We start from the raw sequence: 288,358 nt of genomic DNA, 5'->3' as shown, positions 1-288,358 counted from the left end.
CACATGCAGAGAGCAGAGAGAGACAGTGGGGGGAAGAGAGAGCAGAGGAGAAGGAGGAGTCTGTGTCCAGTTTTTCAAGGACTCCTGTGAACAAGGGCAGGTGGGCTTACGAGCTATGCCACGCATGTGCTGATTGGGTGAAAACGCCACCCTGCCGGCGAGCACACACATAATCACCAGCACGCACTGATGACATAAGATGTAAGACCCCTTGCCTGGCTCCTGAACTGTGTATGTGCGGTCATGCAGCTGGAGTGGCGGCAGAATCCTAACAAAACAACACTATTATTTTAAAATTAGTTCCCATAAAGGGTATGAGCTTCTTGTTCTTGCAGATATGAGGAGATTTACTGTCACTACCACTAAATCCACTCCATGTGGCCATCCACAGAGCTGCTCAGCATGTGTGGTTACGATCTAAACTGAGGAGCACCTGAAGACCTCAGGCGGAGCCCAGGCAGCCTCGGGGGCTTATGGGTAGGACACCACCAAGGATAACCTGAGGAATATAAGATGTCTATCAGGTTACATGGGAGGAGTCTGGAGAAATAGCTGGGGGGACTTGAGGCAGGAGGCTGCCAGGGTCCTACATTTATGAAATGGGGTGATGAACTATCAAAACCCAAAGGTGGTTGAAGCCAGTGTTTCATTGATCAGAACTTCTGTCTGTGAGTCCATGTGACAAGCATTACCCTCAAAACGGCCCAAGTTTAAAATTAAAAAACAAACAAACAAAAAACCAACTACTGGATGATTAGTTTTTAAAAAATAAATAAAAATGTACTAGATTCTGGGAAGGATGAGAGGAGAGGGATGAGAGAAGGTTGCTGGTGGGTTGGGATGCAGTTGGATATGAGAAAGAATAACTCCTCATGTTCTATACAGGGCAGGATAAGTATGACGGACAATAGCCAATTACACGTTTCAAAATAGCTGGGAGACAAGATTTCAAATGTCCCTGAAACAAAGAAATGGTAAATACCTGAAGTGGCAGGTACCCGGTGGTTCTAATATGATCATCATGCACTATATTCATGTGTTGAAACGCGACATTCTGTCCCACAGATGCATACCATCAGCATGACAGTTAAAAGCAGAAATAGGGACCGGAGAGTTGGCTCCGTGGGTGAGGATGCCCACGGCCAAACCTGAGTTTGATCTCCAGAACCCACCTCGTGTAAATAACCAACTCCCACAAGTCGTCCCGCGACCTCCACACATGCACTGTGGCATATGTGTGCACAGACATATACAATTCACTGTTTTTAGTTTTAATAAACAGTTTTTAAATACAATGAATACATACAGAAAATTAAATTTAAAACTCATTGGCCAGATTGTGTCCCATGCAATCGAATTTCTCCTTGGTAATCTAGATCAACCACCCCTCCTAACACTGTTATTCCCTTCTCAGCCTGTTGGCTTAAGGGCATCAGAAGCCCAAAGTAACTGGGGGGGGGGGGGCACGGGGGAGATGTCTGAGCTTCCAGTCCAGTGGAAAGTTTATGTCTCCTGGCAGGAGCCTCCACCCTCTGTCCATAGTTAGAATGCACAACTTTTCAAGTACATAGGGATCCCCTGAATCTCCTCCTCACAAACTCACACTCTGACCAACATCTCCCTAGTGTGCCCCCCCACCCCGTTTTCATTTTGACTTCCGCTTCCCGGAGAGCAAGCACACCTGGTGGTTCTTAGTAAGCCAGGAGGCAATTCAGAGAAATGCAGCAGAGGGACAAGCCACCCTGCATGTGGGCACACGTGGGCACACCCTCGGTGCACACCAGATGTGTCTGCGGCTGAAGAGAAACAGGGTAGGGACTCACGCACATCCTGACCCAAATCTCCATGGGCACTGACATGCTAAGTCCTGGGTGGGCGGGATAGAACGCTTTTCTGGAAACGGAGTGACAGGTGGTACTTTTCCCTCTGAGCAACTACAACAAAATGAGGTTCATTTCGCTTGAATTGATCAGGAGGAGATTCGCACAGTGGATGGAATTCCTGGGAAGACGTCCCAAGGCAGTGCTTTCCAGTAGAGGGCTGTGGGTGTGGCTCCGTGAGGCTCACTTAGGGCAGCAGGCCCTGGGTTCAGTCCCTAGCACCATAAACAACAAAGTGAAATAAATTACTCAATGAATTTTTAAACCAATTTTCCTAAATTTTTTAATTCAGTCACTATCCCTTAAATTTTTTTTAAATGAAGGTATGTTAGGGCTGTGAATGTATTTCTGGCTGCCTGGCCCATTTGTGCCGCTGTACCAAAATACCACTGATTGTGTCGTTAGTAACACATAGAGTTTTATTTTTCATTGTTTTGGAGGCTGAGCAGTCCAACAGCAAGGTGTGCACATTCCTGTGTCTGGTGAAGGTTACCTCACTCAGGATGATGTTTTCTAGTTCCATCCATTTGCCTGCAAATATCTTGATGTCATTGTTTTTCACAGCTGAATAATACTCCATTGTGTATATGTACCACATTTTCTTTATCCATTCTTCAGTTGAGGGGCATCTAGATTGTTTCTTGTTGTTCGAATCTTAGATGGTCTTTTAATAAAAACCCAGAGCCAGATATCATGGTGAAAGCTGAAAGATCAGAGAAGCAGAACAGCCAGCCACTAGTTCTTACCTCTACAAAATCCTCAGCCTAAAGAGAGTGAGTTCCTGTTTCCTCATGCCTTATATACCTTTCTTTGCCCTGCCATATTACTTCCTGGGATTAAAGGCGTGTGTGCTTCCCAAGCAAAGGCATGAGATTTCAAGTGCTGGGATTAAGGGTGTGTGCCACCACTGCCTGACGTCTATGTCTAATCTAGTGGCTGGCTCTGTCCTCTGATCCTCCGGCAAGTTTATTAGGGTACACAATATATCGTCACATGTAGCTTCTCTCTGGAGGAGGAACAGCAGAGGTCAGAGGGAAAAAAGGTGAGTTCTTCCTCCGAAGGCCTTTTATAAGAGCTGCAGTCACGCTTGCTGGCCCTCATGACCTAACTACCCAAAGGCCTAGCCTATAATACTCTTACACCAGGATTACATTGAATATGACTTTTGGAGAGAGCGCAGATATTTAAACTGTAACAGTGACAAATTGATAGTCTTATCATACTCATTTTTAATCAAAACCATGTTTTTGTGTTTATGCAGGTCTCTGTAACTCTCAAATTTAGATTTGCATTTTTTTAAATTTGCCACACACATGATGAGAGTAAAATTAAAAAATAGTTTCAAACATCTTTTTCCAGCTTAAGATATAAGTAGTGGCTTGAACAAATTGTGACACTCAATATTTCTAAGAGTCCCATGAAGTAAACGACCCTACACATTTCTGGAGATGATGTAAGTGGGGGATCATTTTAGACCTATCATTTTCTCTTAAAAGACTACATCCTGAGATCATTTAATTTTAGAAAAAGCCTGAAGCACCAAGATGCTTCTTTATTTCAGGACTCTTCATTCTGAGAAATTCAACTCAAGGGACTCAAGCCAAAAAGGAGAAATTCCGTGTTCACAGGGAGTGGAAAGTCACTTCGAGCGGGCCTCGGGTGGATGCTGCAGAAGCACGACACCCACTCTCTCCTCACTTCCCTCCCTCCCAGCCTCTCTCTCGGGCTTCTGGCCTCCCCCACTTGTTCATGTATCTGCACACTTGTGCAAACACCTGCACACTTGTGCACACACAATACTCATTCTTTCCAGTGTGTCGGCCTCTGTCCCTGAGCTCCAGGAGAAACCAAAAGAGTACAAGGTAATTGCTAGGTACTAACTATGGAAAAGAGTTAAAAATGAGGCATGTGAGAGGCCTTTTAAAACATGAGAATTTCCACGGTCCATGTGATCCACCTGTACTTGTATGGTATACCTGTACGGTATGCTGAGTGACTGACCTCCGAGTTAAGCAACCACTGTCTTGGGGTGTTCAACTGTACCCCTTTGCAAAAGGATTATCCCGGCTGGGCTTGCTGACTGTTTACACCCCTACATGGTGGGGTGCAGAGGGTCATGAGACCCTCACCTGAATATCCAGTCTCTCCCTGCCATCTGTTGATTACAGCTCTGCCTCAATTGTAGTGGCCTCTGGGAGGGGCTAGTGTACAGGCTCAGGAGGAAGAGGGTGGAGGCTCCATGCGTGTGGCCAGTCAGGGCAGGAGTGTCCACACCCCGTAAGTAACCTCTCACCTAGGCTCTGTGAGGAAACCCAATTCACCGCTGGCTTTCCACAGTTAACTTTGGAAATGGAATGCTTCAGCTTGTTGGTGGGACCCAGGGAGGAAGGGTAGATGTTGCTTAGTCTCCTTGTGGGAAGGGATTTCAGCAGCAGGGGGATTTGGGGAAGTAATTAGGTCATGAGGATGGAGACTTCACAAATGAGATTGGTACCCTCTCCCACTTTCCCTGAAAGGAGCCTATGATGAACTCGGAAGCCAACCATCACTGCACACAGAGGCTGCCATCACTGTTATCTTAGATCTATGCCCATCAGAACAGCCAAAAGCCAATCCTGCTCCTTAGACGGCCATGGCCTCCTCTAACAGCACCCAAAATGACTAAGATGGAAATTAAGTAGATAACTGATTAAGAGCTTAATTTACTTTCAGTTCTAGAATCAGGCAAGACGTCATTGCATAAGCTAGAAAAAGGGATCCTCTGTGCTGAGTGGAGGTAGATGTTGTTTACAGACAGTAAAAGCTCAAGAAAGCCAAAGTGAAATGCAGGCTAATGATTCCTTCACCTTTCAAACATGCTTTTGTTGCCCATTAGGGCAGCGAGACAGAACAGCAGGACAATGTTGAGTTAACCTCAGGCAACCTTTCCTGTGTAAAGTTTAAAGTAAAGGGAACATCTTTCTTGTACCCTGTAGATGAATTTCTAAACAGTCTTATTAAATAAGAAACACAGAGCCAAATACAGAGGTGCAAGCTGTAGAGATCAAAGCAATAGCCACCAACTAATCTTAGCTTAACACCTCGCCATAGCTTCCCAAGAGAGAGCTTCTTCCTGTCTAACCTGCACCTTTATTGCCTTCCTGTTCTGCCTTCTCATTGGCTCTAAGCCCAGCCACATGACTTCCTCATCACTGTCTGTCTATACAGACCTCCAGGTCTCTATGGTTGGTAGTGGGATTAAAGGTGTGTGTCACCATGCTTGGCTGTGTCCTTGACCACACAGAGACTCTGCCTGCCATGTGATCAGATTAAGGGCGTGTGCTACCACCACCTGACTTCTGTTTATGGCTGACTATGACCTCTGATCTCCAGGCAAACTTCATTTATTAACATACAAATGAAATATCACATTTCAGCACAAATAAAACATCACCACAATACCCACTAAAACTGAACTTAGAGAGCATTGGCTGCCATCCCTCTGATCCTGGTTTCTGGAAGGTCTGACAAAGTTTGGCTTCAGTTTGGTGACATGGCGCTCTAGCGTGGCTAGGTCCATTTCTACCTGTAGCCCAATCTGTTAGGGGTCGGTCAAGAGCTACATCCAAAACAATGGCCTCCCAGAACTTTTATTTGACGGAGAGAGAAAACCAAATGGCATACAAGCAATTCAGTTTCATTCTAGGGCAAACATCAGAAAGGTACTTGGAAATTCCTACAGCAGTGACCGAGGTGTGAAGCTGGGCTCCACGCTTCCACCACTGACTGTGGCATGGAAAGCGAAAGCTTCCCTGTGATTACTGACTGAGGCAGAGTTTCTTCATTACGTTAATGTTTTCTTAGCCCGCAGGTTTTTAAATTTCTGCTTATACAAGCACCCTTATGGATCTCTACTTAAGAATTTGGAACATGGGGGTTGGGGATTTAGCTCAGTGGTAGAGCGCTGGCCTAGCAAGCGCAAGGCCCTGGGTTCGGTCCTCAGCTCCGGGGGAGGAAAAAAAAAAAGAACATGGAGCTGTAGAGATGGCTCAACATCAACAGTAAAAGACCAAAGTTCCATTCCCACACCCCTGTCAGGTAGCTCAGAACAACACATAGTTCTAGTTCTGGGGGGCCTTATACCGGCTTCCAGCCTTTGGGGGCACTGCAATCACATATACAGGCTTGGACACAAATACACATATTTTTAAAATTCTTTTTAATTTTAAGGAATTTTGAGGAGATGGAGAGATGGCTCAGGAGTTAAGAGCACTGGCTGCTCTTCCAGATGACCTGGGTTCAATTCCCAGAACCCACATGGCAGCTCACAATTGTCTATAACTCTAGTCCCAGACCTTACACCCTCACACAGACACGCATGCAGGCAAAACACCAATGCCCAGAAAATAAAATTTTAAAAAGAAAGGAAAAAAACCCTTCAATTATTAAAAAAGAAAATAATTTTGGAAATTGTTATTTAAGCATATTGACTCACCCCTATAATACCGGCACTTGGGAGCTGAGGCAGGAGAACCACCACAAGCTGAAGGCCGCAAACGCTCCAGAGTAAGGCCCTGTCTTAAAAATGCCAAATGAAAAGAGTGGTACACGATGAGGGAGCTGGGCCCTCCCCGTTACCAGCTGTGGCCCTCGGGAAACTGGGCCCTGCACCTTGCCCAGGCAGCACAGCAGAGCTGACCCTGATGATCCAAGCCTGGGAGAGCCTACCCCGAGGGCCCCGGAAAGCTCATTGCTTCAAGAGGCAAACTAGCCAGGGCAATGCTAGAGAGCTCCCCTGGTGGTGAAGACAGGGGAGAGCTGGCTGGCTGATGAACCCTGCAACTACCCAGGCCCAGAACCAGGGTTTGAGTTGGCCCATCCCAACATCCACCCCACCTATGATCTGTGGGAGCACGTGAAGGAGCCGGTCCTGCAGACCCAAAGCTGCAGGATCTCCAGGACACAGGGTAACAACAAGACGTCCAAGAGGAGTCCCAGTGAGGGCCCAGCATCAAGAGTGTAGCAGAAACCAGAGGCCTCGAACCAGATCAATGACTCTTTGTAATGAACACTTGCAAGTAAAGATACATGGACTAAAAGATATACTGTGTGACTCACTGGGTCACACTACAGCTTCCAGAGCGAGATTTTTCCTTTTTTTTTTTTTTCTCTTAAATGTCGTTTTACTTTGGTGGGGAGGGAGCAAGGGTAGAATGTAGATACGAAGGGGCAAAGAATAGGATCAAGATGCATTATGTGAAAGACGCAAAGAATAAATAAAAAGAAAGTTTTAAAAAAATTGTGCACACTGTAATGATCTAAACTGTTGTATTCATAGTACCGAGCATTTTGATCTGACAGTTTTGATACATAGTATACCTGTATAAAGAAAAGCTTTCAAATTATATATATATTTTTTTATTATTATTATTATTATTTTTTCCCGAGACAAGGTTTCTCTGTGTAGCTTTGCGCCTTTCCTGGGACTCACTTGGTAGCCCAGGCTGGCCTCGAACTCACAGAGAGCCGCCTGGCTCTGCCTCCCGAGTGCTGGTTCAAATAAAACTAAACAAGTAAGTGATAGCTGTATCGTCAGACTGCTCGGACGGACGGCGGGAACAGTGCAGGTGTGATGTCATGCCCCAGCTCTGAGTTATGATTTCAGCAGACTATCACTGCCCGTAATCCAACCAACAGAAGACTTGACTTGGCATCAGCTCACTCCTAACCTTTCTCTTATGCCTCACCCACAGCCAGCGCTGTACCTCTGCAGACCACACCTGACCAACATCAAGCCTATTCCAGCTGCAGATGTCACAGAAACGTACCCATGCTGCACCACAGGACAAAGGCCGCTGTGTGAGTCCCAAGAGATAACATCCCCTCAGCCCCCTGTGACGGACGGTTCACCTTCTGCCTTGTGATGTGACTGAAAACTGCCAGGTACTCTTAGGGAAGCCAGCCCACAACAGAGTTCCCTTCCAAAGCATGGTACACGTCACACTGGGTTTCAACAAGGTGATTGTGGGCAGATCTTTTGTATTATTTACACATCTATTGTAATATGTATTATGAAGGACTATACCTGGTACTTCAATTAGTTTTCACGGACATCACTGATAGAGACAATTTATGCAGGTGATGTTGTCCTCGTCATTCTGCAGCGCTGGCTTGGAAATAACATGTGTGATGACATTCAGGAAGTTCTTGGACTTCACAGCTTCCATCTAGGCCCAAAATGTAGATTGCCCTGGCTGCCCCCTCAAAAAAATGCTAGGCAGTGATGGTGCATGCCTTTAATCCCAGCATTTGGGAGGCAGAGGCAGGAGGATCTCTGTGAGTTTGAGGCCAGCCTGGTCTACAGAGCAAGTTCCAGGACAGCCAGGGATACACTGAGAACCCCGTCTCAAAAAACAAAAACAAAACTGTGGATTGCTCAGAAGCCATGACTGTGAGCCCCCAGCCTGTTGTTCATGGGGTCCAAGTCTTTTCACAAGCTCCATTTCCCCCAGAAAAAAATAATGGGGCAATTGGGGGCATTATCAGGGGGCAAAGGGTACAAAATAAAAGCTCCAAAAAAACCTCATCTGCCTCAGGCCAATAAAGACTGGAAAATACGTATCTCCACACGGCATTCTGAAGTGTAAAAACGCAAGCTCAAACCCAACTGTCTTAAAGTCTACCCAAGGGGCATGAGCCTCCATCTCCACAGGTATACTGCTTCAGGGGTCCAACAACACAGGTCTAAGCCGCTAAGAAGAAAGGCTGTGAAGTATGGCCTGTCACGGCAGTTGAAAGCAGGAGAATTTGACGAACTCGTCAGAACATTCGAAAGATATTTCAGAGCAACAAAGAGGCACTGGGACTGATTCAAGTAACATGCGGCACTATCATGTGTCAGTTTATTAGACTTTTTTTCTGTCTTGACGAAAATAATGTATCTGGCAGTCAATAATGTCTTAGCCTGGATTCCAAGTGGCATGGCCAGGTCTGTCTGTCCTGGTGTGCTTAGCAGGAATTGAGCCACAGGGAAGGATGGGAGCCTCCAGGGAAGGCCAGGCAACACTGAGGAGCCGGACCTGATGCCTGCAGCCCTAGTAGAAATGCGACCATCTTCTTTGAGGAAATCTTTAACTGAGAGATGGGATTTGTTGAGCTGCTCTGCCTCTGTGCAGAGATACTCAGAGGTGACTTACAAAGACTGCCTACATCTGTCATGTGCTATCCAAGCACAAGGCCTCCTCTGGGGGCCAGGTATAGCCTCTCTAGTTGGTGCAGGGGCATTCCAGGCACTCAGAAGAAGCTAACAGAGGATCACTGGGGTGGGGAGAGGCCAAGGGCAGCATTAGGTCCCAATGAGTGAGGAAACACCCCAATTTTGAGAAAGTCATCATGGTCCCATGGGGATTAGTCAAGCGACTGTCAGCTCTGTGTTCCATATGACAAGGGCAGGGTGACAGTGTGGGAACAGCTTCGCAGTCTGGCGTGAGTGGGCCTGTATCTCTCCAGGATGACCTTAGGTGACTCATTTAAGGTCTCAGATCCTCAATGCTTTCATTTCTATCATGGGAGCAAAACTCACTCTGCAAGTTTCTTCTTGTTCTGTGAGATAAGATGGGTTCCTACTCACGTATGGGACCCGGCACACATTCTCAGGGGCTCTCACGAACAAAGCAGTCGGGCAGTTTGCACAGCCATCAGGGCATGACTCACCGGGTTAAGATTCGGGCTTTAGGGTGTGACTGCTGGTGGCCACTAAAAGATAACCACAAGGAGAACATCTGGTTTCAGTTGAGGGTCTTCTCCTTGTGTCCTTTGAATCAGCTCAGGATTTTCCCCCTCCAAAACAATCCAAAGCTCTGTACTAAGTTTACAGTTTCTAAATGAGTTGAAAATGTCCTTTATTTCAAACAAAACAAAACACCATTGGCCACAGCACGGTTTGAAACAGCTATCTACCTGAGCCCTTCCATCAAAAGCACATTCCAGGCAGTCATCTCAGTGAAGTACGTGAGATATGTGACCTTTCTGGCCCTCATTACTTAACTCGCAGCAAAACCTTGACGGAAAATATCCCCACGGTTTACAGCTAGTGGCAGGCTGAGCACTATGTCTTTAAAAGATACCTCCAAGCTAGGCTATGGTGGCGCACGCCTTTAATCCCAGCACTCAGGAAGCAAAGGCAGGTGGATCTCTGAGTTCAAGGCCAGCCTGGTCTACAGAGAGAGTTCCAGGATAGTCAAGGCTACTCAGAGAAACCCTGTTTCAGATGCTCAAGCCAGGCCCAGTGTCTCCTTCTTCCTACTGCCTGAGGATCCAAATGTAGAGGTCTCAGCTACCACATCCGCCTGCATCCCGCCATGCTCCTCACCATGAGGATAATGGACTAAACCTCTGAAACCATAAGGCAGCCCCAATTAAATACTTTCCTTATATAAGACTTGCCATGGTCCTTCACATGTCTCTTCACAGCAATAGAACACTGACTAAGACACTAAGATACCCACATGGTTAAAAAATATACAGATACTTAATTAGCTATGATTTTGAACATAATTCACAGTATACGTGTATCAAAACTTGTATCACAGAAGGCTGGACACCTTTAATCGCAGTACTTGGGAGGCAGAGGTGGACGGACACATCTCTGTGAGTTTGAGGCCAGCCTCCCCTACATAGCAAGTCCCGGGCCAACCAGGGATTCACAGTGAGATCCTGTCTAAAAAGAAACGGTTTGGACTCTGCTGCTTGTGTGTTTCTTCAAATGTTGCTCCTTGGGCTTCTTGTTTTATTGACCTATGAGAACACAGTGTTCGTCACACGAAGCATCCTTGCTCTCTTTGCTCTCCCCAGACAATATTTACAAACCACATTTATCAAATGTTTGCTTCAACCACACTCAAGGTTACGTGGGTTTTCTCTTTCAACCTAGCCATGAATTCCATCGGTGACATGAAGTGACAGAGATGGGCGTAGAACCCATCATCCCTTGGGCATTTCACCACACAGCTGTCAGTCCCGGGAGATGCTAGTAGTCTTACCTGTGGTCTTACACCTTGCTTGTCTGTCCTTTCAGTGTCTCTTTGTGAACTGGATGGGCTTTTTTCCACACAGGAAATTCACTGAGACTATCTCCACACACCTTACAGCCCCCGTTCCAGAACACACCATCGTCAGAAAACCTCAAAACTTCCAACTGCAGCACCCAAGATTCACGTTGTTGCTATGAAGATTCGAGAGGTCGCCGAGCCCATGGAACCATCGTGGGTGGTGCTAATGCTAAGTGTTTCTACACCATTACTTCCTCTGTGGTTGGCCCTTAAGGCAGCAGTTCTCAACCTGTGGGTCGTGACCCCTCTGAGGGCGCAGATCAGATACTTACATTACAATTCATAGCAGTAGCAAAATTACAGTTATGAAGAAGTAATAAAAATAATTTCATGGTTGGGGGGTCAGCACAACATGAGGAACCGTATTGAAGGGTCACAGCGATCAGAAGGTTGAGAACCACTGCTTTAAAGTATTAAGCTAACCCTGGCATTTATAATGATCCCCACCCACTTCTACCACACCAATTCCCGATCCTGTCCCCAGACATTAATCTATGTATAAAGAAACCATGGCCAAGCGTGATGGCACATGTCTTTGACAACAGCCCTTGGGAGCCAGGCAAGTGGATCTCTGTGAGTTCGAGGCCAGTCTGCTCTACATAGAGAGTTCCAGGCCAGCCAGGGCTTCGTAGTGAGATCTGTCTCAATAATAATAATTTAATAATAATAAAAAACTTTTAAAACAACAACAAATCATGTTCATGACACCCGCCCAGAGCTGAGATCTGAGGACTGTTTAGAAGGCATTGTCCTGCTTCCTTTTATAAAAGTGAGTTTGGGACAGCTCTGCGGAGATGGGAAGTGATGCATTAGTTATGAAAAGGCATGGCATATTGATAGGGTGAAAATAAGAAATAGTCTCTACACGTACAATCCAAGAGAGAATCTCACCCACTTTTCAAAGATGTAACACTGTCTGATTTAATCGAACATTTTATTATTTTAGCTTTGCAAATTAAATGCCAGTGTACTCTTGAGAAAAAGAAATAGAGAAATTACCCAATATGCCCTGGTGAATTCATTAGTATTCTGCACATGTGGTTATAGGACCCATTTCTTAACTCTTCTCCTCAGCAGGGCAGAGTGTGGTGGTGCACACTAATCCCAGCACTCAGCAGGCAGAGGCAGGTGGATCTTTGTGAGTCTGAGGCCAGCCTGAGCTACATAGTGAAACCCCATTTCAAAAAGCCTCCCAAAACAAACAATCCAATTGTAATTGGATAATAGGGCTGCATACCTGTAATCCAAGCATTTGGGAGGCAGAGCCACGAGCTGTCTGGCTGGGAGTACGGAAGTTGGTCTGGGCTATACATTCGCTGAGGGTACACATAAGCTAGCCTGGGCTACAGAGAAAGGCTCTTTCTCAAACTACAAAACCTCTTACGCTCTCATCCAACTAATGTTTTTAATAGTGGCTGGATACACACGGGTTTGGGCGCTCAGAACACAGAGGTAATCAGCGGGTTCCCACACTGTTGTAGAGATGCATAATAAGCACCATATGGTGTTAGTTCACAAGAAAGGCCTGGTAGGAAAACAGCGTAGGCTGGGGGTAGACAGTGGGGGGGGGGCAGGGCAGTCCTTAGGACACAGTAGACAGGAAGACGGCCTCAGAGGGCGGCATGTGAGCAGAAATGGGAATAAAGGTAAGTGCGTTCCACACAGACATCTGGGCATGGGATATCGCCAGCCAGGAAGATGCCCAGAGCAAAGGCCTGAGAGGGAATCATGGGTGGCTTGAGAGCAAAGAAGGCCACCTCAGAGCGAGCAGGAGGAGGAAGAATACACCATGAGGGAAGGCAGAACCCAGGTCACCAGGGGCCAGGAAAGGCATCTTAAAAATCTTAGATTTTGCCCAGAATGGCTGGAAGCCCTGGAGGGCTGAGGTCGGGGAGGGACATGAGGTAACCTGCTGTTCTTCTGGGGGATCACTTCGGCTGTCATACAGGGAACAGAGTCAGCATATTGATGTGATTTCTTCTTCTTTGTGCCTTTCCGGCATCTCTTTTACAACTCTGGTAAGGACCTTTTTAGAGATTTTTAAATATTTCAGCACCAGTGGCCAGGATGAGGCGAGTCAAGCGTCCCATCAGAGATGCACGCGCTTTCGAACCGTTGCTTCCAAAGTTATTGTAAAGTTCACCCATCCGTGAAATGCGGAATGCTGAGGTTGAAAATTACTTCCAGCTGTTCGCGAAGATGCACGCACGGGGGGAAGCTAAGGGTGGTTCGCGCAACTCAGAACCCTCGAGGCAAACAGCTGCGGTGAGTCTCAACAATGCTTCTTTTAAGAACGCAGAGGCCGACGCCGTTCCAAAGACTGGACGGAAACTCTGAGGGCTGTGGGACGGATGTGAGGAAATAGTGCAAGCTCTGCACTTTAAATGTGAGCTGTACGCCGTTAGCAGAAGAGAGCACCGGGTGAGGGTATTCAGTGTGGACTCCAGTGAAGGATACACACGCCGGTGACTCAAGATCCATCACTCTTCACCCCGTTCCTCCTGCATATGCGATCAGAGTTTAATCCAGGTGCATCAAAACTGATCTAAACTGCTGGGGATAGAGCTCTTGCCTCTGCTGTTCCAAGAGTGCTTGCTTAGCATGCACTGAGTCCTCGGTTCAGTTCCCAGCACCACTTATGCCAGGCACGGTGATGCATGGAAGGAGCTGCCTTGGCCTATGGCAGGGCAGGATGGAGCCAGGCGGGAAAATCCAAGAGGAACAGTAAGAGGAGAAAGGAGAGTAAAGGGAGACGCCAAACGGCCGTTCAAGGAGCAGCATGTGATGGGATGCAGCCACGGAACACGTGGCGATACATAGATTAATAGTAACGGGTTCAGTTAAGTTATACGAGCTAGCCAGCAAGAAGCAAGAAGCCACGGGCCACACAGTTTGTGATTAATATTAAGCCTCTGAGTGATTGTTTTATAAACAGCTGCGTGACTGTGGGGCTGGGTGGGACTGGAGAAACTTCTGGTCACACAGTCTTTCTACGTAGATCCTGCCTGGCCTGGAACTCACTCTTTAGACCAGGCTGGCTTCAAAGTCAGAGACCCACCTGGCTCTGCCTCCCAAGTGCTGGGATTAAAGGCGTGCACCACCAACCCCAGATTCCTTTTCTTTTTTAAAAAAACAGGCTAGTGTGATGGCTCTGCAGTTGGGAGCACTGGCTGCTCCTCCAGAGGATCTAGGTTCAATTCCCAGCACCCACGTGGTGGCTCACTACCAAACTGCAACTCGGTCCCAGAGGATCCAGCACCCTCTTCTGCTCCGCCCCCCCTCCCCCCAGCCCCAGGCACACATGTGGTGCTCAAGCATACATGCAGGCAAAACACCCGTACACGTTAAATAAAAGGAGTTGTAAAATAAAAAGACAGAATCTTGCTGTGTTTTCCAGGCTAGCTTTGAACTCACTACATAACCTAAGCTGGCCTCAAACTCATGACAATCCTCCCATCACAACTTCCCAGGCGCTGTGGTTACAAGTCTGTGCCACCACAACTGACCAGAGACACTCTTGAATTAGACCTTTCAACTCATCCAAGTGTCAAAATTCTGGGGAAACAAATCATTATTGCTTATAGTCTAAACTGAATAAAATACAGCTATCAGTGCCTAAAAGCAATGGGGAAATCTCATTCATACTAGCTAAAGGACCACCAAGGAGCATCTTTCCCGATCTCCCAGACTTCCATTCAACTGGTTATTACCTAATAGGTTACGGTTTCTTTAAATTTGAGTTAGGGTCTTGCTAATAGCCCAGGCTGACTTTGAACTTGAAATCTTCTCCCTAACCCTCCATATATCCTATCCCCAAGATCCTAGGATCACAGGCATGAACCGCACTTGGCTGTAGCTGAAGGGTCCTTTTAAAAAATCTTCAAATGTCTATTGCGAGCCCGTCTGTTGAGTTACAGTACATGTTATGATCTTACAATCCCAGCAAATGGTAATTTAATTCAAGAATAGCCTGGGCTAGACAGCAAAATTCTGAAGTGGAAGAAGGGAAAATGTCTATCTGAAAGGAAACTACATCTGGGGGAACTTTTTAATATATTTTATTAATTATTGGAGCATTTCACACATTCATACAGTGCATTGTAATTATATTCAACCCCCATCTCCTAACTCCTTCAGCTCTACCCTCGGCCCCTCAGAATGTTGTCTTCTTCTTTAATAACCCACAAAGCCCAGTGTGTGCTGCCCGTGTACTCACGGGTGTGTGCGCATCACTGTACTCACAGGTGTGTGGACATCACTGGAGTCACAGGTGTGTGGACATCACTGGAGTTGTGTACTCACAGGTGTGTACGCATCCACTGTTGCATGGTTGACCCACCAAGGTCCACGCCCCTGAAGGAACCTGACTCCACCTCCCCCGCAGCCATCAGCTGTCAAAAGCTCCTCGGCTCCCTGGAATCCTCACGCCACCCATGCTGTGACACTGACAAGCTTGTCACTGTGCAGGCTTGTGTGAGCAGCCACCCCTGGTGAGAGTTCAGGAGCACGACTGTCCTGTGGTATCCAGGAGTCACTTTTCACCCTGGCCTTCCAGAGAGTGCTTGCTGAGCGGGGAGTGAGCGGTTCTTGGTGTAGAGATGGGTCCATCCAGGAAGGAACTTCTGTTCCCATCACTGCTTGGTGAGTTTGAGTTTTAATACATTGAGAACAAGTGGTCACATTGTAGCCCTCTTGCAATTCCTAGTGTGATGTGGGTGTGCAAGGAAAGAGACCGTGGCCGCAGGGGTGGGGGTGGGGGTGGAGAGCAGTGTAACTCAGTAGGGGAGTACATACTAAGCATGCTTGGGGTTCTGGGTTTATCTGAGGAGGACCCTAGAACCAAGAATGTCCATTTTGAGCAGCTCAGATGGAGAATACGCAGAAGTCTGAACATAAAACACGTTCCCCGCTCTTCTCTACTGTTCTTTGTGCCAAGAAAACAAAATCTCGAGAATTGCAGAGGAGGTAGTTTTGTTGTGAGCCGGACTTCTACCTGGTCTGTATGGTGGACAGTGACCTGCCTGTGGTCTCCCTACCCATTCCCTTCCCCTCCCCTCTCCCTCCCCTCCCCTCTCCCTCCCCTCCCCTCTCCTCTCTTCCCCTCCCCCTCTGTTTTGTACCATATGTAAGCCATTCACTTTCTAATTGTGAATCACTGTGTTTTCAAGGCTCATGTTACTGTGTTTCAACTTCCAGCCTCTTTCCACCCCCACTCTTAAATGAGCAATAAGACAAAGAAGGAGGCCAGTTGGAATTTATTTTCCTCTCTCCAAAGCAGATGTCAAATCCAAACTTTTAAAATGAAGAAATAGTAGAAGCATTAACTTTTTACTTCAGAACAACTGTCCTATTCTCCCCTGGTTAAGTCCCAGGCCTCTGGAGGAACCCTCTTGGTCTCCTGTCCCAGGGTACAGACATGGTTGCCTGTTGCCACAGACAGACGGACAGACGGACAGACGGACAGACACAGACACATGCATGTGCATCTCTCTCTCAATCAAGGCATAGGTCTCTCTCTCTTTCTCTCTCTCTCTCTCTCTCTCTCTCTCTCTCTCCCTCTCTCCCTCTCCCCCCCTCCCCCCCTCCCTCCCTCCCTCCCTCTCTCCCTCTCTCCTTTTGGAGGGCACACCTGTGAGGGATTTTTTTTTTTTTTTTTTTTTTTTTTTTTGCTTAATTTGAAGTGTGTAGATCCTCTTTAATCTGGAACTTAAGGTGGGAAGACACACTTTTAATCTGGGCCACACTTTATGCTGGAAGTTTTGCTCTTTGCCTGTTTGCCCTCACCTTGCTAGCAAGTCCATCCCTTCACTGGCATTAGAGGCTACTTCTTTGGGATTCCGGCATCTACTGAAGACCGGCTGAGACATCCAGCCTAGTGGACTGAGCAACTACTGGACTCTTGGACTTTTCATTCACGGCCAGTCATTGTTGGACTAGCTGAACCACAACCTATAAATCATCCTAATAAATCTCCTTTCTATGTGGAGAGAGAGATGCATTCTATAAATCCTGTTACTCCAGAGAACCCTGGCTAATACAGTGCCCGAGGCCAAGTCATGCAAGGCTCATTTAAGTTTTATAGGTCGTTTTCACTACAGCATCCTGAGCCTCTTTATTGTCCGATTTTGTCAGATTTCAACAAATGAAGTGAGATTTTGCCGTGAAGAGAACAGAAATGATTGCTCAAGAGAAACCCAAGCAGCCGAGGAGCACAAGCCTAGGTCATATCCCTCCTAATCATCTCCTAAAACATCACTGGCGTCTTTTCTTCCTCCTTGTGGGGAAATGTGAAGCGTCAAGGCCTGAGTGGGAGCCACATGGTTTTCATTTCCTGGCCTCCCCCTGTGCACACAGGAAGGCACTCAGGACACCAGCGTTTACACATTTTTCTTGGGAGCAAATGAGGCAAAGAAAGTCAATATTCTGCATGCACAGCGGCCCAAAGAATAAACAGCATCTGCCCCCAGATTTGCACTGACGAGTCACAGTTAGGGACACTTTGACACCCTCTCACCTCGGCTCTCCTTCTAAACTGGCAGGTTTCCTTATCTTCGTGTTATAGATGAAGCAGCAGCTGCTGGGAGAGGAGAGTCGGTCTTCTCACAGACGAGCCCCTGATATGTTATCCAGCCCAGGGGTCAGCCCTCAGCATGTGTACATAAAAGTGACACTAAATGGGACATAAATATAGGTATAGATATAGATGCCTGTAAAAATAATTGTAGAAGCAGTCAGAATTTGAGAGGGAGTCGGGAGAATCGTGGGAAGAGTTGGAGGGGGAAGAAGCGTGGAAATGATGTAAAGAGAGAACTTGTGGGTGAAATTAGCAAAAAAGCAAAAAACGTAAGTTTAAAAGCTCCCATTCACGATAGCTTCAAAATAAAAGGCTGAGGGCTAACCCTAACAACGAGGTGGGAAGAAGTTCTGTGCTGGAAACTTCAAAACACCGAGGAAAGAAATTGAAGAGGACAGAAGAAGCCGAGCATGGCTCTCAGGCTTATGGATAGGCAGAATTCAAATTGTGAAAATGGCCGTGTCACCAAAAGAGATGGACAGATTCAAGGCAATCCTCATCAAAATCCTAATAACCTTCTTCACAAAAAGATAGAAAAAAAGCAAGCCTAAACTTCACACAGAAGCACAAATTATTCCAAACAGCTAAAACAACCCTCAACAGAAAGAGCGAAGCCTGAGGTGCCATAATACCTGATCTTAAATTAAACTCCAGAACCACAGGAACAAGACCAGCATGGTGCTGGTACAAAACCAGGATGGAATAAAACAGAAAAGCCAGAAAGAAGCCAGCACAGCCACAGCTACCTGACTCTTAACAAAGATGCCAAAAACACACGTTGGAGGAAAGACAGACAGACAGACAGCCTCTTTAATAACGGTGCTGGAAAAAAATGGATGCTCGCGTGTAAAAGAATGAAACTGGATTGCTCTATCTCACCCCACACAAAAGTCAATTCAGAGTGAATCAAGAACTTTATTATGAGATCAGAAACTCTGAATCTACTAAATGAACACATTTCAAGATATAAACAAGGACTTTCCAATAGGACAGGAAATAATCCCAAGAATTGCATGAAATTTAAGTTTCTGACAGGGAAGGGTGGGAGTGATGTAATTATAAAATTTTTCTTTTCACAGCTGAGGACCAAACCCAGGGCCTTGCACTTGCTAGGCAAGTGCTCTACCACTGAGCTAAATCCCCAACCCCATAAATTTTTAATTAAAAAATAGTAATGGGTTTTTCCCTAGGGTCCATCTAGTCTCAGATTCTAAACCACTTTAGCAGTATCAGGTATAGGTTCCATCTCACGGAGTGACTGAACTCCAATTAAAAAGTAGTTGGTTACTTTGGTAACATTGTGCCACTACTATGCCTGTGTATCCTGCAGGAAGGTCACTGCTGTAGGTGGCTTTGTAGGTGGGTGACTGGGGTAGTTTGAATAGGAATGGCCCCCATAGGTTCATAGATTTGAATGCGTGGTCACCAGGGAGTGGCACTATTAGGAGATGTGACCTTATTGAAGTAGGTGTGGTCTTGTTGGAGGATATTTATCACTAGGCGTGGGCTTTGGCATTTCAAATGCTCATGCCAGGCATGAGTCTCTCTCTCTCTCTCTCTCTCTCTCTCTCTCTCTCTCTCTCTCTCTCTCTCTCTCCCTCCCTCCTTCCCTCCCTCTCTCTCCCTCCCTCTCTCTCTCTCTCCCTCCCTTTCTCTCCCTCCCTCTCTCTCTCTTTCTCCCCCCTCTCTCCCTGCTGTCTGTGGATCCAGATGTAGAACTCTCAGCTCCTCTCCAGCACCATGTCTGCCTGTATGCCACCATGCTTCCCGCCATGATGATAATGGACTAAATCTCTGAAACTGTAAGCCAGCCCCCAATTAAATGTTTTCCTTTGTAAGAGTTTCCCTGGTCATGGCGTCTCTTCACAGCAATAGAAACCCTGACTAAGACAAGGTGGCAGGGTTTGTAGCTGGTGACTGCTTTTCTCCTCCAGTACTATGCAAAGTACTTCCAGAACCATGAACACCAGTCAGTAGAGGTAAAACTTCTAGTTGGGTACTAGCTCAATTTCTTCATGTCCAGTGATACTTAAGTGGTGTCTTCAGCAAGAGGACCTTACCATCAGGTTGTAGAGGTAACCAATGGCCTTGACAGTAGCCAATGATGTTTGGGGATTTCTACGGAACCCTTTTAGCCAACAACTCAGCAAGATATAACTCATTCCTGGTACTGGAAGTTTTAGTTGAAAATTTATGGTAACTAGTTGGAGCATTATGTCCCCCATTACTTGGTGACCTCCGTTTATATTCCTTTCATATATGTATATATTTTAGGGAGCCTCTACAGTGGTAGGTTTCCATATGGCTTTTCAAAAGACCTTAGTGTTAGTTGTCTCAACCTTCTTTACCCTGCCCTGCCACCCCTCCCCCTTTTAGTCCTCATATTTTACTTCCCCTTTATAACCCAATGTTCTATTTCCCCTTCTTTAGAAGACCATCTCCTCCCCCTGGTCCCTTACTAGCTGCCTAACATCTGTGGTTATTCTGATCAAAATACACATTTCTAACGCTTGGAAGCTAACATCCACAATACAATATGTGTCTTTTTGAGTCTGGGTCACACAACATCACTCAGGATGATTGTTTACAACTACATCCATTCACTTGTAAACTTCTTAGCTTCATTTTTCTTAACAAATAAATAATATTTCACAGCATAAGTGTACCACATTTTCATTATCCACTCATCAGTCAAAAGACACCTAGGCTGTTTCCAATTTCTGGCTCTTCTGAATAGAGCAGCAATGAACATGGATGAGCAAGTCTTTCTGTAGTAGGATGTAGAGTCCTTTGGGGATATGCCCAAGAATGGTACAGCTGGATCTTACCGTAGATTGATTTTTTTTTTTCAGCTTTTTGAGGAACATCCATGGTGTGGGATGTCTTTCTGTATGCTGTGAATACATGTTGTTTCCATTGGTTAATAAATAACCTGCTTTGGCCTATGGCAAGGCAGCTTAGAGGCAGGTGTGAAATCTAAGCATAGATACAGGAAAGAGAAAGGTAGGAAGAGGAGACGCCAGCCTGCCGCCCAAGGAACAACATGCCAACAGATCAGTAACACCACAGCCACATGGCAATACATAGATTAATAGAAATGTGTTAATTTAAGATGAAAGATTTAGCTAGCAAGAAGCCCGAGCCATAGGCCATACAGTTTATAACTAATATAAGCCTCTGTGTGTTTACTTGGGACTGAGTGGCTGTGGGACTGGGCAGGACACAGGAAAACTTCTGACTACACATCCATACTGCTTTCCGTAGTAACTGTATCAGTTTGCACTCCCACAAACAATGAGTAAGTGTCCTCTTTCCCAGCATCCTCACTGTTATCATTTGTTTTATTGATTTTGGCCATTCTTACGGAAGTAAGATAAAATTTCAATGTAGTTTTAATTTGCATTTCCTTAGTGGCTAAGGACGTTGAAATTTTTTTTTAAGTGTTTCCCAGGCTTTTGTGTTTCAACTGTTCAGAACTCTGTTTAGTTCTAGACCCCCATTTTTAAATTTTATTTGTTTCCTTAATGTTCAGATTTTTTGGTTCTTCATATATTCTATATAACAACCCTCTATTAAATGTATAATTGGCCCAGGCAGTGGTGGCACACGCCTTTAATCCCAGCACTCGGGAGGCAGAGCTAGGTGAGTTCAAGGCTAGCCTGGTCTACAGAGTGAGATCCAGGACAAGTACTAAAACTACAGAGAGAAACCCTGTCTCGAAAAACAAAAACAAAACCAAACAAATGTATAATGGGTAAAGACTTTTCCCCACTCCGTAGGATGCCAATTTTCTTAGGTGATAGTGCCCTTTGCTGTACAGAAGTTTCATGCAGTCCATGTGTTAATTGTTGCTCTTAAAAAATTCTGCACAGCAATTGATAAAGAGACAGCCTACAGAATGAAAAGGAAATCTGCCAACTATATATCTGACAGATTAGTCTGGCAGGGCAGTGGTGGCGCACACCTTTAATCACAACACTTGGGAGGCAGAGGCAGGGAGATCTCAGTGAATTCAAGGCCACCCTGGTCTACACAGTGAGTTCCAGGACAGTCAGGGCTACACAGAGAAACCCTGCCTTGAACCACCTCCCTCCAAAAAGGAGATTAATATCTAGTACCTATAAGAAATTTTATAAATTAAGCACAAAAATATAAATAGATGAACAAATATATTGAAGAAATTTTTCTCAAGAAGAAATAAAAAATGGACCAAAACACATATAAAAACTGTTCAATATCCTTAGCCATCAGGAAAATGCAAATTAAAATTACTTTGAGATTCTATCTCACCCCAGTCAGAATTACAAGATGGCTCAGTGATTAAGATCACTTAACAGTATTTGGGAGAGCAGGCCTTGCACCTCACCCGGGCAGCACAATAGAGCCAAACCTGTTGGCTGAGGTGTGGGTGAGCCAGCCCCGAAGTTGTGAGCATGGGAGAGCTGTCCCCATTACTCATCTGTCATGTGGTGGCATGGGCAGGGGAGAGATACTCTCCCCCCATGCCCACCAACGCCTGATGGAGGAACTGGCCCTGAGGTCATTAGAGTGGGAAAGCTGTCCCTGCCCCTCATCAGCTGCAGCACTCAGGAGAGTGGCCCTATGCCTTGCCTGGACAACACAGGTTGTCCCTGATGGTGTAGGTGTGTAGGTGTGGGAGAACCTGAGAATGTGAAAGCCAGAGAACTGGCCCCGCCCCTTGCTCATTGCTATAAAGGGTGAGCTAGCCAGGTCAATGCAGGAGAGCTCCCCCTGGTGGTGAAGACAGGGGAGAACTGGAGAGCTGGCCAACCCTGCAACTACCCGGGCCCAGAACCTGGCTTATGTGTTGGCCCACCCCAACATCCACCCCATCTGTGATCTGCGGGAGCATTGGGATTGGTCCTGCAGACCCAAAGCTGCAGGATCTCCACGACACAGGGCAGCAACAGGATGTCCAAGGAGAATCCCAGTGAGGGCCCAGTGTCAAGGTGCAGCAGAGACCAGGGGCCTTGGAGTGAGTGGACCAATGATTCTTTGTGATAAACGCCTGCATGTAAAAATGCACAGATAAAGGGGTTCACTGCGTAACTCGCTGTGTCACACTGCAGCTTCCACAATGAGAATTTCCCTTTCTCCCTTTTTTTTTTCTTTTTTCTCTTAAATTTTATTTTGTTTTATTCTGGGGAATGGGGAGATGGGTGGGATCAGGAGGCATGATGTGGAAGACACAAAGAATAAATAAAAAGAAAGTTAAAAAAGAGAGAGAGAGAGCACTTGCTGCTCTTACAGAGTATCTGAGTTCGATTCCTAGCACCACATAGTAGCTAATGACTGTCTGTAACTCCAGGTCCAGAGCATCTGACGCCCTCTTCTGGCCACAGATGTCACTGCATGCATGTGTTGCACATACATAATGCAGGCAAAACACCCATATACATAAAAGAAAAAGAAGCAAATGTTTAAAAAGAAGGAAAGAAAGAAAAACTAAACAACAGATGCTGATGAGGATTCAGGGGAAAATAAATCCTTACACACTGCTGGTGGGAAGGTAAACTACTTTAGCCTCTATGGAAATCAGTGCTGAAGGTCCTCAGAAACTCTAAAAATAGACCTACAAAATGACCCAGCTTTACCACTCCTGGGAATATGCCCAAAGGAATCTAAGTCAACATGCCACAGATAACCTTTCATATCCACATTTCTTGGTGTACTATTTCCAAAATCCAAGATATGAAATTGGCCTAGATGCCCATCAATAGATGAAGGGATAAAGAAAATTATTACATGTATACTGTATAATTTTATTCAGCCATAAAAAATGAAATTATTATCTTTTTAGGGAAATGGATGGAACTGGAGGTAAGTTAAGCAAAATAAGTCAAAACCAAAAGGACAGATAATGCATGTTTTCTCTCACATAAACAATCTGTATTTTTAAAATATGTACATATAATGTGGTGTGTGTGTGTGTGTGTGTGTGTGTGTGTGTATGTATGTGTGCAAGCAGAAAGCAGACAATTTGAGGGCAGAAGGGGATTGGTGAGGCATAGGATAGGAGAGAAATAAAGGGCAGTGTGTGGGGAGTGGTATATAAGCAAAGTACAATGATGCATGTATGAGAATGTTATAAGGAAACCCATTATTTTATTTAACTAAAAACTAACTTCAAAATTGGGGGTGGGGGAATCAATGTAGGGACTGAAGAGGTGGCTCAGCTGTTAAAAGTACTTGTGCCGGGCAGTGGTGGCTCACACCTTTAATCCCAGCACTTGGGAGGCAGAGGCAAGCGGATCACTGTGAGTTTGAGGCCAGCCTGGGGCTACAGAGTGAGATCCAGGACAGCCAGGGCAACACAGAGAAACCCTGTCTCGAAAAGCAAACAAACAAAGTACGTGTTGCTCTTGCAGAGGACCCAGGTTCAGGCTCCCATGTAGTGGCTCACAGTTGTCTGTTAATTCCATTTCTGGGGGATCTAATGCCCTCTTGTCCTCTGTGGGCACTGCACACATGTGTATACACACACGCTGTCAAAATACTCATACATGTAAAATAAAAATAAATGCCTTTTTTTTAAAATCAATGTCCAGCAGAAAAGGGGCTGTGTCTTGGAAGAAGCAGATGAAGTAGTGCTAAAAACATAGGCTCTTGGAAGTGAACAGCTCACGTGTGAATCTGGGCTTCCTCACCTAGACGCAGTATGATGCTGTGTGGTCCTTGGGGGCTTCATCCACATCAGTACTAGGCACAGGATATTACCAGCTACCGTTCGACAGAGTCTGAAGGTTTATAAATTATGTATGGTCAGATGCTGGCAAAAAAAATAAGCACTCAATTTTTAAATAACTTTGTAATAAAATGGAGATGATTGTTTATGTTATATGTAAATGTCTTTTGTTCTTTTAAAACATACATTAAAAATATTACATATTAATTATTCAATTAGGAAAAATATACCATTCTTGGCAACCTTTTCTGGGGCTGTTTTCATCTCAAATTACTCACTATCATGCTCCTAAGGCTTGCCATTCAGAAGGGCCAAGCCTTTCTTTTCCTGGGTGTTGCTGCCCCCTGTCGGAAATTAAGCGTACTACAGAAATCAGAATGCTTTGAACAAAGCTTTTCCACAATACAGCCGCCTCAATCTGGGGGTGAGCCCTGTAAAGAATTATTTGCTTGAAAATATGTCTACTTACTTCCGTGCTTCGAATTTCCTATACAACTTTTGGCAGCAGGAACCTGTCTGAAATAATTCAGGGGACAGCTTTCACACCAAGTCCCTGGGCATGTCCCCTTCAAGTAAGCTGGTGCCGGGGACGGGAGGATGAGTAGGGGGTCCAGTCCACGCTCCCATGGCATACACAGACCAGCAGAGGAGACACTTGAGTGAAGAGAAGCCTGAACGTGGAGTGATGAGCAGTGTGGATCCCGGCGCGCCAGCATCTTAGAGCACCAGACCACATACCGTCAAAGGAGCCTGTCGTGTAAGAACCGGCAGAACTGGCCAGTCAGGTCAAGAGGAAGCCACGGTCCTTTCTGAAAAGCACCAACTGAATGTGCCAAGGCAGGGCAGCCAGTTCAGGCCACAGCCAGAGAGGAACTGAGCTGGGTATAATGACGCACACCTGGAATCCCAGAACTAGGGGGCTCTGGCAGTTGGGGCTGCTGGGTGAACCTTGTCTCAAAACAAAATACAGAGGATATATTTCTGTTGGTGGAGAGCATGCCTGGCATGTGCGACGCCGCTGTTTCAGCTCCTGGTACCACAAAAAGTTTTTTTTTTTGGAGCTGAGGACCGAACCCAGGGCCTTGTGCTTGCTAGGCAAGCGCTCTACCACTGAGCTAAATCCCCAACCCTCCACAAAAAGTTTTTTTGTTTGTTTTTTATTCTACAATACCAAGGGCCCAAAAGTCAGTGTTAGCAGTTAAGGGATTATAGAACAATACTAAATGTACCTACTGATGGAAGTACTGGTTTGGGGTCAAACCAGGGCCAGCTGATTAGGTGCCACTTCTTCTCAACCTCACGTATCAGAGGTTGGCTTTAAACTACCTATGTTGGGGCTGGAGAGATGGGTTGGTGGTTAAGAGCACTCACTGGCTGCTCTTGCAGAGGACCTGGGTTTGAGTCCCAGCACCCACACTGTGGATCACAACCATCTGTAATGTCAGTTCCAGAGGATCTGATCCTTCTGACCAGATACCAAGCACACACATACATACAGGGAAAACATACGCATAAAATAATTATTTTCCTATGTGTGGATGTGTGCGCCTAGGTGTCTGTGTCCTCAGAGTCCAGAGGGGAACACACTGGATGGCTTCCAGCTACCTAAGTGCTCAGAACTGAACTCAGATCCTGCCTAAGAGCACCAGCCTTCCTAGTTGCCGAGGCACCGTGCCAGTCTCCTAATTTGACTTTTGTTGGTGAGGAGGGAACCTCTTCACAGCCAAGGCTGACCATGGACTCCATGCTCCTGCTCTGCTTCGTGAGTGCTAGGGTTACAAATGGGCACTACCACATATGAGGCATAAATGACACTCTTTATGACCCCATTCCTGCCTGAATCAGGAATGGTTCCTTCGTTAGCAAGAGGCAATATAAGTGGTTTTGTCTTCTTGTTTTGAGTGCCAGCCCAAGCTTTCTCACTTCCCTTCCGTCATCACGAAGGCTATGCACTCTTCCTTTCAAATACACAGTGCAGACCTTGCTGTTCCTAAAAGGCTAAGCTCAAATCTGCTGTCCTTCGCAGACTCTTCCCTTAACCACGTGAAGAAAAACTGTCCTTTTGACCTCACCGAGAACTGGGCTTACAGCTGCATTCTGACACTCTCCCCTGGGACTGCTACTTCAGGGTTTTCTCTTTTTCAGGTGCTCAGCCTGGGCTGGAAAATATCCTGCAGTCCCCGAAATGACAGAGAAATCCTAAATGTCCCCTGATGAGCTTATCTGAGTTATTCCCAAAGTGATCTCTCCTCAAGCCATGAAGTCTCCTTCGTGACAATGAAACAATGCTATCAGCATTACAACAGGATGCTGAGATACATATAAACATAATCTCAGTTCCTCTTGACCTAAGACCACCACTGACTGAAGAAAAAAACTACTATTATGCCTGTTTATGAATTGGAAAACTTGCCCAAGGTCACAGAGCCAGTAATTGGCACATCTAGAGGACTAATGCCAGAACCAACCAGTCACCTGTGCTGTAGTGACGCCCTGTTCTCTTCCCTCACAGCAAAGGCAGAGAGGGCTCCACCAGGCTGCCTGGCTCCTCCAGGCTGGCTAACACCACATCTGTCAACATTTGTGGTTCAGTGTTCCCCAACAACCAATGTCAAGTAGGAAGTAGCAGGAAAAGTATCATGAATACAGAGTGTCTTAGGGTTTATGTCCCAGCACTCGGGAGGCAGAGCCAGGCGGATTTCTCTGAGTTCGAGGCCAGCCTGGGCTACTAAGTGAGTTCCAGGAAAAGGTGCAAAGCTATACAGAGAAACCCTGTCTCGAGAAAAAAAAGAGAGAGAGACAGCATGACCATGGCAACTCATAAATAAAGGAAATAAATAAATAAAGGAAAACATTTAATTGGGGCTTGCTTACAGTTCAGAGATTCAGTCCATTATCATCGTGGTGGGGCATGGCGGTGTACAGGCAGACATGATGCTGGAGAGGAGCTGGGAGTCCTACATCTTGCAGGCAACAGAAAGTGGTCTGAGTGTCACACTGGGCCTGATCAAAGGAGACCTCAAAGCCCACCCCCATAGTGACACACATACTCCAACAAGGCCACACTTCCTCCAACAAAGCCACGCCTCCTAACAGTACCACTCCCTATGAGCTTATGAAGACCAATTACATTCAAACTACCATGGACACCGACAAGGACTTTCACTCCAGTGGCCTGGCCAACTCTATTGGAAGAAATAGTTTTACTTAAAAAACAAATTTTTTTTTTTTTTGACAGGATATCTTTCCATTGCCCTGGCTGTCCTGGAACTCATCTGTGTACAACAGGCTGGCCTTGAAATCACAGAGATCTGCCTGCCTCTGGCAATGAACCTTCTTGGAGGTACTCTGATTACCTCTGGCTGTTTGCACAAACAGGTATTTCCATTCCTGTGGTGGTTTGAATGTACGTGGTTCCCATAAACCCATAGGGAGTGGCACTATTAGGAGGTGTGGCCTTGTTGGAGGAGGTGTGGTCTTGTTGGAGGAAGGGTGGTCTTGTTGGAGGAAGGGTGGTCTTGTTGGAGGAGGTGTGGTCTTGTTGGAGGAAGGGTGGTCTTGTTGGAGGAAGGGTGGTCTTGTTGGAGGAGGTGTGGCCTTGTTGGAGGAGGTGTGGTCTTGTTGGAGGAGGTGTGTCACTGTGGGGGCGGGCTTGAAGTCTCTCTTTCTCAAGCTTCCCTCAACGTGACAGTCAGCCGACTTCCAGCTCCAGCACCATGTCTGCCTGCAGACTACCATGCTCCCCGTCGTGATCATAATGGACCAAACCTGTGAGACTGTAAGACCACCACCCTCAATTAACTGTTTTCTGTGTAAGAGTTGTTGTGGTTTCTCTACACGGCAATAAAAACCCTAGGATAATTCCTTTCATCACCGGTCACTGCCAGCCTGGGACTGGAGAGGGATCAACAACTTAGGAAATGCTTGAGTCACAAGGGAATCTCATTCTCAGTAGGGATAGGTAAAACCCACGATCCCTCAGATCCCACGATACGGAGGCCGATCTGCAGACCACACAATGATGGCACTAGCCCAGAGCAGTTCTCCCTGTAAGATCCTGTTAGTGCTTAAGAATCTCCTTCCAAATACACACATTCTGCAAATGAACTATGGGGCACCTAGGATGAAGAGCAGCACACTTCAAGGCCACAGCAGCCAGTGCTAACCCAGGGTTTGCTCTTTGTTGTCTGTTCTGCCCAAATGACCTATCCCGCTTGTTTCTGAGGTACTGAAGTAGTTTTGTATCTAGACATGAATACGGCATGGACAAACTATGTGCTCACATCCTACCGTATTTCCTTCCCAGTGGAATCAGGACTGGGTTTTCCTCTTCCTACCCAGAACTGGCCTTTCCATCCGAAGGTCCTATGCTCACTAGCAGTCCTACCCAACTGTGCACACTGTGAGCACATGAAGACTGCCTTGGAAAAACATGTGTGTCGGCAAAAAAGTGGCATGAATGTTAAGGGAGTAGCCAATCACTGTCTGATTAGATTTAAAGCCGGATTCACAAGACAGAACTAGGGCCTGGTATCATTAATTTGGATCAAAAGTCCACTATCAGCCAGGCGGCGGTGGTGCACGCCTTTAATCCCAGCACTCGGGAGGCAGAGCCAGGTGGATCTCTGTGAGTTCGAGGCCAGCCTGGGCTACAGAGTGAGTTCCAGGACAGACACCAAAACTACACAGAGAAACCCTGTCTTAAAGACAAAAAAAAAAAGGTCCATTATCTAGCTAATCTAATCTTAGGCACTAGGAGAACCTACTCTATTATTCTGCTAAATAAACAGTAATAAACTGGCCAGCTAAGTCAGTGTTTCTCAACCTGTGAGTCACAACCCCTCTGGGGGTCAAACAACTTACTTTCACAGGAGTTGTGTATCAGATATCATGCATATCAGATATTTACACTACAATTCACAACAGTAGCACAATTACAGTTATTAAGTAGCAACAAAAATAACTTAATGGCTGAGTTTCACCACAACATGAGAAACTATATTAAAGGGCAGTAGCATTAAGAAGGTTGAAACACACTGCTCTAAGCTCTTATCTTTATACTGATAAATTAATGTATCTCTCAACCTTCACCAGGGAAGCTCTTTTTGCAATAGATAATTATAGAGACCCACAGCTGGTCAGGTCAAACAAGAGACAACGGAGTACTCGGTTCCAAGTGGGACATCTGTCATCACAGCCCTGGACTAGTTCCTTTTCTGTCGCTGTGACCAAGGAGTCAGTCACGGCAGGGAGCCATGGCAAAAATGGTGCCAGGGGCAGGAAACTCCCAAGCAAGAAGCCACAAGAGCATACTAGAAAACGGCACAGGCCCTTAAACCTCAGAGCCCACTTTCAGTGACACAGGTCCCCAACAGGCCACTCCTAAGTTTCCCCAGATTACCACCAACTGGGGACCAAATATTCAAATGCCCAAAATGAGGACAGACATTTGTAATTCAAACCACCACACATCCCCTTCCCTGAAGGCCCAGTGATCATTTTGGAAGAGTGGACTGTAAAGTTGTTACTCTGTTGGTCAAGGAGGTCCCAGAGGCCACCACAGCTTCCTATGCCAATGTCTGTATTGTTAATGCAATGCGGGAAGAAATAAAAAGTCTTCCTCTTGAATGGATTTGACTAAAAGTGTGCCCAAATTTGAACTCTCTGCTTCTTTCCTTTCGTCTTCTGTTTGTGGTTACTTTCCTCGGTCTGTTGGGTCTAACTCTGTGCCTTTCCCTGTGTGGTCTGTCCTTGTTGCTGTCGCTAACAAAGGTCTTTCCTCAGTATTTCTTGAACAGCACAGAAGGCACCGCATGGGTAAGGAATGAGGGACACTTTACAGAAATCTTTAATAAGAGTTTTACAAGGGAAGAAGTAACTTTACTGACCCCATCCATCTGACCCAGAAACACTCTGTACTGCAAACATACATTATCAAGCTGTATCCACAGGATGCTTGCAATATTTATGGCAGGCACTGTTGTATAAGGTTGCTTCCAACTTTTTTTTTTTTTTTTTTTTGGTTTTTCGAGACAGGGTTTCTCTGTGTAGCTTTGCGCCTTTCCTGGAACTCACTTGGTAGTCCAGGCTGGCCTCGAACTCACAGAGATCCGCCTGGCTCTGCCTCCCGAGTGCTGGGATTAAAGGCGTGCGCCACCACCGCCCGGCGCTTCCAACTTTTTGGCTGCATTCAGCAACATACACATACATTATTCTGGGTCAGAAGCATTAAGAGTACATAAACTTAAGATTAAAAAGCTATGTATTAACTTGGGTTGTAAAAGCTGATTACATGAGATATCCACGGCATTGGAAGATCAATTACATTGTTCTCTTAAAGGCAACTTAAGCAGCTCGAGTACACAGTAAATGCAGTCTAAGATCTCAAGGGTTCTAGCCGGGCGGTGGTGGCGCACGCTTTTAATCCCAGCACTCGGGAGGCAGAGGCAGGCGGATCTCTGTGAGTTCGAGGCCAGCCTGGGCTACCAAGTGAGTCCCAGGAAAGGCGCAAAGCTACACAGAGAAACCCTGTCTCGAAAAACCAAAAAAAAAAAAAAAAAGATCTCAAGAGTTCTAACTTTGCTATGACGTCTGCCAAACGTATCTATGTTATCACCAGCAGCAGTCCAAATGGAGCAACAAGCCTCCTTAGGTGCTGATGGCACTGAACTCTTGCATCAGACTCCAAGTGTACCATACAGATGCTCTGAGGACAGACAACTGAACAAATTCTCACAGCTGACTTTCCACAGAACTTACATGGCCATTTACCCAAATAGGTGTCTTAGGTATTTGCTAAGTATTACCTCTAGTTACTTGCCAGACATTTTTGCTTAAAACAAAATGCTTTCTACATATCCTATACTTTAGCAGGCGTGAGTCCTACTTAAAGTCTGAGGCCAGATAGGCACGGTGGCATGATCCTGTGGTCCCAGCCCCAGGAAGGTAGAGGAAGGACCACCAGGAATTTAAAGTCAGCCTTTCAAAATCCCCCAAGTCTGAAGCTAGCTGTGTTTCTCAACCGTGGAAGATTTTACTTCCACAAAGGATGAAAGTTGATGCCCAGAAGCATTTTTGGTGGTCACATACAAGATGGGATGTCCCTGGCACCTAAGCCAGAAGTTGGGGGTACATTTATAGGCCATCCACACATAGGATTTATGTGGCCTAAAATGTTAGTGCAGAAAGAGTAATTCTGGGACTGCTGTATTCTATCTTCATATCCCTTCAATTAACCTTACAAAATGTAAATTCCACTGGAAACCCGAGCCAGACTACTTATCTGATAGAGCTGCAATTATTTTTCAACTTACTTTCGTTTTTGTTTTGTTGGCTTTCTGGCAGTCTTATATACCCCCAGATAGGGAAACTTGCAACCCCTCCTGCCTCTGCCTCAAGTGTTGGGAAGAGGCCTGTGTCACCGTGCCCACCTCAGTTCCTAATTTCATGAAGAAAACCATGTCCTAGCATTTAACTTCAGTTGTTTGGCCAGCAACCCAAGGAGCTCTATCTAATTAAAATAGTAAACCACAACAGAGCATACATAGTACAACTGAGAACTGGTATACTAAGACTTTAAATATAATAAATTTTATTTATCTGGTGGTATGTGATGCTCATAGGGCACCATACAACAAATTTTAAAAATACAATATAAAAAAAAAAAAATCAAACAGCCAAAGAAATCAATTCCATCAGAGGGCAATGGCCCATGGGGGAAAGCCCAGAGAAAAACCCACCCTCTTTCCCCGTAAGAACATTAATTCTTCCTGCCTAAATTTTGCCTTAAGAAACATCAAAACCAAGTGCTAAAGGTCTCTGAGAAGAGCTAAAACTTCACATAACATCTTTCACAAGGGTTTATCACAAAATGCTTTTCTTATTAACAAGAGCATTAAACAATCCAAAAATCAGAGGTCTATTTGGTCAAAATCTTGAGGTCAGAGCCTTTAGCATTTTCCCCCCCCTTATCCATCCTTAAATGACCTCCATCAGGAAAATGTCACTCAAGGGGTAAGCAGTCTCCTCTCATCTGCATTTCTAATGCAAAGCTTATTTTCCATAAATAGCAAGGAGATAAACAAACTTAAGCTATGTTAAATATTTTAACTGATAATACATTAAATTTTCCCAAGAATGGTTTAAAATCAAATTTTAACTTTGAGAACTGTATTCAATTCTCAAGATTAAAAATCACCAAGGGTTATTTGAAATCAACTATACAAAACAGCAATATTTAAAAGTGCATAGGGGATGGCTAGAAAAATCCTAAGAACAAAAAAGTGGTTTGGAAATTGACGGTTGATTTTACTAGACAATGATATACATTGTCAACAAGTCAGACCACATACAAGGAACAAGGAACCGTGTCCTGCCTGGGAACATTCAATGCTCAGTATCAATTTTATAAAAGCAAAGCAGAAGGTGTTTCTCCTCTAAGATCCCGCCAGAGACTCCTTTGTTAAGAGGAGCACAAACTACCTAGTGCGCCGTGAAGTTTGAGAGTAGCAGAGTCACAGGCTAGTCACACTGACGACGGCAGAATTTCTTTCCCTTTAGAATCCACACAAGTACAAACAGGGAGACAAAACACTGATGGGGAGAAAAGGCTTAAAAATAAGAAATTTGGAGCATAAAATAATGAAAGAAAACCGATTCATTCACTGCCCCAAAACATTAAAGGAGAGCCTTAATGCTTGGTTCTAGAACTGGAGGGGCATTTTGGCTTATGCTGCACATTTAGACTCATGTATTATCTGATTGCTACAAACTAAGCAAATTCAAGCATTTTTGCTTCTACCATTGCACAGCACCCTGGTACGTAAGGACTCGGCGCATGCCCCCTTTTCCATTATACTGGTTTCAAAAGGCAAAAGCTAGGTCATATGCACCTTTGCAGCCCCTGCATCTAAGGACAGTGGCTAGCATGCGGCAAGTATTAATAGCTGCTTACTGAATAAACGGATTAGTGGCCTACCACAAAAGTTCAAAGACTGTTGTTACTATACTAGCATTTCTTAGCATCACTCCCAACGGGAAGAACACACTTTTGAAGTATAGACAGCTTTTCCACTTCCTAAACACAGGCCCATTAAGAGTTGGACATGACTTAAAATAAACCCTTTCTGCTCATTCATAAAGCATTTTGAGAAATCAAGAGGTGAAAGGTGCTATGTAAGTACAAAATAATATTCACGACAGTTCAAAGCACTACTTTTCTATGGTGATGGAATGGTTGCGCTACACTGAGGGGAGCAGCCCAAAGGTACTCTTCTCGTCATCAATAAACATTGGACTTGACAAGGAGACCATCACTTTATAATGTGTTCTGCTATGTTCCATAATAAACCAGGTGACAGAAACTGAAATTAGGCCACTATTCTACACAAACCAATACTTTACCAAAATTCTGCATTTTACAAGTTATATTCAAAAACACACACAAATTAGCATTTTGTACACGAATGTTTATTTCTCAATTAAACATTCCCTTTAAACACAAGGAATGAATTCTAAATCTTCATAAAGATGAATAAAAAATGACACCCCTCCAGTATAGTGTGTGTAATCACTGTGTCCTTGGTCACTACTGGCGTTTACTGTTTAACGTCAAAAACAAAAGTTATTTAAAAATCATGCTACTGGATTTCTACCCCCTCCTATGACCAGCTCTACACTGATCTGCAACGTTTACAAGTTTATATCATCAGATCGAAGCAAGTTTAAGGTGTGAAACAGCTGTGTATTAGACACACAATAAAATTACAAGATATAGTCAAGTTCATATCGAATATAGGTGTTCTTATCGTCATTGTAGATTCTTGGGTAATGTGCTATGAGAGCATCCTGGGAGCCAATGTAGATGGAGTTGTAAATTTTCCAATACACATCTCTGACTTTCCGAGCTGGGTGAAAGAGACCCTAGAATAATTAAAAGGTAGAGTTACTTCTACTTTCAGGAATACAACTTTAATACAACTACACACTGTGAGAACATGATTAGGAATATTTCGTTATAGCTGGCGTGATGGAACACACCTTTAATCCTAGCACTCAGGAGGTAGAAGCAGGTAGTTGATCTATCTAGGAGTCCAAGGCTAGCCTGGTCCATAGTGAGTCCCAGGCCAACCAGAGCTACAGAGTGAGGCCCTGTCTCAAAAAAAAATAAACAAGTACTTCCTTTGAAGAGGGAAGAAAAAAAATCTGGAAACTGCACAAAATTGTAATGGGTAAACACAAAATTAATTCCTACCTCAATATAGAACTGTCTCCCACATGGTAATTAGTAAAGGATATTAGCCCACTTGAGCATGGCTCTAACAGGCCTTGCCCTTCCCCATTCCATTCCTAAAACTGGTCCCCAAAGTTTCTTCACTTATCTGGCCACTTCCTCCTCCTGAAGCAGACCTCCAAGGTCCAGCTATAAAAGTGTTCAAGTCCAGCAATCAAAAGCCCCGCTTTGGTTCACCTAACTAACATGCCCAATCAAACTAGACCACCTCAACCTAGCCATTCTAACACAGACCTCCCCTTTTCCTCTTCTTAAAAATCACACCCGCTGGGCTGGAGAGATGGCTCAGTGGTTAAGAGCACTGGCTGCTCTCCCAGAGGATCCTAGTTTAATCCCCAGCACCCACATGTCAGTTCACAACTGTCTGTAACTCCAGTTCCAGGGCTTCTGACAATCTCACACAGACATATGTGCAGGCAAAACACCAATGCACATAAAATAAAATTTAAAAGTAACAAAAAATTACACCTGCTGCCGGGTGGTGATGCACACCTTTAATCCCAGCACTCGGGAGGCAGAGGCAAAGTGGATCCCTGAGTTCTAGGCCAGCCTGGCCTTCAGAGTGAGTTCCAGGAGAGCCAGGGCTACACAGAGAAATCTTGTCTTGAAAAACCAAAGGGGGGAGTGGATACACCTGCAAGGTCATTTGCTCCTCTTTTTTCGTCTGAGTCAGAAAACAGCCACTTGAACTGCTTACTAGAGGCTCTCTGTGGAAACAGGTATTTGAGTGCAGTCTGTGCCTAATCAGGGCTGGGAGGGAACCCCTACTCGGCAGGGTCTCCTTCAATTAGGTTGTGACTGACTTCATAATAAACTAAATGATTTTTGAGTGAGCTTGTATAAAACCAACCAACCAACCAAAACCCCACATGTAGCCTACCTGTAAGCAGTACTGCAACATTCTGCATGGTCCAATGGCCACCCTCAGGCCCTCCAGAGCTCCCATAACTGCCTGGATTACATGCGGAGATGTCTCAAACACATTAGGCCATACATAGTTCAGTAAGTGATTCAGAGAGTCTTCACAGCCAAACCCATACACACCAAGAGACATGTGTTGTACCACTGCACTAGCTGTCTGTCTGTGCACGAGGTCCCTGTAACGGGGGAAAGTCTTTAAGTTAGTCTTAATTGTATGAGAAATATTCATTCGCATATTAGGAACTAAATTACATTTGACTAACAGTCAATATCTCATTTAAACTCTGTAACCTTAAACATGATAGTAAGTCAATACCAGCATACAAATCAAAATTAAAGTTACTCTCAAATTTTTCATTCAAAAATTAAACGTAGGAGAAAAACCAATCAGGTTTTCAAATCCGCACAAATAAGAACTTTCATCTCTTATAGTACCTGAATTTGTGTTCATGACAAATCAATGTGCTATTCATTCTGTACCTATTCTGAGTACATGAAATAAAATAGTGCTCATGCATTTTGCCAAGCTATTAACAACCATCACCCTTTGAATATTAACTATATATTAAATATTAACTATAACACTGTTGCTTTTATGATCTGACTTATTTACCACAATAAAGCAGAAGTTCTCAATAAGTTTTCCAACTGAGTATTCTTTTAGTCATTTTCAATTGAGTTACCCCTACCTCAACTTACAAAGAATACATCTTTTTAATTTTTATTAATTCCTTGAGAATTATATACAATGTATCTTGAGCATATCCATCCCCAAAGCACATTTTTGAAATAAATATAGAAGCAACAAATATTGTGACCTCTACAACTAAAACATGAAAACCTTAGCCAGGCAGTGGTGCTGCACACCTTTAGTCATAGCACTCAGGAGGCAGAGGCAGGTGGATCTCTGAATTCACAGCCAGCCTTATCTACAAAGTGAGTTCCAAGACAACCAGGGCAACTGTCTTGAAAAACAAACAAGAAAAAAAAAAAGAAGAAAAACTTTCTAAGAGTTGAGATCACAAAAAAAGAATGTAAAAGCATAAGAAATTATTGATACATGAAAATTACAAAATGTACATCTGACAAAAGTCTGGAATGTTCTAAAATGAATTTGATATATTAACTGAGAATATAAAATTCAAATTTATTTGCAGTGCAATATTCAAGTGTTTTTCTTATGAACAACCCCCAAACCATAAAGTTCTGCCAAACTTTTCAATTCTACTATCAGTTTTATTTGTAATCAATATATGAAGAGACAAGTCAAGTTTACTTTTCACAAAATTCCTCCAGCCGGGCGGTGGTGGCGCATGCCTTTAATCCCAGCACTCGGGAGGCAGAGGCAGGCGGATCTCTGTGAGTTCGAGACCAGCCTGGGCTACCAAGTGAGTTCCAGGAAAAGGCGCAAAGCTACACAGAGAAACCCTGTCTCGAAAAACAAACAAACAAAAAAAAAAAAAACACAAAATTCCTCCAAATCAGAACACAACTTTTAACCTCAAATCACACATTTCAATGGTTGTAATGTTCAGGCATGCCTCGTGAAGAAGCAATGTGAGAGAGAAGCAAGGTCATTTACTGCTTTTTTTGTTTGGTCCTAGAAAAGTGGGCTTCTACAAATTGAAATGACTAACGTGTCTTCATAATTACATCTATACTTTCTGGTACCACACTAGTTAGTTTAAGTTGACTTTTATGAAGGTTACTGAGTGACTTTTGCTATACTGAGGACTGAACCCAGGACCTCATGCATGAAAGGAACACTACAACTCTACCCAATTTTCACAACTTTGTTTTGAGACAGGGCAGTCTTAATATATTGTGCAGGTTGGCATGGAATTTTCAATCCTCCTGCATCAGCCTCTGTAGTAGAGGTTGGAGGCGCAACGTGGCCAGTTTAGTGAGTAATTTAAGCTGTACATAAAAGTAACCAGCTGAAAACTTAGGCGGCCACTGAAACTACTTGAACCTCCCTATGCTTTCTTTAGAAATCTTGTCGGGTACAATTAATTCTGTACCTCAACCTAGACAGTAAAATGGCAGGACTCTTACCAAGTAATTCACAAGCAGCACTGAACTAACAGCTGCCATCTGAACACTGGGGGCCTGCAAGGGAAAGACTATGCTCTGGCTCAGGTGGTGGAGTACTGGCTTACAAAGCAGGTGTGACGCCCCATACAAGCAAGCCTGGTGGTACATGTCTATAGTTCCAACACTCTGGAGGTAGAGGAAGTGAGGAACTAAGTTTAAGGTCATGTTCAGCTACCCTGGGTGACCTGAGACACTGTCTCAAAAACAAAACTACAGGTTTCGCTGCCATACAGATTAACTCGTGTTCATCTTTTATTCCCCCTAATTGTTTTTTAAAAGTGCCTCAAAATGTATTTAGCTTAACACATATGAAATGAGACTAACTCACTACAACAAATATTAAAGAAATTATACTTATTATGGGAAATAATCCATCACAGTAATGTTTCTTCCCTAACAATACAACAAATAGGTCATTTAAAAGTTATCTTAGTAAAGTCTAACATGAAGCATAGTTAATTATCTTTCTACATTTAGTTTTAGTCACTTACCTATCCATTAACGCATCCTCAAGTAAAGGCGTTACAGCATAGATGTAGTCTTTTCCCATTTCACCAATATACTCAAACAAGAAGGAGAGTGATTTTAACACTCCATTTTGAACATTGAGTTCAGGAACTCTGTATTCATTCATTAAAGCAGGGAGTACTGTGAAGGGTGAGCACGTCTCCGCAACAATGGCAATGGCTACAGTAGTACACACTCTGTTCTGCCTTTCCTGAACTTTGAGGTTGTTTAAAAGCGTAGCCAGTACATCGTGAGGGCTGAAAAGAAACAAGAAATTATACATCAGCAAGGTATCATACTATTATTAAACTTGTTCTCAGAGAAAAAAAAAACTGCAATGGAATGGAATGGAGTATCACTGGACATTAGTAATGTTCTGATAAAATGTAGTACTTTTCTCACCACTAGAAGTGTGGCTTTTGACCTAAGAGCTTCATACAGGGAAGGAGAAAATGATATAATTATAACCTCAAAAAATAAAATAAAAATATTAAAAAGAAAGTTTAAAAAGGCTCCAAATTGTCAGATTTTTCTTTTTCTTTCTTTGCTTTGGTTTTTCAAGACAAGGTTTCTCTGTGTAGTCCTGGCTGTCCTGGAACTAGCTCTGTATACCAGACTGGCCTAGAACTCACAGACATCCACCTGCCTGTCTAGATTTTTCTTAATGTTAATTCAAGTAGACTCATTTTCAAATATAATTTTTACTCTTTAAACTTTTGAAATATAAGCTAGGCGGTGGTGGTACAAGCCTTTAATCCCAGCACTCGGGAGGCAGAGCCAGGAGGATCTCTGTGAGTTCGAGGCCAGCCTGGGCTACCAAGTGAGTTCCAGGAAAGATGCAAAGCTACCGAGGAAACTGGGGGGGGGGGGGCTTTTGAAATATAAAGAAATTTAAATGGTGGACTCCAAAGCCAAGCAGAATATCCAAAACAAAAATATCCAAAACCCTGGATTCCCATGCTCAAACGTATAAAATTTAACCCCTCTCTCATGTTTATCATAAAGTGAACATTAAGATATGAATTATATATAAATACTGCATGTTGGCCCACACCTTTAGTCTTACCACTTGGAAGACAGGGACAGACTAATCTTTAAGTTAAAAAGGCCAGCCAGAACTACACAGTGAGATTCTCCAAAATAAAAAGGTAAAATCAAATAAAAAGAGGAGCCGGATGGGTAGATCAGATCAGGTTAAGAGCACTGGCTGCTGGACCTGGGTATGATTCTCAGCACCCACATGGTAGCTCACAACCTTCTCTAACTCCAAGTTCCAATGAATCTAATACTATCTTGTGGTACCTGAGGGTACCAGGTATACAAGTGGCATACAGACCTATGTGCAGGCAAAGCACTTATATACATAAAATTTTTAAATGACAACAAAAAATTAAAGTGAGTTTAATATACAAAGAAAAAAACCTTGATGTCGAGAATTTCATACATGCCTAACTTGAGTTTGGTCAAACCCCCTTGTCTTTCTAAGGTCTCTCTCGTCTCTCCCTTCCCCCACTGGCCCTCCCAACCTTATGTGCTCCTTTTATAAATCCACTGAGTCAGGGCTGGAGAGATGGCTCAATGGTTAAGAACACTGGCTGCTCTTCCAGAGGACCCAGGTTTGATTCCAAGCCCTCACATGGTGGCTCACAACCATCCATACCTTACGTTCTTGGGGATCCAACACCCTCTTAAGACCTCCACAGGCATCAGGCACGTATATGTGTAAATACATGCATATACATATAGGCATAAAATAAATAAATCTAAAGAAACCGTTTAAACCCACTAAGTCCCCATCATGTAATGCTCTGTTTATGGGTAGAGACATTGTGCTGAAGCATGTATAGCCTCACAGGGGCCCCATCTCTTATCACCCACTCTCCCCGGAAGTCATCAATTGCCAATAGCTCTTCAGACAGGGGAGAGACTTCAGGAACCCCTCTCCGATCCATGCCAGTGTTTTGACTGGCTTGATCTTGTGCAGGTCATGTGCAGTTACAACTCATCCAAGTTCTTGTCTGCAACTACGCTGTCATGTCCAACAAGTGTTCTTTTGCTGCAGATGTCTACTACCTCTGGCATTTACAATCTTTATATCCCACTCTTCCAAAACAATCACAACATCTTGAGGATTAGGGGTGTGATATAACTGTCATTGTGTTAAATGATAAACTGCCCCCTAAGTTTTTATCTTTATACCCATAAATCAGTGCATTTCTCAACCCTTATCAGAAAAGCTTTTAACTTTTCAAAGTATATTTGTTTATTTTTGTATGTATGAGTAACCTACATGTGTGTCTGCAGATCCCCCGACACTGGAGTTACATTCGTGGATTGTAAGGCATGTGGGTGCTGGGAATCAAAGCTGGCTCTTCTCTAACAGTAGCCAGTGCTTTTAACTGCTGAGCCATCTTTCCAGCCCCAGAGAAGCTTTTTTTTATTGTTAAGAGCAACTAAAACAGAGGCCCATAATCGGACACCATGGAGACTAAGACTGTGGAGTACTCATCCCTCAATATTTTAAGCAATATCCTAGCTGGACATGGGGCACAGGCTCTTAATATGCCTTTAATCTCAGAACTGGGGAGGCAGACCTCTGAGTTTGAGGCCGGCCTGGTCTACAAAGAGTTCCAGGACAACCAGGACTACATAAAGACCCTGTCTCAAAAAAGAAGAAAAAAAATTAAACAATATCCTAAAAAAGACCAACAAAAAAGTGAACGTACCCTGAAAATGGACCTATTTCCCTCTCTAAGAATATCTACACTGCAGTAGGGAAACTTTAGAGCATTCTATCTACTTTAGTTCAATTGAGAGTTCAAAGAAATAGTTTAAATAGAGAAGAGCAGGTCAGTGGTTAATGAAATACTTTTTCTTCAAATGATTGACTATTCAATGCCTCAAAAGATGTCTACATGAGAGCATTTTCCAACACAATGGTTTGTTATAACCTATCAGAAAAGTGAAAATACTCACCCAATGGCCTTTGCAATATAACCAAAAGTGTTGACAGTAGCTCTTCGAATAGCTTTCTTGTGAGCTTTTAAGAGTTCTAAAAGCTCAAAGCAAATCCTCATCCACTCTCTTGCAGACACATATTCAGCTCCCCTAGTTAAAAAAAAAAAATAAATTAAAATTAAATGAGTTACCATTGTTGTGATATCAAGGTGCTTTGATTTTTTTGTTTTTGTTGTGCTGGGAGGAAGCCCAGGGCCTCACACATGGCAAATAAGGATTTACCCCTTACTCAAATGAAAGTTTAAAAAAAAGTAAATGTGCATATTCAGTTCTGAAACCACCACTAACTCTCCTTAAATATTAAATGAAAACTAAAAAAGTGGTGGTGCATACCTCTAATCTCAGCACTCTGGAGGCAGATCTAAGTTCAAGGCCAACCTGGTCTATATAGTTAGTTCTAGGCCAGCCAGAGATACAATCAGACCTTGCCTCAAAAGAAAATTAAACAAAAAGAAAGAAAAACTGGCTCAGTTTTAAAACTACACTGCTAAGCCGGGCAGTGGCGGTGCACGCCTTTAATCCCAGCACTCAGGAGGCAGAGACAGGTGGATCTCTGTGAGTTCGAGGCCAGCCTGGTCTATAGGACAAGTTCCAGGACAGCCAGAGCCACACAGAGAAATCCTGTCTCGAAAAAACAACAAAACTACACTGCTGATTCTTATTAATAGCCAAAGTGAAATTTGACTGAAAATATTAATCTAGGATAACCTGACCATATTGCACTTAGGTAAGCAATTTTAAGTAAAACTTGCTCACTGAATACAAATCTGCTAAATCTAAAAAGAAATACTGCCTATAAGAATGTTTAAGCAGTCTACTAAAGTATGAGACTGTTACTACTTCTTAAAAATGTTGGAGTAATCTGCTTACCTGTCAGCAATGCGTCCAACAAGGTCGATACAATTCTCTTGTACTTTTTCATGCCTGTTCTTTAAGATGGGCGTGAGTCTAGGCAAGAGATCTTTAATTGGTGGTGTCATCTTATGCATACCTATTTGACAGAAAAAAAAGGAACTATTACAACATGAACTGCAACCTCTGTTCATTTTTCCTTCTACTGTGCAATGCAATGCATAAATATAAACTTACAAGCTACGTATGGATAAAAGCCCCAGATTCATTAAATTAGATTTAGAATTTTTTAAACATTAGCTTCTAATTACATGTAGAAATGAAAGAAATCAGTGATTTAAAGAATGAGGGTTACACTGGGCGGTACTGGCTCACGCCTTTAATCCCAGCACTCGGGAGGCAGAGGCAGGCGAATCTTTGTGAGTTTGAGTCCAGCCTGGTCTACAAAGTGAGATCCAGGACAGGCTCCAAAGCTAAAAAGAGAAACCCTGTCTCAAAAAAAGCAAAAAGAATGAGGGTTACTCAATAACAGAAAGTTTTTATTTAGTTTTAAAATACTATTTGCACACTGACATTTAAATATGGAAACAGCCTATGTTCTGACCAAAGACAACAGAACAAGCAAAAGCAGACATGTAAATCAAATCAGAAACCCCTTAACTGCAAAACCAAACAGATCTCCAGTCTTGCTGAAGTGCAGGGCGTGCCTGGATGATATTTAAACCTATGAAGTGGGGGAGGGAAAGGCAGCCAGCAGGGGCTCTTGCTCTAACTGGAACTGCTTGCTCTGACTCTGTCGCTTTTCTCATGTTTCCCAGAAAACACGGTTTACAACTCTGACAAACCAGAGACCTCCACGTGGTTAAATGACTGTTGGCAGGTCAGTATCTTTAAAGTGTACAAGACTGGGCTCAACTGTGAATTATATGTAAAGGCAACCATTCAGAGATCTATACTGCATAAACACTCCTTACTAAAACAGGGAAAACAATGGTTATCATCGCCAGGTATTAGGAACTCTTGGCCTTTTCCCACCCCTTCAGTCCCACAGAAGTTACTTCCGACACTATGCTTAAATACGAGATATGCCCCCCCCACCCCCAAAACAGGGTTTCCCCAGCTATCCTGGTACCATAAAGCAGGCTGACCTAAACTCCAGAGATCTGCCTACCTCCCAAGTGCTGGGATTAAAGTTGTGTGCCATTACTGCCCAGCTACACTGAAATTTTAAAGACAGGAATGCCTTTGTTTGCTTTATCATTACTTCCTGAAAAAGACTAAAAAGTTCCCCCTCCATACCCAAGATTGATAGGTCTATCTTCTTCACTTAGGGCTAAAAGACAGGCTAGGTTGCTGCTTTACCTTGTCTTTGAACTCACTGCAAACAAAAAATCCTAACAACTGTCAAAACACTTCCATATACAAGACTGACTAAACAAAGACCATTTCTAAAGCTCAATTACAACTTCAGGGTCGCTCCACCCCCGTACAGAAGACGCTGGATCATTTTCTAGCGGATGTACTAGTTCTATCAGGTCCTCTCTCCCAGCAACTCACACACTTTGTGCTGTAACCATTTCCATACTTCGTAAGTCCTAAATTTCCCCTTTAACATTTTTAAGTAAAATATAAATATAAAATAGGAAAAGAAGACCTTTGTGACATTCTCTGACAACCCTGAAGTGCTCAAAAAAAGAAAAAAGAAAAAAAAAAATCAACAAACTCCTAAATACCACTCTATATTTTGCTTTCAAAATACAAAGAAAATTACAAGCCAAATTCTCACATAATCAGGCCATCACATACCTATTACATTTACAATGGCCTTCAGTGCTCCAAGAATGCTGCCCAATACTTCAGGGTATTCTTCACCCAAATATTCATATAGCACCACACCCAAGTGCCCCATCAGTTTTTCCTGTAACAAAAGAAACATTTAAAATGTTACTTTCTCCATTAAGCTACCGGATTGAAAAAAATATATACATATAAACCTGGTAGACTAGATAGGTTACCTCTTGACAAGTCTTCATAACAACAGCAGTTCTGGAAATCAAGTCAGCTGCTTGTTGCCTAACTTTTGCTGATTTGTTATTTAAACGCCACAAAACAGTACCACAGATCTGAGGCAAGTACGGTTTGACTCGTTTGCCAAGAGCATTAACTACTGTGCCAAAGCCATTCAACATTACTGAATCCTAAAAGAGAAAAAAGCTAAGTTACACTTTTTTAAAAACAAACACACAAAATCACTGAAAATACAGAATTTAGTTTTAACTGAAAAGTTGATTGTTAAATAACATTCCATCTACTCCAACCACCCAACATCCTGTTAGTTTTTAAATCAAATCCAAAAACCTAAGGTAAAAGAACATTTGTTGAAACTGAGGAAAACTAGTACTTAAAATGTCAAACCTAAATTACTTTTAAGGGATACCTGCTTTAAAAGGACGGTTTTCTACATATATGAAAGTCACCAGCAACATGGCACAATAATTAGCTGTGATGGGCCTGGCTGACAGTTGCCCCCAAGCCTGCCCCCAGGAAACACATGGTGGAAAGAGAGAAATGATCCCTGAAAGCTGCCTCTAATTTTCTCCCACACACATGCACACAAAATAAAATTTAAACCAGAAATAAATGATTAGTAGCCATTACCTCTGTAGTCTGTTCTTGGAAAGCATAAAGAATGCCATCAATCAGTTGTTCTTCCAGTTTATGATCAATGTCTGCTGCACCTAGGTTGCCCATAATTTTCTCAATTGTCTCCATCACCATTTTCCTGTATTGCTCAGCTTCATCTTTCAGATCATCCACAATCCTAGATATAATTTCTGCTGCTCCCACTTTGTTTGCCAACTCCACAGTGGTGTCGACTAACTAAAAAGACAAAAACAAAACCCTTTTAAATGAATTACTTTTCTAAGGAAATAAAACTTCCTACTAAACTTTCAAAGTGAGAGCAGCTCCTGCCTATAATGCTAGCACTCAAAAAGCTGAGGCAGATCTTCCAAGTTAGATGCCATTCTGGCTATATACACAAGGTCCAGGCCGGCCCAAGAAACATGAGATCCTATCTTCAAAACAAAAACAATTCTAAGTAAAATTATACTTAAGTTCCAGCAAGCTAGAGAAAGCCTCAATTTACAAAAACATCGCCTCACATTTAAGCACTGGTGAGCTGGGAGGCCAAGGCAGAAGGACCAAGAATTTGAGACCAGCCTAGACTACAAAGTGATTTTGTCACAAAAAGAAAAAAAGAAAAAAAAACCAGGGCTGTAGGGAGGGTTCAACAGGTAAAAGGCACTTGTCAACACACTTGACAACCTGAGTTTGAGTCTCATGATCCAATCCACCTCCAAGAGGGAACTCCAGCCAGCTGCTCTCCTACCTCCATAACATGCATGCACTGGGAGCACATGCACACACCAAATCTAAGTGTAATTTAAACACAAGCACTTGTGTACACACAAGGGGGTAGGGGGTGGAGACAGGACTGGGCTGGAGAAATGTCTCAGCAGTTAAGAAAGAGTACTGGTTTATTCTTCCAGGGAACCCAAGTTCAGTTTCCCAACACCCACAATGTGGTTCACAAATATCTGTAACTTCAATACCAGGAGATATCTGGCTCACAATTGTTTGTAACTCCAATACCAGGAGATCAATGATCTGGTCTCCGTAGCCATGAGACACACCAAATGGTACAGATATACACACAGGTAAAACACCCATACATACACTTGAAAAATAAACATTTAAAAATTTTAAATGCACTAGTTTCATGGGGATTTTACATTAAATGCATGCTTTCCAAAAACATGACAAGAAAGAGGCCAGGTGTGGTAGAGCACACCTTTAATCCCAGCACTTGGAAGGCAAAGGCAGGTGGACCTGTGAATTTGAGGTCTACATTGCAATTTCCTGGCTACACAGTGAAACCCTATCTCAAAAAAGAAAGTAAAGAAAAGGGCTTAAAAAGTTCATCTTCGGTCACAGTAAAGTATATATAAATTTTAAGATAGCCAAAGCTAATTATTTTATGTAATGTGCATTCTAAGTAGACAATTCGTCAAAAAGCTTTTTGAGACTCAAATTTTAACAATAAATAAAAGGTCACCTGTCGGTAATTTCTTCTATCCAGAGCCATTCTGTGTTGCCAGAAGTGTTTAAAGAAAGGCGGAAGAATCTCTGTTTTAATGTAGTTTGCTTCTACACCATCTGTTCCGCAACACTGTTTCACCACCTAAAAGGTTAAAAAAACAATAAATCAAACACATGACACTGACACAACACAACATAGTTTTGTTTTGTTTTTAATGTTATAAAGACCTCTTTGACCTTCCAAAACATGCATACTACTTTCACAAATATATTCCTACAAACTGGAACAACTAATTACCTTCAATACAATTTTCTTCATTTCTTCATCTGGAGACTGGAATTCTCGAATAAGGATTAACATCACTTCTCTGGTATAGTAGTTGGCATATTCTGCATCCATAAGAGGAATAAGATACCCAATAGCCTTTAAGAAAGCGGCCAAACCCTATTTAAAAATAAAATATATAAACAGACACACATCAGGAAATTAAGTTGAGGTTGCCTTACTGAATAGCAACAACCCAGGATCTAAGAGCGGACTTACCTTTCCTCTGTGTTGGCGGATACCCTTCCATAGAGGCTTGAGCACGGAGTCAAACGATTCGATACCGTAAGGAGTCGCTGCTTCAGCCAAAGCAGCAATAGCCAAAGCACTGATGGTCCGAACTTTCTGCTGTTCATCCACAAGACCTACACAAGCCAACACAGGCATGAGTCGGCCCCAAGACCTCACTTTCACAATCCAGCCCAATCACCATCAATGTCTCTAACCATGTCCCCAAACTGCAAGACATGTTCCAGTCATACAATTTCTGCAAAAGCAGTTTGTTAACAGAAACTATCACAAACCCCACTTCAAAATAGAACACATTTGTGTGGGAAAGCCCTTTCAGTTATTCCCCACCCCCCAATCAGTAATCAAAAATTCAGGACAGCTGATGTATAAGTTACATCACCACTTACCGTGTTCAATGATTTCAACTAAACTTCTGAGATGTGGCAAGATAGCACAGCCCATAAGAATAGCTATCTGTTGTACAATCTTAATACCAGTGTGCCTGGCTTGCCAAGACTTCTTGCTTTTGCACACAGCTTTTAAGAAGGGCAATAGAGAAGGAATGCCCAGGGCAGAGGCTACAACAGCAAAAGCTCTAGCTGTTGTGTTTCGGACATACTCATCCATGTTATCTATATCAGGTCTCATGGTGGAAATCATAGTAGCCAGACCAGCAGCCTAAAGACAAAAGAAACAACAGCAGCTTTGGTTAATACCATCAAGCCTCAAACCCTTCAAAAGGCAGACTTCCTTTTCTAGGAACTGAATGTGAATACCTTTGCCAAGTTAGAAATAATCTCTCGGCCTTCCACTCTGGCATAGTAATCTTCATCAATCAGCAGTGGCTCAATGACCACAAGAATCTGAAAAAAAAAAAAAAAAAACATAAGAGGAATTACATTTCCACATGAACCTACAGTTATGAAAAAACTTTGTTAATCGAGGAGTGGGGATAAAGAATTTTAATTCCATACCATTAAGCCCTAGATATAGATAAAAATTAAAAGTAAACTAACATTAAAAAATATATGAGCACTGTCATATAAAGATGATTCTTTATTCTAATACAAAATAAAATATCTATTCTCGGGGCTGGAGAGATGGCTCAGAGGTTAAGAGCACTGGCTGTTCTTCCAGAGGTCCTGAGTTCAATTCCCAGCAACCACATGGTGCCTCACAACCATCTATAATGAGATCTGGTGCCCTTCTTCTGGCCTGCAGGCTGAACACTCACTGTATATATAATAAATAAATCTTTAAAAAAAAAAATCTATTCTCATTCTAATCTGTCAATAAAAGCAACTGGAAAAAATGAGTTAATAACTCAAGAGTAAAAATGGCAAAAAAAATTTACATATATCTTAATTTTTATATATGTGATGCTTGCTTCTGGAAGCAGAAAAAAGATCTGGTAGTTGTGCTAATTAATGTTAATTGTCAATTTGGCAGGATCTAAAACCACCTGGGCAATGGGCCTCTGGGAATGGCCATAAGAGATTATCTTGCAAAGCCCCACCTAAATTGTGGGCAAAACCATTGGCTAGGCAGGAGATCCTGGACTAGGGTTAGCATACATCCACACATAGACACAGGCCAGCCTTGATAACATGGTGAGACCATTTCTCAAAAACCCCAAAAGATCAGGACAGACTAATTCAACACTGATTAACTCTGAGGGTGCTATACGTTGTTAAACTTTTCTAGACTATTGTATACAATCAACTAAAATTTTGAACTTTAAAATTTTAAGAACACAAGGAAAGGGGCTGGAGAAATGGCTTGTCAGTTAGAGGGCACTAGCCACTCTTCTTGAGGACCCAGGGTCAATCCCCAGCACTCACATGGCAACTTAGAACATCTATTAACTCCAGCTGCAGGGGATCCAATGCCCTCTTCTGGCTTCCAAGGGCAACAATCATGCAAATGATGCAGGCAAAACACCATATACATGAACTAAGTTTGTATAAATACGAGGACCAACTGGAAAAATAAACCCTTGACTTTTATGTTGAAAATGAAAAAATATTAAACGGCCAGGCAGTGGTGCTTTTAATCCCAGCACTTGGGAGGCAGAGGCAGGTGGATCTCTGAGGCCAGCCTAGTATGCAAGGCTACACAGAAAGACCCTGTCTTGAACAATGCCCACCTCCCCACTCCCCCAAAAAGAGCTTCCAGATTCCAGACAGTGGAAAATAGAACTCAAGCAATAAAAATTAGACCATTAAACACTACTTAAGAGAACCAACCAACCTTGTGCACATACGGCCGTACTAAGTCATCAAGTTTATACAATATCCTATCAATAACTTTCACAAGTAAATGACGCTCTTGATCCTCAAGTGTAGGAGACATCAGCAGAGGAAGAATCTGGTTAAACAAAGGTCCAGCCCCAAATTCTCGAGCTTTATCAGTAATCTGACGTAAAGCAGCCTGGGGAAAAGCAGAAAGAAAAGATTTATTTTTGTTTATGAGCAAGCATTTCAGAAGGGGTAAATTTCATCAGGAATCATATTTTTTTTGAATCATATTTTGATGTATACTTAGGTAAGACAATTTACATCTAAGAATTCATTTTTGTCAAAATTATTTTAATATTTAAACTCACATGACCCAAGTTTAATGGCATCAGCTCATTCAAACAGGGTAATTTAGTGGCAGGTGAGATGGCTAAGAGGTAAAGGGGCTTATCACCAAGCCCAATGACTCCTACTACAACCCCTGGGATCTAGACAATGGAAGGAGAGACCCAACTTCCAAAGCTGTCCTCTGACCTCTCTGTTTACTCTGGAGTATCACCTACCCACATACCTGTACACACACCCACACACTACATATATACTAAATAAATGAATAAATGGGCATAAAAGAAAAAAGGGTAATTAATTTATAGGACTTGTAACATTCCTCAGAGGGTAAAGGGTACTGGCCACCAAGCCTGATGATCATCTGAGTTCAATTCTAAGAACCCACATAATAGAAGGAAACAACTGATTCCTGCAAGTTATCATCATGTATGTGTGCCCATAAATAAATGTTTAAAGGATAATTTAGTTGTGCCATAGAACCATACAAGTATGTACCATATGCCTTAGTTGAGCCATAAGACCCTTCCAGAATCAAGCCACATTGGGTGTTAACAGAACAACTCACATAATTTCCACTAATCACTTCTAGTTCTAAACACTTTAAAGCTATCAAGGACAAAAGGAATTTAACTTTCTCATATCCTTATCAGAACAAAATCCTTTGATTAGAAGAATTAAATTCACTGAGTGTTGAGCATAAGTCTTTAATACCAAGCAGCTACTCCAGAAGAGGATCCAAAGCTCAAGGCTTGCCTGAACAAGCTTAAGGCCAAGCTAAGCAACATATCAGAGACCATATAAAAAGCCAAAAAAGAAACCAGAACAGAGTGCCATGTCTTATTCTGTTAATTCCATCACTCAGGTGGCTAGGCAAAAAGGATTGCTATCAAACTAAATCCAACCTGGGCTATGAGTTTCAGGCCAGCTTGGAGTACAGTTTGAGAACCTGTCTCAAAAAATAAACAAAAATAATGACATAATAATTTAACAAACTAGACCGAGGAGCCAGATGTGGCACATACTTTTATTATTTATTGTTCATTAAAGGTGGAATACACCTTTAACTAACTGCAACATTTGAGAGCCAGAGGCAGGTGGATTTCTGGAGGTTCCAAGCCAGCCTGGTCTACATAGTGAGTTCCACAGCAATCAGGACTAAAAGCCAAAAAAAATAAATAAATAAATAAAAATAAAATAAAATAAAAACAGAGGGGTTGGGGATTTAGCTCAGTGGTAGACCGCTTGCCTAGCAAGCACAAGGCCCTGGGTTCAGTCCTCAGCTCCCCCCCCCCAAAATAAATAAATAAATAAATAAATAATAAAAACAGAAATTACCTTTCTCATTGGAGGTGTACCATTCTTAATTTTTAAAAGCAACTTCATTATTTTTCTCTCTTTTTGCTCTTCTGGACTAAGTGTTGATTCATCAACATCAACCTACAATAAAATTGAAAGGTAGATCAAGACAGTGATTTGTAACTCCTAAACAAGAGCTATACTTCATTTCTGCTAGCATCACTTACCAATAGTTTATCAAAGTACTGAATGTCATCAGGTTTTAAAAATGGCAGGTTCCCAGACGGCTGGTCATTAACACTTTTCATCGTTCTATCTTCAGTTTGCATATGGAAACCAGTCATACCGCCCAAAGGTGTGGGAGTTGCTGTCAGCTTCCGAGCTGGAGTGCGAATAGGAACATAACCCGCTGGAGGGGGAAGGACCTAAGAGAGTCACAATACAAGTTAGTAGGACGGCCTTGACTTTCCACACTGAAGGACAACATAGTAGCATTTACGCTTACAGAGAATTTACAATTCATTAGCTAGCAAGCTTATTTACCTGGAGAAAACATAACCCACTGTTCAAAATTAAAAGTTAAGATATTTATAAAAAATAATTTCTAATTGTTAAATTTTAATTAACAAATTAGAAATTAAATGAGAAACAGATGAAGCACTCTAAAAATTCTGGCCACATTCAAACATTAGCATGTTTGAAATATCAACATGTTGTAAAGCCAACATGTGAAATTAATGAAACTTGAAAATTATAAAAACTGCCAATCAGTGATTTCCCAAAAGGTACCACTGTTAGAGCAAATATTTATAATCATTCATTTAAGTGGAAACAAACTTATATGGTTTATATAATAGATTACAAAAATCATGTATATTTTAGAAATAAATTGAAAATTCACATAAACTCCTAAATACTATAAAAATGTATTTTAAGACTGAACTCTACAAAACTGACTTAAATACAGAAAAGTAAAACTAAAGTATTTGCCAAGACCCTCTGAAAGAAATGTCAAATTAAACCCATTATAAAACCCATAGAATATCTAAAAATATGAGTTAAAAATAATAGGATTCGGTTTTAAAGCAGTGAGACTTTTGTTGCTAATAACACTTTCCTCGGTAGGACAATAAGCCTAACCCAGGTCCTCTCCAAATAGTCAAATATCGTGTCTGAAAAATGTCAAGGAGACTGAAGATTTGATAAACATATCTGATGCCACCTGTACTTCATTAAATTTTTTTTTTGCTGCTTGTTAACACATGTGCAGCATGGACCTCTGACTAAGCATTTTGAATAAAGGAGAATTTATTCCTTGATTCTTTAGTATGTCAAATCCATTGGTGTCACTGTACACTGAAGGTGTACTTTAAGATTTTACTTATTAGACTCACAAAAGAACAAGTGTCCTTCCTATTGGTATTAAGGAAGCTAAGGACTATAATTGAGAAAGATACTTAAACAATCAACATTAGATTGTCCACATGCAAAGCATTACATGGAGGCTACAAGGTGACTTTGGTTTTTAATGTTTTATTGATTAATTCTTGTCCTCCTCAGCAAATGCTCTAGACTGAGGAATATGGCACGTTCATCGGCAGCAATAACTAACCCAAACCTAACAGGATGGAGTAGCGCACACACCTGCACACTGCTGACAACAGTCAACAGCAAAAAGGCTCTAATGGCCACTAAAAGATTAAGGTTAGCTGGGCAGTGGTAGTGCACGCCTTTTACCCAGCACTTGGGAGGCAGAGCCAGGTGGATCTCTGTGAGTTCGAGGCCAGCCTGGTCTACAAAGTGAGTTCCAGGACAGCCAGAGCTACACAGAGAAACTCTGTCTCAAAAAACCAAAACCAAAAAAGATGAAGACTGTCTTGGTTCTGACTCTAGCTACAATCACAAACAGCTCTTTGCCAACAAGTATTTCTATAGTGACAGGTACTTGGAAAATTTTATAGTTCAAAACAAACTTCAATAACCTGAGCTACAGAGTGAGGCCCTGTTGTAAAATACAACCAAAACGACATTTCCATTTATTACAGTAGAAAGAGCATTCTTTGTGTCATTTAGAGACACAAAGTTTTATTGAGGTAGCAAGTAAACCAGCAAGTTAGCTGAGCTCAGTGCTACAAAACTGATAAATGGAAGCAAGCTACCCACTGCACTAATTCAGAGGTCCTCACAGCACTGGCTGAGAACCTCCAGAAGTCTGTCCTCAAGATTCCTTATTTACAAACTAAGAAAAGCCAGGAGTGGTGGCGTACCCTTTAGACAGATCTGTGAGGTTAAGGTCAGTGTGGTCTCTATCTGAAGTTCCAGGCTAGCCATGATTACACAGTGAGACACTATCTCAAAATGTAAGAATAGTTCTTTAATAGCGGGTACTAGAGAAATGGCTCAGTAACTTACAACACTTGCACCTCAAATCATGAGGACCAGAGTTCAGAACCCAGAACCCACGTTGGGCAACTCACAACCGCCTCTAATTCCAGTGGAGGAATTAAAATGGCTTCTGCAGACACCTGAACTCACATGCACATACTCATACACATAATTAAAAATAAAATAACATTTTTAAATTAACTTTCATTTTATGTGCAGTGATGTTTTGCATGTTGTGTGTATCTGTGTGAAGGTGTCAGAACTCCTGGAGCTGGAGATACAGTTGTGAGCTCCCATGTGGTTGCTGGGAATTGAACAGGGGTCTCCTCTGGAAGAGCAGGCAGTGTTCTTAACCACTGAGCCATCTCTCCAGCCCATAAAATAGTATTTTTTAAAATATTTTTGTGTGCCTGGATCTAAGCTTGTACACTTGAGTACAGAGCCTGAAAAGACCAGCACATGGCACCGGATTCTTGAGACCCACAGGTGCCTGGGAGTTCTTTGATGTGGGTGCTGGGAACTGAACTCCACTCTCCTCTAAGAGCAGCACATGCTCTTAACAGCTGAGCCATTTCTCCAGTCCCCAAAAGAAAATATTTTTTTCAGGGGGATGGTTTGAGACAGGGTCTCTCTGGCCTGGAACTTGTTATCTGGACCAGACTGGCCTCAATCTCAGAAATCTGCCTCTGGCTCCCATCAATCACTAGGATTAAAGACAGGCACCATCACAACTGGCAAAATAATAAAGCTCCCTGTTACTCATTTCATCTCTATTATTTTTCCAACTGAAATGCACTTAGTAGTACCTATATAAAAAAAAAAAGAAGGAACTGATTAGTAAATCTGGGTGAGGCCTATGCAAATTTGCCAGGTGATTTTTTTTTTTTTAACCAAATGCTTAAAACTCATATCCTAAATACCAACACATTCATCATATATTCATCAATAGTACCTTATATCCTTCTGGGAACATAGCATCTAATTCTTCATCAGAAAGTGGGCGGTTTCGCTCATCAATTTCTCTCTCCCATCGCCAAGCCTGAAGCTGTTCAGGAGTCATGCTCATTATGTGACCTACCAAAAAAGCCAAGTTTTAATGATCCACAGTACAAGACTTTATCACTAAATAGGTCCTTACCTGTTTGTTTTTATATTAGAAATGCAAATCAAGACACTTTTATATTCTTATTCTTAACAGAAAAGCTAGCATTAATAGCACCCAGAAAAACCAACAAAAAAATTACAACCGTTACAAGAGAAAGAATGAATGATTTCCAATGAGCGTTTCTACCTGGAGTGGGGGTAGCCATGTTCATGGCTGGTGTGCCGATTGGGGTTTTTCCTGGAGTCAGAACAGGAGTGCTTCCCCCCATCTGACTAGCCGGTGTTTCATCCCAACGAGACTTTCTTTTACTTGCTCCAGGAGTTGGTGTTTCCCCGATAGAGTCTCCACCTCGATCTGTTCGAGGAGTCTCAGCCCATCCACTTCCATGCCCAGGAGTATCTACAAAAACAAAGAGTCAGTAAGATCACACTATTAACCACTTTTCAAACACTGCTTCCCCCACATGCAATATGATTAAGTTCAAAAGGAAGATATTCCAAAAACAAGATATACTTAAAAGTTTTGTTCAGTATTTTTGGGTTTCCTTTCCACTGACTACAAAGGTACAAACAGCAACTAATGAAAAACAAAAACTTGTGTTTTCACCCATATAATCACTCTGTGGAACCATCCACTGTTTATCTTCAGTCACATTCCAGTTACTCTCACTAGACATCCAACACTAGATTTAGGCAAATTTCTGAGACAGAACATAAAATATAGGCTAGCAGGAGCCAGAAGGTGGTAGAGAAAAGAAAGCATTGTTTAAAGGATGCAGTTTCTGTTTGGGTCACTGAAAAACAGACATAGAAATGACTTATAGCGCCGGGCGGTGGTGGTGCACGCCTTTAATCCCAGCACTCGTGAGGCAGAGCCAGGCGGATCTCTGTGAGTTCGAGGCCAGCCTGGGCTACCAAGTGAGTTTCAGGAGAGGCGCAAAAACAAAAACAAAAACAAAACAAAAACAAAAACAAAAAAAAAAAAAAAAAAGAAATGACTTATAGCATAATTGTGCAACACTGTATGTTCAAAGCCACTAAATTGTGTACTTAAAATTGGTATATTTAAACATACACACAGGAGGCTGAGGCAAGAGAATCACCAGGTGAAGACTAGTGAGATGATATCCAAAACATTTTTTAAAGTGTAAAAAAAAAATAAAAAAATAAAAAACCCACAAAATTATCATCCTTTTATTTTTTTAAAATACAAAATTTATCTTCTATGGTTCTTCCTATTAATCTTCAGCCTCTTCAAAAGGGGGAAAGAATTACTGGACACTCAATTTGCTATGTTCTTTTTTTTATTTTAATTTAATCCAAGTTGAAGTATGTTCCGTTGATTTACTCACTGTGTATGCTGGAGAGTACCCGCCAAGATGCACCCATGGAGCTGGGGCTTTTCTACCACATGGGTCCCAGGGACCAAGGCCCCGTCCCCAGGCATGGCTGGTGGTAAGAGCCTTTACCACTGAGCATGTCACTCCCAAGGTGGAAGTTTACTAAGAAAGATTTTAATGCGGATTTAAGCTTGAGTGCTGAGACACACAGTCAGGGAAGGGACAGTTTTACACACTCAGTGGGCTCAGACTTCTCAAAGAGTCAACCTGCTCCACCTCCACAGGAGCTGGTCAGTTACACAGAAAGTATAGACCTCAGCCGGAAACACAAGACTCAAGTCAACACTTCATCCAAACACTCGTCTGTCTCCACTCCTCTAAAAGTACCTACCTCTTTCTGTCTTGGGGGTCTCATCCCATCTGTTTTTACGAGCGCTGGAAGTTGCACCGCCATGGCCTGGGGTTGCATGGCCCGGCGTATCACCTCGTCCAGGAGTAGCGGCTCCCGCAGGTGTATGACTAGGTGTAGGATCCCATATTTTTGAACCCGGGGTTGCTCCAGGCGTTTCACTTCCTTTTGCACGACCTGGTGTCTCGTCCCATCTTAAAGAAGGGGTGTGCCCAGGGGTCTTAACAAAGCAGAAGAATTAAATTTTACAATGTGTTCAACAAAAAACAAATAAATGTATCTGTGAGTTGTCTCCTATACTCAAAGTTAAATTAGACTATCATTCTGCTTACTGTCTTACAAATGCTTATAATAAACCAATGTACAGCTTTCATTTTGAACAACGAAAAAAGCCCTAGATCAAACCATGAAACACAGGACTGCAAGATGGCTCAGCACTGGCTGCTCTTCCAAAGGACCTGGGTTCAATTCCCAGCACCCACATGGTAGCTCACAACTGTCTGTAGCTCCTGGGGCTTCTGACACCCTGACACAGACATACATGCAGATAAAACACCAATGCACATAAAAATAAATAAATAAATAAATAAATTGTTAAAGAAGCACACACACGTTCTGGGTTGTAAACTTTTGTAAATATATATTGTATTTTGGTAATTTGCCAAGTGCTGCCTAAGTTTGTTAAAAGCTGATGCTGAAGGAGCTTTTTTTTTGTCTCAAACTGTTTTCTCAAACTGTTTGTCTCAAACTGTTTTCCAAGACACACTTCCTGGGTGGAACAAAAGAGCCCAAGAGTAAAAACACCATCCCTGAGAACAGCTAAAAGGTAAACTATTTCCAGCAAATGTCACCTACTGTTACCACATGATAAACACGTCTGCGCTACAGCAGGAAAGAAAAGGCATTCATGGAGGGAAAGTCACCTAAGGAACTAAGCTAACTGCCTCAGTTTCCCCAACTGATGTCTGCTGGATGTTGGAATGCCTTTGTTGATGATGTTACTTCTGTTTTTTCTCTTATTCAGGCTACTCCAGCTGTCTCTGGATATTATAAAACCCTCATTCAATGAAGTTTTATTTATCTGCTGTACCTATCTTATCTATTAGTTGTTATTGTTCTCTTATTCCTTTAAACAAATTTGTAAATACACACACACACACACCACACACACACACCCCAAATTAACCAGACCTAAAGTATCCAGCTGGAACAGCCATTTAGAATGGAAGCTGTGCAGCTTTCTTTTACTCTTATGTGCTGTACACTTAATAAACTCACTCAAAACCGAAAGCAAGGCAACTAAAATCATCTCCAAATCATACAAAATATCTTAAAATAAACAACTAAGAACTCTGTGGCTTTAGAAAATCCATGTCTATCTACATCTCCAATAGAAGACTTTCAGTTCTGATTTAAACTCATGCTTTCCAAGCTGAATCTCTGAGACACAGAACCTCTGGAGAAGAAGGAACATACTTTTTAAAACATGTTATAAGCCAGAAGAAAGTAAATCTCTGTGAGAGTGCAGAGCCAATCTGGTTTACATGGTTTCAGGCAACCCAGAGCTCTAGGCTACACGCTGCTTTGATAGAAGCATAGAACCATTGTTTCTAAGAGTTGAAGGCTCCCAGAGCTGGTGGTAAACGTACCACCGCCATGTTGGGACGCTGAGGTGGGCAGAGCCACCAGCCACAGCTGCTATTTTAGCCCTAGTAATGCTGCAGTTTAAAACAACAGATTCACGCCGGGCGGTGGTGGCGCACGCCTTTAATCCCAGCACTCGGGAGGCAGAGCCAGGCGGATCTCTGTGAGTTCGAGGCCAGCCTGGGCTACCAAGTGAGTTCCAGGAAAGGCGCAAAGCTACACAGAGAAACCCTGTCTCAAAAAACCAAAAAACAACAGATTCACAATAAGACAAATTCAGATGGAACAAGACTTTAAATGTTTTACCATGTGTGTAAAAATGTACGTAGGCTTCAAAGAGAGAGAAAAAGTAATATATACAGTTATATAAAGAAATAGTTTTTAAAAATAAAGTCTTTAAAGGGACAGTAAAGGTAGTATAAAAAATAAGCCACGTAAAGATGGATATTACACAGAAAATCTGGATTGTGTTGTCTCTGTGGGATTTTTTTTTTAAAGATTTATTTATTTATTATGTATACAGTGTTCTGCCTGCATGTCAGATTTTATTACAGATGGTTGTGAGCCACCATGTGGTTGCTGGGAATTGAACTCAGGACGTCTGGAATAGCAGCCAGTGCTCCTAATCACTGAGCCATCTCTCCAGCCCCCTATCTTTGGGATTTTTAATTGCAGAGAAACATTTGATCATAAAAGCTGTTGAGTTAGGCCAGTATCTATATTTTAAAGGTACCTTGACTTCAAAATTTGGATGTAAGGATATGGTGCTTTGGAAAGGAGGCTCTGCTTTTGTGTCCACAAAAAGCCAGAGGCTATGGATTTGTTCCAGATTAAGATACATCAGGTTTGACCAGCCAAGACTCCCGGAAAGATCTCCGATGACACCATGGCCCAGATGATCCAACATCCAGAATGGTTTCAAGGCAACTGGCTCAGATAATACACCCTCATGGACTACTCCATAATCCTAAAATTTTCTTTGTGTCCCCATAAGATACAGCGCCCCCCTCCAGCAGGAAGTAGTAAGAGAAGCTATGCCCAAATTCCCGAATATACCAAGCTGGCTCTGGAGATGGAACTGGCTCACTCCTTCTCTAAACCCAAACATATTGCTTTAAAAAAAAAAAGGTTGAGAGATTCTTTTGTCCCAAATCAGAAGAGCCCTCTGGTGTGGGACAGAGAAAAACCAATATTTTTATTTAAATCAGGTTGATTATAAATGCGATCTCTTTCTAAAGAAGAAAAAAGGATATGCTATAGATATGATAGGATGAAAGGGTAGATTACTAAATCTACTTTTAAAGAGCAACAACTTGTTTGAAAAGTTTTACATTGGTATAGATTTTAGTGTATTGATACAAATTTAAAGTTAATTTTGTTACACTGTGTATATATTTCTACTCTTGTTTAAGGTATTATGTTTGTACAACTCATTTAAAACTGTAATGGATTCAGATAGATAGGTAATCTGCAAACACTTCAAAGACCTACAGAATATGGCATTTAAAATGTTTTAAAAATTTAAGACTTTCTGGACAATGAGACATGTCTGCTCCTGGCAGCACCAATTTACTTCAGAGAGGAGGATGGGCATCAAAGAAACTCCATATGGAGTTTATCACCTTCTTGGCAAAAATAGCCATTTGGGCAATAAACTGTTCTTGCTTGGACTGCTTGATCAACTGGACATGCAGGACCCATGGGAAGGTGACCACTGAACTTTGCTTGGCAAAATGGTCCTTCAGGTTCCTGCTTCACAGAGGAAACTGCCAGATGTTCTACAGGACACAGAGAAAAGTGACTGAGAGACTCTAGGCCTGTGGGCTGAAGACAGACGCCCCAACTTTACAAGAGAACTTTGGATGACTGTCCAGGCTGCCAGCTGTCTCTGTCTACTTCGCAAGACTCCCGAAAGTTGCTTGTGTCCTTTCCCATTTCTCAGGTAATAGTATATCCTTCTGGGGTCTTTGATACAGTTGAAGACTAAAGTTACAAATGTGTGGAACGCAGGCTGGCAGGCTCGGCAGCAAATACCTTTACCTACTGCGATGCTGCCAAGATCAGTGGGAAGAAAAGACTAGAGGTGGATTAAAGTGAGACCCAAGAGTGCAGAACAGCTCAAATACGCAGTGTCATGGTGGCGGCACGGGCAGAGAGGGGGACGTTTTATATTTGTGGGATGAAGTAGCCCAGAAACCGGCTTGGAACTCATAATCCTGCCTCACCCTCCCTAGGGAGGGATTATAAGGATACAGCACCACATTCGGCTAAAGAAGACTGTTATTCAGGATGGAAAAATTCTGGATAAGGTAAGTAACAAAAATGAATTATTCACAATCTTAATTTGCTCTTCCTATCCAAAGAAGAGGTGGAAATATGAATCCTCCTGTCATGCCTCCTACTTTCCATAAATGAGCTGATGGGTCTGAGTCAAGATGGTTGTTATACAAGCCCATCAGACTCAACTGAAGACAGCTTAGCAGGTAAGAGCGTTTAACTGCTCTAGCAAAGACCCTGAGTTCAGTTCCTACCACTACACTGGTGGCTCCTCACAGCCTGTAACTCCAACTCTGACACCTTCTCCTGACCTCCATGGGTGGTCATACACGTGTGGTGTGCATTCACAGACATACCTGTAACTAAAAGTAATAAATCTTTTTTAAAAAATTAACTCTTCTGAGCCAGGCGGTGGTGGTACACGCCTTTAATCTCAGCACTCAGGAAGCAGAGAGAAAAGAATCTGAGTCTGAGACCAGCCTGGTCTACAGAGCGAGTTTCAGGACAGCCAGGGATACACAGAGAAACCCTATTTTGAAAAAACAAAACAAAACAAAGCAAACAAACAAGGGTGGGGAGTATCCAAGTTCCTAGAACTTAAATCAGACAGCTCACAACACCTGAAACTCCAGCTTCAGAGGATCCAACGCCCTCTTCTGGCCTTCACTGGCACTGTACTCACACTTGCACAAACCCACACATAGACACACATACATGTATAAATAATAAACCTTCTTTTTTTAGGATTTATTTATTTATTATGCATACTGTGTTCTGTCTGCACGTATGCCTGCATGGCAGAAGAGGGCACCAGATCTCATCACAGATGATTGTGAGCCACCATGCAGTTGCTAGGAATTGAGCTCAGGACCTCTGGAAGAGCAGCCAGTACTCTTAACCTCTGAGCCAATAAATCTTGTTTTAAATTAGCTTTGAACACCAACAGAATTAAAATTAGGGATGGGTCAGAAGATGGCTCAGTGGGTAAAGGTACCTGACACCAAACCTTAAAACTTGAATTCCATCACTAAGACTCACCTGGAGAAAACCAACTTCTATGGCTTATCTCTGACCTCTACATGTACACATGCACGTTCACATACACACACAAAATAAAGGGAAAAAAATAGAAAAATAAATATAACTAGTCATGAATTATGCATAGCAGGATCACATTCTCTCAATGAGAAAACGGAGAGTCCTCAGGATCTGCCTTAAACTGGGGGGGGGGGGACGACTATCCACCACCCCCACATTTCCCCAGAGTGCTCTTGAGTTGGAGCAGCAGGAAATATTAGCTAGGATTTAGAGCGTGGAGATAAACAGAAAATACAGGATAGCCTCGAGACGGCCTGGAACCTATTCCAATGAGCCCTGACTGTCTCTGCCGTAGGGTATTAATAGAAATGCCAAGGGGTAGAGCAAAAGACCTCCCCCAAGCACAGCCAACTGCAGACCATCTCAGACACCTGCACCCAGGCCTGTGGTCCAATCATCCTCTCTATGCAGACCAGCTGGGTAAAGCCACTAGGAAACCTGAAAATGGGCTCCCACATTAAACTAAACTGAAAACTATGTATTGGGTTTAATGTAGACCAATCCTGAAAATGGGAAAATACTATTAGTTAAAGATGAGTTTTTCATGATATGTAAATAATACACAGTGGGCTAAGCTAGCGCTAACAACAATTTAGAGCACAGTGATAGAAATAGAGTCATTAAAACAAACTAGATCCTACCTGTACTTCCAAGTAGCACTACTCAAAGTGTGTTTCTGGAAAGGACGAAGCAGAGTAAAGAGAACAGGCTGACAGTTGTGAATCCAGCAGATATAAGAACACTAAGGGAGCAAGCCAAAGGGGCAGAAAGATGATACAGGGAACTCATCATTTCCTCTTCAAAGAGAATGTTGAAATGTTAGCAAGGTATGATGGATTGTACCTATAATCCCAACACCTGGGAGGTAGAGGTGGGAGAATCAAGAGCTCGAAGTCATCCTTTCTCAGTTACAACATGACTTAAGGGTGAGCCAGCGAGATGGAGAACAAAGGAATATAGAGCAATGATTTCCTAAGTACAGAATCTCTGTTTTGTGTGATGGAAAAACCCCACAAATGGATAATAGTATCAGGACATAATATCATGATGTAATAAATCAATACAATTAATGTAATTAATGAATATTATTGAATGAATACTGCAAATGTAATCATGAATACCACAAATATAATTAATATCATGAGTGTAATTAATGAATACTATGAATGTAATTAAAAAATCAATCAATCAATCAATCAAAAGGGTGAGCCAGGCTACATGAGACCCTGTCTCAAAGACAAAGAAACAAACAAACAAACAGAAAATACCTATTAAATATCCAAACCTGTCCAACTAAGACAAATATACAAGTCTAAGGAATGGAAGTGGACAGATTGTACACACCTTTATCCCAGCACTAGGGACACAGGAGACAGATCTCTGTATGTTCAAAGCCAGCCTGGTCTAAATAGCAAGTTTAAGGCAAGCCAAGGCTAAACAACAAGACCCCATCTAACCCTATCTTAAAAAAACAGAGAAAAGAAAAAGGAGGGCAAGAAGGAAGGTGGGAGAAATATCTCAGCAGCTAACAACATTGACTCTGCCAGGTGGTAGTGGTGCATGCCTTTAATCCCAGCACTTGGTGGGTCAATCTCAGAGTGTGATGCTACCCTGGTCTATACAGCAAGTTCCAGGGTAGCCAGGGCTATAAGGCAAAACCTAATGAATGAATGAATGAATGAATGAATAAATGAATGGAAGGAAGGAAAAAGGAAGGAAGGAAGGAAGGAAGGAAGGAAGGAAGGAAGGAAGGAAGGAAGGAAGACAGAAAAAGAAAGAAAGGGCACTAAAGCTCAAAGAGAACAGTCCATTCCTCAGCACATGGAATGAACAACGCCCTGTCCCCATTCAGGTACTGAGGTTGTAACCTCTGATGTGACTGCAGTCAGAGACTGGTGAGATTCATGGTGAGATTCAAAGTTAAATGAGATTAAAAGGGACAAGAAAACCGAATCCTCGCAAGACTGACAGAAAAGAGTTACAAGAAAACAGTGACCAAGTGCTCTCACCAGACGCACCCTGCTAGCAGTAAGATCCAGACTTTGACCCTCCATAAATGAGAAAATAAACTTCTGTCACTTAAACCACTCCATAGAGAAAAATTTAAAAAGCAATCAAAAGAAAAAATTACCTCTGCCTGATCCCAACTGGACAGCTTTTTGGGAGTGGCGCCAGGAGTCTGGTCAGCGGTTTGATCCCAGCGCCGCTTTCGTTTTGAGGGGGGCTGGGATGCTGCTGCCCCATTGACGACTTTTAGTTCTCCAGCTTTAGCTTTTTCTGCTAGTTGTTGCCTAATTTCTCTCTGAAAAACATTAGAAAGAGCAGAATACTTATATTTCACATTGTTTCATTAGAGGAAAAAACTCACAGGTACCAGGCATGCCTGAGATTCTGTTCAATTCCTGCATCAGCAAATGGGAGGGGAAGAGTTCTGTCAGCTAAGTCTTTATGCCACTAGTATTTGGTATTCCACTCATTTTATTTTCTGTTCCTAGTTCTGGTACTGTTCCTTATCTTTGCTATTATGTATTTGCAGTTCTACAGAACTGTCTTTCTTCCTAAACAGTATATAAGCAACTCTAGAATTTTAACAGCCTACACTTTAAAGCTAGTGAAACAGATCTTATTGTAAAGTAAAATCTCTAGTCAGTAAATAAGATCTCCACTCTAACAGCAGAGAATTGAAAAATATGAAACTAAAAGTTTTTTTGTTTTTTTGTTTTTTTTTTTTTGGTTTTTCGAGACAGGGTTTCTCTGTGTAGCTTTGCGCCTCTCCTGGAACTCACTTGGTAGCCCAGGCTGGCCTCGAACTCACAGAGATCCGCCTGGCTCTGCCTCCCGAGTGCTGGGATTAAAGGCGTGCGCCACCACCGCCTGGCAAAACTAAAAGTTTTTAAAACTCATTGACACAAAAATAAGCCAGGGGTAGTGGCACACGCCTGTGATCCATAGTCTAAGGCAGAAATGTTTCTTTGAATTTAAGACCAATGAGAGTTCCACACCAGCCAGGATACATAGCAAGACTCTGGTCTCAAAAACAAAAAAGAACAAAAATAGCAAAAATAAAACTTAGTGTTGGGCTAGAGAGATGGCTCAGAGGTTAAGAGTACTCTATTCTTTCAGAGGTCCTGAGTTCAATTCCCAGCAGATATGATGGTTCAACTATTTATAACAACATCTGGTGCCCTCTTCTGGCATGTAGGCATGCATGCAGACAGAATACTGTATATATAATAAATAAATCTTAAAAAAAAAAACCTTAAAACAAAAAGCAACTTAATGTCATAACAAATGAATTTATTCTTTCATTCTAAAATGAGGTTCCACTTCTCTTTTAATTCACCTAACAAACTTCATTTAATTATGTTATTAATAAAGATACAGTAGCTATTAAAACAACCCCAGCCTGTTACGGTGGTGTGCACTTTAATCCTCAAGAGGCAGAGGTAGGAAGATTCCGTTGAGTTAGAGACCAGCCTGTGACTATGGAGCTACAGAGTGAGTTCTAGGTTAACCTGGGCTAGAGAAAGACCCTACTTCAAAGAACAATCAAAAAGAACAAGACTGGGGACAGCAAGATGGCTCAGCAATTGTCACCGAGCCTGACACCTACATTTAGTCCCTGGGACGCACTGGGTAGAACTGCCTCCTGCCAACTGTCCTCTTACCTCCATGCACACCATGGCATATACCATGGCATAAGCATATACACACAAATAAATATGTGATGAAACAAAAATTACAAAAAACAGTTGAGGTTTAGCTTCCCAGCACTGCTTCTGTGCTAACACAGAATTAGTAAGCCAGAAGGATCACTCAGAATTCTTGATCTACATCCAAACCAAATGAGCAGTAGGGATTCTTTAAGAACGAATGTGATCCCTAGCTCCCTGAGGTATACTAAACTCCCTACACACCTCCCCAAGCATATATGCATACTGGAGACCAAAGAGCTCCAGAAAATCAAAATATCAAGTTTCAAAGGTGATCTAATTCTGGGATAATTTTTTAACTTAATTTGTAATTTTTACAAATAAAATACTACAGTCCAATCATGCTTGTTTCCACCTTTAACTCCAGCACTTGAGAGGCAGAACTGAGTTTTAAGCCAGCCAGGGCTACATAAGACCATCTTTAAAAAAATAATTGCTGGGCAGCAGTGGCATACACCTTTAATCCCAGCACTCCAGCTCTCAGGAGGCAAAGGCAGGTGGATCTTTGTGAGTTCAAGACCACCCTGGTCTACAGAGTGAGTTCCAGAACAGTCAGGGCTACACAGAAAAACTCTGTCTCAAGGGAAAGAAAAATTGCTGTGAACAACAAAAACTAAACTGTAAACTTCTCTCAAACTCTCTTCAATCACTTCACAGCCATTACGCCGAGAAGTGAGTTCCTACCTCCTCCTTAGTCAGATGTTGTTCCCGCATAACATCCATGTAAGTTCTGGCATTCATTTTAGGGTCAGGGGTCTTCCCTCCTGCAGAAAAGAACAGCAACAGGACAAGAGTACAATAAATAAAGGATATTAGGTTCAATTGATTTCTCTGCCCTGCTCTAATTTTATGTTATTCCATAATCATTTAATTTATTTTTTGGTGGAAAACTTTGATAATTATACATCTTACTTTTTATTGAGTTTGCTGATCAATTTAACCTGTTTGAACACAAACATATCTACAGCAGTTTAAAACAATTATTTTAATGCATAGATAAAGCAAAATGACAGCACAGTTTAGAGTCTTCAGAAGTGATGGGTTCCTGGGTTGCTAATCCGGAATACGTACACTTTCGTGCCTTTGTCTCCATCAGCAGTTCTGACTTCAAGCAGCAGAATAGAAGCCTAGAAAATTATCTCTTTACCATTAGTAACACTTTGGAAAGATATTTATATTCAAAACATTACCTGTTGCAAGCTGTTAAAATCCTGACTACAGTAACTGACTACACAAGTTCTTCATACAGTGATCTAAACAGTTGTAACTTAGAAAATCTAATATACCTACAATCTTACTCTCATGTCACATTACTAAAAAGGGCTTCATGCTTTTTAAAATTTCTTTCTTGACCCAAAATATAATTCTATTTCTTAGAAAGTACAATTACAACTGGAAATATATTACTTAAGATATATTATTTCTACCAGTTATTACAATGCACACAAAAGAAAAGTGGTGTACAAAGAGATGTGTCAGTCTCTTGATTAAAGTTTCAGTATTTGCTTTTCAAACTGCAAACTATCTTAAAGAAGCCCAAACATTATAGAACAAGATCAACAAAGGCACACTATGCTTTAGAAATGTGATAATTAGCTATACAAGTAGTATAGCATTAAAATTTAGGACAAAATAATAAAATTCTAAGACATCTCCTATGCTGACGATCATGCCCAATTGGTAGTGTCATTCTTTCTGACACTAGCTCTGATAAGACTTCCTTTGGAATACTTTTTCACCATAATCTAGAGAGGATGTGTTGAACTGCACCCTTAAGAATGCAGACAGGACTGGCATATAGCAGTACTGCTGTAGGAAAGAAATTAAGGACAGTTAGTATGGGCCTGTGAATTCTGACATACATGTTTAAATCAATTACAATTATGCAAGTAAAGAAAAGAATATCCCTATTAGTTCATGCAGGCTGAAAGTCTACCTTGTGAACCTGCAGCAGATCTATTTTAAACCAGGCACTTAGTTTTGAGGGTGGGACTCACTCACGCACCCGAGGAGAGCTTCCACCAGGCTCACTATGCCCCTTGCACACTACAATTAGCAAGACAGACTCCAACTATTACAGACACCAAAGTCTTTGTACGTAACTTTCGTTTTAACTACAAATTTGCATAGAGCAAAGTAGGTGCATTTACTAAGCTTTAAGGATATGAGGGGACTCTAGTGTGAGAAACAATTTCTCAAAAGTAACAATCCAAAACTCTAGAATTTGGAATGAAAACTTGCAATAATTTGAAGTATTTTGAGCAGAAAACCACATTTGTTCAAAGTATACCAAGAGTACCCAAAACAAAAGTAAAAGAAAAACCTTTAACCCTTTGCGTTTCTATGGCATTGGCTCATTATTTTCTTGTCCTTCTACCTGGAAAGAAAACTTGCATTATAAAGATGAAGACTATGGCATCTGTGACTTCAACCAAATCTATACAAATCTATACGGGGGTCTTTAAAAAAACAAAAGCAAATTCATAAGCATGCCAAAAAAAATCAAAGGGCTAAAGACAACTTAATTAAAATAAATTTCTGAATACTTATAGAAAAGTGGGAAAGAATTACCATCTGCAAAAGGATCAAGACGCTCTGGGGAAATTATCATGGTCCGCCTATGCTTTTTGTACTCATCTTCTCGGTCTGCAATCTTTGGAGGACGATGTTCAGCAAACGGGTCATACTGGAAAAAGGATTGTTTCATTTAATACCCACTCTATCACATGACCAACACTTCCCCACCAGACACACATCAAATAAACAAACCATTTATGTAAAAAACGTTATCATTTTTACTATTTTCTACAGAGAAAATATTTTCCAGTTTCAAAAAACTTTGGACTTTTGAATTATAACCTGTTTTTATGTTCAAGCTATTTGTGTGTTATTTCTCTCGCAGTTATACATAAAATGTTTTTACATTTAAAAAAAGGACAAATACTATAGAATTGTATTACATGAAATATATAGAATATACAAATTCACATATAGACAGAAAGACTAGACGTTTATCTCAAGATGGACAAGAAAGGAATATAGAGTAATGATTTCCTAAGTAGAGAATCTCTGTTTTATGTGATGGAAAAGCCCCACAAATGATGTAATAAATCAATATAATTAATGTAATTAATATCATAAATATAGTTATTGAATGAATACTGCGAATGTAATCAATGAATACCACAAATGTAATTAATATCATGAATGTAATTAATGAATATCGTGAGTGTAATTAATATCCTGAATGTAATTCATGCCACTAAATTATGAACTTAAAAATGGTTACAACTGCAAAAAAATAAAAAATATAAAAAAATTTTAAAAAAAGAAAGAAAAGGTGTATATGGCTGATCAGTTTACAGAAGTCAACACTTCATGTAATGATGCCTTTACCAAACAGTTCTGATTCTCCCAAGTCAGCTCTTCTCTCAAAATAGTCTCAGAATTGACTGCTAAAAACTTGTGCTTCCACTAGAACTCAGTTCCTCTTTGTAAACTGAATAAATTTTGAAGTCACCTGTTCTGTTGACTGTGGTATATCATTAAGCAATGCCACAGGGGCATGATATCCAGGCTTCTTCTGACCCAGCAAACTTGTAGATGATGAGTAGTCATCATCATCCTGCAATGAAACACACCCAAAAAGTCAAACAAATGTCAGAACATAAAAATGTATAATTTGGCAACTATCATAGGTTTATTTCGAACTCTTCACTTTATTTAATCACAGAAACAAGTAAACAGTAATTGTTATCAAATGTACTGACTTCCTTAACAGTATGTTTACACAGCAACATATACTCTTTCTTTTCTAGTATAAAAAGTGTACAACTTGTTAACTCCCAAGAAAGCTTATCCATAAACTCACTTTAAAATGAAGACCCTTGTTTCTTAGCTTCTAGAACATGCAGGAGAATGGCATACTAGGACAAGGGTGGTAGTGCCAACACTGAATTCCTAATCCTAGCACTCGGTTAAGGCCAGTATGAACTAACACTGTCTCAACACACATGCATGCACATATACACAGAGGGTAGGGGACATCCTCTGCAAACACTAGTCTCCAATCAGCCTCTAGAATTTAATCTTTGGGACAATCACATAAACACCTTTTTACCAAGGGGAAAAAGTGCCAGTGACAAAGATGTGACTTGAATTTTACAAAAATAACCAGTTTGAGTCAGGCACTTGGGGGGGGGGGAGCACTGGGGGCACACATTTAATCCCAGCACTTGAGAGGCATGGTCTACATGGTGAGTTGGAAGGCCAACTAAGGTTATATAATGAGATCCTGTCTCAAAACAAAACATCATCAACAGCAAGTCTGATAATCTATATAAGTTCTGTCTAATTGCAATCATGCAAAAACAGATTAAATAGCTATTTCACCAAATCTGAATGTTTGAGATGGTCAAAAGAAAAGCTATGTAGAATTTACATAAAAACCTTTGATGTTCTATTTTGTTCAGCCAAAATGGAACATCTGTGAGTTCAAGGCCAACCCAGTCTATAAAATGAGTTTCAGGACAGCCAGGGCTACACAAAGAAACCCTGGGGGGGGGGGTGGGGATAAAAACTGAGCACTTCAGGAAGTATCTGAGGGCATGGGGAGGGCTTCAGCATTCAGAAGGCAAAAAATAGGCAGATCCTGAAAAACTGTATCAAAAAACAGGGAGTAACCACCTTCAGTCCCAGCACTTGGAAGACAAGACAGTTTGAGGCCAAGCATGGTCGGTCTACATAACCAGTTCCAGGTCGGCTAGGATTACACAGCAGGGGGGGATGGGGTCCTCTCTCCTTTTAACCACGCAATTCAAACAGAAAAAATCCCCTCTATTTCTTTTCAAAACTTTTTCAAAAACAAAAGCAAAATTAAAAACCTTGCCTCTTACAACTTACATCTTCAAGTTCAGTTGCAGCAATTGATGTCACGTATCCAGCAAATCTGCTATCACTTCCGCCATAAATCTCTTGGTCATAATAACCTGTGGAATCAAGGCCCACTCCTTGGGCTTCATCAAGAGCTGCCTTCTTGCCCTGGATTTCTCGAATCTGTGCTTCAATATCTGTAAGAAAGAAAAACAATTTCACATTCCAAAGAGCTCTTAATAAGATCTTATCAAAATAACCTTAAACATAGAAAAGTTTAAGTAACTTGACCATGAAAGAGGTTAAAAGAGTAGTCCATCTACACATCTACTTCATCCCTTACCTCAAAAGATGACAGAAACCCAAAGATCTGATTTACTATGTCATCAACTACAATTACCCTAACCATTAGAATGGGCTATCAAAATTAATCGAGAAATGCTAAACCTTCCCCTAACTGAAAAATTACAGCAATTAAAAAATTACACTAAAATATGTATTTATTATTAGCATGTACGGCACATGTACAAATGTGTAGAGACCAGATAACTTGAAAGCTGGGTTCTCTTCTACCTTTACATGGTTCCAGGAATCAAACTGAAGTCACTAAGCTTGTGTGCAAGTGACTTAGTGAGCCATCTCTGGCAGCCAAAAAAATTAAAACTGTTGATGTTCACCAGGAACCAGAGCTATACTCACAATTATTTAAACTTACCACTACCAGAACTGAACTAGAAACATAATTCAGTGGTGCATAACTTGCTGAGCATTGTATAATTTGATACCCAGTCTCATGTATTATAGCACAAAATAAAACCCATTATTAGAGATATAAAACCAACAGTATGAATCAGTTCCCTGCCTTTTGGCTAAGATCAAGTATAAAAAAAGCATTAAACTGAGCACAGTAGAGCCAGCAAAATGGCCCAGCAGGTAACAAACCTGTTGGTAAGCCATCTCCTTCTACCTGCTAGGTCAAGGCCTCTGTTTCACAACTGTACAGCAGGTTCCAGGTTAGCTAGCCCCAAATCCTCTAACCAATTCTCCTGTCTTTGTTTTATGTCTTGCAGTAAGAGTACTGAGATTATACATCCACTTTTATGCATCTTTTTACACATCTAGCTTTTTTTTTAAGGTTTATTTATTTATTATATATACAGTGTTCTGCCTGCACGCCAGAAGAGGACACCAGATCTCATTATAGATGATTGTAAACCACATGTGGATGCTGGCAATTGAACTCAGGACCTTTAGAAGATCAGCCAGTGCTCTTAACCTCTGAGCCATCTCTCCAGCCCCCCACATCTAGCTTTTTACACGAGTTCCTGGGATCAAACTTCTAACTGCTAAGATTACAGGTATGACTTAGCATGGCCCACACTCTTTGGTTTTCTCTTCAATACACTCTAACTGGGTGTACTAGAATGAAATTTCCTAGCACTGCATAAACAAGTATAATAACTCCCTATTTGTAACTCCAGAAACCCAGAAGAAGAGAAGCACTGTCAGAAAAACCTAATTTGAGCTACATTTTCCTGGTTTGTTTTTTGCTATTATCTTTTTTTTCCCCCGTTTTTTTTTCTTAATATATTTATTTATTATGTATACAGTGTTCTGTCTGCATATATCCCTGCAGGCCGTAAGAGGGCACCAGATCTCATCACAGATGATTGTGAGCCACCATGTGGTTGCTGGGAATTGAACTCAGGACCTCTGGAAGAGTAGTCAGTGCTCTTAACCTGTGAGCCATCTCTCCAGCGCCTTTTCCTGGTTTTTTGAGACAGGGTTTCTCTGTAGTTTTGGAGCCTGTCCTGGAACTCGTTCTGTAGACCACGCTGGCCTCGAACTCACAGAGATCCGCCTGCCTCTGCCTCCCGAGTGCTAGGATTAAAGGCATGCGCCACCACTGCCCGACCGCTATTATCTCTTTTGATTAATATTTATATTTTAAAAATTTTAAAAATGACCATGTGGTGGTACATGCGTTTAGTTACAGCACTTGGGAGGAGGGAGAGCAGAGGCAGGTGGGGCTCTGTGAGTGCGGGGCCAGCAGCCAGGTCTACAGAGTGAGTTCCAGGACAGTTAGGGCTATGTAACAAGACCTTGTCTTAAGACAGACAGACAGACAGAGAGACAGAGATGGGGGGAGGAGGAGGGAGGAGATAGGAAAGGGAAGGGAAGAAAAGGAAAGGAAAGGAAAGGAAAGGGAGGGGAAGGGAAGGGAAGGGAAGGGAAGGGAAGGGAAGGGAAGGGAAGGGAAGGAAAGGGAAGGGAAGGAAAGGAAAGAGGAGGGAGGGGAGGAAGGAAAAGAAGGGGGAGGATAGTTGAAGTTCATACAGAATGATAGAGAATGTGTTTAGGAAAAAAAATTTAAACCTCTACCCACTCTGTTTATGTCTGGCACTGTTTTAGTGCCTCTAGTATGTCCAAGAGGAATACTAGCAGACCTCTTGGTAGTTAGGAGAACTGGCTTACATGTCAGTGCTCTTTTCTGAAATATTCAAGACTTTTCTCCCTCACACTATGCACCTAACACTTTACTCGGGTGGTAGTTTGTGCTTTTGTGTGCATGTTTTGAGACAGGTCTCACATGTAACCCTTGGCTGACCTGGAATTTACAATGTACACAGGCTGGCCTCAACTTGTGTGAAATCTTCCTTACCTGGCCTCACGAATACTAGGGTTCCAAGCAGAACCACCACAGTTAAGTTTGTGGTTTGTTGTTGCTGTTGGTTGGTTGTTCTGGAGGAAAGGGTTATTTTGAGACAGGGTCTCACTAGGTAGCCTTGGCTTTCCTTGAACTCAAGAGTTTGGCCTGCCTCTGCCTTCTGAGTGCTAGAATCAAAGATGAGTGTGGCTCTGATTTAAGCTTTTGAAGGAATCACAACTACCACTTCTATCAGACTCTGGAAGGAAATAGATATGAGCAAATGAGACCAGCTACATCATTATAGTGTGACGACCACCTCCATCAAATGACCTCATACACCTGTACAAGAGCGGCATCCTGACCCTCACACATCCAGGGACTCAAAAAAAGAGAACCTCCTGAAGAGCTCAGGACCCGGTTAACTAAAGGACCAGAAAACTTTCACCTGGCCCCTTTACTTTTACAGTTCAAGTCCCTTGTGCTAACATGTGTGGCTTTTTTTATTTCCCTAGACAAAGCCTTATCATGTTGCCCAGGTTGACCTCAAACTCCTGGCAATCCTCCTGCCTCAGCCTCCTAAGAACTGGAATTAGATATGGTCCGCCATACTTAGCTCCCAGTTCTTCTGCCCCACTACCACCACTTTACCCAGTTGACTGGTTTCTACTTGGTGGGAATGACATTTTTCTAAATATCTAAAGACTACATCTGCTCCAATTAAGTACAACTGAAATCCCAACATGATTTTTTTTGTTGTTGTTCTGGAGATGAATTCTGATACCTGACATACCTATTGGAAAAAACATCCTTCCCCAGAAAGTACAGAAGACTGATATTAACAATGTTAATGAATATGTGAATTATTTGGGTGGCTGACATATTTGACATTGTTTTTAGATAGGGTTTTTCTGTATTGCCCTGGCTGCCTTGGAACTCAGAGATCCACCTGCCTCCACCTCCTGAGTGCTGGGATTAAAGATGTGTGCCACCACCACCTGGCATATTTGACGATTTATTCAAAATAAACTGGGTGGACATGCCTCAGGTTTGCCAACACCCATGAAGCACTAGGTTTAATCCTCAGCACCAGAAAAACAAATAAAAGATGGGAAACATCAGTGCTGGAGAGATTGCTCATCAGTTAAGAGCACTTGCTGCTGAAGCAGAGGACCCGGGTTCAGTTCCCAGCACCAGTTCCAGGGAACTGATGCTCTCTTCCGAACTCTGTGGGCACTGCATACACATGTTGTGCATACAAGTAGGCAACTGTTTGTACTCACAAAATAAATCATGGGAAACATTTAACAAACTCTTAGGTTAAACCTAGACTGTCACACCTGAGCTAGCGAGGCAGCTTTGTTAAGTCCCTTCACTAGACTACCTTTCTACACTGTTTTTCTGTGCCTGGGATACTGCAGACTCCAGCTTGCAGCGTTCCTTCCTTGATGCTTCCTCTTCATTTTTAGTTTGGAGAGGGCCCTCAGATGGTAATTTCACTGACTTTTTTTTTTTTTTTTTTTTTTTGAGATAGGATCTCTTCATGTAGTTCTGGCTGACCAAGTGCTGAGATTAAAGGTGTCTGCTACTATAACTGGTTCACTGACCTGTTTTAGTCTGATCTGTGGTAGCTATTTTCTTCCGGTCGGAAGCAATTAGTAAGGCAAGAATTCCTCAAATTTTAAAAGGAACCCCAGAAAAAAAGTTCCTTTACTCTGCAAACAAACTCTTAGGCTTTTTTTTTTTTTTAGCCAAGGTCCCAATAGATCAAGTGTACATTTTGGCTGACACAGTGTTGCATGCCTTTATTAATCCCAGCAATCAGGAGGCAGAGGCAGGGCAAGAGGATCTCTGTGAGTTCCAGGTCAACCAGACATACATAGCGTCTACAAAAAGAAAAAAGAAAGAGAGAAGGAAAGACAAAAGAAAGAAGAGATGGCTCAGTGGTGAAGAGCACTGGCTGCTCTTCCATCGTATGAAGTTTGATTTCTAACACCCACAAGGCGCCTTAGCTCACAACCATCTGTAACTCCAGTACCAGGGGATCTGACACCTCCTGGCCTCCTCAGGCACTAGGCATGCAAGTGGTGCACAGACAGACAGGCAGACAAGCATTCATCTACAGGAGAAACAAATGGGTGGAGTAGGAGTGATTTAGACAGGGTTTACTATGAATGTAGCCCTGGCTGTCCTGGAACCCACTATGTAGACCAGGCTGGCCTCAAATTCACAGAAGTTCACCTGCCTGCCTCCCTAGTAATGGGATTAAAGGTGTACACCAACTACAAGTGGCCAATAAAAACTTTTAAAATATAGTGTATTTTTTCTGAATACCAGAAGACAACTTAATCAATTCTCAAATAATTCTACAGAAAAAGAAATTCAAAAAAAAAAAAAAAAAGAAGAAGAAAGAAAGAAACAAACAAACAAAGAAAAAGAAATTCAAAATCATTCCTTTTTTTCTGGCAACCAAAGGAAAACATTACATCAAAGTTTCTCTTTTTTCAGCCACTCACTCAAACAAAACAAACCAGGAAATCTTTCTCAGCTTTGTTTCAGCTCTAATTTTCCAATTTAAGAACTTATCCACAGGAGCCTGACGGATGACTCAGCAGTTAAGAGTATGTACTACTCTGCAGTACACAGATACTGTACCCAGCATTCATGTCAGGTGAATCACAATTCCTGTCTTCTAGTTCCAAGGTCTATGATGCCTCTTCTGGCCTCCAAAGGCACTGCATTCACATACATAAACTCATGCATATATCCATAAAGATAAATGCATAAAGTAAAAAAATTAGAGGCAAAACACATTTCTATATGAAATTTTTGTTTAAGCCAACATCTCTTCCTTGTTTTGCCAAAGGCAGCAGTACCTCCAAATTGCTAGACAGTAAGACTGTGCTCACTTCTAACTATACATAATTTAATGCAAAAATGCCTAAAAGATAATACTTGATATGACTAAGTCTAGTTCTTATTTTTCAAATCATGGAAAGCATAAGGCACACTGGTCAAGTAAGAAAACAATCAGTTTGGGGACTAGGGATGGCTCAGCAGTTAAGAGATCTTGCTGCTCTTCCAGAGGACCAGAGTCCAGTTCCTGGCACTCATGTCAACTTTAGGGGATTAGACACCCTTCTTTATTTTATGGTCACCCAAACACGTGTGTGTGTGTGTGTACACACACACACAGAAACATAACACAAGCACATAAAGAATCTTTTAAAAATATTAATAAACTGGTGGTTAAAGAGGGTGTGAGAGATGATTCTAGCAGAAATGTTTGAAAAGCAGTATGGGGATATTGTTCAGTTGCCTAGCACGCATGAAATCCTAGATTTCCTCTCCAGCACTACATAAATCAGGCATTGTGGTTCATCCTATAATCCCACCATTAGGGAAGACCAAAAGTTCAAGGTCAGCCATTTGTTATGATGGCACATGCCTTTAATCCCAACCCTCAAGAGACAGGCAGATGGACCTCTATCAGTTCAAGACCAGCCTGGTCTTCATAATGAATTCTAGGCCACAAATCAAAAAAACCATGTGACAAAAAGAAGAACACAAGAAAATTCAAGGTCACCTTGGGCAATATACCTTATCTCAAAGAGAAGAGAAATACGTTTGAAAACATGACAAGAAAAATCTTCAGTTTGGTTCATTAATGGGCGAGAACCATGCAGTGAGGCACAAAAGTACTCATCTGAAAAGGCAGCACTTGGGAGGTAGAGGCAGGAGATCAGGAATCTAAGGACAACCTCAGCTACATAGCAGGTCTGAAGTCAACCAGGGCAATGACAGAGACCCTTCAAATAAAACAGAAAAAAGGCCAAAAAAAAAGTAAGGGAACACTTCCACAGAAGGAAGACACAACCATAACCTATTTCTATACAAAAAGAGTTATTTACCTTCTAAGATTCAAGTGGTAGCCATTACTTTAAAAATAAACAAGACACAATAAAGAATATGGAAACCACTATTGAGAAATGTTACTCCAGTAAATTCAAATCCAAGTCCCATTCTCAATTACTCCAATAACCTAAGAATGACTGCCTCCAATGAAATTATTCAATGACTTTCTTAAAACACAAAAGTCATCTGTGGGATGGAGAGATGGCTCAGCCAGTAAGAATGCTTGCATAGGACCTAAGTTCATTCAAATCCCCAAAAGCCATGTTAAGAAGACGGGCATAGTCATGCATATCTGCAACTCCAGGCCAGGGAAGGAGGGGGATGTTAGGGCGCTGGTGACCAGCATAGCTCCAGGTTCAGTAAGATACCCTGTCTCAAGGGAATAAGCCCAACTGTCTCCCTTTGACCTCCATGAGCATCTGTGATTGTGTGCACAAGGGGGGGGAACCTACACACATACATATGTAACGCACATGCATGCTTGCAAGGATGCATACACATACACACACACACACACACACAAAATAAATAAATAAATAGTAAATTGTTACTTGGGGGAAGGAAGATGGTACTTTATTCTATACTCACTGAGAAACCAAAATGAAATCTTGCAGTTTCTAAAGCCTTCCAAATCTGATGCTAAACCAGATTTTCCTCTCAATGCAGAAGATTCTCAAAACTATAAACTATTTCCTACCTGTCTGACCAAATAGATGTACTAAAACTGAGTTTTAAAATGCCACTTTTCTTTTTTTTTTTTTCTTTTTTTTTTTTTTTTTTTGGTTTTTCGAGACAGGGTTTCTCTGTGTAGCTTTGCGCCTTTCCTGGGACTCACTTGGTAGCCCAGGCTGGCCTCGAACTCACAGAGATCCGCCTGGCTCTGCCTCCCGAGTGCTGGGATTAAAGGCGTGCGCCACCACCGCCCGGGAAAATGCCACTTTTCAAAGAAAGGGTGTAATTCAATGGTAAATGTTTCTGTAACAAAAACTACAGAATCCTGAGGATTAATCCACAGCTGAAGGGGGGGGGGGCGTGAAAGGGGAGAGGGGAAGAGATGAAGAGATGGAGAGATCTTAAAGGTATAGTGATACATGACAAAAATCCCAGTGTTCAGAAGCCAAAGAATTCCTCCAAGTTTGAGCCCAGTTTAAGATACAAAGTGAGGCCGGTGGTGCCTTTATTAATGCCAGCACTCCAGAGGCAGAGATAAGCAGACCTCTGACTTAGAGGCCAGAGATCCAGGTCAACCAAGGGTTACATGGAGAAACCCTGTCTGGAAAAAACAAAAAAACAAAAGAAAAAATAAAACATACAAAGTAACCAGCCAACCAGGGGTACACAATCATTTCATTTCAAAACAAAAGAGAAGTCCTGCAAGATGGCTCAGCAACTAAAGGCACTCCCAGCAAGCCTGAAGACCTGTTCAATCCCAAGTTGTCTCTGACTTCCACATGGATAGATGAAAAAAATACATTAAACACACAATAAATAAATATAAGGAGAAAATTAAAATAAAAAATAAATATGATCCTGTTTATGTGAAGCTTTTCCCATAAAACCATGGGTATGCCTAAGTGGTTAAAAAAAAAAAAAAAAAAAACACCCTGGGTGTGATTCACATATGCCTACAATCCCAGTACTTAAAAGGCAGAAAATCAGGAGTCAAGGCCAGTTTGGACTACAACAAACTTTTCCCCACAAGTAATAAAATAAATCCAACATGTTAATCTATCAAATAAATGTTGATTTAACACTTGAATACCTATTATTGACAAGATACTAGAGCTATCAAGGCATATATAATTCTTGTGTACAATATTAGAAGAAAAACTTTAATGAGGTTATTCTGATTAAGGGTGAATGTGCTTCTTGCCAAGCCTGACAATCTAAGTTCTGATTCCCAGAACCTACATCATGAAAAAAGGAACAGACTCTTGCAAGTTATCCTCTGAACTCTGCAAAGCAAATGTAAGTATAAAAAACTTTCAAAAAGACTATTTTAGCCAGGCACATGATGATGTACACCTTTGATCCCAGCACTTGGGAAGTAGAGGCAAGTCAATGTCTTAAGAGACCAGCCTAGTCTACCAAGAGAATTCCTGGAACTACATAGTGGAGAGAAGTGATTCTGTCTCAAAAACAAAACAAAACAAAGCTTAAGACTAGCCTGATCTACAGAGTGAGTTCCAGGATAGCCAGGGCTAGAAAGAAACCTTGTCTTAAAAAAAAAAGGGGGGGAGGGGCTGGAGAGATGGCTCAGAGGTTAAAAGCACTGACTACTCTTTCAGGGGTCCTGAGTTCAATTTCCAGCAACCACATGGTGGCTCACAACCATCTATAATGAGATCTGGTGCCCTCTTCTGGCCTGCAAGGACACATGCAGGCAGAATACTGTATACATAATAAATAAATAAATAAATAAATTTTTAAAAAAAGGGGGGGGCAGTGGTGGTGCACACCTTTAGCCCCAGCACTGGGGAGGCAGAGGCATGAGGATCTTTTATGAGTTGAGGCCAGCCTGCCTGGTCTACAGAGCAAGGTCCAGGACAGCCAAGGCTACAGATAAACCCCATCTCAATGCCCCCACCAAAGACAACTATTCTAAGACAATAAAAATATTTTTACAGCCAGATGTTGGTGGCGCACACCTTTAATCCCAGCACTCAGGAGGCAGAGCCAGGAGAATCTCTGTGAGTTCAAGGCCAGCCTGGTCTACAGAGTGAGTTCCAGGAAAGGCGCAAAGCTACACAGAGAAACCCTGTCTCGAAACCCCCCCCCCAAAAAAAAAAATTTTTACTGAGGGCCATAGCTCTCAGGAAAAGCAACTAATTTTGCTCCATGTTATAGAAATGGCTTAAAGACAACTGTAAAAACCTATATTCTTGAAGGTGGTGATGGCACATGCCTTTAATCCCAGCACTTGGGAGGCAGGAGAATATGAACCTCTGAGTTCGAGGCCTGCTTCACAGGGAAACGGTCTCAAACAAAACTAAACTAAACAAAACACACAAACAAAAACTATATTCTCCAGGAAAATGTCATAAGGGAACAAGAGGCCATGCAAATGCTGTACACAGTTCTACTAAAAAGTTATCACCCTGCCAGGCAGTGGTGCACACCTTTAATCCCAGCATTTTGGAGGCAGAGGTGGGTGGATCTCTGGTCTACAGAGGGAGTTCCAAAACAGCAAGGTCTACAGAGGAACCCTGTCTGGGTAGGAAGGAGGGACTATCGACTTCTGACTTGTACCTAGCTGTGACATACAGTACCCCGCTTTCAAACAGCATTTGTACATTTTTATAAAAATACCAATTTTTGCTAATGAACTACAATCAACCAACATGTTTAGCTGGAGCTTCTACAATGAAAAGGCAAAACCAAAAACTTTACATTCATCTTAATAGGGGTATGCTACATAGAAGATATCAATAAGCCAACAATCAAAGCTACAAAACACCCATAGATAAATAACATATTAGAGGATGGGACTCCATCTATGCAGCTATGGAAAGACCATCACGGGCTGTGAAACTCTGCAGTGGGGCTGGCTGCTTTGGCGTCAACCATGCTCCTGTCAGTAAATCCCTCCCCATCACTCCATGCTCTGCAAGCCCAATAAAGTCACTGGTTCCCCAGAATGAAAAAAATAAAATAAATTAAACAACCTACCTCGGACAGAACAAAAACATTTTTAAATTTTCTAATTATTTTTGCCAACAACGTCTGAGATAGTCTAAAGGCAAAAAGAGTAACACCAAAACATTTCTGGCTTTAAATGTGTCAGTACTTTCAGTTCCTCAAATATCCCAACTATCACCTTTTGGTCCTAATCACTCTCCAGATTCAGATCCGAATTCCTTCCTTACACCCTCTCTTCCTACCACAGCAATGGTTCATTCGCATCTTTCACGACTCACTGCCTTGTTACAAGATGTTCCCAAGGGCTCAGGCGTCCTCCTCTAATTTAAAACTGATTGATCCTTTTAGATCAGCGCCGCGTCACCACCTCTCAAAAATAACTAAAGCACAGATTAACGGTTCCGTTACCAAGCTTCTCAGAAAGTACTGGCTTTACTTCTCTGTACACGTTCCTTTGATTTCCTAAGAAAATTAAAATTCACACGTTTCCCTATCAAACTGTCAAATTTCCGATATCCTTATATTGTTACCTCTAATACTGGACCATAGACACTTAAAAGGGATGTGTTTAGTGGCTCTTAGAAGCCATGTTCTCAGCGTAAATTTTGGTTTCTAAGCCAGGAACCAAGACACAGGGTTTCAACTTCTCACACTTCGATTCCTTCCTGTCTTCTCTGGTTATTTTCTTCTGGAATTCCAGGATGACCCTAGCTGTGTGTCCTCTGTCTACCACAAAATGATCAAGTACCCTGAAAGCTTGTGCAACTGAGAAAATCTGCCTTTTTTTTTTTCTTTCTCCCGTCCGCTTCTCCAACCACCAGTCCTCAAAGAAAAACACTACACCACCGTGATTCAAGGAGTGAGCGGGTGACCCGATTTTATGCCAGAATCATTTCGTGCAAGAACCACCACCCCATCACCTAGCAGCTTGAAGACGCCTGCATCGCCGCGGCTTGGAGTAACAGGCCGGCGTCGAAGCCGACTCCGTTAAGAACAGCCCGAAAGCGGCTGCCCACAAGACAGGGCTCTCCCGGTGCAAAACTGCCAACGACAGCGCCCAGGGGGGCGAGAGAGACTTCCCTCCCACGTCCGCCTCCCCGCTCCCGCCCCCGGGGTCCTCCCGAGCAAGCCGCTCGAGGGAGGCCCTCGGGTCGCCACCCGGGACCTCGGCAACCCCAGCAGCCAGCGCGGAACAAAGCGCCGGTCCCCGAGTGCCAGAGGACGCCATTACGCGGGCAGCGGGGCCTGCGCCGGGCCGCCGAGCCGCCGAGCAGGCCCCGCCGCGCGGACTCGGCCCAGACCGGAGAGGCCCCGCGAAGACGCCGAGAGCCGGCAGAGCGGACCGCGGCTGGCTGGCGGCCGGGGACGCGCGTGGGAGGACGAAAGCCGCTTACCTTCGTGAGTCTTGGCGATCTTCGCCATTTTGTCCACTCGAACACACAGACGGAACTGGCGCTCCCAAGGACTTCCGCTCGCCGCCGCCGCCGCCGCCGCCGCCGCCGCCGCCACCACCCACCAACAGAGCAGCTGCGCTCTGAGCGTGCGCACACGGGGACGCAAGCCGCACTATGGCACGGAACTCAACGTACTGCCACCTAGATGGAACCGCGAGGTGCATGATGGGAGTGGGCGGGGCCAGGGCCCGCTCCCGGCGGCTTCCTTTAAAAAGCAGGCGAATCCCCGGAAGGACTACATTCTTCGGGGAACAGCTCCGCCCCCGAGGAAGACCCAGTCTAGTCCGGGCGGTGGTGGCGCACGCCTCTAATCCCAGCACTCGGGAGGCAGAGCCAGGCGGATCTCTGTGAGTTCGAGGCCAGCCTGGGCTACCGAGTGAGTTCCAGGAAAGGCGCAAAGCTACACAGAGAAACCCTGTCTCAAAATAACAAAAAGAAAAAAAAAAATGGATTCTACTGAGGCAATGAACAAAGGCTGAGACTGGAGTGGGACAGGAAGATCCAGAGTTCAAGGTCAGCCTCTGCTATGCAACCAGTTCAAAGACAGCCTGGGCTCCCAAAAACCTCACTAAAAAAAGAAAAAAAAATCAACAAAAAGAAAGCCGGTTTCCACTTAACTCTGGAAGGTTGAATATTGAGTTGAGTGTCCTGAGAGGTCAGATTGTTATAAAACTTGGGCTGGGGCATGGACACAAACACAGTAGTCGGGTGTGGTGGCTGGCGCACACCTTTAAATCCCAGCACTTGGTAGACAGAGACAGGCAGATCTCCAGAGTTTGAGGCCAGAGCGAGTTCCAGGACAGACAGGACTACACAGAAAGACCCTGTTTGGGGGGGGGGGGAAGCTTCCAGATTGCAAACAGTGGAAACTAGAAGAGACACCATTAGAAACTGTCTAGGAAGGGTTAGAGAGATGACCCAATGGTTAAGAGCTGGTTGCTCTTGCGGAGAACCCAGATTCAATTCCCAGCATCCTCATGGCCCCTCACAACTGTAACTCTAGTTCCAGGGTATCTGATGCCCTTATCTGGCCCCTGTGTGCACTGCAAGAATGTGGTGAGCATACAAAAATGCAAGCAAAAACATTTATACACATAGCATAGAAATTAGAGAGAGAGAGAGAGAGAGAGAGAGAGAGAGAGAGAGAGAGAGAGAGAGAGAGAGAGAGCGCAAGAGCCGGGCGGTGGTGGCGCACGCCTTTAATCCCAGCACTCAGGAGGCAGAGCCAGGCGGATCTCTGTGAGTTCGAGGCCAGCCTGGGCTACCAAGTGAGTTCCAGGAAAGGCGCAAAGCTACACAGAGAAACCCTGTCTCGAAAAACCAAAAAAAAAAAAAAGAAAAGAAAAAAAAGAAAGAAAGAAAGAAAAAGAAACTGCCTGTGAAAACTTGCTGCATGGCCTTACAATGAAGCTTGTAGATATATGGGTAGGTTTTTAAGCAATGTTTCCTTCATGTACCTACTATTAAAGGGATTTGATGTAGAGGAAACCCAAAATAATAGAATTGATGTTATTTATTTACCAATGGATTTGCTTAGGAGACATTAAACCACAGAAAGTAGGATTTAGCTAAGGAAATGCTGCCTCCAAAATACCCCAAAGGTAAGTAGAATGCTAACCAGGCCTGTTAGAGATAAAGTAATATCAGTGTTTGTTCACCAGGATTGACCAGCCATTCGGCCCACCCCCATATCAAAGAACATGTCTCAAACAGGCAGCTGGAGGGGACAGCGCAACAGGGTCACAAGCAACCTTAAGTCCTGGTCTGCAATAAAGCCCCAATTCTTTTCATGAGAAAAGCATAATTCTGCCATAATTATGCCAAAAGCATAATTCTGGGCAGGATGACCCCAGGTAACACTATTTGGAAAAGTACAACACTGGTGTGTATAAACGTAAAATAATTCTGGCAATAACTTTGCTGTTTAAATCCCCTATCTGCCTAAGTAGCCAGATTTGCAGGCTCCTGACTCTGTTTCAATTGTTCTAAGTGCAACCTGGGCCTGAGATCTGAAAGAGATTTAAGGATGACCTCATATGCAGAGTTCATAGCCTGAAGTGGGTCTGAGTTATCAAGATCTATTCAAGGCTGGCTCTTCTTTGGGCATTAGTCAGAGCCAGATGTGCGGCATTAAAGAGCCTGTTCCTTTATGATCCTCCAGGTATGCCGAATGTCTTTTCACTGGGAAGGCTTATTATTCTAAAACAGATTCAAGCAGACATTTGTTGCATTTGGTGGTACTGTAGGAGCTAAATATTTCCTGAAGTCCCAAAGTAATGATAAGCATCACTAAAGAGATCACCCAGAATTATCTTGTGAGTCCTCTTGTGTAAAAAGAAGATTTCCTCACTGGAGCCTACTTGTCTGTATGTTTGTCCTTGAAAGAATACTAAAATAATTAATGAAGTAAGGGAAAACATTTACAGAAATGAAAGAGAGCTGGCCCCCACAGGCCCGGCTGTTTGAACACTTAGTTCCTGGTCCAGGACATTGTTTGGGGAGGTGGTGCAGCCTTGCAGCAGGAGGAAGGCCATTGCGGGGGACAGGCTCTGAGAGTTCATAGCCTTACTCTACCTCCAGATCCCTCTCCCTGCGTTGTGCTTGTGGTTGAAGCTGTGACCTCTCAGCTTCTTGTTCCTGCTGACATGCCTCCCCACCGCGGCAAATACCTTACTCCCTCGGTAATAGCGACTAGTGAGAACGGAACAGGTTTGTTTTTTAAAGCAGTTTGTTGTTGTTGTTGTTTTGAGGCAGTCTCACTGTGTATTCCTGTCTGTCCTGGTGTCCTGCTACCTCCTTCTCTGAGTCTGCTTCTCTATCAAGTAAAACATTGCAGCCAGTCCCACGAGGCCCTCTGGATACGGAAGACGGTTGTTTGGCTCGAACTGTTTGGGGGGCACCCAGCCAGGGGGATCGGGATGTGTCCCTGGTGCATGGGCAGGCTTCTGGGAATCCGGTGCCTGTGGTGTGACGCCTTGCACAGCCTTGGTGCAGTGGGAAGGGACTTGGACCTGGCTAGGCTCAGTGTGCTGGGCTCTGCTGACTCCCCATGGGAGACCTCGATTTGGGGGATGTGGGGATGCGAGTGGTTTGGGAAAGAGGGCTGGGGGGTGGGAGGAGGGGGGATCTGTGGATAGTATGTGGAGTGAATAGAAAATTTCTTAATAAAGAAAAATGGAAAAGAAATTGCAGCCAGACGATTGTTAACACATACCTTTAAACCTAGCAGTCCGGAGGCAGAGCCAGGTGGATCTCTGAGTTTGAGGCCAGCCTGGTCTACACAGAGAAACACTGTCTCAAAAAAATGTGTGTGTGTGTGTATGTGTGTGTGTGTAAAAGGTTGGAGGCTTTAGAGATGACTCAGTAGTTAAGAACACCGACTGCTTTTTCAAGAAGACCCAGGTTCAATTCCCAGTCCAAAGGGAGCTGATGCCCTCTGGTTTCCATGGGCACTGGGCACACACATGGTGCACATATATACATGCAGTCAAAACACTCATACACATCAAATTAAAAAAATAAAGAATTGCCGGGCAGTGGTGGCGCACGCCTTTAATCCCAGAACTCGGGAGGCAGAGCCAGGCGGATCTCTGTGAGTTCGAGGCCAGCCTGGGCTACCAAGTGAGTCCCAGGAAAGGCGCAAAGCTACACAGAGAAACCCTGTCTCGAAAAACCAAAAAAAAAAAAAAAAAAAAAAAAAAAGGGAAAATTTCTTAATAAAGAAAAATGGAAAAGAAATTGCAGCCAGACGATTGTTAACACATACCTTTAAACCTAGCAGTCCGGAGGCAGAGCCAGGTGGATCTCTGAGTTTGAGGCCAGCCTGGTCTACACAGAGAAACACTGTCTCAAAAAAATGTGTGTGTGTGTGTATGTGTGTGTGTGTAAAAGGTTGGAGGCTTTAGAGATGACTCAGTAGTTAAGAACACCGACTGCTTTTTCAAGAAGACCCAGGTTCAATTCCCAGTCCAAAGGGAGCTGATGCCCTCTGGTTTCCATGGGCACTGGGCACACACATGGTGCACATATATACATGCAGTCAAAACACTCATACACATCAAATTAAAAAAATAAAGAATTGCCGGGCGGTGGTGGCGCACGCCTTTAATCCCAGAACTCGGGAGGCAGAGCCAGGCGGATCTCTGTGAGTTCGAGGCCAGCCTGGGCTACCAAGTGAGTTCCAGGAAAGGTGCAAAGCTACACAGAGAAACCCTGTCTCGAAAAACCAAAAAATAATAATAATAATAATAATAATAATAATAAAATAAAATAAAATAAAAATAAAGAATTACAGGATGGAGACATCTGCGGTCCACCTCATATAAGATTTATTGCAGCAAAGGTAGTCCATAAGCAGAATAGCACACAGAGCCAGAGTACCCTGTGTGGTGATACTTTATTTGTACTGAAGTGTGCTATTTTACTTGTATGTTAATAAAGTTTGCCTGAAAAAAGAGATATATAATTTTATATCAAAATTTATAAGATTAATATATATTTTTTTAAACTTTTGATATATTAATGGTCATATAGAGTAATAACTAATTCTAGAAAAAAGGCTTCAATTAGCTGCCTATACATGTTTTTGTGTTCGAGTATCTTATCAGTTTTCTGCAGGAAATCACAACCAGGCCTAACATCAAATTTGAAGTCTCCAGAAAGATGATGGGGCCCCACAACAATAATTCCACGTGGACAATAATAATACTACTAAGCTGACAAACATCACCCACAGATCAGCTTTGGACTACAAACTGCTCAGAACAATTTTGAGATGGCTAGCTGAGATGATTCAGTTTCACAGACTACTTGAACAAGGACTTGAGATAAGCCTTGAACTTTGGCATCATGCAGAGACCGGACAACAAATGATATAGCTACCTTTCCTAGAACTTGACAATTAACCCAAACTTTTTCTTTTCAGAATCTCCTAAAGATGCCTTTGCCCACAACCAGCAGGAAGCAATTTTAAGCACACAACACCCACATTCCCAAAGAGGTGGTGTGGGGCGGGTGGTTTTTGGTCTTTCAATGGGTTTTGGGTTTGGGATAATTTTTATTGTTTAGGAGGGTTGGTTACAAGTTGTTGTTGTTAGTGGTTAGGAAAAGGGCTAAGCAAAGGAGATTAGATTTCAGGTTCTTGTTTGAAAAAAAAAAGATATATGGAAATGATAGAATAGAGGGTAGTTTATTGAGTCTACTCTGAAAAGTAAAGAGAGGATATAGATACAATATAGATAAAAAAGGTAGATTATTGAATCTACTTTTAAAAGACAATTACTAGTTATAAATACTTTACATTGGATTGGATTTTTATATATTGTATTCAAATTATATCTATTGAGATTGAGCTTGTTAGAAAATGCTGTACGTATATTTCTAATCCTGTTCAAGATATTATACCGTTCATTTAACAATGTAATGCAATTTGCTGATCCTTAAATGCTATTATTACTAACTATTAGGATATAAAAAAATGAAAGTTAGTAGTTAAACATTACAATCGAACTTGTAGTCATATTAGGTATGTTTTCAAGGCTAAGCAGAGATATATTTTAGATAGACAGGTCATCTTCAAACCCTTCTGAGGTCTACAGAAAATGGCATTTAAAACATTTTAATAACTTAGAAATTTTTTTCTTTTTTTTTTTTGTTTTTTTTTTTTTGTTGTTGTTTTTTCGAGACAGGGTTTCTCTGTGTAGCTTTGCGCCTTTCCTGGAACTCACTTGGTAGTCTAGGCTGGCCTCGAACTCACAGAGATCCGCCTGGCTCTGCCTCCCGAGTGCTGGGATTAAAGGCGTGCGCCACCACCGCCCGGCCTTTTTCTTTTTTTATACTATGAGACATAGTCATTGGTATGGCTCCTAGCAGTACCAATCTACTTTAGAGAAGATATGGGCATTGAAGAAACTGCATATGGAGTTAACTTTCATTATGGTAAAAGTTAGCCACTGGGCAGGGAAGTGTCCTAACATCGACTGCTGACAGACAGGACACAAAACAAAGGACTACCAATCCTTGCCAAGACAAGTGTGGTTGTGGCTTTAGCAACAGGCGTCTTCTGAGGCCAGGACAATATGGTACCATGGCTGAAGTGGCCTTTGCAATCCAGAAAAGGTATAGTGCTCCTTTCTTCAAAGGCAGCTGAACAGGCAATGGACCAATGGCTTCTGGTGTGCAGTGGAACAGTAGCTGAAATAGTTATTCTTGAAAGAGTAAATAGGCTGACAGAGTCTAACCTCTCAATGGTAGACTGGCATTTAATAAAAGAGATGAGGCCACCCACAAGCTGAGAAGAATGGGATGCTGAGAAGAATGGGATGCCAAGATGAAGCCACCCACAAGCTGAGAAGAATGGACAACCAAATTCCAAAAACACCAACAATTTCCAGAATTTAAAATCCTGAATCATGACAGGACACTGGTGGGATTCAAGTTTATCTGGTACATGGACCACTCTCACCAAATGTGAGGTCAAACTGTAGGCCTTGTGTACATCCTACTTCACAAACGAGTCTGTCAGATATGCTAAGCCTATAGGCCGAAGATGATGCCCCAAAGTTGCAGAGAAACCTTGGGTGACTGTCCAGGCAGCTGTTTCTGTCAACTCACATCTTTTTGGAAGCTGCTTGCTTGCACTTCCTGTTTTTTTAGGTAATATTATTTCCTTCTTGGGTCTCTGAGGGAGTTGAAGATTAGATACAGTTAGTTGAAGATTACATAGTTATAGTTTTCCTTGTTAAGAATTTCAGAAAAGAAACTCACTAAAGAGGTGTAAGTATATAAATTTGAAAGACATTATAAGATAGTTCTCTGTTAGTAATACAAGTTAGGATAGAAAGTGATTCAGATATATTACTTACCAAAATAGGATGGGTAATGGAATATTTTCTTAGAGTTTGTCAAATGCAAATGGACTAGACATTGTTGAGGCATTTATTGCTTGTATATATTGTATATAGTTATTGTACTTATTATATATAGTTTTTCTTATATTAGTTATAACTTTTTTTCTTTTCATTAGAATAAAAAGGGGAAATGTGATAATACTCTATTTGTACTGAAATGTGACATTTTATTTGTATGTTAATAAAGTTTGCCTGGAGATCAGAGGTCAAATAGCCATAAACAGAAGTCAGGCGGTGGTAGCCCACACCCTTAATCTGATCACATGGCAGACAGAGTCTCTGTGTGGTCAAGGACACAGCCAAGCCTGGTGACAGGAGCATTTAATCCCAGTACCAACCACTGGAGGTCTGTATAGACAGGCAGTGAGAAGGAAGTTATGTGGCCAGGCTTAGAGCCCATGAGAAGGCAGAACAGGAAGGCAATAACAACACAGGTTACACAGGAAGAAGTTCTCTCTGGGGAAGCTACTGCTGGTGGTAAACTGAAGCTAGTCATGGCTCATGCTCTGATCTCTTCGGCTATTGCCTCTGTATGTGTTTCTTATTTAATAAGACTGTTTAAAACTTTGTCTACAACCCTGCATAACACAGGAAGGTGGACAGAGGGAGCACCATCTGCCTCCTGTGGAGCTAAATTTGGCTCTGTCTGTCTGTTTGTTTCGAAGACAGGGTCTCACTGTGGAGTCCTGACTGTCCTGGAACTCACTCTGTAGACCAGGCTGGCCTCAAACTCAGAGATCAGCCTGCCTCTGTCTCCCAAGTGCTGGGATTAAAAGTATGAGCTACCCCAGTCTGGCTGTTTCTCCTTCTTGAATTAGACTGGTAAGATGAATTTAGCTGGTTGGATCATTGTTTTGTTTTGTTTTGTTTTGTTTTGTTGGGACAGGGTTTCTCTGTGTAACAGTTCTGGCTGTCCTGGAACTCACTCTAGACCAGGCTGGCCTCAAACTCACAGAGGTCCACCTGCCTCTGCCTCCCAAGTGCTGGGATAAAAGGTGTGCGCCGCCGCCGCCGCCGCCGCCGCCGCCGCCGCCGCCGCCGCCGCCGCCGCCGCCACCACCACCACCACCACCACCACCACCCCACCCCACCCCCGGCTGATTGGCTTAGTTTTAATGATAGCAAGGACTTGATTGAATGAAACACAGGCTGGGGGACCCTTTGAAAGTCCCCATGGAGAAAAAGCCCTCAGAGTGCAACCAGCCTTGTTATCAGAGGTCCACAATGAGGGGAGGGCATATATCAGAGATCTGCTTACCTCTGCCTCCCAATTGCTGGGTTAAAGGTGTGTGCCACCACACCCAGCAAAACAGTGGTTTTGCTGGTGGAGAGAGAAATCCCTGCTCTGGCTTTCCCATAGACTGGGACTTTAGAGAGTCACTCTAGCATAGCCCCCTTCCCCCTAGCCTATTGGTTCAGGAAGCAGAGCCTTATCTAAGGAGTATGGAGGCTGGAGACTCACTGCTGTTCTAATCCTGGGCTCAGTCCCGTGGCAGACTACCAGTAATTCTCTGAGAAAAGCAGGTGCCACCCCTCCAGCTAGGGATAGAGTGTAAGAGCCTCCTGCTTATCTGGAACTCTGTTGAACTGTGAGTTCACTGAAAACGGACCTTAAGGGCTCCCTGTGTTTCTTGAAACGAAATCTCCTTTATGTAGCATTGCCTAGACTGGAATTCTCTATGTAGAGAAGTCTGGCCTCCAATCTGTCCTAGCGTCCTGAGTGCTGGGATTAAGGACTAGGTCACCACTCCCAGGTAACAATTTATATTTAGATGGCTGAGATGAACTCTTAGGTCTCTAGAAATGTAAGCCAAAATAAACTGTTTCATGAATTGCTTATATGTGAATCACAGAAAATGAACTAATACTGGACTCCTAGAATTTAGAAGTCAGCTGAGCTGGTTTGAATGAGAATGACCTCCATAGCTCATAGACTTGAACGCTTGGTCACCGGGGGCAGCCCAATTTGAAAAGATTAGGAGGTGTGATCTTGGAGGAAGTGTGCCACTGCAGGTGGGCTTTGGGGTTTCAAAAACGCAAGACAGGGCCGGGCGGTGGTGGCGCACGCCTTTAATCCCAGAACTCGGGAGGCAGAGCCAGGCGGATCTCTGTGAGTTCGAGGCCAGCCTGGGCTACCAAGTGAGTTCCAGGAAAGGTGCAAAGCTACACAGAGAAACCCTGTCTCGAAAAACCAAAAAAAAAAAAAAACAAAAAACAAAAAACCAAAAAACAAAACAAAAAAAAAAAAAAAAAACGCAAGACAGCCCCAGGGTGTCTGGCTGCCTGCTGCCTGTGGATCCAGATGTAGAACTCCCAGCTACTTGTTCAGCATTACATCTGCCTGCATGCTGCCATGTCCCACCATGCCGAGAATGGACTGAACCTCTGAAACTGTAAACCCTTTTATAAGAGTTGCTGTGATCATAGTGTCTCTTCTTAGCAATAGAACACTGACTAAGACACCAGGGATACTGCTCACATCCTGCATAAGCTTCCTGTGACAAAGAATTATCTGTCCTACAGAGCCAAAAGTGCCACTGGAAAGGAAACCCTGTTCTAAAAGTATCATGAATGTAATAGCACCTTAATTTTCACTAGGTATATTTGCCACTCCCTGGGGCATGTGACTTTTCCAAGGTCGTAAATGTATCTAATTATTCTTGGGTTGATTAACATGATTAAACATTGACTAGTAACACAATGACATTTGTCAGATGATATGATTTGTTTCTTAAGAGAGAAATATACCAGCTCTCAAAGGCAGAGATAGATCTCTTCAAGTTCAAGCTAGCCTGGTCTACATAGTGAATTCCTGGACAGCCAGAACTATGTAGAGAAATCCTGTCTCACAAAAAAAGAGAAAGACAAGGGCTGGGAGTTGGTGGTGCATACCCTTAATCCCAGCACTGGGAAGGCAGAGCCAGGTGGATCTCTGTGTGTTTGAGGCCAGCCTGGTCTACACAGTGAGTTCCAAGACAGGCACCAAAACTACACAGAGAAACCCTGTCTCCAAAAACAAAAAAACAAAAAAACAAAAAAACAAAAAAACAAAAAAAAAAAAAAGGAGAGACAGAAGGAGGGTGGCTATAATAATGTTATGATGGGGTATGTTAATGGGAGAGTTAACAGCTTTTTTTGTTTTTGTTTTCGAGACAGGGTTTCTCTGTTTATAGCTCTGGCTATCCTGGAACTCAGTCTGTAGACCAGGCTGGCCTTGAACTCACAGAGATCTGCCTGCCTCTGCCTCCCAAGTGCTAGGCCCTCTGGTGATATTTTATTTGTGGCCTAACAAATAAAGCTTGCCTGAAGATCAGAGTCAGAGCAAAGCCACTAATTAGCCAAAGAGGCCAGGCAGTGGTGGTACACACCTTTAATTCTAACATTCCAGAGGCTGAGGCAGAGGGATTTCTGTGAGTTCAAGGCCACCCTGGGCTACACAAGATTGATCCAGTCTAAAAGAGAAACAGATCTAGGCAATGGTGGCACACGCCTTTAATCCCAGTACCAGGGAGGTGGAGACAGGAAGTGATATGGCTGGGCGGAGAGAGGAATATAAGGCAGGAAGACAAGAGCTCAGTCTCCTTCAGGCTGAGGATTCGGTAGAGGTAAGAACTCTAGTGGCTGGCTGCTCTGCTTCTCTGATCTTTCAGCATTTACCCTGATAATATCTGGCTCTGGGTTTTTATTAAGTCCAATTAGGATTCATGCAATACTGCCTAGCTTTTTTTTTTGGGGGGGGGGCAGGCAAGTAACAGTTTTTAGAAATTAAAATATAGGGGCTGAAGAAATGGCTCAGTGACTAAGAGCACTGGCTGCTCTTCTAGAGGAACTGGGTTCAATTCCTGGTAACCACATGGCAGCTCACAACCACTGTAAGGCAGTTCCAGGAAACCTGATGCACTCTTCTAGCCTGTGAAGAAACCAGGCACAAACATGTGGTGCAGAGACATACATTCAGGAATAACACATACATAAAATTGTAGCTAAACTTTTCCTGCCTGGCCCACAGGACAAATCTCTCTCACCCACCAGTCCCACAGCCTCTCAGACCCGACCAAGTAAACACAGAGACTTACATTGGTTACAAACTGTATGGCCGTGGCAGGCTTCTTGCTAACTGTGTTTATATCTTAAATTAATCCATTTCTATAAATCTATACCTTGCCACGTGGCTCGTGGCTTACCAGGATCTTCACATGCAGCTTGTCATGGTGGCAGCTGGCAGTGTCTCTCTGACTCAGCCTTCCACTTCCCAGCTTTATTCTCCTCCTTGTCCCGCCCATACTTCCCGCCTAGCCAATGGCCAATCAGTGTTTTATTGATTAATCAGCAACACATTTGCCATACATCCCACAGCATAAAATTTTAAAAAAGGAGGCCGGAAAGATAGCTCAGTAGTTAAGAGCACTTGGCTACTTTTCCAAAGGTCCTAAGTTTGATTCCCAGCACCCACATGGTGGCGCACAACTGTCTGCTACCCAAGTACAGGGAACCCAATACCCTCTTCTGGCTTCCTTAGGCACCAGGCATGCATGTGGTACATAGATATACATGCAGACAAAACACTCATACAAACAAAATTAAAAGAAAAAACTGAAAGTCTTAAAAGCCAACCTAAGCTACATGAGAGTCTATCCCAAAAAAAAACAAAAAAAAAAAAAACAAAACGGGGGGAGGGGGGTGCTGGAGAGATGGCTCAGAGGTTAAGAGCACTGATTGCTCTTCCAGAGGTCCTGAGTTCAATTCCCAGCAACCACATGGTGGCTCACAACCATCTGTAATGAGATCTGGCGCCCTCTTGTGTGTACATAATAAATAAATAAATCTTTAAAAAAAATTAAGAAACTACAATAATAAAATGTATACTGTTATTCAGCCCCAGAGAATGTACACAAGTAAACTTAAATCCTCAGTATTGAGAATGGGAATGAACTCTTAGCCAGGCCTGGTAGCGCCTGGGAGGTGGAGGCAGAAGGCAGCCTTGCTTATATATTAAGTCTGAGACCAGCCTGGATCTCATGAAACCCTGTCTCAAAGCAAACAAAAACGACAAAAGGAGTCTTCACAGGTCAACTCAATACCATACACTTGAGGTCATGTTAATCTGCTCTAGATATCACATCTGTCACAGGGGCACTACCAGAGTGAGTCAGGGATTGTTCACCACCCTCTTCCGTGATGACTAAAGAAATTACATTTTATGCTAGGCATCATTGGTACCCATTTGTAGTAGGACATTCTTGTCAGACTTTCTTTGGACCGTCAACTCCTAAATAATGACTGTTTGTTTTTGTTCTTTTGGAGGGCCTGTCACCCAGCTCCCAAATAAATCACACATAGAAGTTTGTTCTTATTTATAAATGCCCAGCCTTAGCTTGGCTTGTTTCCTGCCAGCTTTTCTTTCTTTTTCCCCCCTGGGGTGCCAAAGGCATTTATATGTATAAAAATATTTATTTGTAACAAAAGTTTATGTACAGTTTTTGAAAATCTACAACTTCTTGTTAAATTCACATTTGCACTTCATCTTTTTAAACAAAAATTTATAATCATTATTTTATACAGATATAGATATATAAACACAACATCGAGTTCAGTGGTCTTTCAGCATTTTCCACTAAAATGTTTTTTTTTTTTTTTACATAAAAACGGGTTATAATTCCAAAGTCCAGGGTTATTTTAAACAGTAAAATATTTTCTCTGTAGAAAATAGTAAAAAATGATAACATTTCCCAATAAGCCCTTTTAGGAAAAATAATAGCTGAATTATACATATAAATATTGATTAGATTCTGGGATACAGAAGAAACCTATTCAGAGAGTTATGTTTTACTTAAGTTGTGTAAGTGGGATTCCTATTTATCTCCCCTTCACTGTTTAAGGCAGACATTTTTCTATAGGCTAATCCATAATCTAAAAAGATTTTAGCCTCCCCTCCTGAAAGTACAGCCAGCATTTTCTTTCATCAGCTTGATACAGTACAAATTCTTATCCTAATAGTGAAATGTTTCACTAAAGTATACCCAGTGATTGAGCAAAACCAAAACTTATAAGCCGCAGACATCCTAGGGTCCCCCCTGCTAGGTAGTCTCCCTGGATCTGTGGGTTGCTGTCTGATTGTCCTTTGCTTTGTATCTAGTATCTACTTATGAGTATACACCGTGTTTGTCCTTCTGAGTCTGGGTTACCTCACTCTGCCAGCTTTTCTTGTTATCCCATCTACCTTTTGCCTCTGGGCTTTTCCTTTTTGCTATTTCTGTATACCTTTCTTTCTTACTCTGTTGCTGGCTGTGTGGCTCGGTGGCTGGGTGCCTGACCCCTGAAGTCCTCTTCCTTCCTCTCTTCTTCCTTGATCTTTTCTCTTCTTTCTTCATGCTCCTCCCAGAGTTCTCCTTCTGTTTATTCTCTCTGCCCGCCAGCCCCACCTCTCCTTTCTCTTGCCTCCCTGTTGGTCATTTAGCTCTTTATTAGACCATCAGGCATTTTAGACAAGCAAAGTAACACAACTTCACAGAGTTAAACAAATGCAACACATCTTTGCATCATTGTACAAATGCTCCACAGCCTAAACAAATGTAACACATCTTAAAATAATATTCTACAACATAAGTTAGACAAATATTAATTGAATCTTTGGATTTTGAAAATGCTAATTTGGAATGTAAAGAGTTGATTAGGCCTTTGAAGGCAAGATCAGCACCCATAGATGAATGTATCTGAAATACAGCTGATATGGGATCTCACACTTGTGATGCTGCAACACTTCCAATGGGGAAACTTCTCCTCTCAGAGCGGTAACACTTCCATCCTGACCCCTCCCCTGCTTTTAAAAAAGTGTGTGTGTGCATGTGTGTGTGTGTGTGTGTGTGTGTGTGTGTGTATTTTGAGTATGGATTTGTGAGTGCAGTGCCTGCAAAGTTCAAAACAGTGTTGGATCCCTGTCCTATTTGGTTTATGGGGACAGAACATATGTCCTCTGTAAGAATAATAGGTGTTCAGGCTGGTGAGATGGCTTTTTTTTTAAAAGAGTTTTTGTTGTTGTTGGTGGTGGTGGTGGTGGTGGTGGTTTTTTGTTTGTTTGTTTTTGTTTTGTTTTGTGTTTTAAGAGTTTCTCTGTGTAGTTTCGGTGCTTGTCCTGGATCTTGCTCTGTAGACCAGGCTGGCCTCGAACTCACAGAGATCCACCTAGCTCTGCCTCCCCAGTGCTGGGACTAAAGGCGTGTGCCACCACCACCCTGCAAGTTCATACTTTTAATCCTAGAACTCAAGAGGCAGAGGCAGGGGCAGATGGATCTCTGAGTTCAAGACCAGGATAGTCTACTGAGTGAGTTTCAGGATAACCAGGTCTACACAGAGAAACCCTGTCTGGAAAAACAACAACAACAACAACAACAAAGCAAGTACCCTTAGGCTGGAGAGATGGCTCAGGGGTTAAAAGCACTGGCTGCTCCTTCAGAGGTCCTGAGTTCAATTCCCAGCAACCACATGAGGGCTCACAACCACCTGTAGTGAGATCTGGCGCCCTCTTCTGACGAGCATGACTACTGAGCCATTTCTCAAGTTCTGTTTTGGCTTTTGAGACAGGCTTTCTTGTATCCCGACTGGCCATAAACTCCCTACATAGCCAAGGACTCTTATATTTATTGCTACAGAGGCACTATGCAGCTCCTGTGCAAGCAGTTAAAACACACTTATTATTGACAGCCACCGCTGTAAAATGTTATTCCCCCTGAGCTTCTAGCTCTAAATGGAAAATGTTTTAAGTGGCGTTTTAACCCTTTCTTGTCCCACCCCTCAGTCCTTCATGTCCAGCTTACTACAGCATAATAGCACGCATTGGCCAGATCTCTTATCTTCTTTGAACTGTCCTTTTCCTCTTCACAAGTACACCTAGGACTTTCTTGGCTAACTACTGAATGATTTAACCCCAGTTGTTGGTCTGATGCCAGGAGGGAAAGTACGGGGAGTTTCTGACACTTGTCTTATGAGGCAGAGGTCTCTGCATCTTCACCCAAAGGAGGAAAACTCAAAATGTTTCACAAAGAAGATTAGCCCACTTCAATTGGTCCAGAGGATTTGGGGCCTTAGTTGTTCATGTCCTTTTCCAGGATGATAATCCTTCCCAATCAGGGCAGTTTTGTGTAACAGATAGGCGGAAGGTGAAATTTCTCCATTCCAAGCCGTGCTACCCAAGTCCTGGACTTGATCATCAGCCTTTTCTGGTCTCCAGTGCCGGAAAAGAGACTCTCTTCGCATGCTGCCAAGGATGCCCTCCAGCTTTTCCACTTAACGCTTTAATTAGTGATTAGTCACATCCGACCTTTCCAGTCTTTGTCCAGGAGCTCAGCAGAGGCTTTTAGTGCTTCTTCACCGCTGCCAGCTAGACGGCAAACGGCCAGATCTAAACCTCCCATTGTAAGCGGCTGTGGTGGCTCAGGCCTTGTAATCCCAGAACTTGGTAGATGGGGGCAGGAAGTCCAGGATGATGGACAGCTTCACTACCTAATGCAGTGGTTCTCAACCTTCCTACTGCTGCGACCCTTTGATACAGTTCCTCATGTTGTGGTGATCCCCAACCATAAAATTATTTCATTGCTACTTTATAACTGTAATTTTGCCGCTGTTATGAAGAATAATGTGAATATCTGATATGCAGGATATCTGATATAGGACCCCCAAGGGGGTCATGACCCACAGGTTGAGAACCACTTGATATAATGAGTTTGAGGCTAGCTTGTGCTACATGAGACCCACCTCGACAAAACAGAACCAACCAACCAACCAAACAATTTTAGAGTCTGATTCTTTGGGTCATTCCTGAAACTAAATAGCATCATGTTGGGTTTCCTGTGAACTAGTCTCTGAGGTCAAGATCTGAATGTAAGATGTCTGTAGGAATGCCCTTCCTATCCATATTGGTGAACAAGGAAGCAGGATTGGGCAGAGAAGTTGGACAGTTCACCCAGCTGTAACCCAAACTTCCACCATGGTTAGGGATGTAGCTCAGAGGTGAGCTCTTATCTAGCCTGAGTAAAGCTCAAAGCCTGATCTCTGGAACTATAGAAACAAATGACCTTCAACCATTTTATTTTTTTGAGATGAGGTCTCACTATGTAGCCTTATATAGTCTGGAACTTTCTGTCTAGACCAGGCTAGCCTTAAACTCACAGAGATCTGAAGAAGTAAAGAAAATTTTGCCTTGCTGGGGATTACAAATTGCTCCTGAAAAGATACAAAGAGGAGAGTCTATTAATTATTTAGGATATAATATAGGTCTATGAAAAATTAGACCCCTAAAGGTGCAAATTAGGAGAGATTGATTACAGACTCTTAATGACTTTCAAAGATTATTTGGAGACATTTCTCATCTATGAACTATTGTTGGGGTAAAAAATGATGAACTGAATAATTTGTTCAAAACCTTAGAAGGTGACAAGGACTTAAATAGTCCAAGAGAATTATCACCTGAAACTGAGAAAGAATTGGCCTTGGTAGAAAAGAAAGTGCAGGAAGGACACAGCCAAACAGTGACCTGAACCTTTAATCCCAGTACCAACCATAGAGACCTGGAGGTCTGTATAGACAGGCAGTGACGAGGAAGTCATGTGATTGGGTTTACAGCCAATGAGAAGGCAGAGCAGAAAGGCAATAAAAAGACAGGACACAAGAAGAAGGTCTCTCTCTCAGGGGAAGGACGGCAGCGAGTGGTAAGATAAGGTGGTCTTAGCTCTTGGCTGCTGCTCGATCTCTGGGCTTTTAACTCTTTATTTGGCTCTGTGTTTCTTATTTAATAAGACCGTTTAGAATTACATCTACAGAGATCCACCTGCTTCTGCCTGCTGAGTGCTGGGATTAGAAGCCTGCAATCACCTCAGCATTATGTGTATATGTGTGCATGTGTCTGTACATGTGAGTTGATATGGAATTGATATGAGTGTAGAAACTGAATTCCAGTCCTCTGCAAGAGCAGGGAATCCTTAAGGATCATCTCTCCAGCCCCACTTCAATCCAATTTTATTTATCATTTTAAGTGTATATATGTGCACCATGTGTGTGAATGATACCATGAAAGTCAGAAGAGGGCTTCAGATCCCTCCATTCTTCAGATCCCCTGGTGCACCATGCAGGTGCTAGGAATCAAAACCAGATCCTCTTCAAGACCCAGCAAGTACTCTTGACTGCTGAACCAATTCTCCAGCATCCCCACTTCAACCCATTTTAAGGGATACTTTGAAAAAGAGATATCCCAGCCAGGTGGTGGTACTCACCTTTAACCCCAGCATGAAGGAGGCAGAGGCAGGCAGATCTCCGAGTTTGAGGACAGACTGGTCTACCGAGTGAGCTCCAGGACAGCCGGGGCTACACAGAAATCCTGTCTCAAAAAATGAGAGAGAGAGAGAGAGAGAGAGAGAGAGAGAGAGAGAGAGAGAGAGAGAGAGATCTTTAGAGATTACACTTGAGGCAAAGGACCTTTATAGTCTCATATCAGCAAGAATTTGCATGCAGGCTTCTTCAGAGAATCCCACAGACTCTCAGGGTTGTTTTGTTATAGCATCTTCCCACATCATTCAGGCTGGCCCTAACCCTGCAGTCCTCCTCCCTCAGCCTCCTTAGGGTTGTGACTGCAGGTCTGCCACCATTCCCAACCATTTCCATTTCCCCCGAGGACCAAACCAGGGCCTCACTCACGCTAGCCAAGTGTGCTTGTGTTCTCTCTTTGCAGTTAGGACTGGACCCTCATCCTAACCACTTTTACTTATAGACTAGGTCTCACCATGTAGCTCTGGCTGTCCTGGAACTCTCTCTGTAGAACAGGCTAGCCTTGAACTTACAGAGATCTGCCTGCCTCTTACCTCCTGAATGCTGGGATTACAGGAGTGTGCCACCATGCCCAGCCCATGTTCAGACTTCGTACAACCATTGTCACAATCACTCCAGATAGGAACTGTGACCGCTGACATTTTAATGTTTTTTATTTTGTGTTTGTGAGTGGGTACATATGTCTATGTGCCATGGCAAGCCTTTAGAAGTCACATGACAACTTTCAGGAGTTGATTTTCTTCTCCCACCATGTAGGTAAAGGGTTGGCAGCAAGCACCCTTACCAGCTAAGCCATCTCACTGGCTCACCTAAAAAATAACCAACCAAACAACCAGAGTCCTGAACACCTAATCCATCTGCCCCCACCTCCCAAAACACTCGAGATTTAGAGTAGGTTATACCTTACACAATCCAACCTATCTTTTCAAGAGTGGGCTACTGGCTAGGAAGGTTGGCTCAGCTGTTTAGAGTGCCTGATGAATGAGTATGCAAGAAATCCTGAGCTCAATCCAGCACAATACAAACTGGGTGTGTGGTGGTTCATGCCTGAAATCCCAGCACTTCGAGACAGTGGTGGGAGAATCAAGAGTTCCAGGTCATCCTTAGCCACACGTTCAAAGGGGAGACAGGCCCATTAATAAAAGTGTTTGGTGCACAAGTGTTTGAGGAACAGAGTTACATTCCCAGAATTCACTTTTTTTTTTTTTTTTAAGCCAGGCATGGTAGCTTTTATAATCCCTGTGCTGAGGAAGTAGGCACAGGTGGATTCCTGGGGCTCACTGGCCAGCCTATCCTCCTTGGAAAACTCCAGGTCAGTGAGAGAACTTATTTAAAAACAAAACAAAAACAAAACAACAACAACAACCAAAAAAAACCCCCGAAAACAAAGGCTGGAGAGATGGCTCAGAGGTTATGGGCACTGGCTGCTCTTCCAAAGAACCCGGGTTCAATTCCCAGCAGCCACATGGCAGCTCACAACTGTTTGTAACTCCAGTTCCAGGGGATCCAAAGCCTTCTTTCGGCCTCTAAAGGCATTGCACATAGGCGGTGCACAGACAAAGCATCCACACATAAAATAAAATAATTAAAAACAAAAAACATAGAACTGCTGTGGAATAATCCTCTTGTACACTGTAAAGATTTGTCATTTGAATTGGTTTAATAAAACACTGATTGGCCAGTAGCCAGGCAGGAAGTATAGGCAGGGTGACCAAACTAAGAATTCTGGCAAGAGGAAGGGTGGAGTCAGGAGTCACCAGCTAGATGCAGAGGAAGCAAGATGAGAATATCATACTGAGAAAAGGCACCAAGCCATGTGGCTAAACATAGATAAGAATTATGGGTTAATTTAAGTGTAAAAGTTAGTTAGTAATAAGCCTGAGCTACTGACTGAGCACTTATAATTAATGTAAGCCCCTGTGTGGTAATTTGGGAAGTGGCTGCTGGGTATCTGGGAGTTGCTGGCAGGACAGGAACTTCTGCTTACATAGAACCAAACTAGGATATATGGCTTCAGAGGAATGACATCTGAGGTTGTCCTTTGGCCTACAGGCAACATTCATATATACATGAGCACACTCATAAAACAAAACCATAAATAAAAAAATAAAAAGCCTGACCTAACCCTGGTATGGTAGTTAATCTTCTATTGCTGTGAAGAGACATCATGGCCAAACATTTCATTGCTTACTGTTTCAAAAGGTCAGTCCATATCCATCACAGCAGTGAACATGGCAGCAGACAGGCATGGCATGGGAGCAATAGCTAAGAGTTTACACCCTGGCATTCTGATCCAAAAGTTAAAGGCAGAGAGACAGAGAGATGGAGACAGAGAACTAACTAGAATGATGTGGGCTTTTGAAACCTCAAAGCCCAGATCCAATGACAAGGCCACACCTCTTTAACCCTTACCCAATAGTTCCACCAACTATGGACCAAGTATTCAACCATCTGAGCCCATGGGGGTTATTCTCATTCAAACCACCACACCTGACTTCTTGCTTCCCCCCAATCACGTGACATCCCTCTCTGTATGTGCCAGCTTTTCCACCTAGATGCCAGCCATCACAACGACACAAATAAACCTCTTGCCTTCATAAATTACCCAGTCTCTGATGTTATTTTTGGGAAAGGGAGAGGATGCACCCTAGACAAGGACTCTACCACTGATGTCAAGCCCTCAGTCCAGGTATTGTCATGACAACACGAACAGATGAACACAGTAGTGTAACACTGGATCAGTCTTCCAAGACAAAGTGGGGTTAGGTTGAAGGGATAGAGCAGGGGGAGAGAACTGAAACTAAGCAATCCAGTAAATGCTATTATTTTTAACATTTACTTATTTTGTGTATATTTGTGTACACACGCATATGTGTGTGGTTGTACATCAGTATGTATTCAGTATCGCTTTCCCAGAGGCCCACCTTGTTGGCTAGTCACACCAACCGGGCAGCAGGAAGGCCTTCCCCTCCGTGTAAGTCCACTCACTGTGTCATACTGCGTAACTCAGTCTAGCCTGGGGCACCTCTTCCCCCAGTCTCTCCCGTACAGGATTGCAGGCAGGTGCCATTATGCCCTACGCCCTATTTTATCTTTTTATCCTACACGATATGACATTATCTGATATTGTATTATATACTAATTCCCTCTTCTACTTTGGAATACAAGCTCTCTGAGGAGACAGACTCATTCACTTCTCCAGCAGCTAGTAAGTTCTTCAAAAAATATTTGTTGCCTATGTTTAACTGACAGTCTCGTTTATTCCTCAAAATTCTATTAACCAAGTTAATAGATCTCCGGAAGCCACACAAAGATGGAAGGAGAGAAGGGACTTCACAATCTGTCCTCTGACCTCCATGTGCCAGAAACATATCACACACCAGTCACACACACACACACACACAGAGTAATAAAACACAATTAACATTTTAAAAGTTGTATTAGAACCAGCAAGAGGCTACGTGGTTAAAACTACTCGCTGTGCAAGTGCAAGCCTGTTAAGTACGGAAAGAGAATGGACTCTGACCTTCACACATGCGCTTGGCAAGTGTGCCCCCTCATAAATAAATACACATTTTTTTCCCAGGTGTGTTGAAATAGTAAGCACTACTCTACCTTTACGAGAAGCTAGGGACTACAGAAGTTAAACAAGGACTTGGGAACAAAGAAAGAGTCAGGGCCTCATCCTTTCCCGAATATGGCGATCAATTTTGTTGCTTTGTATGGAACGAGGGGAAACCTAGTCCATAAAACCAACACCAAACCAAATGTTGGCCACGTAGGAAAAAGGGAGCTAGATCTGCCTGGTCCCTGTTTCCGGACAGCATGACCCGGCGTTGCCCTCATGGACCGGGAACAACCCCTCAGGGTCAGCACAGCAGGTACTGTTACACACCGTCCTAACACAGAAAGGTCTGCCAGGCTTAGCAGCAGGCGCGACAACGTGCCGGGCTCAGCTCGGGGCGGAGCGGGGAGGAACGGACGGACGCACGGACGGGGACAGTTACATAATTAACCAGCTCCTGAGCTCTCCTCCCCCTGCAGGGCGGGCGGGCCTCGCATGCCCAGCCTCGAGACGCCACGACCCCGAGAAGCAGCAGACAAACACCGGGGCTGGGCGGGTGAACTCCGGAGGAGTTCGTCACGACGATTACATAAAGTGCGCAGGCGCGCGGCGGAAGCGGCGCGTGTCCTGGAGACCCGCGGCCCTCTGATTGGCCGGCGGGAGGCGGTGCTGGGCGTGTGCGTCAGTCTGACGTCAGCACGGCGTCACGGGGAGGCGGCGTGGGGGGGGCAAACGAGTCGAAGGGGCGTGTCCTGTTGCCCAGGGGGCCTGCGGATTGGCTGGGGAGGTGCAGGAGCCCTCCCGCCGGGCGGGCCTGAAGGCGGTGCCTCGGGCCTGGTGCCGGCGTCGGCTACCGGCTTCGGAAAGACGACCATGGCAGCTCGGACCGGTCCGAGGGCGCTGGCCAGGGCGGTGTCGGGCTGCCGTTCGAAGTCGACCACCGTGGCGGGAGCCCCGGCGCGGGGGCCTGCGCGCAACGTCAGGTAGCGAGCGGAGGTTTTCCGGGTGGCCGGCGCGGGGGCGGGTCAGTGGCCGGGGACGCTGACCCCTTGACGGGGCGCGGGGCTCCGGCCGGGCCCGGAGAACTGGGGCGCGGCGCTCGGCAGAGAGGCCGGCCCGCCCGCCCGCGTGCCCCTCGTGTTTTCGGGGTGAGTCAGCGACGAGGCGGCCGTGGGAGCAGCTGAGTGGCAGCCGGGCCGCCGCCGCCTCCCCCCGCCCTTCCGGTCTCCTCGCGGGGGCCCGCGGCGGTCGGGGAAGTTTTAAACTGCGCCGACGGCCGCGGGCTCCCGGGGCCGTGGGAGTGCGTGTCCTGGCGGTGAACCGCCTGGCAGACGCTGTCTCGCTGGCCGCGGAGTTCATTGACCCCGGCCGCTCGGCCCTCGCAGTAGGAAACGCAGCCAACAAAGAGGACCGACCCGTTGTTTCCACGCCACTGTCACTTAGAGGTCCTGTAACCTTGAAGATGGCCCTGCCTCCCGTTTTCCGGGTTGGTCCATGTAAGGGGGTTGAGGGTGGAGATGGATGTAGAGAGGCCTGAAGGGTGCTCTTAAGTTTACCACGCAGTTTTCTGTTACGGATAATACTGTGATCAGTGATTCCCAAAAATTAAAATCGGCTGGGCGTAGTGGCTCACACCTGTAGCCTTGTCAGCGAGGCTAAGGTAGGAAGATTGCTGTGAGTTCGAGGCCAGCCTAAGCTACAAAGTGAGACACACACCCCCGCCCCCCCCCCCCCCGCCCCCGTCTCAAGATCCAAAAGCAAAATTAGCATTTGAAATGGATCGTGTATGTATACGGAGGAGAAAGCACAAATCTTGCTGAGTTCCAGGACATTTCATTTTACTGAAGACTTTAAAATAGCAACAAAGGGGCGGGGCCTGGTGCTTGAGGCCACCCTGCTCTGCCTAGCTAGTTCCAGACCAGCCAGAGCTGTAAGATAAGATCCTGCCTCAAAAACAAACAGAAAGTATCAGCAATGCTTCACCTCCGAACCCCACAGTTACATTTATTGAAACTAAGGTGAAATCAGATAGTTTATCCTCAACAGATAGCTTTCCAAGCAAGACATAATCTCCTCATACTTCAGAACTGCTTATATTCCTCATTAAATGCCAGTTTGCTGCCTGTGGAGCGAGGCTTGTGCTCAAGAAGTCCAGACCAGCCTGGGATGTATTTAGCTACTGGATCCCAAAAGGGAAAAACAACAACAAAAATGGTTTGTGAATATATAAAAGTGTTACATCAGCTAGTGTTCTGGCCCTTATTATAATAGGTTATTTGGATGAGGAGTTTTGGAATATTAGTGATAAAAAGTGTGTTTGCATTGTGTTTCAGTATTTATTTGTTGGTTTAACTGCTGCTCAAGCAGCTAATTGTATGGTTCTCCGCGTTGCAATCCTAGCCTCTTGGGGCAGGTGCATGGCAGGTGCTGGAGCCACCCTGGGGCTGTGAACATGTTAAGCAGCTCTGTCACTTAGCTCTATACTCTAGCCCTTATTCATGCGTGAACATAGACGTGTGTCCAGGACACTGTAACTAAAGCGGGCATACTGATCAGGAAATCTCTTCATTGTTTTACTTACACACAGTTTCTTAGGAGTATAATCAGATTGTGTAAGGGTGTCTTGAGGGGCTTAGAGAACCAATGTGTGAATTTCTTGCTCAGCTTGACACCAGTACTTCTCTTTGGGAACAGGCATCTTGTAGTTTTTTGTATGTGTCCTCCGGCAGGAGCTCAGGGACTTGTGCATGCTGGGCGTGTTCTACCTGTGAGCTGCTTTTTTTTTTTTTTTTTTTTTTTTTTGAGACATGGTCTCATGGTGTAGCTCTGGCTGGGCTGGCCTGAAGCTATCAGAGATCCACCTCCTTCACCTCTTGAGTCTTGGGAGTAAAGGCAGGTATACCATCATACCTGGCCCCTCTATTATCTTCAAAACAGCACCCAGCAACTACATTGGGAATCTCACATGCACCTTCAACTCCAGCTCCAGGAGATCCATGACCTCTGGCCTTCTCAGTCACCAGTCTTCACATGCATGTTATTCAAAAAGGCTTGCTATCAAGATTTGTGATGCATGACTACAATTCCAGCACCGGAGGAGACTGATTGACACATATGATTTTTGAGCTCAATCCTAACCTGGTCTACACAGAGTGAGACTCTGTCTCTAAAACAAAAGCAAACAAGGAAAGAGACAGGAGGCAGAGGCAGGTGGATCTATGCTAGTTCAGGGCCAGCCTGGTCTACCTAGCAAGTCCTAGGCTAGCCAGGACTGCATAGAGAACATAAATAACTAGTCATTTTGCATACTAGTTTTTTTTTGTTGTTGTTGTTCTTTTTGGGGGGGCATACATTAGTTTGGTACATATTTAAGTCATTTTTGTAAATTCTCATTGTTAAAATTTTATTTATTTTTTGAGACAGGGTCTTACCATGTAGTCCTGGCTGTCCTAGAACTCACTCTGTAGACCAGGCTGGCCTTGAACTCACAAAGATGCAACTGCCTCTGCCTCCAGAGTGCTGGGATTAAAGGTGTGTGCCGTGCCTTTATCAACTTTTTGTTAATTACTGTGTGTGTTTAGTGTAGGTGCACATGTGCCACAGAGTATGATGAGTATACATGGAGAAGTCATAGGACAACTTTAGGGAGCCAGTTTTCCCACCGTGGGTCCTTGGGATTGAACTCAGGTCATCAGGCTTGGTGACAAGTCCCTTTACTTGCTGAGACATTTCTGTGACCCCCATATAAAAGAAGCTGGATATGGTGTTGCATGCCTTTAATCTCGGCACTCGGGAGGTGGTGGCAGGCAACCATAGCTATGGGGCGTTTGTGAGTGTGACAGCCGTCTCCTGTCCAGAAGACATTGTTTTGCAGCATCCCTCTTTGTCCTTCAGTTTTTAGATTGTATACTACCCATTTTATTGCTATATTCCTTGAGCCTTGGAGCAAGTGATGTAGAGGGCCCATTTAGGGCTGAATGCTCAGTAGTCACTTGTTCTTAGTACTTTAACTGGCTGTGAGTTTCTGTATGCACTTCCACCCACTTGCAAAAGGAAACTTGTCTGACAGGCTGAATGTAGCAGTGAGTTATAGGTATAACTAGAAGTATTTAGAAAACAGTTTGACAATATGTCCATTTAGCAAAACAAGAGTGATAGGTTCCATGCTAAGGCCTGTGACCTCCCAGAATTGACAATACTAGGCATGGATTTCTTCTGTAGTGTGGGCCTCAAGTCCAGCCAGAAGAACGGCCCATTACTCACGTAGTAGTCATGCCATTGTTGCACCACTGAGCACATCTTGCCTGTAAGTTGATAATGTAGCTCACAGTGCTCTTAGCTGGGCAATACTACTAATGACTTGATCCATAGCAGCCTGCCATAGTACCTTCCTGCACTGTGAAAGTTTGCCATCAGTAAAGAGGAAGCTCCCAGCTCAGTCCCGGCTTGATTTCTCTGTGTCCTGCAACCATATAGTTTCCTCCTTCTTCATTTGTTGTCTGTGTTCGCTTTCTGTGTGTGAGCCCCCAGGGCTTCTAAGTGTGCATCTGACTTCTGTGTGGATTCTTGAGAACTGAGGTCCTCATGTTTACATGGCAGGAGCTTTACCCACTGGGCCATCTCTTCAGCCTGCAGTATTTTTTAATACTGTCCTCCTGGCCTGTTATACTGCTACGTCTCTGGTCTTTTTTGAGTTTGTTCTGTTTTGTTTGAGACAGATCTCATGTCAGCTGACCTCAAACTCTGTGTGGCATTGGATGGCCTTAAGTCCCTGATCATCCCTAGGACTGAAATTACAAGTGTCTGCTCCTGCACCTGGGTGCTGGTTAGTTTGTTAGACAGAGTATCCCTATCTGGTTCTGGCGTCCTGGAATTCACTGTGTAGAATTCACTGTGTGATAGAATGCCTATCAAGTAGGCTGTACTTGAGCTCTTGCTGATCTTCCATCTCTGCTTCCCAAAATGTGGGGGTTGCAGGCGTGTACTGCTGAGCCAGGCTGTTATTAGTCTCTTAGTTTCTGAATATTGATAAGCTCTTTCCCTACCACCAGGAATGCCTACCCACCCCATTTATCTACATATGAGTGAGTATGTTTCTGTATTCATATGTATATACATTTTATCATTGAGCTATAGCCCCAACCTAATGGGTCCTGATATTGCTAGCAATCCATAGAGTCTGATTATAGAGCAAAGGAATCTATTAGAGAAAGAAAACTCACTATACAGAACAGAGGAATTATTGCAGGGTCCTGGAAGGCTGAGGCCCAGTCCCACACTGTTCTTTTGCCCGGTCTGTCTCCAGCATCCAAAACAATGAGGGGAGTGAAGAGAGAGGTGCATACTTGCATCCCAGGCCTTAAGGGTCCCCAGTGGCCACACCCCAGGGGCATGTACTTCAAGGTCATAGGCAGGTGTAACAGTTACCTGCTACCTCACTAAGGGGTGATGCTTCAAGATCATAGCTAGAACAACTACTCACTCCATCTACCCCTTTTTGTCTAAATAAGAAAGTTCTAACCTAACACAAAATTATATACAATAGGAATGATTATCAAGTATTGTCTAGGAGAAATAAAGGGTAATGACATAAACAAAATGGAACTACAACCAACAAGAACAACATCAAACGAGACATACTAAAATCCAGAGAAGTCCAGAACACAGGTAAATGGCATGTACAGAGATATTTCCAAAAGCTGTCCTATCCTGAAGAATCTGAATTCAGTACTTAATATGTTCTAGCTAAGATACGAGAAGATTGTAACTGTTATTATTCAACCCCATCAAAGACCTGAGAAGGAGTATAATAATACCTGAGGAAATGGGAGAAGCATGCAAACAACTTTCAGAAAACTTACGGGAATAGAGAGAGACAGCTGGCAGACTGGGCATTTCTCAGCACTGTTGGGGCATCCAGTCTGGCTACAGGCCTAGAATATCTGACAGACCATTTTCAGAAGCAGGAATTTTGAAAGACCATCTTACCCTGTCTTGGCAGAGTTCAGTAGTTGCTTTTCCTTGTGTCCCATGCATCCAGAAAGAACAGCATTTGTACTGTCAGCAGTTGAGGCAAGGGCAGTTCTTTGCCCAGGAGGCCATTTTGCATCAAGAAGACAAACTTCCAAACGGAGTGTCTTAGAAGCCCAGCATGGGGCTGGAGAGATGGCTCAGAAGTTAAGAGCACTGGCTGCTCTTCCAGAGGTCCTGAGTTCAATTCCCAGCAACCACATGGTGGCTCACAACCATCTATAATGAGATCTGGTGCCCTCTTCTGGCATGCAGGCAGAACACTGTGTACATAATAAATAAATCTTTAAAAAAAAAAAAAAAAGAAGCCCAGCATTATCTCAGGATCAGATTGGTGCTGCCAGGAGCAATCGTGTTATGTCAACAGAATTCTAAGTTATCAAAACATTTAATAACATCTGATCTATGTATCTGTAAATCTGGACAACCAACCTAACTACATAACTATAGAAATGACAAGCATAAGTGAGTATAAATCTGTAAGTCTTCTCTACCTAAGTAACCTAAGGACTAAGGCTTCATATTAACAAGATAAACTGTCTGTAAGCAGATGTTCTGTATAAGGACAATGATCTCAAAATTGTGACAATATACAAAATATCTTAAACAGAGGTAGAAATGTATACTGCAATATGCAGTATGACAACAATCCTAAATGTGTATCAATATAGAAAATATCCTAAACAGAGGTAGAACATACATAAAATATGACAAATATAATTTTACATTTGTATCAATATACAAGAATCCATAACAGTGCAAATTATCTAAGGCTGATATTTTACTGAATTAGTTTACTAGTATATACAATAATCTACCTTAATATCCTATACCTATCCAGTCCCTGTTTTTCTTTTCTTTTCTTTTTTGGTTTTTTGAGACAGGATTTCTCCGTGTAGCTTTGCACCTTTCCTGGAACTTGCTTTGGAGACCAGGCTGGCCTTGAACTCACAGAGATCCACCTGCCTCTGCCTCCCGAGTGCTGGGATTAAAGGCGTGCACTACCACCGCCCCGCTGTTTTTCTTTTCTTAAGGAGAATACTGAGTCTTAATTTTTATTGTTCCACCCCCAACCCTATAACCGTTATCCATAACCCAGAGTATAATGAAACCTTTGGGAGATGGGGCGTTGGGGTGTCTTTTTCTTAGAATTGCTTCCTGCTGTTTAGGGGGCAATGGTATCTCTGTGGGGTCCTGTAAGAAAGCTCAAATAGTTAAGTGTCAATAGGAATAGCTGTAGATTCTGCCGCCAATCTCAGAGCAGTGGGTAAGGTTGTCTGAGATTCTGGCTAGAAGTGTAGTATGATGGACCGTCTCATCTTGGAACTGTCCTGGAGAGTTTTCAGTCCAAAGTTGATCATTTATTAATGTTCATGGGTACCATGGCATCATTCTGGACTGGGTAGAGTCGTTGTGGGGCCCCATCTTCTGGAAGCTTCAGAGATTGCTATTGGAAAGACTTATTTTTTATTGTGGAAAACTTGAACATTATTAATATCAAAATGAAAAGTTTGGATTTATTCTGGATAGAGAAAGGATTCTCCAAAATCAAGGACAAGCATGGAAAGAAATAGAATCTTTTTTTTTTTTTTTTGGTTTGTTTGTTTGTTTTTTGTTTTTTCGAGACAGGGTTTCTCTGTGTAGCTTTGCGCCTTTCCTGGATCTCGCTCTGTAGACCAGGCTGGCCTCAAACTCACAGAGATATGCCTGCCTCTGCCTCCCGAGTGCTGGGATTAAAGGCGTGCGCCACCACCGCCCGGCTTAAGAAATAGAATCTTGACAAGGGTCCCTAGATTATTGGTTTTCTTCTGTCCCACACCAGGCGGCTCTTCTGATATGAGACAGAATCTCTTAATTTTTTCTTTTAGCAGCATGCTTGGGTTTAGAGAAGAAGAAAACCACATTCTAACTCCAAAGCCAGCTTGATTTATAATTGAACTGGGACCACAACTTTTCTAGAGTTAAAGAGATATAGATGCTAAGCAGTGAGATATTACCCTGTGTATATTGGTACCAGTAGGTTCATCCCTTCTGCTGCAGATGTCTGGGTATCCAAGGCCTTATGAGTTCTGGAAGATGAGTATTTCTATTTTCCTGTAAAGACAAAACAGAACCCTGCCCTGACCCTTGTTTGTTGAGTTTTTCTTACAACTTGTAGAGATGTCACATTGGTGGATGAACTATTACTTCTCCTCACCGAGCTTTCTCCTGTTTGAATCGAATTTTTATTAACTTTGTTGGTATCCATAGCTTTTCTTCTCCTGCAGAAACAAAAGCAAAACCCCTTCCCCAACATAGGATGTATCCTGGTTTCTTTTTTATTTTTTTGGGGGGGTAGGGAGGGTTCAAGACAGGGTTTCTCTGTGTAGCTTTGCGCCTTTCCTGGAACTCACTCTGTAGCCCAGGCTGGCCTCGAACTCACAGAGATCTGCCTTCCTCTGCCTCCCGAGTGATGGGATTAAAGGCGTGTGCCATCACCTCCTGGCTGTATCCTGGTTTATATTCCGGGGTCAGCACATCTTTGAAGTAAACCAGTTGGTTTACTCAGGAGTTTTTCAGTTGTCCAGTGTCTCTCCGCAGCTGTTGTCCCTTTCCCATCAGCATTGAGAAAATGCAGGGTTAATAAAGCACTATGCAATCTATTTCTCGAGGTCATTGTTACCTCTTTCTGTTTCTTTAGCATATCCTTCAAAGTTCAATTAGATCTTTCTGTGACTGCTCGGCCTGTGGGATTGTGTGGTATACCTGTAATATACTTTATATTTTATCCAAGTACCTTAGGTGTGTATGCCCAAGGAATGATCAAATCCACACTTAGAAATTCATAGCAGAAAACAGCTGATATATTAAAAGCCGAATAACACCAAATACTTGAGATTTGGCCTTCCTCTGGAAGAATTCCTTGATTATTCCAGGTATAGCTTTACCATATACAGCTGAGTTCCTACTTCATATCCCCATGGCTTTTAGCATTTAAGAGCATTGACTACTCTTCTAGGGGTCCTGAGTTCAATTCCCAGCAACCACGCAGGTGGCTCACAACCATCTATAATGGGGTCTGATGCCCTCTTCTGGCATGCAGACAGAGCACTCATGCATAAATAAAAGTTTTAAAAAGGCGAACAGGAGCATAGCTGACATCTGTACATGGGCTCACTTTGTAACAGGACATACCATAACACATGCACGCTGAAATAAATGATTAGGAAGTCAGAGGAGCAACAGTTCTGACACGCCAGAGTCCAGATCTGACACAGACCTGCTTTTAGGTCTCATTGGTGTGGGCAGGAGTCCAGCCAACTCCGGGAAACCCACTGGGAACCACTTGGATGAATAAGGTGAACTGAGTAATAGATGAAGAGTATACAGGCAAGCCTATGGCATGATGTAATACATAGCTGCCAGTTGAAAGCCAGCTCCTGAGGAGATAGTGTTTGTGCCAGAAGCTTCTGACCACTCTGTTGGCTGTTGTTTTAGTTTTAGTTTTTTTTAGTTTATTTATTTATATTTCATGTACACTGGTGTTTTGTTTGCATGTAAGTCTGTGTGTGTTGGATCCCCTAGAACTGGAGTTACAGACAGTTGTGAGCTGCCATGTGGATGCTGGGAATTGAACCTGGATCCTCTGGAAGAGCAGCCAGTGCTCTTTTCCATTGAGCCATCTCTACAGCCTGTTTTAGTTTTCTTTATGCTACTTAGAAGTTTATCTTGGGACTGGAGAGATGGCTCAGCGGTTACAAGCACTGGCTGCTCTTCCAGAAGTCCTGAGTTCAATTCCCAGCAATCACATGGTGCTCACAACCATCTATAATTTAATTTGATGCCCTCTTCTGGCATGTAGGGAGAACACTGTATACATAATAAATAAATAAATCTTTTTAAAAAAGTTTATCTTTCTGAATCTGCTGTGGAATAATCCTCTTGTACACAGTAAAGATTTGTCACTCAGATTGGTTTAATAGAATGCTGATTGACCATAGCCAGGCAGGAAGTATAGGCAGGGTGACCAAACTAAGGATGATGGGAAGGAGAAGGTTGGAGTCAGGAGTCACCAGCCAGATGCAGAGGGAGCAGGGGATGAATATGCTATGCTAATAAAGGTACCACCACGTGACAAAGCACAGATAGAAATATGGGTTAATTTAAGTGTAAGAGTTAGCTAGGAACAAGCCTGAGTTATCAGCCAAGCATTTATAATTGATATTCAGCCTCTAAGTTGGTTATTTGGGACTGGGCAGTCAGGACAGGAAACGTCCATTTACAAAATCCATGCCTGTTTTCAGCACTACTCTAAAATTGCAAACTCTTCTGAAATATGATTGCTTTTTATAATGCTGTATAATTTGTGTTTAATTTTTATCCTAAATGCTATAAATTGTTTTTTAGATACTTAGCTTCCTGTGGTATATTGATGAACAGAACCCTTCCACCGCATTCCTCAGTTTTGCCTAAAGAGATCTATGCAAGAACATTCTTCAAAATCACTGCGCCATTAGTAAATAAACGAAAAGAGTATTCGGAGAGAAGAATTATAGGGTTTGTATATAGTTGTAATTTTATTAAAAGCACACTTATACTTGTCTATGGAGTGCCATGCTGCTTTCTCTCTGGATTATCCTCCTGTAGATCAAACTTTTTTCTAGGTTAATCTATCTATAACCCTTCTGATTTATACATATTGTTGAAGGACTGTAATATTATATTAACTGTATAGGATAGAAATAACCTTGACATTTAAAGGAATAATTTATTGCATCTTTGTTATTATTTCATGATTATAAAGATTAATTAAAACATATATGGAGGCTCAAATTTTGTTGTAACCAAAAATGCCTTCCCGCTTTTGCGGTGAAGTTCAAGATAAGAGTTTCTCTGTGTAGCCCTAGCTGGCCTTGAAATGAGAGATCTGCCTGCCTCTACCTTCTGAGTGCTGAGATTAATAAAGGTATGAACCACCCCAACCCTGCCCAAAATATCTTTTTGTGGTTTATGATTAATGATAATTTTATGGTGGATTATATTTTAGCTGTGTCCAGGATCTATTTATTTATTTGGGTTTTGAGACAGGGTTTCATTGGCTAGCCTGGTACTTGCTATGTAGCTCAGGCTGGGCTTGAACTCTTGTCAGTCCTCCTACCAGAGCCTCTGGGGTGTTAGGATGGTAGGCATATGCTGCCATCTTTCCCTTGCTTTTTTTCTCTTTTCTTTTTTTTCTTTTTCTTTTTGGTTTTTCAAGACAGAGTTTCTCTGTGTAGTTTTGGTGCCTCTCCTGGATCTCACTCTGTAGACCAGGCTGGCCTCGAACTCACAGAGATCATCCTGGCTCTGCCTTCTGAGTGCTGGGATTAAAGGCATGCGCCACCACCGCCTGGCTTCCCTTGACTTTATGAGTAAGAATAGTAAATATCTGGTTCTCAGTCAGGTTGCCTTTTACATATAATCAAAGAGTTTAATTTTTGTTATTTGGTCATTTTCTTAGTGTTTTATTACTGTCAAGAGAACCATGACCAAGGCAATCTTAAAAGAGAAACCATTTATTTGGGGGCTGCTTACAATCTCAGAGGTTTATTAGTCCATTATCATCATGGCAGCAGGTGCTGGAGAAGTGATTGAGAGCTATATCCTAATTTGCAGGTAGAGAGAGAGCCTGGGCTTAGCATGGGCTTTTGAAACCTCAAAGCCTACCCCCAGTGACACACTTCCTCCAGTAAGGCCACACCTACTCTAACAAGGCACCTTACCTCCTAATTGTTTTAATCCTTCTCAGATAATGCCACTCCTTGATGACTAGGCATTCAGATATATGAGTTTATGGGGACCATTCGTATTCAAGTCACTATGGTCATTGTGACCTCTGCCATATGTATTTAGAGTCCTTTCACTTTCTGTATTGTTTGAACTCCTCCATTCCATCATGTGGTTCAGTGTGTGCCATATGACTTACGAATGGTTTATTATATTCTATTTAAAACTCATAGAATCAGTTGCTAATATTCTTTATCTCTCTTTTTAAGATATTCAATGCAAGAAATGTATGATGTGGTATCAGGAATGGAAGATTATAAGCATTTCGTTCCTTGGTGTAAAAAATCAGACATAATATCTAGGAGATCTGGTTATTGTAAAACCCAATTAGAAGTTGGGTTTCCACCTGTTTTGGAGCGATATACATCAGTTGTAACCTTGGTCAAACCACATTTAGTAAAGGTAAGTTTGGTTTTTTGTTTTGTTTTGAATATTCCCAAGATGTTATTATACTAAATGAGTTAAATGACATGTAACAGCTTAAAAGATACATCTAGTAAGAGGAGAGGGGGAAAGAGCCACTTACTGTATTTCCTAATTGTGTTAATTGATACAGCATTAGCATTATTCTTTCCAAATAGAAGTTTGAGTAAAATTTAGAAATGAGAAGGTTTTTTTCTGTTTTTCTTCTACTAAAGACTACTGAATTGCAAGGTAGATCATTTGGGCCACAGAAGTGAGAAATGTTTTCATCTTTGTTATGATTAAAAAATAGGGTATGATTTAAAAAATAGGGTATGATAGTACATGCCTGCAATCCTAACAGTAAAGAGGTGCCTCAGGCAAGTGGACTATGAATTTGAGGCTAGCCTGGGCTATAAAGTGAGCCTGTCTTAAAAAAAAAAAAAAGAAAAGAAAAATTAATATATTTAATATTTTTAGTGTATTACTTTACCACTGAGAAAAAGATCAGGTTTTTTAATGCTCACACACACTTTTTTTTTCCTCCCAAAAGGCTTTCTCTGTAACAGCCTAGGCTGTCCTGAAACTCAGACCAGGCTAGCCTCGAACTCACAGAGATCCACCTGCCTCTGCCTCCCTAGTGCTGGGATTAAAGACGTGCGCCACTGCCATCACCACTCCCAGGCACACTTTTTTTTTTTTTAAGTTACAGGAGACATGGTAAGACAGTGAAAGGTTAAAGAAAGTTAAAAGGCTAAATGTGGAGCAGAGAGATGGCTCAGTGATTAGCTGCTTTCAGAGGACCTGGTTCAGTTCCCAGCACCCACATGGTGGCTTGCAGCTGGCTGTAACCACAGTTCCAAGGGATCTGATGCCCTCTTCTGACTTCGGTGGTGAACAGACATGCAGGCAGACAAAACAGTTTGTCCCAGAAATATGTACCAGATACCATTTCAGAGTGATGGTAAAAAGTCTATGTTATTTTACACCTGAAAGAAATGTGTAGTATTTAACTTGTTCTGGAGTACCTGTAAGTAGCAGAATTGGAAATGAGTTTTTTTGTTTTGTTTTTTTAAATCACTCCCTGGGGTTGGGGGATTGCCCAATTGGTAAAGGACCCGAGTTTGGATCCCCAGCACCAGGAGTGATGTGTGGGCTGTGACCTCAGTGCTGGAGGGCAGGCGGTGGCGGGTGTCTGAAGCTCATTGGTCAGCCAGCCTAGCCAGAGTGATGGATGTTTCACTTACTTGTTGCTGTGGCTAAACACCTGGCAGGAAGCCATTCAAGGGAGGAGGAGTTTATTCTGGCTCACAGTTGACGTGAGCCTTTGGTCATGGTAGAAAAAACATGGCAGCTGGTGAAGTCATGGCGGCAGAAGCTTGAGGTCCACTGGCCACACTGTATCAACAGTCAAGAATCAGAGCAATGCATGGTGGTGCTTCCTTTCTCCTTTTTATGCAGTCCAGGACACCAGTTCTGGGAACCATGCTGCCCACATTGAGGGTGGACCTTCATGTGGACCTAATCCCATAATACTTTATAGACATGCTAGAGATTGTCTCCAAAGTGATTCTACGTCACAGAGACCCTGTCTCAGAAAGATGGCTAGGGATGGAGGAAGACACTTATAGTCAACACACATGAGCAGTTGCATCTCCCACAGCCTGAAGGAATGAGATCTAATAGAGCTAAGTAGCACAGTAGGTGAGCACATGAAAGAGAGAAGAGCTGACAGTCTGGGATCCTAGAGGAAGAGAAAATGACTGACTGTGGTAAGAAGTTACTTCCTTGTTCCAAGCTACTAGACCTCTTCACCTCTTGTACTCCGACCTGGTAAAGAGAATTACTTTTCAAGGAAGTAAGCCCCAGTCATGGTTGAGTTTGCCCATATGAAAGGTATTTACTTTTTCTCTTTCCTTTTTGTTCTAGGCATCTTGTACTGATGGGAAACTTTTCAATCATCTGGAGACTATTTGGCGTTTTAGCCCAGGTCTTCCTGGCTACCCGAGAACTTGTACCTTGGATTTCTCAGTAAGTCTGTTAGAAGTTCTGGTTTGTTCGTATACACCACAGCACGTGGAAGTCAGAGAACAGTTTTCAAAAGTCTCTTCTGCCCTCCTGTCAGTCAAACTCAGATCGTCAGGCTTGGTGGGAAGTGCCATGGAGCCATCTTCCCAGCCCCAGTTTATGCAGTTTTTGAGGCAGTGTTTTACTTTGTAGCCTGGGCTGGACTGCAGTCTACTGCACAGCTTGGGCTGGCCTCAGCTTCACTATCATCCCTCAACCCCCTGAGTGCTAGGATTACAGCAGATACTGCTACACATAGCTGATAACACCCTTGTTTGGTTGTTTTGCTTTGTTTTTAGAGACAGAATCTCACAATGTGCTCTAGCTGTCTTGGATCTCTCTTTGTAGCCCAGGCTGGCCTCAAACTCACAGAGATCCACTTGCCTCTGCCCTCCTGAGTGCTGGGATCAACAGCGTGCACCACCACTGCCCAGTTCCAATAGTTGTTTGAATGCAGGAATTGATAATCATGACTTCAGGATAGCTCAATCAGTGAACTAGTGTATTTTTAACACTAGGGCAGTGTGGATTCAGCAGTGGAAAAACCATTCACTACACAGTATGTTCCTACATCTTTGAGTGTTTGAGATCCTCATATGCATTGAGCTTTTTGCCAACAGCAAAAGCTCACAGATTTACCTATAAAATGAAGACTGGGTGGATAATCGTCAAGCACTAGAGAACAAACCAGCCGAACAAAACATTTATCATTTTACTGTCTGTTCAGTACTAAAGACATTTAAGCCCATTAGAGGTTTAAAATTAGTACCAAGTTAAATCCGTACATTACATAATAGATGCAGAAATGAAATTCCAAAGAGAATCTAGAAACCCCTGCCAGGTATGGTAGCACATACCTTTAATCCCAACACTGAGGATGCAGAAGCACATGATCTCTGTGAGGTCAGGGCCAGCCAAGACTGCATAGTGAGACCCTATATCATAAAAATACATAAATAAATAACCTAGAGACTCCTAATTGTCTTGTTCATATCACTTTTCTGTAGGAAACTTAAGCCGTTTCTAACTGCTTTCCCAATAGGAAATGAGTTCTCTCTGTGCTTGTGATTCAGGCATTAAATCATAAGAAATGGTGGTAATTTAGGTAAATGATATTCTTTTTTCAGCTCTTGAATTACTTTCATTAAAAAATGAATAGCCGGGCGGTGGTGGCGCACGCCTTTAATCCCAGCACTCGGGAGGCAGAGCCAGGCGGATCTCTGTGAGTTCGAGGCCAGCCTGGGCTACCAAGTGAGTCCCAGGAAAGGCGCAAAGCTACACAGAAAAACCCTGTCTCGAAAAACAAAAACAAAAACAAAAAAAAAATGAGAGCCAGGGCATGCCTGTAATTCTAGCACTGTTGAGGCTGAGGCAGAAGAATAACAAATTGAAGGCCAACTAAAGCTGTACAGTTAAACCCTGTCTCAAAAACAAAATTACTAATTATCACATGTATAAAGCCCTGGATTCAATCTAAAATTTGATGTTTATAGGACAATTGGCAATTTGAACAGCCTACAGTTTAGATCTTAACATTTGTTACCTAGCAGCTGGTAGTTTTCTGATTTTGACAACTGTACTGTGGCTAGATTGTTACAAGACAAATAGAAAAGTTTGGGTGATGAGCATGTGAAACTCCTTTATGTTGTTTCTGCTACTTTTTTTTTTCTTTTTACAAATAGGAGGTTATTTTATTACTACATTTTCATTTATTGTGTGTGTGACAACTTTAGGGAGTTAGTTGTCTCCTTCCACCATGTAGGTCCTTGTAGGTAGACCTTTCTGTCTCAACAGCCAGTTCCCAAATAACTACACTGAGACTTATTAGTAATTATAAATGTGCAGCCAATAGCTCAGGCTTGTTACCAGCTCTTAGAGTTTAAATTAACCCATGTTTCTTATATACGCTCTGCCATGTGTCTTGGTACCTTTTCTCAGTACGACAAGTTCATCATCCTCTCCATGGCTCCTCTCAATTCTCAAGACTCCTCCACTACTTCTTCATACTCTTTTTTTGTCTGCAAGTCCCACCTGACCTCTATCTGTCCAGCTGTTGGCCAGTCAGCTTTTTTATTAAACTAATCATAGTGACATTATTCACACAGTGTAAAGGAATATTCCACAGGTCCTAAGGATGAAACTGAGGTCATCTGGCTTGGCAGCAGGTGCTTTTACCCACTGAGCCATCTCAGCACATATAATTTTATGTTTTTAATTATAAAGAAGTTATTTAGCCTGGTGTGGTGGTGCACGCCTTTAATTCCAGCACTGGGGAGGCTGAGGCAGGCGGATCTCTGTGAGTTCGAGGCCAGTCTGGTATATATAGCTAGCTCCAGGAAAGGCAAGGCTACATAGAGAGCCCTTGTTTTAAAAAAAAAAGTTATTTAAGGATAAAAAGCTAGGAGTCAGACATGGTATAGGCCTGTAATCCCAGCTACTGAGGAGGCTAAGACAAGAAGGTCATGAGTTAGATGCCTGCACTCAGTGTGTTTGAAGTTAGCCTAGATAAGTTAGTGAGACCCTATCTCAAAGTAGAAAATTTGAGACCTTGTCCGGTATGTGAGAGGTCCTAGTATTGAGTCCTAGGATAAGGGAAACAAGGTTAGGACTTAGGACGTGGCTCATGGAAGCTCTAGGTTTCAACCCCAGCATCAGTCAGCGGATAGAGGCAAGTTAAAGTCTGTCATAATTCAGAGGATACCGGGTCCTTACAGTACTGTTGTTTACAGTAACTGCCTTGAGTTCTATCCCGAACAACAGAGGGCATTACTAAAGTTCTAACTCTTTGGCCGCCTGGTTTGTGGGAGACATGCATGTGCATACACAGGAAGTATCAACTTCCTGCCGTTACTTCCCATAGGAATGATCGCTCTCAGAGCAGTCACTTCCTGCTTCCTCTTGTGACGAAGGCTGCGTGTAAAGCCAAGTGTGCTAATAAGACATCAGAAGAGTTTTGGCAAGATGCTGAGACCTGAGTTCAATCGCCAGCCAGGACCTACATGGTGGAGAGAGAACTTCCTCTAGCAGATTGTCCTCTGACCTCTCCGTATGCCCTCCTAAAGTAGACTGATAGTGCAGCTGGCAAGGTGACTCGAGGGTAAAGGTACATGCAGTGACGAGAGGAAGGAGAACCTCAACTCTGAAGGTGACCTCTGACCTCCATTTGTGTGCCATGCATAATTTCCCTACAATAAATGTGAAAGTTAAAATTTTTGCTGGGCGGTGGTGGCGCACGCCTTTATTCGCAGCATTCGGGAGGCAGAGCCAGGCAGATCTCTGTGAGTTTGAGGCCAGCCTGGTCTACAGAGTGAGATCCAAGACAGGCACCAAAGCTACACAGAGAAACCCTGTCTCGAAAAACTAAAAAAAGCAAAAAGTTAAGATTTTTCATTCCTGTAGAAGCCAGTGAAACTCTCTGCCCTAAAGAAGGTTCCTTGGCTCATACCGCTCCACGAGAGAGACGGGCAAACATAGTATGGTTTCTGGGATAACTCTAGACTAGAATTATTTCTGACAACATACATTGAAGATGCTGGGAGGACCACGCCGAGACACCGCTGTGGTTGGCCTTCAGGGCCAGTGTCACCAACGCTGAGACACCGCTGTGGTTGGCCTTCAGGGTCTGTGTCACCAATGCCGAGACACCGCTGTGGTTGGCCTTCAGGGCCAGTGTCACCAACGCTGAGACACCGCTGTGGTTGGCAGGGCCAGTGTTACGAACGCGGAGGCACCGCTGTGGTTGGCGTTCAGGGTCAGTGTTACAATGTTAGACTGGAAAATATGGCCACGGTAAAACAGGCCACTGGGAAAATAACAGAATAACAGCTGGAACTGAACTGAAGGCCACTGAGCTAGATTTGAGCCCTTAGCACTTTACACTGGACCTTTTAAAAACTGTATAAAGGGGGCTGGAGAGATGGCTCAGAGGTTAAGAGCACTGACTGCTCTTCCAGAGGACCCGGGTTCAATTCCCAGCACACACATGGCAGCTCACAGCTGTCTGTAATTCCACTCCCAGAGGATCTGACACCCTCATACAGACATAAATTAAATAAATCTTTAAAAAAAAAAAAAAAAAGAAGGTTCCTTGGTCTTATTTCCTTAGGCTCATTGTGACAGCTGTTGTGAGGCTACTTTAAAATGACCCCCTCTTCCAGTGGGTGTCAGGTCTCCCCAGAGGTAACCCACACGGTGCCACCTTAGAAAGCCAGTTCATAGCTGAACTCTGAAGTGGAAATATAGCCTTTTCCTGTGGTGCTGAGGTTGGACCTGGGTTTTGTGCGTGTTGGACAGGTGCTTTAACACTTCCTTTAAAAGAGGCCTTGCACCACTCCAGCCCAGGCGAGCCTTGAACTTGGATCTCCCGAGTAACTGGCATTACAGGCCTGCACCACCAAGGCTAGCTTGGCTCAGCCCTTTACTTTTACAGCTCAGGCTGTCCTGAAACTTGCTGTGTGTAGTAGGCAAATTTTAAATTCCAGTACTCCTGCCTCAGCCTCCTGAATGCTCGGATTGTAGACGTGTGTCACTATGCCCAGCATCTGGATATGTGTAGATCATTGTGAACATTGTCTTGCAGGTTTCTTTTGAATTCCGCTCACTTCTGCACTCTCAGCTTGCTACGTTGTTCTTCGATGAAGTAGTGAAACAGATGGTGGCTGCCTTTGAAAGAAGAGCGTGTAAACTCTACGGTCCAGAAACAAATATACCTCGGGAATTAATGCTTCACGAAATTCACCATACCTGAAAGGGAAATAAGAACCCGCACCACCTACTCTTGACTAGTGTGTTGACTTTAGGAAGCCCTCTCCCGCCTATTCAGAAGTCAGAGCATTCGTTAAGCCTGCTGTGATTCTAAGCCCGCTCCATTGAAAATTTGCAGATTGAATGTGGACCCACTTGTACATAGAATTACTTCTTCAATCAAGTGTAACTCAAAGTAATGTGTACATTTGCAGGTTCTGCCTTTGTAATAATGGTGTCATCACTGTTGCTAGGATACTGCATCCCTCATTTGAGTGCAGAGTGAAGGTAACACGTCTTTTAGTTATCACCTTACATGAAAGGTTAGCTGAGATACAATGTGTGCTATATTAACCATATCATGTTTAAGTTATTAGGTGCAGAGTATTTGTAACTTATTGTTATTGGGTCTGCCATATGGCTTAGGATATTTGAGTAATCATATATTTAATGTTCAAACTTTGATTTAAAGTACTGCTAATGAAGTCTTAGCACTTTTGGTATTTTAAGTTGTTCTTATGGGTATATAATAGTAGATAATTCAGTGTTGTTGGGAAGTGCTTCCCAGGTACACTGAGTAGGTTTTTGTTTGGTTTTTGTTTTTGGTGAGAGGTCCAGAGCTCCGAGCTACTTTTCTAGACATTTGAAACCTCCCCTTGGGTGCTTCAGCTGTGCTTTCAAAATGCTGGTCGCCTGTCAGAGTCTTGTCTGCCACTGTAGACAGCAGATAAGTTAGTTAACATGCCTCCAGCACTGTACACCCCATTTTCTATTTATTGTGCATATTCACTTTCAATAATATTCTAAACTGATATTTTTTTAAACAAATCAATGTAAGCGCTGAAGTCGTGACTTAATAAAGTTAATTTGTTTATTTTTGTATAGTGACTTTGATTAATTTTTTCTGTATTGTTTCCATATGTGTTTCTGACAGATGGCCAAGTTTGCGTCCCTATTGCTGATGCAAGCACTGTGAGCAAAAGCACTTGAGGAATGTGTTTATTTAGCTTACAGGTCACAGTGTGTATCTCAGAGGGAATCGAGGGCAGGAGTGAGAGGCAGGAACTGAAGCAGGGCTGAGAAGGTCCGCTGCTCCTCGATCATCCCTGGCTCCTGTTCAGCTAGCTTTCTTAGAGATGAAGACCCGCCTGCCCCAGGGTGACACCTCCTACATTAAGTAGGAGTCAGGAAAGTGTCTCACAGATGAACCAGGAGGCCAGTCAGTCAGATGGCAGTGGTTCTTCAGCTGATACTCCCTCTTCCCGGATGTGTGTCAGGTTGACAGCTGTAGCAACAGAAATACAGTACTATAGAATTCATGTCTTAAAAATACTTGCATGGAGCTGAAGAGATGGCTCAGAGGTTAAGAGCACTGGCTGCTCTTCCAGAGGTCCCGAGTTCATTCCCAGCACCTATCTGTAATGTCTGGTGCCCTCTTCTGGCCTGCAGGCCTACAGGCAGCCAAAACACTATATATAATAGGTCTTTTTTTAAAAATTACTTTCAGGGATGCATAATTCTCAATTTGATCCTCAGCACTGCCAAAACCACAAAAATCCTTCCATAGAGCCTGACAAATGTGAATTAAACTCATTCTGTCTTTTATCAACTCCCCGTTTCACTCTACCCCAGTCACCTCTTCCTCCTAAACCTCTAGTCGTGGTGCTTTCAACTTTATTGAGTCCTGTGGCAGTTTGCTAGGTAGTCTGTGGAGTCCCGTACTCTCAGGCCCTGGCTGTGCAGCTGTGAGGAGCTCATACTATCTACTCATGTGGCTGTAGTTGTGCTTTTAACAAGGAAAACAGGGTCTTCCTACTGGCACATGTCCAGAGCAAAGTGGTCTGCATATAATCGTGTGCCTTGCATTTGATTTAGGTTTTGGTATTTGGTTTAGTTTTGATGGGATGTCATTAGCCCAGGCTGGCCTGGAACTCACTATGTGGCACAGGAGATGTTATTATGACTGAGGCTCCTGTCCATCTTGCCAAATGCTGAAGGTATAGATGTGAGCCTCTTTACCTGTGTGGGTTCATTTTGTTGTTACTACTTTTATGGATTTGCGCGCGCGCGCTGCGCGCGCGCGCGCGCGCGCGCGTGTGTGTGTGTGTGTGTGTGTGTGTGTGTGTGTGTAGTGTGTTGGGTGCATGTGTGCATATGGTGGTCTGCAGTTGACATTGAGTGTCTCTCCTAAGGGCTCTTCATGCTATTGTAAGTCTTGCTGAATCTGGAGCTCACAGATTCTGTCTAGTCAAGCTAGACAGGATGCCTTGGGAAACCTGCCTCTGCCTCTCAAGTGATGGGATTACAGGTGCTGCCCTCCCGCCTGACTTTTTACTGGAGATCTGAATGCTGATCCTCATTTATGTATTGCCCACACTTTGTCCTTCGAGCCATCACCCCAGCCCTGGGGGAGCATCCCACTGATACTACAGCCTACTGCTATTTTGCTAAATAGACATGTTATCAAATTGCCTTCTACATACTTGTTTTTACCTATTTTTTGCCACTTTTTATCAGAGCAGCTTTTTGCCATGGGTGGTAGTTAATGCAGAGACTCATAACTTCAGAGTGCTGAGAATAAGTGACTAGTGCCCTACCCTGAATGGGACATATATATTATCTTCTCCAAGGTTTTAGGGAATATCTTACAAGAAAGAGTGGAAAGATTGATGAGGGGAGATGGGGAGGAGTGCTGAAGGAATGTCTGGACAAGACATGGCCTCTGCTCTCAGGAATCCACAGCTACACAAGATGGAGGACATCCACATTCCATCATCCACAGGACAGTCCTTCAAAATTCCTGCTCTATAGAAGAGTCTGTCAGATACTCTAGGCCTGTAGGCTGAAGATGGATGTCCCAGCGTTGCAGATGAACTTTGGGTGACTGTCCAGGCAGCCAAATGTCTCTGTTGTTAGATAATGTTACATCCTTCTGGGTCTTTGATGGAGTTGAAGACTAGATAGTTATAGTTGCAGTTTTCCTGAGTTATGATAGCAAATTAGGTATGAAACTTAAGATTCACTAAGATAGGATAGAAAATGCATTCTTTTCTCTGAATATGCTAACTACAAATAGACAGAATATTGTGAATGTAATGCTTACTTGATAATTGTTATTGTGTATAGTCTTACTATGTTTAAGTTAAAACCCTTTAATTTATATTTAGACAAAAAGGGGAAAATGTAGTAGAGTATTATTTTAAGGTGTGTTACTTTTGTTTATGTTGCGTTTGTTTAACTCTGCGAAGCTGTGTTGCTATCCCTGTCTAAAACACCTGATGGTCTAATAAAGAACTGAACGGCCAATAGCAAGGCAGGAGAAAGGATAGGCAGGGCTGGCAGGCAGAGAGTATATATAGATGGAGAATTGAAGAGAAGGAGCTAGAGAAGGACTCCAGGGGCCAGCCACCCAGCTACACAACCAGCAAGCCACAAAGTAAAAGTAAAATTTACGGAAGAGAATGGGAAAAGCCCAGAGGCAAAAGGTAAATGGGATAAGTTAAGTTAAGGAAAGCTGGCTAGAAACTAAGCCAAGCTATGGCTGGGCATTCATAAGTAATAGCCTCCGTGTGTTTACTTGTGAGCTGGGTGGCAGCCCCCCAAAAGAGCCAAAACAAACAATACTCAGACAGGCAGAACTTTGAGTTTGAGGCCTGCCTGGTTTACTAGCAAGTTCCAGGCCAGCCAAGCTACATAACGAGGTCTGTCTCAAATAAACAAAACAGCAACAAAAACAATAAAAATATAAAAATTCAAGTCTAATATACCAAATTCTCTTGGATGCTTTAATTTTTGTTTGTTTTGTTTTTTGAGATAGGGTTTCCTATGTAGCCCTGGCTGTCCTGGAACTCACTGTGTGGACCAGGCTGGTCTCGAACCTGGAGATTTGCCTCTCTCTGCCTCCCAAGTGCTGTGATTAAAGGCTTGTGCCACCACCACTGGGGCTTTAAATATTTTTGAGACAGAACCCTGATTATGAAAATAGCCAACATGTTTATGTGTAGATAGAATATGAGTTACTGTATTAGTTACTTTTCTGTTGTGATAAAACGCCATGACCAAGGCAATTTGCAAAAGAAATCTCACAATTCCAGAGAGTTAGTGTCTAGAGACAGAGTGACCGCACGCCAGGAGGCAAAGAGCACAATGGGAATTGCATATGGCTTTGGAAACCTCAAAGCATACTCCTAGTTGCATACCTCAACAAGACCACACCTCCTAATCCTTCCAAAACAGTTCCACCCACCAGGGACCAAGTATTCCAACATGAGTCTATGGGGCCATTCTTTTACTCAATTCACCATAGTTCCTACTTCACCTTGTGCTTAGTCTACAAAGGTTGCCTTTCTAGGGCAGTTTTTATACCTTTCTGGGTATTACAGATGCTTGGTTACTTCTCTACTGACTCAGATAAAAGCAGCTCAAGGGAGAAAGGATCGTTATGGCTCACAGTTTGTGGGTAAAGGCTATGGTGAAGTCATGAGCAGGGGTTTCAGGCAGCTGGTCACATTATCTCCACAGTCAGCAAAGGGTGATGAATACTTAGGCTCAACTAGCTTTCTCCTTTTTATGCAGTCTAGGACCCAAGCCTAGGGATGGTACTGTATACCAGAGGATGGGTGGTCCTCTGTTAACCTAACCAAGATAACCCCTCACAGTTATGTGAGAGGTTTGTCTCTCAGTTGATAGTATACCCTGTCAAGTTGTTAATGTTTTGTTTTGTTTTTGAGACAGGGTTTTTCTGAGTAGCCTTGGCTGTCCTGGAACTCATTCTGTAGACCAGGTTGGCCTCAGACTCAAGAGATCTGCCTGCCCCTGCCATGTGTGTACTGGGATTAAAGGCATGTACTGCTACTGAGCATCTTTTTTTTTTTAAGTTGTTAATATTAACCATCACAGTGGGAGGGAATTGACTCAAGACTGTTAATCCCACTGATCAAGAATAAGGCCACTACCACAGTTTAAAGGCAAATTTGAACAAGCTTTAATTAATACTGGCCAGGTGGATGGGCTCTGGCCAGGTCCATACCCAGGTTCCTGGGAAATGGTCCAGAATCAAGTATGTCAAGGGCTTAAGAAGGAAAACCCATAATTCACAAAGTTTCCCATCAGGCCTAATCAGAGGCAAGCATACATCCTGGTTTACCTCCAGGTTACATCCAATCAGGGGCAAGCTTATATCCTGATGTATTTCCTGCCTATGAACCTTCCGCACATCCGGGGCAGATGGGTCAAACTTGTTTAGGAGAGTGAAAACATGTAGCTTGTTATCTCCCATAAACAGTAGCCTCCAGCATTTTAGGAACTATCTGTCCTTGAGCAAGGGGCTTGTGGGGCAGAGGCATTTTTTGTTCTATGGATCGCTAAGACCTAGAAATTCAAACATAAAATGTAACTTTGGTTCTCACAAAGACTTCAACCTTAGTCCTGTAGAAGATGAAGGAGCTGGGTTAGGAACTTTGTCTCCTCCCTGGAAATGCAATGTTCCTTTTACACATTGTGGTGGTTTGAAACAGAATGGCCACTAAAGGAAGTGACACCATCAGGAGGTGTGGCTTTGTTGGAGCAGAGGTATGGCTTCGTTGGAGGCAGTATATCATCTTGGGGCTTTGAGGTCTCATATATATATGCTCAAGATACCAACCAGTGAGACAGTGAGACTGTTGCCTGCAAGATGTAGGATTTCTCACCTCCTTCTCCAGCACCATGTCTGCCTGCACACTGCCAGGTCCCACCATGATGATAATGGACTGAACCTCTGAACTGTAAGTGAGCTACTCCAATTAAATGTTTTCTTTGTAAGAGTTGCCATGGTCATGGTGTCTCTTCATAACAATAGAAACTAAGACACACATTTATAAATTACATTTTTAATCACATTTTGTGTGTGTGTGTGTGTGTGTGTGTGTGTGTGTGTGTGTGTGTGTGTAAGGGCATTGTGCCCACGTGCCACAGTTCATATTCTAGTCTGAGGACAAGTTGCAGGACAGCTTCTACCATATGGGTCCAGGGGATCCTATGGAGGCACATTTTTGTTTGTTTTTGTTTTGTTTTGTTTCGAGGCAGGATTTCTCTGTGTAGCCTTGGCTGCTCTGAATGCACTTGTAGACCAGGCTGGTCTCGAACTCGGAGATCTGCTTGCCTCTTCCTCTCAAGTGCTGGAATTAAGGGCATGTGCCACCACCACTAGGCTTTTAGCAGTTACCTTTACCTGCAGACAGTCATCTCTTGGGGCTAAAATGCAACCACATTGAAGTATGTGGTTCTCAGTGCCTAACTCTGTTATTTTATGTTAACTTAATTTAATATACTTAATCTCATACTCAAAAGCTTACCTCTGTTGAAAGTTAGCTTTCTTTCAGAATTTGCATAATCTACCATCTTGGAACCCACTATTGGACTTCTAAAATAATTTGCTTTAAGACTAGAGAGGTGGCTCAATTATTAAAAGCACTCACCAGGCGGTGGTGGCGCACGCCTTTAATCCCAGCACTCAGGAGGCAGAGCCAGGCAGATCTCTGTGAGTTCAAGGCCAGTCTGGTCTACAGAGCGAGATCCAGGACAGGCTCCAAAACTACACAGAGAAACCCCGTCTCGAAAAACCCCAAACAAACAAACAAATAAACAAACAAATAAATAAATAAAAGCAGTGGGTGCTCTTCCAGAGGACCTGGATTCAATTTCCCAGCACCCACACAGCAGCTCAACTATTTGTAGATCTAGTTCTAATGCTGGTCTCAGAAGTCACCAGGCACACTGTGGTGCACAGACATACATGCAGACAGAACATCCACACACATAAAATAAACAATAACTTATTTTTATTATTACATTTTAAAAGTAATTTATTTTTAGCCAGGTGTGGTGGTGCATGCCTTTAATCCCAGCACTTGGGAGGCAGAGGTGGGCAGATCTCTGAGTTTGAGGCCAGTCTAGTTTACAGAGTGAGTTCTAGGATAGAACAGGGCTACACAGAGAAATCTTGTCTTTTTTTAAAAATAATTTATTAATTTTATTTGATGTGCATTGGTGTTTTGCCTGCATGTCTGTGAGGGTGTCAGGTCCCCTGGAACTGGAATTACAGAGAGTTTTGAGCTGCCATGTGGGTGCTGGGAATTGAACCCTCATCCTCTGGAAGAGCAGTCAGTGCTCTTAACTGCTGAGCCATCTCTCCAAGAAACTTTGTCTTGAAAAACGAAAGTAATAACGATGATGATGATGATGATTTATTTTAACTTATGCATATGTGTGTGGGTTTGTGGGTGTGCGTGCAGGTACCCACAGACAGCCAGAATCTGGAGTTAGAGGCAGTTGTGGGATGCCTATGGCCACAGGAACTCAACTTGGGCCATCCAGAAAAGCAGAAAGTGCCCTTAGCTGGTGAATGTCTCTTCAGCGCTCTGGACAGTTTTCAGGTGATTATTCATGGCAATGGCAGGTAGTTCCTGGACTCCCTTTCTGCCTGGTTAGGGAGTATTGGTTGTGTTTTTATATTTTCTGAGACAGGGTTTTATTGTTTAACCATAGCTGGCCTAAAACTTTTGATTCTCCTTCGTCAGCCTCCTGAAGCTGCTCAGTTCATATTTGTAGAGTTCTGCTTTTTTCCCCTGTTTTAAGAGTGGAAGGAGTTCTCCTCCAATTGGTGCTCCATTTGACTCCACTCTTACTTCACTCTTCCATGTACACACAGGAGCACTGAGAGCGGACATGCCGTAACCTGCTTATTCCTATCAGTAAAGACACTGAGGATTTACCAGTTGTTTCCTGGGGACAGGCATGGGCAGCCCAGGCTGACCTCTTACTGAGCAATGCTGCCTCCCCTTCCGGAGTCCCGGGTTACATGGGCGCTCCATCAGCAGGGCCTTTCTCTTGACACTCATTCTTCAGAGTGCCACTAGGACCCTTGGCTCTGCCGCTGATACTCAGCTGTCCTCTGTGGGAATCCCTGCCTTGGGTTTATCTGGATGTTAAAGCCTTCTTGCTGTGAGGCAGCAGCTGGGTGTTCAGGATCCATCCTGATTTCTTAATGCTTTTTCATGTCCCAAGGCACAGACAAGAAGTACACAAGTGAGGAGTCCTGTCTCCTTTTCATGTGGCATCAGGACAGTTTCTGTGGTGCATGTGATGAGCACAGGTGACACAGCTGTTAACTGCTTCTGCCGCTAGACTGTGTGTGTGTGTGTGTGTGTGTGTGTGTGTGTGTGTGTGTGTGTGTGCGTGCGTGCGTGCATGCATGCATGCATGCACGCACGCGCACACGCACGCCCGTGTGTGTTACCTTGTCAAACTGACGAGCTTGTGCTGTCTTTAAAAATCTTACATTTAAGCCGGACAGTGGTGGCGCACGCCTTTAATCCCAGCACTCAGGAGGCAGAGCCAGGCAGATCTGTGAGTTCGAGGCCAGCCTGGTCTACAGAGCCAGTTCCAGGATGACCAGAGCTACACATAGAAACCCTGTCTTGGGAATCAAAACAAAGCAAAAACAACTACCAAAATAAAAGTCTTCCGTTTATTTATTGGGGGGGGGGGGGTGTGAGCATCCCAAGTGCCTACGACGGTCAGTTCTCTCCTTCCACTTTGTAGGTCCCAGGGATTAAACTGAGATGCTAAGGCCTGCTGGCACCCACCTTTACCCACTGAGCCATCATGTGGGGTTCTGAGATGGGTCTCCTAGACCAGTTTCCAGCTCTCCAGCCTCACACTCACTGTGTAGACCTTGCATGTCTGATCCTCCTAACCTCTACCTCCCCCTTATTGGGGTCACAGGTGTGCACCTTGCCTCCTGTATGTGCTGCTGGAGATCAAATCCCAGGTCTCGTGCATGCCAGGCAAACACTCTACCAGCTAAGCTATATCCCCAGCCCTTACGGAATTTAGAATCAAATTGTAAACACAACTCTGGGTGTGCCTATTGTGGGAGCCCAGGGAGGTTTCCTAGTGAGATCTGAGCTTGCTTTACCCAGCAGGGCTGCATAAGGGGATGGATTGACCACGTGCCTGGTTACCAGGTGTTTAGAAGGGGCTGTACTTGGCTGAACTAGGGGGAGGTCTTTGCCCCACCCCTTGGCATTCCTTTAAAAAGGCCTTTAGAAGAGCCAGAAGGGCCGAAGGGCCGGGCGGTGGTGGCCCATGCCTTTAATCCCAGCACTCGGGAGGCAGAGGCAGGCGGATCTCTGTGAGTTTGAGGCCAGCCTGGGCTACCAAGTGAGTTCCAGGAAAGGCGCAAAGCTACACAGAGAAACCTTGTCTTGAAAAACCAAAAAAAAAAAAAAAAAAAAGAAGAGACAGAAGGGGCTGGTGAATAAGGATTTAGCCCCTCCTGGGGCTATCCTGTGTTTTCTGTCTCTCTCTCCCCTCTATATTTCTATCTAAATCTCCAATTCCTCACTCCTCAAGCGTACCCTGGGGGAAAAGGTGGGGGTGGGTCTCTCACAGCCTATAAAACAGTTTAGCAGAGACTCACTCTAAATGTGGAAGGTGCTATCCCATGGGGTCCCAGACTGAGATTTTTTTTTTTTAGTTTCTCTGTGTAGCCCTGCCTGGCTGTCCTGAAACTCACTCTGTAGAGCAGACTGGCCTCAAACTCAAGAGATCCACCTGCCTTCACCTCCCAAGTGCTGGTATTAAAGGCGTGTGCCATCACCACCGGACATGCATATTCATGGTGATGGTCATGTGAGGTTAGTGGTTTTTGTTGAATATTTGAAAAAGGAAAAAAAAAATCTTAACCACCACCACTAACACTTCTACCACCATCATTACACCCCAACAAGACATGTTTATGGATTCAAATGAGTTGGCTTCATTATAAAAAACATGCAGCAGTGATGGTATCAGGGAGTTTCAATATAGAAGACTCCAATTGTCTGTCCAAAGTATCTGAGGTCCTCATTTATGACCAACAAGATGCAGAGTGCATCATCTTTTCAAGACTTTGTCTGTGCACCATCACTATTACTGATCACATAGGAAAGACGGGGACACCTGACACTCTTATAGTAAAAAACCCCAGATTTACTGGTGAACTGTAACCAAGAGTTAATTTTTAAATGCTGGGCTCAGTCAGTAGTAGCTCCGTGTGCTTTGAAGAGTAAAGCTATCTGCCAGTAAAACATGAAGTATAATAGTACTTAGGAATTTGACCCCAAACTGAGAGGTGGCACACCTTTAATTCCAGCAACCGGAGGGTGAGACAGCCAGGGCTACACAGGGAAACCCGTTCTCTAAACACACACACACACACACACACACACACACACACACAAACGCGCGCGCGCGCGCCTTTTCTTAAGCATTTCCTTTTATTTCAACATTGACACCGACACTCGCCAGACTGGGCCACAGCTGTTTGAGGGTTGGGCCTGTATTTGCTTTGCAGGGGTCTTGGACCTGCCCACATCTAACTACCTGGAGCTCTCTCTGCCAGTGCAAACACCATTGATTTTCCTTTTGATTGCAGGGTGACTGTACAGCAGGGTTCCTTTCTCTGGGTTACTCATTTTCCAAGTAGAACTAAGTACATTTCCACAGCTAAACTAAATACTGGACCAGTGTTTGCTCCCCTTTTCCATTTCTGATTCATTCTGATTCTGGAAATTTCCATCCTTTGTTCAAATAAACCCTTTGTGAAAACTACCAGTTTTTGTTCTCACAGAATGGCCAATGGGTTGGAATCTGAGGCACTATCCTGCTTCATCTGCATCCTGGCATCTTTTAACTCTAGCCATCTTGGTTTTTTTCACACTAAAGAATGTAGCTTTCACTGTTTTGGATACTTGTGAAGTGGGGGTTGGGGATTCAATCCAGGGCCTCACATTACCTATTCATTTGGGTAGATCCCTGCTAATTCTGGACTCAATTAAGCATTCAAGAACTGAAGGCCGGTTAATAGGTGCTTGCTTAGCCAGGTGGTGGCCTAGAATCAACCATTACACAGAGAAACCCTGTCTCAGGAAAAATTAAAATGATACGGGCATGCAAGCACCAAAGCCAGCGCACAATTTGAACCCAGCTCATCAATTGTGTAGACTGGCTGGCTACCCAGCTGCAGGGGATCTCTCTCTACCTCAGCACTGGGGATCAGATTCTGGTACCCTTGCCAGCATAGCAAACACCTGACCAGGCCAGTTCCCAGATTCAAGTACCATGTTCCCCTCTGAGGGCAGGTAGGTCTCAATACTCCCCGGGAAACTAGTCAGACCAATCAGGGTTCTGCCTTCTGTAGAAACTCTCATCATCAAAATAACTTCATCTCCAAGGAAGAGCAGATACAGACTAGATGTGGTGTTTCTATACTCAACTGTACTCCTCTTCAACTGGCTTTCACTTCTTCCATCCTTAAGACAACGACACAACCAGGAACTTTAAAACAAAATTTTATTACACAAAAGTTGTCACATAATTGGATACTTTTCTACTTTGTACACAATTATTCTCACTCTCCACAGAAAGGCTGCTTCTGAACTTCTCATCTGGTGACACAGAGCTACAATCCTGACTGTAACAGAATAGTAGAAATGCCTCAGTGATTTCAGTTGAAAGCAGGACACTGGTATATGGCTCTTGCACCCAGTTATCGGGAATGTACAAATGTCTTTATTCAAAAATACAAAATAAATTATCTGTAGGCATGGACAATGACAGCAGTAAACCATTATAGATCATCAATGGAAACCAGTAACCGATGGTCAGTGATCAGCCAGCCTTCTCTCTCTTCAGTCACTTTCTTCAGGTGACTTCTCTGAAGTTAGCGGTGAGGAACCTGCCTTGAGCTTCCTGTCACAGTTCATTGATTAGGGCAAAGCACTATTCTAGGAGTTAGAACATACCCCCTCCCATACCTCCTCCCATTCCACCCATGGCGCCCATTCCAGGGTCCTTCTCTTCCTTAGGAATTTCGGTCACTACAGCTTCTGCTGTAGTTAGCAAGGAGGCCACCCCAGCAGCATCCAGTAAAGCAGTTCTCACAACCTAGAAAAAAATTTTTGTAAAATGATTAACTAATGAAAATTACACACCACAGGGCAAACCATCTATGTTTAAGAAATGCTGAATTATTTACCTTTGTTGGATCAATGATTCCCTTCTCCACCATGTTCACAAAATCTCCGACCATAGCATCATAACCAACTTCTGAGGAACTCTGCATAATTTTCTCAACTATCAAAGATCCTTCAACACCTGCATTCTTGGCAATAGTCATTGCAGGAATTTTGAGTGCTCTTTTAATAATTTCTATACCTACAAAGCAAACACATTTTCACAAATTTATTTTGGTTTTTCCTTTTTGGGGCACCCCAGATCACTCAATGGTTAAGAGCACTGGTTGCCCTTTCTAAGGACCTGATTTGATCCTTAGCACCCACGTCTTAATTATTTAACTCCAGTTCCAGGGGATCTGATGCCCTCTTCTGGCCTCTGAGAGTACTACATACACGGCACACAAGACATGCAAGCAAAATACCCTCACACACAAATTAAACCAGAACACAAAAAAGCCCAGTCTGTGTGAGGACTCATCCAATCCTACCACAGATAAAAGAATTACCCCTAAAAAATGTGGTACATTATTATCTCTTTGGCACCAACAATACCACTTTTCAACAGAAAGAAATCATGCCACAAACTCATCTGAAAGATAATTTTTACCTATTTTTTGATCGTCATTAGAAGGCTTTAAGGAATCCAAGGCTGGGATGCACCGAAGCAGAGCGCAGCCCCCTCCTAGAACAATGCCTTCTTCAACAGCTGCTCTTGTAGCATTGAGAGCATCTGTAACTCTGTCTTTCTTCTCATTCACTTCAACATCACTCGTTCCTCCAACCTAAAGATGGAAAGAACTCTGAGGTTATGTGTTACCAGTGACTAGTCCTCTGTGATAAAGTGTCACAGTAAGGCTGCCTCTTGTGATGAACGTATCCCACTAACAAAACATCCTTTCCACAATTTCCCACAGCACAAGCTGAACTGTAGTTTAAGGATGCTGGCCAGCGGGGGGTGGTGCACACCTTTAATCCCAGCACTTAGGAGGCAGAGGCAGGCGGATCTCAGAGTGAGTTTCAGGCCAGCCAGGGCTACACAGAGAAAAAGCAAGGCTGGGAAATGTGGTGGTGGTAGATGCTTGCACTAACTACACAGGACAAGGAGTGGTATCCATCTCAAGCTTCATACTGGTCAGGGATAGATATCTATTTTAGACTCAGCCCTGGGATATAGCCCCAGTGGGTCAAAGGGCTTGCTTGCCTTGCAAGCCTGACGACCTGAGTTTAATCCTTGAAAATTATAGTTGGAAGGTAAACAGCCAACCGCTGATAGCTGCTCCTGATGGCTACACGTGCCCCATGGAAAGTGTGCTGGTCCAATCACACACGCACACACAGACACAGCTGCAGATTTCAGGAATGAAGGCACTTGCTTGTTACTATTGTAAATACCCCAGAATCAAAACCACTAGGCTCAGAGCCTGGAAAGGTCACCACCCGCCAAGGTTACAGCTTACCTTCAACACAGCTACTCCATCGGAGAGCTTAGCGAGCCTCTCGTTCAGCTTCTCCTTTTCATATTCACTGGTCGTGATGTCCAGCTGCTCCGTGATTTCTTGAATGCGTTTCTCAATTTGAGCCTTGTCACCTTTTCCTTTCAAAAGCATGGCGTCATCTTTGGTGACAATGACCTCTCCAACTTTCCCTAAGTCATGAGCTTGGACATCTTCAAGGTTTAGATTCAGCCCCTCTTCTCCAAACACCTGTAAGAGCAGTGTGCTATCAGCGCCGTCCATCACAGCAAGCTTACTACTGCACCTAACACAGGGACTTTGTGAGGAGAAACAGCTTGAAATGCTGCCTCTCAGGACTGGAGATGGCGCACTGGCTGGCTGCTCTGCTCTCCCAGGTGCCCCCCCAGCACCCACATGGCAGCTCACAACTGTCTCTAACTGCGTTCTATGGGACCAGATGCCGCCTTTTGGTGTGCATACAAAATACTCATATACAAAAAGTAAAAAAATCCAGAAAAAACCAATGCTGTTTTTCTTGATGTTAAGACCACTGGATCCCAGAACAAGGTCTGATTAAAATCACTGTAATACAAGTTGGAGCTAGTTTATTTGAATTTTGAGAAAAACTTTAATCGTGTCCAGACCCAGCAAATTAGCAATGCGACCTATCTAATCTCTAGTGTTCCAGATATCCAACAGAAAGAAGCTGCCTCATCTATCTGTGAAGTGCACATCCTAGTATCTGCACCCCGGAAGCCCACACATCCCCGAGCACAGCAGCACCACAGCGACGGACTTACCGCACCACCAGTGGCAATTGCCATATCCTTCAGCTGGTTCTTCCTATTGTCCCCAAACCCTGGAGCTTTGACTGCCACAACCTGGAGACCAACTTTGAGCCTGTGAAGAACATGCAACTGTGAGATTTAAACTGAAGGGGCAGTTGGGAGACAATGTCTAGCTTGGCTCCCAGGAAGTTCTGGCACTCCCGAACTACTCAGGAGCCCTACTCCTTCCCTAGCAACTTCTGGTCTGAAGAAAGATGAGATGGGGCTCTCATCTAATAAATCTGTTCCAAGCCAATCACCTACTTCCTTAAGTTCCAGACAGACAGCTGTAGTGTTAAAGGACACATGGACAGTTCTCTCTGGGAAGCTGGGGAGGCAGAGGCTGAAGGGGTATGTGCATCTGAGTCCTAATGCGCAGAGCACTAGTATGTACTACCCTAAGATACACAAGTAGGATCAAGCACGGAACTAACTTCAAACAGCAACACAAATCATCTCCCACCTCAAAACATGAACCACCCAACCCACCTGTTCAAAACCAGTGTGCTTAGGGCTTCTCCATCCACATCTTCAGCAATTATGACCAAGGGCTTCCGATGAGCATTAGCAATTTCCAGAGCAGGTACAATGGACTGGACACTAGAAATCTTCTTCTCACTCAACAGAACATAGGCATCTTGGAATTCACATTTTTGACCTGTAAAACAGTGAACAGTAAAACCAAATCCTAGCAGTACTGAGAAAACCGTCAATTTACTTCCACAAATAAACCAGTAACTCATGTTTTTCTCATTTACTGAACCATTCACTTAAAAAAAAAGCTGCACATATTTCACCAACCCACTGTCCACAGGTGACAGACACCTTTAAAGTGTATTTTAAGATTCATTTACTGACTTGCTCTTACCTTTTGATGTGTTGATAAAATATGGGGAAATATATCCTCTGTCAAACTTCATGCCTTCGATAATCTCTAATTCATCATTCAGTGTTTTTCCATCCTATGAAAAGTTAAAGAATTAGATGAATGGATTTAGGGAAGAAACAATACTTGACAGCTAAGTCTAGAGATGGCTCGGGGGTTAAGAATATTTGCTGCTGTTGCTGGTTAGGTTCTAGGCACCCACACGGTGGTTCACAACTGCAGTTCCAGAGATTTTCTTTTGGACTCTGAGGCACATGATACACATACACACATGCCTTTAGTCCCCACAACAAAGCGAAGGCAGAGGAATGCCATCTCTTTAAGGTCGAGGCCCACTGTTCCAGGCCAGCCAGGGTTACAAAGCGAGACTCTGCTTCATCCTCCCTCCTACTTACAGCTAGCTGAGAGCTGACTATTTATTTAATTGGACGGATTCATCCTGGGAGGCAAGGTTCCCAATTCAGACAATAGTAAGCACCATACTCAGCACAGAATGAATTGCTGGTCAAGCTTTTTTGTTTGGAAAACAGTTGACAAACACCTCACTGAAGATATTATCAAAACACATCTGGAAAACAGTTGACAAACACCTCACTGAAGATATTATCAGAACACATCAAATCCCACACTTGCCTTCACTGTGATGACGCCCTTTCTTCCAACTTTTTTCATTGCATCAGAAATGATGTTTCCAATGTCTTTGTCTCCATTTGCAGAAATTGTAGCAACCTGAAATAACCACATTACTTCAAAATTAAATGGGAAGATTGGTATTTTCAATCCTCTTCTCCTTTGACCTTCTAAACTGATACTTCCACCCAGGGGAGAGAGGGACATTTCACAGTTAACAGTTTGAATGAAGTACTGGTTAAATGGAGCGGCATCCTCTGTCCTTCATTCTTTGGCACAGTAAGAATATACTGAAGGGGCCAGAGAGATGGCTCAGTGTTAAGGTGACTTACTGTCCAGGTCAGTACCCAGCGTCACAGTGGCTGGCAACTGTTTTAACATTGCCTTCTATGGGTTCATAATACATGGGGCACACACATACACCCAGGCACACACACATAAAAAACACTTTATGTACTTGCCTACTATGCTTCAAGGACTAGGACTGATCCCATATAGGACAAGAACATTGACCACACCTAAGAACATCTTCACCAATCACACAATTTTTATTTTACAATCATGTTTTTTTTTAAAAGGATCTATTAAGATCCAAATCAGTTGACTGGGCAGTGGTGGCACACACCTTTACCCCAGCACTTGGGAGGCAGAGGCAGGCCAATGTCTTTGAGTTTGAGGCCAGCCTGGTCTACAGATCAAGTTCTGGGACAGCCAAAAGACTACACAAAGAAACCCTGTCTTGAAAAGCCAAAAAAAGATGTAAATTAAAATTAGTCACTCAATTCTTTTCAAACAGGAAATCAAATCCTTACCTGAGCAATTTCTTCAGGGGTTGTCACGGGTTTAGACTGCTTTTTTAGTTCAGCAATTACAGCATCAACAGCCAACATGACACCTAGTTCAAGAGTGTATGTTACTATAACGCCGAGTGTAAACTCAAGACTCACTCTAACATTTATTTATTTATTATGTATACAGTGTTCTGTCTGCACATATCTCTGCAGGCCAGAAGACACCAGATCTCATTATAGACGGTTGTGAGCCACCATGTGGTTGCTGGGAATTGAACTCAGGACCTCTGGAAGAACAGCCAGTGCTCTTAACCGCTGAGCCATCTCTCCAGCCCTCACTCTAACATTTATATGCAAGCTCTCCTGTCACACCCTCCTAACTGGACCAAGTGACATGGCATGCACTCAACCACCTGTAATTTCACAAGTAAGTTGAAAACCATAAGCATATGAAAACGTGATCAAGATGTGGAGTGGTGGCTCACGCCTGCAATCCCAACACCCAGGAGGCTTAGGCGGGATTGCTTTTAAGGCCAGCATGGATTATATAGGGGGCCAAGGCAGGGAGGGCTACAAGGGATAGCCACTCATTCTTAACAGAAGTGAATGAAGAAAGAAAATGCGGAGTTTCAAAAGTCTTACTGCTTGTGGGTTGGAGAGATGGCTCAGTGGTTAAGAGTACAGGATGATCCTCAAAAGGACCGGAGTTCAATTCCCAGCACCCACATGGTAGCTCAAAAAGGTCTGTAACTCCAGTCTCAGGGGATCTGGCATCCTTCACAGACATACATGCAGGCAAAACATCAATGCCCACAAAAATAATGAACTCTTAGAAATAAAACAAAAAACCCACTATTCAACTCATTCTCTGTAAGTTAATACTAATCCAATCATGTTTCTTGTTTCCAATATGGCACTCGAGTATATTCACTTTGATTCAATGAGGTAAAGGCAGGAGAGGACCCCTCCAGCAAATCTGTGCACACACCGGCAAATGTAATAAAAAAGGACAAAGATGAGAATTTGTAATTTCTCCTTTCTGTAGGGTCAGTGACACGGTACTCTCACCTCTCCGGATTTCTACTGGATTAGCCCCTTTGCTGATCTTCTCGAAGCCCTCCTTGGCAATAGAACGCGCCAGAACAGTAGCAGTGGTGGTGCCATCCCCAGCCTCTTCATTTGTGTTATTGGCAACATCTTGAACAAGTTTAGCTCCGATATTTTTGTATTTATCCTTCAAGTCAATTGACTTTGCAACAGTGACCCCATCCTTTGTTACTTTGGGACTTCCCCAACTCTGTTCAATAATCACTGTTCTTCCCTACAATGACAGAGAATATAGCACCCCTCAGTGATCAGCCCAAAGTTGTCACAGTCCTGCAACATGAAACCTCAAAAACAGGAGATAAAAACCCTGGCACTAACCGATACCACCTATAAAACAAGAAAGCACAGGTAACAATCACCAAATCCTGGAACATTCTTCACATCAACTGTACTTGAATTTTGGTATGAACTGTTATTTTTAAAGTATGACTTACTTCAACATTCATTCACTAAACATCAGCCAGTAAGTTAAGAATAGCTTCCTGTTCACTCAATACAGAACTTCAAAAAACGGCCCCAACAGTACTGGCCACTTGGGCCATTCTGTCTTGAGCTATATAAACAGCACTGTGTGCGGGTCTTTAGGTCGCTTTAGCATCAACTTAAAGTGACCGTGCCCCATAGCCAATGACGTCCTCAAAGTACTATGGCTCCTTTTTCAACTACACAGCTAGTGTGACCTTTGACCTCGGCACTGTTCAAGCTGGCTTGGTCTACAGGAGTTCCAGGTCAGCTATGGCTAAAGACCCGGTCTCAACAAATAACTACCAGGTGAGCAGTATGCTCAACTCCTACACTTGGGAGGTAGGAGTATCAGGATCAGGAGTTCAAAGATAGTCTTGGTACATACAATGGGAGTTAAGCTACTGAGACTCTCTCAAAACCCCAAAAGCTCACAACTGTAATTCCAGTTCTGGCACCTTCACAGTTATACATGCAGGCAAAACACCAATGCATATAAAAATAAATAAATCTAAACTCTATGCTAGTGCGTTTACTTTATGCATACAGGAACATTCCAGTACAGTAAGTAAAACCTCACATCTACAATACACCTCGAGGTGTTACTGGACTTTGAGCTGTACTTCCCCTCTACCCTCTACCCTCTAGTCACTGGGAAAAGATCCAAAATTTAATGCCAGGACGCACAGAATATTAACTACGCCTCAAGTCTGAAAACCCTCCTTGAGCTATTATTCTCTATTACATCATATTGCACAAAAGTCCTCCAAATCAGCTGCAGGTAAGGCCACCAACTAACAAAACTCCTAAATAACACCCCCAAACACCCCCAAACAAACATGTACCATATCCAAATCAGATTTTCACAAAACTTGACAGCAAAATACTAATTTGCAGCTACAGAACACTATTCTTTAATTAACACGGTTGTAAGTATACTGATACCTTTGGCCCCATTGTAACAGCTACAGCATCGGCTAGAAGGTCTACACCTTGAAGCATTAAGGCTCGAGCATCCGCACCAAATTTTACATCTTTGGCATAGGCCCGAGTGAGATGAGGCGCCAGTGCCCGGGACACTGGTCTCATCTGGCGAAGGACTGTGGGTAGTCGAAGCATTTCTGGGGAAGGGGGGGGGGAGAAAAAGAAAAGGATCACTACTAGCTAAGGACAAACTTGTCCACCTGTGCTTCAGAACATGGAGACTAGCTAGATCAGCGCTCCGCTGTCCTCTGCTAACCGCCACGCCTGGGCCACCCACGGCGCTGCAGCTTCAGGACATCACTTGCTAGCAGAGGATTGAAGAGGCCGCCCCCAGGCCTGACCTACAGCACCAGCACAAAGCTCTTCCCCACGGCCACCCGCTTCTGCTGCCATCGCGAGTTAATCTTAACTGCCAATGCGGCCTTGGGAGCAGATCCCACTCCAAAAGTGTCCGGGAGAGGGAAAGAGGAGAAAAAAAAAAAAATCAAGCTGGCGTAAGCGAGGCAGGTTCCAAATGCAAGTGCACAGGGAACTGTACAAGTATTCATGACGGTGCAAAACCCCGCTGGGGAAAAGTGTCGCCAGGTGTCCACCCCGATCTACAGGGGCACAGCAGCTAGCAAGGCCGCAAAATAATAATAATAGTAATAATAATAATAATAATAATAATACAGGACCGCAGCTCAGCCCAGCCGCGCGGCCCCACGTGTCTTCCCGACAAGGTCAAAGTGGAGGCGCCGGATCCCCGCAGCCGGAGGGGGGCGAGAAGGGACCGCGACCCCCCTTCCAGCGGAGTCCTGCGGTGCGCCGGGCGCCGGCGGCCCGCCCCAGCGGCCCCCACCCTAGCCCGTCCTCGCTCCCGCCGCGCTTGGCCTGGGTCGCGTGGTCCCCGCCGCACGTGATGGGAGCCCGCGTGGCCCCGCCGGGGCCTGGACGGGCGAGCCGAAGCCGGGCCGAGCCTGCGGCGTGGCTGCCAGGCTTGCCGCAACCCTTGGCCCGCCGTGCTCGGCCCGTGCTGGAAGCAGCAGGCCGGGGCGACCATGCACGGCCGAGGCTCGCGTACCTGCGGGGCGGCGGCGGCGGCGGCGGCGGCGGCGGCGACGGCGGCGGGAGCGCACGAGGCGAAGCAGGCCGTCGGCGGCGAGTGAGGGACCGAGCGCCGGGCGCGCACCGCAATGAGCCCCAAGTCCCCTCCCTCCGCGGCCCCGCCCCGCCCCGCGGCCCCGCGCGCGCGCGCGTGCGTGTGTGCGTGTGTGCGCGCGCGCGAAGGAGAGGGGAGGGGGGGAGAAGCCCCGCCCCCTCCTCCTCCCGCCCGGGCCCCGGGCAATCGGCGTGCGGCGCGCGCGGCCCCGCCCCCTGCCCCTCCAGCGGCCTCGGCGCCGCGCTGGGCTCGGCCCTCTCCGCGCCGCCGCACGCTCGTTCCCGGGCCGGGCTCCCTTCTAGAACCTTCCGGAAAGGCGCCGCGCTCCCCGCGGGCGGGCCGAGGGTCAGGTGGCGTCACTTCCTGGAGGAGGAGGAGGAGGAGGAGGAGGAGGAGGAAGGGCTCGTTCTCTCACCTCGGCCGGCCGCCTGGAAAAGCCTAGAAAGTGCGCCCTTTTTCCTCCCGCCTCCCGCGGCCCGCGCGGGGCCGCCGCCACCAATCGGCGCGCGCGCTGCCGAGGCCGCCCCCTCGCACGCTCCGGCGCCGAGTGCGCCTGCGCGCTGCCCGGTCCTTTTTTTTTCACGTGTCCCCCCAGCCGGGCCCGCAGGACTCTCCTTGCAGCGGCGGCCGCGGCGGGTGCAGAGTCCGAGCTGCGGCGGCACGAGTCATGGTGAGTGGTCCCGGGGCTTGCCAGCCTGCCCGCGGGTCGGGGTCGGCCCGCGGGGACCCACGGCGTGCCCCAGGGGCCGCTGGAGGACTGGCAGGACAAGGGAGGGGGACTCTGCGGTGTCCGGCTCCCGCAGCAGCGAGGCCTGTCCGCGTTTCTCCACCATGGCTTCTTTGCACGCGCACGTGTGTGCAAGGCCTGCGACCCGGGCAGGGGGCGGGGACCCGGATGCAGGCTCAGGAGCCCACCTGCCCTGGCAGGGCTATAGTGGATGGGTACTATGGTGGAGAACATAGCACCCAGGCTCAAAAATTGACACTCCCTCCTCCCCGCGTTACTGGAATTAAGAAAAAGAAATCCTAAAGAAGGAAGACGTTTGACCTTGGAGCAGACCAAGGTTGTGGTTAAAGGCAGTGTGGTTGCTGATGAGCAATGAAGACCCCACACACACACACAATAGTTAGGGAGTGGAAATTCAGCTTGGCTTATGTAGAGTGGAAAATGCAAGAATATTTCCTAGCTTGGGTTTTCTTGTCGGTTTGGGACGCTTTGACCTGTTCAGTGTTTTAAGGCGTTTAAGTGTGTTAAGTGATACTCACTGTTTGAACACACGTTTCTCTCCACAGGCTGGACAGGCTTTCAGAAAGTTTCTCCCGCTCTTTGACAGAGTATTGGTTGAAAGGAGTGCCGCCGAAACCGTGACCAAGGGTGGCATCATGCTTCCCGAAAAGTCTCAAGGAAAAGTATTGCAAGCCACAGTAGTGGCTGTGGGATCAGGCGCCAAAGGCAAGGTAACTTGGAGCTACGACAGGGGTACCGAGTATTAATGTGTGATGTGGAAGGAAAGGAGTACTTAATCCCAGCTTATCAGAAGGGGCTTTTTTTTTTAAATAGCAGGTGTCTTTGAAATATCTTTGAAATAATTTCAGTTTACGGAGAACCTTGCATTAAGGAAAACGATTGTAGAATTGTTTATTTTTATAAGGAATGGAGAGGGACTCTAAAAAAGGCAAAAAGTACACACGGGTATTTTTCGTGTGTGTGTGTGTGTGTGTGTGTGTGTGTGTGTGTGTGTACGTGCACGCGCACACACGTCTGCTGGCTTGCAGAGTCATCGCCTTACTCTTTGGGGACAAGGTCTCTGATTTGAACTAGCCTGGTTTCCAGCCCTCAGTATGTCGGGGTGACAGCCATTTTACTAGCGTCGGGATTCCCACGCTTCCACAGCAAGTCCGTTTACCCGCTGGGCTTTCTCTGCGGCGCCATGCACTCCGGAGAGCAAAACGTGCCTGCCATGATGGTGGCTCATGCCGAGTGGCCCTGGTGCTTTGGAGGCCGAGGCAGGAGGATTGTAGAGCCTTCTAGGCTAGCAGAAAGATCAGGGTGAGACTGTATCATAAAAAAGGAAAAACCAAACCTCACGAAATGAGTTCTTCGGTAGTTATGTTGTAACCTGACCAGGTCTGTGCCTTCAGGACAGGGACAGTAAATCAATAAATACATTGAAACGAATACCAAGTTTTCGTTCATTGAAAGAAGTTATACATAACCATTTACTATTTGGTATGAAAAGCTGCTTTACTTCACATGGTCTACAGGGTGTGTTAATATTTAACAATTAAAAAGTTAGCCAGCCTTAGCTGTTCCCTGAAATGTGGTTTTAGTGTAAGCCACGGTGTTTTTTTCACCTTGTAACTACAGTAATGCTTATATTGTGATGACCTACATCTAATGTAAATTATATTGCTTAACCACTGATGAGGTACCTAACAACATACTGGATCTGAGTGAGCACGTTTCATTTGGTGACTTAGAAGTGGTCTGTAGAGCGGAGTGGTTGATGCATGCGTATAATTAACAACACTTGAAAAGCTGAGGCAGGAGGCTCCTGGTGAACTGAAACAGTTCACTGTGTATCTAGTGAACAAGATGCCTTGGCTAATCCACAACTATTTTCTTAAGGGTGGAGAGATTCAGCCAGTCAGTGTGAAGGTCGGAGACAAAGTTCTTCTCCCAGAATACGGAGGCACCAAAGTAGTTCTAGACGACAAGGTGAGTAAGGCTGTGATTTCAAATAAGTTAGCTGGGTGGTGGTGGCGCACACCTTTAATCCCAGAACTCGGGAGGCAGAGCCAGGTGGATCTCTGTGAGCTCAAGGCCAACCTGGTCTACAGAGCGAGGTCCAGGACAGGCACCAAAGCTACACAGAGAAACTGTCTCTTTAAAACAAAAAATAAATAGATAAGTTGTGTGTATTTGGTTTTACTGTCTTAACCAGTGGTTTCTTTATTCACAGGATTACTTCTTATTTAGAGATGGTGACATTCTTGGAAAGTATGTGGAATGAAATCACTGTTGAAATGGTGTCACATGAAGCTGCCCATTCCGCTGACGGTCTGAACTATTCATCATGTAAATAATTTCCATGCCTCCCTTTTATAATAAACTGATGATGCCCAAACTAATGACAGCCATTGTCTCTGGGGTTTAGTTTCACTGTACTGTTATAAACATTTCCAAATAAAATAATGTAAATGAATGGGCAGTCTTTAGTAATTTAGAGTTCTGAGAAATAAGGTGTTTCTAGGTAAATGAGTTTTCCAGATGAATTTGGCATTATTACATAGGTGAGTGATATTAAAGCCATGGACTTACACTTAGGCACTAACCAAAAGTAACTTGGAGAAGGGAAGGGTTTGTTTCAGCTTCAAGTTCATAGTTCATCATAGAGGGAATTCTGCCTTGCTCCCTTTCTCAGGCTACCTTCTTACACAACCCAGGGCAGGAGCTGAAGCAGAGACCAGGAGGAATGTTACTGCCTTGCTCCCTTTCTCAGCCTACCTTCTTACACAACCCAGGGCCACCTGCCCAGGGGTGGGAGGACCGCAGTGGGCTGGCCCCCCCACATCAGTCATTAAGATAATGCACTGTAGAGTGTCCTAATGAAGGCAACTTCTCAGTTGCAGTTCCTCTTTGCAGGGGACCCTAGCTGGTGTGAAGCTGGCAAATGTTAGCAGCATTGTAAAACAAGTATAACTGGTGCCGTTCCTCTGTTATAGAGGTGTGTGGTTCTCACCCTCTTCATTTTTTATTTCCTGAGCATGTCTTAATTTCTAAATCTCACACCAAAGTTAGTTAGGTTTGTTTTGGCAGAACAGCACAGGAAGTCAGATAGATGGCTCGGTGGTTAAAAGCACTGGCTGTTCTACCAGACTTGGTTCACAGAACCTGGGTGGTAGCCCACTCCAGGCGTTCATTTCTTTGTGCTTCCCAAGGGATCTAACATGGCCTCTTGTGTGCGAGGGAAGCTTTCTACCACTACAGTAAACCTCTAACTTTCCATAATTTGAGTGCAGTTGATTTCAGAACAAGGGTGAAAAATGGTCACAACCCCCCATCCATGAGATAGTGTGTGCTTTCAATATGTATGTGTGTGGATGCTTACGTGTTGATTGCTTTTGATATGCCAAGGCCTAATTATCAAATTTAGATAGAAAAAAAAATAGGAAGTTAAGGGGGCTGGAGAGATGGCTCTGCAATTAAGAGCACTGGCTGCTCTTCCAGGGGACCCCGGGTTCAATTCCCAGCAACCATGGGGCAGCTCACAACTGTCTGTAACTCCAGTTCCAGAGGATCTGGCACCCTTAAACATACATACAGACAAAACACCAATGCAGACAAAGTAAAACTCTTAAAAGAGAAAAAAAAAAAAGTATCCAGTTGGGTCATCAGTGTTTATATTCTACTTGGGATGTAGATAACAATGTACTTGCAAATTAATTTTGTTAGCACAATCCTAGCTGGCCTGGAATTTGCTGTGTAGACCAGGTGGGACCTAAGTCAGCTGTGTGTGTTTTGAGTGCTGGAATTAAAGCTGTGTACTTATGTTTAGCTGCTTTTGTTTTAGTTCTGTCTTTATTTTCCTCTTGGACAAAGATAAACAGCAACATTCCGTCTGGCCCATGTTCTCAATGCCCTGTTTTTTCGGTGGTTCACTGTGCAGATACACAGGGCCCGCTGCTTTGGTCTCCTTGAGTGCTTGGGTTATAGTGTTACACTGGGCTTAACCTACACTCATGACAGTTCTTTATTACCAATATAACCTCATGAAATTGTCTTTTTAGCAGTTATTCTAGGCAAGTATCACAAGGGGCCCAACGCTTCTAGAAGGGGTTGTTGGGCCCTTGAAGTATACCGAGTCATTCTGGGAATGAAATCAAAGCTTTAGAACGGAACCTTGGATCTCAAAACGTTTACTAATAGCAGTAGTAGGAAAGCTTCGATGCGGGCTGGACTCCTGATTTCTGTAGTTACTAGTCACCACCGTGAGCAAATCACACCTAGGTCAGTTTTTGCTTTGTGATACGCTTTTTCCTTCGGTTTGTCTCTGGCGTTTGTGTATATGCACACTCAGGCCAGAGGAGGACAATGGCGTCTAGGCTGTGAGCACTGCCTTGTGCTCTGAGCAGGGGCTCCCTGAACCTGGAGCTGCACGCTGGCTAGCACACTCCAGCACTCCTGTGTCGGCCCCACAGCGCTAGGCCACACAGTGCTTGTCACACCTGCTGGGATTCAAATTCAGCTCCTCATGCTTGCGGGCAAAGCCCTCCCCAGCTCCTGTTCTGTTTTGAGATTTTTTTTTTTTTAATCGTGGCCCAGGCTTGCTCAAACTCAGCAGCCCTCTGCCTCTGCCTCCCGAGTGCTGGAATTACATGTAGGCTTGCACCACCACCATGTCTGGCTTCAGACCCTTGAAATTTTTTATTTTCATATTCTCTTGCAACATTGCCCAGTTTGGCCTTCAGCTTCCCTCTGCCTCATTCTCTGAGTGACTGAGATAGATTACAGGCACGTGCTATGGTGCTTGACTCTTGCTGTTTTTTATTATTTCCATGTTTGTGTATGTGTTTGTGCCATAGTGCTCATGTGGAGGTCAGAGAACAACTTCGGAGAGTTGATTCTCCTACCAGTTGGGTCCTACAGCTTGAACTCTGGTCATCTGACTTGGCAGCAAGAGATTTTACCTGCTGAGTCATCTCTCCAGTCTTTAAGCCATGTGTTTGGGTAGGATTGTATGCATTAGTAGATAATACTTTCTGAGAGGAAGGATGTGATCAGAAGAGACAAGTCATAACAATACAGTGACGCCATTTCTCCTTTCAATGGGGCACCTAATACTATGGTATGTTCTGGGGGTTTTGGTTTGTTTTTCAATGCAGGGTGTCTCTGTAACAGCCCTGGCTGTCCTGGAACTTGCATTGTAGACCAGGCTGGCCTCAAACTCAGAGATCCGCCTGCCTCTGCCTCCCTAGTGCTGGGATTAAAGGTATATGCCACCACCACCTGGCTCTTACAGTTTTTGTTGTTTGGTTGGTTGATTTGGTTTGTTTGTTTTTTTTTGAGACAGAGTCTCTATTAAGTAGCCCTGGGTGTCCTGGAACTTGTTATGTACACCAGGCTGACCTCAAACCTCACAGTATGAAATCCACATGCCTCTGCCTCCCAAGTTGTAGAATCAAAGGCTTACGCTAGCACACCAGGCCTTTTTTATGGTAGTTTCATAATATTGTTTCTGTGTTTTCTCATTTTATCAACTTTAACTTTTAAAGCAGTTACCACTGCTTAAAACAGTGATTGGCATGTGTTTTAAAAATGGTTTTAGGGGGCTGGAGAGATGGCTCAGAGGTTAAGAGCACTGCTTGTTCTTCCAAAGGTCCTGAGTTCAATTCCCAGCAACCACATGGTGGCTCACAACCATCTATAATGAGATCTGGTGCCCTCTTCTGGCCTGCAGGGATATGTGCAGGCAGAACACTGTACACATAATAAATAAATAAATCTTTAAAAAAAAAAAAAATGGTTTTAGGGACTGCAGAGATAGCTTAATGGTTAAGAGTACTTGCTGTTTTTATAGATGACCTAGAATCAGTTCCTAGCACCAGCATGTTAGCTTATTATTATTAACTACAGTTCTAGGGGATCTGATAATTTATTTTGGCTTCCTCTGTAGTTTTTTTTTGTTTGTTTGTTTGTTTTTTGAGACAGAGTTTCTCTGTGTAGCTTTGGAGCCTTTCCTGGATCTCACTCTGTAGCCCAGGCTGGCCTCAAACTCACAGAGATCTGCCTACCTCTGCCTCCCGAGTGCTGGGATTAAAGGCATACACCACCACCGCCCGGCATGTGTGTATGTGTTCTGCCAGGCTGTATGTCTGTACACATGTATACCTAGTGCCTTACGAGGCCAGAAGACAGCATCAGATCTTCTGAGACAAGTTACAGACTGTTACGAGCTGCCATGTGGGTGCTGGGAATAGAATATGGGTTGTTAGGAAGAGCAGCCAGTGCTCTTAACTACTGAGCCATTTCTTCAGCTCTCCAAGCAATACCTATTGATATTTTTCCAGGGCTTTTAAAAAGTAATTCTTAAAGCTTATGTGTATGAGTGTTTTGCCTGCATGCCTGGTGCCCTCAGAGGTCAGATCAGAGCCTCAGATACCTAGACATGGAGTTACAGATGGTTGTTAGCCATGCGGGCGGGGGACTGAACCTTGGTTGTCTATGAGAATAACAAGTGCTCTTAACCACTCAACCAACTCTCCAGCCCTTCTCCCCTCCTTTTTGTTTGAGAAATATGGTTTCTGTAGCCCTGGCCATTCTGGCTAGACTTGAATGTGAGTGATCTTCCTGCCTCTACCTCCAGAGTGCTGGCTTTACAGGGATGGGCCTCTGTACCCGGCTTCCAAATCATATCTTAAATAAAACTGAAAGTATTTCATAACACTCAAAGCCTCAAAGCTTCTTTTCATTTGTTCTTTTCTTCTTCCTTCCTTCCTTCCTTCCTTCCTTCCTTCCTTCCTTCCTTTCTTTCTTTGCAGGGGTGGGGGGTTTGGGGAGTGGGAGGTGGGAGGGAGGTGGGGGAGGGGCAGGGGGGGTGTTTTGTTTAAGAAGCTCTCACGTAGCACAGACTGGCCTCAAACTAAGCAGTCATGCCTGACCTTGAAACCCGTCCTCTTGCCTCCATCTTCAAAGTCCTGGGATCACAGGAGTCCTCTACCATGCCCAGCTAAAGTTTAATTCTTTATGAGATTTAAATTTAACTTAATCTGTAAAAGGATAGAGGAGTTGGATCCATTCCCGTATTGTTGGTTTTTCTTGGTGCAAGGGATTGAACCTTGGCTTTTACCACAGAGCTGCATCTCCAGCCTCCCGTGTATTCATTCTAACAGAAAAGTGAGCCCAGCTGTGGTGGCATGCCTGTAATCCCCGTTCTCTGCAGGCTCAGGCAAAAGGACCAGAGTGAGGCCAGCGTGGGCTGTACAAGATGACCCTGTCTTGAGCCACAAGATGGTAAACATTTCACACAGAATACATACATAGGTCAGGAGGCTGCTGATCCACACGGTGGAAGGAGAGAACTGACTGCCTCAAATTACCCTCTGACCTCTACACATGCACCATGACACATACGTGCCTACACAGCACACACACACACACACACACACACACACACACACACATTAAATACAAAAGTTAAAAATTGTCTTAGATTTCTATTGCTACCATAAAACACCATGACCAAAAAAGCAACTTGGGGAGGAAAGGGTTTATTGCGCTTACACTTCCATATCACTGTTCATCGTCAAAGGAAGTCAGGACAGGAACTCAAACAGGGCAGGAACCTGGAGGCAGGAGCTGATACAGAGGACATGGAGGGGTGCTAATTCCTGGCTTGCTCAGCCTGCTTTCTTGTAGCGGACCACCAGCCCAGGGATGGAACCTCCTACAATGGGCTGCTTCCCCTTATCAATCACTAAGTAAGAAAATGCCCTACAGGGCTGGAGAGATGGTCCAGTGGTTAAGAGCACTCGCTGTTCTTCCAGAGGACCCGAGTTCAATTCCCAGCACCCACATGGCAGCTCACAACCATCTGTAATGGGGTCTGATGCCCTCTCTGGCATGCAGGCGTACGTGCAGATAGAGCACTGATACATAAATAAATTTTAAAAAGAAAGAAAGAAAATGCCCTACAGGCTTGCCTGCAGCCTGATATGGTGGAGGCATTTTCTCAGTTGAGGTTCTCTCCTCCCAGATGACTTTAGCTTGTGTCAGGTTGACATAAAACTATCCAGCACAAAAATTAGGAAAACCTAAGTCAGAAGTTAGTAGCAGTTTCACTGGATAGTCATAATTTGGAGCTCTTATGCAAAGCCACCATTATCAGAGAGCATCACTTGAATTGGAAGATATTATTCTTAAATATTCTGTTTTTGAGACCGGGTCTCACTATGCAGCTGGTCTAGTCTGGAACTCACTATATAGATTAGGCTACACTTGAACTCACAGATGAGATGACTTCCTGCCTCTACTTCCCTAGATTAAAAGTACATTTTCAGGCACAGAAAAAATAAGGTGTATTCTTAATGATGGGATGTTGATACTTGTATTTGAAGAAAGCCTCAGTTTTGTTTTTTTTTTTTGTTTGTTTGTTTTTGTTGTTGTTTTGTTTTGTTTTTGAGACAGGGTCTCTCTTTGCAGTCCTGGTTATCCTGGAATTTGCTATGTAGACCAGGCTGATCTCGAATTCATAGATATCCACCTGCCTCTGCCTTGAATTAAAGGAGTAAAAGCCTAAATTATTATTCTTTTTTTTTTTTTTCTGAGACAGGGTTTACTCAGTGTAGCCTTGGCTGTTCTGGAACTTGCTCTGTAGACCAGGCTGGCCTCTGATCCACTTGTTTCTGCCTCTCCAGTGCTGGGATTAAAGGAATGCACCGTCACCTCTGGGCAAGCCTTGGTTCTTATTACACATATATCCCTTAAAGCTACTTGAATGTCCTTCTTGTCAGCTTTTTCTCACAGGAAGAGATGAAGCTACACTCTCTTACTTAGGACCTAACACTACAGATCACACATGGAACCCCAGGTCTGCAAGCTCAGAGGCTGGAAGGCTGAAACAGGATTGCTGAGAGTTCAGGGCCAGCCTGGGCTACATGTCAGCCCATGTGTCAATACAAACAAAACCAAGACACAGTTACTTCCACACTATCCTGTTGGTTCTAGTCAGCGTGGAAAATAATCACAAAAGGGCATATATACTAGAAGATGATCATCACTGCGACCAACTTGGAGCCTGGCTCCCATAGCACTAATATCAAATCTTGTAGACTGTTGCTGTCTCAGTCAGTGTTCTATTGCTGTGAAGAGACACCATGGCTGTGGCAACTCTTATAAAACAAAGCATTTAATTGAGGCTTGCGTACGGTTTCAGAGGTTCAGTCCATTATCCTCATGAGAAGTGTGGTGGCATGCACGCAGACATGGTACCTGAGAGTTCTACATCCAGATCCACGGGCAGCAGGAGGAGAGGGAGCCACTGGGCCTGGCTTGGGCTTCTGAAACATCAGCACCCACCCTCAGTGGCATGCTTTCTTCAAAAAGGCCACACGTCCTAACAGTACCACTCCCTATGGTCCTACGGGGCCATTTTCATTCAAACTAACACAGTTGCTAAGTGTTATAAAGATTTCCAGGAGGGTTCAATAACTCATTTTCAGTCAAATTTACATACTCTGTAGATGCAAAATTATGTCTCCCACAACATCAACAAAAAGGAAATATTTGTTGAATTTGTATAAAAACATTTAGGTCCTAATGGATTTCACTGTGAACATGCATTCCCATGTTTCCCCTCTTCAGTTTTGCTCAGTCTGCAGTGATGTTTCCTCCATTTCAACAGCTTCGTGCACTGTTTACAGTAGGTTTACTCTGCTCTTAAGCCTGGAGTGTGGAGCTCTAGCAGCCAGGAGTAACATGGTCATGGCTGTGCTGCCATCAGAGCAGCTGAAATTACCTGCACAAACCCTTCACAGGACTGGGCCGTGAACAGTTTCCTGTGGAGGATGAGGACACACAAGGCCCTGCGCCACTCCAAGTGCATATACCTGGTTAGCACTCGAGGTGGCTCTGCTTTATGGTGGCATAGCCATCTGCCCATACTCCTGCAGGTAACCTCTCATACAGGTACCTGGAGGGAATCTCAACCAGACTCCTTGCTTCACCAAACCTGACATGGGTAGAACTGTTTCTGTGGTCTGTTGTTGATGCTGTATCAGTAGGAATAGACATCTGCTCACTTCTCCCCTGGAAAACTTAATTTAACACCTGGCCACCGTCAAGTCAAGGTGGTTATTGCAGTATCAGACAGTATTGTCAAGTGACAGAAAACTGGAACCATTCTCTTTTGGTATCTCCTTTAACTATTCATTTATTATTTTTTCATTGGGTGTGTGTCTGTGCATTCATGTTCCATGGTGCTTGTGTGGAGGTCAAAGGACAATTTGCTTGTGTGGGTTCTCTCCTACTCTTGAGTTCCAGGATCAAACCAAGGTCAGGCTTGGCACAAACCCTTTTACCCACTGAACCATTTGCCAGCCCCTCATTTATTCATTTTTATTTGTTTATGTGCACCACTTGCAAAAAGGTCTCCAAAGAAGCCAGAAAGTATCAGATCCCCTGGAACCAGAGTTTCAGGCGATTTTGAGTCACTTGATGTGGGTTCTGCGAACCAAACCCATATATCCTCTGGAAGATTAGTAAGTGCTCTTAACTGCTGAGCTATCTCCCCAACCCTTAGTGCCTCCATTTAGATTTGTTCCAGGTTGATATGGATGAGGTTTGATCTGGGAAGACATCCTGAAAATCCTGAGTGCAAACATAAAGAAATAAACCTAGAAAAACTAAGAAACACGTGATGTATATTTTACCTGCTCAAACATAGAACAAAAAACCACATCTTTGGCTGACTTTTGTACAATGCACAGTATATTCTTGTATTAATGCTGGTATGTACATTGCCTTTAAAAGTTTATGTATTTTCAGAGCAAGGGGACCAGACACAAATAAAAATTAATGGCTCAGGTGATCCAGTATCCAGAACAACTTCAAGGCTGCTGGCTGAGATGATGTAGCCTCACAGACTATTCCAGTCAAGACTTAACAATTATCCTGATTTTCTCAAGGTTTCCCAAAGATTCCAGCACCCCTAGACAAGAGGAAGCAGTCGAGAGAATACAGTGCCCACATTCGCAAAAGATGGTTTATGGATACTTGTTATCATTTAAGGGAGATTGGTTAGAAGTTGTTATTGGTCATAGTAAAAAAACAAAACAACAAAAACAACCAAAAAAAAAACTAAACAAAGGAGTGAAATTCAAAGATCTCTTTCTAAAGGAAAAAGGAGGATATGATATAGAAATGATGGGGGGAAAGGGTAGATTATTAAATTTACTTTAATCCAAAAAACAACTATTAATTTCAAAATATTTTACATTGGTATAGATTTTGGTTTATTGATACAAATTTAAAGTTAATTCTGTTATACTATATGTATGTTTCTACTCTTGTTTGGGGTATTGTGTTTATGCAGCTCATTTAAAAATGTAATGTAGTCAGGTGGTGATGGCACACGCCTTTAATCCCAGCCCTCAGGAGGCAGAGGCAGGTGGATCTCTGTGAGTTCAAGGCCATCCTGGTCTATAGAGTGAGTTCCATGACAGCCAAGACCAATTCACGGAGAAACCCTGTCTCAAACAACAACAAAAAAATGTAATGTATAATTAAAAAATACAGATTAACAGTCATCTACAATAGTTAAATTATAGTCATGTTAGGTATGTTTTCAAGGTCATACATAGATATATTTAGATAGAAAGATGGTCTTTAAACACTTCAAAGACCTACAGAATATGGCATTTAATGAATGTATTTAATACCCTAAGGCTTTTCATGACAGTAAGACACATCTGCTCCTGACAGCACCAATCTACTTCAAAAAAGGATGATGGGCATCAAAGAGCCTCTGTGTGGAGTTTCCTTCTTTTATGACAAAAGCCATTTGGGTAAACTGCCCTTACCTCAATTGCTGACAGTATACTGTCCAAACTGAACAAGTAGGACACAAAGAAAAGTAACTGCTGAACTTTGCCAAGACAGGGTAGGACAGTCCTTCAAAACTTCCTGCTTCACAGAAAAGTTTGTCAGATATTCTAGGCCTGTAGACCAAAGTTGGATGCCTCAACATTACAGAAGAATTTTAGGTGACTGTCCAGGCAGCCAACTGTTTCTGTCATCTCTTAATTTTGGAAGTTGTTGCTCTGCACTTCATGTTTATTCAGGTAATAGTATGTCCTTCTCAGGTCTCTGATGAGATAGAAGACTAGATAATAACAATTACAATTCTTCCTAATAATGGTAGAAAGTAAATTAGATACAAAACTCTGGACTCTTCAGGAGAGGACAGCTGATAGAGTATTTTCTCTATTTTGCCAAATACAAATGGACTGATATTGTAGCTATAATTCTTACTTGATGACTGTTTTTGTTGTATATATATTTACTATGTTAAAGTTAAAACCTTTCTTTTTAATTAGACAAAAAGGGGGAATGTGGGATATTCCTTTATACTATGTTAATATGTGTCACTGTGATTGGGTTATTAAAGAAGCTGACTGGCCAATACCTGGACAGGTAGAGGTTAGGCAGGACTTCCAGAAAAAAAGAGAGCTCGAAGGAGAAGAGAAGGAGACGAGCTTGTTGTACTGAGAAAAGATATTGAACCATGTGGCAGAGCATAAATAAGAAATATGGGTTAATTTAAAATGCAAGAATTAGTTAGTGACAAGCCTGAGCTATTGGCTGAGCATTTACAATTAATAAGTCTCAGGAGTCTGGAGGGATGGCTCAGCACTTTAGAGCACTGGCTGTTCTTCTAGAGGACCTGGGTTCAATTCCCAGCACCCACATGGCAGCTTACAACTGTCTGTAACTCCAGTTCCAGGGGATCTGATACCTTCACACCAACTCACATAAAATAAAGTTAAATAAATTATAAAAAAAATGTAAAAAAAAAATGTCTCAGTCTGGTTATTTGGGAGCAGCTGCTAGGACACAGAGAAACTCCAACTGCAGATTGCCTTCATTGATTCCAGGAAGTTTCCACTGCACTATGTTTCCACACCACCTCTCAAAGGCTCCTGTCTTAGTTAGGGTTTTATTGCTATGAAGAGACACCATGACCATGGTAACTCTTATAAAGGAAATATTTAATTGGATCTGGCTTACAGTTTCAGAGGCTTAGTAAATTATCCATTATCTCCATGTGGGAAACATGGCAGTGTGCAGGCAGACATGGTGGTGGTGGAGTAGCTGAGAGTTCTACATCTTGATCTGCTGGCAATAGAAGGAGACTGTGTCACTGGGCAATGCTTGAGCATATATGAGACCTCAAAGCCTGTCTCCACAGTGACACACTTCCTCCAACAAGGCCACAGCTACTCTAGCAAGGCCACACCTACTCCAGCAAGGCCATACCTCTTAATAGTGCCATTCCCTGTAGTTAAAGTTTCCTGGTTCTGTTCAGCTCCTGCAGCCCTGTGGTCAGCTGCTTGGACCCAAGTAAACACACAGAGACTTATATTACTTATAAGCTGTATGGCCATGGCAGGCTTCTTGCTATCTGTTCTTATATCTTAAATTAACTCATTTCTGTTAATCTATAAGCTGCCATGTGGCTTGTGGTTTACCGGTCCTTTTACATCTCGCTTCCTCTGTGTCTGGCTGGCGACTCCTGACTCAGCCTTCCTGTTCCCAGAATTCTCTTCTCTGCTTGTCCTGCCTATACTTCCTGCTTGGCTACTGGCCAGTCAGCATTTTATTTATCAACCAATCAGAGCAACACATTCACAGTATACAGAACATATCCACAGCAAATCCCTATGGGCCTGTGGGTACTATTTTCTTTCAAACTCCACAGCCCCCAATTCCAGCCATTTTTCCTCACACTCTTCTTCTATACCATCTCCCCACCCACATGATCCTCCCCCACTCTCACCCCCACCTGTCTCCAGTCTTCTCATAAAATCTATTCTAGTTTCCCCTCCCACAGAGATCCATGTGTGTCCCCTAGACTCCTCCTCTTTACCTAACTTCTCTACATCTATGGGCTGTAGCTTGGTTATCATTTACTTAACTCCTAATAAACACTTCAAAGTGAATACATACTATATTTGTCTTTCTGGGTTTGGGTTACCTCACTCAGGGTGATTTTTTTTTCTAGTTCCATCCATTTGTCTGCAAATTTCATGGTGTCATTTTTTAAACAGCTGAGTAATACTCCATTGTGTAAATGTATCATATTATCTTTATCCAATCTTTGGTTGAGGGGCATCTAGGTTGTTTCCAGGTTCTGACTATTATAAATAAAGCTGCTATGATCATAGTTGAACAAGTGCCCTTGTATCAGGCTTTCTTTTGGCCACCAACCAGCTCCCAAATCATGACACAGAGACTTATTATCAGGTATGAATGCTCGGCCTTATCTTAGTTTGTCCCACTAGCTCTTATAACTTAATTTAACCTGTTTCTATTCATCCGTGTTTTGCCTCAGGGCTTTTTACCTTTCTTTCATTCTTTTTTTTTTTTTTTTTTTTTTTTTTTGGTTTTTTGAGACAGAGTTTCTCTGTGTAGCTTTGCGCCTTTCCTGGAACTCACTTGGTAGCCCAGGCTGGCCTCGAACTCACAGAGATCCACCTGTCTCTGCCTCCTGAGTGCTGGGATTAAAGGCGTGCGCCACCACCGCCCGGCTCTTTCTTTCATTCTTTATGTCCTACTTTTCCTGCTTCTTCTGGGTCTGACTGGCTGGTGGCTGCCTGGCTGGCTAGCCCCAGGTGTCTCCTTCTCTTTCTCCCTCATTCTCTCTTCTCTCCATTCTCTCCTCTCAAGCCTAGATTCCTCCTCCTACTTATTCTTTCTGCCTGCCATCCCCACCTATCTCTCTACTGCCTAGCTATTGGCCATTCAGCTTTTTATTAGACCAATCAGGTGCCTTAGGCAGGCAAAGCAACATATCTTTCATCGTTAAACAAATGCAGCGTAAACAAATGTAACACACCTTTACATAGAGTAATATTCCACAACATAAACAAATGTAACACATCTTTGCCTAGTTTAAGTAATATCTACAATATGTCCTTGTATTATGATTGAGCATCCTTTGGGCATATGCCCAAGAGTTGTATAGCTGGATCTTGAGGTAGATTGATTTCTAGTTTTCTGAGAAACTGCATATTGATTTCCAAAGTGGCTGTACAAGTTTGCACTCCTACCAGTAATGGAGAAGTATTCCCCCTTGCTACAAATCCTCTCCAGCATGAGCTGTCATTTGTGTTTTTGATCATAGCCATTCTGACAGGTGTAAGATATAATCTTAGCATTATTTGACTTGCATTTCCCTGATGGCTAAAGATGTTGAACATTTCTTTGTTTCTCTGCCATATATGTTTACTCTATTGAGAATTCTGTTTAGATATTTCTATTTTTTAAAAAAACGTTTTAAAAAAAGATTTATTTATTTTATATATATGGTGTTCTATCTGCATGTACATCTGCATGCCAGAAGAATGCATCAGTTCCCATTATAGATAGCTGTGAGCCACCATGTGGTTGCTGGGAATTGAACTCAAGACTTCTGGAAGAGCTGCCAATGCTCTTAACCACTGAGCCATCTCTCCAGCCCCATAGATCTTTCCACTTTTAATTGGATTATTTAGGGTTTTTATATTTAGTTCCTTGAGTTCTTTATGTATTTTGGATATTAGCCCTCTATCAGATGTGGGGTTGGTAAAAATCTTTTCCTGTTCTGTAGGCTGACACTTTGTCCTTTGCCTCACTGAAACTTTTCGGTTTCATGAAATCCCATTTATTAATTGTTGATCTTAGCGCCTGCACTATCAGTGTTCTGTTCAGGAAGTTGTCTCCTGTGCCAATGCGTTCAAGGCTGTTCCTCACTTTCTCTTCTTCCAGGTTCAGTGTAACTGGATTTATGTTGAGGTCTTTGATCCCCTTAGCCTTGAGTTTTTGTGCAGCTTCATAACTGTGGATCTATTTGCATTCTTCTCCATGCAAACATCTAGTTTGACCAGCACCATTTGTTGAAGATGCTTGTTTTTCCCCCTAGTGTATCTGGCTTCTTTATCAAAAATCAGGTGTCCATAGGTGTGTGGATTTATGTCTGGGTCTTCAATTCGATTCCATTGATTAATGTGTCTGTTTTGTGCCAATACTTTGCAGTTATTATTTTATTATAGCGCTGTAGTACAACTTGAGATCTCCTGTATTAGGATTCTCTAGAGTCACAGAACTTATAGAAATGAATCTCTCTATCTCTACCTACCTGCCAATCTATCTATCTATCTATCTATCTATCTATCTATCTATCTATCTATCTATGAATTTATTGGAATGATTTACTGGGTGCAGTCCAACAATGGCTAGTAGTGAATGGAAAGTCCAAGAATCTAGTAGTTCCTCAGTCCCCTGAAGCTGGGTGTCTCAGCTGGTCTTCTGTATATGCTGGAGTCCTGAAGAAGTAGGCTCCAAGGCCAGTGAGGGAATGGATGTGCTGACAAGGTGAGGGCTAACAAGAGAAGAAGGAACCCACCCCTTTCCTTCTTCCATTGTCCTTCTAGCAGAAGGTGTGGCCCAGATTAAAGGTGTGTCATCCCACCTCAAGATCCAGATCAAAAGCTTGTGTCTCCCAGCCTCAAGATCCAGATCACAAGTGTGCCCTCCATTTCTGGATTGTAGTTCATTCCAGATATAATCAAGTTGACAACCAAGAATAGCCATCACACCTCCAGCAATTCTTTTATTGTTCGAGATTGTTTTAGCTGTCCTGGTTTTTTTTGTTTGTTTGTTTGTTTTGTTTTGTTTTTCCATGTGAAGTTGAGAATTGTACTTTCAAGGTCTGTAAAAAATTGTTTTGGAATTTTGATTGCATTGAATCTGTAGATTGCTTTTGGTAGGATGGCCATTTTTACTATGTTAATCCTACCGATCCATGAGCAGATATGTTCTTCAAAGACTTGAAGTTTTTAATCATATATATCTTTCACTTGCCTGGTTAGAGTTATCCCAAGATATTTATATTGTTTGAGGCTATTGTGAAAGGTATTGTTTCCCTAATTTTTTTCTCAGTCTGTCATTTGTATATAGGAAGGCTACTGATATTTTTTAGTTAATCTTGCATTTAGTGATTTTGCTGAAAATGTTTATCAACTGTGGGAATTTGATGGTGAATTTTTAGGGTCACTTATGTATACTATCATATCCTCTGCAAATAACAATACTTTGACTTCTTCCTTTCCAATTTGTATTCCCTTGATTTCCTTCAGTTGTCTTATTGCTCTAACTAAAACTTCAAGTACTATATTGAATAGATATGAAGAGAGTGAGCAGTCTTGTCTTCTTCCTGATTTAAGTGGAATTGATATGAGTTTCTCTCTAAGTTGATGTTGGCTATATGCTTGCTGTAAATTGCCCTTATTATGTTGCAGTATGTCCCTTGTATCTCTAATCTCTCCAGGATTTTTATCATGAAGGAATGACAGATTTTGTCATAGGCTTTTTTTGCATCTAGTGAGATGATCATGTTTTTTTTCTTTCATTTTGTTTATATGGTAGATTACATTTACTAATTTTCATGTATTGAACCATTCCTGCATCTCTGTGATGAAGCCTACTTGATCATGATGGATGATCTTTTTGATGTGTTCTTGGATTCACTTTGCAAGTATTTTATTGAGTAGTTTCACATTCAGGTTTGTAAGGGAAATTGTTCTATAAATCTCTTTGTTGAATCTTTATGTGGTTTTGGTATCAGGGTAAATAACTGTGGCCTCATAAATGAATTTGGCAATGTTCCTTCTGTTTCTATCTTGAGTATTGGTGTTAACTCTTCTTTGAAAGTCTGGTAGAATTCTGTGATAGAACCATCTGGCCCTAGGCTTTTAGTCATTGGGAAACTTTTAATGACTGCTTCGATTTCACTAGGGTTTATAGGTCTGTTTAAACTGTTTATATGACCTTGACTTAACTTTGGTAAGTGGAATGTATCAAGAAAATTACCTACTTCTTTTAAATTTACCAATTTTTTGGAGTATAGATTTTTAAAGTATGATTCTTTGGATTTTCAGTATCTGTTGTTATGTCCCCCTTTTCATTTTTGATTTTGCTAATTTGGATATTCTCTCTTGGCCTTTAGTTAGTTGGATAAGGGTTTGTCTATCTTGTTGGTTTTTTCAAAGAACCATCTGGCCCTAGGCTTTTAGTCATTGGGAAACTTTTAATGACTGCTTTGATTTCAATAGGGTTTATAGGTCTATTTAAACTGTTTATATGACAGGTAAACTCTGTTTCATTGATTATTTGTATTATTCTCTTTTTTTTCTATTTTATTGATTTTAGCCCTCAGTTTGATTGTTTCTTGCCATTGACTCCTCTTCGGTATGATTACTTCTTTTTGTTCGAGAGCTTTCAGGTGTGCTATTAAGTTGCTAGTATGAGATCTCCCCACTTATTTTCTGTAGGCACTTAGTGCTGTGAACTTGTCTCTTAGCTCTGCTTTCATTGTGTCCCTCAAGTTTGGGTACTTTGTGTATTCATTTTCATTCAATTCTAGAAAGTCTTTAATTTCTTTTTTTTCATATCTGTCTTGACCCATTTTTCATTCAGTAGAGAATTGTTCAGTTTCCATGAGTTTATAAGGTTTCTGTTGTTTCTGATATCTATCTTTAATCTATGATGGTCTGATAGGATGCAGGGAGTTAATTCAATTTTCTTGTATCTGTTGGATCTTTCTTTGTGTCTAAGCATGTGGTCAATTTTTGAGAACGTTTCATGCAGAGGTGCAGAGGAGAAGGTATATTCTTTTGTGTTTCGATGACATATTCTGTAAATATCTGTTAGGTCCATTGGGTTTATAAAGTCAGCTGAAGCATTTCTGTGTCTAGTTTTTCTCTGGATGACCGCTGCATGGGTGAGAGTGGGGTATCAAAGTCTCCCACTATCAGCATGTGAGGGTCAATATATGATTTAGGCTGTAGAAGTGTTTCTTTCACAAACTTGTGTTTGACGCATAGATGCTAAAAATTGAAATGTCAGTCAGGTGTGATGGTGCACACCTTTGATCCCAGTGCTCAGGAGGCACACATGCCTTTAATCCCAGCAGTAGGGAGGTTGAGACAGGAAGTGATATGGCTGGGTGGAGAAAACAATGTAAGGCAGGAGAAGAAAGGAGCTCAATCTTTTTGGCTGAGGAGTTGGTGAGGTGAGCGGTGGCTGTGGCTTGTTCCTTTGTCTCTCTGATCTTTCAGCATTTACCCTGATATCTGGCTCTGGATTTTTATTAAGACCAATTAGGATTCGTGCTACATTTTTCCAACCTGAGGTAATGTCTATCCTTGGTTTAAGGTGTGTTTCTTGGATGCAGCAGAAGGATGGATCCTGTTTTCACATCCATTCTGTTAGTCTGTGTCTTTTTATTAGAGAATTGAGACCATTGATATTGAGAAATATCAATGACCAATGATTGTTGATTCTTGTTATTTTGTTGGTGGTGGTGCTGCTGGTTGTTGGTGGTGGTAGTGTGTGTGTCCCTACTTTTGATTTTGCTGGTGTGAGATTATTTATTCCCTGTTTTTTCCCGGATGTAGTTAACCTCCTTGGGTTGGAGTTTTCCTTCTAGCACCTTTTCTAGGGTTGGATTTGTAGATAGATATTGTTAAAATTTGACTTTATCATGGAATATCTTTTTTCCATCTATGGTGATTTTTTCCATCTATGGTGATTGAAAGTTTTGCTGGGTATAGTAGTCAGGGCTGGCATCTGTGGTCTTTCAGAATCTGCAGCATATCTCTCTAGGTTCTCCTGGGTTTTAGAGTCTCCATTGAGAAGTCAGGTATAATCCTAATAGAGTCTGCCTTTATGTGTTACTTGGTCTTTTTCCCTGGCAGCTTTTAATATTCTTCCTTTGTTCTGAATGTTTAGTGTTTTGATTATTATGTGGTGAGGGGACTTTCTTTTCTGGTCCAGTCTGTTTGGTGTTCTTTTACCTTTATAGGCATCTTCTCCTTTAGGTTAGAGAAATTTTCTTCTATGATTTTGTTGAAAATATTTTCTGGATCTTTGAGCTGGGATTCTTCTCCTTTCTCTATTCCTGTTATTCTTAGGTTTCGTCTTTTCATAGTGTCCAGATTTTTTGGATGTTTTGTGTCAGGAGTTTTTAGATTTAACATTTTCTTTGACCAATGTATCCATTTCTTCTTCCTATTGTATCTGTGGTAGTTTGAATGTAATTGGCCCCCATAAGCTCATATGGAATGGCACTATTAGGACGTGTAGTCTTGTTGGAGGAAGTGTGTCACTGTGGGGGTGGGCTTTGAGGTCTCATATGTGCTCAATCATGCCCAATGAAGACAGTGTCAACTCCTGAGAATCTCTCTTCTATCTATTGTATCCCCTATAGTTCCTGTTTGAATTTCTAAACTTCTCATTTCCAGAATTCTGTTTGTGTTTTCTTTATTGATTCTATTTCCATTTTTAGGTCTTGAACAATTTTATTCAATTCCTTCAACTATTTGTGTTTTCTTGGATTTATTCATTTCCTCTTTAAGGACCTCTATCATCTTCATATAGTTGGTGTTAAGGTCTTTTTCTTTTTCTTTTTTTTTTTTTTTGGTTTTTCGAGACAGGGTTTCTCTGTGTAGTTTTGCGCCTTTCCTGGAACTCACTTGGTAGCCCAGGCTGGCCTCGAACTTACAGAGATCCGCCTGGCTCTGCCTCCCGAGTGCTGGGATTAAAGGCGTGCGCCACCACCGCCCGGCAAGGTCTTTTTCTTTTGCTTCAGTTATGTTGGAATATTCAGGGCCTTTTGTGGTAGGATAGCTGGGATCCAGTGGAGACATATTGCCTTGGCTGTTATTGATTGTGTTTTTACACTGATGTCTAGGCAACTGGGTTTGTGATGATTACTGATGTAGATGCTGATTTCTGGATTGTCTTTGTTGGGTGAGTGTTTTGTTCCTTGGTTTCTGTTTTCTCTCTGGATTTTTGGAGAGTGTAATGTCTGTGTGTTGCCTGTTTTCTGGCCTGCTTATCTGGTGTGTTAACAGGAACTGACTGCTGATGTTGGAGGCTGGGATCCTGGGATGAGTTGGGGGAGGGAAGGTTGGAGGAGAAGGTCTTTGTGATCCCTTGAGGATGGGGTCAGAGAGGGAAGGAAGACCACAGCAAGTTCCTGTGCCAGAGCTGGGGGGGTTGGATCTCAGGAGCAGTCGGAGAGGTGTAGGTCCGTCTTCAGCCTGCTTGTTGCCCTGGGAGGAGCATCCCTTGGGTGAGCAGGGGGTGCCTGCTTTGGTTCGGGTCTGGGACAAAGCAGCAAGTGAGGAGAGGGAGGTTAGAGGGGGAAGAGCTATGGGATCCACAGGTGTGGTCGTTTGAATGTCATTGGCCGCCATAATCTCGCCTGGAGTGGCACTATTAGGAGGTGTGGCTTTGTTGAAATAGGTATGGCCGAGAGATCAGCTGGCGGGGGGAGCGGGCATGAGGAGCTCTGGAGTTGCCGGTGGGGAACATGTCAGAATCCGACCTCGCCAGAAAGTGGGACCGGTGCATGGCCGAGGTGGAGGTGAAGCTAGGTACTGGCTTTGGATTAGGAGTCGTTTTCTCTCTTACCTTCTTTAAAAGAAGAATGTGGGCCATTAGCCTTCGGTTCTGGCGTGGGACTGGGGATGGCCTACTCCATCTGTCAGCAGGACCTGCAGGCCCCGTATCTTCTACATGGAAAATATGTCAAAAGAGCAGTGACGTTTGCTGAGAACCTCCCAGTGGGAGGAAAGAGAAACCACGTTTATTCCTCAGGAATGCTGACGTGCCCTGGAGTGTGCTGACGTCCTAGGACAGTACCATCAGCAACGCTTCCAACTCCAGCCACTGTTTGTGTGTTTGAAATCAGGTCTGTTTCTTTTGTATATTCTCTTTGGAAATTGTAAGGAGGTGATCTAAAAATAAATTAAAAATGGGAAGCCCCCCGCCCCCCCAAAAGAAATAGGTATGGCCTTGACGGAGGAAGTATGTCACCGTGGGGGCAGGTTTTGAGGTTTCCTGTGCTCAGGATACCACCCAGTGTTTCAGTCAACTTCCTGTTGCCTTCAAGATGTAGGACTCTCAGCTACCATCTGTCTGTCTGCACACTGCCATGTTCCCTTCATGATGATAGTGGACTGAACATCTGAAACTGTAAGTGAGCCACCTCAATTAAATGTTTTCTTTGTAGGAGTTGCTGTGGTCATGATTTCTCTTCACAGCAATGAAAACCAACAGGAAATAGGAACAGAGGAGCAGGGAATGACACCAAGGGTGTTCTGCAGCAGAGTAGGGGATGAAATAGAGGGATTGGATCTGGGGGAACAGAGAGAGGTCTGCAGGCAGCCTCCCTGGTTTTCTGTCAGGTGTGGTTTGTTATAAACATTTCTAAATTTCCGTTAATGTTTAATTATTGCTTTCATACTCTACAAGACGAGGAAGAGAACTGCTGAACACAATCTTCATTATAAATGAAGAAACATTTAATAGTCTCTTCAAACTATTATTAACAGGCATGAACATCAGGATTTTTTAAAAAGATCTTATTTTATTTTTATTCATGTGTGTGTGTGCATGTTCTGGATAGTTTTTTTTTTTTTTTTTTTTTTTTTTTTTTTTTTTTTTTTGGTTTTTCGAGACAGGGTTTCTCTGTGTAGCTTTGTGCCTGTCCTGGAACTCACTTGGTAGCCCAGGCTGGCCTCGAACTCACAGAGATCCGCCTGGCTCTGCCTCCTGAGTGCTGGGATTAAAGGCGGGCGCCACCACCGCCCGGCTCTGGATAGTTTTTATGCCAACTTCACACAAGTTAGTGTCATCTGAGAGAAGGGACTCTCAATAAGATGAGCTGTAGGCACATCTATAGGGAATTTTCTTATTTAATGACTGATGTAGGAGGGCTGAGCCCATTGTGGGTGGTGCCATCCCTGGGTTGGTGGTCCTGGGTTCTATAAGCAAACAGGCGGAGCAAGCCACAAGGAGCATGTCAGTAAGCAGCACCCTCCATGGTCTCTGCATCAGCTCCTGCCTCCAGGCTTCTGCCCTGTTTGAGTTCTGGCCTTGGCTTCCCCCAGTAGATTGTGATTCAGGATATGTAAGCCAAATAAACCCTTTCCTGCCTGTATTGTTTTTGGTCATTGTATTTCACCATAGCAATAATAACGCTAAGACAGTGTGTATGGGCGTGTCTGTGTGTATACGTATGGGCATGCTTGTGCAGGTGCTCATAAAGGCCAGAAGAGGGCATTGGATCCTCTGCAGCTGGAGTTATGGGCACTTGTTGGCCATCTTGTGGGTGCTGAGAACTGAAGCTGAGTCTTCTGTAAGAGCAGTAAGCACTTTTAACTACTAGGCTATCTCTCTAGCTTGATGAATGATTAGGATAATTTTTACTTTATCTCCCCCGCTCTCTCTTCTCTCTTCTGTCTCCCTGTCTCTCTCTTCATTGCTGAGAATCCACCCCAAGGCAGCCTCCCTGGTTTTCCACTGAGCTGTACCTGTACCCTTGACTTCATTCTTTTTATAGCTCTCTCCTCTCCTTCCCTCAAGTTACTCTGCTGTCAACTTTTCCTGTGTGGAGATCTTATCTGTAGACTGACAGGAATGGAAATGTGAAGGTAATGAAGTAGAAACACTTCAGCCAACTCCAAAGAGCAAGGCTCTTTCTGTGAGAAAGGTCACAGTTGACATCACCATGCAAACTTGTTGGACTTTTCAAAGGGAATGAACTGAATTTATTGTCTGAGACAGTCTCTTTTAGCCCAGGGTGGCCTTGCACTTTTCCTGATCTTCCTGCCTCTTCCTCCCAAATAGCATGTGCTCCAGAATTTAACATTTACTATATACCTTTCTTTCTTTTCTTTCTTTCTTTCTTTCTTTCTTCCTTTCTTTCCTTTCTTTCTTTCTTTCTTTCTTTCTTTCTTTCTTTCCTTCCTTCTTTCTTTCTTTCTTCCTTCCTTTCTTTTCTCTCCTTCCTTCCTTCCTTCCTTCTCTCTCTCTCTCTCTCTCTCTCTCTCTCTCTCTCTCTCTCTCTATATATATATATATATATATATATATATATATATCTTTAAATGGGCTGAAATCATTTAACAAACCTGGAATTAAGAGAACATTTAGATGCTGGGCAGTGGTGGCGTATGCCTTTAATCCCAGCACTCGGGAGGCAGAGGCAGGCAGATGGATCTCTGTGAGTTTGAGGCCAGCCTGGTCTACAGAGTGAGTTCAAAGACAGCCAGGGCTACACAGAGAAACCTTTTCTCAAAATAAAACAAACAACAACAAACACACATAGAGGGGGGAGGGAGAGAGAAAACATTAAGATGATCTTCAACTGTAAGTTAGTTGCTATCTATACTCAGGGAGCGTATAGATAAATCCTAAAAATTTAAACTTAATACTAGGAGTGAAATGGAATTGCCTAAAGATGGAAGACATCTGCAGCCCTCTGCTGTCTTACAGATCCCTCCTCTGTCTCTGGTAGAGAGACGATATTTAAGTTTTACTTGTCGGAAGTTCCCAGTGCATTAGTGTAAGCACCAGTGGTAAGAACTGGTGATTCCTGGTTCTTTGGGAGCACCGGGTTTGGTTCTCAGCATCCACACCAGGCAGCTCACGACCACCTGCAACTGTAGCTCCAGAGGATCTGACACCCTCTCTGGCCTCCAAGGACACCTGTATGTACACACATGACACACACGCAGACACACTTCCTAGCTTGCTTTTCTGTTGCTGTGACCAACACCAACTTAGAAGAGGAAAGGATTTGTTTCATATTACACTTCCAGGTAACAATCCATCACTGAGGGAGGGCAGGGCAGGAACTCAAGGTGAGAACCTGGAGGAAGGAACTGAAGCAGAGCGTGTGAAAAAACAGTGCTTACTGGCTGCTTCCCATGGCTTGCGCAGCTTATAAAATTTCTCAAACAATGTTGGGCCACTTGCCCAGGGGTAGTACTATCCATAGTGGGCTGGGCCCTCCCACTGTTATGGTCACATCTTGAGACCCTCAAGCAAGACCACCACAGAGCTGATATCCAATGCAAAACACACAGGGGTTTATTGATAACAAGCAAGCTCAGGCTTGGTCCTCATTCAACACTTGACACAGCAGGTGGAGGAGGACGGCCCTGAGTTCTCAGGGTGAGGGGTTTTTAAAGGGAAAAACCGCAAGCAGGGTGGTACAAGCCTTGGCATCATATGACTGGGTGAGGGTGTGTAACCTCTGAATTTACTGGTTGGGGGTTACAGTTATCATTTTGAGGGCAGGTCTGGACAAGTCCCAGGCTTTGTCCTTGAGCTGCCATGGGGGCCGGCTGGCCTAGCACATACTGATTGTGGGGGCTGGTTCAGTGGTCTAGGCTCTGTCCTTGAGCTGCCGTGGAGGCTGACTCAGTGGCCCAGGCTCTGTCCTTGAGCTGCCATGGGGGCTGGCTGGCCTAGCACATACTGACTGTGGCGGCTGGTTCAGTGGCCCAGGCTCTGTCCTTGAGCTGCCGTGGAGGCTGACTCAGTGGCCCAGGCTCTGTCCTTGAGCTGCCATGGAGGCTGGGTGGTCTCGCACGTTCACATTGACTCATGCACGTAGCTTTAAGTTGGTGAGGGGTCCCAGACAGTAAACAACTGGTTGAACCTTGAACAGTCAGTGTACATGGAGAAAGGGAGCTACTGCAAGGACTATGTCTTTTGTTCACGGCCCTCTCAGAAACTGCTTGCTCAAGTCTCAGGAAACTGAAATTGAGGCCTGATCTCCGAGAGAGGACTGAGCAGTCTGTTATGGTGTCTGCCTGGTCCTTTCACCACATCAGTCATTAATTAAGACACTGCTCCACAGACATGCCCATAGGACAGTCTGAGAGGCAATTCCTCCATTGATTTCTTATTTTTAAAAGATAGTGTCTTCTTTGTAGAACAGGCTTACCTTGAACTCACAGAGATCTGCCTGCGTCTGTGGGGATTAAAGGTGTGCACCATAATGCCTGGCCAGTTCCTGTGTTTGAACCCTTGGTCTTCAGCTTGAGATGCTATTCGGAGGTTGTGTAATGAGTGGGTCACTTTGGGTGGGCCTTGGTGGTGATACCAACTTCGGGCTCCAGCTCCAGCCCTCTGCTTCTGAGCTGTCATGTTGTGAGGATCTGTCTACCTCATGCTCTTGCAGTTATAAAGGGAGTCTCCCCAGTGCCCACAACTTCCCCAGCACGATTAAATGTATCCCCTGCTACTGTAAGCCCAAGCCTTTCTTCTCTGGAAAAAAAAAAAAAGATTCTGGTAAAAGTGCTGTGGGTTTTTATTTTTATTATTTTGGAGAGGAGTGAGAGAAGACAGAGGTTCTTCAGCCTGGTCTAGAACTCCATGTAGACCATGCTGGTTTTGAATTCTAAAGAATTCTTTTAACTTTTTCTTGCTTATTTATTTAATTTTATGTGTACAAGTTTTTTATCTGCATGTGTCAAGGAGTTCAGAAAAAGGTGTCAGATCACCTGGAACTCCAGAGGTGGAGTACAGATGTGAACCTTTAAGCCTGTGTGTGGTGGGACAGTACTCAAGGAAGAGGCAGGCAGATCTCAGAGTTCGAGAACAGCAAGGGCTACATAATGAAACCGTGTGTGTCCCAAAAAAGAAAAAGCAAAACAACAACAAAAACAAGTAAACAAAAAACCCACAATGCTTAAAAACAGAATTGGAATTTTGTTAATATATAAAAATTTATAACACTCATCAAGGACTAGCCATTGCTTCCTGCTTCCGAGCTAATTTGAATCCTTTCTAAAGCACAATAACAAATGTGCACTTTCTATCTCGTGATGGGCATCTTTTTATTTTATTTTTTTAAATTTGGAATCTGGGTCCTTTATCTACGGAAACCAAATTGTCATTGGAAGAGTCCTTGGCTTTTAAGCGAGAGGCCCACAGGAGCAACGTTTATCAGTGCCTCCTGTCTCCCCGCCCCCCTTAACCGCCCCAGCCAATCTGATTTGGGGTTAATTCCATGAAGGTTCTGTGAAAACATCCCAGACTGTCTGGTATGTGCTGTCCCTTAACTTCCGGGGTGGTTTCGCAGCATCGTGCTCCGGGGAGGCACTGGCTCCCACACAGCCTTTCCCGAGATGGTCACTATTGTGCAAACGGCCCTTCCAGCGCACAGACAGTCGAAGGACAAACACCCACGGGTGACGCAGGCTCTGGTCACCCGCGACCCAGACGTCGAAAGCGGCTCTGGACCAAAGCTTCCGGTCGCACCTTCCTTTTCAGCCCGGGCGGAACTCTCCGGCTGTTCCCCGGTGTGCCCCTCCCACCGCCGGGGAGGCCTGCTGGGCAACTCCTCCCGTCGTGCCCCGCGCGTGCGCGCCGCGGCTGTTCCGCAGGCCGCCGCCCCTCCCCGCCGCACGGAGCGCCGCCGCCGCCGCCGCCGCGCCCCGCCCCGCCCCCCGCGCAAGCCGCCGGCCCCCACATCCGGGTACCGACGCCAGCCGCCCAGACTCTGGCACTATGGTCATGGCGGAGGGGACGGCAGTGCTGAGGCGGAACAGGCCAGGCACGAAGGCGCAGGTATCGTCTCCGTGGCTTCCCTGCCCCGGGGCTCGCGGGGCCGAGCCGAGGCGCTGCTGCTGCTGGCGGGAGGCCGGCCCGGGGAGAGGCCGGGCCCGGGGCGGCGAGCGGGTGGTGGTGGCCCGGGGCCGTGGTGGGTGGCCGGCCTGCGCTTCCGGAGCCGCGCGGCCCCCGAGGCTGCCGAGCCGGCGGCGGCGGCGGCGGCCTCCCCCGGGGGAGGCCTGCAAGGAGCCGGCCCTGGCGTGCCCGCCGAGCGAGGCCCAGGGCTGAAGCCTGTCACCGGCGGCGCTGCCTGCTGTGAGTGGCAGCTGACGGCGCCGGGGCGTCAAGTGGGCCAGCTGGGGACCGGGGACCGGGACCGGGGGCGGGGGGGACGTCCCCGCGTCCGGACCGCCGGCGTCGAGGGCTGTAAACACTGCCCACCTCCACTCCGCGCCGGCTGGGCCGGTGACGTACCTGCCGATCGGCTCCATCCAGTTGGTCTAGCCGGATGCAGGTGGCGAGGATTTGCTTTCTCCTCCCGGGGTTTGTCTTTTTCCACCACTCCCTCCTGCTCCCCTGCACTGGTCCAGCAAGTTTTTAACCCACCAGGTTGCGACTTGTTACATGTCATTCCTTGAGAATTTCCTTGCTAATACGTGTGGACAATCGTCGGAGCGAGCTGATGATAATATACCGAAAAAAAACCACCCAAACCCTCAAAAACCCTGCTAGCCCTTTTGGTAGGGCACTATTGGGGAGTGAATTGTTGCCGCTTAGGATGTGCAAATGTGGGATGCTTCCCGGTATAACAGCGAGTTGACGTTGAAACTTGATAGGATTAATCGGCCAGCGGAAACGGCCTGTCACGGAGTGTAGATGTTCTAAAATCAGAAGAGATGCGTTTAAAATGTAATTTTAGCAGCCTTGTTGCTGCCTAGCCTGCTGCCTCTTACCGTGTACTGAGTAAACCTTTTCTGTTGAAAACGTAATTTTTAAGAGAAGTGAAAATCAAGATACTTAATGCTACTGAGTTTTAGATAATCATGCCCCCACCCCACCCCCCCTTTTTTTTTTCCAAGACAGGGTTTCCCTGTGTAACTCTGGCTGCCCTGGTAGGAGCTCTGTAGACTAGGCTGGCTTGAATTCAGAGATCCGCCTGCCTCTGCGGCCGGCCACCACATCCGGTTTAGAGAATTGTTATTTGTTGTTTTTGAGAAGGGTCTCAAAATCAGGCTCCCCTCGAATTTACTATGTAGTTGAAGATAACTTTGGACTTGTAGGTCCTCCTGTTTGTACCACTCCAGGGCTGGAATTACAGTACATACCACCATGCAGGGCTTATGCAGTATGGGGGAATGGTGAACCCAGGACCTTGAACTTACTAGACAAGCTCTCTACCAACTGAGCTACATCCCTAGTCCTAGAGAATTGCTTTGGAAGCCATTATGGAGTCATAATTGTCAGTTCCTTCTGTTGACAGTTTGTCTTCCTTTTGTTGGAAATTTGTATACTATGTATACTTTTTACTATTTGACAACTTTTCTTTCTAAGGGTTCTTTTACAAATAACTATTATTGTACATAGGCAACATTTTTTTTTTTCTAATTCTTAAGTGATCACTTCCTTTAAAAAAAAATTCTTGGTGCTTGGGATTAAATCCAAGACTTTTCCTGTGGTAAATTAAGCATGCACATTGTCTCTCAGCTTTATCTTTAGATGAAAGTTTAAAAATTTGAAAAATTATTTAGAATAAATAATGCAACATGTCCTTTTGCTATGCTTTTATGAGTAGGTCACATGTGAACAATTTTATATTTCCCCACTTTATTATAAGTAAAATGTAGTAGGAAAAATGAGGTAGGAAAAAAAAAAGAAAAAAAAACCTGCTTTTAAGCAACCTTCCCTGTTTATCACACAACTCTTCTTCATTGAAATAGATCTGAAATGATATATTTTGTGTTGAACAGAGTTAAGTGGCTGAGAATGACCTTGAACTTTTCATCCTGCCTGCATTTCCTGAGTGCTAGTCATAGGCGTGTGCTGTACAACGTTTTAAAGTTGGTTAGACTAGAATATAGACAATACATGGTTGGTTTTTAGCATGCATTAACTGAATTAAATGAGTCCATTTATTAAGCTAGATTTTGTTTTTCCCCTAAGTGTCTAATGAATGTACAGTTATGTGTCAAAACATTTAATTATGAGCTAATTTATTTTTATTTTTGAGACAATTTTGCTTTATATCTTGGGCCAGCCTAAACTTTCTGTGGAGTCTAGATTGTCTTTGAATTCTTGATTCTTCTGCCATAGCTTCCCCACCATTTTTTATCTATATATCTATAAAAACACACCATGCATGCTTGCTTGCTTATTTATTTATTTAGGGTCTTATGTAGTCCTGGCTGGCCTGAAACTCTCTGTATATCCAAGGATGACCTTGAATTCCTTGTCCTCCTTCCTCTATGGGCCAACACTATTGACTATGTTTTGAGGCAGGGCCTTAGATAGAAGCCTGGTTGTCCTGGAAACCACCATGTAGTTCCTTTAAGCCTTGAACTCTTGATAATCCTACCCCAGCTTCCACAATGAAGGGATTACAGGCATGTATCATCACTCCTGGTTTGCTAATATTTTCATTTTCGCTAATAATTTTAATCTGTAAAAGTTTCTTGTGTGTGCATGTGTGGATGTCTTCTCTATGTGTTCATGGAGACCAGAGAAAGCTCTTCCTCTCTGCCTATTGCTTTTGACAGGGTCTCTCTGAACCCAGAGCTTATGGTTTCATTAGAAAGGCTGACTGACTAGCTAGGAAGCTTCCAGAACTGCCTCCCTCTGCCCATGCTGGAATTACAGGCATTTGTGGCTGGCTGGCTAGCCCATGTGCTCGGTGCTCTCTTTCTCTGTCTTTCGCAGTCTCTGTCTTCTTTGACAGGTCACCGTGTAGACCAGGCTGACCTTGAACTCACAGAGTTCTACCTGCTTCTGCCTCCTGAGGGTTGGGATTAAAGATGTGAGCCACCAAGCCTAGTGTTTTGTGGTTTTAGATAGGGTCTTTCTATGTAGTCTTGGCTTACCCAGAACTTGGTATGCAGATCAGACTGGCCTTGAACTCACAGATCTATCTTCCTGCCTCTGCCTTCCTCCAGTACCATCATGCCCCACCCCCTCCTTTTAATTGGGTGCTGGGGATTCCAACTCAAGTCCTCTATAATCTTTAAATTTTTAAAATTATTCTTTATTTATGTGTGTGTGTGTGAGTTTTTGTGTACCACATGAACGCAGGTGCCCATGGAGGCCCGAAGAGGATGTTTGATCCCTTGGAACTGTCGTCACAGGTAGTTGTGGGCCACCTCATAGGGGTGCCAGAGCTGAACCCAGGTCCTCTGTAAGAGTAGTAAGGGCTCTTAACTACTGAGCCTCTCCAGCCCCTGGAATCTTAAAATTTTTAAAATGATTTTTATTTGCTTTAAATTATGTGAACATTCTTTTTTTTTTTTTTTTTTTTTTTTTTGGTTTTTCGAGACAGGGTTTCTCTGTGTAGCTTTGCGCCTTTCCAGGAACTCACTTGGTAGCCCAGGCTGGCCTTGAACTCACAGAGATCCGCCTGGCTCTGCCTCCCGAGTGCTGGGATTAAAGGCGTGCGCCACCACCGCCCGGCTTAAATTATGTGAACATTCTTAATTTGCTTCAAGTTATTTTAAGATTTAAGGGTGCATGTGTGTGTTGAGGCCAGAGGGCTAACTTTCGTTGTGATCCTCAGTCACTTTCTCCCTTCCTTTTTGAGACAGAGTCTGTCATTAAACCTGGAGCTCACAGATTTTGCTAGAATGGCTGGCCAGCAGTCTACAGAGATCTTCATGTTACTGTCTCCCTAGTATATGCATGCTTATAAGCAGTGTGCACAGTTTTATTACATAGGAACTGGGGATCTGAACTCACACCGTGACGATTTCATGACAAGCACTTTATCAAGTGAACCATCTCCCAAGCTCTTACATTTTTTATTAGTAAAATATTAATTGTATATAATAATGCGTTTCTTGGTGACATTTTCATACATATATAATGTATTCACCTTCCATCCACTCTAATTCCCAAGTAGTCCCCCTTCTACTTTCATATCTTAAGTTTTCATTCTTATTCTTCTGTGTATGTGTATATGTGATTGATGACTTTCATTAGGGCCGTTTACTGATTGTAGACACCTTAACAGTTGTTATACTACTGAAGATAATGATGTCTCTTCACCCCCAACAACTGCCTGTAGACTTGGGGCTTGGTTGAGGAAGAATCTTGGAAGCCTTCGCCATGACAGACCATGCTTTGAGTTTAAGAGAGCAGTGGCCATATCATGCCCAGGACAGTGTCCCACAACAGTCCACTCCTTCCTCCAGTTCTTAGATCCTGGAAGTCAGAGATCCACCTGCCTCTTCCTTCTGAGTATTGTGATTAAAGGTGTTCGATACCACCCCCTGGCTAGTTGTTAAGATTCTTTTTGCTCCCTCTTCCATGAAGTTTTCTCAGCATTGGGGGTGATACGGATAGATGCCCATTTATGGCACTGGACGGAGGATAGAGGTATCCATTTATGGCTCTGGAGGGTCCATATAGATAGATGTCCATTTATGGCTGAGCATTCAGTTTATTCTTATCACTTATGGGTTTCTGCCATTACTACTGCGTGTTGCAATTGTTTCTTTCTTTCTTTTTTTTTTTTTACTGTATGTGTTCCCTCATCCCCAACTCATTTTTGAGATGGAGTCTTACATAGCTCAGACTGGCTTTGAACTATCTGTGTAGCTGAAGATTATTTTGAACTCCTGGTCATCTGCCCTCCACCTTCCAAGTGCTGGGATTATGGCATGTACCACCATGCCTGAATTGTTTGGTTTTTTGAGACAGGGTCTTGCTGTGTATCCCCAGCTGGCCTTTCCAACTTGAGGCAGTCTCTTGTCTCAGCCTCTTCTGTATAGGGATTTTATGGCTTAATATATGCATTATATCCATAAATGTGCTTCCTTCCTTAATCTCCCCCCTCCTCCCAACACACAGGGTTTCTTCATGTAGCCTTGGCTGTCCTAGAACTAGCTCTGTAGACCAGGCTTGGCCTTGAATTTGCAGAGATCCGCCTGCCTCTGCCTCCCTGAGTGCTGGGATTAAAGGTATGTGCCACCACCAAGTGGCCCTTCCTTAAGTTTGAAAAAGTTGATTATTTTATGTATATGAGTGTTCTGCCTGTACACCACATTCCTGTACTGGCTTGAGGAGGCCAGAAGAGAGCATCAGATCCCTTGGAATTGGAATCACAGCCAGTTGTGAGCCATTATGTGGATGCTGGGAATCTGACCTGGGTCCTCTGAAAGAGCAGCCAGTACTCTTAACTACTAAGTCATTTCTCCATCCTCCTTTCTTCCTTTTTTGAGGGGTAGGTGGGAAGGGAGGGAGGGGATTGAAACAGGGTTTCACACTGTAGTCCTGGCTGGCCTGGAATTCACTTTGTAGCTCAGGCTGGCCTTGAACTTGAACAATAGTTCTCCTGCCTTAGCCTCCTGAGTTCTGGGATTACAGACATGAGCTACCTAGCCACTTTTCATTTTCTTAAACTTTAATCACATGGTGTTATACACTGCATTCTTAGAGTTTTCTTTTTTTCCCCAACCTCCGCTAACTTTTGTTAGTTAGTAAAGGTTTATAGGTCATTGGCTTAATAACACTCCCCCTCCCCTACATTTTAGCCTAGAGATGTTGGTTGAGGACCAGTTCTATGCCAGGAACTGTGCTGCTTATTAAAGATACATAGGAGCCATGTCTGGGCACAGGCCTGTAATTCCAGCTATGGAGGAGTCTGAGGTAAGAAGATTGCAAATTCAAGGTCAGTCAGTAACATTTAATGATAAGTATAAAAAAGGCCAGAAATACAGCTCAGTGGTAGCATATGTAAGACACTAGGTTCATTCCAGTACTGACAAGGAAAAGGAAGGTGTGTGAGATATATAAGTAAACCTTGCTGCTTCAGATAGAAGGGAATTCGAGACCAGTGCAAGGTGCTCCACAGAAGTATCCCCGGTTAATCACACCTTTAATCCCAGCACTTGATGGGGGAGGCAGGCAGGTCTCTGAGTTCCAGGACGGCTAGGAGACACACACACACACACACACACACACACACACACACACACACACACACACACCCTGTACTGAAAAACAAACTGCAAACAAACAACAACAAGAAAACATTGAATGACTCCAGGGCTTTGTACATGTCTGCTGTTCCATTTCATTCAGTTCTGCATAGAAACACTTACAGTTTTTAATTAGTTTTGTAAAGTGTTTGGGCAGCTACCTGCACCATGTGCATGTGGTGCTCACAGAGGCCAGAAGAGGGCACTGGGTCCCCGAGGACTAGACAGTTGTAAGCTGCCTTGTGGGTGCTGGGAATAGAACCTAGGACCTCTGGAAGAGCAGTCGTTGCTCTTAACCATTGAGCCATCTCTCCAACCCCTGGATAAATTATTTTTGATGGGAGTCATATTTCTATTTAGAAATTTTAAACTTTATTTGTAATTGGAATAGTAATTTATGCTGTTTGTTTAAAATAATATTATGGAGTTATAAATTGCTTACTAATAATGCTAACTCTTCAAAAATTTGATTTAGTTTTTTTTTATGTTTGGACATATTTTTCCAGTGCAACTTTTAGCGGTATTATCTCACAATTGTAAACAAACAAACAAAAAAAAGGTGATGAACTTTTCTTTCCAGTTAAATAATCCATGAAAGATTAGTGAGAAATGTATTTGAGGGATTTGTGGTTGCAAAAAAATAATGTGTAGTTCAATTAAATACAATCTTGGAGTCCATTTAAGAATATTGGCTAAGATTATTTTGCTGGTAATCACATTGTAAAGTCTTTCTCCTACTCTGGTGTAAGCTTTGGATCTTTATTAAGAATGATGTTTATAGTAGCATTACTGTATCCTTGTAACAGTTGTATGTGCTTTAACCATGAGTTTACTTTTATAGGATTTCTATAATTGGCCTGATGAATCATTTGATGAAATGGACAGTACACTTGCTGTTCAGCAGGTAATAACAATTTCTTTTACAACCCTCATAACAAGCATTCTATATCTTTGGTATATTAAATAGTCCCATTTTATGTGTGGGGGGAGCACAAACCAGATTCCCCTGGATTAATGGAATGTTCGTTTAACATTGTAGTCAAGCCTCATTTTATTTTAGTATGTTATGAAATTTGAGTGTATAATGAATTAAAATTAAAATTAATTGAATGACAAATTAGAATAACTAAATAGAAATAAAATGCTAATTTGGTGACTAAATCTTTGATAACATGCTTTTGAGATTTATATCTTTATAATGATTTTCATAACTCACACCCTTTAGTACATGTGAAAACTGAGATGCTTCCCTTTAGCTCATTACTACTATTACATAATTCACTACCGACAGCATTAGATTTCCAATAGCATGGCGTGTGTGATAGCATATTAGGAGGTTGTTAGACACTGTGTTGAGAATCACTTAATATACTGTGTTAATTTCAACCCCCCAACCCCAATGAAAAAAATGGTGGTGCTTTCATATTGAACAGAATCAGGAACTTGGTGAAAATAATACTTTTCATGGTTAATTGTTAAAGATCAAATTAAGGTGTGTTACTTTTGTTTATGCTGCATTTGTTTAACTCTGTGAAGCTGTGTTACTGTGCCTGTCTAAAACACTTGATGGTCTAATAAAGATCTGAATGGCCAGTAGTGAGGCAGGAGAAAGGATAGGTCGGGCTGGCAGGCAGAGAGGATAAATAGAAGGAGAAATCTGGGAGAAGAGGTAACCAAAGGAGGAGGAGGACCCAGGGCCAGCCACCCAGCTACACAGCAAGCAGTGGAGTAAGAAACTAAAGGTATACAGGAATAGAAAAGGAAAAGCCTAGGAGCCAAAGAGACAGGATAGTTTAAGTTAAGGAAAGCTGGCAAGAAACAAGTCAAGCTAAGGTTGAGCATTTATTATTATTATTATTTAAAGATTTATTTATTTATTATGGATACAGTATTCTGCCTGCATGTATGCCTGCAGGCCAGAAGAGGGCACCAGATCTTATTACAAATGGTTGTGAGCCACCATGTGGTTGCTGGGAATTGAACTCAGGACCTCTGGAAGAGCAGCCAGTGCTCTTAACCTCTGAGTCATCTCTCCAGCCCTGCTGAGCATTTATAATTAAGAATAAGTCTCCATGTGTGATTTATTTGGGAGCTGGGTGGTGGCCCCCCAAAAAGAGCAAAAACAAACAACAACAACATTGAGGGGTTAATTGATCAAGCCAGTCAGTACTCTAGCATGGAGTGGGAAGGGGTTCATGAGCACCCTACCCCTAACTTAAGTGTTATTGATAATTGATTGCTTCTAGGGAAGAAAAGTTAGTTTTCTTTAAGGCTGTAGTTTTCTTTAAGGCTGTGGCTTCAGGTAGTTCAGCTAATATCCAGTGACTGGCCCCACACCCAGAAGTATATGGACAGCACAAATTGGAGTTAATGGGTTATTAAATTAAAAAGAGGCCATGAAGTGGGGGTGTAAGGAAGTGGGTTATACCTGGGAAGAGTTGGGGTGAATAAAATCAAAACATACTGTATGAAGTTCTCAGTTAATAAAATAAATAATAAAATAATGGCAGAAATTGGGATATAGAGGAGCAAGAGGTGTGGCTCAGTGGTAGAGCACTTGGGTTGTATGCCTGAGGAACTATTTGATTCCCTAGCACTGCAGTAAAAAGAGAAAGAGATGTGTAAAGTCACAACAACAAAAACCAACAACAAACCCAAAGAGGTTGGTGTGAAATAGTAGATTAGATTAGGTATGGGGTAAGTCACATTTTTATTGTACTGTTTTTAGGGGCCTGGGGAGGTCACTGTGTTGGGGATGAAACCCAGGGCCTCACCCATGCTAAGTAAGCACTCTATACTGAGCTGTTCCCAGACTTATAGCTAACCTACTTATATCATGGTATTTGAAGTAAATTTCCTACAACCAACATAGAACTGGGTCATATTTTTTCATTTTATTTGTCTCTGTCTATTTCTCTATTACGTTATATAAGATTAATATAATAGACTTAGGTTAGCTTTTATTACTTGTTTTTGTTCTCTCTTTTTTAACAATTTCAGTTTATTTGTGTGTATGTGTTTGTGTGCCTGAGGGTGTGTGATTGCACCATGTGCATGGTGTAGGAGCCTGCAGAGGTTTTAAGAGGACATTGGATCCCCTGAAAATGGGATTATAGGCACTTGTCAGCCATGTGTGGGTCCCGGGAACTGAACCCATTCTTCTGCAAGAGCAGCAAGTGCTCTTAGCCACTGAGTCTACTCAAATGGGGCTGGAGTTGGGAACCAGGAGCCCTTTTCTGAGATACACTCTCAGATTTGCCTGGCTGATCTCAAACTTGAAATATAGCCGAGGATGACCAACCCTCCACCTTCCTAGTACTAGCATTAGAGGTATGCAGCAACTCTGTCTGGTTTACATAATGCTAGGTTCTGAACTCGGGCAGGGCTACATGCACGATGTTGTGTCTGTCTTTCTGTTCTAGTCAGTCCTTTGTTCCCTTTGAAGGGTGTTTGAACATTTCAGCATTGTGTTTTAATTATAGTTTTGACTGTATCTACGATTTTCTGGTGATTGCAGAGATTACTAAAGTCTTATGTTACATAGTCTACTTAAGCAGAATCAGTATTTGGTTATTAGAGTTGAAAGACTCTTTACCCTTACCATTTTACTTCTTCCTTGTTGCCTTATATAACTGTAGACAGACATTGAAACCCAATCAGACAGTGGTGTTTTCTTTTGATAACACTGAACATTGAATTTAGGGCCTCACAGATGCTAGGCAATTTCCCTACCATTGAACTGTATATCCCTAGCTCACTTTTTTTTAAAGATTATGATTTTACTGTGTGTGTATATATACATCTGTGTGGGTAAAGGTAATGTAGGCCATAGTTCATGTGTGGAGGTCAGAAGGACACATTTATACAGTTGGTTCTCCCCTTTGACCTTCTTTTGGTTTCAGGGATTGAACTCACAGTATGGATTTGTGAAGCAAGCACCTTTACTGGACGAGCCATTTCACTGACACAATGTTTCTTTTATTTTGGCTTGTTGAGACAGTTTGATCCTGTTGCATACATAGTCTGGCCTTGATGTTGTGGCACTCTTATTTTGACCCCAGGTGCTAGAATTAGGGGCATGAGGCACCATACCCAACTTCAGTGTTGCTTTTATTTTACTGAGATGAGATGTGTTCTCACTGTATGTGTAGTCCTTGCTGGTCTGGAGCTTACTGTGTAGACCAGGCTGGTCTCAAACGAGATCATCCTGCTCTGCCTTCCAAGTTCTGGATTAAAGGTTTTCACCACCCTGCCTTGTATGTCTGTTACTTCTGATGTTTCAAATTTCTGTCCTTCTCTCTCTGAAGAACTTTTTAGTGATTTTTGTTTTAGCAGTTTGCTTTCTAGGGGTTCTCTTAGGTTTTCTTTTGCTTGCTTGCTTGTTTGCCTTTTGGTGTTGGGAGGGGTCCAGAACTTTGCACATACCAGCAAACACTGTGGCCCCAGCCTTTAGTTTTCTTTAATTTGAAAATATCTTTATTTGTATTTTGGTAGATAGAGAATTCTGGGTTGACAGTTCTCTTAGTACTCCTTTCATTTTGTAAAATCACATTTATTGGGGGAGATGTGTGGGTACACGTGGAGGTCAGAGGACAGCTTGAAGGGTATGGTTTCTTTCTTTCCAAATTGTTGATCCTAGAGATCAGACTCAGGTTTGTCAGGTGGATGAGCCATCTTTCTGGTCCACTTCCATAGTTTTTGATGAGAAAGAAGTGGCTAATTGAATCGTATAGGTCATGTGTCTTTTTTCCTTTAGTTTTTCTATTACTCAACATTGCCACAATGAAATGCTTCAGAGTCTAAAAGGTTTATTTAGGTCATAATTCTGGAGGTCTTACTTTATTTTTTATTTTTTTTCTCAAGACAGCTTTTCTCTGTGTAGCCCTGACTGTCCTGGATCTCACTCTGTAGACCAGGCTGGCCTCGAACTCACAGAGATCCACCTGCCTCTGCCTCCAGAGTGCTGGGATCAAAGGCGTGCGCCACCACCGCCTGGGGTTCTGCAGGTTTTAGTCTGAGATTGGATGGTCCTATTGCTTTGTGCTTCAGTGAAGGGTTAGATGACAGCTGGGGTGGTCACTAAACCACTCAGTTTCTTTTCTTTTTTTTTCTTTCCGGAGCTGAGGACCGAACCCAGGGCCTTGTAGGCAAGCACTCTACCACTGAGCTAAATCCCCAACCCCACCACTCAGTTTCTTGGGGACATTATTCCTATTCAGACCAGAAGAGAATATACCCACATGTGTAAGGAGTGCTCTTTTCACTCCTGAGCCAGAACTGGAAATAGTCCTAGACTGGTTCCCCACCTTCCTTATACTGTGACCTTTAATAGAGTTCCTCATGTTGTGGGGACTCCAAACTATAAAACTTCATAACTGTAATTTTGCTACTAGTATGAATTATAATGTAAATATTTGTGTTTTCTGACGGTCTCAAGTGACCTCTCTGAAAGGGTCTTTCAACCTCCAAAGGGGTCACGACCCACAGGTTGAGAACTGCTGTCTTAGACTGATTTCAGCATCGTAGTATTCACTTTGGGGTTTTAACCTTTGTCAGTTTTTGGGGAGGGGGTACTGGAAAGAGCAGTCATTAGCAAGCTTACTGCAGTTGAGTGGTGCTCTGTTCCTTCTGCTCTTCATGTTTCAGAGAGCTCAGATGGCTGAGCCTGATAGTCTGTGCAGGTAATTTTTATTCAGTGGGAGAAGAAGGTGGTATGCCTTCATCCATCGTCACCCAAACTGCACACAGTAAAATAATTTTGTATGAGTTAGATTATGTGCTTAGTGGCCTCATTACTTCTAAAAACTGCTTTAGAAAGTCTCACATAGAGTATAGGTCATTATAATTATAGCTCAAGGGTTAAATATAACAAGAAGAAAGATGTTCTGCCTTTAAAAAAAAAGACAAAACTCCGTTTGATTTCCTACCAGATTTGTCATTTATATACCCTAAATTACTACCTAAATACTACCTAAGTAACCTACTCATTCTTAACCTAAATGACTACCTAAATAAATAATAAATGCCCAAACTACTACCTGAATAAAATTATTACCTAAATACTACCTAAAGGACCTACTCATTCTTACCCCTTTTCCTACTGCAAATTTTTTTTAAATCTGTATTGGTGTTTTGCCTGTGTGTATGTGAGAGTGGAGCTTAAGTTACAGATAGTTGTGAGCTGCCGTGTGGGTCCTCTGAAAGAACAGACAGTGCTCTTAACCACTGAGCCATCTCCCAGCCCCCACTACATCATTTAAAGAGCTCTTAATAGAGTCTGGAAAGACGACTCAGTGGTTAAGACCACTTACCGGCCGGGTGGTGGTGGTGGTGGCGCATGCCTTTGATCCCAGCACTCGGGAGGCAGAGGCAGGTGGATCTCTGTGAGTTTGAAGCCAGCCTGGTCTACAGAATGAGATCCAGGACAAAGCTAGTTTCAAAAAAACAAACAAAAAAAACCCGCAACCACTTACTGCTCTTGTAGCGGGACCCAGGTTAGGTTCTCGTACCTGTGTGTGAGCTCACAACCACCTGTAATTCAGTTCCTGGATATCTGTGACACTGGCTTCCAAGAGCCCCTCCACACATATGGTTTGTATAAATTAGGCACATACACATGAAAATAATCTTTTAAAAAATCCAAGCTGGGCGGTGGTGGCGCACGCCTTTAATCTCAGCACTCGGGAGGCAGTGCCAGGCGGATCTCTGTGAGTTCAAGGCCAGCCTGGGCTACCAAGTGAGTTCCAGGAAAGGCGCAAAGCTACACAGAGAAACCCTGTCTCGAAAAACCAAAAAAAAAAAAAAAAATCCAAAACTCTTGGGGCTGGAGAGATGCTCAGTGGTCAAGAGCACTTGCTGCTCTTGCAGAGGTCCTGGGTTCAGTTTCCAGCACCCACATGTAATGACAGTCTGAAAGTACGGTTTTTTTTTTTTGTTTTTTTTTTTTTGGGGGGGGGTAAGGGTCTCACTGTAGCCTAGGCTGTCCTCAAACTTGATACACAGCTGAGGAGGATCTTGAGCTTCTGATCCTCCTGACTCTACCTCCAGGGTACTAGGATTACAGGTGTGTACCATCATGCCTGGCTGTGATGACTGTTTTTGTCTTGATACTAAGAATAGTAGTGGGGGCTGGAGAGATGGCTCAGAGGTTAAGAGCACCAAGTGTTCTTCCAGAGGTCCTGAGTTCAATTCCCAGCACCCACATGGTGGCTGACAACCATCTGTAATGAGATCTGGCGCCCTCTTCCGCATACATAATAAATAAATAAATCTTTAAAAAAAAAAATATTAAAAAAAAAAAAAAAAGAATAGTAGTGGTTTTATTGATTACAGATAATTTTCTTATATTAATTACATAGTATTAATATAATAAACTTTAAGAATTAGTAACAAATGACTTTGTGGCTTACCAAGAATAATCGATGTTTTGGTAGCATATTTAATGAGTATTAAATCCTGGGGTTGGAGAGCTGGCTTAGAGGTTAAGAGTTGCTGTTCTTGCAGATGATCAGAGTGCAGTTCCCAGGACCCACATCAGGTGTTTCAACCACCTGTAACTCCAGATCCAGGGAACCTGATACTCTTCAGTCTCCCCAGTCACTGGCCTAATTGTAGTTAACTGTTGCAATGATGAAACACCATATTCAGAAGTTGGGGAGGAAAGGGTTTATTTGGCTTATGCTTCCATATCTGTAGTCCATCACCGAAGAAGGAAGTCAGGACAGGAACTCAATCAGGGCAGGAACCTGCAGGCAGGAGCTGATGCAGAGGCCATGGAGGGGAGCTGCTTACATAAGGCTTGCTCCTAATGGCTTGCTCAGTCTGCTTTCTTACAGAACCCAGGACCACGCCTAAGGGTGGCACTACCCGCAATGGGCTGGGCCCTCCCACATCAATCACTGATTAAGAAAATACCCTACAAATTTGCTGACAACCTGATCTTTTTTTTTTTTTTTTAAAGATTTATTTATTATATATACAGTGAGTGTTCAGCCTGCAGGCCAGAAGAGGGCACCAGATCTCATTATAGATGGTTGTGAGGCACCATGTGGTTGCTGGGAATTGAACTCAGGACCTCTGGAAGAACAGCCAGTGCTCTTAACCTCTGAGCCATCTCTCCAGCACCGACAACCTGATCTTATGGAGGCATTTTCTCCATTGAGGCTTCTTCTCTGATGACTCTAGGGTATATCAAGTTGAGGTAAAACTAGCCATCACACACTGTATTAGTCAAGGTTTTCCAAAGAACAGACTGATAGAATGAACATATATAGATAGATATTTAAGTAGGGATGCATTAGAATGCTATAGGCTGTGGTCAGTGTACTCTAGAATGACCTTGCACGTGCAAGCATTCTACCACTGACTGCATGCCCAGCTTATTTTACTGCTTCACTGATGTATTCACTCAGCAGCATTTTAGTCCTTCAAGAACTTTTCCTTCCATCCATGATGGGGCTCTGACCAGCACAGGAGGCCTGACGTTTAGTCTGCCTCAGCTTTCTCAAAAGATTTCCTCAGGAAACTCAGTGATTTCTAGCTTTTGATTTAAAAGTGATGGACCGTTGACTCCTCTTTTACTTGAATAGTTAGAGGCTATTATTAATTGTTCCATTTTTAATATTGTTATCTTTTAGGGACCTGAGGAGAGGGAGATATAGGGGAATGGCTGGCCAATGAAATATTCAGAACACAAAACATTTGTTAATTTTAGTTGCCATCTTATATGAGCATAATTCATCGTGCCTCCGCAAACAATTAAAATAGTAACACCAAAAGATCATTGATCACAGGTCAGTGCAACAGACATAATAATGAAAAATTTGAAATATGAGACTATGAAAACAGGATGCAGAGACAAGACGTAAAGTATATAATTACTGTTAGAGAAAGGATGCCAATACACTGTGAGGCTAGCCACATTCACTTGTTAGAACATCAGCAGCAGCAATAAACCCACAGGGCTGAAAAGTGTAATAATGTAAAGTACAATAAAAATGAGTTATTCAGAATGTATGTATTTAGGAATATATATGAATATACATATATGTATATAACAACAATTAGTTAAAAAAAGAGGCCATGAAATTGAAAGAGATCAAGGAGGGGCATATTGGAGGGCTTAGAGGGTGGAAAGGGATGGGGGAAATGATATAATTTTATTATAATATCAAAAAATAAAAAATAAATGTATTGTAAGTGTATGTTGGTGGAGGGAGTGATTTGGGAAGAATTGTTATGTGGAATTTGAAGTGGTCCAGGATTAGTTCCATTTATTTGAGAACATCAAAACTTAAGATCATTAGGATGAGGAGGGAAAAAAAATGTGAGAAAATTCCAGTCATCTCGTGCTTATATTATAGTCTCTTGAGGGGCTGAGGTAGATGGGATGACTTGATTGCCAGACCAGTCTGGGTAACACAGTGAGAACCTGTTCCCTTCTCCGAAACCCCCACAATACAAGAGGCTTAAATAGGAATTCAAGTCCAATGTTTTGGCACATGCCTATAATTCCATCACTAAGAAGGCCAAGAATTGATGTTTGAGCTAGCCTTGGTAGTGCATGCCTTTAATTCCAGCACTCAGAAGGCAGAGGCAGACTGATCTCTGTGAATTGGAGGCCAGGGCAGCCAGATCTACATAGTCTCAAAAACACCAAAAATATTAGACATATTTAGCATCCAGTAAAATTTAAGTAACCATAAGATTTCTTTCTTTATAGTATATTCAGCAGAATATAAGGGCAGACTGCTCCAATATTGACAAAATTCTTGAACCACCTGAAGGCCAAGATGAAGGTGTATGGAAGTATGAACATTTAAGGTAGGTCTTTATGAAATTTCAGAATAGTACTAACAGTTCTAGTAAGAATATACTAATAAGTACCTCCTAATGATAATTATGAGTCAAATTAAATTTGGGTAAATCAGAATGCCAGGTTTTACAGCTTTTGTGTCTTTTGGTTATTTTGAGAAGAGGTCTTATGTAGTAGGTCAGGACTTCAATTCCTGATCCACCTGTCTCCACTTCCTAAATGCTGGGGTTGAGACAAGCGTTATCAGAGCTAGCGTTGATCTCAAGCTCTCAGTTCTCCTGCCTCAGCCTCCTGAGAAGTAGACTAACAAGCATGCAGTTGATTAGAAAATATTGTTCATTCTGACTTAGTCATAAGTTGATTTAAATCACTGATAGCTCCTACTGAATCTTTGTGATTAGGAGACAGTGCCCCTTTGAAAGGCTGGATCCCATGGCGGGATGTGTGAGTTTTAGCTCTGGATTGTCTGTTCACTGTGTAGTTGTTACTGGATTTTTCTTTTAGGTCACCAACCAGCTCCCAAGTTATGACATGGAGACTTATTATGTTATGAATGCTCATTTCTTCCTAGCTCTTATAACTTAACCTGTTTCTCTTTGTCTGCGTTTTTTCTTGGGGTTTTTACCTTTCTTCTGTATGTCCTCCATGAGTAGGCTGGCCTCGGACATCTCTTTCTCCCTTGTTCTCTCTCCTTTCCCTCCCCGCTCCTCCTACTTATCTCTGCCCACTAGCCCCACCTACCCCTCTCCTGCATAGCTATTGGCTGTTCAGCTCTTTATTAGACCAATCAGGTGCCTTAGGCAGGCAAGGTGAAACAAATGCAACATATCTTTACATAATTAACAAATGCAGAACAAACAAATAGAACACCTTTACATTGTTAACAAAGGCAGAAGAAACAAGTGTAACACATATTCACATAGTTAAAGTACTATTCTCCAGCAAAACAAATGTAGCATATCTGCGCAGTTAAAATACTATTCCACAACATGCAGCTCTGTAGTAGATGAACTTGAAGTTGCCGTGTTATAGCTGCAGCACTCACCGTCAGATGAGTTAGTTGGATAGGTAAGCCATTGCTTATCATCACCAGCCTTTATTGCTTCTCAGTGAACAGTCACTCAGAATTGCATAAAATAGTTTACTGACCTGGAGCAATGGAGGTGGCAGGTGATTCAGAAATAGTTCCTCTGTTGTGGTAGTACTCCAGCACGTGGAAAGGAAGTAGATCACAGGAAAATGAAAATTTATCCTTTGCCTTTCGTTTTCTTCTGTGCTGGCAAAGCCAGGTTTCTGTGAGTTCGAGGCCAGCTGGGACTACATAGTAGGAACCTATCTCAGCAAAGCAATAAATGAAAGTGTACTTAAATAAATAGTGTCTTTAGTTAATTAGTTTCATATGTGTCCTTTTCCTTTTTATTTCTTTTTTGGTACCTGTTTCATCTCCTAAACATAAGGCTTTTTTAGTACTGTATTTTTGGGGGAACCAAGGTGTTTCTGTTTGATGAGGAAACAGGGTTATCTACCTTGATATAGTGGAATACATATCACTAGGTAGGATTTTTATTTTTTTTAAATTCTGTTTTTGTTGTTGTTGTTTTCAAGACAGGGTTTCTCTGTGTAGTCCTGGCTGTCCTGGAACACACTCTGTAGACCAGGCCAGCCTTGAATTTACAGAGATAGCCTGCCTCTGCCTCCCAGTGCTGAGAATAAAGGTGTGTGACACCATACCCACCCTAGGTAGGATTTTTAGAGTGAACCCATTCAATATTTTAACAACTGTAAAATAAATTTACTTTTATTGCAAAGGATTGTCTTATATCACATGTCTGTCTAAAACTGTATGGCAGTCATTATAATTTCCTTTATTTTCACTCTATTAAAAATATTGAGAATTGGGCATAGTTGGCACATCGTTAGTCCCAGAACTTGGGAAGTGAAGACAGGAGATGAGGAGTTCATGGTCATCCTCAGCTGTGTATCGAGTTTAAGGGCTATATGAGACAATCTCAAAAAACATTGTTTTTTAAAAAGAGTAGTTACTGGATTTCATTGTATAGACCTTACAATTTTTAGTTTCAGAGAAAAGAATATCATGAAAAAATCACAATTCTAAGAAAAGTTAGGAAATTACATGGGCTATGATCCCAGTGTATTTTAATTTGTTCATGTAAACAGTGTCTTTTTGGAGAAGGTAGTGAAATGGAGGATTTAGATTTTGTACATTGTATCAGATAGCTTTTGAAGCTCCTCTGCTCTTTTTGTGTTTGTTGTATTGGGAATTGAACCGAGCAAGGGCCTTGCACATACTAGGTTCACTAGTGTTCTACCTCTGAGTCATTGTCTCAGACCAGACTTTATTTTTGCTGGGGCCACCGGACTGTTTATTTTCTGTGTAGTGGTGCATGTAGTGGTGTATGTTCCCTCTGGAGGCAGAGCCAGGCGGATCTCTGTGAGTTCAAGGCCAGCCTGGGCTACCAAGTGAGTTCCAGGAAAGGCACAAAGCTACATAGAGAAACCCTGTCTCGAAAAACCAAAAAAAAAAAGAAAGAAAGAAATTTTAGTTTGCAGAAATGTTTAGTCTTTTTGTGTGTAACTGTATATAAAAATAAATACATTTTTTACATAAATGAAACTTCTTTCATGTCTCATCATGCATATCAACAACTTACTACCTTCCAGTTGTCAGTCATAGTCAGAAGTTTTCTCATGTGTACACAGTTAATGTGAGCATCTTTGTAACAGAACTGTGCACTGACAATTGCATTACAATAGATTGAATTCAGAGGACTGACTGCTCAAAAAGTACATGCTTTCCTAGAGGCTTGGTGAAATTTCTAAGCTACTTTCCAGAAAAATTAAACCAATTCCTAGAGGGTAACCAGCTTGGCAGCCTTATGAACTAAAACAAGAAAATAAACAAAGCCTGGATAATAAATGTGATTTTTGCATTTTTAGGCAATTCTGTCTTGAACTAAATGGACTTGCTGTCAAACTTCAGGTAATTTGTTGTTGTTGTTGTTAGAACTATAGTTTCAAGTTCTGATTTTTGAAAGTAATTTCATATGCTTAGATTTACCCAAAGTTTCTAATTATTTTTTTACCTTTTATATAGAAATGTAGTAACTCAAATGACAAATCCTTTCATTATTCTACATATTTAAACAATATAATTATTTTTAACAGAGTGAATGCCATCCAGATACGTGTACTCAAATGACAGCAACTGAACAGTGGATTTTTCTTTGTGCAGCTCATAAAACTCCAAAAGAGGTGAGGATTGGGAGGTTTTAGTACCTGGTCACTTGACACCACCGCTCTGGGCCTGAGGTGAGGCCAGAGCTCTCAGAAGGGAGCATTTGGTGAAGCAAGTCTGCTTACATGGCATCTGAGAACAGAGAGTAAGGGGCCAGGGTCCCAGTGTCCCTTCAAGACACTGCCCCATGGCTACTTCCTCCATCTAGGCCCCACCTCCAAAGTTTCTACCACTCCCCTGAGAGACCATACGGGAACCAAACCTTCAACAGACAAGCCTTTGGGGGACATTTCATATCCATATTGGGACAGAAACATTGTAGAATATAGTGGACATAGTTGTATAATTTTATGAGTATGTGTAACACTGCTGAATTTAATATGTGTGAGTGTGATGCTTTTATATGCACTTGTATGTGCAGGTGTGTACATGTTTCTGTGGAAACTAGAGGATGCTATAACCCTACCTTACTTCTACGAGGCAGGGTCTCTTGAACCTGGAACTAGGCTGGCAGCCAGCAAGTCCCAGAGATCCTCTTTCTCCCCCAAACAATACTTAGGTTCTAGGTGTCTGGTCATGTTGGCATTTTACATGGGTGCTTGGGATTTGAACTCAGGTCCTCATACTTACACTTAGCCACTGATCATCTCCCCAGATGTCCAGAACTACTGAACGTAATTAAAAAATACATTTATTCATTTGTGTGTGTGTGTATGTGTGTGCCTGTCTGGAGGTCAGACTTCTCTCTGTATGTTAACTATAACCCATGTAAGTCACTAATCATTCAAAGCCTCTGTTTCTCCAGTTCTGCTGAGCACTAGAGTAGATAATCCAGTGTTCTTCTGTTCCTAAATGTTGTGTTTTTTAGGTTCAGTGTTGGGAATGAAATTGGGAAAGTAGTTTATTTGTCTTCTAGAAGTCTGACACTATAATTCACCAATAACCAAGCTTTTATTTATTTTTTTTATTTTTATTTTTTTAGACAGAAACTGCTTTCTCTGTGTAGCCTGGCCTTGGCTGTCCTGGAACTTACTCTGCAGACCAGGCTGGCCTCGAACACACAGAGATCTGCCTGCCTCTGCCTCCCAAGTCCTGTATTTCATAGTCATTCTGAAATCAGAAGGGGCTTTTTCTTTTTTTTGTTTTTTCAAGGCAGGGTTTCTCTGTGTAGCAGCCCTGGCTGTCCTGGAAGAGAGGTAGGAGGCAATAGAGTGTAAGCAGGTGTATTGGAGGGCGTTCACAGATGCTGAAGGCATGAGAGCCCAGGCCCAGTAAATGGCTTAATACCCCGATGAGAGATGTGGGAACTGGAAGTTTGAATTTGGTTAGAAGAAACGAACACTGGAAATTCATCTCTGAGGGGCATTTTCTTACCTGCTCCCTTCTTGCCATTTCTGTGATTCCTGGCTGCCATGAGGTGATGGTCCTCTCTATGCAGTCTTCCCACCGTAGTGAGCTAGAAGCAACCCTGCTTTATGTCGCTTCTTCAGGAATTTGGTTACAATGGGAAGGAAAGCTAGTAATATAGACCTAATAAGAGAGGGAGACCTCTTTGTTAATGCATTAAAAATTGTCTCTTTTCTAGTGTCCTGCTATAGATTACACAAGACACACACTTGATGGTGCTGCATGTCTTCTGAATAGCAATAAATATTTTCCCAGCAGGTAAACAAAACTTTTAAACATGATATTCAGCTTTTGGGGTTTCATTGACAAGATTGACGTTTGAAAACAGTGTTTTGGTTATAGTTTTTTAGAAGTATAAATTGACTTGCTCACATTATTCAGTTTGCAATGAAGGTTGTGGTTAAATGTCAGAACTCGTTTCCCAGCGCTCAGAGAGTGGTCTAGTCAGTGCTGCTGCTCCGTGCTGCTGCTGCTGCTGCTGCTGCTGCTGCGTGCTGTTCCTTCTCCAGGCCTCTGCACCAGCGGTTGGCTCAGCTCTGAGAGAGAAAGAGCAGACTTTCTTAAGGGAGGCTGCTTGTTTTTGCTTATTTTCGCCTGTAGCAATTTTAAGCAAAGTTTTAACATATATTTAATTACACATAATAGTGGACATATTATGACATACATGTATAGCATGCATTTTATTATATACGTAATATATTTTGATGCTCTTCACTCCATGCCCCTCTCTTCTCTCACTCATCCCTGTTTTTTTTCCCAACCAGCCCTCCTCTCTTTCCTTGCTTTCTTCTCCCTCTCTGCTCATTTCTCTCCCTCTCCCTCTGTTGCCCCTGCCCCACCTCCCATGTGTCCCCCAGTGAGTTTCATTAGGAATGTGGAGGAGTTTGTTTATAAGAGCATGTGCACTTTACCTAGTGTGTTCTCCTCCCCAACAACAGTTAACAGAATGTATGGATTCTCAGGGAGGAGTGGGGCCTCCCTATTCCATTACGACAGGGAAGCACAGTGCTGTGAGTTCAAGAGTGCGTCGCCCCCCGCATGCCTGGAAGTCAGCATCCTGCACTTCTCCTCCTTCTCTAACCCATATTATTACTTCTCCTTCCTCCATAGTCCCTGAGCTTGGAAGGGGCCGGTGATAGAGATGCTCCATTTATGACTGAGCATTCAATAGTCATTTCTTCTCAGTATTTTGATCTACTATGAGTCTCTGTAGTTACTCTGAGTCCTACAAAACCAGATTTGGCAGTATAAACAGTTATTTAGAAGGCAACTTGACAGGCATATCATCATGTCTTGTTTTGTAGGTTTTTCTAAGATCTGGGGGGAAACTGTGTGTATTGTATTACTGGTGAGGTTATGAGTTCTCCCTTCCCCCACTTTTTAAAAATTGAAAATGGACTTTTTCTCCCATGGTTTATGAGTTCTTAAAAAAATTACTATTTTTGAGACTTGAGTCCCACTTTATAGCCTTGGGTGGCCTCCAACTCACTCTGTAGATCAGGCTGACCTTGAACTCACAGATCCACCTGCCTCTTTCTCCCCAGTGCTGGGACTAAAGACATGTGCAACCATACCCAGCATGACTGGTGTTTTGAGACAGGGTTTGTGTAGCCCATGCTAGCCTTGAACTAGCCTAAGCTGTTCTTGGATTTTGGGTGATCATCCTGCCAATTCTTGTAAGGACTGGGGTTACAAGTGTCTGCACCACACCTGGCTCATGATTGATCTTTTATTCTACTAAGGAATTGGGTATTTGTTACAAAGTAGATGGAGTTCAAGTTTTTTCCCCCTTTAAAATATGATTAGCTGCAAAAACCTCATCTAAAATATGTGGGGGTAAAAAAACCACAGAAAACATCTGATTTTTCTCTATCATATTCTAAAAGAGAATTAGAAATGCATATTTTGATTTTCAAAAATACAAAGGAAGCAAAAGCAGGTTCTGTGGATAAAATAATGAGTCCTCTTAGTAGTTTCAATTACCTGCATTAGACAAAATATTAATAGTGTAAAATATTTTTTAAAGTCTGGTTGTTTTGGTTTTGTTTTAGTAAGTTTTGAGGTGTCAAGGGTTCGTTTTAAGTGCGTTATCCTTTAACAGCGTTTCAGAAGTGTAACCCTGCATTTAACTAAGGTGCTGTGGCTGAGTAGAGAGGGCACTGAGCCAGGACCAAGGAGCGGCCTACTCTTCCCACTTACAGCACTGTAACCTTGGTCCAGACACTCTTCTCTGGGTATTGGTTTCCACACTTGGGAATTGAGAAGATTGGACTATATATGTCTAACGTTTTATTCAGCCTGTGAATTTCTGGTTTCGTTTCTCTTTTTAGGGTTAGCATAAAAGAATCATCTGTAGCAAAACTAGGATCAGTGTGCCGTAGGATTTATAGAATATTTTCACATGCCTATTTTCATCACCGGCAGATATTTGATGACTATGAAGTAAGTATAAACCTTAGCTTGCTTTACATTGCTGCAATAAAGATCATGACCAGAGCAACTTGAATAGGAAAAGGCTTAGTTCTGCTGACAACTCTTGGGTTACATTTCATCCCTGAGGGAAGTCGTGGGGGTAGGGGGGACTGGAGCAGAGGCCGTGGAGGAACGCGGCTTATTATTGGCTTCCTCCTCATGGCTTGCTCTGTCTGCTTTCTTTCTCTTTATTTATTTCTTTTGGTTTGAGACAGGGTTTCACTGTGTAGCCCTAGATGTCCAGGAACTCTCTGTAGACCAGGCTGGCCTCAAACTCACAGAGATCTATCTGCCTGCCTCTGCCTCCTGAGCGCTAAGATCAGAGGTGTGTGCCACCACACCTTACCCTGTTTGTTGTGTTGTTTTGAGACTATGTAGCCTTGACTGACATGGAGCTCATTATGTAGACCACGATGGCTTTGAGTTCTTAGAAGTCCCAAGTGCTGGGATTAAAGGGTCAGACTGCTTTCTTATATATCCCAGGACTATCTGCCCAGGGATGGCGTTGTGCACATCAATCAAGAATATGTGTGTGTGTGTGTGTGTGTGTGTGTGTGTGTGTGTACACATACATACATACATACATACATACATACATACGGCGTTGTGCACATCAATCAAGAATATATGTGTGTGTGTACACATACATACGTACATATATATATATATATACACATACACATACACACACACACACACACACACACACACACACACACACACACACATATATATATATATATATATATATATATATATATATATATATATATATATATATACACACACCCCACAGGCCTGCCCATAGGCTAATCTGGTACGGCATTTTCTCAGTTGACCGAAACTAACCAGCACAGTACGTCAGTAATTATCTTAATACATTCTTGTCAAGATGACAATAGTGTGTTGGTACTGTTTCTAGCCTTTTGATTTTGGATAGTAAAATGACTTTTTTTTTCTTTTTCTTTCTACAGAATGAAACATTTTTATGTCATCGGTTTACTAAATTTGTGATGAAATATAATTTGATGTCGAAGGATAACCTGATTGTACCAATTTTAGAAGAGGAAGTTCAGAATTCAGTTTCTGGAGAAAGTGAAGCATGAAGGGAGTCGTGTAGAACAATGTACTGATCACATAATTAACAATTATGTACTGTATATATCTATCATTTTAGACACGTCAATCATGTATCCATAGTATAGCTTATTTGTTTAGGATAGGTTTTGTATGCTATGTGTTGCCTTTTAAAATGGGAAATACATTTTAAGTTATTCATGAGCTGTATATTCACTGGTGTGGCACTCATGGTTTTTAAATAAGTTTAGTATTATCTGTTTATAATGCCTGTTAATAAAAGAATTTACAGTTTGGTAAAATTGCTGCTAAACAATCATTGGATCACAATCCTTTCAAATCTATAAGAGTGAGCTTGGGTTTCACACAAGCCATTTACTAAAGAGATATTTTCTTTAGTTTCACCCCGTAAGTTTTGATATTTTAGAAAATTCAGTAGTATACCATCTGTACTGCTAACTTTTCCAAAATGAGATAAAAGTGTTTAAAAGGTCTGTTTATAGTTTTTGATATGCATAACCAATTACGTATATGTTCAGAGAAATGCAAGGAGGCGTTAGTAATACTTAAATAATCTCACTCTGCTACATAAAGTATATTCTAGGTCAGTGTACTTGGAAACATTATCTTTTTTTGTGACAGTGGATTGTCGAATACCTGGTGATGATGATAAGGCACATACAGGACGTTCCCATGGACACCTGCCCCTGGTGATGATAAGGCACATACATGATGTTCCCATGGACACCTGCCCCTTCTTGTTTCCCTTGGTCCTTTCCCTAAACTACATTAGTCAAGACATTGATTTACCAACCTATGGTTAGTGGTGGCTTCTCCCTATTTATATTCGTATTAATTGCTTACAGAGCATACATACCTCATACTAGCAAGTGACGTTACACTACAGGAAGTCTGTACTGCATAGGCTCCTGCCTACCTTTGTTTTGGGAAATTGTTGTAACTACTTAGAAAATAGTCCTTAATATAGTTTGGTTCTTCCTGTTAGTAATATTAATCTTTTCATCTAACTCTAGGCAGCATTAAATACATATGGAAAAGAGTGTATTTATTTTATTCTCCCTCCAGAAGCTTATTGTTTGAACTATATGCACATATAAGATTATTTACAATAATTCACAGCTTCCAGTGGTGTTGATGAATTGTCATACTTTTTGATTTCTTCTGTCTTAAAATTTTAAGTGCAGATTTAGAACGTATTTGGTGAAGTTCTCCTAACATGCTGGGTCTCAGTGCCACGCTGTGATGGCAGTAAGACAGGATGGGACTGTGCCTCAGTTGGGACAGTTGGGGCCAGCCACCTCCACTGACTTTAACAAACGAGGAACTTCTTTTAGTTAAGTTATTTTCAAATGAAATTGAAAAATGCATTCATCTTGTTTGTTTTTCTAATTATTTGAAGAAATGGTTTATATTATGAGATAAGTGTGCACAGAACAGTGTGGGAAATGACAGCATACTGAAGTGTGTATAGTGGATGCCTGTCCTGGCCTACCCTGTGCCTGCGGTCACGGTCACCACTGCACCGTAGTCTGCAACTGTCTTTGAAGTTTTCTGTTCACAGTGACTAGAACATCGACTGAAGTCAGGTGTTTATATTACTGTTACCATAACCACTGGGGTTAGTAATTTTTAAAAAAAACGGGGTAAATATCTGAGAGACTGGATAAGTTCATAAATTATATGTAGCAATGTTACTGTTCTCCAGTTGGGAGCCTCATAGTGATTTCTGTCACTTGACTATTTCTCAGTGAACATTTAAGGTAGTGACTGGGGCTGTAGATGTGACTGAGTAATTGGAACACTTTGTGAATATATGGCTTAGTGTTAACAGGAAAATAAAGTATGGTTTTTTTCCTACTCACTCCCCCTCCCTGTAGTGTGTTTTGAAACTGATCATAAAAGAAAAAATAATCTCCAAAAGCATCAGTTTGTAGTCTTGCTTTTGTGTTCATTTGGACACTCACTATTGTTGCACTGTTGATTTGTTACAGTAGGTAAGGTCTCCGTGAAACAGCTGTGTTTTGATACTGTTTGCATAATTCTGAAAATGCACATGTACATGAGTAGTATTTTTAAAGTGGCTAGATCCAGAGTGGTGGGGCACGCTTTTAATCCCAGCACTTGGGAGGCAGAGGCAGGTAGGTCTCTGAGCTTAAAGTCAGCCTGGGTTACATGAGATCCTGTCTCAAAAATATAGGACTGTGGTCTGGGGAGGTGGCTGCTTTCCCAGAGGACCTGGGTTCATTTCCCAGCACCCACACAGCAGCTCACAACTGTCTGTAACTCCAGTTCCAGGGGATCCGATGCCCTTACACAGGTGCACCTGTAGGGAAACACCAATGCAAATAAATAAATCATTAAAAAAAAAAAAATACAGGGCTGGTAGGATAGCTGAGCTGGTAAAAGTGATTGCTGCCAAGCCTGATGACCTGTTTGGTTCCCAGAACCCGGGTGTATGAAGGAGAGATCCAGCTCCTGCAAGTTGTCCTCAAACCTCAATGCATGCCATGGTGTACGTGCACCCATATCCCCCCCCCATGCAAGTTTTTAAAAAGTAAATGATTAATGAAGCTAGGTAAATGTCAGAAAGAAAGAAAAAATTAGGAATGGAGGGGAGGCTGAGGAGATGGCTCAGTGGGTAAAGGGTCTTCTGCCAGGCCTGGATTCAGTCCCCGGAAGCCACATGTTAGGCAGTAGGAGAAAGCGGACTCCTGTGAGTTGTTCTCCAACTTCTACACAGACTTTGGCATGGGCTAGCCCCAAAATATATGAAAGGAAATTTAAACTTTTGAAAAGATTATTGAGGAGATGGCTGAGTTGATAAAATACTTACCACGCCTTGCGACCGTGAGGACGGGAGTTGGGTGGGTCCCCAGCACACATGGTGTGCTTAGTCCTCTAGTGGAGGAGGCAGAACAGACACCGCATGGTCTTACTGGCAGGTGACGCATACAAACAGCATCCCCCCCCCCCCCCACACACACACACTGAAGTGCTGCTGAGGAACGTTAGCGAGATGTCCTCTGGCCTTCATGTGCACACACAAGGTTATCAAGCCTGGCTCTGGCAAACATTGATCTTACAAAGAAGTGCAAAGTCACGGTTACGTGTGCAAGGGAAGTCAGGCTCAATGTGTTTTAATGATCTGTGTAGAGATGCCGAAGGCTGGATTCTCCTGCTGGGTGTGATGGCTCAATGCCTCTAATCTCTAAACTTGAGAAGCTGAGGCAGGAAGGTCGCTGAAAATCCAAGTCCAACCTGGGCTATATATAGTGTGCTCTAGGCCAGCCTGGCTTACAGAGTGAGACTGTTTCAAAAATAGAAATAAAAAAAGCTTTGTATATTCTTTTTATATAGACCATATTGGTGGGGCTGGAGAGAGTTAAAGTTAAGAACACTTGTTCTTGCAGAGGACCAAGTTGATTCCCAGCACCCATTTAGCTCAAAACCAGAGTTCCAGTTCCTGAGGGATCTGAGCCCTCTTCCAGTCTGCACACACGGTTCACATACATACGTGCAGGCAAAACGGGCATAAGAAAGACAACCCTCCCTCCTCGGGGAAAGCAGCTGGTTTAACCATTTATGCTCCCATAAGCAGCACACGCTTGGGTGTGTCCATTTTGTTTTAACTGGCTTGAGATGTTAAACTTTCATTTCTAGCCAGGCAGCGGTGGCGCATGCTATTAATCCCAGCACTTGGGAGGCAGAGCCGGGCGGATCTCTGTGAGTTCGAGGCCAGCCTGGACTACAGAGTGAGATCCAGGACAGGCACCAAAACTACACAGAGAATCCCTGTCTCGAAAAACAAAACAAAACAAACAAAAACCAAATTTCATTTCTAGAACAGTTTCTTGGTTAAATTCTTGGGGGGGGGGATGGGGAGTTGGAGAATGATTTCATGTAGCCCAGGCTGGCCTTGAGTTCCTTTCGTCTGGCCTTCACCTCCCGCGTGCTGGGATTGAATGACACCACTATTTAGTAATTTCATGTTTCTCTCTTTCTCCCATTCTCAGTTCAGTTCTCTCTCCCTCCCCCCCCCCCCCATTTTTGTATTTTGAAATGGTCTCTAGCCCTGGCAGTCTTGGAACTTGCTATTTAGACCACACTGGCTTTGAACTTACAGAGATCTGGCTGCCTCTGCCTCCAAGTGCTAGGATGAGAGCCTTGCACCACCATGCCCAGCCTTGTCAGTTCAGTTCTTAATGACTTAACATTTTAATGTCTAAATAGAAGTAGAAATCCATGATTGTATTGTTATTGACTGTTGTCACATACACAGTTGCTCCCACTTTGCTTTCTGACCCAAAGTCAGCATGCCTAGACTGCACTGTAACCCAGCCAGATGCAGGTCTGAACTTCAGCCTGGTCCGTGAGCATTCCCAGACACGGATAGCAACATTTAAGTTATTTCCCAAAATGGTGAAAGAAATTGGCCACATTCCGCAAACTGTCAGAGGAACTTTATAACTTGACTCTCCTGCTGTAGACAGGCCTCAGTGGAGCATCCATTCTTTCTTGATGTCTGTCCAGAGGACTGACTGCATGCAGTCTCCTTTCATAAGAAATGCTGTGGACTGGTGGGTGGTGGGGTTTTTTGTTTTGTTTTTTTCCTCTTTGTGGGGCCTGCCACCCAGCTCACAGATAATCATACAGAGACTTATTCTTATGAATGCCTAGCCTTAGCTTGACTTGTTTCTAGTAAGCTTTTCTTAAATTATAGCATCTATCTTTTGCCTCTGGGCTTTTACCTTTTCTCTTTCTGTATATCTTTCTTTGCTGCTTATTCTGTCGCCGGGCGGTGGTGGCGCATGCCTTTAATCCCAGCACTTGGGAGGCAGAGCCAGGCGGATCTCTGTGAGTTCGAGGCCAGCCTGGGCTACCAATTGAGTTCCAGGAGAGGCGCCAAAACTACACAGAGAAACCCTGTCTCAAAAAAAAAAAAAAAGAAATACTTCTTATTCTGTGGCTTGCTGTGTAGCTGGGTGGCTGGCCCCTGGCATCCTCCTCCCTGCCCCCCCATCTTCTCTCCCCAGATTTCTCCTATTTATCCTCTCTGCCTACCAGCCCTGCCTATTCTTTCTCCTGCCTAGCTATTGGCCATTCAGCTCTTTATTAGACCAATTAGGTGTTTTAGACAGGCACAGTAACACAGCTTCACAGAGTTAAACAAATGCAACAAAAAAGAATGCAACACATCTTTGCATCATTAAACAAATGTTCCAGAGCATAAACAAATGTAACAAATCTTCAACTAATATTCCACAACAGGTGGGCCTGGCATTGTGGAATCCCAACTGACCCCAGCTCAGAATGGTTTGGGCATTCCCAGTTCAGTGAGAAGAAACACTTAAACTTTGAAATCTACAACGTGATGATTGTAGGTGCATTGTAGGTTAACAGGTTTCCAGAGCATATTCATCTCATGTTTCTGGAACTTTGTCTATTGATGAGTAACTGCACAGTTCTCCTTCTCTGGCTCTTGGTAACTGCTGTCCTGCTCTGAGTCTATCAAGTTTTAGATACCTCATACCAGAGCAAGGTGTCTTGTAGACAGAAGTTTCTGTCCTACCAGCAACTCCCAAACACCCAGCAGCCGCTTCCCAAATGACCACACAGAGGCTTTAATTATAAATGCTTGGCTGTAGCTCAGGCTTATTACTAGCTCTTACACTTTACCCATAATTCTTATCTAGTGACTTGGTACCTTTTCTCAGTACAACATTCTCATCTTGCTTCCTCTGCATCTAGCTGGTGACTCCTGACTCCACCCTTCCTCTTGCCAGAATTCTTAGTTTTGTCACCCCGCCTATACTTCCTGCCTGGCTACTGGCCAATCAGCGTTTTATTAAATGGATTTGAGTGACAGAGCTTTACAGTGTACAAGAGGATGATTCCACAGCAGTGTCTCAGTGAAATCATGCAGCATTTGGGACTAGTTCATTTCAGCCAGCATTGCATCCTTCAGGCTCATCCATGTTAATGTATACTGGGGACCCCCCCTTTTCCCTTTAGTCCCTCCCCACACACTTTATCTCTTTTTATGTGTATGGGTATTTCGTGTGCACGCAGGGGCCTGTGAAGGCCAGAAGAGGGTGCCCAATCCCTTGGCCTGGAGTTAGGGGTGGTTGTTAGAAACTGTGTGGGTGTGTGAACACAACCTAGTCTTCTAGAAGAGCAGCCAGTTCCCTTAACTCCTGAGCCATCTCTGCAGTCCTTCTCATCAAGATCTTCATCTCAGGGTTTTTTTTCCCCCCCTAAGATTTATTTATTTATTTGCTTATTTATTTATTTATTTTTATGTGCATTGGGGTTTTGCCTGCATGATGTCTGTGTGAGGATGCCAGATCCCCTGGAACTGGAGTTACAGACAGTTGTGAACTGTCATGGGGGTGCTGAGAATTGAACCTGGGTCCTTTAGAAGAGCAACCAGTGCTCTTAACTACTACTGAGCCATCTCTCCAGTCCCCATTTCAGTTATTTTATTTTATTTTACAAAAATGCCAGAGTGGGAATGTTGAATCCTGTGGCTCTTCTATTTTTTTTTTTTTCAGTGCTTTTTTGGTAGTTTTTCGAGACAGGGTTTCTCTTTGTTACCCTGGCTGTCCTGGAACTCACTTTGTAGACCAGACTGGCCTTTCTGCCCTCTGAGTGCTAGGATTCCACCATACCTGGCTGTATTTTTAACTTTTGAAGCATCTCCATACTGTTTTCATAGATACTAGAGTGTCTGTTGTGCACAACCCCCATCCCCCCACCCCCACCCCCCCAAGCTGGCCAGAGGCTCCAGTGTCTCTACATCATCTCCATTCTGGGGACAGCAGCCACCCCGGCAAGTGGGAGGGTGCATTTCCCTGATGACACTGAACGATTTTTCACATACCTGTTGGTTGTTTCTATGTTGTTTTTGGATAAATTCCATTCAACTCCTTAGCTTATTAAAGAAAAAAAAAACATTGGGTTATCGACAAATGTCTATCTACTTTGGAGATTAACCTTTTATCAGCTGTGTGGGTTTGCGAATATTTTTTGCCATTCTGTGGGCTGTCTTTTTACCCTCCTTTGCTGTGCAGAAGTCTTTCTTTAAAAAATAAAAAAAGTTTTTGTGGGGCTAGAGAACTGACTCAGAACACTGATTGCTCTTTCAGAGGACCTGGGTTTGATTCCCAGCACCCACATGATTGATGACTCATAACTACCCATAGCTGCAGTCCCAGGGAACCCAACCCCCTCTTCTGGACTTTGTGGGTACCAGGCATGCACGTGGGGCACAGACACACATGTCAGCCGACAAAACGCCCAGATACACACAAAATAAGTCTTTAAACAAAAAGTACTAGATTATGTGTGTGAATGGATGTGTGCCACTGTGCACGTGGGCAGTTCAGAAAACAACTTTTGGGAGTGGTTCCCTCCTACCGTGGGGGTCCCGGGGTTAGAACTCAGGTCACCAGTCTTGGCAGCAAGCACCATTACTGACTGAATCCCCAGATTTGCCTGTTTGGCAGGAATTGAACCTAAAACAGAAGTCAGTACTGGGAGAGGAGGCTCACTCCTGTAGTCCAGCCACTTGGGAGTCTGGGAGTCTGAGACTAGCTTTAGCAGTGTGGGGAGACCTCACCTTGTCTCAGAAACAAAACAAAACAAAACAAAACAAAAAACCCAAACAGGCATTCACTTGTGTGTTGGTAACTTTCGGTGTAGCTAAAAGGACTTAGTTCAGCTGGTATTCAGTAATCCTAATGGCAGGATAAGAAAACTCTGTGTGTGTGTGTGTGTGTGTGTGTGTGTGTGTGTGTGTGTGTGTTCAGTGAATTTTTCCTTTTTTTTCTTTTGTTTTTTGTTTTTTGGAGACAGGATTTCTCTGTGTCACTCTAGCTGTTCTGGATCTCACTCTGTAAACCAGGCTGGTCTTGAACTCACAGAGATCTGCCTGCCTCTGCCTCCTGATTGCTGGGATTAAAGGCATGAGCCACCACTTCCTGAATGCACAGAACCCTGATTCAATCCCAGCACCATGTAAATTGGGAAGTTAGAATAACCTCAGCATTGAAGAAGTGGATCACAAGGATCAACGGTTCAAAGTCATCGTCATCTAGGCCAGCCTGGGCTACAGGAGACACCATTTCAAAAAAATGAAATAAAAATGGAGAGTCGAGCGGTGGTGGCTCATGCCTCAGCCCCTTCAGCCTCCCTCTTCTCATCTTTGTGAAAATTATTATTATTATTATTATTATTATTATTATTATTATTATTATTTTTATTTATTTATTTTTCCGAGACAGGGTTTCGCTGTGTAGCTTTGCGCCTTTCCTGGGTCTCGCTCTGTAGACCAGGCTGGCCTCGAACTCACAGAGATCCGCCTGCCTCTGCCTCCCGAGTGCTGGGATTAAAGGCGTGCACCATTTATTTATCTGCTTATTATTTGAGACAGGGCCACACTGTGCAGCCCTGGCTGGACTGGAACTCCCTGTGTAGACCAAGTTGCCCTGCACGGGCAGCAGAGCTGGATCTGCAGATTCCTGAAAGGCATGGACGTGAACTCGGAGGGGTTCCACACTGAGAATGCAGGGTCTGACCTCACCTCTCAGTAGTGCAAAGACAAATCAAGGTGATCTCAAATCTTAAACAGCCCCAGCTAATTTGCATTTCTACCAGATGCTGCAATCCCAACAGGAAACAACATGATCCTCTAGTTGGACCCCGTGTGTTCCTTGAGGCCAGAGTGTAACATTCGGTCACTCTGAGTCAGGAGTAGGTGAGAGTTTGGCGGCTGCGGCGGAGGCAGCGGTCGGTCCAGCAGAGTGAAGTGCGCTAGGGTGTCCAGGGACTTCCAAAGCTCCTGATTTGCTTCCAGGGCCTATCTGAATCATACTGTGATTTTGGCTGATTATAAACAGCTCCATTCTCTTGCTTACAATTCTAAATTAAAAATAGTCCAGTCCTCAACTGGCGGTAGTCCCATCTGCCTTTAGCTCACACTAGCTGGTTTCTAAGTGTGCCAGAAGCTTCACAATGTAGCCATTCTTCGCCGGGCTTCCTACACAGGCAAGCCCTGACTGGGTGATTCCTTAAGTTGGACCCAAATGTGCTTCTGAGTCAGAGCTGGGCATGGAAGTTGTTCATCACTTGGCCTTCTGTTTATGCCTCAAGTGATTTCATATGAAGATGAAGCCTCAGTTCACTGCCCCAAAGAAATCCAGTCTGTAATGGTCCCGATCCGACCGAGGGAATGAATCAGCCATTGTAGTTTCAGTGCGGGAGCATTGTATTCTGTGAATGATTTCTCACGGTAGAAGCTTTTCCCTCGGTAAGAACATATTTGCATCCATCAGGATAGGTAAATGAATGCAAAACATCTTAAAGACCACATTTGTGACTTCAGAACCAAGTCTGAAAATAAGTGTCAGAGAACAGCTATGCAAACGGCCCGGCAGTCTTGAAGCTACAACCGTGACTCACGGGGAAGAAACAGGACGTGATGCTTGTGACTTCCAAAGGATACAGTGGGGTCAGGTGTGGTGCTGAGTGCCTGTTATCCCTGCATTTGAGAACAAAGCGGAAGGCCCTCTAGTTCAAGTCACTGAGACCCTTTTTTAAAAAAGAACGGTGACTCAGTGGCTAGAGGCACCTGTGGCCAAGCCTGGTGACCTGAGTTCAATCCCTAAGATTCATACGATGGGAGAAGAGAACTGACTCCTGTGGCTTATCTTCCGACTTCCATGCGCACGCAGCACACGCATGCGCACGCATGTGCGCACACACTCCCAAAATAATAAAGTTATTAAAAAGCAAGAAGAAGAAGAGGGGCTAGAGAGATGGCTCAAAGGGTTTAAGAATGTCTGCTTCTCTTCCAGAGGAAGATTCCAGTGAGCACTTCAGGTGACTCACATCCACCCGCCACGCCAGCTCCGGGGTGTGATGCCCTCTTCTGGACTCACATGTGCACACAACCCCACCACCACCCCAAGAAGAATATGTATTTATTTACTTATTGCATGTGGAGGGAGGGCATACACATGCCATGGGCACACATGTAGAGGTCAGAGGTTAACTTGCAAGAGTCGATTCTGTCTTCCATGTGAGTCTTGGGGATTGAACTCAGGCCATCAGGCTTGGTGGCAAGTGCCTTTACCCACCGAGTCATCTCAGTGGCTCTGATTCATTCCTCCCTCCCTCCCTCCCTCCCTCCCTCCCTCCCTCCCTCCCTCCCTCCAAGTCTTGTTGATTTTGAACTAGAGGCATCTGAGTCATCTCTCCAGCCCCCCACAACCCCCCACCCCAACTCCATCAGATTAGTTACTTTTGTCCATAAAGTTAAGAGGTTTCACTGGATGGCTTGTAAGTTGTATTTTACAACGGTAGCTTATGTTGGTATCCCATGCCAAGATACAAAGAAGCTGTAATTCTCGGCAATAATCTGTAATAAAGCCTTTTCAGGGCTGGGGCTGTAGCTCAAGGCAGTATTTACCTAGCATGAGCAACGCCCTGGGTTAGGTCCTTCTCTCCACAGAAAGCCTTTGTTGGAATCCCAGCACACAAGAGGATTGTGTCTGAGGCCAGCCTGGGCTACCAGGTGAGACCCTGTCTTGATGAACAAAACAAAGGTGTTTTCCAGCCTGGTGCTGCATTTGCCTGGAGAACCTCTAGTTCTGTCTGCTCAGAAAGCTGAGAGAGAAAGAGGTTAGTTAAGCCAGCAACACTGGGAGACAGTGACTCAAGTCAAAGGTTTTTCATGGATGTCTTCACAACTTGACTATCGAGAAGTCAATGAAGATTTTCCTACAGTGTTTTTGTTTGTTTTTAGGAAGGTCTTACTATGTAACTCTGGCTGTCCTGGAACTCCATGTATAGAGCAGGCTGGCCTTAAACTCACAGAGATCCACCTGCCTCAGCCTCCCGAGTGCTGGGATTACAGCTGTGTGCTGCCATGCCTGGCATTTTTGGTTTTGTTTTTTTTTTGAAGACAGTCTCCCACTGCAGCCCAGGTTGCCTTGAATTTGAGGCAATCCTTCCTTAACCTCTCAAGTACTGGGTTACAGGCTAGCACCACCACACTTGGATTAATACTGTATTTATGTGTGGTTATTTTGTATAGTTGAACACAGTTAAATATGTTAATACAATATGATATCAAGTCATTAACAGTGACTGGAGGAGTCGGGAGGAGAGGCGTTCTTCCTTGGTTTCTTCCTTCCTTCCCTTCCTCTAACCCTCCATTCCCTTCCTCCTTTTTTCCTCTTCTTTTTCTGAAGCGAGACCTTTGCTATGTAGCCTAGGCTGGCTTTGAACATCAGAACTTCCTGCCTCACCACCAGAGCACAAGGGGTATAGGCATTTGCCTGGCTGAAGAGGTTCTTCAAGCACTTTTTTAGAGCAGTGGTTCTCAACCTTCCTAATGCTATGACCCTTTAACACAGGCCCTCATGCGGTGACCCCAGCCATAAAATTATTTTCATTGCTACTTCATAACTGTAATTTTACTACTGTTATGAATCGTAATATAAATATCTGTGTTTTCTAATGCTCTTTGGGGGTCACGACCCACAGGTTGAGAATCACTGCTTTAGAGCGTGGGAAATTCAGTCGTTAGACATTGGTCTGGGAATTTTGCATGGAATAAACGGGGTTTGCTGCTTCTGAATAAGATGTCAACTTGTAGGGCAGGGGAGAGACTGAGTCATTATTTTAACTGAATACCAGTTCTCAGATATGGAGACACCGTGGTAAGAAGGTGTCAGTCCAGAAGCCAACAGGACAGTAGGATGGTGATACCTCTGGAAGTTCTTTTATTATATAGGATTGTTTCAGCTATCCTGGGTTTTTTGGTTTTCCATATGAAGTTGAGTATTGTTCTTTTAAGGTCTGTAAAGAGTTGTGTTGCCATTTTGATGGGGATTGCATTGAATCTGTAGATTGCTTTTGGTAAGACTGCCATTTTACTATGTTAATCCTACCTATCCAAGAGCATGGACGATCTTTCCATCTTCTGATATCTTCTTCAATTTCTTTCTTCAAAGTTTTAAAGTTCTTGTCATACAGGTCTTTCAATTGCTTGTTAGATTTATATTATTTGAGCTATTGTGAAGGGTGTTGATTCCCTGATTGCCCATTTATCGTTTGTATATAAGAAAGCTACTGTGTTGTTTTTTTTTTAGTTAATTTTATACCTAGCCATTTGACTAAAGGTGTTTATCAGCTGTAGGAGTTCCCTGGTAGATGTTTTTGGGTTGCTTATGTATACTACCATATCACCTGTGAATACGTCGACTTCTTCCTTTCCAATTTCTGACCCTTTGATCTTCTTTAGTTGTCTTATTGCTCTAGCTAGAACTTCAAATAGTACATTGAATAGGTGTGGAGAGAGTGGACAGCCTTGTCTTGTTCCTGATTTTAGTGGAATTGCTTTGAGTTTCTCTCCATTTAATTTGATGTTGTCTGTTGGCTTGCTGTATATTGCTTTTCTTATGTTTAGGTATGTTCCTTATATCCCTGATCTCTCCAACACCTTTATCATGAAAGGGTGTTGGATTTTGTCAAAGGATTTTTCAGCATCTAATGAGATGATCATGTGGTTTTTTTCTTTCAGTTTGTTTATATGGTAGATTACATTGACAGATTTTTGTATGTTAAACCATCCCTGGTGGCTCTCACATCTTTAATCCCAGCACTAGAGAGGCAGAGGCAGGCAGATCTCTGTGAGTTTGAGACCAGCCTGGTCTACAGAGTGAGTTCTAGGTCAGCCAGGGCTACATAGTGAGACTCTGTCACAAAACAAAACAAAAACAACTAAACAAACAAAAAAAGAATTGAGGAGCTGGGGAGATGGCTTATCAGTTAAGAGCACTGGCTGCTCTTCCACAGGATCCAGGTTCAGTTCCCAGCACCCACATGGCAGCTCACAAAGGTCTGTAACTCCAGTTCCAAAGGATCTGGCACCCTGGCACAGACAGACATGCAGACAAAAATGTCAATGCACATAAAAATAAATTTAAGCCGGGCAGAGGTGGCACACGCCCTTAATCCCAGCACTTGGGAGGCAGAGGCAGGGGGATCTCTGTGAGTTTGAGGCCAGCCTGGTCTACAGCGTGAGATCCAGGACAGGCACCAAAACTACACAGAGAAACCCTGTCTCAAAACAAACAAACAAATAAATAAATTTACCTCCTCCCCCTAAAAAAAAAGAAGAAAGAAAGAATTGGACTCTTACAGATATTGATCATAACATATTCTTTGAAGTTCCTTTAAAATGAGAATAGCTCAACAAATTGTTTTCAAAATTAATGACATTCTAATGAATATGGCAGATTTTCTTTTAAAAAAGGAGGTTTTTCTCTGCAGCCCAGATTGACCTGGAATTCATTATCCCTCCAATTCAGCCTCCTTCTAGCTGGGGTTAGAGGCCTAGGCCACTATGTCCATTTCAAAAAAGCTTGGCACGTGGTGTGCTTTCTCTGTTTTGTTTTGTGAGAGAGCATTTCATGTAGCACAGTCTGGCCTTGAACTCTCTGTGTAGGGAAGGTTAATTTTGAACGCCACATACTTCTGATTTCATTGTCAAAGTAGTTGGATAACAGGTGTGAGCCTTGTGCCCAGCTTGCTTCCCCCCTTTCTCTCTCTCTTTCTTCCTTTCTTATTACATAGAGTCTCTATAATCTGGTGTGAGCCTTGTGCCCAGCTTGCTTCCTCTCTCTCTCTCTCTCTCTCTCTCTCTCTCTCTCTCTCTCTCTCTCTCTCTCTCTCTCTCTCTTCCTTACTTCCTTTCTTATTACATAGAGTCTCTATAATCTGGGTTGGCCTAGGACTTACTATGTAGCCCTTGCTGGCCTCCAACACATGGTAATCCTCCTGCCTCAGTGTCCTGAGTGCAGGGATTACAGGTTCTGAACCACTATGTCTGGCTTTAAAGCTGTATGTTTTAAATGTATATAATTAAAATGTTCAGTTTTATGGTTGTCGTATCTGAAAGCCAACATAGATACTTCCTCATGTCTAAAAGCACTGTAGGCCCTGAAAATCCCATTGGTGCTTGTGTTTAAAATGCTCTGTCTTGTAATTTCATAACACTGTGGGCTTATCAAACGATAGCATGCTAAATGCTTTGAACTGCAGGAGACTTGGAGGGCCTCAGAAGCAAGGCTTCTCTTACTTCTTAACCTCTGTTCTCCGTTTTTTCCTTTCCTTCCCCAACTACTGTGACCTAGAAGTCACAATCCCTGTCCCCTAAAGCAGCCACAAGACCTTGGATAGCTCTGACCTGCCTTCCCGAAAGTGGGCCTGCACCACACCGCACAGGAAGGAAGGATCCAAACAAGTGGGTCCTACTAAGACCTCACTGGCTTGTCACCTGCCGATCGATCATAGTTTATAAAACGTTCCCCACTTCCTTCATCAGCTTTAGGGTGCACCCCAGTTTTCCCTGCATATTTGAGCCTTCACTTCTGGATGCTTCTGGGTCACAGAAAGCTTTGCTGAAGAGGTTGCTTTTGCTTTTCTCCTGCCCTTCTGCCTGTTGTAAAAGTGCCAGCCATGACCCTGTGAGCAAGAAAGTTCTTGGCTGTTCACCCTGCAACACGACTCTGTTCATCAGAGGCTGCATGTATCAAACAGTTTGCTTCCAGAAGTTTCCTAAGCCCGAGCATGCAAGGCTCTGTTGTGATCTGTGCTTAAATGTTTTTACCTTGTCTTTATCACCTGAAGTGGCATCACTGCTTGTTTTATTAATTTCAAGTTGAGGTTTCTCTGTGTAGCCCTGGCTGTCCTGGAACTTACTCTGTAGAGTAGGTTGGCCTCAGACTCAGGGATCTGCCTACCTTTGCCTTCCGAATGCTGAGATTAAAGGCATGCATTGCCACCACCACGCCAGGCTTGTATTATTATTAATTTTTTTTTAAAGACAAGATCTCACTATGTATCCCTGGCTGGCCTGGAACTTGCTATGTAGACCAGGCTGGCCTCCTATGTGCAGCACAATCATCTGTCTGCCTAGTTCTGAGATTATCGGCGTGCGCCAGGACACCCAGCCTTGTATAATTGTTAATTTACTATATTTTTCTCTCCCAATAGTCAACCTATTGATTCTGCAAGGGCAAAAGTGTCTGGCAAAGCACCTGGCCATGAATCAATTAGTGTGTGTTACATAGCTGAGTCTGTGAGAGTGTGGACATGCATCCTGTCTCAGGGATTCAGGCTTATCCCTGACAAGAGCCAGAACCTTGGAGAATAAAGAATGTGCTGCAGCCATAGCCTCCTCCGTCTCTTATTAAGCCTGAGCCTGGTGGTGAAAGACTATAATCTCGTGCTCAGGAGGCTCAGGTAAGGAGTTACCAAGTAGAAGGCCAGCCTGGTCTGTGTAGCAAGTTCAAAGCCAGCCTGGGCCACTTAGCAACTGTCTCAAAAACTAAAAAGAGGATTATTACATGGGAGGTAGAGGCAGGAGGATCAGGGGTTCAGTTACATAGTTCAAGGCCAGCCTGGACTGTAGCAAACCCTGTTTAAAAAAAAAAAAAAAAAGGGTATGTGGGTGGGGCTTGCTAGGGGCCTGGGGATATAGCTCAGTGGTACAGTTCTTGACTTGCATGCAAAAGACCCTTGGTTGAAACCCCAGATCCTTGGTACTGGGGGAAAAATAATCAAGAGTGCCTATAACGAGTGTGTAGCACAGTCTTCTGTAGACACTTCACTGTCTTTTATTCTTGGCTATTTAGCATCCAGTCAGGTCCCCAGCAGCTCCAGAGGAGCTGTGAATTGCCTGATCCAGTGGCAGAGCAATGCTGGAGCTTCTTCGTAACATCCACTCTCCAGTACACTTGGACGGTCTTGCTGAGTTCCAGCCTCCTCCTAGGCGCTCACTGTAGTGTGGGCAGGCTTTGAACTTGTGGTCCTCTTTAGTAACGGGGCTCACAGGCGCAGCTTTAAAACAATCATTTGTTAAAAAGTAGACTCAAGCTAGGTGTAGAGGTACACCCCTGTTATAAGGAGGTGGAGGCAGAGGTTCAGGGGTTCAAGGTCAGCCTCGGCTCCACATTAGTGTGAGGCCAGCTTGGATAAATGAGAAGCAATTTAAAAAATTTCTTTTTTTAATAAATGGATTTAGAGCTACTTAGGTATAATTAAATGCCTTAGATTGGCAAGGCCATGATTTATTCATACATATTTAGCACTCAGATGAGGATAACTGCAGGAATAAATACATACAAGATCAATTCAGTGAACACAACAGAGTTTATTTCAATAAAAAGGTCTAAATACACACACACACACACACACACACACACACACACACACACACACACACGCACTCACAGAGAAGGTTGTCCAGCCTGGTCTGGAACTTCTGGGCATAAGTGAACTTCCCATCTCAGCCTTTCAAGGAGCTGAGACCACAGTGTTTGGGGAGGGAATATTTAACCCTTAGATTAAAAGCAATGGCTGCCAGGTGGTGGCGGCGGCGGCGGCGGCGGCGGCGGCGGCGGCGGCGGCGGCGGCGGCGGCGGCGCACGCCTTTAATCCCAGCACTCGGGAGGCAGAGCCAGGCGGATCTCTGTGAGTTCGAGGCCAGCCAGAAAGAAAAGAAAAGAATCCCAACATTTGGGAGATGCAGGTGGGAAGATTGGCAGTTCAAAAATAAAAGCGATGGCTGTTTATATTATTTACTTCATGTATTTTTGTGTGTGTGGAAGTCAGAGGACAGCTTGCAAGAGTGAGTTCTCTGCTTGCACTACGTGGGTCCTGTGAACTGAACTCAGGCCGTCAAGGTCACCAGCGAGCACCTTTCCCTGCTGAGCCATCCTGTTGGCCCTTAAAGCAAATTAGGAAAGAAAGTGTGCAAGCCTGGTGTCATGGAGCACTCCTGTTGTTCCAGAAATCTGGAAGCTGAGGCTGAGGATTGTAAGTTTAAAGACACCCTGGGCTAAGAAGCAAGATCCCGAGTTTAATTTAAAAGTAACAAAGTGTGTTTGTACAGTTTTCTTTTTAAGATAGGGTTACACTAAGTAGACCAGGCTATCCCCCAACTCACAGAGATCTGACTCCCTTGGTCTTCTGAGTTCTGGGACTAAAGGCATGATCCACTCTGCCTGGCTGCTTGTACAAATTAAAAAAAAAATTAAAAGTAATTGACACATTCCTAAGTTTTCCTTCAGTTATATGTAAATTTCTCTCTCTGTTCCTTTTTTTTTTTTTTTAAGACAAGGCTATGTAGCCCAGGCTGGCCAGCCTTGAATTTAGCAAATAATTAAAGATAACCTTGGATTCCTGAATCCTCATCTCTGTCTTTGGAGTTCTGGGATTACAGGTATGCCACCAATTACACCTGGGTCTTTTTCTTTTTACTTCTTTTTTTGAGACAGGTACCTATGTAGTTTAGGCTGGCCTCTAACTTGCTATGTAGCAGAAGATGACCTTAAACTTAGGATCTTGTTATATCTTACTTTCCCAGTGCTGGGGAATGCCTGCCCACCAACCCCCAAGACAGGGTTTCTCCATGTAGCTCTGCCTGTCCTGGAACTCTCTCTGTAGCCCAGGCTGGCCTCGAACTCATAGATCCACATGCCTCTGCCTTCAGAGTGCTGGGATTAAAGGCGTGTGCCACCAATGCCAGGCTTATTTATTCTTATTCTCCTGCCCTCCACTTCCATGGCCCACACTGCTTGCTGCACGTTCTGTTCTTAATGATTTGGATCGTGTCTGTACACCAACAGAAGTATAAAAGCCTCTCTCCCACCACGTTGTCTTTCTGAGCATGTCCCTATGTTTCAGAGTTTCAGGACACGTTGCAGAGTTTTGAAGTGATGGACGTTTTCCTCAGAAGTCCACCAGCTGTTCATTATAGCACAGGCAAGCCTCACAAACAAAGACAACAACGAAGAGCTTGGCTCCTCCTGTGTCAGCTTCCCGAGTGCTCAGCTTGCAGGTGTGCACCACTGTGCCCTACCTGCCAATCTGGATATGTAACGCGGGTTCATCTGAAAAGGAAGGCAACCCCATACACATAGCACTGACAGATACGTCTACAGAGAAGTCCAAGCCACATGCCCTGTGTACAGTCAGGCTTCAACACAACAGATGTGCGGTCATTCTTGTGACGTCACAGAAACTCATGGAGAGTGGCTTAGTTTGCGTACACTATATATTTGATAGCACATAGTACGTATCTGTCCTATATGTACAACAATACAGACCTGTAATCTCAGCACTAAGGAAGCTGAGGCAGGAGGATCGCTATGAGTTCCAGAGCTACATGTAGCAAGACCCTGTCTCAAAAAACAAAGGGCGGGCCAGGCAGTGGTGGCACACACCTTTAATCCCAGTACTTGGGCTGCAGAGGCAGACGGATCTGTGAGTTCCAGGACAACCAGGGCTACACAGAGAAACCCTGTTTCAACACTGCCGCCGCCCCCCACCCAAAAAAAAGTAAAAACAAAACCAAGTAAAGCAAAACAAAATATGGGAGTATTTGTGTTCAATAAGACAACAGCTTAATAACAAATAGTTTATTATTCAAATGACTCACAATGTCATTTGTCACATCAAGCCAATAAAAATATATAATATGTGAGTTGCTTAATGGCAGAGTCGACTGTAATTCTTTTGGAGGTTAGCTTTTCATACGTAAATGAAAGTCCCCTGTTCTCTAGAAGATTAATCTGTATCGGGTAAAGATTGGTGCAAGGCCGGGCAGTGGTGGCGCACGCCTTTAATCCCAGCACTCGGGAGGCAGAGGCAGGTGGATCTCTGTGAGTTCGAGGCCAGCCTGGTCTACAGAGTGAGATCCAGGATGGGCTCCAAAGCTACACAGAGAAACCCTGTCTCGAAAAACAAAAAACAAAAACAAAACAAAACAAAAAAAGACTGGTGCAAGATAAAGACCCTCCTGGTGGCTGGCCTGGAGTAGGTCGGTGCCACACACATCTGGTGGGCTGTGAACCCCTCTCCGCTCCGGCAGAACTGAGAATTCTGGGTTGCAATATTTTCCAGGTTTACCATGTCAAGATAAAAACACAATTTAGACCTAACAGTTGTAGAAGGCACACTTCCATTTGAAGTTGGTATTTGTCCTCTTCAATGGTATTTACATTTAAAGAAAGTTAAATTTTGTTGTTGTTTTTGAGACAGGGTCTCACTGTGTAGCTGTCCTAGGACTCACAGAGATCTGCCTGCCTCTGCCTACCAAGGGCTGGGATTAAAGGTGTGCGCCAACATGCTTGACATAAATGGAAATGCTTTCGTCTACTATGGCTTTTACACACTGAGATTGTAGGCTCTCTTTCAGCTGACATTTTACAAACTTAGTTTCATTATTTGTGTTCACATGCGTGGGTGCGCACGAGCACGCAGGCCCAACTGCTGTGGCATGCTTGCGGAGGCCCGAGGGCAACTTTGTAGAGCTGCTTCTTTCTACCTTTACATGGGTTCCAGAGATTGAACTCAGGTCACCAGGTGCCTTTACTGGCTGAGCTCTCTTGCCGGCTCTCAACTGTCTTAAGACGTTCCTTCTGTTTAGTGTTACTGGTTACTAGGCTACTGGGATCAGCGATGCCCAAGTTAATAATTCATTGCCGGACTGGCCATGTGGTGGCCCTGAAAGAAAAAACAAGCCCCACAGTGGTGGCGCACGCCTCTAATCCCAGCACTCAGGAGGCAGAGGCAGGTGGATCTCTGTGAGTTCGAGGCCAGCCTGGTCTACAGAGTGAGTTCCAGGACAGCCAGAGCTATACAAAGAGAAACTCTGTCTCGAAAAGACAAAAAAACAAAAATAAAAACAAAACCCAGAACAACAAACAAACAAACAAAAACATAGGAAAAAAAATTTTGAAGACTATTTTGACAAATAGGGGCTTGGTTTGTAGGTACACACCACAGTCAGAGACAATAGTTAGACTGATGGTTATAGGCAGGGAATAGTCTGTATGCGAGAGAGGGACAGAGATGGGGGAGAGAATATTTTTTAGTTTAGGTGAGGCTGTAGCTTTCTGAGAAGGCTCTAATTGGTTGAAACAATAATTTGGATAGTCAGTCTTTTTAACAGGCACGATGAGAAATACTGATTTGTCCATTCAAGAGGAAGTGGAACCAGGTTGTTGCTTAATGACCAGTTGGGACATCTATTTACACAGATGTTTCAGCTGAGAGAAATGTAAGCATGGTTTTAGATTGATAAATAATTGGTTATTCTTCCTTGTCTGGGAGATTGAGACAAAAGTTTACCTAGATTAGGGGAAGGCTGAGCCTGGGAGTTAAAAACGTTACGTAAGTGCGTAGTAGTAGTGAAATAAGGCAGCGGGCAGTCATTTTAATAACTATTTACAAGGCCTCCCACAGCTTCACTTGGCAGCTCACATGCAGGTGACCTGCGTCACGCCCTCTTCCTGGTCCAACTGTCCGTCATCCAGTTCCCGGAGGACGCTGTCGCTGCTGAACCCCAAGAAGCTGTCGCTCTGTGCCTGCGGCTGCTCCTCCTTGGTCCAGCACTCTCTGGAGGGGGAGAGGGGGCCCTCCTCAGGGGGGGCTCGGCCCTCTGCGGGTTGGGACGCGCTGGTGTCCGGGCCCAGGCTCCTGCTGCTGCCGACCTTGTTCCTGTCCTCGCCCTTCAGCAGCCGGCTAGCTTTCCTCTGAAACGGAGAAAAGAGATTGTCAGACAGGGAGGGCTTGGACCCTGTGCCCCGCGCCCCTGCTCTGGGGCACTTCTCCGCCTGAAACTCCCCTTCCTTTCCAGCCTCTCTCCAACAACATCCAGCTCTCTGCAGCAGCTGGGGTGCGGCTCAGAGGTGGAGCCCTGCTTATCTTGCTCAAGGTCCTGGCTCCATCCTCACCACCTGGTGGGGAGATCCGCTTATCTCTGAGGTCCAGCTCAGAGCCCTGCTCCTCTCTCTGCATATCTTGCGAATCTGCTCTTGGCTTGTCCTTCTCAGTGGCAGGTGGGTTGTGGGCACATTGCTCAGGAGAGAAATGAGTTAAATTTGTACTTGGGGGTGGGGTGGGGTGGGAAAGCAAGCAAGAAACTTAGTGAGTGCGTTTTTCTTGTTGGTTACAGTTGGTGTCTAAACAGCAGGAAAGGCACAAAGCTACACAGAGAAAACCATCTCCAAACAATAACAACCCATACACACAGCTTTAGTGGGTTCCTTGTCCTGGAAAAGGCAGACCGGGTTCCTTTAGAAGGACTGCGGGAGTGTCCTTGGAGTCTAAGCAGACCCCTTTCCTTGTCCTGCTACCGACAGCATTATTGCTCTGCAGTTTGATCCAGCCCATTCGCCAGACTGACAACCTGTGGGTGTCTGGTTAATAAATATTTACTGAAGGCTGGCAATGTCCTCGGTTCAGGTGGCAGTTGAGTGAGAATGGCCCCCATCAGCTCATATATTTGATTTGAATGCTTGGTCACTAGGGAGCAGTACTCTTTGAAAAGATTAGAAGGATTAGTAGGTGTGGCCTTGTTGGAGAAGGTGTGGCCTTGTTGGAGAAAGTGTGGCCTTGTTGGAGAAGGTGTGGCCTTGTTGGAGGAAGTATGTCACTGTGGGAGGGCTTTGAGATCTCAGAAGCCCATGCCTCTCTCTGTCTCTCTCTCTCTCAGCCTGCAGATCAGGATGTAGCTCTCAGTTCTGCTCCAGCAACCATGCATGTAGCCATGCTCCTCCCATGATAATGGATTACCCCCCTGAAACTTTAAGCAAGGCTCCCATTAAATGCTTTCTTTTCTAAGAGTTCCCTTGATCATGGTGTCTCTTCACAGCAATAGAACAGTGACTGAGATAGTACAGTTCATGATGATGTCTCTGCCACATAAACTTAGGTCAAATCCAGATCTCCAAGTGACGGAGGAGCAGCAGGAGGACTCAAGCCCAGCGTGTGGACGTCCAGGCTGCTACGGGTCTGCTTAACAAGCATGGCTAATGTGTCACCTATGATCACATAACCTCAGCTCTGTACAGCTGAGTAAGGATTTAAAAATCAAACTAGTAATCATGGTATTCTTTCCATTTACAAAGAAAGAGTTTATTTACCCAGCATTCATTTCAATGTTAGTTGGGAACTAAGATTATGTATTACTGTGTGAAGTTATGAAACTCTTAGGAAAAACTTGCCTCGTTGGCTCGTCTTATAACAGTTTCTTGCTCCCATCTCTACTGGCTCACCTTCGCCCTCACCAAATGCAAACATCAGATCTTCAACACTTGACCTTTATCCCTGCTGAGCTGAGTACTCGCAGTGGGGGCTGAAAGGTTCTCTCAGATGCCAGATTTGAGAATAGCATCCCGGTCAGTGGGGGCCTCCTCAGGCCCACGCTAGCAGGGGCCTTTCCCACAGGGACAAAGATCTTGGCTTCTGCTCAACCGTCCACTCTGACTCACACAGGGAATCCCCGGAGCCCTTGATTGAACTAGGGACAAAGGTGACTCTTGCAATACGTTATTGTGTGTCAGATAACAGGCCAACTCTCACTGCAATGAGAATTTCCTTAATAAAAACGGAATACTCCTTGGAATAAGCTATTCATAGTAATATACTTTTAGATAATTGTTAATAAGTAAACGACTAACACTGTATCCTAAAAGATTTCAGAACACACACCTTTACTTTTCAGGAGACTATGGGGTTTGATTAGCATGTCTTTCACAATTATTGCCTTTCCCACACAACCTCACCCACATGAAATGTTTTTAACAATCAGCCAATTTGTGATGTCCTAATAACTCAGAAAGTTGGAGTCTGGAACCCATCCCATCCTGGGAGACCATTCATTTCAGTCCCTCGTTCTTCAGGGACCCCCCCCCCCCCCACGGAGGGATAAGGCCATGGAGCGTCCGGCTCCACACTGGCAGTGGAGCCATCTGCCTGTTCTGCTCACAGTATATTCATCACATTTATAAAACAAGAGTAGAGCAGTGACGCAAGGCTACGTTCCCTACATAAAATTTTCTTTGTGTTATAGAATAACACACACACACACACACATACACACACACACACACACACACACAAACACACACACAACCTGGAAGAACAAATTAAAAAAGGAAACTCATCTATAATACTATCACCAAAGAATACTACTGTCAGAACCTGGACATATTTTATCTCCCTCCCTCCCTCCCTCCCTCCCTCCCTCCCTCCCTCCCTCCCTTTCTCTTTTTGCATATAAGTGGTACATAAAAACATAAAACACAACACAAGCCTTTTTTGACCTTTGGCCTCCTGGCTGCTGTACCTGGTTCCCCTCTCTCTGTGTCCGTCTGTCATCGTCCCCCCACCCCCACCCCCCCTCACTCCCCCCACCCCCCGCCCATGGCCCAGCTCAGTCTGGTCATGTCCACTCTGGACTCTCCCAGACATCCTCGCCTCTGACTATGCTCTCCCTTTTATCTATAATAAACCCCCTCCTCCACCATACCTAGGAGCAGCCATGTCCTTTTTATTCTTTCTTTTTTTCATTCATCTGGTGCCAAAACCTGGGGGTGGCTTACATGCGTCCCCTCTGAACCCAGCTGCTGGTCTGACTCTCTGAAGGTGTATGCGGATCATTGGCTTATTCTGGCTTCTGCCACCCACCACACTTGATTCTAGAACCCACCTCTTCAGCTGTTTCTTCTCTCCACTCTAACCAACCATCCACCTTTGCTTGCCTACTCAGTAAGTGTCCTTTCCCGGCTGTGCCCTTTTGGGCCACTCGCCACGTGGTCATCTCCTTTCTACACCCTTTTTGGCCGCCTGCCATGTGGGCATCTCCTTACTATGTCTTTCTGGACTGCCCATCACTTGGGCATCTCCCTGCAGTGCCCTTTGGGCTGCCCACCACGTGGGCAGTTCTACTTACCAAGACACTTGCACCTCTCCGGGTGTTTCCTCCTCTACCTGCTCTAACCACCTGTCTCTCCCCTTCTACTGGGTAAATGTCACTACGGAGCCCCTGCTGTGTCTGCTTTTACTATGAAGGTCACACTGGTGTGCCAGGAAACTTCCCCCATCCTGTGGAAAGGGACACGTCTCCTCTGTGATTTTGGACATTTCTCTTTGACAAGTCTCTCGGTCCACTTGGGGATGCCCTGGATTGAAATTCTTGTTACCACGACACTTGAGGCCTCTGCTCCCTCAGACTCCTCAGCTCCTTTCTGGAACTTCCTCACCTCCCCCTAGGAGCTGCCTACATGCTCCTGGGTCTGTGACTTTTTCCGTTCCCCCTTTCGCTTGGAGCTACCATTGTATCTCTCCTAGGAGCCTGTTCTGTCTCTCCTAGGATCCTGTTCCGTCCTCTCCTAGGAGCCTGTTCTGTCTCTCCTAGTGCCCTCCAGGGCCTATACTTTGTGAGTTTCCTCACCTCCCCATAGGAGTTGCCTGCTAAGTCTCGAAACTTCTCTACGTCCTGGTGGCTTCTGTGATGTTGTGACCTCTCTCTGGTGGAGTTCCTGCGTGTTCTTCCTTGTCCCTTATGGCTACATTATTCTCTGTTGACTCTTAGCTGCCTAACCTTCTACATTGTTCTCTGACTCTTAGCTGCCTAACCTTCTACATTGTTCTCTGTTGACTCTTAGCTGTCTAACTCTCCCTAAGGCGGAGTTCTCTTTTGTGACCCTTCCTCCTTTTTCTTGTTGGACTCAATTCCTGTCTCAGATTCGAAGGTTTTTCTTAAAGCCTCACTGTCTTACTGAAAACGGCGTGGGCTTGGCCTTGGCATAGCCCGGTGGCCAAAGGTGGCACACTCGAGTTCCAAATTCTCTCAGGTTGTAACAACTTCTGCCACTGCACAAGCAATTGATCACAAAGTCTCTTATCTCTAAAGTCTTACAACTTTCCACTCTTAAATATTTTTTTTGGGGTTTTTTTTTTGAGTCCCACCCTCACCCCGAGTTGCCTGCCTATCTTTAGATATTGCAAGAGTCACCTCCTGTGTTGGAGTTCACTTTTTATGGGGTCGGTTGGTTTATTTATGCTGTGCATGCCATGGTGTCCCTGTGGAAGACACCGACAACTTTGTAGGGTTGGTTCTTTCCTATTCCCTCATGGCTTTCAGGGATTGAACTTGTCTTAGTCAGGGTTTCTATTGCTGGGAAGAGACACCATGACCATGACAACTCTTACAAAGGGAAACATTAATTGGGGTTTGCTTACAGATCAGAGGTTCAGTCCACTGTCATCACAGTGGGACATGGCAGTGTGCAGGCAGACATGGTGCTGGAGAAGTAGCTGAGAGTCCTACATCTTGCAGGCAACAGGAAGTTGACTGAGACACTGGGCAGTATCCCGAGCATAGGAAACCTCAGAGCCTGCTCCCATAGTGACGCACTTCCTCTCACAAGGCCATATTCACTCCACCAAAGTTACACCTCCTAATAGTGCCACTCCCTTTGAGCTTATGGGGGCCAATTACATTGAAACTGCCACAGAACCCAAGTTGGTAGGCCTGGCAGGAGGTGCTTTTACCCCTAAGCCATCTCACTAGCCACCGTAACTGTTGCTGGAACAACTTAGTAACTAGTTGTTTACTAATTAACAATCAACATGGAAAAATGCTGTTGATGACTGATGTTATCCACTTAATTTCCCCTAACTTTCTAATTACGAAAAATTCCAAGTATGTAGAAAATTTAAAAGAGAATAATAAGTGCCCACCACCTAATTAAATATTTGCTGCTTCACAGGTGTGTGTACATTTTGGAACATCAAAACTGATTGATAAGCTACATTTCTGTATTACAGCTGATGGTCTTTTAGTTGGAGAAAATACAGGGCCATTTGGCTTTCCTGGGTTTTCTCCAGTCTCTTTATACCAATGGCAGAATTTAATGATTGGTGTTGAAAGAAAAACATTCCTGTGAAAATAATCACAACCTCTCATACTGCCAGTCATGGCACCAGACACATTCAGATACATTTTCAAAGCAAATCCTGAGATCCTTGTGGTAGGTGCTAATGTCGTTCATATTTTATAAAGGAAATGGAGACCTGGAGAAGGGACCAGGCGCTGTCTGTCCTTCCTACTTCAAGCTCTCAGAGTTCTTTCCATGGTTTGCTGTCAGCTCTGGAGACTACGATGGATGAGAATTCTATTCTGAGTTTGTAGAAACCAAATGCTTTTAAAGACTTTTTTAAAAATTATTTTATAATTATGTCTCTATAGCTAGGCAGTGGTGGCACACTCCTTTAATCCTAACACTCAGGAAGTAGAGGCCAGCAGATCTTTAAGTTCAAGGCCAGCCAGATCTACAGAACCAGTTCCAGGACAGCCAGGGCTACAAAGAGAAACACTGTCTTGAAAACCAAAACAAAACAAATTATGTCTCTGTGTACATGTGTACAGGTGTTCGTAGAGTGCAGAGGAAGGGGCCAGACTCCATGCAGCTACAGTTTGCACGTGGTTATAAGCTGCCCAAAGCAGTGCTGGGAGGTAAACGTGGGTCCTCTGGAAGAGCACAGTGCTCCTAACCACTGAGACATCTCCCCAGTCCCAGAAACCAAATAGTTTTAAGTGGCCTTTTGTCTTTTATAAATGATATGGGCAGAATTTTTTTCAAAACTGAAATAGATATTTCTAGATAATTAAAAAAAAATCTATGAGTTTCATTTGACTTTCCAAAAGAAACAGAAAATTAGTTTTTCCAAGACAGGGTTTCTCTGTGTAGCCCTGGCTGTCCTGGAACTCACTCTGTCACTCTATAGACCAGGCTGGCCTTGAACTCACAGAGTTCACCTGCCTCTGCCTCCCGAGTGCTGGGATCAAAGGCGTGCGCCACCACACCCAGCTAAGTGATGGGCTTTTTCAAACACTGAGATTTTCAAAGTTGTGCTGTGTTTTATATTTACTGCTAACATGATCTTGGGGACAAATAAGAAGGGAAGGTTATGGTCTACAGTGACATGCTTGTTTGCGTGGAATGTCGTAGATAGCTTCAGCTGTCAACTTGACACCTGGGAAGGAGGACCCTCCGCTGAGGAATTGCCTCCAGGAGATTGGCCTGTGGGAGGATCTGGGGGGGACTTCCTTAATTGTTAATTGATGTGGGAGGGCCCATTCCATGTGGGGGGAGCCATTGCTGGGCAGGTGGGCCTGGGCTGTATACGGAAGGCGGTTGAGCAAGCCAGAGGGAGTCAGCCAGTGTTCTTCCACGGTCTCTACAGGCCCTGTGTGAGCTCCTGCCAGGACTTCCTCCAGTGATAGACTGGCATGGAAGTGTAAGCCTCCCCTACGGTGGTTTTGGTTAGTAGTTTTTCACAGAAACCGAAAGCAAAGCAGGACACTGGGACAACAAGCAAACACTATGATGCCCAGTGTGGAAGTTTACTTGTGTGTGTGTTCGTGTGCGTGTGCGTGTGCGTGTGTGTGTGTGTGTGTGTGTGTGTGTGTGTGTGTGCCTTTGCATACATGTCATGGCATTTGAGTGTCAACTTCTGGGAGTCAGTTCTTTTCTCCCACCATATGGGTCCCGGGAAATCAAACTCAGGCAGCCTGTCAGACTTGGCAGCAAGCACCTTTATTTGCTAAGCCATTTCACTGGGCCTGGGATTTTATTTTTTGAAATGCCTATGCTGTAAAACTGAAATTTGGCTGTACATGTCTACGAGCTTTAACGAACACCACAACAGTTCCACAGTCTCCCAAATTTCCCTCACATTCTCCCATCACACGGTTCACCGAATCCAGACAACCGCTGATCTGTTCTCTACATCGCAGTAGAGGATGGAATGGAATAATACAGTCTGTAACCTTTGGGGACTGTCTTCAGCCTAACACCTGGGAGATCCAGGCAAGTTACTGTTCTTATCCCGGGCTCATTTCTTATTTCTGAGTAGGATTTAATTGTGTGGCTGCACCATCATGGTTTAGCTATTGAAGATATAGGCTTTTTCCTGCTTGGGGCAATTATGACTAGGATGACTATAAATATTTGTGTATACACGTGTGTGCGTGCGCACGTGTGTGTATCTCTAGTGTAAACACCCAGGAAGGGGACTGCTGAGTCATGTGTGTGTTGAAGTCGTAAGAAGTGTCCAGCCCATCTTCTAGAGTGGCCGATGGCTTGCAGCCACGGCTACTCTGCTTGCCTCTCAGCCTCACCAGCTCCTGGTCATCGTTAGACCAAAAGTTCAGGCTTTGTAATACATGCATGGCGGCGTCTCATCATGGGTACATTTGCTCTCCCATAACTAATGGTGAAAGCATCTTTTCATGTATCTATTTCTTCTGTACATGTCCCCATTGGTAATTGTGTTGTCTTCTTACTGTTGGTATTTGGGCGTCCTTGATACAGCCCGTTGCTACCGATGTGATCTAAGGTTCCTTTGTGGTCTGTGGGTTATCTTTTCATTCTTTTCGTGGTATCAGTCATGTAGCACAGGTTTTTAATTGTGATGAAATCTAATTCATCAACGTTTAATGCATCATGGATTTGCTATTATGTCTGGGATCTTTCTTAACTTCTGTGAACATTTCCCCCTAATGTCTATTCTAAATGTTCTCTAGTTTTACTAATACAAATTGTTTTCGACGTCTTAAATAAATGGGGCTGGGGGTGCAGCTCTGTTGGAAGGTGCTTGTCCGGCAGCAGTGGTAGGGACTCCCGGCACTCATGCAGGAGAGGCAGGAGGTTGAGGATTTCAAGGTTGGGGACTGACGGCTGGTCATTCTGAGATGGTGAGGTGCTCACACTGCTGACTGACTCTGGTGAGCCTCAGCCCCGGGCTCCCATGTCACACTTTCTCTGTAGTTTCAACAGCAAGTGCCACAGACCGTCTCTGTCCACTCCGTGTGCTCCTGGCCGTGAGCCAGCCCGCTCACTTTATCTGGCACTTGCTTCTGGCAGTACTTGGGGGCCGGGGGACACTAGGAAGACTGTATTATCTGGAGACCCAACTCCTGGTGGGGGGAGGGCTGTGGAACTCAGCCAGGGGCAGCCACGCCCAGGGCCTCTTCCTGAGGAGGATTTTCTAAATCTCACCCTGGCCTTTTTTTTCTCACCGTGCCCCCCCCCCCCAACTTTCCAGATGCCCTTGCTCCCTCTGTGAACTCTGGGCACTCTCCCTCATCTCTCTGTAGTGGAGCCTTGTCCTGACTCTCCTCTACTGCATCCTGCAGAAGCATAGGACCCAGAAGTCTTGTTTTCTTTTTCTTTCTTTCTTTCTTTCTTTCTTTCTTTCTTTCTTTCTTTCTTTCTTTCTTTCTCTCTCTCTCTCTTCTTCCTTCCTTCCTTTCTCCTCCTCCTCCTCCTCCTCCTCTTCTTCTTCTTCTTCCTCTCTCTCTCTGTCTCTCTGTCTCTGTCTCTCTGTCTCTCTGTCTCTCTCTCTTTCTAATATTTGGAACTGAATCTGGAGCCTCATGCCTACCAGGTTGCTCTACCACTGAGATGTATCCTCAGCTCTAGAATTTCAAGTTGGAGAAGGAGTCTAAGCATCTTTTCAAGGCATCAAGAAACTGCTATCAATTCTAAGAAAAGACTGTGAAGTCGCGGACTTGGACTCAAACACAACTGCACGGGCCGCCATTAATCCAAATCCCACGGGGGCTGTGAATGAGTGTGGCCCTTCTATAAACATGGTGACCCCTTGAAGAATGTTAGAAATAGGAAAGGAAAGAAAGTTCGTTACACGATGATACAGTTGCTGTGTGGAAGAAGGCAGAGTGAAACCTGTGCTGGATAGTTTTGCGTCAACCTGACACAAGCCAGAGTCATCCGGGAGGAGAGAACCTCAACTGAGAAAATGCCTCCATGCTATCGGGCTGCAGACAAGCCTGTAGAGCATTTTCCTTCTTTCTTCCTTTCCTTCCTTCCTCCCTCCCTCCCTCCCTCCCTCCCTCCCTTCCTTCCTTCCTTCCTTCCTTCCTTCCTTCCTTCCTTCCTTCCTTCCTCCCTCCTTTCCTGTCTTTCCTTCTTTTTGGGGGGCAGTTTGTTTCAAGACGGGTTTTTTTTTCTGTGTAGCTTTGGCCGTCCTGGAAACTTATTGTGTAGATCAGGTTGGCCTTGAACTCATAGAGATCCACCTGCCTCTGCCTCCTGAATACTGGGGTTAAAGGTGTGCACCACTGCCACCCGGCTGAGCATTTTCTTAGTGATTGATGGGGAGTGGGTAGCCCATGTGGGTGGTGCTGTCTCTGGGCTGGTGGGTTCTATAAGAAAGCAAGCTGAGCAAGCCAGAGGAAGCAAGCCAGTAAGCAGCTCCCCTCCATGGCCTCTGCATCAGCTCCTGCCTCCAGGATCCTGCCCTGCTTGAGTTCCTGTCCTGACTTCCTTCAATGATGAACAGTGATATGGAAGTGTAAGGCAAATAAACCCTTTCCTCCCCAACTTGCTTTTGGTCATGGTGGGTTTTTTAAAATTTATTTATTTTTATTTTATGTGCATTAGTGTTTTGCCATGGGTGCCAGGTCCCCTGGAACTGGAGTTACAGACAGTTGTGAGCTACCATGTGGGTGCTGGGAATTGAACCTGGGTCCTGTGGAAGAGCAGCCAGTGCTCTTAACCACCGAGCCATCTCTCCAGCCCCTGGTCATGGTGTTTTATCACAGCAACAGTAACCTGAACCAGGACAAAATCTTTCTGGCCATTCTCTCAGAGCTAGCCTTGCTGTTTCTCAACAGAATATTTTGTAATAAACTCAGGAGTCACCATCATCCTCCGTGAGGTGAGGGGTCACTTTTCTAGGTGGTGGCTCTCCTTTCCCACCCCCCCCATCTTCCTGTCCACTGCCTACCTCTCACCCTACCAACTCATGCAGTCAGTCAACCTTGCTCCAAATTGATTAGAAAAACCCAAGCTGGGCTGTATCAGGGCAGTCTTCCTCCGGTCAAGGACACTGTCCTAGCTTCAAAACCACGAGAATAAGGAACCTCACCCTCGGTAACCCACTCAGTAAGAAGCCAGATGGCAGCCCGGTGTGGTGGCCCAGGACTTTAATCCCAGCTCTCAGGAGGCAGAGGCAGATCAATCTCAATGAATTCAAGGCCAGCCTGATCTACAAAATGAGGTCCAGGACAGCCAAGGCTACACAGTGAGACCCTGTCTGATTCCTCCCAACCCCTTCTCCCCCAAAAAAAGAAAGGCTGGACAATGTCAGCTGAGACAGTACAGAAGTGTTGGCACGCTGTCAGAGGTCAGGATAACCAGCACTGTGCAGGGTTTTGCAAACTCAAGCACTTTGACTCAGAAAACTCAGGAAAATAATGGAGGAAAAACCTTTTTCCTCTGCCCTGTTAGGAATGGTAGCTGAAGCCTGGGGACTGCAGTAGAGTTCCCAGAGGACAGAGGACAGGTTAGCAGCAGGGACTTATTTTGTATGCACACAGGGACTTTGTAGAAAAGAAGCAAACACTTGAGGAGGTTGTTTAGTGTGGAGACTGAGCTCAGGGCAGCCGTTACAGAGGCTGACGGACGGGCGGCGAGCAAGTGAATGGCCCAGGGAAAGGCCTGAGCTTCCGGGGAAGCCGTTTACGGGAAGCCGCACACATGGGAAATAATGGAGGATCAGGGTTATTCTATCAAGGGTTGTTTTTGTAGATTCAAGTCAGAGAGAGTCGTCTCCAGTCATCAGTTTCTTTCTGGCAAGGGAGAGCAGATGTGTACACAGACCGAGAACCTGCAACCTCTATAAAGCGAAGTACATGCCATTCTATGGCAGAAGAAAGGGGCAGACAGATCGTCTGCAGCTCAAAATGGTCCTCACGACAAGGGCTGCTTGTTGGAACAGGCATTTGAATGGTCTTCAGAACTGAGCCATGTTGCCGGAAGGTAGGCAGGCATATATTCTTGCTTTTTAAGGACAACCAAAAATTTTACTTGATTAATTATTGTACGTGAGTGCATATGTGTGTGAGTGCAGGCGCTTGCAGGCCAATGGCATGTGTGTGGGTCAGAGGGCAATTCTAGGGGGTCAGTTTTCTCCTTCTACAATGGGTTCTGGGGGAACCAGTCGGTTTCTTTTTTACGTCCTTCTTTAGGAGACTATTCCCATGTTGGGTCTGCAGTCGTATTTAGAATGATAAAGAAAGCTTTACTATCATGTCTTATTTACAAAGTCAAAATTGGTGAATTTTACTTACTTCTGGGGTCTGGGCAGCTGAACTCCACACCACTGGCCTTTGGAGAAATACGACCTGCTTTGTAGCCAAATTCCCTTCACTGAAAGTTAAAACAGTACGGTTAGTGTTTGTGAATTAGGAATTGTCTTTTAACCCTAGAGAACTTTCGGTTACTTTTTAGTTAGGAAACCAGCAAATGGATTCCTGTGTATTTCCGTACATGTGTCATCCCACTTTGTTCTATAGAATTAGTAATTTTCTCTATATTTATAATGTAAAAATCTATATTTACATTTGACTAGGATGGCCCACATACATCTTCTGTAGGGTAATCTTCTGATCCCCAAATAATTATGAAAACGATTCTATATAAATTGCATTGGAAAAACAAAAAGAAAAAACCCTCCTATTAAAAAATTAACTAAGTGGGTGGGGGTGGGGTGGGAGGGGCAGTGTTGGAGAGATTAGTGGTTTAGAGCACTTGCTGCTCTTCCAGAGGATCTGGGTTCGATTCCCAGCACCCACACGGTGGCTGGCTATCAGCCGTAACTCCAGTTCTAGGGGATCCAGTGCCTCTTTCAGTCTCCATGGGCGTCAGGCAGGCACGTGGTTCACACACAAACATACAGGCAAAACATATACATATTAATAAGACATATACAAATTAAATATGAACTTGGAGGGTGACTCTGCCATTAGAATGGGCACTGCTAGGGCTGGAGAGAAGGCTGAGCATTGAGAACACTGGCTGGTTTTCTCCGAGGACCGGGTTCAATTCCCAAAACAGACATGGCAGCTTACAACTGCTTCTAACTCCAGTTCCAGAGGATCTGATGCCCTCTTCTGGCCTCTGCGGGCGTGCATTTACACAATATACATAAATGCAGGGAAAATACTCACACACCTTCAAATGAATCTCAAAGAAATTTTAAAAAGCATGGGTCCTCTTGCAGAGGACCTGAGTTCATTTCCCAGCACCCATATCAAGTGGCTAAAAATCCCCTGGACTCCAGCCCGTAGGGATCTGACGTCTTCTTCTCTCCAAGGTGGGTACTTGCACACATGTGGCATTCTTTCACACAGACATATACATACACATAAATAAAAATAATAAAAAATTTACACTAATTAAACACCCTTTTAACATAGTCACTACAAAAACCAAACCTAATTTTGACTATAATCTCACCAGTTTAGCAAAGTTTTTCTCTTTCTCTGTTTTCTCTCCCGAGCTTCTCAGACCTGCAGTTTTTGCATGCCTGTGACTGCCGTATATTTACATTTCCTTGCGTGTGGTGATGGTATTTTTAATGGATGTCTAAGATCTTCAAAGAATGAAGGCACTGGAATGTACTATTTCCCTTTAGTTTTGGAAAATTAGTTTCCTGATAGTTCTAAACCATAAAAAAAAATACACATAATCTTCCTCTCATGAATTATTTCCGTAAGATAAGTTCTCAGGAATGAGATTATTAGGTCAGGAAGTATGATTTCAGTCTCTTGGTATGCACTGTCCAATCAGAAACTAAGTTTGGGAGCCACATGTCGGGGATTTATATGCGTTTTCCACGGAGACAGGCCAGCCACAGGCGGGTTCCATTCATTTCCGAAGCCTCTTTGTAGCCAGGCCCTCAGTGGTCTCCTTATTTAGCTGTCATCATGGCAAATTACCCCCTCACCAAAGACACTCAGGATGGTATTCCTCTGATGTGCTTTCCAGCCTCCATGGGTTTGTGGGGAGGAGGGTTTGGCCGCTAAAGTTACTCAGTGACAACTTTTATTATGCAAAGGATTGCAACAAAACCTTACTACTGGCTGCAATGGATCCCGAGTTCTCTGTTCTGGAAGAAGAAACTGTGGGAAGCCTCGGCCCTATGGCATGCAGGGCACCCGGACACTAGCAGAGCACCAAACTACGGTGCCGCCGGGGCCACTAAATTGGGGAAATAAATCTTCCCCCAAAGTGTCATGAGAAGATTGCTACACTTTCATTTTTATTTATTTATTTAAAAAACACTTATTTCTACTTTATGTGCATTGGTGTTTTTCAACTGTTTTCCAGGAGACTGGAAGTAACAGAGAGCTGTGAGCTGCCGTGTGGGTGCTAAGGATAGAACCTAGGACCTCTGGAAGAACAGCCAGTGAGTGCTCTTAACCATTGAGCCATCTCTCCAGCCCCTACAATTTTATTTTTAAAAGACTTCCTATAGTCCAGTTTCCTTTCAGAGCAGAACACTTTGTATGATGTAACTACGGGGGACAAATTGTGAGGTGCTGTTGGGAAGGGGTTAACATATAGAATGGACTGGATCTATATAACATATAGAATGGACTGGATCTATAACATATAGAATGTTTGGGAGTTACAGGGTACAGTGGAAAAAACCAGGACGTGGGAACCAGACAGTTCCTGGGTTCAGACCCAAGCCCTGTCACAGAACCCAAGACTCATGGCCTCGATGTTCTCTACTCTTACTGAAGGCCCGGGGAAGGATAAGAGTCTCCCTCTGTGCACCTACTCAAAGAAACACAGTATGTGACTTCTGGGGCTGGAGAGCTGAGGGCTGGCTCAGTGGTAAAGAGCACTTGCTGTTCTTGCAGAGGACCCGAGTTCAGTTCCCAGCACCCACATGGTGGCTCACAGCTGTTGGTAAGTCTAGTTCCAGAGGATCTGATCTCTTCTTGTCTCTGTGGGAGGGTTTGCAGGTAAAACACTCATACACACGACAGGAAATAAATAGGAAGAAAGGAAAGAAGGAAAGAAGGAAAAAGGAAGGTGTTCACTTCCACGCACTCTATCCACTTGGCACAATGTGGGGTGGCGTGTAAAATAATTTTTATAAAAAAAAGAGTATCAGCCAAGAATATCTTTCAGAGAAAAAATTCAAGGAAAAGAGTTCATAGGAGAAAGAAGACAGATTTCTGGACAATGTTCTAGGTGGAGAATACTCGAGAACCAGGCTCGGATGAGAAGCACAGGTCAAGGCAGGAAGTGGGTCCTTCAGAGTGGGTTCTCTCCAGACCATTAGAGGGTGGGACAAGGCTGAACACAGGATGAAATGAAGGAGTCTGTCTTTTTCTCCTCCTCACTCTTTCCACAACTCCGGAACACTTCTTTGGGTCAAGGCTGAGTGACCCCGTGAGGCTCTGGCTGAAGAAGGGAGATGCTTTTTGACTGTAAAGCTTTATAACTAGTGGGTAAGTTTGGGCTATTCTGAAACAGTTCAGGCTCTCATTTAGCATCGGGTTTGGTTAAGATTTAAGTTTATAATGTGTAGAGAACATTGTAGTGGAGAATAATGAGGAAATAAAAACAAGTGTCTACCTCACCACCCCAAGGCAATTAGATCGCTGAAACTTACAGGTCCTGAGGTTAGTATGTCAGGAAGAAGCAACAGGAGAAAATTCACGCCCTCTGACATTTAAACACCGTATCAAAAATGAGTCACTGGAGGCTTTGCTTTAAAAGGCATGGTGGCCTTAACTCCAGCATGATGGAGGCAGAGGCAGGCAGATCTATGTGAGTTCAAGGCCAGCCTGGTCTGTATAGTGAATTTCAGGACAGCCAGGGCTGTGCAAAGAGACCCTGTCTTAAAAACAAACAACAAACAAAAATAAATAAATAAAATTCAAGTGAATTCAGAGTTGCACAAAAGTAAATAGCATGTTTTATGTCCATATTTGAAAGCAGAACACCACATATAAGACCTCCAAAGTGAAAAGTCCTAAATACAGCTTGATAATGCCTTCAGGGACACTTATTTTAAAATTATTTTTGTGGGATATCATGGGACTGAAGGTGTATTTGGTGCTGCAGCCCTTGCTTAGTATTCCTGAAACCCTGGAATATAGAGACATAGAGACAGACAGACAGACCATAGAATAGGGAGTAAACAGACAAGTTACGGACATGGTGAAAGTTACAACACATAACTAATAAAGGACTCACACCTACTATATTTAAATAATTTATAAAAACAATCTTCAATGTGAGCAAAAGACTCAAACAGGTACTTGCCCGAAGAACCCAGGTGGCCCAGTCATGATTAAAACTATAAATGAGGGGCTGGAGAGATGGCTCAGTGGTTCAAAGCCAGCCTCAGCTACGTAGTTTGACACCAGCCTGGGCTACTGCGAGGGTTTGTCTTAAACAAATGAACATACAAACAAAACAACTAGACACAAAACAACAACAATAACAACAACAACAACAACACACACACACACACAAACCCACACACAAAACAACAATAAACTCAAAATAAGAAAAAACAAAAGTTTCTTTGCTGGATGTGGTGGTACATTCTGGTAAATCCCAGTGTTTTGGGAGGCTGAGGGAAGAAGACAGGGAATTTGGGATCCACGTGGGCTAGCTACATAGTGAGTTCCAGGACAGCCAAGGTTACATAGTGAGATCCTGTCTCAAAAATCAAACAAACAGCTGGTGGTGGTGGTGGTGGTGGTAGTGGCGCACGCCTTTAATCCCAGCACTCGGGAGGCAGAGCCAGGCGGATTTCTTTGAGTTCGAGGCCAGCCTGGGCTATAGAGTGAATTCCAGGAAAGGTGCAAAGCTACACAGAGAAACCCTGTCTCAAAAAAACGGGGGAAAAAAAAAAGAAAAAAGAAAAATCAAACAAACAAAATCAATTTACACAATTAAATTGTAGCTTGTAATTTTGTAGTTAGATGCTGAGTCACACGGTCCCTTTGCCTATATGATCTCGATTTGCTTTTTGGTATTAATATGTGTACATCAAAAAGAAAAAAACCAAGAAGCTGGGCATGGTGGCCCATCTCTGTAACCCCAGGACCCAGGACCCAGGAGGCTGAGGCAGGAGGACCCCGAGTTAGTGCCCAGCATGGTCTACACGGGGGGTGGGGGACCTTGTGTCAAAAGAACAAATAAATCCTCTCTAGGAGCATTAAGTTCTCTTAACCACTGGGCCGTCTCGATAGCTCCCCTTTAAGCCTGGTCCTTCACCGTTTATTTTCCTTGAAGAATTTTCTGGTAACTCTCCCCTTGACTTCTCTAGTAGGAACGGGATCGGGCCTCCTGGCGTGATAGCGTGACAGTATAGAAGGGACTGCCTCATTCTAGTAGGAACGGGATCGGGCCTCCTGGTATGATAGCGCCCCGACAGTATAGAAGGGACTGCCTCATTCTGCCCTTCTCCAGGCTGGCTGTAAAAGCCCCGGAAAGGTGTAGCAGGGATGGTAGGTTACGGCTCATGCCGTCTCCATGGACTGCTGCCTTGAACCTCGGTGGTGGAACACTGCCTAGGGACCGGTAACGACCCTGAGAGCACTGAGCATATGCTTACGTGATGTCATGAGGGGAAACGTCCTGTGGGGGCCACTCAGGGACAGAGCCAGCAACAGAAGAGCAGAGGAAGATGAAATACTGCATCTGAGGAGGGGACCTCTGACGGGCAACGGCTCTGAGTGAGCACACACCTCCAAAGGAAGAGTGTGACACGCTTCTTTCTCTGGATGTCAACTTGTATCTTTGTGACATTACTTGTTGCCTTGGAATCCTCGGCACCATTCTTGTCCACGGTGGACTGTCGGGCCTTCTATCTTCTGGAACGCTCTGATTTGGGACAGGCCAACCTATCAGGCCTGGACAACCGATTTCAACCTCTCAGGAATTTGGTCTTGCTAAAGGACTAGGTCCCTAAGTAATAACTCTCATGTATTAGCCTAATGTGCGCAGGTCCTTGTTTTCCTCAACAACCCTCATTACCAGTGAACAACATCACACCTCATCTTCACGTTGTATCTGTTGTGACTGGGATATGAAGTCTCTCCAGAAAAGACTCATGTTGAAGCTTGGTCCCCAGGTGGTGGTCCTGAGGGACCTGAGCTGGGCTGCATCCTGAAGGTACTGACTTCATGGCTGAATGGACTTTCAGGAGGCGGGCATAGCTGGAGAAAGGAAGGCCTGGCATGCGGGTGAAGGCTGTCTTGTCCCGGGGCACACTCGCCCCGTCACTGTCCCTGAGATGAGCGGTTCTGCTCCACCACACCAGAGCAGTGACGAGGACAGAAAGGTCTACAGCCAGGAGCCGAAGCTTGTCTGCCCTCCCTCGGTGGCTTTCTTGGGTGTTTCTGCCACAGTGACAAAGGAGTTCTCAGACCCAAGTCACAAATGAACAATATAGGAGGCAAGGGCAGGACACCACTACACTTTGCCTTCCCGCACAGGGCGACGGCTGTTCAAGCACATTTTCTACTCCCTTTATTTTACATATACGGGTGTTTTGTCTGTATGGAAATGCACCACATGCATGCAGTGCCTGAGGAGGCCAGAAGAGGGCGTCAGATCCTCTGAAACTGAAGCCACAGATGTGGGTGCTAGGAATCAAACCTGGCTCCTCTGGAAGAGTAGCAGTACTCATAACCACTGAGCCATCTCTCCAGGCCCCCAAATCCTTAACAGTTATTACAGAAAGGATTCTTTGACGATGCATATTTAGTGAGCAGTTAGCCCCCCTGCCATTCTAACAGAATATAAAGATAAGCCCTCCTGAGTGGGACACAGTCAGGGGCACACTTCCATGCTTCCATAGTGCCTAGAGGATCTGGGGTGCAGGAGAGATTTGATGTAGTTTTGGTGCCTCTCTCTGTCCCTCTGCTACAGAACTACCATTCAGCCACTCCAAAGCACAGGGTTGCAGTTTGGCAGAAAATGGCTGACTGTGGCTTCATGTTTCACAACCTACCCCCACATCGAGGTATACTTGGGGGTCACAACATATTTTAGTTCCACCCTTAGGCTCAGTCCCGTCATTCCGAAACTGATCCTGACCGGATACAGGAAATGCCACTGGAGCCTATGTTCTGTGGTTCAGCCCAAGTGGGCTGGCTGCCAGATGTCCGGCCCATTCATTCAGAGTGCTATGGGAAATACTCAGAAGTGAGACCAGCTGGAGTCCCGGAATGAATGGGAAGGAATAATTATACTTTTCCTTAGGGGAAGAGGGGAGGAGAGGGTCAGGATTTACACGTTTTGGAAGGTCTGTAGTTCTAACTGTATCAGCCAGTTGACACCAGGGGAATCATCGGAAGGAGACAAAGGAGCCAGACGTGGTGATGGCGCACACATTTAATCCCAGCACCCCGGAGGCAGGGGCAGGTGGATCTCTGTGAGTTCAAGGCCAGCCTGGTTTACAGAGTGAGTTCCAGGACAGCCAAGGCTACATAGAGAAACCTTATCTTAAAAACAAACAACAAACACACAAACAAACACACAAACAAAACAAGAAAGAGAGAAAGAGAGAAAGAAGAGAAAAGCCAATCAGCCATCAACCAAACACCGAGCTGAGGGCTGCAGACACACTGGGTGTTCAGAAGGTGTGTGTGGAACAGCGGGTGCAGACCCGTGGCTTGGGCGGAGGAATTCCTTAGTCTTTCGGAAGCCCCCGAATCTCTCAAATGTCCACGGATTTGAGGAACTTGGGTTGATGCACATACCAGGGTCCCACCCTCTGAGCTGCGGACTGTCCACTGGGTGGTCCTGCAGCCTTTGTGTCTGTGGGCTCTCCTGGTAATTGACACAGGGCTACTGCTGACTGAGATTTGACAGGTATGGCCAGTGAAGAAGGTTAGGAAACGTTTTAGGGAGTCAGCGTGAGAACAGTTCCTTCAGATCTTAGGGAAGGAAAACGGATGAGTTGTTTGCTTATCTCCCCCACTCCTCGCGTGGTCTTTAAGCCTGAGTGTCTCATTATGTCCCTGATACCTCTGTCCACTTCCTAAAGCCATGTCAATCACAGTCTGCTAAGGGGAAAAAGGAGGACCTGAGGAGATGAGGGAGACCAGGGACTAGGTCCCCACACCTGTTCTTAGTCACACACGCTGGTCACTTGGAACGTGAAGCCGTCATGACAAGGCCCCCGGGGTCCCTGTGCCACCTGAGGTAAGTAGTCACTGGCCCAGCCAGCCAGGGCAGTCATGTTCAGGACAGCAGTGAGGGCAGAGGGAAGTGCATCTTACACACAGTGAAGGAAGCATCTTATACGCAAGAATCGGCAGGCCTCTTGAAAAAAATTAACCGACAAAGTATGGCGACTCAAACCTTCTTCCCTAAGCAAGCCAGTGAGCACGGGATGGGAAGAGGGGAAGTGCTCACTTGGGAGCTACTGGCGTTCTGGTTTCAATGTAGGCGTTTGGCCGGGCGGTGGTGGCCTACACCTTTGATCCCAGCACTCGGGAGGCAGAGGCAGGCGGATCTCTGTGAGTTCGAGGTCAGCCTGGGCTACAGAGCGAGTTCCAGGAAAGGCACAAAACTACACAGAGAAACCCTGTCTCGGAAAACCAAACCAAACCAAACCAAACCAAAACAAAAAAATGTAGGCGTTCAAGCAAAGTCATGGGTGCAGGGGACAGCTAACCGGCCACACTGGGGCCGGTGGAAGAGCAAGGCAGCTAAGCTCCTCTTCCTCCCCTCCCCCCCCATCAGCCGGAAGCCTGGCTGGTGGTGGGGACAGTTCTGCACAGAGAGAAGAGATCGAGCGTTTATACATCTGTGTCACGAAGGGACTGGGTCTGCTGACCTCCCAGAAGTGTTTCTCACAGGCTTTCCACAAGCATTGGCTATTTAAACCACAGATGAACAGACTTTAGAATGAAATGTGTGAGCGAGGATAGGTGGGCATTACCTGTCGTGTTTCAGTATCGGTGTGGGCAGCACGCTGGTCAGGAGCCATCCGAATTCAGCCAGAGTGTGCAGCAGAGGGCCATAGTCCGTTTTGATTTCGCAGCCCTGTGTGAATAAGCAAGCATGAGAGCTGCCAGTCTAATGGCAAAGAGAGCGGGCCACACAGGAGCTAGGGTGAGGGGGGATGGGAGATGCAGTGGTTCTCCGTCCAGTGGTGCAGTGTCCCGGGGCTGCAGCCTCCAGGGCTTCATCTGCAACTGCCGCCTTCTTGCAGCCGGACAGTGGCTATTCAGTCGTTCTTTGTGCCTGGAAAAGCCATGGTTCTCAGGTTCTAACGCGGGGAGCTTGGGAAACTGCGTTTTTTTTTAAAAAAAAAGCGCCTTAGGGCATCGGTTCCACGAAGCTTACAAAGTAAGTTCAGCAACAGTAGTCTAGGGACTGGGATTTGAGGATGAGAGAGGGCAGGGAAGCTGACCGGGCCTGGATTGGGGTCTCAGGAGAGGGCAGGGAAGCTGACGGGGCCTGGATTGGGGTCTCAGGAGAGGGCAGGGAAACTGAAGGGGCCTGGATTGGGGTCTCTGTTCTTGCCTCACTGGAACTGGTTCTCACGTGCAGCTTTACTTATCACCCATACCTTTCCACAACCCCTTCAGTGGAGTTTCCAATTTCCATGCAAACGAGTTCTGTCCTCTATGGCCTTTCTAAGGCCAGAAAGTCAAAGCATTTCCTTGAAAGACCCTGTCCGTGAGGGCCTCATACACGCAGTAGGTAGACCTGAAGGTATCTGGCCACCTCAAGGGCAGTGGTCCGTGACATCTGAATTCATAAATGCACAACCCCAGCAGCAATGCCATCTCTGATTATAAAGGACAGTGCTGGGTGCCCATATCTGGCTTGGCATGTTCGAGAAAACCTGTGGATGTTTTTACTTCAGAAACCAATTCATAAGGTTGAAAACCATGCATCATGTTGATTGCTATGAGGTAAAGACTAGCTGTGACTGAATTATTATTTCCAATCAATCATCAAGGCATTTTTGTAGCGAGGATTTCAGCCTCAGGGGGTTGTGTTTGGGGCTAGCATCTCAGATTTGGGGGGCCTACTTTTATTTTGGTGTGGACAATTTTTTTTGTTGTTATTTTACTGAAATGCTTGAAAACATGGGTAAAGCGTATGGGAGAATTTTGTCCATTCTTTTTTGATGACATTGGACTATCTGGGTTTAGGGACACTGTGTGTTCCAGGCAATGCTGATCTTTAGGATGTAAAATCAAACACAGAAGAAAAGCAGTTCTCCGAAACTGCAGCTCACCTCAATGACGGTCCACTGCTCCACCACAATGGCATCGTTTCCTTTCCTGCTAGAACCTGGAACTCCAGAACCTTCTTCTTCATAGATAAAAAATCCTTCCAGAGATTTAGGCAAATGGTCCCCTGTCAGGGAAAGGACACAATTCAGAAGAGTCATAAGTAAATGACACTGGTTTCTAAGCATCACCAAGATCCTTAGGGTGACGAGTGTCACGAGCTGGGAGAAGAACTGGTCGATTGGAAGCTATTTCCTCAAGTGTGTGCAGCACCAGGGTCCGTCCCAGCCTCACACGGTAGCCGACGCTGGGTGAGGTGGCTCACACATGTAATCCCAGGACTGGTGAGCAGAGGTAGGAGGATCAGGCGTTTAAGGTCATCCTCGGCTATATAACAAGTTTGAGGCCAGCCTGGGCTACGTGAGATGCTGTTTACAACATCACAATGTGCTGGAGAGGTGACTTAGTGGTTAAGTGTGCCTGCGGCTCTTCCAGAGGATGGAGTTCAGTTCCCAGCACCCCACTGAGTGGCTCACAATCGTCTATAGCTTCAGCTCCAGGGGATCCCCTACTCTCTTCTGGACTCCATGGGCACTTGCACATATGTGGACGTGAGAGCACATGCGTGCACACACAGAGACACATATACAAACACATAAATAAAAAAGAAGCTTTACGAGAAAACCCACTTAAACAAAACAAAATTTATTTTTTGTTGAGTCCTTTTGTTTAAGATTTCCTTTTTCCCCATAGGTAAAGACAGTTTTGGATTTCACCAAAATAAAGTCAAACATATACATGAAACTACCATAGCCGAAACAAGATTAAATACTATGAGCGTGGATGGAATGTCAATCCCAGAAGCATATGGAAATGACCTTCACCTTCAAACAAAACTTTTGTTTCTGGTCTGTATTATACCACCAATGGAAACATGAAAAAATGTTAATTCTTGAAGTTACAGGTATAATATTAAAATCAGCTTTAAGAACGATCACCACAGGGGTAGGAAGGCTCAGTGGTTAAAATGCTTGATGTGCAGGCATAGGGAGGGACCTGGTCCCCAGCACCCCATAAAAGCTGGCTCTGGGGAGGCAGAGACGGGCAGACCCAGGGTGTGCTGACCTCTGGCCTGGACAAAATGACAAGCTCCAGGTTCAGTGAGAGACCCTGCTCCCCAACAGAGGATGGAGAGTGATAGAGAAAGATCATGGGATGTTGACCTCCACATGCACAGGCTTGGGCAAGTGTATCACATGTATCACATACACAGAATCATAAACACAATTCTTTACCTCAGTGCATTAAAAAAAAAATCCCAAGTCCCCCACAACAGCGACAGGAAGACTGTAACAGAAGTCATTGTCCAAGAATTCCTGCCGGGAAGGAAGTTTTAAGGGAAGGCCTCTCTGATTTTTTTCTTGAATAGTTGACATTAACCATCTGGCCTAAAGTAAAGGATTTAATGGAAATTCTTTTGTCTCCTATTTTGCAATAGAAGACATTTTTTCTCATGGTCATGTGCTGGGTAAACATTGTGGGTTTATAGTGCATGTCACATCAGATTTCCCTGTTTGTCATAGAAAACAGATCTTTTTTGTTACAGTTATAATATGTATATATTGTAATTATATCATAATGAATTAAAATGAAGAAATTTATCTTTGCCTATAAATATGTGGTCATACATCGGAAGCTTTAATAAATATTGTCATTTTAAAACAGATATTCCAATTAACTTACATCATGATGAACTCATAGTCAGTCCCCCTTGGGTGAATGGTGAATGTACTGATTAATATGATCCAAGTGTAATCTGTACCTTATGTTTGTATTTTAATAAGGAACGTATTTTCTAATTTATCAGCACAGTCTATTTTATTGTCACCATCTCAATTAAACAAGATTTGTCTTACAACAAATTCCTGTTTGATAGTTTTCTGAATAATAAAGGCTGGCAAAGGCAAGGTTTTCACATGATTAAGCCTAAAGATAAAGACAAAACTAATTTTAATGTCATTTTTAGTTTTAATATTTATTAAGAGACTAAATTTGAGAGCAAATTGGTTCTTGCTTTTTTCCATATATATATATATGTATATATAACAATATATATATATATATATATTTTGGTGACAAGATCTCGGTGTGTAGCTCTGGCCGTCCTAGGACTTGTTTTGTAGATCAAGAAGGCCTGGAACTCAGAGATCTGCTTGTCTCTGCCTCCCAAGTGCTGGGATCAAAGGCATGCATCACCAGCCTGTCTTGCTTTTATTGAAACACTCTTTGCATTTAGGGCAGAACGCAACAGAGAATGTGTTTTTTTTGTTTGTTTGTTTGTTTTTGTTTTTAGATGGTTCCTAGAAACAAGTAAAGTTTAACTGACCAGTTGAAATGGCTTTCTACTTGCAATACACACTTCACTGTCTTTGGCTGGGTTCCCCGTGGTTACACCACAGTCGCTGGCAGAGCCAGAGATGAGAATTAGGGCCTACAGATATCAGGGTTGTTTTAGAACAGGGATGTGGACTTTGAAATAATTCTATATTGCAGTAATTATAGTTACAATGTACCCGCTGTTTCCTTTTGGATTTTACAGTGTGAAAATAATTTTCCTGCTTTCAATATTGGAAGCACAGGCACTTCCAACTTTTGTGGTTTTTTTTTTTTTTTTTTTTTGAGACAGGGTAGTCTGGAACTTACTGAATAAACCAGACTGACCTCAAACTCAGAGATTTGTCTGCCTCTGAGATTAAAGGTGTGTTCCACCACGCTCAGCCCTGAACTTTAAAAAAAAAAAAATTACATCTATCTATCTATCCATCTATCTAGCTATCATCTGTCTGTCTGTCTGTCTATCTATCATCTATCTTGTGTGTGTGTGTGTGTGTGTGTGTGTGTGTGTGTGTGTGTGTATGTGTGTGTGATGTAGTGTGTGTGTGTGTCTAACCTGTGGTGTTTGTGGGGTTCACAGGACAACTTGGGGAGTCAGCACTCTGTTCTTCCCTCTGTGGATCCCAGAACTCAGTCATGGCTGCAGACACTTTTACTCATCAACCATCTCACTGACCCACTTCTAAACCCACAGGTTTAAAAGAAAGTTCGGCAGTACAATCCAGACAACACGGAAATGAAACTTAAGCTCATTGCCATGCAGTATTGTTAGTGAATTTCAGAGAAACTGTGCTGTACAAAGGAAGACAGACAATAGATACAGCCTGGCTGTGTGCGGGAGCTAACGCCTGTAATCTCAGCATTTGTGAGGCTAAGGTGGAAGGATTTTGCTGAGTTCAAGGCCAGTCTGGGCTACAGAATGAGACTCTGTCTCAAAAAACCAAGTGGGGCAAAGAGGTGCAATATGTAGAATAATTCTATCTTTGTAGAGTCCAAAAGAGGATCCCAGGAGCAAGTGGTGAGGAGACATATGGGTGCTTATCTGAGCTGATGTGACCCTGCCTGGGAAGGGTCATGGGAAGCCTTCTGGAATCCTATGAATGTTCTGATCTTGCATCTGTATATTCTCTTTAGTCACACATCGGACAGACGCATTTGACTCTGTATGATGGACTTCAGTTAAATCCGAAGTCCTTGCTTTAGAATCCCTAGCTGGCTCTCTCAGTGCTCACACTAGCTGGGGCCATCGATGCCAAGTCTCAGTTCTGGGAGGGAGTTCTCAGTTTTTGAAGCATTCTCCCAACAGAGGGGGCAGCGAGGGTGAGTGTCTGGGAAGGCTTTGTGGGGAAGGACTCAGTTTCCAGGGAACGGAAGGAGGGATCACTGCAAACAGCTTTCTCACCTCTGTTCTGCCTGCAGCACTACCCCTCAGTGCTCTCCCTCCCTCCCTCCCTCTCCCTCTCCCTCTCTCTCTGTGTCTGTGTGTCTGTCTGTCTTCCTCCTTCTGCTGAATACCAACACCAGCCAAATGCATTTGTGTCCTACTTCTGGGTAGGGATGGAAGTGAGTCTCAGCTTCTTTAATGTCAATGTTCTGTCTTAAATGCAATTTTTGCATTCCTTTGAAATATATTCATCTTATCTGGGCGGTGGTGGCACACCAATTTAATCCCAGCACTGGGGAGGCAGAGGCAGGTGGAGCTCTGTGAATTCCAGGCTGGTCTAGTCAACATAGTGAGCCCCAGGCTAGCTAGGGCTGCATAATGAGACCCTGTCTCAAAAACAAACAAAAACAATCCTCACCAAAAAAGTCTTTTAAATTAAATATATTTATCTTGACTGGTTACGGGTGGTACACACCTATAATCTCAGTTACTTGGGAGGCTGAGGCAGGAGGATTGTGAATTTGAGGCCAGCCTGGGTGCCTTGATAATACCCTTTCTCAGAGTGAAACCTGAGATAACTTCCCCTGAAGGAACCCCAAAAGGCTGGGAACTAGCTTAGTTATAGAGTGCTTGCTGCTCATTGGTGAGGTCCCGGATTTGACTCCAGCACCGCAAAACAGAAACAAATACATTTATCGTATCTAAAAAATAACATGCTTGTCCACCCCTCCCTTTCTTTAAAAATAAAACCAACTTGATTTTATTTTTCCCCTCTTTCTTAAAGTTCCAGGAAGGTTTATCCTGTGAACATGTGCCCTTGTGAATGCTATACTCCCTGGCACAGGAGGGAAGGTCCTAAGGGTACTTACGTGTGGGTCAAAAAGCATGAGGCTGAAGAATCCCCTGAGAATGGGTTACCTGTCTGGACATGTGATATTACATATTCCTTTCAGCTAGACATGACAACGATATTAATGTAAATGTGAGGAACACCAACACTCCACTTCTGGAATTTCTGGTCTACATGTCCTATTTCTTATTTAGCTGTCCAAAGGCAGACCCAGGACCATCTGTGAAGTGGAGGGCAGGTGTGCATGGTCATTGCTAGTCTGTGTCTCTATTATGTATGTCTTATCAAAATGAGTCTCTTTAGAGACTGCTAGAGACATCAGCTGTGGAGTTTGAATGAAAATGGCCTCCAAAGATTCATCTATTTGAATACTTGGTCTCCATTTGGTGGAACTGTTTGGGAAGGATGAGGGGTGTGCGGCTTTGTTGGAGGGGGTGTGTCACTGGGGGTGGGCATTGACAGCATTCCCAGGTAGTGCTCTCTTTCTGCCTCCTACTTGAGGATAAGGATGTAAGCTCTCAGCTACTGATCCAGTGCCACGCCTGCCTGCTGCCTAGCTGTCTGCCATGATGGTCACAGCCTCTACCCCCTGCAACTGTGAGCCCCAAATTAAAAAAAAAAATTCATGCGTTGTCTCAGTCATTGTGTTCTGTCATGGCGACAGAAAGGTAAGTAAAAAGACATCAGCCTCTCTACTCCTACCCTTTATGGTCCATGTCCCAACATGAGGCCAGAAAAGTCCTTTTAAATTGCGGATCAGGGCCTGGAGAGATGGCTCAGAGGTTAAGAGCACTGGCTGCTCTTCCAGAGGACCCGGGTTCAATTCCCAGCACCCACATGGCAGCTCACAGCTGTCTGTAACTGCAGTTCCAGTGGACCTGACACCCTCACACAGACACATGCAGGTCAAACACCAATGCGCATAAATTGCATGTCAGATCATGATGTCCTTTTAAAATTTTCAACTAAGGAATTGAAATAAATATTCTGCATGCTGGTGAAGATCACTCACTCTGGTTTGGGAGATGGACAAAGGCGTCGCTGGTGAACGTCAGGATATGAGTCCCTAAAACTCCTATCGTAGAAGGAGAAAACTGTTATCCCTGTAAGCTGTCCTTTGACCTCCACAGGGGCACGGTGGCAAGCACACCCCTCACACTCACAGAATTAATTAACTAATTAAAAAACGAGCACACACACTCCACCTCGTTGGCCACACTGCTTCCTCGTTGTGCCAATGCGGGCATGTGATTTAGTGGCTGTACGCCTTGGGTTCTCACAGGATTACTCGTGTGGATGAAATGAGTTATTCCATGCATGGTTTAGGATGATGATGGCATAGGAAAAGTCAGACACACACGCCAGCTTTGCCACTGCTTTCTAGATGTACAGGACTCTGCCTGGATGGCTCCTGCCCACCTCGCCCACCTCGCCCACCTCGGCTAGAGCCAGCTTTCCCTACATACCCTGCTCCAGACACACAGACCTCTCAGATTCTTCTAGATTGCTCTATGCTCTTTGCCCTGAATCATCTACCCTGGCTCCCACCTGCCTGCATCCTATAGCTTCCTAGTTGTGCTGTGGTTATCACCTTCCTGCTTGTATGTTTGTGTTGGTGTGTGTACACATGTGTGAGTGTGTGCATGCTACAGCAGGTGTGTGCAGATCAGAGGGGCAGCTGGTAGGAGTCAGTTCTCTCCTCTGTCATGTGGGTCCTGGATAGCTGAACTCAGGTGGCCGGGCTTCACCTTTACCTTTGAGCCATCTTGCTGGTCCCTTGTGGATTCTTTCCTGATTCTCTTGCCACAACATTCTGTTGGGTGTACTCTGAATATTTTTCTTACTTTTGAAATTGTGTGTGTGTGTGTGTGTGTGTGTGTGTGTGTGTGTGTGTGCATCCCCAGGAGAATGTTCCAAACAGAGAAGGCTGAGATCGTGTGGAAGGACCCTGCAGAGGAATCCCACAGACTGTACTGTCACACCCTGCTAAGGTGGGTAACTTTTCAGTATGTCCCCTCCCCTTTGTTTCTGGAGCATTTTCTCCAGTGTGATTTGGGAGCTCCTAAGTTTCTGGGCAGTGTCTGGATTCCTAGTCCTATGCTCTCTGTAGTGAACTGATTTCTGACAGTGTTTGGGATGAGGATAAAAGCAAGACACAGGAAATACTCATTGTTTCCCTGTGTGTTTGGGATGCCAGGCATCACACATTCAGAACAGAGAGCCCAATTCAGTCCTGCTTCTTCCCACTGACTTCTCACCATGACAGACACTGGTCAGTCCCGGGAAAGTCTTAGCGACACACCGGTGTCCAGACCCCTAAGACTGAGGTGGATGAGTAGAGGTTCCGCAAAGGCTGTGTGAATCCGCGTCTGAAGACACATTCCAGAGCTGCGGAAGGAGGGAGACCTCCCTGGGGCTCTGAGAACTAACGCCGCCCGCATGTGGCGTCTGCTGAGCAACTGCTGCAGCTCATTTTATTTTCATTAGGCCAGGCCCAAGGCAGGAATGCCTACGAGAGACAAAAGAGCAGTTCCGCTTCTCCTTAGGCCGTTTGTCGCTAACCAAAATGTGTAAAGTCTCCAACTTAGACACTCCTACAAAGAGGGGAGGGAGAAGGGGAAGACAGGGAGAGAAGCAAGGGGAAACCCAAAACCAGTCTCCGAACAGATGATGGTCCGCACGGAACGTCGGACGCTGCACGTGACGTGACGTGACATGTGCCAGGACCGAAGACACACCAGAAAATGAACCGCGCTGTAGCCACGGTGCTGGCATCTGACCTGCACGGTTCTCACTCATGGCTCACGGCAGCCAAGAGTGAGTTTCATACCCTTTTAGGAAGCAGCTTCTGCCAGCCCACCCCATTTCCCCAAATCACAGAGTTAGTGAGTACAAGCAGCACTTAAACCCTGCTCCATCGGACTCTAAAGGCCTCTTCTTTCTCATTAAACCTTGCTATTTCCAAACAAGACCAAAGTGGAAGAAGTTTCCAGTAACCGGAAAGCACTGAGTGTTTGCTGAGCACCTGCTGTGTGCCAGTCACCTCTGCAAGAAAAAGCCGTGTTTGAGGCACGCCTTGGGCTTGGCTCTAGTTAAAAGGATATCTTCTGGAATGTGACTCCTGGACCCAGTACGCTCCACCCAGCCATCTGTCATATCAAGGGAGGTGTCAGAAAGCTGGTTTAAGAACAGGGTGGTCTCAGCCGGGTGGCCGTGGCGCGGCCTTTAATTCCAGCACTTGGGGGCTGGGTGGGGCAGAGGCAGGCGGATCTCTGTGAGTTCCAAGCCAGCCTGGTCTACAAACTGAGCTCCAGGGTGGTCTCACGACATTGTGTCTGATTTCTCCTTCACTCTTGGCTCCAACCTCATGTAGCTTCAGGTCCTGTAGTAATCCCAACCCCCACCTTCCCGATGAATTTTCTTCCATCTGCCCACTCTTTCTTTGTTTCTTTGAACACAGTTCTCTCTTAAATTCATTTTTGGGGAAGTCTTCTGTTTGTTTTTGTGATAGATAAGACTGGTTTTGTACTACATTGTAACTCAATAACAAAGATTAGAGAGAGACAAACAGAGAATGGGTCCATACCTCTGATTTCTTTTCTGCACAAATCATAGAAAGGGCCAGAAACACACTCTCTATATACATTGTACCTACTGCCACAAATTGGGATAATGTATCAAATGTAGATATTAACTATGGGATGCTACCCTGAGCTTCTTGCTGGGCTGTCAAGTGCACTGTTCTTGGAAATTTCTACTGGCCAGTCCCCCCATGGTGTGTCTGCTCCTGAGGGTTCCTACACAATAGCAAATGTTACATTACAGTTCTACACCAGTTAAGGATTTACACTTCATTTATCTCTATGTGTGTTTGCTGTGTGTGTGGGCACACATGTGCCATGTGCACGCCTCTGCATCCATGTGGAGGTCAGAGCTCAGCTTGGGAAGTTCTGGTCTACCAGGGGTCCTGGGGATTGAACTCAGGTTGTTGGGTTTGGCTGCGTCATCTCACTGGCCAACACTTTTAAATTAAAGCTACAGAGCTGTGCAATGACTCAGATACGTTTTTTTGTGTGTGTTTGTTTTGTTTTTTTAAAGAGTTATACCCATCCTTATGGACACAGAACTTGAAAGGCAAAAATACTTTCAGAAGTTTTGACACAAATGCAGATTATTTACATATAAATGTAAAACTCACCTTTGGGTGTCTCCCAGCATACAAAAGAGTCAACTAAAGACAAGCCTTGCTTATAATAAAATGTAGTTAATTCTAGCCAGTTGGCCTCAAGGGTGTTGATGACAGCTCCTTTCCTTGTCACTTTCATGGACAGGACACCTTCCTGGTAGGTCCAGCAGGCTGAATCCTCGTCAAAAGCATTGAAGACCATGTACAGCTTGTGATCTGGGCATAGGCATTCAGGAAAAGGGAGGGGGAGGACAGTCATAATCTTACCAGTCAAAATTCTTAAACAATTTGTTCTTCACGAGACATTACAAACATACAAATAAATATAGAAAATAATAAAACTACCCACCACTCAATTAAAAAATTTATGTGTGTATATCTGTGTACATGTTTGTGTTGTGTGCCTGTGTTTGGGTGCATGCATGTAACATGGGTGTGTGCGTACATGTAGAGAGACCAGAGGTTGATACTGGGTCTTGCCAGCCCTTCTTTATCTCAGGTTTTGAGTTAAGGTCTCTAACTGAGTCCAGAGCTCATGATCTGGCCATCTTGTCTACCTGTCTAGCACTGGGTTACAAGCATGCCCTTCACAGCTGCCTTTTCTGGGGTACTGGGCATCAAACTCAAGACTCGATGTTCGTGGGACAAGTGCTGTACTGACTGAGCTACCTTTATGCCCTCCTGACCCCAACTCAGTTTAATCAAATGTTAACATATGCCACATTAGCTCTGAATTATTTCTTTACAGAGATAAGACAAAGGACACAGAGGAGGCTACTACATGGTGTGCACCTAGCAGCATACAGTTACCAATTCCGCTCTCTGAAAATAACCGCTAGAATGCATTTGGTATTTATTGTTCTCATGAAAGCTTTTAGTTTTTAAATATACAGTTATTTACCATTTACTTTACTGTTTAAAAAATGCTTAAACAAGGGTTGAAGATTTAGCTCAGGGGAGAGACCTCCTTGCCTAGCAAGTGCAAGGTTTGGTCCTGAGCTCAAAGGAAAAAGCAAAACCAAACCAAACCAAACAAAACCAACAACAACAACAACAAAACCCCAAAACCAACACAACTTTAAGAGTATACTGTTCCATATTTTAATCTCCTGGTTCTTTCTCTAGAAGATTGTGTTCAAATGGATCTCGGCTATGTACAGGGCCAGTGCTGATCAAGGTTTGGAGCAGCTGTGAGCCTGTTACAGCTTCTGCTGGGCCAGGCACTGGGCTGTTTCCAACCCCTTGAGGGGGGCTCTGCAATTGTCCCCTTTCGAGAAAGAAATTCAGGCATTTGTCTCCAGAGGCCATGTTTACTCCAGTTTACAGAGTCTTTAATTTTCTTTGATGTTGCTTTTAAAAAAACATTCCTGCAAAGATGTCAGGAAACTTTGCACAGTCAAAAAATAAAGAGAAAAATACTCTCAGTTTCTTGGGAAAACTTGAGATTTGGCAGAGAAGAACAAAACTATTGTCTACAGTTATTTCTGGCTGTGGGCACTATTGTTATAATAACTGAGTCACCATGACATTCCATTGTCTTATTCTAGGGATGATCAAAGTAAGTCCATCGATTTCAGAGGTGAAGAGCATGCGTGAGGTGGGAAAGGCCTGCACTGAGATTCTCACACACTGTTTACCAGGCAGTTGTAAACCAAGCTATTTTCTCAGTCAAGTCTCTTTTGTGTTTGGTTGGTTTTTTGGTTTTTCAAGACAAGGTTTCTATGTGTAGCTTGGCTGTTTCTATCTGTAGACCAGGCTGGCCTTGAACTCACAGAGATCCGCCTGCCTCTGCCTCCCGAGTGCTGGGATTAAAGGCGCACACAGGTAAACCTCTCATTTTAGAAGAGGGCTAGGTGACTGCATTATGTGGCTGGCTTGCAGGGTTAGTAGAACTGACATTTGAAACATTACCCTGCCTTATTCCTGGCTATAATGACTTAAAAACAACCCCACAAGAATTAGATTAGTTCACTGTCTGCATAACCTGCAGAAATTAACGTTGACTTCTATTTCCTTAAAATAGAGGCAGAGTTTGGGGAACATAGAGTACATCTCTGTCCATCCACGCCGTTACCTCCTCCCCGCTCTGGTTTCGAGTAGCTGGGGCTGCCGTTTCCTTCTGTCTTCCGTCCACTTTCGCGCTGAGGTTCCTCCTCCGTTCCGCCGTCAGACAACTGTCCACTGACGTCTCCTTCACTCCAGCTTTTGTGGCTGTCCTGAGAACCGTGTCTCCTGTGCAGCCCCGATTCTGCATCTCCGTCGTGGCTGGTTCCGTTGCAGTGTTTGGACGGCAAGTGATACTGTGACACGAACCCAACAAACCTCATTCCTCTTTTAGCAGCGGCATTGACCTGAGGTTTAAAGAGACGGCAGGACCACGGTAAACCCCATGTGTGACTCAGCCAACCAACCTTCAGTCCGCGAGGAGGCCATTCGGAGATGGAATAAGCCACACTTACAACCTCTAAAGAACACCGCCTCCAAGATCGTGTCTCAGTATCGGCATGATTTGTCAAACAGAACTAATGCTTTAGAAGTTATAAAGAAGGGACTACATTTTTTTTCTCTGAAATTCCACCATATTTGGCAAGAACTAGTAATTTGATAGCATGATTTTTGGAGATGGTTAACAATAATCTTTCCAGTTGGAGCAAAAGTAAAGACTGTTCCAGGGCACTCCCCAAAATAGCTGAAGCAAATTCAACTCCATTTTTTTTTTTTTTTTTTTTTTTGGTTATTTGAGACAGAGTTTCTCTGTGTAGCTTTGCACCTTTCCTGGAACTCACTCTGTAGCCCAGGCTGGCCTAGAACTAACAGAGATCCACCTGCCTCTGCCTCCTGAGTGCTGGGATTAAAGGTGTGTGCCACCACCACCTGGCTACAACACCATTATTAAAGGAGATGTTAATTTAAGACAAAAAGCTACAGCAGCACTATTTGGTGTTGATTAAGCCAGAGGTTAAGAGGCCCATTCTTATAAATATGCACTCAGGAAACATGAGCCCGGGTTATGGCGCAGCTGTGAGTGTCTGTCTCTGTCTGACCTGGGCCAAACGCACAGACTCAGATTTGATCCTTCAGTCAGTGCATAGGCTCTGAAGCATCTGACAGGAAGTCAGTGAAATCATTTGGGATTTAGCAGTCGTGATTTTCACGGTTGGTGCTGTTTCCATTTGAATAGTTGTGAGACTATCATCTTATTTCCTCTAAGCACACAGTGCCAAAGATCTAAGGGTTTTCTTCTCCGCTGTACTTGTGACAGTGTCCTTCTCCTGGGTTCGGCAGGCTATACTTCCCAGGGAATTGCTGTGTCTTACCTGTCTTGGAATTGTATCAGTTGATAAGTGCACTATAAACATTCATTAAATAAATGCAGAAGTAGAAATGCTTTTTTTCCCCCCAGACAGGAAACATACAGGCGACATATGCCAAATATTTTTGAACAGCCACATTGTGCAGCCCTGGCTGTCCTGAAACTCACTCTGTAGACCAGGCTGGCCTCCAACTCACGGAGATCCCCCTGCCTCTGCCTCCCAAGTGCTGGGATTAAAGGTGTGCGCCACCATGCCTGGCTCAGCAGTGTTGATTTTTCATGGTCACTGTTTCAAACCTCTAAACTAAACATTTTAAGTGTTACTTGGGAGAGAGTTATGATAGGGGTTGAAGATGGGAACACCGACAGATGAGGTGAGATTTTTCAAAGGCAGGAAGAACTTGAGAAATCGAGAGCAATGTGGTCGAAGGGGCCACTTCACCCAGCTCGGAGGATGGAGAGCTTGGGGAGCCGGAACTCCGGACTACGGCCAGCGCAGCCTCGTTCCTCTAAGAGCTCCCTTCTGAGATTTAACACTGGGTGGAGACTTGGACATACCCACACGGTGTCCATCTCCCAGGTGTCCTGGGAGAGAAGAGGGAGATAGTGAGGCCTCTGCATTCTGCGAGTAGAAAGGTGTCAATTTCTTCTCAGTGTCCTTTCTAGTACTTAGATTTGAGTGGAGATATTCAGGAAAACTTCTCTCTGGTACTATAGCAGATACTTCTTTTCTTCTTCAGGAAAAGTCTAGGATCAGCTATATTGATGTCTTTTCCATTTTAACTTGGAGGATGAATAATTTTAATTAGGCTTATTTATTGGTGTGTGTGTGTACATGCACACGCATGTGCCATAGGGGGCAACTTGTAGGAGTTGGTTCTCTTTTACCACGTGGGTTCCAGGGATTGAACTCAGGTCTCAGCTTCGGTAGCCATACCTTTGCTTGTTGGGTTGCTTCTGATATTTTTAAATGTGGTATTTTAAAACCCCGAGAGAAGAATGCAAACTGAATATTAAAAATAGAATGGACAGGGGTGGGGATCCAGCTCAGAGTGGATGCCTGCGTTCAGGAGGCCGAGTGTTCGGTCCTCAGTACCAACTAAAAATAGACAAGACATTAATAGTTAAAGCTTGACTTGAAAACTAGCTGTTCAATGGTCAAGTCTTCACACAAAGTGGCTGTTCAAAAACATTTCCCATTCGCCAATCGCTCTTGCTCATGCCCAGGGCAACATTGGGATATTTCGGGTGTATGTTTCCTGAAGCTTTTCACTTAGAGAAGGGTCCCGGTTACTCTAATTGCTGAAACAACAGTGCTTTCCTGTGTAAGTAGGTCTTTAACTGCGCCCAGGAGTCAGATTCAAAATAAGCGCTCCCGTGGTCATCTATCAAGACTCAATTAGTAGTTACATTTTTGTTTTCAAAAGAAGCCGTGTGGAGTGGATTTACTCCCAGAAAAAGAAATACCCAGAATAGTGACAGTAAACAGTGTGTGTACTTGTAAAACCTGGTCTCCTGGACTTTTCCTACCTGGGGCAGATGAATGGTAACTTTGTACCTAAGTGGGAAACATCATTAGCGGTTGTTACTGGCGAGACACAAACCATAGACAATTCTCCACAAGTGGTTACTTATGGCTTGAAATCAGCAACAGAAACAAACTATACTCTTTCTTTTCTCTTTTCTTTGTAACCCAGGCTGGTCTGGAACTTGTCTCCCAGCCTCAGCCTCCTACATGCTAAGACTACAGGTATAAACCACCACACCTTGCTCAAAGGATTGTAACTGTGAGCCAGCACATCTCACTCTAGTCTCACACATTTTACCTGAAAGGAAGTGCCTTGGGTTCTTGACCCTATATATTTAAATTAAATAAAGGCTAGCTGGGTGTGGTGCTGTTCAATTAATCCCAGCACTCAGGAGGCAGAGCTAGGCTGATCTCTGTGAGACAAGGCCAGTCTGGTCAACAAAGAGAGTCCAGGGCAGCCAAGGCTACAAAGTGAAAGTTCATTTCAAAAACAAAACAAACAACCCCCATGAAAAACAACAACAACAACAACAACAACAACAACAACAACAAAACCCAAATAGAAGCTAAGAACTTATAAGTAGGCTGCTGTGACTAAAACAACTTCCACAAAAAAAAAAAAAAAATCCATCAGGTTAGAGTATTTATGGATATATATGTTTTTCTTGGTTTAGTCGATCTATATTTAGTGTTCAACTTTTTATTTATGCAGCTTCCAAAGGATACATTAATTGCAAAATTTCCCTTGATCTCTTTCCAATTAATTTTTCTTAAAAATAACATAATTTGTTTCTAATGCCAACTCCTCCATTCACAACTGAATATGGTTATTTTTGTTTTCTTTCAGATTTTTTTCATATTTAAAAAAACTTACCTCTTTGTCTCTTCGGAAACTTCTGGAATCTATTTTCCATGGAACAATGCCGACTTCCCTAAGTATTGACTAAGTCATGGTTATTCTTGTATTTTATGCTGCCATGTTTGTTATTAAACTTCTCTTTCTTTCTTTCCTTTCTCCCTTCCTTCCCTTCTTTTTCTTTCTTTCTTTCTTTTTTTTTTTTTTTGGTTTTTCAAGACAATGTTCCTTTGTGCAGCTCTGGCTGTTCTGGAACTCTGTCTGTAGACCAGGCTGGCCTGGAACTCAGAGATCCACCTGCCTCTGCCTCCCGTGTGTTGGGATTAAAGGCGTGCGCCACCACCACCTCCCGGTTGTTAGTAAACTTCTTATATGCAGTTGAGAACTTACTTCTGCTCGCTCTATTCTGTTTTATTGGCCTTTATTTATGGTTTTATGATGGCTAATCTTGGTTATTTACTTAACTGGATCTGGAATCAATTAACAGGCAAGCTAACGGGCACACTTGTGAGAAATTTTCTTGCTCAGTTCAACTGCAGTGGAGAGGCCCACCCTAAATGTGAGTGGTACTTCTGGTGGCATCCCAGGTGAAAGGAAATGGAGACACAAAGCTTTTGCTCTTTGCTTGCTTGCCTTCATGTGATGCTAAATTCATTTATGCTGACAGCAACTGGCTGCTGCTGCTTTTGGCTGACATTAAAACCCAGCTTTTGAGCCTTCCAAAATGGACTGAAGACCAGTGTCTCTCCAGAATCTTCGAGGCACTAGGCACCTGACTGGGACTGCTAAGGCATTTGGTCTTGTGGAAGGAGCAGCTACTGGGTTCTCAGCCTCAGTATGAGGCTGTCCTGCTTAGGCTGTGCTGTGTAAAGCAATCTGGCACACTCCTTCAACACGCTCATCCTTTCTGTTCCTCCTTCAGAGGATCCTGACTAGTGGAGTTTTAGACTCTACGCACTTGGCTCACACGCTTTACGTTTTGAATTCTGTAGAATAAGCCATCGCCAGTTCCCTAATCTTTTGGGTCCTACACTGTAGCTTAGGCTGCTTGAAACTCACTACGTGGTTCAGGCTGGTTTTGAACTCAGTATGTAGCTGACGATGACCGGGCACTCATGGTCCTCCCCTTGCCTAGTGCCAGGATTTCAGGCTGTGCCACCATGCCTGGGGTCTGTATGGTTTTCAGGTAAGGAAGGGAGTTGTTTCTTAGTACCTTTTCCATGAGTTCCTTCGCTGCGTCGTTCGCCGGTGTCTCGTAGGTGAGCGGACACTCCTCCATCACAAGCCTGGCATGCCTTGGTCCCCCGGGCGCTGCTGAGTGCTTGGGGCTGCAAGGAGAACAAGGTCAGAGGCAAACCACTGCTTCCCACCTATGTCCATGTGAAAACCATGAGCGACGCAGAAGCAAGGTCAAGGCTGTCACGTGGTTATTCCAGTCCCAACGGTTATCTCAAACAGAATGCCACAGGCACAGCCATTTCTGTGATGTTTCCTTAATTTAACCTTCCATTGACTTAATTCCCAATTCAAAGTGAATGAAAGAGACTTTGTTATTGGACAGAGCATAAGTAAAAAACAATCCTATTTAAATGCAGATAAATATGTCTGTTTTTCCCCCCTTTTCTTTACTGATCTCTTAACTTCTGCCAAACTTTAGCACTTCTGGGCCTATGTAACACTACAGCAGGAAAGGTTATCACAGCTGATGGGATTTGTAATCAGGACATAAGCATTACTACTGTGTAAAAAAATGTCACGTGCTTAGTAAGTCTTGAGCTGAAAACATTTGTATTCTAGAAAAAGCTGAAGTCCATACACACTCGTGTGTGTGTGTGTGTGTGTGTGTGTGTGTGTGTGTGTGTGTGAGTGTGTATGTATGAATAGCAGTTACTGCCCCTTAAAAACAAGACAGTGGTATAGTACCTGCCTAGAATGTGTAAAATCCTGGATTTGATCCTTAGTGTGAAAAAAACACCAAACTTTCTTTCTTTCTTTTTTTTTTTTTGAAATTTAGGTAAGGCCTCAAACTTGATATGTAGTAGAGAACGAACTTAATCTTTTGACCCTCCTGAATGCTGGGATTTACTGGTGTGTGCCCCCATATCTGTTCTGTGTGGTACCAGAAAATGAGCCCAGGGTTTCCCACCTGCTAGGCAAGCACTCTCTACCAACTGAGCTCCACTCCCAAACCTACCATCTGGAATTTTTAAAATTTAACATGATTTTCTTAATTGATTCTTGGGAGAATTTCACATCATGCAACCCAATCCCACTCATTCCCAGTCCTTCCACCCTTGGAGCATCCCCTGAAAAAGAAAAAAAAAAGTAAAACTAAGAGCAACAACAACAAAACCCCACTTGGCACCTCCGTCTTCCCCACCTCTCCATCACCTCCTTGTTTGTCTTAGTGGCACTGGGAGCTGCGGAGTGTCACACAGCACACCCCTCTGTCCACTCTGCTTTACATGCAAATGTTCACTGCAAGGAGTTGCTGGTCTGCTTCAAGGCCTCTGGCACACCATCATCATCATCATCATCATCATCATCATCACCATCATCCCTGGACCCTCACTGAGGCGCCTCTCAGATGCCCTGCTGTTGCCCCAGTCATGGAGGTCCTATGGTCCTATAGTCCTATGGTCCCCAGGACCGGTCCCGTCATGGACTCCAGCAGTTCATAGATAGGGTTGATGTTGGGGTGGGTCAATTCAAAGCACTGGATGCGGACCTGGATGGTAGCTGAGTTGATCAGCTCAGGTCTCCACAGGGACACCCCCACCCCTCAGGTGAGGAGCAGGGCCAGCTCTCCTGCTGCAGTGGCTGGCAAGGGGCGGGGCCAGAGCATCTGGAATTTTTAAAGACCAGCTCTCCCTTGTCTTCCTTCCCTTTCCAATTTTCCTATTTTCTCACCCCTTTTCTGCCTATTATGGTTTTCTTTAGCCTTTACATGGATCCATCACTACGAAGAGGAAACACTGAGATTAAAAAAACAGCATGGTGCCGGGCGGTGGTGGCGCACGCCTTTAATCCCAGCACTCGGGAGGCAGAGCCAGGCGGATCTCTGTGAGTTTGAGGCCAGCCTGGGCTACCAAGTGAGTTCCAGGAAAAGGCGCAAAGCTACACAGAGAAACCCTGTCTCGAAAACCCCCAAAAAACAAAAAACAAAAAACAAAAAACCAGCATGGTGTCTATGTATGAGTATGTGTGGGGGGCACAGTGTGCCCGTGGGTCAGAGGGCATCTCTGGGGAGCTGGTTCTCTCCCTCCACCTTTATGTGTGTTCTGGGATGAGGCTGGCACAGCAAGTGCCTTTACCCACTGTCCCTCCGCCCAGCCACAAGACCCAGACAGTTTCCAGACAGATGGACGGTTGTACCAAACGTTTTACATATGACAATCCTGTGGCCGTTTTCCTTCTTCATTGGAGAGAGTCAGAATAGCTGGGGTGGTTTGAATGAGAATGACCCTCCCTTATTGGCTCCTACTGGCCCTCAGTTGACCTACTGGGAAGGATTAGGGGGTGTGGCCTTGGAGTAGGTGTGTCACTGCCAGCCCACCCTAGGCACAACGATCAGGAAGAGAGCTTTCAGCTACTGCCCAGCACCATGACTATATCCATTCCTCCATGATACTAATGGACCAGCCCTCTAATATCGTAAGCAAACCCCCAATTAAATGGTTTCTTTTTTATTTATCTATTTAATTGTTTATTTAATTATTTTTGGTTTTTCGAGACAGGGTTTCTCTGTGTAGTGTTGGAGCCTGTCCTGGATCTTGCTCTGTAGCCCAGGCTGGCCTCGAACTCACAGAGATCCGCCTGGCTCTGCCTCCCGAGTGCTGGGATCAAAGGTGTGCGCCACCACCACCTGGCATGGTTTCTTTTTTAAGAGTTGCCTTGGTTACCATGACTCGTCATGGCAACAGAACAGTGACTAAGACAATTGTTTTCTTGGGGTGCTGAGGCTCAAATCCAGGGTCTTGCACAAGTATTGTGCCACTGACCTATGCATTCATCCCAAAAGGGAGGACCCATTTTGCATGTGAAAAGTTGCCCGTCTGTCTATCTAAAGTGGAGAACTTGGCGTGGTCTTGCTTCCTGCTCTGCGGGGTTTGTGACATGAACTGGTTCCGGCTGCCGTTCTTAATGAGAACAGAGGTGGGTGGAAGAGCTCAGTGAGAGCGGGCTGCCCCCATTTGCTTGCCGAGGTTAGGCTGATTGCCGCTCCTTGTCGTCTGTGGTTGTCGGGAGTTCCTACACCCAGCTTTTTGGAGTGCTTCTTGGGTCTACTTCCTTCCTTTTGCTCACCGACATCTTCACTTAGTGCCTATGTATTTGCCCCAAAGAGTGAAGACAATGGCCAGGAGGGTTTTTGTTGTTTTGGCTCCTTTGGGCTCGAATCGTCCTACGTAGCCCACATCAGTGTCAAAGTTGAGGTCCTCACGCCTCATTCACCCTCCTGAGTGCCGGGCATCCTCCATAACCACCATACTTGGTTTAATCACGAGTTTTAAAGGTGTGAGTCTCCTTATTCCAAATCATTTCAGCGGTGAAAATGTGCCTTAAATCATCCCCTGAGGATCCTTTGTTCTCCATCACTCTTTCGAAAGTTCTTTTCTTTTAGATTAAAGAAAACCTGCCAGATGGTGGTGGTGCACACCTTTAATCCAAACACTCAGGAGGCAGAGGCAGGCGGGTCTCTGAGTTTGAGGCCAGCTTGGTCTACAGAGAGAAATCCTGTCTCAAACCACTCCCCCCAAAAACCACCCAAAGCCAACCAACCAACAAAACAAAACAAAACAAGACAAGACACCAACAAGACAACAAGACAAAAGCATCGCATCCCTCTGAGGGCCTCTGAGTGACTTCCTCAAGCTTACCTCACTTTCAAGCGAGCCAACACCACTCTGTACAGGTGACTTGCTGGGAGGTGTTTGCGGGGCCCCACAGGCTGTATAACCGGATGAATGGCCCCAACGACATAGCCCTTAAGATAATAGTCTTCCACCTTGGCAACTATATCCAGAACTGAATTTATCTTGATGACTTCTGGGTTTGTTGAAGCTGTAATATCAAAAGTGAAGAGAAGGTTTCATATTGGTAATACTGAATTCTACGTTATTTCTATCTATGTGAGATAATAGTAGTGAACAGGAGAGACAACCACGTGGTTTAATTTCAGGTGAGACAACTAACATGTGTTATGTATTTTCTATTTCAGATGAGAGTAGATGTGTTCAGGGTGGTATGACCGTACAGGAAACCTGTTCTGGACAACAGCAAAGGTGGTTTAAACAACTGATAGATAAATAATGTTGCCAATACATCCTAAAGCACAACTAGAGTGAGTGCCTTATAAGTTCCTTTTTTTCCAATGGATGAGCTTTACTACTCAGGATTTCATTGAAGTGACTATATTGTCTTTAAAAGATGATAAAGACATACATCAAAATAATAATTCAAAAACCCAATAGCAAGATAAGAGGCATGATTTCTTAAAATACAGTTCATGTAAGTTTAGAAACTAAAAAGGGGAGACACTGTATTTGCTAGATGGAAATTCAAAAAAAGGAAGAAGAAAGAAAAAAAAAAGAACTAGATGTATATAAAATTTAAAAGCAAAGCTGCTACGCAGCTGAAGAAGGGCACATCCATCGTAACTCTGAAAACCTGTGTTGACCAGATGAGAAAAAGGAAGAATGATACGCAACTGGGGAAAATGTCCTTGAAGTTATGGAAATATTAATTTAAATAGCTTCATTATCTGCCATATTTCTCATTTTATTGTGACAATTAAGGATTATTATCCAGAAGTAGACCTGGAATTGACTGTCTTTTGAAACAGGAAGCATATGAAATTAATTCCAGGTATGGGCAGGCCTGGCTTCACATTCAATAGGGCCAGTAGAATCCAGCACAGAGTTGTGCTGATGCCAGAGCACCGGAAGAAGGTTAAGAAGCAGATGAGGAAGAAGGGTCAGGGGGAAGTCCCTGTCCCCTGACCCTGAAACTCATGTGACAGAACAATTCCACTCTCAGTGAGCGCTCACGCCAGTTTCTCAACTGAAAATGAGGTACTCAACAGAAAGTTATGTAGGCCAGCATGAATCCATTTCCTTTGGCTTTTAGTCCCTTTTGGATTTAAACTAATATCCTACGTCTAATACATTTTCTTGCCATTATGAATAGGAACGAAAACAAGGACAGTTCTGAACTTTGAAGAAACATCTGGTCTCCATGTAAACATCCCAGGCCTGTCTGTGTGGCAAGTGGTTCGTCATTATTTGGCTTGACTCTTTCTTAGCATTTGGTCTACAAACCCTGACTTTTTCAAATAAAGCAGCTGAGAAACTATACAGTAATGTGGAACAATCTCTTAAGACCAAGGAACAAAACACAATGTAAACTTATCTTTAGAACTTTGCCAGTTGTACACAACTTTTTTTTTTTTTTTTTTTTTTTGGTTTTTCGAGACAGGGTTTCTCTGTGTAGCTTTGTGCCTTTCCTGGAACTCATTTGGTAGTCCAGGCTGGCCTCGAACTCACAGAGATCCGCCTGGCTCTGCCTCCCGAGTGCTGGGATTAAAGGTGTGCGCCACCACCGCCCGGCAGTTGTACACAACTTTAAAGAAAACGAAAGTCATTTAATGGGTTACATGGCATGGGGCAGGAAGTGGAGAGGTTAGCATGACACATTGAAGTCCTCTGAGCCTCAAACTCACGCATCTTACTTTGACGTATGACAGCTCTGAGTTCCGAACCTGTCACTTTGTTTTACCACAGTAAGCCTTCATCCCCTCCCCTTTCCCCTCCCTGCGTCAATCCTTCCTTCCTCTGCTGGCCATTCTGCACTGGGTTAGAGTTATTTGTTTATATGCTTGTCCTGGCTGTTCAACTGGGAATTCCCTATCTTATTCACATCCTTCTGTACATCACATGTTCCTTACGTCATCATGTTAAACAGAATTACTGTCAGTTAGGACAGTAAAGAGGTAAAATTATTGAACAAAGATGGAAAAACAATCACTACCAGCTAGGGGAAATGAAAGTCAGGTCGGTCAGTAGAGAAAGGCAAAGCGGCACAACCCTGGCAGTGCCGAGGAAATGCCTTTCAGTTTCTTGGTCACAAAAGTGAGGGTGGTCAAGAACACCGTGAGGGGCTGGAGCAGTGGCTCATCAGTTAAGAGCACTGGCTGCTCTTCCAAACGACCCGGGTTCAATTCCCAGCACCTACATGGCAGCTCACATCTGTCCGTAACTCCAGTTCCAGGGGATCCGATACCCTCATGCAGACACACATGCAGGCAAAACACCCATACCCATAAAATTAAAATAAAGTATTATTAAAATAATTTTTTAGAACATTGTGAGAATCCAGAGCAGAAAGTCATGTTCTTTTCAGAAAGCTCTAGCATGAGGCCCCACACTATGTTAATGGTATCACACAAGAAAAGCCACGTTACATACAAAGAACAAAAATAATGAGATAGAGCTACATCTGGTTTAACTGGCTTCAATATGGAGTGAAATGTGGAGAGACATTTGGGGACAAAGTTTTACCAAAATCAAAGAATGGTTTATGGCCTGGAGGGACGTCTCAGCAGTTAAGAACATTGGCTGCTCTTCAGGAGGACCTGGGATTGGTTCCCAGCACCACCTACATGGTATCTGATGCCCTCTTCTGGCTCCCTCAGGCACTGCACACATGTGCACAGGCATACATGCCCTCAAAACTCACACCTAAAATAAAAATGAGCGACTATTTAAAAAAGCACAATTTATGCCACGTGTGTTACCATGTGACTGCGATCCCGGCACTGGAGAGGCGTAGTCAGGACGATGGAGAGTTTGAAGCCAGCCTGGGCTGTACACTCTGAAGGATTTGACACGCCTGGGAAGAGGAAAGCTCAACTGAGGAATTGCCTGTATCAGACTGGCCTGTGACTACTACATCTGGGAGCATTTTGCTGATTGCTACCCAACTGATGCGGGAGGGAGGACCCAGCCCGCTGTGGGCAGTGCCATCCCGTGGTGGGTGGGCCTGTACGGTAGAGAAGAGAGAGCAGAGACAGAAGGAGCACCAGGCAGCATCTCCTCTCCATGGTTGTTCCTGCCTTGAGCTCCTGCTGTGACTGCCCTCAATGACGGATCGTGACTGGAAGTGTAGGATGAAATAAACCTGTGTCTTTCCAAGTTGTTTCTAGTCATGGTGTTTACTATGGCAACAGGATGACAAACTTGGACAGGGTTTGATGAAGAGGAACAGCGTGACTTTTATCCAAATGCGTTACCGAGCTGGCCTCGATTTTCTGGCTGGCTTGGTAGTCATTACTAGGTGTGTATGTACATGCATGTGTGTATTTGTGCGCACATGTGCATGTAGGTGTGCACATGTGCATGTACGTGTGCATATGCATATGTGTGTGTGTGCATATATGTAAAGGTCCATGTGTGTCTTGTCGATCTCCACCTCAAATTCAAGTTTTGTGGAGAACTTCTTTTCATGGCATTTCTCTATCTGAATGTTTTCAACTGAACTTAAGGCTGTGAGGTATTCAAATCTCTCCCTGGTGAGTAGTACACACTGAGCAAGTTTTCTTTCTTTCTTTTTATTTTTTATTTTTTTTATTATGTACACAGAGAGGGCGCCAGATCTCATTACAGATGGCAAGTTTTCAGCTGCTTTCAAAGAGTGGGTCATTACATATCCATGGCAGGCACAGCCTCTGCCAGCCCTTTGATTTGACGTCCTTAGAGTGGGCAGGAATATCAGAGGCTCTACTGCCCTTTAAACACAGGAAATTAAGGGGGAGGTGGTGGTTGTCTCGGTGGATTGCAAACACAGGCGGTGAGCCGCAGCTGTGAGCTTTCTTGCAGGCCTGATGCTGCACACATTCTTTGAGAGGAGGAACAAATGGTGTTTATAGCCTTGGTGGGTGTGGCCGGTGACTGTGACATTAATGCTACAAGGTCTGTAAAAGCGCGGCTGTATCCTACAGGGCTGTTGTGAGGCGTCTGGAAGACAGCAATCTGTAATTGCTTTGAAAATTATACAAATGCTAAGTGAGTTTATATTGTGACAACTAAGACTTGTGGAGGGTTGAAAAAATTCTTTCTTCTCAAAGCTTCTAAACTAAAATATTCATGGATGCTTTTCATGCTCCTTCGCTAAAAAGCTTCAACGACAAAGCTTGAACCTTTAAATGTGAGTCAGTGTACATGGTGGCTCCTGCTTGTCACCCCTACATCTGGGAGGCTGAAGCAGGAGGATTATGACAAGTTCTAAAGCAGCCTGTGTTACACAGTGAGTTTCAGCCAGGTTGGGCTACAGCATGAGGCCTCAAACAAACAAACAAAACAAAACAAAACAAAAAAACAACAAAAAACCGCAAACAAACAAGCCCCCCAAACCCAAATGAGCAAAAACATACAAAGAGTCACTTTCTACTCTAAAGCTGGGAACTTGCTAAACACTAAAAATTTTGCTCTGACAACACAATTCTGTGGAAACAGCACAAACCATACACAATTATTTCCACCAATTTAGCTCTGAAGATTGGTTTGTATGTATAAAATATATCTAAAACTCTTTTCTTAAGGAAAATCAAAATGGTCTGGCAACATGCATGTTCCCCTATAGTTTTAAGGGGGAATGGTCTGGCAAAGTGCATGTTCCCCCCACAGTTTTAAGGGGAATGGTCTGGCAACATGCATGTTCTCCTCAGCAACTGTAGAATAGGAAAATAAGCAACAAATTCCAACATGTGCCGAGTTCTATGTGAACAGATCACATCCAGGTCTTAATCCCTACAAGCCCTTCAAGGTGGGTGTTTATTGACTGATAAGGAAATTCAAGGAGAGAGATTAGGGAATTGATCTAAATTGCTAGTAAATTCTGAGGCTGAGCTGGAACCCAGGCAGCAAGACATGGGAACTGGGACACCCATGTGCCCATAGAGAAGAAAACTTCATTGATTTGAAGCATGTTTGTTGAAGATTTGTGAGTTCAGGCATGAGGTCAGCCATATGAGCGGTTCTCAACTTCCTAATGCTGCGATCCTTGAATACAATTCCTCATGTTGCGGTGACCCCAGTCATAAAATTATTTTTGTTGCTACTTCATAACTAATTTTGCTACTGTTTTGAGTCGTAATTTAAATATCTGACATGCCACACCTGTGAAAAGGTCATTTGACCCCCAGGTTGAGAAGGCTGGTTTAGACTATGATAGATTGTTAAGCAATTTAATGTGTGGCTGTTAGGATTATCTGCTTTATTCTGCAGAGTGAGAGGTTCTTGAGTAATTGAGAAATACGGCTACTATGTAAAAAACATTGACTCAGTATAGTTAAATGAAGTTACATTCTGGCAGTTTTTCTTTTTCTTTTTTTCTTGTATTTTGAGACAGGGTCTCAGGAGCCCAGGCTGGCCTTGAACATGGGGCCAATTATCCTGTGTCCACCTCCTGAGTGCTGGGATTAGAGGCGTGTGCCACCTTGCTTGGCCAAGCTGGACACATGTGGGAGAGTCTCATGGCAGTTTGGGAATCCTGTGACCTGCCTTTGTATGCTTTCTCCTTCACGAACCATGCAGCCTCCAGCTTACAGAATTCCTCTCACTTCTGGCCTTTGTTCAATCTGTCTTTCAGCCTTGTTTGCATTATCCCCATCCATTCCTACTCTTTGAACTTTCCTCCGGAGGGAGGGTATAACATATACAAGAAAATAAGCACGGAATGAATATACTTTAAACCACCAAAACTTTGGTGACCAGTATTTGATCAAAAATGAGAAAGCGGCCTGTTCTCCAGAGACCTCCCAGTCTACTCTTTCCAATCTTGGTTCTCTCTTTCCATCACATCTAACCTCGACTGCCCAGTAACCACTGTTTGCTTTTCCTTAGTTAGTGCCAGGGATTGGGAATGCAGCCCTGATCTCTATAGTTCAGTGTCAAGCAGAGACTGTGTGCTAAGAAGTGGTCTGCCACTGAGAGCAACAATTAATAAATGGGACCTCCCATAACTGAGAAGCTTCTGTAAAGCAAAAGACACGGTCAATAAGACAAAACGGCAGCCTACAGAATGGGAAAAGATCTTCAACAACCCCGCATCTGACAGAGGGCTGATCTCTAAAATATATAAAGAACTCAAGAAATTAGACATCGCTGGGTGTGATGGTGCATGTCTTTAATCACAGCACTCGGGAGGCAGAGGCAAGTGGAACTCTGTGAGTTCGAGTCCAGCCTGGGCTACAGAGTGAGATCCAGGAAAGGCGCAAAGCTACACAGAGAAACCCTGTCTGGGGGTGGGGGGAGAAAAAGAAAAGAAAAGAAAAAGAAAAAGAAATTAGACATCAAAATACCAAATAATCCAATTAAAAGATGAGCTACAGATCTAATCAGATAATTCTCAACAGAAGAATCTCAAATGGCCAGAAGACATTTAAGGAATTGTTCAACATCCTTAGCCATCAGGGAAAAGCAAATCAAAACGACTCTGAGATACCATCTTACACCTGTCAGGATGGCTAAGATCAAAAACACTGCAGACAGCTTATGTTGGAGAGGATGTGGAGCAAGGGGAACACTTCTCCACTGTTGGTGGGAATGCAAACTTGTATGTACAGCCACTTTGGAAATCAGTATGGTGGTTTCTCAGAAAAATGGGAATCAATCTACCTCAAGACCCAGCCATACCACTCTTGGGCATATACCCAAAGGATGCTCAATCATACCACAAGGAAACATGCTTAACTATGTTCATAGCAGCACTATTTGTAATAGTCAGAATCTGGAAACAACCTAGATGCCCCTCAACTGAAGAATGGATAAAGAAAATATGGTACATTTACACAATGGAGTATTATTCAGTGGTTAAAAAAAAAACAACGATATCCTGAAATTTACAGGCAAATGGATGGAACTAGAAAAAACCACCCTGAGTGAGATGACCCAGACCCAGAAAGACAAACACAGTATGTACTCACGCATAAGTGGATTTTAGACATAAAGCAAAGGATAACCAGGCTACAATTCACAACCCTAGAGAAGCTAGGTAAAAAGGAGGACCCTAAGAGGAACATGCATGGATTGTTCTAGGAAGGGGAAAGAGAGAAGATCTCCTGGGTAAACTGGGAGTGTGTGTGTGTGTGTGTGTGTGTGTGTGTGTGTGTGTGTGTGAGAGAGAGAGAGAGAGAGAGAGAGAGAGAGAGAGAGAGAGAGAGAGAGAGAGAACATGAGGGAACGGAATTGTCAAGCTGGGGGAGGGAGAGCAATAAAAGAGATATGATAGAGGGGCCATTATGGGCTTAGGGAGAAACCTGGTGCTAGGGAAATTCCCAGGAATCCACAAGGACGACCCCAGCTAAGACACCTAGCAATAGTAGAGAGGGAGCCTGAACGGGCCTTCCCCTGTAATCTGATTGGTGACTGCCCTAACTGACATCATAGAGCCTTCATCCACAGAGATCCACAGCTAGGCAGGGGCCGAGCACCTGGAGTCCAGTCAAAGAGAGGGAGGAGGGATTGTACAAGCAGGAGGGTCAAGATCATGATGGGGAAACCCACAGAGACAGCTGACCTGAGCTCATGGGAGCTCACGGACTCTGGATGGAGAGCAGGGGAACCTGCAGGGGACTGAACCGGGCCCTCTGAATGTGGGAGACAGTTGTGTGGCTTGGGTAGTTTGTGGGGCCCCTGGCAGTGGAATCAGGATTTATCCCTAGTGCATGAACTGGCTTTTTGGAGCCCATTCCCTATGGAGGGATACCTGTGGGGAGGGGCTTGGTCCTGCCTCAACTTGATATGCCAGACTTATTGACACTCCACGGGAGGCCTTACCTCCTCTGAGGAATGAATGGAGGGTGGGATGTGGGGGAGATGGGGGGGAATGGGAGGAGGGGAGGAGAAACTGTGGTTGGTATGTAAAAAAAAAAATTAAAAAAAAAAACTTAAAAAAAAGAAAAAAAGAAGTGGTCTGCCCCTGGGCTATACTGCCAGGCCGACTGGTGGATGTTTTGAGCCTTATGAAAATGGAATCCAACAGTGCTCACTCAGGGTGTGTCTTCACCTCACACGCAGTGCTGGACTTGCCTGTGAGCTGTGTTTCTGGAGTTCTGTTTTCATTGCAGGATAACAGGAGTCAGCAAGGGACGGCCATGGTGTTTAGCTGTGTGTCCCCTGCGGCTGCAGAGTTGAGCAGGCGTGACCGAGGCCACCTGGCTCATAAAGCCTACCATGTTTATAGCTGGCCCTTTGCAAAAACTGTTAGTGGATGCCTGCAGTCCACTGGTCCCTTGTGTGAGCATGCTCTTGGCTTGGGAATTCCCAGTTGCTTGACTTGGACATCCTTGTACAACACATGGTGTATGTGAGCCCTGGGTGTATCTTCAGTTAAGTAGAAAATTCCATTTTTTTTTTCAAATGGTTATTACACTTTACTGGCACCTGTCATTGACGGTCTCAGAATTTTAGCTGTTCTGAGTTTTACAGTAGTGGTTTAAACATGCATGTTCCTGATCACCAATGACTGGATAGTTTCACGTCTTTTGGCCACTTGGATTTCCGATTTTGTCTGTTCATGTAGTTTTAACTTTGGCACAGTGGCTGCTCCTCAATCTATTTCAGTTGGCAGTTGCGTCTCTGCAGTTACCGGCCTGCTTCTCTAGCAGCGGCCTGGACACTCAGGCCACAGCCTGGGGGAGAATTCTGTTCCCGAAGGTACCGGCTCTGTTGCTGCCACTAAAGGTAGCTTTAACTAAATCTCTGTCGTTCCATTTATAAATAAGACTCGAGATTCAAAGGCTGGGGTGAAAACCTCGGAGAGGCTGAGTAGCAAAAAGCTACTCTCTCCTTGCTGGTGTCTCCGAAAAGCCTGTGCTTCTGCTACACCAAACCAGAAAAACCTGCATCACTCTAAATCCCACCCAACTACTTCCCGTGTCTCTCTACCTCTCCTGGACGCCCTCTGATGCTCTATGTTTACTTCCTGTCTACCAGTTGCTAACTCAGCCTCCTGACCTAAGGTTAATTTTATTTGATCGATGTAAATACAAACGTGAGGTTCATAATGTGATCAAATATCCCTCAACATGTCCAGATTCTTGTCTTTTTTTTTTTTTTTCCAAACTGGGCTGTCTTTTCCTTATTGTCTTGTAGTGGCGATTTAAATGTTCTGGACAGAAGCCTTTGTCAAGAGTCTCATTCATTCTTTACCTCTCAGATGAGATGGCTCTTCTGAAGGCCCTTCTGGACCTGCCCACTCAGGTCAAGAGGCTCTTCTTCCACAGCCTTTGCAGCCCTAGGCTGCATCACAGGGCACAGTGGTACACTGCGGCTGAATGCTTCCTTCCCTGCCACAGGGTGCTCTGCAGATGTAGTCTGCTCCAGTGCACAGAACCAGGCTTTTCTACAGTGTGCCCCAGCTTCTAGCACAGGGGATAAACCAGGCTGTTCTACAGTGTACCCCAGCTTCTAGCACAGGGGTGAACCAGGGTTTTCTACAGTGTACCCCAGCTTTTTAGCACAGAGGTTCTCAGAGTGCTTCTCACTTGATATAAGGAACACAGGTAGGAAAGGAAGCCCCAGAGAAAGCCCAGAGAGTTGGCAGGACTGGTTTTCGGTTTGTTTTTGAGTCAGGGTCTCATGTAGCACAGGCTGGCCTCAGAGCTGCTGTGCAGACAAGGATGACTTTGGACCACTGACCCTCCTGCCTCTACTTCCCCAGGGCTGGGATTGTAGGGCTGTGTCTTCTGCTTGGTTTTATACAGTGCTGGGGACTTAACCCAAAGCTTCGTGCAGACTAGGCAGACACCACCAATGAAGCTACATTTCCAGCTCTGGACAGTTTTAACACTGGGTCAGCTGTATGCTATTAATAGAGACCCCTTCCTCCCCCGGTTCAGAATGGAATTCTTTTCCACAATAGTCTGTGTTTGTGAGATTTGTTATTTTTCTCAGGTTGACTATGTCACCAATTCAAACATAATGGAACACCTTATGTAGTTTAGTAAAAGGAAAGAATAGCTATTATATTAACACTTAAGAGGATTCAGTCAATTTTATCATTAATTTCCCTCCGTGTAGCACTTTAACATTTAAAAATCCATTGATTGCTTGGGAGAAGCAGAATTTATTAGATTGATACATTTATACAAAATGCAGTCTGATTTTGATTCCCCGTTACCCCTGTCCCCTTTCACCCCTTTCTTATTTCTGACAGGTCTTGTTGTGTAGCCCAGGCTGCCTCAATCTTTCTGTTTTAGCCTCCCAAGACCTGGGATTATTGGTGTACACCACCATGCCTCGCTCTTTTTTTTTTTTTTTTTAAACCCCTTTTCTGACCATGTATTTATTAACTGTGGTTGATTTTTAGTACCTTCTCTGTAGAATTTTATTCCTATTCTGGAATGTTCTCTAACACTTAACATAACTTGTCTCCTTCTGTATTAAACCTGTGCTCTCTGCTGGCTGGTGTCACACAGTTCTGGAAGTTTCACTCTGGTTGCTTTTGTTGAGTGGTTCTCTTCATGGGTATGTACCAAATCAGCCCGAGACACTTGCTGGGCCCAAGCTCCCTCTTTTGGAGACTTTATCTCAGTTCTCCTTCAAATCACCACTTCCAGCTGGGAATACAAAGAGGAGTAAGAGCCGGGCAGTGGTGGCGCACGCCTTTAATCCCAGCACTCGGGAGGCAGAGCCAGGCGGATCTCTGTGAGTTCGAGGCCAGCCTGGGCTACCAAGTGAGTCCCAGGAAAGGCGCAAAGCTACACAGAGAAACCCTGTCTCGAAAAACCAAAAAACAAAACAAAACAAAGAGGAGTAAGAGCTGGGTTTAAAGAAGGAAAGGGATGTGGTCTATCCCCAGCCTTAGAGATATAGGTGTTCTCACAGGAGGGCCAGTCACAGCTAGCATTTAGTGAGCACTTACTAACCCTGGGGTACCCCCTGGAGGTAGTGTTCCCTCACTTCTGTTAATATCTAAACAGCCGTCTGATGTAAGTAGCGTTAGAATTCCCGTGTGCAGACAAGGAATCAGCCACAGCAGCTGAAAAGGACTCATGACCCAGGAACTATGACTAGCGAGTCTTCTTTGCCTAACCGTCATGCTAATATTTTCCTTGTTGAGATGTAAGGAATGACCGGAAGACCAGGAAAGCAGAGAGAGGACAGGTGAAGCAGAGAGAACAAGACAACGAGCATGGGAGGCAGTAAAGAGACTGGAGGGGGAAGAGGCTGGGGAGATTCAGCTGTTTGTATTCTGGTTGGATGTGTGTGTGGTGTGTGTGTGTGTGTGTGTGTGTGTGTGTGTGTGTGTGTGTGAGCTCGAGTGTGCATGGAGGGCACAGGTGGACACTGGCTGTCTCCCACAATTACTGTCAACCTTACTTTTTGAGACAGGTTTCTCGTTGGACTTGGAGCTCCTGGGTTGGTTAGGCTGGTGGGACAGCGCTCTCCAGAGCCGCCTGTCTGTCTGTGCTGGTGCTGGGAGGACGATGGACACACCCGGCCTTTATGTGGGACTCCAGTCCTTACTCGTGTGCTACAAGCCCTTTGCTGACTGAACCACCCCTCAGCAGCTGGTCAGAGGTTTGATGAGAAGGTTGAGAAGAGGGTAGTAAAAAGTGAGTTCACCCCTAACAGAGGAGCAACTTCGAACCAATCAGCACTGGAGTGAAAATAACGTTTCATTCTCCTACCACGCATATACTACCATGGAAACTTTGCAGGACAGAATTTGCCATGAAATGACCGGGGAAGGGGAGAGAGAGGCAGAATTGAATGGGAGATAAATAAGTGTTCAAGATACATTGTAACACAACGGAGGGACTTGGAGTTTTTAAAGTCTCCCCCTCTTTAAACTTTATTCTCTGTTCCATGGTTTCCATTTGGGGAAAAAAACCCAAACAACAACAACAACAACAACAACAACAAAACCAGGAAAGGAAGAGACAGGCTCACTGTGAACACACACAGCTGTCACCAGGCCATTTTGCTTCTGCCTAGGTTTCTCGCTGTGTGGTAGTCTGGCAGCCAGGAGCGGCACTATTCATTTTCTTCCCAGCAGTTCCAGGAAGGGATGGCCAGTGCCAAGCAGAGGGCTGGCATGTGTTCGCCCACCCAGACTCACCATCATAGACACTGCAGCGGCAGGCAGGTGGCTGTCAGCGACAGGAGGAGAGGGGCTGGGAAACTGTGACTGAAGAGGGGGCGGGGCTGGGCTGGTACCCAGAGTCCTGGCTTCCGAAGAAAGGCGAGACCAAAACAAACGGGCAAACAAAACCCCCAAACACGAACGTGTGGGAGAACCGGGAAGCAAAGGGGCCTGATGGGGCCGGGACACCAGGCGCCTGTACCAAATAGGAAGCAGATGCTGCCCAAAGACATGCGCCTGCTTTAGAGTTAGCGTGTGCACGACACACCCACGCCTGCGCTTGAGGACGGAAGCACCCTTCTGCAGCGTCTCGAGTGGAAAGTGGGAATTACACTGGAGAAAAAGGTTTCGGCTAACAACCAAACCAAAATGACTGCTGAGTGAAGGCAGTGTGTCCTTTTGATTCGAAGGTAATCGTGTTTATAAGTATTTGTTGGAGGTGCTAACATCTTGGAACGGTATGAATCAGAAAAAAACATCAAGCCCGTAAAGTTCTACAGACCGAAAGCGAGCTGTGCACCAAAATCTTTAAGTGCAGATGAACATGGTTCTGGCCTAAGCGTCTCAAGTAGTTAAGAAGGGCACGTTCTTGTAGTCTATGCATTTACCACCCAACACAGTCTATACCGATAAGGAGAAGCAATGGAGTGAACCCCCTGGAGAAGTGCCCCATCACAAGGATTTTTCTCAATTGACTTTTTTTTAAAGGCATGTAAAAATTCATGATTACTGGCTACTTTTCTATCAGCCTTACCTCAACCCATTTTAAATTCACACAACAAAGAAGAAAATTGAGAATATTAACTTTACTTCTTCTGGCAGCCTTATCCTTACTTAGATCAAAACAGGTAGGTAAACATGTTCGAAGCACAGGTAGAGATCTTATGCGTCTCTGGGAGGATTCTGCTTGCTGGCCAGCTCAATTTTTGACAAAGAAAAATGGGCTGCTCTTGCTTCGTGCACAAAGATGCACTGTTTTCAGAGCAAACCAAAAAAAAAAAAAAAAAAAAAAAAAAAAAAAAGGGTGGTGGTGGTGGGGGAAAAGGAGAATAAAGGACTATCTAGCAGGATAATTTAGTTAGTATAGACTCTATGAATTGATGGAACGTATGACTTTGAATATGGTAAAATTATGCTTTGCTATAAGAACTTAATACTAGTATTTGGAAAACTCAGCAAGCGTCTCTAAATTTCAACTCTCTCTCTCTTTTTTTAAAAGCACATCATAATTAAAGATGCAGTTTGTCTTAAACCCTGTTATGTCTGTGTGTCTATTGGACACGTGTCTGTAACAGTAGTCAGTTTCCACAAGGAGGGAGGCAAAGCCTTTGGGGAAGAGGACCTGCCTGGGCCCCTTCCCCAGGCCTCCTTCTGGGCTTGTTTATTTGTGTTTCCAACTTTTGGGAACAGAGTTTCTCTGTTAGGGATGGAGCACCCAGCTGAGGAGGTGTCTCCCAGAAGGACTACTTTTTTTCCTCTACAAACAACAACAACAACAACAACAACAACAACTTTTTGTCAACTTTAGTTGGGTCAAATGTATCACATGAGTAACACAATCACAAAATTCAACCCGCTGGCCACCTCAGAATTGCCCAAGTTTTCCACAGTGCACACAAGTAGCATCGCCCACAGCCTGTGTCCCGTGCCTTTCAAATCTTTCCAAAACACAAGCTGTCATCAAGGCTACAGCAATTTGGCCTAGAAATCAAACATTTGTCCTAATTGCTTTAAAAACGAAAGGAACATTTCCAAGCAGTTTTCCTAATTTTGTATAATACACATGAACCATGTTAAAAAAAAAAGCAAAAAAATCTCCCCAGATGTAATTAAGAAACAAAGCGTCATTGTTAGATGGACCAAACAATTTCATTATGAAAACGAGCTTAAGAATCCACAGGTCCACACTTCAAAAAGTGAGTATTCTCTTAGTTTGGAAACAGATAACTACATTAGAAGTAAGGAGTACCTTGTAAAGTAAAATCCAGCAGCGCATACTCATAAGCCAATTCTGTCTTTGTTTCCACTTGCGGTCTCTTGAGGGTAGAAAATATTTTTCCAGGGCTGCTATCATCAGGGTCTTCCAGCTTCCTAAGTCCGCACCCCATGGCAAAGTCTGCAAGGAGTTAGATTGCGGGGGACGAGCAAGGGGCACCGGAGCGGCCAATTCTCCTGTTCAAGCTGCGGAAAACCAAGTTAGAGACTTCACCGTTTTAGTTTGATTTTCAGCGAAGTGAGAGATAGCCAGAAAGCAAACGGTGGCGGCGGGTCCCGGGCGAGGAGCGGGGGACTTTATCCATTCTTCTGGGAGGTCACGGAGCCCCTGGTTCAGCTCCGGCTCCGGGACGCTGGGCTGGATCTCCGAGGAGCTCACAAACTGCTGCAACTTAGCGGAGAATTTCCATGCCACGTCAATTTACAGCCAGCCAGCCCCCGACCAGAGCTCTGGCGCTCAGGGCACCGGGCTTTGTCTCTCCCGGCCGGCTGAATGGAAAAGAAGTGTTCAGAAACGGAACCACAGGCAAAGTACAGCTCGGGTGTGGTTCTCTACAGATGGAAGACAGAGTCCGTCCAAGGGATGCGGTGCTGTCTGTGTTCTCTCTTCAGTCCCCGGCTGGCTCTCTCTCCCTCCCCTGCTTCTGCCGAGAGAGCAAAAGGGAGGGGGAGAGGAGGGAGGGAGAGAGGGAAGGAGAGAGATTCTCAGTGTGGTTGGAAACAAAAATCAGTTCCAGAAAGGAAGTGAGCTTTCTGAGGGAACCCTGGAATCCAACAGGAGGACAGAAGGGAAAAAGAGAAAGAAAGGAATGAAGGAAGGAAGGAAGAGAAAACCAGAAAAGCGCTTTAGTCCTAGGTGGAACGTTTGAAAATCTCTTTCCACATGGAGTTTCTTTTTGCTAGAAAAATGTGCTGGTTAAAACCACCAAGTATAAAAAGCTTAAAAAAAATAACAAAACATTTTCATTAAAAAAAAAAACCTTGAGGAAGAAAGAGGATAATGGAGTGCCTATGGTCAAAGGCAATTACATACCTATTTAGAAATGTCATCAAAAAAAGTTGTTTTTTTTTTAACATAATTGCAAAAGAAATAGTTACACGAGGAATTAGTTTTCCCAACATTCTTAGTTTAGTATTTTATTTATTTATGTGCATGAGTGTGGGTGCCTACATGTGTGCAGGGGCCCTTGGTGGACAGAGAGGGGGTCAGATCTCTGACCCCGCGGTAACAAATGGTTGTGAACCACCATGTGAGTTCTGGAACCATAGCTGGGTCCTCTCAAGAGCAGCCAATGCTCTTGGGTCTGGACCGACTCTCCAGCCCTGCACCCGGGGTTTAAAACACTGTTGTGACAGCAGATCTTCAGGTCTCAAATGGCCTCAGTTAAAAAACAAACGTGGATAACTTGACTCATGTAATCCTATAATTTGCCGCATACCTCAGGTCAAGAATAATTTACAAGGAGCCGTAGCCATGTGTATGTAATGGTGTTGTGTCCTGTCCAGATCCAGGCTCCTTATCACCAGCCCTGAAAGCAGACTGCTTGTGTGCAGATTCTGCTTCTCAGGCTTATCACAGGCATGCTCTGGGGCAAGTTACTTGACTTCTCTGAGTTTCAATTCCTTTCCCTCTTAAAATGTCCCTAGTGGTACTTCTGCCACAGGGCGGTGACCAAGATAATCGTGCCTTCTGTCCCAACACTGCATGTGTCAATCTGTGCACCTCACGAGACAGGGCTGGCGGTCATGATAGGAAGGAAGGGATTGTGGCTCCACTCCCACTATTTACAAAATAAATCCTGATCTCCTTTGAGAAAGCCTGGCTGGAGAGATTTTTCAGTTCATTAAAGTCTACACATGAAAACTCCTCGAAGGGAGCATGTGTGGATTATTGAGTCTGTAGATCGAGATCATCTTTTGCCTCTTCCTTCTGCCTACTCTACTCCCCTTCAAGTATTTTACTTCTCAGAAGCGTTTGCTATAGGAGACCATTCTATAATCCCCATGTTCAAGGTTGGGCATAGTAGGTGGAAGGGAATTCTGGGAAATGAGATGAATCAGACAGTAGACTGAGAGAGAGACTCACTTGACTTTTTACAGAGACTCAGGGTTGCTGCACTTCACGTCCCCTTTCGTAGGATGAGCCCTTGTGCTGTTCTGCTGTAAAACTAGAATCTCTGCTGGTCACTAGTACCAATCACTGTGCTTGTAAAGTTGTTTATTAAGCACCCCATTACCTTTATCAAGTACCTGCCATTTCTCGGCACTCAAAAACACTGGGTACAAAAGATGCCTCACAGGGTCTGTCCCCTAAAGGAACTTACGGGACTATGTCCTGGCTGTTTTTAAGGATGAGTACATGTAGGAATTACACAGCCTGTGCCTGGGGGAGGGGAGCGCATAACTAAGGGCACGTGTGAAGCTGTGTGGCATGAATGAGCAACACCGAGCAGCTGACTACTAGAACATAAAACGTGAAGGAAAAACCAAGCTGGGGAAATGGGCTTTGAATGCTATTCACATAGAACTTAGATTGCATTTTGTAGGTGACTGAAGGGAGTCAAATAACCAAAAAGAATCAAAGGCCAACCATTTTCATGTTAGACTTGTCCCTGGTGGAGCCTGGGGGAAGATGCTTTGACTAGTACGAAGGGGCTACATTCCCTAGGGAGGGACATCTTGTCAGCTTTGGTACCTTGGGGAGGGGCTAGGCCTTGCCTCAACTTGGTATGTAGACTTTGTTGACTACCCAAAGGAGGGCTTTCCTCCTCTGAGGAGTGGATGATGAGTGGGATGGGGGGAGGCAAGAGGGGCAGGAAAAGGGAAGGGAGGGGGAACTGGGGTTGGTATGTAAAATAAAAAAAAAAAAGAATAAGGGGCTAGAAAGAAGGCTGCTAAGTCCAACTGAGAGCTGATGCTGAGTGGATGAAGATCCTTGCTACTTTTTTTTTTTTGACAGTTTCTCTGTGTAGTTTTGGTGCCTGTCCTGGAACTTGCTCTGTAGATCAGGCTGGCCTCGAACTCACAGAGATACGTCTGGGATTAAAGGCGTGTACTACTGCCGCCCTGCTTACTACTGTTATATATGTAGTTATCATTAGGTAATTATGTATCATTATGCAATAATACAGTATCATTATGTATGCAGTTACTATTACTATTATTATTATTAGCGTGTGATGTGTGTGTGTGTGTGTGTGTGTGTGTGTGTGTGTGTGTGTGTGTGTATGTGCATGGAGGCCAGAGGATAACTTTGGCTGTCCCCCTGTTTTTTAAGACAGTGTCTCTCATTGACTGGAACTCACCAAGGAGCTGAGGCTGGCCAGCCAGCATGCCCTAGACAGCTGCGTGTCTCCCCCTCCCCCTAGCTGGGATTGCTCAGCTTTCCCTACTTCCTTTTAAAATGTGGGTCCCCGGGAGTGAATGCTGGTCCTCTTGCTGTCAAGGAAAGCACTGTATTGCCTTGGCTGACCTGGAACTCACTCTGTACACTAGGCTAGCTTTGAACTCACAGAGATCCAGAGTTCTGGAATTAAAGGCATCACTGAATAATTGAATGATCACTTAGGTCATTTTCTCCCTAAGAACAAAATTTTGTCTGTCTCTTAATAATAGTTGAAATCCATTTTCATGTATTAATGTGGCATATGTTCCCATCTTAACAATTATTGCCATTTCCTCATATTTGCAGGTTTCACATGTGGATATTCAAACAAATGCATATTGGAAATGTGTTTTGAAAATTGCACTGTATTGAACATGTGCAGGTATTTGCTGTTGTCCCTGAACACAGCAGTCTGACAACCATGAAGCGCTTACACGCTACCCTTTAATATTAAATGTTGCTATGCAACTCAGAGATGATTTGATGTACTGCAGATGATGGTACATGGTATTCAAACATTACACCATTTTATAGAAGAGTTGAGTATCCTTGGGTTTTGTTGTCTGTGGGAGTCTTGACACCAACCCCTGTGGATTCTGGGTAATATCTGTCATGGCACTTCATTTCATTCCTACAATACTCAGCAAGTAACTTTTTGCTTATTTTAAGTTTCCACTGTGAAAAGTTTTGTAAGGATTATTTTCCCACCCTTTAGATTATTTCTTAAATACGTATATTCTCCTTCATACATGGTCAAATAGTTAATTACTTTATAAAGTGATTTATTTGTACATAGACAATAATTGGACTTGCAGCCCACTCAGTAGGAGGGAATTCAAGTGTGATATTGTAAACCTAGCAAACTATCAGTGTCTGGTGAGGTCATGGACTCAAGAGGAAAACCTATGACTGACTTTCCTCAACCAGTGCAAGTTCTTACTTCTTTCTAAATCCTTATCCTTGTACCCACAGAGAAGTGTGGCTGTCATCCCTCATCGAAGACATTTGTTTGCAGCAGACAAAGACCATTATAAGAAGCCATAACTGGTCAAAATGTAGAGAACAGCTGACCATGGGTGCCTGTAGCCAACTTTTGCATCTACAATACGACCCCTCTACCTAAAGGTCATGGACCAGCACAGAAGGAGGGTCAGGAAGATGGTAAGAGCCGAGGACCAGGAAGTCTGCTGCCAGATTGTGTCCTATAGATATGATGGGGAAACTGAACTCATGAAGTCCCAACAATATGCCTTCTTAAACAAGACTGGAACAAAGACAACACCAGTCGGGATGCCAGTGTTGATGGGGGAAGTCTCATGGGGTCCCAGCTCTAGATGAGGAGCTACAGGCAACTGATGACTGCCAAAAGAGGGATAATTAGTCTTCCCCGGGCATGAACCCCCTAAATGGTTATCCAATACCTAGTGGCCAACTCTAAAGACATACATGCAAGCAACACTCAATGGACACACTGGGTTGTGTGTGTGTAATATATATATATATATATGTATGTATGTGTGTAATATTTGTATATATATGCACATATATGTATAATAGTAATAAGGAAAACAAGCCATAGACTTGAGATGGAGTGGGAGAGGCATGGGAAAGGGGAGAAGGAGGGGGAATGATCTAATTATATTTTAATTAAAAATAAAATTGAGCCGGGCGTTGGTGGCACACACCTTTAATCCCAGCACTCGGGAGGCAGAGCCAGGTGGATCTCTGTGAGTTCAAGGCCAGCCTGGGCTACCAAGTGAGTTCCAGGAAAAGGCGCAAAGCTACACAGAGAAACCCTGTCTCGAAAAACCAAAAAAAAAAAAAAAAAAAAAAGTAAAAATAAAATTGAACAAAAAAGCAGGAGCCATCTCACATCCAAGAAACACCTGTCACCAGAGAAGACAGACTCTACCTTATGGTGACAGGCTAGAGGAAGGTGTTCCAAGCAAATGACCCTGGGAGACCAGCAGGTGTCACTGTTCTAATACCTGACAGGACAGACCAAACACAAGCTAGTTAGAAAAGATAGACAGGGCCCATTGGCTCTTGTCTTCGCCCTTGGTTGCCTGCTAGAATATGAAGGTAAAACCCTACCGCTGACAAGACCACACACTTTGGTCACAGGACCAAATCAAGCTGATACTGACCTGGAAGCCTCCTGCTTGAAGGCTAGTTCATACTATCGGAAGGTCTATGCAAGCTCTCCAGGGAGGAAGGATATTGACGGCCCCATTGAGCTGTAAGAATTGAGACCCATAACAATGGAACAAGATTTCCCCAGTGCTGAAACAGCTGTACTTGGACACTGGGAGCAACAAACAGTTATCTACTGGACCTGATGCTCTCTCAATGGGATGGAACTAATGCCTGGACCCAATGCCCTCTCAACTGGATGGAACTAATACCTGTACCCAATGCCCTCTCCACTGGATGGAACTAATGCCTGGTACTGGAAACCTAGCCAAGAACACATGGCTGGAGAGGATCTAGGCCCGCAAGGAGCACCTGCAATTACCATATTACTAAAGTAATATTGTTTCCAACTGTCTTCTAAATTCTCATCCTTGTACCCACAGATAAACGCAGCTCTCATATCTCATCAAAGAGACTTCTCTTTATAGCTACATCACCCTGATAGCAAAAAGCAAATAAAGACACAAAAACACAAAAAGAAAATTATGGACCAACTTCTCTGATAAAAAATTATTATTATTATTTGTTCATAAAAAATTATCAAAAAAATAAGGCTGGAGAGATACCTCAGTGGTTAACAGCACTGGCTGCTCTTCCAGAGGACCTAATTCCCAGCACCCGTATGGCACCTCACAACTGTCTGTAACTCCAGTTCCGGGGGATCTGGAACCCTCACACAGACATGCTTGCAGGCCAAACATCAATGCACATAAAATAAAAGTAAATAAATCTTAAAAAAAAGTCACTGGGCAGTGGTGGTGTATGCCTTTAATCGAATTTTTAAGTTCGAGGCCAACCTGGTCTACAGAGCGAATTCCGGGACAGCCAGGGTTCCACAGAGAAACCCCGATCAAAAACACAAAAAACAGAACAACAACAAAAGAATTATCAACAAGATACCTGCAAATAAAATTCAAGAACACATAAGAAAGATCATTCACCGTGATCTGCAGATATAGGGATGGTTCACTAAATGTACATCAGTAAATGTTATGATTTCATAAATATGCTCAAGGACAGAAGTCACATGATCATTTTGATAGATGCAGAAAAGGCTTTTGGTAAGACCCACCACCCCTTCATATTAAAAGTCCTGAAGAAACTAGGAATAGAAGGAACATATTTCAATATAATAAAGGCTACATATGGTAAACCTATAGTAAACACTCTATCCAATGGGAAGAAATGAAAAGCATTTCTATTAAAAATCATGCTAGAGTATTCACTTTCTCTACTCTTACTGAATAGAGTACTGTAAGGCTTAGCTAGAGTGAAAAGACAAGAGAAAATAAAAAAGGGATATAAGTATGAAAGGAAGAAGTCGAAGTATCTCTGCTTACAGATGATATGATCCAATACATAAGAGACCCTAAAGACTCTACCAGAAAACTCTTAGAACTGATAAACACTCTCAGCAAAGTGGCAGGGTACAAAATCAACACACAAAAATCAGAAGCCTTCCTCTGTGCCAATGACAAATATACTGAGGAAGCAATCAGGAAGACAGATTCACAACAGTCTCAAAATTTTACCTCGAATCAAACCTGATCAAGGATGTGCAAGACCACTAGGTAAAAACCTGAAAGCACGGACGAAATAAACAGAGGAAGCCAAGATGGAAAGGCATGGGATGGAAGGGTTAATCTTGAGAAAGTCATCCCAGAAAAAGCACTGTATGGATATACAATATTTCTTCAATTATTCATCAGATGATGAACACTTGAATGGTTTCACTTTCTGGATATCATTTAACTTTGTACTCATTTGACTGGCCAAAGTGAAAACAGATAATACCAAGTCCTAAATTTTTTCAAAGGAAATGGTACTCATAAGAGTATAAATTTATTTAACCATGTTGGAAGAAACTTGGCATTATCTTGTGAAGTTGAATCTTCACATTTTTTTTTTAATGATCCAGCAATTTGATTCCCAGGTACAGGTTCAAGAGAAACTTTAGCATATAGGTACCAAGAGAGACATCTGAGAATGTGAATTATTCTTTTTTTTTTTTTTTTGTTTGTTTTTTTGAGACAGGGTTTCTCTGTGTAGCTTTGCGCCTTTCCTGGAACTCACTTGGTAGCCCAGGCTGGCCTTGAACTCACAGAGATCCTCCTGGCTCTGCCTCCCGAGTGCTGGGATTAAAGGCGTGCACCACCACCACCCGGCTGTGAATTATTCTTAATAGTCCTAAACTTGAACCATTTGTGTGTATGAACAGCTGTCTACTGCAGGGAATTCTATTATACAGAGAAGGACAGAGGCAGAGCCATAGCGGAGATGGAGAAAAATAGTCTGCTGTTTATTTATTTTTTGTCAACTTGATATAAGCTAGAGTCATCTAGGAAGAGGGAATGCCAATTCGGCAAATGCCTCCCTCAGATTGTCTGTAGTCAAGTCTGAAAGACATTTTCTGAATTAGTGATTGTTGTGGGAGGACCCAGGTCACTGTGGGCAATGTCACCTGGCTTCTGCTTCAGTTCCTGCCTGCAGGTTCCTGCCTTGAGTTCCCTTCACAATGGGCTATAAAGAGTAAGCTAGAACACACCCTTTCCTCCCCGAGTAGTTTTTTTGTGGTGAAGTTGATTATAGCCACAGAAAACAAACCAGGACAGACAGCAGGCTTGCATGCTGGAGCACCAACTTCACGGCAATGGAGAAGATAGAGAGAATTGACGGAGAACCTGGTTGTGTTATACAATCCTCACCTCTTCAATCTTTCTGTCTTTTTTTAAAAAACAGTTTTTGAGACTTTTTAAAAAAGATTTATTTATTTATTGTGCATACCATGTTCTGCCTGCATATAGACCTGCAGGCCAGAAGAGGGCACCAGATCTCATTATAGATGGTTGTGAGCCACCATGTGGTTGCTGGGAATTGAACTCAGGACCTCTGGAAGAGCAGCCAGTGCTCTTAACCACTGAGCCATCTCTCCAGCCCCCCTTTCTGTCTTTTTTAAAATTGGAAATAAACTTTTCATACCATACATTCTGACCACAGTTTCCCTTCCCTCTTCTCCCAGATCCTCCCCACCTCCCGCCCATCCAATCCCACCAACTCCTTTTCTCTTTAGAAAACCAACCAACCAACCAACCAACCAGAATAAAACAAAGCAAACAGACAGAAAAACAAAACAAAACAAAACAAAAACAAAGCAGGAGAAACACATAGTTACCCCCGCCCCCCATAAAAACACAAGATTGGAAACTATAATAGACAGCAAAAGGCAAGTAAGGAACAAAAGGCACAAAGAAAGCATTATGAAACACAACATCTCCAGGAGTACTGCTGAGCTTGTTTTGTGCTGGTCGTCTTCCGTCTTCAGCGTGGGGCCTCCCTTAAGTGTGGTTTGTATGCCAAGTAAAACTCAAATGTAGAAAACTAAATTTTCCTTTACAAGTAGTTGTCAGCTGGAGATAGCTTCTGGGTTAGGGATGTGAGCTCGTGTCTGTGTCCCCTGTCGGCGCTGGGACTCCATCAGGCCCTGTGCACGCTGCCGGTCTGAGTTCAGACGTGGATCAGTCCCGTCGTGTCTGGAAGGCACTGTTTTCTTGGTGTCTCCCATCTTCACCGGCTCTTACAACCTTTTTGCCTCCTCTTCCTCATAGTTCCCCGAGGCCAGAGCAGCTGGCCTCAGAGGGTGAGGGGGTTGGAAGGGTTGGAGGTTGTTTGATGAAGACATCCCATTCAGGACTGAGTGTTCCATGGTCCCTCACTCTCTGCACATTGTACGGTGTGGATCTCTGTATTAGCTCCCCTCTAGGGCGGGAGGAAGCTTCTCTGCTGCTGGCTGAGTGAGGCACTGATCCACGTAGATGGCAGAATGTTGTCAGGGGTCATTATCATGTTCTCTCAGCAGAACAATAGTATTTGATTTTTCTCCAGATGCATGGCCTGTCTAGTCTCAGGTTCTTGGCCATCTGGAGAAGTGTCAGGTATGGGTTCCATTTCATGGAGTGGACCCTAAATCCAACTAAATAGTGGTTGGTTACCTACGCAACTTTTTTTCCAGGGCTTATCCTTCCCTAAAGCGCTCTAGGACACCAATTTCCTTCTTTTTATATTTATTTGGATTCTTTTCATATTTATTTGGTTTTTCAGAGGTTGGAGAGAGGATAAGGAGAGGCTGGATTTGTGTCCTGCAGTATGCTAGTTAATGAGTTTGGGGAAACGCCTCAATATAAAAATCTGGCCAACAAGCTCAGTCCAGAACCGGAAACAGATCCCAGCATGTAAAACGGCAGCTCAAAGCACAACACCCAGGACGCGCGCTCCCTCCGTCATCTGCCCTGACTCGGAGCCCAGCAGCGGCCGAGCACTCAAAACCTCCCGCCGACCAGCGGCCCTTGCGCGCCGCAGGAAGCCCGGAGAGGGCGGTGCTGTGGGCGGGGCCGCAGCAGCCAGCGCTCGCCGTTCATTGGCTTCCGCGCCGGAAGCTGCGGCGCCGTCCAGCTGCGCACGCGCCCTGGGGTGCTCGGGGACGCCGCCTCTCGGGCTGGAGCCGGCTGGCACCATGCTGCGGCAGTGCGCCCTGCGGGTGCTGGCGCGCTCCCGGGCGGGCCGCGGCTGTCGCCGCTACGGTTCGTGCTCGGCGAGCGGCCGTGGCGACGCCGGGGAAGCGCGGGCCTACTTCACCACACCCATTTTCTATGTGAACGCCGCGCCGCACATCGGGCACCTGTACTCGGCGCTGCTGGCCGACGCCCTGTGCCGCCACCGTCGTCTCCGTGTTCCCGGCTCCGCGTCCACGCGGTTCTCCACCGGCACGGACGAGCACGGCCTGAAGATCCAGCAGGCGGCCGCCGCCGCGGGTCTGTCCCCGATCGAGCTGTGCGATCGAGTGTCTGCCCAGTTCCGGCAGCTTTTCCGGGAGGCTGGCATCTCCTCCACCGACTTTATCCGCACCACGGAGGCCCGGCACCGGCTGGCGGTGCAGCACTTCTGGGGGGCGCTGGAGGCCCGGGGTCTGCTTTACAAGGGGCTTTATGAAGGATGGTATTGCGCCTCCGACGAGTGCTTCCTGCCCGAGGCCAAGGTCACTCGGCAGGTGGGTCCGTCGGGGGATCTGTGCCCTGTGTCTCTTGAGAGCGGACATCCTGTCTCTTGGACCAAGGAAGAGAATTACATTTTCAGGCTTTCCCAGTTTCGAGAACCACTCCTGCGGTGGCTTGGAAACAATCCTCAGGCGATCACCCCGGAGCCGTTCCACCAGACAGTTCTGCAGTGGCTGCAGGAGGAGCTGCCCGATTTGTCCGTTTCTCGAAGGAGTAGCCACCTGCACTGGGGCATACCGGTTCCCGGGGACGATTCGCAGACTATCTACGTGTGGCTGGATGCCCTGGTTAACTACCTCACCGTAGTTGGCTACCCGGATGCAGATTTCCAGTCTTGGTGGCCAGCCACGTCTCATATCATAGGTAAGGACATTCTCAAATTTCACGCCATTTATTGGCCCGCCCTTCTCCTAGGAGCCGGATTGAGGCCACCACATCGCATCTGTGTCCACTCGCACTGGACGGTGAGTGGCCAAAAGATGTCCAAGAGCTTGGGCAACGTGGTGGATCCGAGGACTTGCCTTGATCGCTACACTGTGGATGGCTTCCGCTACTTTCTCCTTCGGCAGGGAGTTCCCAGTTGGGACTGCGACTACTATGATGAAAAGGTGGTTAAATTGCTGGACTCTGAGCTGGCAGATGCCTTAGGAGGCCTTTTAAACCGGTGCACTGCCTACAGGATAAATCCTTCTGGGACTTACCCATCTTTCTGCGCTGCCTGTTTCCCCAGTGAGCCAGGGTTAACGGGGCCATCGGTTCGTGCGCAGGCAGAAGACTATGCGCTTGTAAGTGCGGTGGCCACTTTGCCCAAGCAGGTGGCGGACTATTATGATGACTTTCAGATCTATAAGGCTTTGGAGGCAGTGTCCAGCTGTGTTCGGCAAACTAATGGTTTCATCCAGAGGCACACGCCATGGAAATTGAGCAGCCCTGCAGATGCCCTCTGGCTGGGTACTGTGCTTCATGTAGCCTTGGAATGTTTGCGAGTTTTTGGAACCTTGCTTCAGCCTGTTACTCCAGACTTAGCTGATAAGCTGCTGTCAAGACTGGGGGTCTCTGCCACAGAGAGAGGCCTTAGAGAGCTCTACTTCCTACCTCGATTCTATGGACACCCATGCCCCTTTGAAGGGAGAAAGCTGGGACCAGACACTGGGCTTTTGTTTCCAAGACTGGACCAATCCAGGACCTGGCTAGTGAAAGCCCACAGGACCTAGAAACTCAGTCCTTACTGGCTGATGGTAAAAGAGCAAATGTATTCCTTTTGCATTTTCAGGAAAGTTACAGTGTTTAGAAAGTGTTGTACCAGGTACCAGGCACCTAGCCCAGCCCTTTCCTTCCCTGTGCAGTCACTAACCACTGTTCCATGTTCGCCAGTCTCTGAGAAGGATGGCTGAGGAGGGACCAAGTTTCTGACACTGTTCCTTCTCATTGTACCTTCTCCCAAACCATGGTCAGACTACCTCTCGTGGTTTCTACTCCTCAGGCTAATTTAGCACAGCCCCTCCTTCTGCAGAAACTAGGGCTGCAGTCAGTCCCTGGCCGGCTTCACAGGTCAGCTCTACTCTGTTAGACACTGTGGGTCTCCAGTTGAAGAGGTTCTTTTACTGGAGCTATAGGAGCCAGTGTCCTCGACTACATGACTCTGGCCCATGTTCATTCTCATTTTTTAAACTGCAGCACTTGTGCGCTGTAATACTACACTTCATCCAGTAGATGGCTCTGCTCTCACATTCAACTTGTGTGTGTGGTTTCAGAAGACAGAATTATTTTCCACCATTTAAATTCACAGATCTTTAGAATCATACTGTTTTTTCTTAAAGGATAACTTTGGAACCACTGCTATTTTAAAAATACAAAGATACAAGAATTCTCATTTTAAAATTACTAAAAATGACATGTACAATAAGTAATAAGTAAATATAACAGGTTATTTATATGATAAAACTATAAAGCTCTTAGGTACACTGTGCATTACAAATACTAAATTTTAGTAATGATTATATGTATAATTCATCTATAAAGCCCTCAAAAGGGCAGTATTCTCTTTATATTTATTTCCCAACATCCGTAATTTATCTCATACGATTACTTTTGGTCAATTAGGATATATAATTCAATACAGAAATTATGTAATAATTGTTAATATATCTATGTCAGAGTAATTTTTGTTGATTACTTCTCTCTTTGAGACACGGTTTCACTATATAGTTTAAGCTTGCCCCAATTCATCCGTCTCCTCCTCCGCCTTCCAGGTGCTGGTGTTATAGGTGTACCAGCATGCCTGTCCTTCTTTAACTTGCTGTTAAAGTTCGATGTAAGTACCTTACTTAGAGCTGCGCAGTTACTTTTATGGAAGGTAATGTTGAAGGGAGCAAATGATCAGTGTTCAGGACTGTCAAGGGTTCAGGGCCTCTCCAAGGCTTCATAAAAGAACACCCAGAGATAATGTTATGTAACAATACAGTGACTAGAACGTAGTAAGTCGCTGTCATATCTCATAGGTAATGGGAGAGCTAGGCCACAGCTTAAAATGCAAGCTTGCTTTGGAACATCCATTCTAAGTATGGTGTCAGGCAGAAAGGGCTCACCATGAAGTGAACAGTTGTGCTGGCAGTTTCTCCAGACTTACTTTAAGTGTCACCATTCAGCTCCAGTTCCCGGTAATTAGCAAAGTGACAGGTTGTGGGTTGCTAGGAAGCACTGTTTGGAAAAGAATGCTTGAAGACATTCTAAAGGTGGAAGGACATGTCCACAAGTCCTCTTTTGGACTCTGTGCATCATTCTGTGCTTTCGGTCACTGCAGGTCTCCAGAGGGCGTATCTTGTTACCTGCTGGGATCAGTAGGGTGGACTCTGGGGTCTAGGACTCAGTCTCTTAGGGCTACATAGTGATGCGACTTAGCTGTGTTTCCCCAAAAAGCAGGCATGTGGAGAAGCAGTGAGATTCTGACCTCTCCTTTGCGAGCCCCTACTGCAGCGTTGGAGTTCCTGCACAGACTCGAGTCTTCCTTAGGTGATCTTCCTCATTTCCCAGTGGAGCTCGGCTTGCTGTTAGTGGAGGTTTTGCAGACTGCTACTTGTGAAGGCATTTAACTAGCTGTTAGATACTAGGAGTCAGAAGATCAGAAGAGAGATTCCTAATTATAACAGCCAGCTACTTTAAGTGGAAAAGTGTGGTAAACCGGATCCTACTTGTGTGGTGATCAGGAAGGTCAAACAGATTTCTGTAAATAGACAGGTGAAACAAATTGCCTTGTTGTACACATTTGTGTTTGGCTTGACACAGCAGTTTATAATTGCCAAGGGGAGAGTTACATTTAGTTGGAGAGTTTGTACTTCCAAGGTGAGAGGCATCTTAACTGATCTGGGAAAAGGGAATAAATGTGGAGATTTGTAAAATTCCCCATTCCAGAAATGTTAGTCCTTTATGTGGCATCTTATAGACCCTTTTGCTATCTCAAGATACTCTTGTGATCCTCAAATACTCATTTTGGTGTACTCTTGAGGCAATATTACAGGAAGTGACAGCCCAGCCTAGATCAGGTTTTCAAGGGCTGTCACATTAGGAAGCCGTGAGATACAGCTTAGTGGTAGAGCACTTACCTAGCATGGAGGGCCTTGGGCCAATCCTAAGTACTGCCAGACAAACAACAACAGATCTCACCTCTCCAGACTTCTGTCCTCTATCTGTGAAGTCATGTAAGCAGCAGCAGCAGTGATGTTTATGTTAAATAGTACTACTGTGTGCTGAGTTCTACAAACAAACTGATATATTAGGCTCATTCCTAATTGGAAAACCAGTGGCTGTAGAAGCAGCAAGCAAAATCTTTGATTGCATCAAAACCTCAGTCATTTTATAAACAGACATTTTTCTTGAGAACCTATGAGCTTTAAAAAGTGTGAATAGGCTAATAGACTATAAAGTTGATGCTTAAGTGTGTAAGTGCACAGGCCGGAAGATGGGCCCTTGAGCACACATTTGTTTGATGGGTTTTGTTTTGGTCAAGGGTCTACCTGTAATTACACCGAAGTTCTTTAGCTCTAGAAGTTCCAACACTGGACTGGGCATTAGTTGGTCATGTAGGCTTCAGAAAGGATGACCCCAGAAGCAGAAGTAGGTAAGAGTCTAAACATTATAGTAGGCATGGCTTCACGGTTCCGGCTGCTCTACCTCTCCCACGGATGTAGTGGCAGTGCACTGTACTGGTGTCAGTTATGGGGGAGGCCTAGACAAGATGTGGCCAATGAACACTGCCGCTTTATGATCATTTATAATTGCCTTCTCAGGGCAATTTCCCACCTGTAGTGCAGCTGAAGAAACCTCTTGTGGTAGTTCTGGGTGTTAGAAACTTTGGTGGGTCTTGTCCTTGTCTTACCCAAATATTTGGAGATAGGAGGATGTGGATGTGACTACAGTTACATGTGTTTTTGCAGCAAAGTTTTACTACCTTGAAAAAGCGGAAGAAAACTCAACCCAGAAAATGGGAAAGAAGATTAAAAGGGAAAGATTAAAGGGAAAGAAGATTAAAAGGGCAAAGAAAAAGCAAAAAATAGTATAAGTAGAAAACTTGTTAAGATGATGAATACAAATGAATAATTATAATAGTATAAAATTTTATAACCTCTGAAGAGACAAGATTAAATGACAGACAGCTGGCATAGCCCTATGTAATACAGACAATGCAGGCTGTGGTAAAAACCATTAGTAACACAAGGGACGTGGTATGAAAGGAATAATGCCAAGTTGTATCAGTCATGAACTTGGGTGATCTAACAACAGAGCCTTAAAAACAGAAAAAGCTAATACTAAAACTACATAAAAAATTCCACTTTGGGCCGGGCGGTGGTGGCGCACGCCTTTAATCCCAGCACTCGGGAGGCAGAGCCAGGTGGATCTCTGAGTTCGAGGCCAGCCTGGTCTACCAAGTGAGTCCCAGGAAAGGCACAAAGCTACACAGAGAAACCCTGTCTCGAAAAACAAAAACAAAAACAAAAAAACAAAAAAAAACAAACAAAAAAATTCCACTTTGGAGTTCAGGGAAATCATACAATGAGAAGTAAATAATACAGTCAACAGTAATTATTAGCATTTGAACCTGATACATAATGTATCATTACTGCTAAGTGAAGGGAAAAGAATTTGTAGCAGACACGTTTTGTAGCTTTAAATTTTCTTTTTCCACACAAGTCAGTCCAATGACTTGGTTCAGTCTTCTCAGTAGCTCCCCCACCCCAGCTGGGTGTTGGGGCTCACCCCTTTAATCACAGCAGGTAGAGGCAGGGCAATCTCTGAATGAGGCCACCCAGGGTCACAAAACAAAACAAGTGACAATTTTGTGAGATGTTCGTTAGTCCAGTAATAAGATGACAGGAGAAAACTAATAGCTCCTTTGTGTTTCTCTTCCCACTGACTAACCCAGTGAGCGAGGGAGAAATGGAGGCACAGAAGACAATTTGCATAGGATTCTAGCTTGTAAAACCATAGCACCTAGACTCAAAGGGCTCCATGCTGAGCCTTAGCACACCGTAGCGTGGACACCAGTCATAAATATTGTGGAGAGTATAATTAGATCCAAATTATTTGAGATGAAAAGAACCTTTAATTTTGACAGACTAGGAAAGTGCTAATAAAAACTTGCAAAGCACCTTTTTCATGAAATATGGTACATTCACTAATTTCTTTTGTATCCTAAACCTGCTTTAATTTTGGTGCAAGTTTAGCAATTTTTAGGAACTGTATAGCCTGCAGCTTTGCTTCAACATTATTCTCTTTATTATTTTCAGAAGTACTCTAAATCCCAGAATGCAGTGGTTGTCCTCTAACCCACATCTTCTTAGTGCGTCACATCACTGCAGGGATCAAAACATTGGTCAACAGTACGAGATTTCTGAACACACAACCAAAAATTCATTGAAGTGGGTGAGGAGTCCACGTGCCTCTGGTAGCACTCAACCTGTTGCGCTGCAGGAGTCTGCAGCCTCGGTTCTGTGGACAGAACACGGGCCTTTTGCTTTGCAGGTGCCTGGCGTGGACTGCAGTGTCAACAAAGGCTGACACATGTGGCTGGATGTCTGAATACTTGGTTTCCAGTTGGTGGTGCTGTGTGGGGACCTGGGTTGGTGGAGCTTTGCTTGAAGAAGCACGCTGAGGGGCTTGGATATTGGTTCTTTCCCCTACTTCCAGTTTGCTCGATTTATGGTGTTTGAAGGAGTGAGTGCTCAGCTTCCTGTTCCTGCTGCTGTGCCTACCATCTGCTGGTATTCCTCCCTGCCATAATGGACTCTTATCCCTCTAGAACTGGAAGTCAGAAAAGCTCTTTTTCCTGTAAGTTGCTTTTGGTTATGGTATTTTATCAGAAAGCAACCCAGGATACTGAAGCACCAGGGCTCAGACACAGAACTCCTGTATATTAGGGCTGCTCTATTTTTACTATGCAGAGTTTTTTCTGCTTATGGGTATATGATGCTTTAAATATGGAAAAAAAAACCCTTCATGTTTTTCATCAATCATTCCTTAGCACTTAAGAATCGAATCTGTTTAATATTGGGTTGTATTGGACTGGAGTATTTGATTAAAAATTGTTGATCTAGAAAGGGAATCATGAGAAGGGGAAGAAGGGATCTTCAGGGATACATGAAATAAAGTAGTGGGGTACATGTGACAGGAAAGCAGAGTGGGTTAAGGAGGGAAAGGAAGCGAACCTGCTGGATGGGGAAAGAATGAGAAAGTAGGGCACATGTATGAAGATGTTATAACTAGTTACTTTCTATGCTAACCTGAAATATTAATAAAAATAAATAGGGGCTAGAGAGATGACTGTGTGGTTAAGAACACTTCCTCCTGTAGAGGATCTGGTTGGAGTCCCAGCACACACGTACCTCACAACAGTCTAACCAGCTCTAGGAGCTGATGCCCATTTCTGGCCTCCACTGGCGTCACATGCAGCTGGTACACATACAGACACGTGGGTAAAACTCTGTAAAAAATAAGTACATCTAGTGCTTTGAATGAGAACGGTGCTCATGGGCTCCTGTTTGAGCTCCAGTTGGTGGAATCCTTTGGGAAGGATTAGGAGGTGTGGCCTTGTTGGAGGAGGTGTGTCACTGGTGGTGGGGCATTGAGATTTCAAAAAACTGCCATTCCCAGTGCACTCTCTGCTCCTGCTTGTGGATCAAGTGTGAGCTTTCAGCTGCTGCTACATGCCTAACTCCACATCTAACCCTCTGGAACTGGAAGCCCTTGGTCATGGTGTTCATCACAGCAATAAAAAAGTAAGACACTATTAAAATAAAATGAAAATAAAAATGGCTTTTTAAATTTTTTCTGTTTGAGTTGCTGATTTGAGTTTGACTTAAAAAAAAAAATGAAGTTGGGTATGGTGGTGCACACCTTTAATCCCAGCTCTCAGGAGGCAAAGGCAGGTGATCTCTGTGAGTTCGAGGCCAGGCTGGGCTACAGAGTGAGATCTAGGACAGCCAGAGCTGCAGAGAAACCCTGTCCAACAAAACAAAAAAATTAAATGACTTTCATTTAGGGACTAGGTCAGATTTTCCAGCAATTTCTGAACTAATCCTAAACACCCTTCTGCCATTTTTGTATTATGTATTTCTATGAAGCAGCATTCTCAGCATTATTTTGATTTTATAATCTGAAGTTGAAGATGTTTTATATCTTAGTATCAGCTAGTCAGCCAAGATTTAATTCCTAAAGATGTGAGACATTTTTACTGTTGGTGTGTGTGTGTGTGTGTAGATGACATGACAGTTCTGGGACTGGTCCTCCTTCCACCTTCACAGAGCTCTGGGGAGTGCACCCAGGTTGCCAGCGTTACACAGAAACATCTTGTTGACTCCATTGATCCTTTATGTAAAGATAAATAAGCATGTTCATCTTAGTATATATACACCTTTGCTTTAGGCGTTAATAAACAGTAAAGTTCTATGTGTGCCAAAGGACTGTTGTAAAATTTATGATTTATCATCAGTAAATGTTTGGCTTGTATACACTCTTCTATGTATATACTAGAGTCATAAAAATTTCTTGGGTGAAAAGGGGGTCACAAATGGAGAAAGTTTAAGAAGCTATTCTGAAAATGAAAATATGTTGTCATAAAGTCATGAGGCTAAGTATTTCAAGACATTTTCCTAATTAATACTTTACACATTTATCTTTAGACAAACATCAATATTCAACTTTATTTGAATTAACTATTATAGTAACAATGCTAGAGAATTTACTAGAGGCCACAAACACTGGAACTCTTTTATTTCATACATACACTTTAATACAAATGAACATATTAATAAAACTTATCTACTTACTAACAATTTAAATTCTATGACATCTATTCTTATGACAAATTTCCTAAAAAGATTGCAGAAACCAGGTCCTTTTGGCTGTGGTTATTACCATTATCTAAATGCCACATACTGGATAATTCTTGATAAATTTTATCTCATAACATAGTCAAGATGTTCTCATCTCTTTAAACTATAAACGTTGTGAACTGCAAAAAGAAATACTGAGTGTTCAACTTCACATTTTAAGAGGAATTGTACCTGTTTTATTAGATACAAGTTTCAC

The 288,358-nt window shown here is 43.9% G+C and overlaps 7 protein-coding genes and 2 long non-coding RNA genes across 21 annotated transcripts; 6 read left to right on the top strand and 3 right to left on the bottom strand.

Annotated features, from left to right (window-relative positions):
• Positions 1-13,301: 13,301 nt before the first annotated feature.
• LOC131923536 (uncharacterized) lies at positions 13,302-15,935 on the top strand. The gene is made up of 3 exons (XR_009382640.1): positions 13,302-13,498; positions 15,525-15,610; positions 15,832-15,935. It is a non-coding gene; the product is annotated as an uncharacterized LOC131923536 (long non-coding RNA).
• A 17,760-nt stretch (positions 15,936-33,695) lies between these two features.
• Sf3b1 (splicing factor 3b subunit 1) lies at positions 33,696-81,008 on the bottom strand. Of its 2 annotated transcripts, XM_059278890.1 has the most exons (25): positions 80,908-81,008; positions 69,343-69,509; positions 67,961-68,065; positions 67,012-67,126; positions 65,125-65,204; positions 62,859-63,029; positions 55,691-55,928; positions 54,147-54,359; positions 53,808-53,929; positions 50,698-50,895; positions 50,510-50,611; positions 48,840-49,019; positions 47,366-47,452; positions 46,997-47,267; positions 46,578-46,723; positions 46,332-46,478; positions 46,050-46,175; positions 44,591-44,812; positions 43,948-44,130; positions 43,739-43,850; positions 41,951-42,071; positions 41,039-41,170; positions 38,047-38,319; positions 35,421-35,637; positions 33,696-34,170 (listed from the first exon to the last, which is right to left on the bottom strand). In XM_059278890.1, the coding sequence occupies exons 1-25, from the start codon at positions 80,933-80,935 to the stop codon at positions 34,012-34,014; spliced, it is 3,915 nt and encodes a 1,304-aa protein (XP_059134873.1). In that variant the 5' UTR covers positions 80,936-81,008; the 3' UTR covers positions 33,696-34,011. The 2 variants fall into 2 exon arrangements, with proteins under 2 accessions (XP_059134873.1, XP_059134874.1); XM_059278891.1 differs by lacking the exons at positions 67,012-67,126; positions 67,961-68,065; positions 69,343-69,509; positions 80,908-81,008 and adding an exon at positions 65,512-66,996.
• A 21,490-nt stretch (positions 81,009-102,498) lies between these two features.
• Positions 102,499-121,686, top strand: Coq10b (coenzyme Q10B). 6 transcript variants are annotated; one of them, XM_059278177.1, is made up of 5 exons: positions 102,499-102,740; positions 112,174-112,323; positions 113,802-113,994; positions 115,924-116,025; positions 120,641-121,686. In XM_059278177.1, exons 1-5 carry the CDS (start codon positions 102,631-102,633, stop codon positions 120,806-120,808), a joined length of 723 nt encoding a protein of 240 aa, XP_059134160.1. In that variant the 5' UTR covers positions 102,499-102,630; the 3' UTR covers positions 120,809-121,686. The 6 variants fall into 6 exon arrangements, with proteins under 6 accessions (XP_059134160.1, XP_059134164.1, XP_059134162.1 ...); XM_059278181.1 differs by lacking the exon at positions 102,499-102,740 and adding an exon at positions 102,797-102,905; XM_059278179.1 differs by lacking the exon at positions 102,499-102,740 and adding an exon at positions 103,033-103,243.
• A 10,476-nt stretch (positions 121,687-132,162) lies between these two features.
• Positions 132,163-141,138, bottom strand: Hspd1 (heat shock protein family D (Hsp60) member 1). Its single transcript, XM_059277893.1, has 12 exons — positions 141,050-141,138; positions 139,948-140,123; positions 138,502-138,754; positions 137,455-137,537; positions 136,640-136,741; positions 135,995-136,088; positions 135,616-135,784; positions 135,100-135,199; positions 134,303-134,548; positions 133,453-133,627; positions 132,866-133,044; positions 132,163-132,774 (listed from the first exon to the last, which is right to left on the bottom strand). Exons 2-12 carry the CDS (start codon positions 140,119-140,121, stop codon positions 132,622-132,624), a joined length of 1,728 nt encoding a protein of 575 aa, XP_059133876.1. The 5' UTR covers positions 140,122-140,123; positions 141,050-141,138; the 3' UTR covers positions 132,163-132,621.
• A 541-nt stretch (positions 141,139-141,679) lies between these two features.
• LOC131923041 (MOB-like protein phocein) lies at positions 141,680-193,808 on the top strand. Of its 3 annotated transcripts, XM_059277892.1 has the most exons (9): positions 141,680-141,797; positions 142,421-142,585; positions 176,322-176,384; positions 185,202-185,302; positions 188,253-188,295; positions 188,481-188,567; positions 190,136-190,215; positions 192,288-192,399; positions 193,404-193,808. In XM_059277892.1, the coding sequence occupies exons 1-9, from the start codon at positions 141,795-141,797 to the stop codon at positions 193,533-193,535; spliced, it is 786 nt and encodes a 261-aa protein (XP_059133875.1). In that variant the 5' UTR covers positions 141,680-141,794; the 3' UTR covers positions 193,536-193,808. The 3 variants fall into 3 exon arrangements, with proteins under 3 accessions (XP_059133875.1, XP_059133874.1, XP_059133873.1); XM_059277890.1 differs by lacking the exons at positions 141,680-141,797; positions 142,421-142,585 and adding an exon at positions 169,196-169,316; XM_059277891.1 differs by lacking the exons at positions 176,322-176,384; positions 185,202-185,302; positions 188,253-188,295; ... (2 more) ...; positions 192,288-192,399; positions 193,404-193,808 and adding exons at positions 143,757-143,846; positions 144,091-144,333 and having other exon boundaries at positions 141,681-141,797.
• LOC131923584 (MICOS complex subunit Mic10-like) lies at positions 163,261-163,576 on the top strand. Its single transcript, XM_059278710.1, has 2 exons — positions 163,261-163,324; positions 163,374-163,576. The coding sequence occupies exons 1-2, from the start codon at positions 163,261-163,263 to the stop codon at positions 163,574-163,576; spliced, it is 267 nt and encodes an 88-aa protein (XP_059134693.1).
• An 18,572-nt stretch (positions 193,809-212,380) lies between the features above and the next one.
• Positions 212,381-282,480, bottom strand: Rftn2 (raftlin family member 2). Of its 5 annotated transcripts, none has more exons than XM_059277943.1 (10): positions 282,405-282,480; positions 269,121-269,790; positions 254,884-255,067; positions 251,220-251,334; positions 246,384-246,660; positions 244,322-244,525; positions 235,501-235,622; positions 234,190-234,293; positions 225,551-225,629; positions 212,381-214,136 (listed from the first exon to the last, which is right to left on the bottom strand). In XM_059277943.1, the coding sequence occupies exons 2-10, from the start codon at positions 269,257-269,259 to the stop codon at positions 213,861-213,863; spliced, it is 1,500 nt and encodes a 499-aa protein (XP_059133926.1). In that variant the 5' UTR covers positions 269,260-269,790; positions 282,405-282,480; the 3' UTR covers positions 212,381-213,860. The 5 variants fall into 5 exon arrangements, with proteins under 5 accessions (XP_059133926.1, XP_059133927.1, XP_059133925.1 ...); XM_059277944.1 differs by having other exon boundaries at positions 282,364-282,473; XM_059277942.1 differs by lacking the exon at positions 282,405-282,480 and adding an exon at positions 282,098-282,228.
• Positions 253,546-255,887, top strand: LOC131923073 (uncharacterized). Its single transcript, XR_009382499.1, has 3 exons — positions 253,546-253,660; positions 254,628-254,918; positions 255,225-255,887. It is a non-coding gene; the product is annotated as an uncharacterized LOC131923073 (long non-coding RNA).
• Mars2 (methionyl-tRNA synthetase 2, mitochondrial) lies at positions 279,235-281,852 on the top strand. The gene has a single exon (XM_059277941.1). It carries the CDS (start codon positions 279,235-279,237, stop codon positions 280,987-280,989), a length of 1,755 nt encoding a protein of 584 aa, XP_059133924.1. The 3' UTR covers positions 280,990-281,852.
• Positions 282,481-288,358: the final 5,878 nt, after the last annotated feature.

The sequence above is a fragment of the Peromyscus eremicus genome, chromosome 13 (assembly GCF_949786415.1).
Source record: "Peromyscus eremicus chromosome 13, PerEre_H2_v1, whole genome shotgun sequence".
Classification (NCBI taxonomy): Eukaryota; Metazoa; Chordata; class Mammalia; order Rodentia; family Cricetidae; genus Peromyscus; species Peromyscus eremicus.
Note: the sequence above shows the minus strand (reverse complement) of the source record. Positions and strands in the feature narration are given on the sequence as shown.

Coding starts and splice junctions, on each gene's coding strand:
- Sf3b1 (XM_059278890.1), bottom strand. CDS start 80,935: ATGGCGAAGATCGCCAAGACTCACGAAG. Junction 49,020..50,509: donor GTACACCTCCAATGAGAAAG/GTAATTTCTGTT, acceptor GCTTTTCCCCAG/GCTGCTTTACGTCAGATTAC. Junction 35,638..38,046: donor GAGGATGCGTTAATGGATAG/GTAAGTGACTAA, acceptor CCCCCGTTACAG/GGACCTCGTGCACAGACAGA.
- LOC131923584 (XM_059278710.1), top strand. CDS start 163,261: ATGTCAGAATCCGACCTCGCCAGAAAGTGGGACCGGTGCATGGCCGAG. Junction 163,325..163,373: donor CGAGGTGGAGGTGAAGCTAG/GTACTGGCTTTG, acceptor CTTCTTTAAAAG/AAGAATGTGGGCCATTAGCC.
- LOC131923041 (XM_059277892.1), top strand. Junction 185,303..188,252: donor TGGAAGTATGAACATTTAAG/GTAGGTCTTTAT, acceptor TTGCATTTTTAG/GCAATTCTGTCTTGAACTAA. Junction 192,400..193,403: donor AGATATTTGATGACTATGAA/GTAAGTATAAAC, acceptor TTCTTTCTACAG/AATGAAACATTTTTATGTCA.
- Mars2 (XM_059277941.1), top strand. CDS start 279,235: ATGCTGCGGCAGTGCGCCCTGCGGGTGCTGGCGCGCTCCCGGGCGGGC.
- Hspd1 (XM_059277893.1), bottom strand. CDS start 140,121: ATGCTTCGACTACCCACAGTCCTTCGCCAGATGAGACCAGTGTCCCGG. Junction 133,628..134,302: donor ATGGAGTAGCTGTGTTGAAG/GTAAGCTGTAAC, acceptor TTCCATCTTTAG/GTTGGAGGAACGAGTGATGT. Junction 132,775..132,865: donor GAATCATTGATCCAACAAAG/GTAAATAATTCA, acceptor ATTTTTTTCTAG/GTTGTGAGAACTGCTTTACT.
- Coq10b (XM_059278177.1), top strand. CDS start 102,631: ATGGCAGCTCGGACCGGTCCGAGGGCGCTGGCCAGGGCGGTGTCGGGC. Junction 102,741..112,173: donor GGGCCTGCGCGCAACGTCAG/GTAGCGAGCGGA, acceptor ATTGTTTTTTAG/ATACTTAGCTTCCTGTGGTA. Junction 112,324..113,801: donor TCGGAGAGAAGAATTATAGG/GTTTGTATATAG, acceptor TCTCTTTTTAAG/ATATTCAATGCAAGAAATGT.
- Rftn2 (XM_059277943.1), bottom strand. CDS start 269,259: ATGGGGTGCGGACTTAGGAAGCTGGAAGACCCTGATGATAGCAGCCCT. Junction 246,661..251,219: donor CGAAGGAACTCATGGAAAAG/GTACTAAGAAAC, acceptor TTTAAACCTCAG/GTCAATGCCGCTGCTAAAAG. Junction 234,294..235,500: donor AGCAGTGGACCGTCATTGAG/GTGAGCTGCAGT, acceptor TTATTCACACAG/GGCTGCGAAATCAAAACGGA.